Source organism: Ambystoma mexicanum, chromosome 1q (genome assembly GCF_040938575.1).
Source record: "Ambystoma mexicanum isolate Mex_15411 chromosome 1q, UKY_AmexF1_1, whole genome shotgun sequence".
Classification (NCBI taxonomy): Eukaryota; Metazoa; Chordata; class Amphibia; order Caudata; family Ambystomatidae; genus Ambystoma; species Ambystoma mexicanum.
Genome location: NC_090922.1, coordinates 875,318,760 through 875,607,117, shown reverse-complemented (window position 1 = coordinate 875,607,117; position 288,358 = coordinate 875,318,760). Strand labels below are relative to the sequence as shown.

General features: G+C 43.8%; 1 protein-coding gene across 1 annotated transcript; it reads left to right on the top strand.

The window, feature by feature from the left end:
• The first annotated feature begins 86,400 nt into the window (after positions 1 to 86,400).
• LOC138538398 (calcium-activated chloride channel regulator 1-like) lies at positions 86,401 to 286,346 on the top strand. The gene is made up of 14 exons (XM_069641527.1): positions 86,401 to 86,760; positions 138,828 to 138,965; positions 153,445 to 153,595; positions 173,006 to 173,114; positions 183,444 to 183,612; positions 188,048 to 188,275; positions 193,336 to 193,560; positions 208,439 to 208,616; positions 209,682 to 209,788; positions 215,858 to 216,085; positions 221,301 to 221,571; positions 252,890 to 253,060; positions 268,068 to 268,304; positions 285,012 to 286,346. Exons 1-14 carry the CDS (start codon positions 86,590 to 86,592, stop codon positions 285,356 to 285,358), a joined length of 2,730 nt encoding a protein of 909 aa, XP_069497628.1. The 5' UTR covers positions 86,401 to 86,589; the 3' UTR covers positions 285,359 to 286,346.
• Positions 286,347 to 288,358: the final 2,012 nt, after the last annotated feature.

Here is a 288,358-nt window from a genome sequence, read left to right as displayed (position 1 = left end):
GGAAGGGAGATAAATGAGCGACTTGCAGTGAGAAACCGTCTCCTACTGCCTGCGCTGCACACGCGAGGACACTGTCCTGGGCGAGCATGGCCTTGATTGATCCACGACAATGTTTTACGTGCTGTTCATTAATCATAGAGGCCGTGCCAACCTGTTCATCTGCTCAGACGATCAGAACCCTCTTCATAAAACTGAGCCCACGAATCAGAACGTATTTGTTATTTTAAGATAAGATTACTGTCAGGTGTGTGAATATTTCGCATGTAACTCAACCTCTCTGAATAAATATCTCACCCCCGCACACTTTAACTCTCCGAGTCCAGAGGTGGACTGGCCTATTGGGAATTCTGGAGATTTCTTGGTAGTCCTCTGAACCCTGGGCCTCTTTTGTGTGGTATTTCCAAATGTTCTCTTAGGAAAAGGGCTGGGCTTGCTGAAAATGTGTAATATGGGGCCACTTTGAAAATTAGTTCCAGGGTCTCATTTGGTTCCCAGTCCACCCCTGTTGGAGTCGCGCCCTAACCCCCCCCCCCCCGCCTCCCCCACCCCGGACTCACTCCCATTTCCAGCACTGGATACACCTGAGCTGTAAAGTACATGCACTCATGTTTAAAAGTTCGTTTTCATTTCCCAGCTCGCAGGACTATGGCACACGTGTGTAAACTTACAACAGGGGTATTGGGATTGACTTGGAAATGTAAGACTTTTGCAGGGAAGCCGTGACTGAGTGTTAAGTTACTGTATAGGGTAACATGAATTACAGTTTAAGAGATTTAATTTCTGAAAGGCAAAAGAACATGTTGAAATCACACTGGGGAACAACACATTTAAACGTTCAGCTTTAGTAGCTTCGTTTCCACTGATAGGGACTGGCATAAAGGGGAAAAACACTCAGTACAGGTTGGTATGGATGAGGAACGCCCATTCGCACATTAGGCTTGACATGTGACTGACAAACACAAGGACGGGCCAAAGGCACCGAACTATAAAGGCCCTGCCCAAACTCAGAATTTGTAAAACATAACCGGCCAGAAGATCCAATTACTTTTTTCATGCAACCTCACCATGCCAAAGACAACTCTATCAGATGCTGTTCAAGCGTGAATGTACGCATGTTCATATCCTTAGCATGCGCTGATGGAGCGCTTCCCTAGAAGTGGATAGAGCAAGAAGAGCAGAGACGCTAGCCTACGTGCCTGGGTGATTAAATGGCATGGGCATGCAGCTGATAGAAATAGCAGCATGCACACAGTCGCATCTCTAAATGTAATCTATTATGTTATGTTATGTGTATACTTGTAACACGCTGGCATCCCGCAGGCATCAGGGCGCTCATCATACCCAACAAAACGTGTAGGTGGCCCAGATTATTATCTATGGCAACAATTATCACTTTATTAGCTGATACACTGGGCCCCTAATCCTATTAAAACAGCCAATGGTATTTCATGAGAAGGCCCACCAGAAAGAAGAGGGACTCATTTGATACTCCACTATTCTGGCATGCAGTAGACCAGGGTTGTCCAATTGCAGGCCTCTAGGGCCAGAAACATGTTGGACTTTCAGGATACCCCTTATTATTCATCCCTTTTATTCATGAGATAAATTTGCATGCAGTGCATCTAAAGGTGTGCACATTTTTTCACATGAATATTAACGAGGGATATACTGTAACCCCATCAGGATTTCAGTCCTCGAGGACCGGAGTTGGACAACCCTGGAGTAGACTGTGGCTTTCGTTCAATGCCATCTCTACATATTGACATGTGACTGACCAAGCCCTACCATCCCCTGATAGGAAGCTTGTTCGGAAGTCACCAAATTCCCTTTACACAAGTTTTTTGAAACGGTCTAGGACGCCCTCTTTGATCCTGGCAGTATACTTGCCTGCAGACGCAAAATGAAGTACAGTTCAGGTGGTCAAATAAATGACTTGGCAATGGGGTAAAATCCAATGCGTTCCAATGGTAGAGGTTATGCTCTTTCAGGCCTCGCCCATTTCAATGTAATTTGTGAGTGGGTCTCCTTCACCCTTGAACAGCAACATAAATACTATTCACTTAAGGTGGAGACGATTTGAAACTACTGTAGAGGGAAAAAAAAGAACAAAAATAAGTTTTCTGATCTTTTTTACTGATTAAAAAAAAATTCTCAGCAATGCAAGAACCCCTCCTCGTTCAGCCGTCCTGATTGGAAGGGACGTGCAAAGCAAAGAATGCAGAGGATGAGATCAGGTGATGAACTTCAACATGCCTTAACAGGATCAGAGAACAGCCTAGTTATGAAGGGAGAAAGGTACCACTCCTCGATTACTCCGCTGCATTCCAAAATGATCTCAGGGAGCGCGCCCATTCATCGAGGGCTTTCTTATTGTGTGTAAAGCCGACAGTTTGGCAACCAGCTGGTATTAGAAAGCATGCAGGAACACGTTATTTTCCGCTCCTATCTGAAGCAAAGATAGAATTCAAACTACTGTGGGCTATTCCAGTTCAAGCAGCACTACTGGCAGGTTGGCACACTGAGCTTCCCATTTTTGCCATAAACGTCAGATGAGAAGCACACTACATTGTTTAGCAACATGTGTTATTTACGCTATAACTAAACACACTTAAGAAATAACCTGTCATTTGTTGGGAGAGCTCTGGTATGTATTAGTAAGTCTGATTGCATTGTTTTTCTTCTGGTAATTGTGATTTGCATTGTGTTGACAATCATAGGCAAATGATTCACATTATGTTTAACTGCATATTATTTTATTGACTTAAATGTGGTTAGTTATTATGGGACTATAGGCTATATATGTGATTTTGTGTAGTGTGATGTTGGGGCTGTGCATCAGCCTCGCTTCAGTGAAGTGTCACAAGCAGGGGCGTTGCTAGGGGGGGGGCTAAGGGAACTATAGCCCCTGATCTTTTGGTTGTAGCCCCGGATAGAATCTCTGGAGCTACAGCCAAAAGACTAGCTAGCCCCAAGTCCCAACAGTTCCGACATCAGCTTAGCCCAGGGTCTTTTCCAGTCCTAGCAACTCCCCTGGTCACAAGTTTTTCACCACCCATCCAGTGTTATTATCATTGAGCACACCGTTTTCTCATGGAAACATGAATGAGTTGCTGTGAAGAAACATGCATGTGTGCAGTGGTAGTCGTGTGCCATCTGCAGTATTGGAATATCTCACGTCATACCTTTCAGAACTGTATCTACGTCATGTGCCTTTTTATTCACTATCTTTCAAAAATGGTATTGCACAAGGTGGTATTGCCACCCATTATTTTTCACATTTTCATTGTGGGAAAACACCAGCATTGCCTGGCAGGATGGATCCGGACTTGCCCGATTAGTGCCCCCACTCATTCCCATTTGTGGCAAGTACTTACTTCCCACATGGCTCAAAGTTCACTAGCTTCAGCTGTTGTAAAACTGCAACAATAACGCCACACATCAGCCTGAACAGCACAGTTGCAGAATGCCAAGGGGGGAACAGACCATTTGCTTTATGGTCTGTTCCCCCTTTCACTCCCCCATAAGCGTCAAATATATTCCTGAACCCTAATGGATGCACATCCTCTCTTGCTTCTTGAGCCTAGGTTTGAACTAAATAAATAACACACATAAATAAAAAAGAAACAAATAAACACATACATATATGCATACATAAAAAATAAATAGGATGGTAACTTAATTTTGAGATGTTTGTTGACAATTCAACTCTAGATGTCAAAAATATGACTTTGGTCTGAATCGTGAGAAAGCAGAGATTCTGCTTCATGGGAACCATATACCCCGGCAATCTCCCATTTAAATTGCCCAAGACATTGGATATCCACTAAAGATGGTTGATAAAACTAAAGCCAAGTGACTTTCAGACCTGATACATTCCCTCCATTATTGTATGACTTGTAACGTTCACTACTAAATTTGTTTACTAAAAAGTCCCACCCGTTCCTAAACACTGAGCACTATATTAAAGTTGTACAAGGCCCGCCCCCCAAGCATGATTATTGCAACTGTGGGTATTGTATTGTATTGTATTTGTCATTGGTATAGCACCTTTTACCATTCATATAGTATCAATGCACTGTTAGTGGGAACGCTCTCGAAGGACCAAAGTCCAGAGTGTTGGAGGTTATGGAGTACAATGAAGATGAGTGTATGCGTTTGGCAAAAAAAGGCTTAGTGTGGCTGACCAGGCTATGGTATAGAAGCAACCCATGTAGTCAGGAAGGTGGATGGGTGCTGAGAGGAGTAGGAGTGTTATCAGTGCTAAAGACTCGATATGTCTTCAGGGTGCCCGAATGTATCATTGCGCTGCATTCTGCTGTCAGAGGTGTTGAGGTGCAGTCTGGTATAAGTAGATGGAGAATTAGATGAACAGCACAACCACATTTTGTCATAGTCCTTGCTGTATACTGATGTGTGTGGATAGCTATGCTTGCGGCTAGTCGAGTGATGTATTTTATGTACCTTGCCGCCATTGATGGCGCTTTGTTGTTAGGGTGCCAGCCCAGGTATTTGGCTTTTTCTGTCAGTTCATGCGTCTGTGATAAAAACAGTTACCAGCAGCGACAGGCTATGCTCCAACTATTCGCCACAGGAGGTGCACAGGTTGTGCTTCCAGATTCTGTTTGGTCGATCGGGTGGCGAGTCTACCTAGATATCAAACGCTTACTGATTGTTTTAAGGAGGTAACCAACGGGTGCCCATCCTATGGTTCATATTTGGACAACACCTGCCGCCCCCCCCATTACTTCCAGAGCGATACTGAGCTGCTTCTTGATTGCCCCCCTGTGGTGTTGCAATGGGGACCCCCACCGGATGCTGGTTCGGGCTATGGCCATGGCAGCCCTTCTTCCCATGAATTCCCTGCAGTTCATCCAAATTTGTACGATTGTGGTGGTGGTGGCGTTGGTTCTATCACACCACTGTGCTTCTTCCTATATTGTTGCAATTTGCCTGTTTCCATCTCCAGGTACCATGGCAATAATAAGAAATAAATCATTCATTTCCAATTGGTTGTGAGGAAAGATGCACATTTGATTGTGGTCGTAAATCCATGACACTGCATCAACCCAACGCTAAAAGCTCTAACCGGACAGCATGAAGCAAATTAATATTCTGAAAGATCTTTGCCTGACTCTCATCAACTTGTTGAAAAACAATCAGAAGTACCGCATAGGGAATCATATTTGGTTACACATCATTTGGCGGCAGAGACGTGTTACATTCACATTCACACTTCAATGTTGACGGGTCGCTGCTGCCAAATGTTTATCATTTGCACGGTCAAGTACAAAAAGGGAGGAGAAAAAGGCAGCATATAAGAGTATAAATCACTGATTGCCCTCTCCTTTTTTCACTCCGCCATGCAAGTTCAGTAAACGCTTCTTGCCATGTATGCCTGGCAGGCAGCATTTACAATGCACTCCTATGGAGTCCTCCTGTTTTTACTGATGCATAAAGCTTGCAGACTGCATAGGAATCCCCAGCATTTGCGCCGACATGAAAATGCATGCTGCCAAAAATGATGAAGTATTTGTATGGAGGCAAGGAGTGAGGTTGGTGGACACGTAAGTCACATTCTTCCCCTCCTCTCTCCGCTATACAAAACCATGAAGATATGGATTTCCGTAAACAAAACATGTAAAGGCCTATCACGGCTTTTATGCGTTTCGTTTCCGGTACTCCAAGCTCAAAATTAAAATCAAAGACTGTTTTTTCACTAGATACCTTCAAGAAAGCTTAGATCATCCATAGAAAGTAACCTCCAAAGTAAGATTCTGAAGAAAACAACAAATCAAGACACATATCCACCTACGGTTCAGTTCTCTGGAGTAACGTAACACCGAACTTGGAAAACCTAGACTACCCAACACATTTCATGAAGCACCTGAAGTAGATAATCCCAGATCTCACATGGTACTAAAATGAAGTCACCTTGATAGCTACATTATAGCATCTAAACATGGCAATTCACAAACATAGATCTGGTTGTAGCCAACAAAGCACATACCTTCACCTAATTTATGAAATGTAGATACCAGTCTACTTGTGAATGAAATTCAATTTTGAAGTCGTTCCCTGTGTACTCCTACCTCGAAGTTCCTTTAACACAAGATAGGACATAACCATTTAAATACTAAAAGGTGTTGCTCAGTGTGGCGACTACAGTTTGTTCAGCTGGTTGGAGCCATCCTGTAGCCTAGGAAACTGGTGTTTAGGACTTGGTAGATTGCTCTTTAAGAGACATTTTTTTGCATGTCAAGGCATCTGCAGCAATGACTGCAGTTTGTGCAGCTGTTGGGAGCCATCCTTCTGAAGCAGAGTTGAGAGATGATTAGGAACCAGGAGACTGCTCATTAAAAGAAACTTTTCCCAGAAGGCATCTGCACTGATAACTAAAGTGTGCACAGCTGGTGGTAACTGTACTTCCGGATCTGAGATGACTGGTATTTAGATTTCAGGAGACCACTCCTGAATAGGATCAGGGTGCATCTTCAGCGGCGACAGCAGTTTGTGCAGATATGGCAGCCATCCTTGTGAAACTGAGGATAGTAGTATTTAGTGCCAGGGAGAATGCCCTGTAAGAGACAATTTTTGTGTGTCAGCATTCGCATGCAGTGGCAACTCAATTTGCACAGCTCGGGCAGGAAGGGACAGGCCTGGACTTTGGGATCTGTTCTCAGTTGACACAAGCCAGCAGTGTGGCCCCTACTGGTCCTCTGGATGAAAATAAAACTGTTTCACATGCCTTTTACAGAGAATAATTTCTAGTCAGTGTGTGGGTAATCACATACAAATTGATGTGCTTGCTGCTCTTTGGATTGCGTGCCCCCTGTTTATTTATTTTTGCACAGGTACTCTTGGAACGTCTGACTGGCAATGGTCCACAGTCTATTGTGCTTGTAAGGGAGTGTGGGATAGTTCTTTCATGGATTTTGCACCTGCAAATGCATTAGCTGTATAGTATGTCATTAGGGAGGACTCCTAGGTATGCCAGAGTGATGATGTGGGTTCGCAGAACTCTGAGGGTCTAACTCCCTCCCCAGAATAAACAAAAGGTTCAGTCTGATGGCATGTACAAACTGCGGTTTATTGCAAATAAAACCAACAGGGACCAATGCAAGAACACAGAAAGATTCCGGTACCTGACACCATTTCATGGCATGCAGGCTAATTTTGTTCGATTTCTACGTCACAGTCTGGGCCCATCTCCAGAAACCTATCGGGCTGAGGAATTGGGTATCGAGAGTGCTATAACCTACACGATCACCTATACGTGTTATTCTACTGGCTCTTACACGTCAGGTGGCTGGCCTGTCCCGTCCCCAAAAACTATTCTATTACATTGTTGCAGAGTAGTGGGCTCACCATTGGTTCATGCCCCTTGCCATCCACCCCTGGAATACTAAACTGTGATTGGTTAGAGCAGTTGCCCCAGGCCTGGGATCGATTTCTCAGCTTGCTGTGCACCTCTTGAAGGTGATGTGAGCGATAATGTGCCTGTTTTGTAACTTGTGTACACCACCTTGCCTTATGAGAATATTCCCCTCACGGTAGCAACACTTGTTGCAATCTGAATCTGGTTTGCTCAGACCGGCACCTCTTCCTCACTGTGTGTGACTGTCCATTGTCTTGCTTGGCTGCATCACATGTTTAGAGACCACACATTTGAGTTCTGCAGATCCTAATTAGGAGGATTTGTTCTGTCTTTCTGCAGCTGATCCCTTTGTCGTCTGGGAATTGGAATTTGTCTTCATATCTCTGACCTTGGCTGTGGGCCTGTCTCACGTGTATTGCACTCGGTGCAGCCTTAGTCAGCTTTGCTCATCTCCTGCTCAGTGGCTTGAGACTTGTTGTAATTTTCCTAAACCTTACAATGCAGTTTCTACATTGTCCATGTTGTACTATGTTGCCAATGGGTTAACTATATGTTGTTCGATCAGGTTCCATATATACTCCTGTATGTCCACACAAATATTGGCTTAAGCACCAGCAAGCTTGCACAGGATCTCTTCTGCCTTGCATTTCTGCGTTACTGCATTTAGCTAATAGCAAAATAATAAAAGCATTGACATTATTTATGTGTATCTGTCCTCTAGCTATAGAACTGTATGCTCATGTTTTTCATGTATACAAGTGTGTGTTTATGTGGTGCAGTGCGGACTGCATATGTGCTTCATGTCTAACGCTGCTAGGTGGTGGTGTCATTAATGACATCAGTACCATGGCTTCTTGGTGTTTAGTCACGGCTGTCCATATAGGAGTGATTGCTGGCTCTTCACCCATACTCGGGAAGATTTGCATTGTATTCAGCCTGTATGGCTGGCTGAGGCGATATCTTTCTGTGTACTTGTCGATCATTGGTGCACTCGGGATTCATGCAACATAAGATGAACCTCTTCATCCTGACCAGAACTTGGGGATGTGGAGGGATGGTCTAAAGACTCCCTTTTCAGTCCCCCTCTGGTCGACTTGTTGACCACATCCTTATAAGTTAATCCTTTTGCTCTTGGCTGACATATCTTTGTAATCCCTCCAAGGTGTCCATAGTAATTCACATGATCACCGAAAAGTCCAGTCCATATAACTGCACGCGCCTTCCGGGTTGCACCACACCCATCTTCCTTCATACTACTGGGTTGTCTAGCTTCATTGCCTCATGTGGGAATAACTGACAGTTCACTATACGTTCCCTTAGCCTGTCTCTTTCTTCCACAATAAAGTCTCTTGCACCTCCTATATTCACATCCATGAAGACCTTCATTCCTATGGTTTCTTCTGCTCTCTTGCAGCACTGGGTGAGGCAAATCTTCACCACACACATCGGCACTCCTCCCAGTATTAGCGCTCCCAGTATCACCTTCAATCCATCTGATAGCCATGATGGCATCTATGATCATATGTATGCTGTCCAACTCTGATCCTTTCCAGTACCCCCTGCGTCTTCCTCCATTTTGGCATGCATCTGGAATAGCTGTGTTACTGCCTCTGTTAGTGTCCCGTTATCTTCGTCATTGGCAGGTGTGAATGTGCAACAGGAACTCCCAAATTTTGCACAAATTCCTCCTTCCATTGCAGTCAGTAAATCCAGAACATATCTGTTCTGGAGCGCCACCAACCTTAGTGCTCAGAGCTCTTCCTTTATGGCGTTGAACCCTTTTACTGTGGAGTTTATCATCACCATCAGCTTCCAACGGGTTATCTGCAGACATTTTGCATTTGTATACGTCTGTACTGATGGTATTACTGATGCAAAGAACATTTCTGTCCTGCTGAACAGTCTGTGCTCCGCTGCACTTCATTCAGAGCTGTCTCTGATGCTTCCCAGAGGTAATTCCCTCCTCTCTTTACTCTACTCGATTCAGCAGGATTCTCTTTCTTGTCTATCTGTTCCTCCTTCACAGATCTCTTCTTCCTTTTGTTGGTGTCTATCTTTGGGCACGCATCGAGTTTCACATCCTTTTGTGGCACAACCAAGGATGGTGTGTTGATGTGTACCAACAAGCAAACTCCTCCCCAGTTGGGTGTCAGCTTCCCATATGCCTTCGACCGGCACGCCCAGTAGTGATCCATCAGAACTGCAGTGCCTGTCTTCTTTGCCGCATGTCTTTCTATGCTTCGGCATCCTACATTTTCGCCAACATCCACCTCATTGTCATTCTGGCAGCAGAGTGCTGGTGCCTTCAGGGTTATAATATGTTTGTTTGTTTGTTTGTCTGTTTATTGATTTTGTATGGAGCGCCAAACCCAAAGGTAACTGGGCGCAACAGAGAGCAGAAAAACATGAGTACTTAAAAACCTAGTTACAGCGTGAGGCACAATATAAATATTAAACATTACATTTCGGCAAATCAGTTAAAGAATATACATATATACAGTGAGATTGAGTAGGATCTGTTGGTGTAATAGAGGCATGGTTAATCTTGGGGGTCGTTAGAGCGTAGCCATGTGAGAGTGTTCCACCTAAAGCTATAGTACGATGTGTCTGTTCTAATGTTAAGTGGGAAAGCATTCCAGTATTGGGCTGCCTTAACTGGGAAGCTGCTGCCGCCTGTTTTTTTTAGTCTAAATTTAGGTACCTGTAGGCAGTAGGAATTGACGGTTCTAGTGGGGCGGATTGATGTTTTTCTCACTATTCTTGCTGCCAGGTAGGGGGGGCTGCATTGTTAAGACATTTGAAGGTGAGTGATGCCATTTTAATTGAGATTCTGTTGCAGATTTTGAGCCATTTGTATTCTCTTCTTTTATTGGAAATGTGTTCTTTGGAAGGTAAGTTCAGGGCAGTTCTAAGGGCATTGTTTTGCAATGTTTGAAGTTTGTCAATGATGTATTTGTTGTCTCCCAAATACAAGGCATTGCAATAGTCAAGTTTGAAAGTATTAGGGCGTTGGCGACAATGATGCAGCTGGCTTCGGTGAGGTAGGCTCTACTTGCCCTAATAAGCTTGCACGTGTAGGCGGTAGAGGATGCTAATGAGTTCGCTTGTTTCTTTAAAGTCAAGGCCAAATCTAGGTGAAAGCCTAATGTGTTCACTGCTTTGGAAACTGTAATAATATTGCCATCAATATTAAATGCCGAGTAGTTGGAGTTGAGTTTTTTTAGGTTGGCGTCGGAACTGAGGAGCGGGATTTCAGTTTTATCATGATTCAGGCATAGGCCATGCATGGCCATCCATGCTTGAATGATGAGGTATATTTTGTTTACCAAGCCTGTATCAGAATCGAAATTTCCCGAAAGGGGTATGAGGATCTGATTGTCATCAGCGTAATTAGTGTATGTGACACGCAGTCTGTCCAATTTGTCAAATAGGGGCTTGGTAAAGATGTTGTACAGAGTTGGTGAGATGCAAGAACCATGGGGTACACCACAAGTTATTTTAATGGGGTCTGCTGATGCCAATGTGGAGAAGACTATCATTATGCATTGGTCCTGCTTCGTTCTCCACCCACGTGATCAATTATACGCTTGTGTCCCATTCCTTCAGGCACTTGTCATTTTCTTCTTGTACCTTGTTCACTGGTGATTGTGCAAGCATGAGTGCCTTGCTCCCCACCACTCCAGCCTTCCATCCATCCTTTGTATAAACTTGACCATACATGAGTATCTGTGGTCGTTCTCAGCACCCAGTTTCGCCTCCTATCTCCTTCACTCTTGTCCATGGACATGGTAATTCTTACAGTGTTATAGTCTTAGTCTCTCCCTTCTCGGGCCCATCAGTTATGTATTTTATTGCTTCATCTAACTGCTAGCATTGTTCATCATGTCTAGTGTCTTTATGTAATTTTCTTCGTGTGGGAATGTTGCTTGAGACATCCACCTTAATGTTGCTGTCTTCCCTTGGAATCTCCCTTGAGCTGTTACCATCGACAGGTACATCCAACATTGAGCTGTTGCTGCTGGTATTTCAGTTGCTATGAACGTTTTTGAGGCACTCATTGCATGGGGGATTAATGAGCAGACATAAGAGCTCTCGCCGGTGGTTTCCTTACCTACCTTTGTCATGTGTTTGTACCACATTTTGTTAGACACTCGGGCAGTGTCTGTGAGATAGAGGTTTATCCCTTTCATGTCTGTGTCAGCGCTGCACTTATCTCTCCTAACCGTGTCTGCAGTGCTCTCCTGTCCAACTGACATGGTCGTTCGACCTGCTTGGGTCAGGGGAAAGTTAGTAGAGGATACAGCGGGAGCACTAGCAACAACCAAAATCCTCCAAAATATAAATGCAACAACTCCACTTGCAATAAGGAGACACAACAATATAACCGCATTCTTTATTATGTCACCCATGTTTACTAGTGCTGCCTGATCCTTGTGCAGCCTGAAGATATAGTTGCCCACCTGAAATGCACGAACATGTGGTTATTTGTTATTATCTAGTTAATTCTTTAAGCCCCGCAAACTGGATAGTCATTGATAGCAAAAATGAACACTTGCTCTCACACTTGCCTTACTGCTGGGTCTCTCATTGTGGTGAGAATAGGAGGACCGTCTTGTTCAAGTTGTGGGTAAGCTTTGGCCAAATATTCTAAAAAGGAGACATAATACACTCTGGGTGTTCGGGCTCGAAAACTACTATGCCTTCTCACAGTGTGGACAAATTGGTTTGAGAAAGTGTCAGGGTGATAGTCAGCGGGTAACATGAAAAAACATCAATTATTGCAGTCGACTTTAATGAAGAATGTATGAAGAGAATAAAATAACAAACATACAGTGTATCCTCAATCTAAGTCGATCAATAGTCCTGTCCCTAACTCTGCTGCCCTTGAGCGAGTAACCATTGGGTTTTGTCAACTCGGCACTGTAAGGTCAGAATCGTTTGGTTGCTCTTCTTGCTGCTGATCGTTGGCCCTGGTGAGGCCGCTGCTTTGTAGGGGTTTATGTCAGACAAGTGATTCCATACAGTCTTTCCTTCAGTCATACAGCCTTATCTGCTACTGCTGCAATGGTGTGGGGCCCGTGAATCTGGGCGCCTCCCACTTTCGTTATTACATAGCAGGACCATATCTCCAACGTTAATCTGTGCTTTTACTTCAGAGTCTTTTGGTTCGCTGTCACTGTTGCCTTCTCTGTTGCCTTCTGATCCTGCCTGGAACTGTTAAATCTGGTGAGAGATAAAAGAGGCACAAGCCCAAGGAAGTAATGTATTCATACATATCCTGACCTAACGCATCTGTGCTACTCTCAGCATCTTTCAAATCCCTAGTGGGAGTAGCCAGTGGGAGTTGCATGTGCCGTCCTGTCACCACCTAATGGGGCGTTAAATGGTGGTCGGACCCAGGCTTGTTGCGCAGTGTGACCACTGTGAGTCTTAAGGCAGCACAGCCTATTTTTCTTGGTGCTCTGCTTTGTCTTAGCAGTTGCCTCCTTCAGGAGGCAGTTCATGCGTTCACACACACCATTTGCTTGCGGGTGGTACGCACAGAAGAACTTGTGTTGAATGCCCAGCAACGTGGTGATGTGCTTGAACATCACATTGGCGAAGTGAGGGCCATTGTCAGGCTGCAGGACCTCAGACCTGCCCTATCATGGGAACACCTCCCTGATCAAAAATGTAGCTGCCCTGAGGGCATCAGGAAGAGAGCAGGGGCCTGCTTCAATTCACTGAGAGAATGGGCATACAAGCACTATCATGTAGCAGTAGCCTTGGCACACTTGGATCATGTCAACATAGTCAACATGTAGATGCTGTAATGGACCTGCTGGACATGGAATGGCTACTCTCACAACTCTCAATGTATGTCCTGAAGTATACAGTTTGCATACAAGACAATTGTTCACAAATTCAGCCACGTGTTCTGCCATATTAGGACAGAACCATGTTTCTCCAATATGGGCAGCAATGACGTCTTTCTCTGTGTGTGTGGGATAGTGTAACTGTGTCAATGCTGTGTTCAATAGTGCCAGAGGCATCACCACCTTCCCTGTGTTGCTTTGCCCCCATAGGGCATCTGTTGGAGATACTGTGCATCCCCTTTTTGTCCATAAATCCTTCTCTCCCTGGGTGCAGCTCCCTGCAACTCCATGAGCTGTGCTTCTGGCAGTACATTGTACCCTTCTTTTAGTATCATTGTCCTTGCATTACGACATTTGATGCTGCCTCCATCTATAGTAACTCCCCAAAATATGCTGCACACTTGCTTCTTAGCCTGCTGCTTCATTTCCTCTTGAAATCACATCTTCCCCTCATGTGTGTACCTGACACTTCACTATGGCTACCTCTGTAGGGTAATCAATTACTTCAATCAATTTGCCCAATCGAAGTGCATGCTGTACTGGTGTCCCGTCTGCCTTCCTGAATCCTCTCCTGATCTATCGTGACAATCCTGAATGTACTGTTGATGTCACATACGCTGAGTCCAAATACACTGCCACTTCCTTTTCCTTGCTGTTTTCTAATGCCAATATTAAGGCCATCAATTCTTCTGCTTGTGCTGAGTAATGTCATGGTAATCGTGCATTTGCCACTTCCTTGCTTGTTCCATCTTCCCTCAATCTCACCACTGCTCTCCCTATATGCCTTACCCCCATCTGAATGTTCAATTGTTGAACACTTGTCAATGTTCAGCACGTCTCCCCCATCAAGTGCGTTCTCATGAACATTGTGAGTGTCACTGAACACCTGTATGTTTGCTGTACAGTTGTGTGCCTAGTTGCCCACCTGTAGAGCATCTGCGAGAAACATTGCTGGATTGACAACTCTGCACCTCACTATTGTAAGTGAGGGGTTTGATAGTATCACCTCATATGCCGATGCTCTCTGTGTTGTCAAAGTGCTCATTGGCATCTGCAGTATTGCAAACAGTGCATGCTGCACCCCATTGTAGTCCCTTCTAATTTCTCCACTGCAAATGCAGCTGCAGCCAGAGCTTGTTCGCACTGATAGTGTCCTCTCATTACCGGGTCAAGAGTTCTACTGTAGTAAGTTATGGGCTTGTGCCCCAAACTTATCCTCTGTTTCAGTACTGCCTTCATCACTACCCAGTCAGTGTGTGAGAACAGGAAAAATTATTTTTTTGTATTCTGAGATCCCTAACATGGGAGCTGTGCATTTTGCTCCCTTTAGAGTATTGAATGCATCGGCCATCTCATCCATCCAGTACAGTGTCTTGTGTCCCTTCTGTGCTTCCTTTACAGTGCCCAGTTGTAGCTTTGTGTATGTAATCTAGTTGAATACCCATGATCTACATTAATTGCACAACCCTAAGAACTGCTGCATTTCTCTTACTGTCATTAGTTTACCTGTCCTGCGTAATGTCGATGCCCTCTCTTGTGTGATCTGTTAGTACTGTAGTTCGGCCTTGTCCACCTTGTATCCCTTGTCTGCTAATACTGTCAGCATGTGCACAGTCATTTTTACATGTGATTTCTGCCATGCTGCCAATCAAAATGTCATCTACATACAGTAAAACCATGCTTTCCATCTTTACATTGCCTAAGTCCATCTGGAGGACCCTGTTGAAAATAGAGGGTGACTCGCAGTACCCATGTGGGAGCCTTGTATGTTTCCACTTCTGGTTTCTATACATAAAGGAAGTCATGTGTTGTGAGTCTGGGAGTAGTGGTACTGAGAAAAATGCATTTTTCAAGTTTATGACCGTGAAGCAGGCGTCTTCTGCCGGAATGATGCACACAATTGTAGCTGGATTTGGGACCAAAGGCTACTCTGCCTCTACAATGTGGTTTAGGGGGAGTAAGTCCTGGATAAAATGTCATGACCCCCGCTTTGCTTTCTTAACAGGGTACACAGCCAAGTTGCATGGGGACTCTGATGGTACTAGGGTGACTTACTCCACTAGTGCTGCAATTGTCTCATAAATGCCCTCATCTGAACTCCTTTTAAAGTGGATACTGTTTTACTCTGGGTAGAATTGCTCCTGGTTTCAACTTTAGCTTCACTCCCCCTATTCCTTTCAGTAGCCCCACATCAGAGGGACTTGTGGTTCATAGGGTGCTGGATCCCTTGGCCAGATTCTCCTCACAGAAAGATATTGGTGCCTCCAGAGCCATTGCCATCTTCTGTGGCACCTCCCCGTAATGTATCCTCAGCCAGTATGTCACACTCATCTCAAACACAATCTGGTGTTCTGATCATTCATCTCTGAATAATTTTTCGTATGTCACTGTGGTCAGCCTGCAAACCTCTGCTACCGCGATCACTGCTCACCACGATCGACCTGTGTCATCCATCCCATGTATTGCTATTCACTCGTCCCTCAGAACTGCTGCCTCGATCTCTAATGGCTCTATCGTCCCTTCATTCTCGTCCACAGAGATCTTAGGTCTGAACAAGTACTCATTCAGCATCCGCCACATCTTCCCTGCATTCCCTGGGAGCCATGCAATTGCCATGTCACTTCCATACTGGAACAGCTCCTCTATCGCTGGCACCCCCTCTTTACCTTCCACCCACAATAGCCTTGGACGATCTCTCTTACATTGAACATGTGTATTCATGCTGTGGAGCACACTATCCCCTTGTCTGTGAATGAAATTGTCATTTTCAATCTGCTCATTATGTCTCATCCCAGTATATTTACAGGTGTCTGTCAAGAGTATAGTAAAGAAAGAGATAAATCGTGTTCTCCTATAGAAAGAGATATATCGGGCCTCATTACGACCCTGGCGGAAAACCATGGTGCTATTAGCACCATGGTCCATGCCGGTAACTTACCGACTCCGCCATGGAGAAAGGGGGAATTACCACCCCATTACAAGGTTGGTGGGGCGGTAATTCCCCCTTCCTCCATGGCCCTTCCCCATTCCCATTTTTGCCCCATAGGGCTCAATGGGAATGGGGAAGGCGGTAAGTACGATGCCGCAAATTGCGGCACCGTACTTAGCACCAAGGTCCCTTTGTGGGTCCCTACTTTAGCGGCTGGTAAAACCAGACGTTAAGGTCAGGTCCGCAAAGGGACCTGGTAATTAGGCGCTAATGGGTTAACGGCGTCGCAGCCTTTTACGGCGCCGTTAACCCATTAGCGCCAGGGTCGTAATGAGGCCCATCGTCTGTTAAATGAACCACTTCCTGTGCCCCAAAGAATCCTTGAGTATTCACAGCAACGCCTGACACTGTAAAAGCTCCTTCTCTAATGCAGGACCTAGTCGCCCCTGTATCTACAAGAAAGGAAAAAGTCTTGTTACCTATCGCCACCCCTATGCAAGGTTCCTCCACGGGGTTGGGTGTGATCGACAGAATGGAAAACACATCTAGTCCGTCTTTGGGCTGTCGTATTGTGGGTACATAGACATTCTGTTTCCTGTGAATGGGTTGTTCCCTATCACCGTGACCCATCCCAGTTTTCTAATGGGTACTGTGCCCATGGAGTTCATGAGTGGGCCTGTGCCATCGTTTTGCTGTACGTTGTCCTTTATATGTGGTACCTGCTATTTGGCTCCTCAAATCAGTGCTGCTTGAATATATTGTGGTATGGGCTCTTACATCTGTGGTATGGTTGTCTGCATCTGTGGTACGGGTGCCTGCACCTGTGGTATCTGTATCGTGGGCTAGTGTGACTGCTGGGGCACCCCCTGAGTCTGTCCTTGCTGCATCTGTATCTGGTCCTGCGAATAGTAGTCACCCTGATCCCCTGATATGTCTGCTGGTATGGTCCTCCTCAATTCTGCTGCATCCCCCTGTTCCTGCAAGCTCTCGAAATGTGTCCCAGCTGACCACATGACCAACACTGTGATGGCTGCCTCCCTTAGCTTTGGAAACCACCACTGTAATCCCCTGGGCCCTGCTGTGCATATCCTAGAAACCACCGGGAAATCCCCCTTGGTTGTGTGGTGTGTATGTGGTCCATATCCATGGCCTCTCAATGGCCCCCCTCTTCCTCTAAATTCTTGCTGCATGTGACTCCGCCCCAAGGACGCCCCCACCCCATGGGCAGCGGTGTATACTGCTGCTCTGGTTTCTGTGTCTCCTTTGTGCTTGCACTCATCAATGGCGTACTTTGAAAAATGTTTCTGCACTAACTTTGCCTCATATATCCTTCTGTCTTCCTCCTTTTTCTTAAGTTTTTCTGGCAAGAGCCTACAGTGATGAATGATCGTAAGCTATATTTCTGGCCTAGCCCTTGTTGCCATACCTATTTACTTCTTTAGTCGCTTCTGTACTGGTTCTGGCAGCCCCAGGCATAGTATATGGTATACAATACCTAAAGGGAGAAACTCAAAGGCAGTTGGGGACAAATGAGTAAAAAAGACCAAAACAAAGGAGATAGTCGCCAAGTGGACCATTTAGATGTCTGGTTTTAGTAAAGGTTGTTACCTGCACAATAAATGAGACTAAAGTATGTAGTCAGCTAGGTCAAAAAGCTAATTGATATGACATAGACAAGATAGGCATATACAAAATATACCCTTTTATTGTATTATAGACTAATGAGTCATACAGGCAGTGGGGGTATTCCATTTCCCCCAAGGCGAAGACAAAATACTTTTGAAAATATATAAAATACTTATTCTGTTATATACAACATAATGCAAAATAAACTAGAAATAAAAGCACCAAAGACAAAGGAACACAGTTTCCACAAGAATTGCATGTATCAAAATGTAGTATATACAGAGTTGCTGCCTGGCTACCTTCCTGTTTTTGAAAAAAAGCTATACAAATACAAAAACAAATTCAACAACTCTTAAATTCCACCATCATATCAAAATCAATCTAACAAATAGGGGAGTTATAAGGAGGTTCAGACATAGCTGGCCAATGTTAAGTTGGTTTATTTCTGGCCTATGGACAAATCCCAGATACTGCTACAGTTTTATCCCACGGTTCTCGAATTTGAAGGTGCCAAAGCTCTTGGATGGCCTGAATGTATACTATGGGGTCTTCGTCCCACCACATCTTCTGGGACATAATTACCCCAATGTCAGAGGATTCAGGGTATTGTGTCCTCAAGTCTCAGCATACAGCAGCTCTATAGTTTGCAAACCAGTGAGCCATTGTGCACCGTGTTCTGTGTTGTGTGCTCTGAGACCCCCAACTGGCCCATAGAGTTGGGGTTTGCTCAGAAGCACTTTAAGACAAGATAGCAGCACCTGCGAGATGGATAGGGGTACAGATTAATACTCCAACACCAAATCAATAATGACAACTCGACGGTTTGGCAAAGGGAGTCAGTTTAATGACAAGTACAAAAAACGGGCAGTCTCATGAATATCAGCAGATGTGCGATCGTCCTTCTCACTTCACAACTCCAACGAACTTCATAAAAAAAAACATTATTTATACTATGAACTCGTCATCACTGATGTTTAACGCCTAAAAGTTCGCATACAATTCTATTGGTTTGGAAAATGTAACTTTAATATAGGTACTATACCTGTATATGGTAACGGAGTAAGGGGATTGGGTAAACACTGTCAGGTGGGGCATCTAAGCCCTACCTTCAAACTGTCTACTGTAGACGTCACTTAAATTACGACGTCACATTGGTTCTATTAACTATAGGACCCTAGATTACTTGGCCCATTGTAATTGGGTTGGCACCAACCCCACTCATACTTTTTTCACTTTGCTTAGCAGCACACAGAATGGTTGGCCAGGTGCAGGGTGCCCCTTAGTTCCCCCAGCCTTCCTCCAATTATTGTTACAATCAATCATCACTTTAGTGGCCATGTGTCAATTATATCACTGTGGTTGGCCTCGAGACTGCATCTCCTTTCTGGAAAAGTTCTGATATCTTCTCCTGGCCTGTTGCCATGCGTAGGTGTGAAGGTCTTGCTTCTGCTCGCTCGGCGGTCACGTGATTCAGACACCGTGAATTTTGCCTCTTTTTCATCAATTCATGTATTTGATTTTCATTTCATCCTCCACCTGCCTTCAGCTTCTTATCTTGACCTTTCAGAGCAGTATATTCTGTTCTTTGCTTCAATTAATTGTAGCTACTGTTCATCCATGGTTGATTCTGCTTATTGTGCAAAGTGGAAATGTACTTATATAACATGCTTCTTTGAAGTAGATATGTATAGATGGCGCTTGCCGCACTATCCTTCTACTAAGCATAGCAAGCCGCACCGTTTTCTTAGCTCTCTTGGAGTTTCAAGCATATGTACATGTGTAAACTGGTCGACTATCTTCATCGTGCTCATAGCTTAAGCTTCTGACATTGCCTTTTGCCTTTGGGTTCATGGTATCCTTTATTCATGGCGTTTTGTCTCTTTTTATCATTCTCAGGTCGTTATATCTTCTATAGTGAGTCAGTCCAGGTTCTTGTGATGTCACCATTCATCTTCCATTAAGATCTTTTTGGTTTCTTCTGGGACTGTATTCAGACGATCTTCATTTTGTTTTATTTGTTGATGTGGCTTTCTCAATGGCTACCTTACTGTCCATACATCATCAGCTGCATCTAAGAGGATCGCCACTAGCAACCCTGTTATGTCTCCTACTGCTATCCTCTGTCCTGCCATTATTCGTTCCATCTCATGAATCCATTTGCCTGCACCCGCGCTCAATGAAGGTAACCTGCAACTCACATTCTCTTTGTCAGTGTGTTTCCATGGTATATACTGGGGTCGCCCCCTCCATTTTGTAGCAGGGGCATCTGTGCGAATCCTACCTCCCCATGCGTGCTCCTAGTCAGCCTAACCTGTCTGTCCACATTCCCAATGTGGGTGTACACGTCTATTAGTTCCGTTATGGGTAGTTATGATGATAGGTTATTTATAACACACTTAATACCCAGAGGTTTCTAAGCACGGACCTGGGAATCGAACCTGTGTTGCTCTGTGTCATCTTGCTTCAAAGGCGAGCACGTTGCTGCTGAGCTATCCTCCCGAGACTAGTTGGATGTTGTCATTGTGTCCATCCGGGATTATTCCCCTTGAGCACACTATTGCTGTCTCCCCATTTCTTCATCTTGGGAGGTCCCTAAGTCTGTCTACGTAAGTCCTCAGAGTTACATAGCTCATTCACTGATCGTGGTGTGCACTTGTCCTTGCCCCCTACTTTTTCACCAGTACCTGTCCCTGTTTCCCATGTCACTCACTTGTCTGTGCTTATCCCTGTTGATCCAGGCCTACCCTGCTCCCCCCTCTCATCCCCACTGTTTTTCCCCTCATTGTCGGACCCTGAGCCCATGTTACTACAAAAGTCGCCCACGAAGCTCAGTCTCCTAGTAGTTGTGTCTGTGCTAGGTTTCAAGTCTATGTCTCTCAACTCATATCTGCTACCTCCTCCCCAGTTCCCTAGGCCTGACCATTGGCCCCTGCACCTCCTGCCGGTTCAGCATCCACTGATACCTCTCTGCATCCCCTTGCTTGGTAACATATTCCCCTTATAGAGGCCCTGTATGTGTGCCAGTAGTGATTGCTGTACATCTTTGGAGAAACTTCTGCAAGGAAGCCATGATTTACTTAACTTTCCCTCAGTGCCTTTAGAGCATTCTATGGTATGTTTGCAGATTTTCTCCTGATAGGGTCTTACACAGGTGCTGGAGGGTTGTGTCTCCCACCCTTCCCTTGATACATTGCTCTTGCGCTTACCTGACTTTAGTTTGAGGGTTTCGATTGCTCACTGTTAAGGGAGGAATACAATGCAATCACAATGTTATTATTTTTCTATAAGCCTCTCTGACCCCACACCTTACCAGGCGTGCTCCGCGCACTACCTTTTTTCCACAATCACTGCCTCCTCAGGCACACCCACAATCTTGCTAATGCACCTTCCACGCACTGCCACTTGTTCACCTCATCTGCCAATCTGAGTTACTGCTGTTAGCTCCTCATCATCTTGTGGTCTCTGTGTTCTATGCACAACCATATAGGTGACGTCACCACTTTACTAAATGCAGAGTGTTAAGAAGTTGAATACCACATGCACAATGCTACAACCCGTTATTCCCAAGATACAAAAAGCCCCACATAAACCCTACAGCTGTCTTCCTGCCTCCAGGCAGAGTATACCAATATTCTCTTGTGATCAAACTGTACCTGCTGCGTTGCCTTGCGTGCAAAACGTCTCTCTCCAGGAGACTTAACCAGTCAACTCACCTTCCACAATCTAGGCCAGCTCCCTTGCTAAACCTTAGGGGGATTCTGTCATCTTTGACCTGAGCTAAAATGCCCAACCCACAGGAAATCCACTATTTACATAACTCCTGTCATCCGTGTCCTCGAGTCAATAGTCTAGGTTATTCACCAGAACCATTTACCTCTGAACTCGAATATGCACCACCCACAAACAATGACGGCTACCTCCGCTCCTGTCCCTACTGAATTTGACAATGCTAAACAATACTTTGACAATACTCTGTGATACTAAACAATAGTCCACAATACTTGATACCCTGCCTCACACCTACTGTTGCCGTGTGACTGGGTAAATACTTACACTCCACGGTCTGCTGGCACTGCTCGGATGCTGTGGCCTCCAGAAATTGCCACTTCCACATCCTGGTCTGGCCTTTCCACGGGTATGCGTTCCCCGTCTTTCTCGAAATATGTGAGGGTCCTACAGCCTTTCAGGTTCTGCGGCAGAGGAGATGACTTTGTGCTGGGCTGATGCAGCCAACCATCAGCTCTGCCACCAACTTGTTAGGGTGGACTCTCAGGTATGCCAGAGTGAATCTGGGGTCCGCATACTCAGAGGGCCTAACTCCCTCCCCAGAATAAACAAAGGGCTCAGTCAGACGGCAAGTACAAACTGCGGTTTATTTCATGGCACACAGGGCAGTTTTGTTTGGTTTCCATGTCACAGTCTGGGCCCATCTCCAGAAACTTGTCGGGCCGTGGAATTGGGTATCGAGAGTGCTATAACCTATATGATCACCTATACGTGTTATTCTACTGGCTCTTACATCTCAGGTGGCTGACCTGTCCTGGCCCTAAAAACTATTCCATAACGCTGTTGCAGAGTAGTGGGCTCACAATTAGTTCATGCCCCTTGCCATCCACCCCTGGAATAATAAACTGTGATTGATTAGAGTGGCTGCCCCCAGGCCTGGGACCCGATCAAGTTCTCAGCTCGCTGTGCACCTCTTCAAGGTGATGATAATGATTATGTGTCTGTTTTGTAACTTTTGTACATCACCTTGCCTTATGAGAATATTCTAATACGGTAGCAACACTTGTTGCAATCTGCATCTGGTTTGCTGAGACCGGCTCCTCTTTCTCACCGTGGGTGACAGTCCATTGTCTTGCTTGGCTGCATTATGTGTTTAGAGACCACAAACATTATGTGTTTAGAGACCACAAATTTGAGCTCTGCACCTCCTAATAATGAGGATGTATTCTGTCTTCATGCAGCTGGTCCCTTTGTCGTCTGGGGATTGGAATGTATCTTCATATATCTGACCTTGGCTGAGGGGCTGTCTCACGAGACTTGCTCTCGGTGCAGCCTTAGGCAGCTCTGCTCATCTCCTGCTCAGTGGCTTGAGGCCTGTTGTAATTTTCCTAAACCTTATATTCTGGTTTCTACATTGTCCATGTTTTGCTAGGTTCCCTATGGATTAACTATATGCCATTCGATCAGGTTCCATATATACGCCTGTATGCCCACACAAATATTGGCTTTAAGCATCAGCAAGCATACTCAGGATCGCTTAAGCCTTGCGGTTCTGCATTACTGCATTTGGCTAATGGCAAAATAATAAAAGCATTGACAGTATGTATGTGTATCTGTCCTTTAGCCATAGAACTGTACGCTCATATTCTCCATGTGAAAGAGTGTGTGTTTATGTGGTGCAGTGCGGACTGCACATGTGCTTCATGTCTAATGCTGCTATGTTGTGGTGTCACTAATGATGTCAGTACCATGGCTTCTTGGTGTTTAGTCGAGGCTATCCATACAGGTGTCTCTGTCTACGATCACTGGCTCTTCTCCCACACTCAGGAAGACTTGCATTGTATTTGGCCTGTATAGCTGGCTGACGGGATATCTTTCAATGTACTTGGTCATCACTGGTGCACTCAGGGTTCATGCAACATAGGATGAATGCCAGCAACTGTTTCTACCTCTTCTTCCTGATTAGAACTTAGGTGCACAGAGGGGTAGTTTGGGAACAACATCTTCAATGTGATAGGTGACCAAACGTCACATAGATGACAGAAGTGATTGCCTTGGAGCCTGTACACCTGAATTGTACCTTATGTTGCTCCTTCCAAAGCTCCAGTTAGGACTCAAAAATATTCAAGTAATTTAATTTGGTGATTCGACTTACAATGACAAATCAAAAGACAGTTATTCACAACAATAAAAATCCACCAGGCATGAACACCATCAAATTTTTAAATTGCTTAGAAATGTTGCAGGGAAGATAATGCTTGCGTAATCCTCTTCCATCTGGACCCAACTGATGGTGTCACTCTAGCAATTGTTGCATTAATAATGCTGATTTAGAATTTGAGGAATTATTATCAAATCCTTCCAACACTACTCCATTGACTGTGATTGAGGAGCAGCTGAATGGTGAACCCTCTTACCCATCAATACAGGTAATTTAGCATTGTAGTTTGCACACAAATACAATTGACCATCAGCTATAGCAAGAGGAAGCATTAAAGCTGTTAAAAGGCCAGCAATTTTTTGAGGGGCATAGCAGTCCTAAAAGGTTTATTGGTGAGAATAATATTATTTCCAAGAGAACCCAATATGTCATTCTGTTTTAGCACCTGTCTCGGGCATGTGACAGTGCACTCAGCTAATCATGAAGCCTGGAATGCAAGCCTTACCTCTCCTTTATTCCAGAGACCTGACCAGCCTTTCTCTGCCATCTTCTTCCCCTTTTGACCAGCCGTACTCCACCCTCCACCTTCCACATTTCTTCCCCTTGCAACCTCCAGTCCCCATGGTCACCTGCACCAGTCACCTACCACAGCTCCTTATTCTGCTGGTGGCTCTCCCTCTACCACTCACACCCTTCACCTGTCACCAAAGCCACTGATTGCTGCAGTGCCCAGATGGTACTATAAAAATGAAAAAGGGACTATGAATAGTTCCCTTTTTCTTCTTCCATTGTCGCCACTTTTTCATATCATATTTCAGTTAAACATAAAAACAACTGGAACCCCAGACATCATGATGTGGATTTTAATAACTATAACCCCACCATGGGCTTTACCATTTTGTAATAGAACCAAGGCTCACATTAAGGCCCTCTTCTTGCTCGGGCCTGTAACAGGGGCCCCTTGAGCATTACCAAGCAGTTCCTTCCCCTTAGGGCTATTAATTAATACCACCTGGTATGGCACAAAGCATATGCCGAGATAGTTTTTTCTAGACTCTGTGTTTCAGCAGGTGCTATACATTTATAAATTATTTCTTGCTGGTTCTCAATCTGACTGAAAGAGATTTTGCGTTGGAAAATCCAGTGTGTAATAAGATGGAGTCATGCGGTCACTACCAAAATATCTGTTTTATCCCAGACTTCAACCCACATAATGAATGATTGCCATATCCCTCTTGTAAATCATTTCACTTTGAGTCATTTGATTCGGCATCTACTAATTCCACTACTTTGGTAGCTGCCCATAAAAGAGATTCCTGTGGTGTATGGTAAGTCATAATCAGGAGATTGAAAAGGAGGCATGACGTTGTTTTCTCTCTAGAAATCACAGAATCATTCCCTAACTCTGAAGTACAAACCAAGGTCAACAGGGTGCCAAGATCGTGGAACACAAATGAAGTCCTCTGTCCAGAAACCTATTTTGACCTACTCTCTATCCCTGTCGACTCCAAAAGAAAAAAGTGAAACAACCAAGACATACTTTATACATACTTTTGGACCTGTCCAAGGAACGCGGTATCAGCTGGCTTCTGGCCCCCAATCCTGTGTCACTTTACCATAGGCCCCTCTGTATGTCCATAATCTCAAACGTATTATTTCCCGGGGCTCAAGCCAAGTCTGTCTGTTTTTTCGTTTAAATACTATTTCTCGCAGTCTGTCTCCATTTGGGTGAGACATTCCTCTGCTTTATTTCATTAATCTGGGATCCTTTCACTCTATTTCTCCCCCACACTGGGCTTCTTGATATTCTACGCTCTCCAGGGCTTGCCCCAGTATTTCTCTTCATTTCTTTTTTTCACAGAGTGGCGTTTCTCTTGCTCTCTTTCAACTCTTGGGTTCCATTGTGCTTTCCCCACTACGGGGCATTTTCTCTTCAATTCTCACCACATTTTCCCTGCTTTTGGGTGTTCCTCTTTATCTATCCCCATTCTGGAGCTTCCTGATGGTGTCCACACTACGGGGCTTGTCTCGATTTCTCTTCCCAGTCTGGGGTTTCTCAGATCTGTCCCCTCTCAAGAATTATTTTTCTCTGCTCTGCTGTACTGCCGATCTCCCATCTTGCTGGAGCCACCCCACACTGAATGGTGATGGGCGATGCTCCTCGGGGGGATGCCCAGTCTTTCTGGTGTTCCTCTCTGTGTGGAACCACTGATGCGAGTTGCTATCTGGGCTCTGTTCTAGTCTTCAGCTTCCCTTCTCTCCCAGTCTCTTGAGTTGAGGACCGGTGGGCTGCTTCTCCTTGGGTCTTTAGGCTTCCGAGGTTCTCGGATCTTGTTCCTGGTTAGGGCTGGACAGTTCCAGATCCCCATGCATGAGGCCTGGCTGGACTAGCCAGGTCCACACCACAGTGCAGGACTTTCGTCTCACAGTCTCTTTTTCATGTGGGCCACAACCCTTATGTGCTCAGTAACGTTCTTAAACTCTGCGGGCCTTGTGTATTCTATGGTGATGTTTGGTTAATTATATTGTGTGTCTCCCAAAGACTGTCCTTCATGCCTCCCTCCTGTTTCCCACATGGGCTAAATTAAGTTGTGTCAGAGGCCGAGTTATCCATAGGGTGACCCCACACCTTAGTTCCCATATATCCCATAAAGGTGTTAGTGTCTGGTGGGGAGGGACAGTGACTTAATTCCTTCTCTGGAGGTTTCTGGTCCCCGAGTCAGGAGTCAACACAGAGTGATCCTGCTTACCCTGTCCACTCAGGGGTCTTAAGTGTAGCAGGCTCAATTCCTTAGTCCCAAAGGGGGTGACTCCTCCTTGGCATGAGGTGACAAACTCGCTGAATTTGTCATATGTGGTATTGATCTGCCTCCTGAGTGCAGCCTACTATGACTTTTCATCATGCCCCAGAGAAACATATTGGTGCTACACCCACATTGTCTTCTGGTGAGACCAAATTGAATTTGGGATTATAAGTTGATGTCCTTGTTTTGTCAATGATCCATGTTCCCAGCCTCTTCATTGGTGACAAAGAATATGTTCACGCCCATATTCACAAGCCAGTCTATTGTTTATCATCCCATCTTATATTTTGCTGTACTAGGACACAAGACGTTTTAGTGACTAGTAGAGTTGATTGAGTGGGTCCTCATATGAAATTGTTTAGGGGAGATTTACTTGTTATATCTTTTAGCTATTTTATGGCATCCTGGTAGTGACATAATGTTTTTAGTACAGATAAAAAGGTTTGATGTTTAAATTATGTAGAAGATATGGATTTACCAGTGGATAGAGCTGGTAGACCCTCTATGCCATTCAGATCACAAAATATACTGCTTAACAATGTATTCATCCATCAAAGTGTGTATCATTTAGAGGACCTAGACTAACCATGTGGATGTACATCTTTTCCTGGAATAGAGCAGGACTTGTTACCAATCACGAGCAAGCCAATCTTTCAGCTTTTCTCCATTATTTTGATCTGATTATCCTACAGGAAATATGTTCCTTGACCTCTTCTAGGTTTGATGTGTTTACAACCTTTTGTGAGGCAACACTAAGAACATAAAGTGACATGATTCTGATAAACTCTGATTCTGCATCTCTGTGAATTTATATTCTTCTAACATACAAGTGGTTTGGCTGACCAAAACTTTGAGATTGATTCATTTTTGTAATGCTCTGGATAACCGTTTTAGCATTTTTTCTCTTAAATTACAAACAAATTTGCATCTGAATATGTTATGTTTCAAGACAAATGTGTCTAACAAAAATATATTTTTGTAATAGGGGGACATTTAAATCTTAAGTTAGAGAATGGCACCCTCTAAGTGTTTGTTAGACAGTGACCAGGATCTAACTTGGGTTTACCTGTAGTTATTATGTGCAAGGCCTGTGTAATTCTGAGGGCATGACTTTTCACGCTCTTTTCTCAGAGTAGACATCGCAATCTATTAACAATAATATGCTATCAAACCAGCCAGGCAGGATAACTTTGAAGATTTGTTTTTATTTTTTTATTTTATTGTTTAAAGCATGGTCCTAGCTCAAGAGCGGCAAAGTGCTAGACAAGCTCTGGGTAGCCAATGTTTGGGCAGGCAAATTTTAACAGTAGTGCAGTACTGTCAGTTGCAATCCGTTGGGATAAGTCCTTGCTTAGGTGTTTTTGAAAAAGCCACGTTTTGAGACATTTACAAAACTTTACGAGTAGATACCGGGATCGAGTTCCAGAGGGTGGGTGTGTGACAATGGAAGACTTGCTTGCGTGGCCTGTTTTTGTGGATGAATTGTGATTCAAGCTAGCTGGTCGATCTGAGGAATGTGTGCCACCAGATATGTTGCGCTTACCCACCAGGTACTCTGCCGTGATACTTGTGACTGCTGTGTAGATGTATATGCAGTCGTGATCAGTATCTTGGTTTGGAGAGGAAGACAATAAAGTACACATAGGATGGGAGTGATTGTTTTGAATTTCTGTGCACCCATAATTAGACGTGCTGTAGTATGGTAGACTGCTTTTGGTGGAGTCAAATGAGTGGCTGGGAGCCCTAATAGGTAGTAATTGGCCCTATGTGAGACCACAAGCGCCTGCAAAACAGTAAGAATCAAAGGCCTTCCTCGACAATTAACTATTTAATGATAAGGAGTGCGGCATTGTAGAAAACTAGTAGTTATTGATAAATTAGAGGCCAACCATAATACTATCTGCCTCATTTTAGGGTTGGGTACCTGTACTGTGGCTAATTCTTCCATTATGCATGCACTAAAGTTCAATATAGTGAGCTAAATTGGTTTTCAGACACATTTGTGCAGGATTTAGTTACAGTGGGCGGGTCTGAAAGTAATTGTGCCGATAAGCAGATCTCTCTAAATGAATCTCCCAATGTTTTTTAGGTCTTCTATCTAAGGTTAGTTCTATATTTGTAGTTACAATAAGTGCAACCAAGAAGGTTATGGTGAATTGAAACACTGTCTGGTTTACATCCTTTTCGCAAAATTGTCGAGTACTCGTATGGCTTATTGAAGCAAAACAATTTATCTGTGAATGTGCCTGCAATAGAAATAATCATCTGAGCTTGAGAACACTGATACAAATAAGGATAGCAATAGCGTAAGCAGATTATCCGTTGTGCTTCTAGCACCCTGCTAACAGGCATCAAGAAACACATAGTATACCCTTGGGATTGGATAAACACATTGCAGTAGTTTAGAATCATGGTCTGAAATTGTTAGGCCCACGGGAATTAGCGGACATTGAAGTTCCCTTGCTTGAGGGAAGAAATTGCAATGAATTACTAATGAAAGTGATAAATTATAGATCATGCCATTGATCTAGTGTTGGGTCTTTATTATCCCAGGTTTCAATAAGGGAGTTATGAGTATGCCAAAACAATACCAACCTATTTTTCTTCTTGATGCCTCTTCTAAGATATTTGGGAAATTGATGCACTTAAGGCTGTATTCATGTTTGTCTGAAATCAATATCCTGGCACAGATGATGGTGGTTCAGTAAATGAATGGGCACAAGAGAGCTTGCCCTAACTTTATATCTTTTGACCACCAAATATTATCACCTATATAATGTTCCATTCTACATTGCTTTTATGGGTCTTTACATGGGCCTTCAATATAGTAAGTAGTCACGTTTATGGGAGACTTTTGCAAATGCCATCGCCCTTGCTTAGTGTTATAAAATGACTTCACCGGAATACCGAAGCTTGCCATTTAACTGGTCTAGGCAGAGAATGTAAATGCAGGTTCTCAATTACAAAGGGCATCTACTAAGAGTGTGTGTGGCATCCCTCCTGTTCAATTTATAGACATTATAAGAAGACCCGATTAATCTTTAAGGTGGTTTCGTTTGTACTCCTTAGCTATGCAGATGATACATATACGATAGCTCCGGTGTCCTTTGCCCTTCCGAGATTGATTGAAAAATACACCACTTATTTGCAGGTCAGGGAAATACTTATAAATCCAGAAAAGATTCACATTTGATTGTTGATGGAAGAAGACGCTTTGCACAAAGCATTTCTCCCTAATCACCCAAATTGGAATGTGTGAAAGCGTGCCCCTATTTGGGTGTTGCATTCACAGGTAACATTAAAGCCTCTACCCACTTAGACAAGTTACAGCTATGACACCGTTACTGATTTGAACATGGATACAGAGGTCCTGGTTCAGAATCCAGATAAAGTGAAAAAATCACTTTTTGACAGGGATTCAATGAATAAAACTGATCAATTCCATGAAAATCCCTCTCTGAAGCACATTGTCCATGAGCAAAAGAGGAGAGGTTCCGTATTTTTATTTTTAACCCAATTTCCTAACTATTTGCATAGAAACATTCTTTGAAGATTTGGTTGGAACCAGTTGCCGACAAAGGATGGTTAAGATAGCTTCAGAAGATGCAATGTGTAGATTTTGTAAGAAAAAGGAAACAGTGGAAACTACTAAACACCTGTTATTACATTGCAGAGCACTGAATGTATTGAGAATGGCTTCTTTGGGGGAACTATTTTTAACTATCTATTGGAGTGACGTTGAGAGCCTGGAGAGACAATGGGCCTCATGATAAGTATGTCGGTAAGGCAACAACAGTGCCGGTATCGCTACAGGCACCGTTATGAACGGTACCTGTGCATCCAAGCTCCCCATTCCCAGTCAGCCCTATGGGGACGAATGTGGATGGGAAGTTCCTTATTGTCGGCACCCGCAAATGGGAAATTACTGGGTCCGCCGAACTTGCCATGACCCGGTAATTGCCCATTCTTGGATGCGGTAAAATCATAGGTCCAGCAGTAGCCAATCCTTTGTTACAGGGACGGCTACCGCCAAACCTGTAATGAGGCCCAATGTTCATGTAGTGAGAATACTTCTGATAGGCTGGCTGTGGCCGCATTGTTTAAAACCTCACATTTGAGTATTTCAGTATATGCACTATTAAGGAGAAAGGATTTTAATTTTCATGATATTGTGTATATTCTTGGAATGTTTTTATTCTAATTTTATGTGAATGAAAATCTGTTATTGTCTATCTTGAGGTTTCTATAAAATGGTTGCTCTTAACATATTTTAGAGATACTTGTTTTGTGAAGGTTTTTATTTTTTAAACCGAATGCAATAAATACATTAAAAAAAAATAAAGCTTCTCTGGGTTTTAAAATTATTTGTGCAAGACGTAATGACCCGCAGACGAAAAAAATCCCTGATAAGGGCACCTACTTGTAGTCATCATTTCTCACAGCATCCCTGTTTCTAATCACCCACCATTACCAACTCTTAAGAGACAATAGTAACTCTCACAAATGGCCCCACCACTGCTGTGTCTTCAGCCGTCTACTACTAATCTCTCCCGTTCCAATGCTCTCCTGAAACAAATTATGTGGTAAGAATCTATTTGAACCGGGGAGCAGCTATGCGGCCATGTGTTTGAAATACTAAGGGGAACCAGACAAGCACAACCCTTCTGTCTAAGCTCTGAGTATTGGCGGATGCAGCAAGCAGCTGATTCTGTGGCAGACAGGCAATCAGGATGTGTCCCTTTACGTACAGCTTATGTGCTGGAGTGTCACAAGATGCATGATGGTTGAGCACCCCATTAACAACATGATCTAGCCATAGATTGTCAATCTGCATGCTCGATAGGTTTACGTAATAACAGGGACAAAAAAATGACAAGTCCTGTCATGCAAAGGAAAGGGCAAAGACTGGCTAAAGCTGTCAAGCATGGCATGAGGCCATTTATCAGCTATGCCATCCTAGTAATTCAAGCAATTTAATATGAGCAGTACACATGGCCGTTTTTAGCTTTGCAGCAGTACATTCCTAAACCGTTTATTGGAATTCCATTCACGGATGTGCTCTCATTAAGAGGTTTTATAGTGCAATCTTTCTGCCACTTGGACTAAAGAATTCCAGTTCTATATCTGAAGTCTTACACAGCCACACACTTCTCAAATTCTCAATATTACAGGGCCTGCGGTAGCGGCCCTGTAGTTATGGTTAAGTTGCTCAACCCCTGGATGAATCCTCACTAAACTTTGTGAAAATAAGTATATGGCCCCATCAGATAGATCCTGTGAAATTTGGTGAGGTTTCGTCAAGGGGTGGGGGGGGTCATAGAGGGGGTTCCAAAATGTGTGATTTTTCACATAGACGCAATGGAAAAAATAGATGCGCTCACGCCTACATCCGAAACCGCTGGACGGATTTTCTCCAAATTTGTGGTGGGAGGGTGGCTTGCTCCCAAAAGCGTGCTTTTGTAAATTTGATGCAAATCTGCCCAGTATTTCTTTTTAAAACAACCAAAAAGTAGGTAAAAATAAATTAGTGATATCTGGGTTCGGTCCGCGGACTCACTTCCCTTTTCGGCCATGGACGGGCTTCCAATTGGCCCAGTGGTCAACGTGAAGTCCGCGGACATCGGACGCACCCACTGATTGGTCAATGAAAAACCTGAGGCGCGTCATATTTTTGGAAATGGCCGCCATGTTGGATCCGCGGACAGTTGCAACTGACCACAGACAGCGCGGTGTAGGAAAAGTCTGGCAAACATATTTTGGGTCATTTGGTGGTGGAATGAGGGTCTGGGAAGGATGGGGGAGTGGAAAAAATATGATATGAAGCAGTTTTTGTAGGTTGAAAAAGGCCGGCAGGTGCCGAAACTGTCCACGGACACCAAAGTATTTCACGGACAGGGCCATGAACTTACAGCTTGGAAAAGACATTTGGGGTTAGTTGATGGCTGCAAGAGGGCATATAAATGGTAGGGAAATTGAATAAAGGTAATGTGGAGCTGTAAAAAAGGGTTTGGAAACGCTGCAGAGTTTGCAGTCAATTTCTGTGTCTGCGGATATCATTTCGATTGCAGGGGGGGTCAGGGTGAGTTGTATTACTTGATGGTGTATGGTATGTACTTCTTATATAGTTAATTGTATTGTGGTGGTTGTGCTCAGTGACCAGATTCTGGGGGGCATGGCCACAGGCCATGGACCCAAGCACCCCCCAGAATATGTGCACTGGGCACAACCACCACAGTAGTAATAGGTGTACAGTAATTATAGGCAATGTAGTAGGAGTATGGTCAGAATCACCATAGTAGCAATATGTGTACAGTAACTGTAGGTAATGTCGTGGGAATACAAAGTGTTTGTAATATGGAGGAATTATGTAATTGAAATGTATATGGTACTTATGATTGTAGTACAATTGAGGATAGTGCTCACAGAATATGTAGTTGATTATAATTGCTTTGGTTACTTAGTGTTGTAGCGTTATGAAGCTGCAATCTCTGGTTTCTTTCTGTGGGAAAAAACTGTACAATTGGTTAAGCCTGATAGTTCAAAAGCTGTAGTGGTATACAGTTTTAAATATGCATTTTCTTTTTTAAACCCTCATAAACAGTACATTTTAAGTACTATGTTTGGTATAACATTAGTGAATGACATACTGCTGTTGTTTTGACATTACATAAACATTGGGACATTGGGGATGAAAATCCGTGCTGGATAATAAAAAAAAAGCAATTACAGTTACGTGAGTGTAAGGGTGATAGTATGTTTGTTTGAAGTATGTTGTAATTAAGGGAACTTTTGAAATAGTTAGATACCTGCTGGCATATTCTAACTTCATTAGAGGTTAGAAAATGTTTTGTCATATAAGAATTAAGATGGCATATTTGAAGTGCTTTGCAACGAAGAGTGTTTTTAAAGTAGTTAGATACTTGTTGGCGTATTCCAACTAGATTGACTTTAAAACGTGCTATTGTAGATTATGGCTGTAATTAGATATGTGCTAGTGTATTCTAACTGTTAATTGTGCTTTAGTTTAGTGACTAAATTTGGGTTAAAGGAATATTAAGTAGCATTTGTTAAATATGCTGATAAACTATGTTTTGGAGTAACTGAGGTATCGTTACATTCTAACCAACCACTTCTTTTTTTGACATATGCATTGTAGTGCCTTGCAGTGGTTGTGGCACCAGTGTGGTATATTATGCCTACTGTTGTGAAGGTTTTCTTGCCAAGAGATATTTGGGCGTGTATGAAGTCTATAAGCTTACAGTTATTTATGGTACCATCTGCATTGTACTTTAGAAGCATTAGTATGACACATTGATTATGTGAGTTTATGTGTACGGTAGAACGATTGTTTGAATTGCAAAAAGGGCATAATATGCCATGATTTACAGTCTGAAGAAGCTGGTGAAATACCATGGATTCAGAATTAGGTATAGATACATATACAAATCATTCAGAAGGGGTGTGGTCTTGTGAAACATGTTTGCAGAGAGACAAAAGTCACCCACGAAGCTCAGTCTCCTAGTAGTTGTGTCTGTGCTAGGTTTCAAGTCTATGTCTCTCAACTCATATCTGCTACCTCCTCCCCAGTTCCCTAGGCCTGACCATTGGCCCCTGCACCTCCTGCTGGTTCAGCATTCACTGATGCCTCTCTGCATCCCCTTGCTTGGTAACATATTCCCCTTATAGAGGCCCTGTATGTGTGCCAGTAGTGATTGCTGTACATCTTTGGAGAAACTTCTGCAAGGCAGCCATGATTTACTTAACTTTCCCTCAGTGCCTTTAGAGCATTCTATGGTATGTTTGCAGATTTTCTCCTTATAGGGTCTTACACAGGTGCTGGAGGGTTGTGTTTCCCACCCTTCCCTTGATACATTGCTCTTGCGCTTACCTGACTTTAGTTTGAGGGTTTCGATTGCTCACTGTTAAGGGAGGAATACAATGCAATCACAATGTTATTATTTTTCTATAAGCCTCTCTGACCCCACACCTTACCAGGCGTGCTCCGCGCACTACCTTTTTTCCACAATCACTGCCTCCTCAGGCACACCCACAATCTTGCTAATGCACCTTCCACGCACTGCCACTTGTTCACCTCATCTGCCAATCTGAGTTACTGCTGTTAGCTCCTCATCATCTTGTGGTGTCTGTGTTCTATGCACAACCATATAGGTGACGTCACCACTTTACTAAATGCAGAGTGTTAAGAAGTTGAATACCACATGCACAATGCTACAACCCGTTATTCCCAAGATACAAAAAGCCCCACATAAACCCTACAGCTGTCTTCCTGCCTCCAGGCAGAGTATACCAATATTCTCTTGTGATCAAACTGTACCTGCTCCTGCGTTGCCTTGCGTGCAAAACGTCTCTCTCCAGGAGACTTAACCAGTCAACTCACCTTCCACAATCTAGGCCAGCTCCCTTGCTAAACCTTAGGGGGATTCTGTCATCTTTGACCTGAGCTAAAATGCCCAACCCACAGGAAATCCACTATTTACATAACTCCTGTCATCCGTGTCCTCGAGTCAATAGTCTAGGTTATTCACCAGAACCATTTACCTCTGAACTCGAATATGCACCACCCACAAACAATGACGGCTACCTCCGCTCCTGTCCCTACTAAATTTGACAATGCTAAACAATACTTTGACAATACTCAGTGATACTAAACAATAGTCCACAATACTTGATACCCTACCTCACACCTACTGTTGCCGTGTGACTGGGTAAATACTTACACTCCACGGTCTGCTGGCACTGCTCAGATGCTGTGGCCTCCAGACATTGCCACTTCCACATCCTGGTCTGGCCTTTCCACGGGTATGCGTTCCCCGTCTTTCTCGAAATATGTGAGGGTCCTACAGCCTTTCAGGTTCTGCGGCAGAGGAGATGACTTTGTGCTGGGCTGATGCAGCCAACCATCAGCTCTGCCACCAACTTGTTAGGGTGGACTCTCAGGTATGCCAGAGTGAATCTGGGGTCCGCATACTCAGAGGGCCTAACTCCCTCCCCAGAATAAACAAAGGGCTCAGTCAGACGGCAAGTACAAACTGCGGTTTATTTCATGGCACACAGGGAGGTTTTGTTTGGTTTCCATGTCACAGTCTGGGCCCATCTCCAGAAACTTGTCGGGCCGTGGAATTGGGTATCGAGAGTGCTATAACCTATATGATCACCTATACGTGTTATTCTACTGGCTCTTACATCTCAGGTGGCTGACCTGTCCTGGCCCTAAAAACTATTCCATACCGCTGTTGCAGAGTAGTGGGCTCACAATTAGTTCATGCCCCTTGCCATCCACCCCTGGAATAATAAACTGTGATTGATTAGAGTGGCTGCCCCCAGGCCTGGGACCCGATCAAGTTCTCAGCTCGCTGTGCACCTCTTCAAGGTGATGATAATGATTATGTGTCTGTTTTGTAACTTGTGTACATCACCTTGCCTTATGAGAATATTCTAATACGGTAGCAACACTTGTTGCAATCTGCATCTGGTTTGCTGAGACCGGCTCCTCTTTCTCACCGTGGGTGACAGTCCATTGTCTTGCTTGGCTGCATTATGTGTTTAGAGACCACAAACATTATCTGTTTAGAGACCACAAATTTGAGCTCTGCACCTCCTAATAATGAGGATGTATTCTGTCTTCATGCAGCTGGTCCCTTTGTCGTCTGGGGATTGGAATGTATCTTCATATATCTGACCTTGGCTGAGGGGCTGTCTCACGAGACTTGCTCTCGGTGCAGCCTTAGTCAGCTCTGCTCATCTCCTGCTCAGTGGCTTGAGGCCTGTTGTAATTTTCCTAAACCTTATATTCTGGTTTCTACATTGTACATGTTGTGCTACGTTCCCTATGGATTAACTATATGCCATTCGATCAGGTTCCATATATACGCCTGTATGCCCACACAAATATTGGCTTTAAGCATCAGCAAGCATACTCAGGATCGCTTAAGCCTTGCGGTTCTGCATTACTGCATTTGGCTAATGGCAAAATAATAAAAGCATTGACAGTATGTATGTGTATCTGTCCTTTAGCCATAGAACTGTACGCTCATATTCTTCATGTGAAAGAGTGTGTGTTTATGTGGTGCAGTGCGGACTGCACATGTGCTTCATGTCTAATGCTGCTATGTTGTGGTGTCACTAATGATGTCAGTACCATGGCTTCTTGGTGTTTAGTCGAGGCTATCCATACAGGTGTCTCTGTCTACGATCACTGGCTCTTCTCCCACACTCAGGAAGACTTGCATTGTATTTGGCCTGTATAGCTGGCTGACGGGATATCTTTCAATGTACTTGGTCATCACTGGTGCACTCAGGGTTCATGCAACATAGGATGAATGCCAGCAACTGTTTCTACCTCTTCTTCCTGATTAGAACTTAGGTGCACAGAGGGGTTGTTTGGGAACAACATCTTCAATGTGATAGGCGACCAAACATCACATAGATGATAGAAGTGATTGCCTTGGAGCCTGTACACCTGAATTGTACCTTATGTTGCTCCTTCCAAAGCTCCAGTTAGGACTCAAAAATATTCAAGTAATTTAATTTGGTGATTCGACTTACAATGACAAATCAAAAGACAGTTATTCACAACAATAAAAATCCACCAGGCATGAACACCATCAAATTTTTAAATTGCTTAGAAATGTTGCAGGGAAGATAATGCTTGCGTAATCCTCTTCCATCTGGACCCAACTGATGGTGTCACTCTAGCAATTGTTGCATTAATAATGCTGATTTAGAATTTGAGGAATTATTATCAAATCCTTCCAACACTACTCCATTGACTGTGATTGGGGAGCAGCTGAATGGTGAACCCTCTTACCCATCAATACAGGTAATTTAGCATTGTAGTTTGCACACAAATACAATTGACCATCAGCTATAGCAAGAGGAAGCATTAAAGCTGTTAAAAGGCCAGCAATTTTTCGAGGGGCATAGCAGTCCTAAAAGGTGTATTGGTGAGAATAATATTATTTCCAATAGAACCCAATATGTGATTCTGTTTTAGCACCTGTCTCGGGCATGTGACAGTGCACTCAGCTAATCATGAAGCCTGGAATGCAAGCCTTACCTCTCCTCTATTCCAGAGACCTGACCAGCCTTTCTCTGCCATCTTCTTCCCCTTTTGACCACCCATACTCCACCCTCCACCTTCCACATTTCTTCCCCTTGCAACCTCCAGTCCCCATGGTCCCCTGCACCAGTCACCTACCACAGCTCCTTATTCTGCTGGCGGCTCTCCTTCTGCCACTCACACCCTTCACCTGTCACCAAAGCCACTGCTTGCTGCAGTGCCCAGATGGTACTATAAAAATGAAAAAGAGACTATGAATAGTTCCCTTTTTCTTCTTCCATTGTCGCCACTTTTTCATATTATATTTCAGTTAAACATAAAAACAACTGGAACCCCAGACATCATGATGTGGATTTTAATAACTATAACCCCACCATGGGCTTTACCATTTTGTAATAGAACCAAGGCTCACATTAAGGCCCTCTTCTTGCTCGGGCCTGTAACAGGGGCCCCTTGAGCATTACCAAGCAGTTCCTTCCCCTTAGGGCTATTAATTAATACCACCTGGTATGGCACAAAGCATATGCCGAGATAGTTTTTTCTAGACTCTGTGTTTCAGCAGGTGCTATACATTTATAAATTATTTCTTGCTGGTTCTCAATCTGACTGAAAGAGATTTTGTGTTGGAAAATCCAGTGTGTAATAAGATGGAGTCATGAGGTCACTACCAAAATATCTGTTTTATCCCAGACTTCAACCCACATAATGAATGATTGCCATATCCCTCTTGTAAATCATTTCACTTTGAGTCATTTGATTCGGCATCTACTAATTCCACTACTTTGGTAGCTGCCCATAAAAGAGATTCCTGTGGTGTATGGTAAGTCATAATCAGGAGATTGAAAAGGAGGCATGACGTTGTTTTCTCTCTAGAAATCACAGAATCATTCCCTAACTCTGAAGTACAAACCAAGGTCAACAGGGTGCCAAGATCGTGGAACACAAATGAAGTCCTCTGTCCAGAAACCTATTTTGACCTACTCTCTATCCCTGTCGACTCCAAAAGAAAAAAGTGAAACAACCAAGACATACTTTATACATACTTTTGGACCTGTCCAAGGAACGCGGTATCAGCTGGCTTCTGGCCCCCAATCCTGTGTCACTTTACCATAGGCCCCTCTGTATGTCCATAATCTCAAACGTATTATTTCCCGGGGCTCAAGCCAAGTCTGTCTGTTTTTTCGTTTAAATACTATTTCTCGCAGTCTGTCTCCATTTGGGTGAGACATTCCTCTGCTTTATTTCATTAATCTGGGATCCTTTCACTCTATTTCTCCCCCACACTGGGCTTCTTGATATTCTACGCTCTCCAGGGCTTGCCCCAGTATTTCTCTTCATTTCTTTTTTTCACAGAGTGGCGTTTCTCTTTCCCCACTACGGGGCATTTTCTCTTCAATTCTCACCACATTTTCCCTGCTTTTGGGTGTTCCTCTTTATCTATCCCCATTCTGGAGCTTCCTGATGGTGTCCACACTACGGGGCTTGTCTCGATTTCTCTTCCCAGTCTGGGGTTTCTCAGATCTGTCCCCTCTCAAGAATTATTTTTCTCTGCTCTGCTGTACTGCCGATCTCCCATCTTGCTGGAGCCACCCCACACTGAATGGTGATGGGCGATGCTCCTCGGGGGGATGCCCAGTCTTTCTGGTGTTCCTCACTCTGTGGAACCACTGATGCGAGTTGCTATCTGAGCTCTGTTCTAGTATTCAGCTTCCCTTCTCTCCCAGTCTCTTGAGTTGAGGACCGGTGGGCTGCTTCTCCTTGGGTCTTTAGGCTTCCGAGGTTCTCTGATCTTGTTCCTGGTTAGGGCTGGACAGTTCCAGATCCCCATGCATGAGGCCTGGCTGGACTAGCCAGGTCCACACCACAGTGCAGGACTTTCGTCTCACAGTCTCTTTTTCATGTGGGCCACAACCCTTATGTGCTCAGTAACGTTGCTAAACTCTGCGGGCCTTGTGTATTCTCTGGTGATGATTGGCTCATTATATTGTGTGTCTCCCAAAGACTGTCCTTCATGCCTCCCTCCTGTTTCCCACATGGGCTAAATGAAGTTGTGTCAGAAGCCGAGCTATCCATAGGGTGACCCCACACCTTAGTTCCCATGTATCCCATAAAGGTGTTAGTGTCTGGTGGGGAGGGACAGTGACTTAATTCCTTCTCTGGAGGTTTCTGGTCCCCGAGTCAGGAGTCAACACAGAGTGATCCTGCTTACCCTGTCCCCTCAGGGGTCTTAAGTGTAGCAGGCTCAATTCCTTAGTCCCAAAGGGGGTGACTCCTCCTTGGCATGAGGTGACAAACTCGCTGAATTTGTCATATGTGGTATTGATCTGCCTCCTGAGTGCAGCCTACTATGACTTTTCATCATGCCCCAGAGAAACATATTGGTGCTACACCCACATTGTCTTCTGGTGAGACCAAATTGAATTTGGGATTATAAGTTGATTTCCTTGTTTTGTCAATGATCCATGTTCCCAGCCTCTTCATTGGTGACAAAGAATATGTTCACGCCCATATTCACAAGCCAGTCTATTGTTTATCATCCCATCTTATATTTTGCTGTACTAGGACACAAGACGTTTTAGTGACTAGTAGAGTTGATTGAGTGGGTCCTCATATGAAATTGTTTAGGGGAGATTTACTTGTTATATCTTTTAGCTATTTTATGGCATCCTGGTAGTGACATAATGTTTTTAGTACAGATAAAAAGGTTTGATGTTTCAATTATGTAGAAGATATGGATTTACCAGTGGATAGAGCTGGTAGACCCTCTATGCCATTCAGATCACAAAATATACTGCTTAACAATCTATTCATCCATCAAAGTGTGTATCATTTAGAGGACCTAGACTAACCATGTGGCTGTACATCTTTTCATGGAATAGAGCAGGACTTGTTACCAATCATGAGCAAGCCAATCTTTCAGCTTTTCTCCATTATTTTGATCTGATTATCCTACAGGAAATATGTTCCTTGACCTCTTCTAGGCTTGATGTGTTTACAACCTTTTGTGAGGCCACAACTAAGAACATAAAGTGACAGAATTCTGATAAACTCTGATTCTGGATCTCTGTGGATTTATATTCTTCTAACATACAAGTGGTTTGGCTGACCAAAACTTTGAGATTGATTCATTTTTGTAATGCTCTGGATAACCGTTTTAGCATTTTTTCTCTTAAATTACAAACAAATTTGCATCTGAATATGTTATGTTTCAAGACAAATGTGTCTAACAAAAATATATTTTGTAATAGGGGGAACATTTAAATCTTAAGTTAGAGAATGGCACACTCTAAGAGTTTGTTAGACAGTGACCAGGATCTAACTTGGGTTTACCTGTAGTTATTATGTGCAAGGCCTGTGTAATTCTGAGGGCATGACCTTTCACGCTCTTTTCTCAGAGTGGACATCGCAATCTATTAACAATAATATGCTATCAAACCAGCCAGGCAGGATAACTTTTAAGAATTGTTTTTATTTTTTTATTTTATTGTTTAAAGCATGGTCCTAGCTCAAGAGCGGCAAAGTGCTGGACAAGCTCTGGGTAGCCAATGTTTGGGCAGGCAAATTTTAAGAGTAGTGCAGTACTGTCAGTTGCAATCCGTTGGGATAAGTCCTTGCTTAGGTGTTTTTGAAAAAGCCACGTTTTGAGACATTTACAAAACTTTACGAGTAGATACCGGGATCGAGTTCCAGAGGTTGGGTGTGTGACAATGGAAGACTTGCTTGCGTGGCCTGTTTTTGTGGATGAATTGTGATTCAAGCTAGCTGGTCGATCTGAGGAATGTGTGCCACCAGATATGTTGCGCTTACCCACCAGGTACTCTGCCGTGATACTTGTGACTGCTGTGTCGATGTATATGCAGTCGTGATCAGTATCTTGGTTTGGAGAGGAAGACAATAAAGTACACATAGGATGGGAGTGATTGTTTTGAATTTCTGTGCACCCATAATAAAACGTGCTGTAGCATGGTAGACTGCTTTTGGTGGAGTCAAATGAGTGGCTGGGAGCCCTAATAGGTAGTAATTGGCCCTATGTGATACCACAAGCGCCTGCAAAACAGTAAGAATCAAAGGCCTTCCTCGACAATTAACTATTTAATGATAAGGAGTGCGGCATTGTAGAAAACTAGTAGTTATTGATAGATTAGAGGCCAACCATAATACTATCTGCCTCATTTTAGGGTTGGGTACCTGTACTGTGGCTAATTCTTCCATTATGCATGCACTAAAGTTCAATATAGTGAGCTAAATTGCTTTTCAGACACATTTGTACAGGATTTAGTTACAGTGGGCGGGTCTGAAAGTAATTGTGCCGATAAGCAGATCTCTCTAAATGAATCTCCCAATGTTTTTTAGGTCTTCTATCTAAGGTTAGTTCTATATTTGTAGTTACAATAAGTGCAACCAAGAAGGTTATGGTGAATTGAAACACTGTCTGGTTTACATCCTTTTTGCAAAATTGTCGAGTACTCGTATGGCTTATTGAAGCAAAACAATTTATCTGTGAATGTGCCTGCAATAGAAATAATCATCTGAGCTTGAGAACACTGATACAAATAAGGATAGCAATAGCGTAAGCAGATTATCCGTTGTGCTTCTAGCACCCTGCTAACAGGCATCAAGAAACACATAGTATTCCCTTGGGATTGGATAAACACATTGCAGTAGTTTAGAATCATGGTCTGAAATTGTTAGGCCCAGGGGAATTAGCGGACATTGAAGTTCCCTTGCTTGAGGGAAGAAATTGCAATGAATTACTAATGAAAGTGATACATTATAGATCATGCCATTGATCTAGTGTTGGGTCTTTATTATCCCAGATTTCAATAAGGGAGTTATGAGTATGCCAAAACAATACCAACCTATTTTTCTTCTTGATGCCTCTTCTAAGATATTTGGGAAATTGATGCACTTAAGGCTGTATTCATGTTTGTCTGAAATCAATATCCTGGCACAGATGATGGTGGTTGAGTAAATGAATGGGCACAAGAGAGCTTGCCCTAACTTTATATCTTTTGACCACCAAATATTATCACCTATATAATGTTCCATTCTACATTGCTTTTATGGGTCTTTACATGGGCCTTCAATATAGTAAGTAGTCACGTTCATGGGAGACTTTTGCAAATGCCATCGCCTTTGCTTAGTGTTATAAAATGACTTCACCGGAATACCGAAGCTTGCCATTTAACTGGTCTAGGCAGAGAATGTAAATGCAGGTTCTCAATTACAAAGGGCATCTACTAAGAGTGTGTGTGGCATCCCTCCTGTTCAATTTATAGACATTATAAGAAGACCCGATTAATCTTTAAGGTGGTTTCGTTTGTACTCCTTAGCTATGCAGATGATACATATACGATAGCTCCGGTGTCCTTTGCCCTTCCGAGATTGATTGAAAAATACACCACTTATTTGCAGGTCAGGGAAATACTGATAAATCCAGAAAAGATTCACATTTGATTGTTGATGGAAGAAGACGCTTTGCACAAAGCATTTCTCCCTAATCACCCAAATTGGAATGTGTGAAAGCGTGCCCCTATTTGGGTGTTGCATTCACAGGTAACATTAAAGCCTCTACCCACTTAGACAAGTTACAGCTATGACACCGTTACTGATTTGAACATGGATACAGAGGTCCTGGTTCAGAATCCAGATAAAGTGAAAAAATCCCTTTTTGACAGGGATTCAATGAATAAAACTGATCAATTCCATAGAAATCCCTCTCTGAAGCACATTGTCCATGAGCAAAAGAGGAGAGGTTCCGTATTTTTATTTTTAACCCAATTTCCTAACTATTTGCATAGAAACATTCTTTGAAGATTTGGTTGGAACCAGTTGCCGACGAAGGATGGTTAAGATAGCTTCAGATGATGCAATGTGTAGATTTTGTAAGAAAAAGGAGACAGTGGAAACTACTAAACACCTGTTATTACATTGCAGAGCACTGAATGTATTGAGAATGGCTTCTTTGGGGGAACTATTTTTAACTATCTATTGGAGTGACGTTGAGAGCCTGTAGAGACAATGGGCCTCATGATAATTATGTCGGTAAGGCAACAACAGTGCCGGTATCGCTACAGGCACCGTTATGAACGGTACCTGTGCATCCAAGCTCCCCATTCCCAGTCAGCCCTATGGGGACGAATGGGGATGGGAAGTTCCTTATTGTCGGCACCCGCAAATGGGAAATTACTGGGTCCGCCGAACTTGCCATGACCCGGTAATTGCCCATTCTTGGATGCGGTAAAATCATAGGTCCAGCAGTAGCCAATCCTTTGTTACAGGGACGGCTACCGCCAAACCTGTAATGAGGCCCAATGTTCATGTAGTGAGAATACTTCTGATAGGCTGGCTGTGGCCGCATTGTTTAAAACCTCACATTTGAGTTTTTCAGTATATGCACTATTAAGGAGAAAGGATTTTAATTTTCATGATATTGTGTATATTCTTGGAATGTTTTTATTCTAATTTTATGTGAATGAAAATCTGTTATTGTCTATCTTGAGGTTTCTATAAAATGGTTGCTCTTAACATATTTTAGAGATACTTGTTTTGTGAAGGTTTTTATTTTTTAAACCGAATGCAATAAATACATTAAAAAAAAAATAAAGCTTCTCTGGGTTTTAAAATTATTTGTGCAAGACGTAATGACCCGCAGACGAAAAAAATCCCTGATAAGGGCACCTACTTGTAGTCATCATTTCTCACAGCATCCCTGTTTCTAATCACCCACCATTACCAACTCTTAAGAGACAATAGTAACTCTCACAAATGGCCCCACCACTGCTGTGTCTTCAGCCGTCTACTACTAATCTCTCCCGTTCCAATGCTCTCCTGAAACAAATTATGTGGTAAGAATCTATTTGAACCGGGGAGCAGCTATGCGGCCATGTGTTTGAAATACTAAGGGGAACCAGACAAGCACAACCCTTCTGTCTAAGCTCTGAGTATTGGCGGATGCAGCAAGCAGCTGATTCTGTGGCAGACAGGCAATCAGGATGTGTCCCTTTACGTACAGCTTATGTGCTGGAATGTCACAAGATGCATGATGGTTGAGCACCCCATTAACAACATGATCTAGCCATAGATTGTCAATCTGCAGGCTCGATAGGTTTACGTAATAATAGGGACAAAAAAATGACAAGTCCTGTCATGCAAAGGAAAGGGCAAAGACTGGCTAAAGCTGTCAAGCATGGCATGAGGCCATTTATCAGCTATGCCATCCTAGTAATTCAAGCAATTTAATATGAGCAGTACACATGGCCGTTTTTAGCTTTGCAGCAGTACATTCCTAAACCGTTTATTGGAATTCCATTCACGGATGTGCTCTCATTAAGAGGTTTTATAGTGCAATCTTTCTGCCACTTGGACTAAAGAATTCCAGTTCTATATCTGAAGTCTTACACAGCCACACACTTCTCAAATTCTCAATATTACAGGGCCTGCGGTAGCGGCCCTGTAGTTATGGTTAAGTTGCTCAACCCCTGGATGAATCCTCACTAAACTTTGTGAAAATAAGTATATGGCCCCATCAGATAGATCCTGTGAAATTTGGTGAGGTTTCGTCAAGGGGTGGGGGGGGTCATAGAGGGGGTTCCAAAATGTGTGATTTTTCACATAGACGCAATGGAAAAAATAGATGCGCTCACGCCTACATCCGAAACCGCTGGACGGATTTTCTCCAAATTTGTGGTGGGAGGGTGGCTTGCTCCCAAAAGCGTGCTTTTGTAAATTTGATGCAAATCTGCCCAGTATTTCTTTTTAAAACAACCAAAAAGTAGGTAAAAATAAATTAGTGATATCTGGGTTCGGTCCGCGGACTCACTCCCTTTTTGGCCATGGACGGGCTTCCAATTGGCCCAGTGGTCAACGTGAAGTCCGCGGACATCGGACGCACCCACTGATTGGTCAATGAAAAACCTGAGGCGCGTCATATTTTTGGAAATGACCGCCATGTTGGATCCGCGGACAATTGCAACTGACCACAGACAGCGCGGTGTAGGAAAAGTCTGGCAAACATATTTTGGGTCATTTGGTGGTGGAAAGAGGGTCTGGGAAGGATGGGGGAGTGGAAAAAATATGATATGAAGCAGTTTTTGTAAGTTGAAAAAGGCCGGCAGGTGCCGAAACTGTCCACGGACACCAAAGTATTTCACGGACAGGGCCATGAACTTACAGCTTGGAAAAGACATTTGGGGTTAGTTGATGGCTGCAAGAGGGCATATAAATGGTAGGGAAATTGAATAAAGGTAATGTGGAGCTGTAAAAAAGGGTTTGGAAACGCTGCAGAGTTTGCAGTCAATTTCTGTGTCTGCGGATATCATTTCGATTGCAGGGTGGGTCAGGGTGAGTTGTATTACTTGATGGTGTATGGTATGTACTTCTTATATAGTTAATTGTATTGTGGTGGTTGTGCTCAGTGACCAGATTCTGGGGGGCATGGCCACAGGCCATGGACCCAAGCACCCCCCAGAATATGTGCACTGGGCACAACCACCACAGTAGTAATAGGTGTACAGTAATTATAGGCAATGTAGTAGGAGTATGGTCAGAATCACCATAGTAGCAATATGTGTACAGTAACTGTAGGTAATGTCGTGGGAATACAAAGTGTTTGTAATATGGAGGAATTATGTAATTGAAATGTATATGGTACTTATGATTGTAGTACAATTGAGGATAGTGCTCACAGAATATGTAGTTGATTATAATTGCTTTGGTTACTTAGTGTTGTAGCGTTATGAAGCTGCAATCTCTGGTTTCTTTCTGTGGGAAAAAACTGTACAATTGGTTAAGCCTGATAGTTCAAAAGCTGTAGTGGTATACAGTTTTAAATATGCATTTTCTTTTTTAAACCCTCATAAACAGTACATTTTAAGTACTATGTTTGGTATAACATTAGTGAATGACATACTGCTGTTGTTTTGACATTACATAAACATTGGGACATTGGGGATGAAAATCCGTGCTGGATAATAAAAAAAAAGCAATTACAGTTACGTGAGTGTAAGGGTGATAGTATGTTTGTTTGAAGTATGTTGTAATTAAGGGAACTTTTGAAATAGTTAGATACCTGCTGGCATATTCTAACTTCATTAGAGGTTAGAAAATGTTTTGTCATATAAGAATTAAGATGGCATATTTGAAGTGCTTTGCAACGAAGAGTGTTTTTAAAGTAGTTAGATACTTGTTGGCGTATTCCAACTAGATTGACTTTAAAACGTGCTATTGTAGATTATGGCTGTAATTAGATATGTGCTAGTGTATTCTAACTGTTAATTGTGCTTTAGTTTAGTGACTAAATTTGGGTTAAAGGAATATTAAGTAGCATTTGTTAAATATGCTGATAAACTATGTTTTGGAGTAACTGAGGTATCGTTACATTCTAACCAACCACTTCTTTTTTTGACATATGCATTGTAGTGCCTTGCAGTGGTTGTGGCACCAGTGTGGTATATTATGCCTACTGTTGTGAAGGTTTTCTTGCCAAGAGATATTTGGGCGTGTATGAAGTCTATAAGCTTACAGTTATTTATGGTACCATCTGCATTGTACTTTAGAAGCATTAGTATGACACATTGATTATGTGAGTTTATGTGTACGGTAGAACGATTGTTTGAATTGCAAAAAGGGCATAATATGCCATGATTTACAGTCTGAAGAAGCTGGTGAAATACCATGGATTCAGAATTAGGTATAGATACATATACAAATCATTCAGAAGGGGTGTGGTCTTGTGAAACATGTTTGCAGAGAGACAAAAGTCACCCACAAAGCTCAGTCTCCTAGTAGTTGTGTCTGTGCTAGGTTTCAAGTCTATGTCTCTCAACTCATATCTGCTACCTCCTCCCCAGTTCCCTAGGCCTGACCATTGGCCCCTGCACCTCCTGCTGGTTCAGCATTCACTGATGCCTCTCTGCATCCCCTTGCTTGGTAACATATTCCCCTTATAGAGGCCCTGTATGTGTGCCAGTAGTGATTGCTGTACATCTTTGGAGAAACTTCTGCAAGGCAGCCATGATTTACTTAACTTTCCCTCAGTGCCTTTAGAGCGTTCTATGGTATGTTTGCAGATTTTCTCCTTATAGGGTCTTACACAGGTGCTGGAGGGTTGTGTTTCCCACCCTTCCCTTGATACATTGCTCTTGCGCTTACCTGACTTTAATTTGAGGGTTTCGATTGCTCACTGTTAAGGGAGGAATACAATGCAATCACAATGTTATTATTTTTCTATAAGCCTCTCTGACCCCACACCTTACCAGGCGTGCTCCGCGCACTACCTTTTTTCCACAATCACTGCCTCCTCAGGCACACCCACAATCTTGCTAATGCACCTTCCACGCACTGCCACTTGTTCACCTCATCTGCCAATCTGAGTTACTGCTGTTAGCTCCTCATCATCTTGTGGTGTCTGTGTTCTATGCACAACCATATAGGTGACGTCACCACTTTACTAAATGCAGAGTGTTAAGAAGTTGAATACCACATGCACAATGCTACAACCCGTTATTCCCAAGATACAAAAAGCCCCACATAAACCCTACAGCTGTCTTCCTGCCTCCAGGCAGAGTATACCAATATTCTCTTGTGATCAAACTGTACCTGCTGCGTTGCCTTGCGTGCAAAACGTCTCTCTCCAGGAGACTTAACCAGTCAACTCACCTTCCACAATCTAGGCCAGCTCCCTTGCTAAACCTTAGGGGGATTCTGTCATCTTTGACCTGAGCTAAAATGCCCAACCCACAGGAAATCCACTATTTACATAACTCCTGTCATCCGTGTCCTCGAGTCAATAGTCTAGGTTATTCACCAGAACCATTTACCTCTGAACTCGAATATGCACCACCCACAAACAATGACGGCTACCTCCGCTCCTGTCCCTACTAAATTTGACAATGCTAAACAATACTTTGACAATACTCAGTGATACTAAACAATAGTCCACAATACTTGATACCCTGCCTCACACCTACTGTTGCCGTGTGACTGGGTAAATACTTACACTCCACGGTCTGCTGGCACTGCTCAGATGCTGTGGCCTCCAGACATTGCCACTTCCACATCCTGGTCTGGCCTTTCCACGGGTATGCGTTCCCCGTCTTTCTCGAAATATGTGAGGGTCCTACAGCCTTTCAGGTTCTGCGGCAGAGGAGATGACTTTGTGCTGGGCTGATGCAGCCAACCATCAGCTCTGCCACCAACTTGTTAGGGTGGACTCTCAGGTATGCCAGAGTGAATCTGGGGTCCGCATACTCAGAGGGCCTAACTCCCTCCCCAGAATAAACAAAGGGCTCAGTCAGACGGCAAGTACAAACTGCGGTTTATTTCATGGCACACAGGGCAGTTTTGTTTGGTTTCCATGTCACAGTCTGGGCCCATCTCCAGAAACTTGTTGGGCCGTGGAATTGGGTATCGAGAGTGCTATAACCTATATGATCACCTATACGTGTTATTCTACTGGCTCTTACATCTCAGGTGGCTGACCTGTCCTGGCCCTAAAAACTATTCCATAACGCTGTTGCAGAGTAGTGGGCTCACAATTAGTTCATGCCCCTTGCCATCCACCCCTGGAATAATAAACTGTGATTGATTAGAGTGGCTGCCCCCAGGCCTGGGACCCGATCAAGTTCTCAGCTCACTGTGCACCTCTTCAAGGTGATGATAATGATTATGTGTCTGTTTTGTAACTTGTGTACATCACCTTGCCTTATGAGAATATTCTAATACGGTAGCAACACTTGTTGCAATCTGCATCTGGTTTGCTGAGACCGGCTCCTCTTTCTCACCGTGGGTGACAGTCCATTGTCTTGCTTGGCTGCATTATGTGTTTAGAGACCACAAACATTATGTGTTTAGAGACCACAAATTTGAGCTCTGCACCTCCTAATAATGAGGATGTATTCTGTCTTCATGCAGCTGGTCCCTTTGTCGTCTGGGGATTGGAATGTATCTTCATATATCTAACCTTGGCTGAGGGGCTGTCTCACGAGACTTGCTCTCGGTGCAGCCTTAGTCAGCTCTGCTCATCTCCTGCTCAGTGGCTTGAGGCCTGTTGTAATTTTCCTAAACCTTATATTCTGGTTTCTACATTGTCCATGTTGTGCTACGTTCCCTATGGATTAACTATATGCCATTCGATCAGGTTCCATATATACGCCTGTATGCCCACACAAATATTGGCTCTAAGCATCAGCAAGCATACTCAGGATCGCTTAAGCCTTGCGGTTCTGCATTACTGCATTTGGCTAATGGCAAAATAATAAAAGCATTGACAGTATGTATGTGTATCTGTCCTTTAGCCATAGAACTGTACGCTCATATTCTTCATGTGAAAGAGTGTGTGTTTATGTGGTGCAGTGCGGACTGCACATGTGCTTCATGTCTAATGCTGCTATGTTGTGGTGTCACTAATGATGTCAGTACCATGGCTTCTTGGTGTTTAGTCGAGGCTATCCATACAGGTGTCTCTGTCTACGATCACTGGCTCTTCTCCCACACTCAGGAAGACTTGCATTGTATTTGGCCTGTATAGCTGGCTGACGGGATATCTTTCAATGTACTTGGTCATCACTGGTGCACTCAGGGTTCATGCAACATAGGATGAATGCCAGCAACTGTTTCTACCTCTTCTTCCTGATTAGAACTTAGGTGCACAGAGGGGTTGTTTGGGAACAACATCTTCAATGTGATAGGCGACCAAACATCACATAGATGACAGAAGTGATTGCCTTGGAGCCTGTACACCTGAATTGTACCTTATGTTGCTCCTTCCAAAGCTCCAGTTAGGACTCAAAAATATTCAAGTATTTTAATTTGGTGATTCGACTTACAATGACAAATCAAAAGACAGTTATTCACAACAATAAAAATCCACCAGGCATGAACACCATCAAATTTTTTAAATTGCTTAGAAATGTTGCAGGGAAGATAATGCTTGCGTAATCCTCTTCCATCTGGACCCAAATGATGGTGTCACTCTAGCAATTGTTGCATTAATAATGCTGATTTAGAATTTGAGGAATTATTATCAAATCCTTCCAACACTACTCCATTGACTGTGATTGAGGAGCAGCTGAATGGTGAACCCTCTTACCCATCAATACAGGTAATTTAGCATTGTAGTTTGCACACAAATACAATTGACCATCAGCTATAGCAAGAGGAAGCATTAAAGCTGTTAAAAGGCCAGCAATTTTTCGAGGGGCATAGCAGTCCTAAAAGGTGTATTGGTGAGAATAATATTATTTCCAATAGAACCCAATATGTGATTCTGTTTTAGCACCTGTCTCGGGCATGTGACAGTGCACTCAGCTAATCATGAAGCCTGGAATGCAAGCCTTACCTCTCCTCTATTCCAGAGACCTGACCAGCCTTTCTCTGCCATCTTCTTCCCCTTTTGACCACCCATACTCCACCCTCCACCTTCCACATTTCTTCCCCTCGCAACCTCCAGTCCCCATGGTCCCCTGCACCAGTCACCTACCACAGCTCCTTATTCTGCTGGCGGCTCTCCTTCTGCCACTCACACCCTTCACCTGTCACCAAAGCCACTGCTTGCTGCAGTGCCCAGATGGTACTATAAAAATGAAAAAGGGACTATGAATAGTTCCCTTTTTCTTCTTCCATTGTCGCCACTTTTTCATATTATATTTCAGTTAAACATAAAAACAACTGGAACCCCAGACATCATGATGTGGATTTTAATAACTATAACCCCACCATGGGCTTTACCATTTTGTAATAGAACCAAGGCTCACATTAAGGCCCTCTTCTTGCTCGGGCCTGTAACAGGGGCCCCTTGAGCATTACCAAGCAGTTCCTTCCCCCTAGGGCTATTAATTAATACCACCTGGTATGGCACAAAGCATATGCCGAGATAGTTTTTTCTAGACTCTGTGTTTCAGCAGGTGCTATACATTTATAAATTATTTCTTGCTGGTTCTTAATCTGACTGAAAGAGATTTTGCGTTGGAAAATCCAGTGTGTAATAAGATGGAGTCATGAGGTCACTACCAAAATATCTGTTTTATCCCAGACTTCAACCCACATAATGAATGATTGCCATATCCCTCTTGTAAATCATTTCACTTTGAGTCATTTGATTCGGCATCTACTAATTCCACTACTTTGGTAGCTGCCCATAAAAGAGATTCCTGTGGTGTATGGTAAGTCATAATCAGGAGATTGAAAAGGAGGCATGACGTTGTTTTCTCTCAAGAAATCACAGAATCATTCCCTAACTCTGAAGTACAAACCAAGGTCAACAGGGTGCCAAGATCGTGGAACACAAATGAAGTCCTCTGTCCAGAAACCTATTTTGACCTACTCTCTATCCCTGTCGACTCCAAAAGAAAAAAGTGAAACAACCAAGACATACTTTATACATACTTTTGGACCTGTCCAAGGAACGCGGTATCAGCTGGCTTCTGGCCCCCAATCCTGTGTCACTTTACCATAGGCCCCTCTGTATGTCCATAATCTCAAACGTATTATTTCCCGGGGCTCAAGCCAAGTCTGTCTGTTTTTTCGTTTAAATACTATTTCTCGCAGTCTGTCTCCATTTGGGTGAGCCATTCCTCTGCTTTATTTCATTAATCTGGGATCCTTTCACTCTATTTCTCCCCCACACTGGGCTTCTTGATATTCTACGCTCTCCAGGGCTTGCCCCAGTATTTCTCTTCATTTCTTTTTTTCACAGAGTGGCGTTTCTCTTGCTCTCTTTCAACTCTTGGGTTCCATTGTGCTTTCCCCACTACGGGGCATTTTCTCTTCAATTCTCACCACATTTTCCCTGCTTTTGGGTGTTCCTCTTTATCTATCCCCATTCTGGAGCTTCCTGATGGTGTCCACACTACGGGGCTTGTCTCGATTTCTCTTCCCAGTCTGGGGTTTCTCAGATCTGTCCCCTCTCAAGAATTATTTTTCTCTGCTCTGCTGTACTGCCGATCTCCCATCTTGCTGGAGCCACCCCACACTGAATGGTGATGGGCGATGCTCCTCGGGGGGATGCCCAGTCTTTCTGGTGTTCCTCTCTGATTGGAACCACTGATGCGAGTTGCTATCTGGGCTCTGTTCTAGTCTTCAGCTTCCCTTCTCTCCCAGTCTCTTGAGTTGAGGACCAGTGGGCTGCTTCTCCTTGGGTCTTTAGGCTTCCGAGGTTCTCGGATCTTGTTCCTGGTTAGGGCTGGACAGTTCCAGATCCCCATGCATGAGGCCTGGCTGGACTAGCCAGGTCCACACCACAGTGCAGGACTTTCGTCTCACAGTCTCTTTTTCATGTGGGCCACAACCCTTATGTGCTCAGTAACGTTGCTAAACTCTGCGGGCCTTGTGTATTCTCTGGTGATGATTGGCTCATTATATTGTGTGTCTCCCAAAGACTGTCCTTCATGCCTCCCTCCTGTTTCCCACATGGGCTAAATGAAGTTGTGTCAGAAGCCGAGCTATCCATAGGGTGACCCCACACCTTAGTTCCCATGTATCCCATAAAGGTGTTAGTGTCTGGTGGGGAGGGACAGTGACTTAATTCCTTCTCTGGAGGTTTCTGGTCCCCGAGTCAGGAGTCAACACAGAGTGATCCTGCTTACCCTGTCCCCTCAGGGGTCTTAAGTGTAGCAGGCTCAATTCCTTAGTCCCAAAGGGGGTGACTCCTCCTTGGCATGAGGTGACAAACTCGCTGAATTTGTCATATGTGGTATTGATCTGCCTCCTGAGTGCAGCCTACTATGACTTTTCATCATGCCCCAGAGAAACATATTGGTGCTACACCCACATTGTCTTCTGGTGAGACCAAATTGAATTTGGGATCATAAGTTGATTTCCTTGTTTTGTCAATGATCCATGTTCCCAGCCTCTTCATTGGTGACAAAGAATATGTTCACGCCCATATTCACAAGCCAGTCTATTGTTTATCATCCCATCTTATATTTTGCTGTACTAGGACACAAGACGTTTTAGTGACTAGTAGAGTTGATTGAGTGGGTCCTCATATGAAATTGTTTAGGGGAGATTTACTTGTTATATCTTTTAGCTATTTTATGGCATCCTGGTAGTGACATAATGTTTTTAGTACAGATAAAAAGGTTTGATGTTTCAATTATGTAGAAGATATGGATTTACCAGTGGATAGAGCTGGTAGACCCTCTATGCCATTCAGATCACAAAATATACTGCTTAACAATGTATTCATCCATCAAAGTGTGTATCATTTAGAGGACCTAGACTAACCATGTGGCTGTACATCTTTTCATGGAATAGAGCAGGACTTGTTACCAATCATGAGCAAGCCAATCTTTCAGCTTTTCTCCATTATTTTGATCTGATTATCCTACAGGAAATATGTTCCTTGACCTCTTCTAGGCTTGATGTGTTTACAACCTTTTGTGAGGCCACAACTAAGAACATAAAGTGACATGATTCTGATAAACTCTGATTCTGGATCTCTGTGTATTTATATTCTTCTAACATACAAGTGGTTTGGCTGACCAAAACTTTGAGATTGATTCATTTTTGTAATGCTCTGGATAACCGTTTTAGCATTTTTTCTCTTAAATTACAAACAAATTTGCATCTGAATATGTTATGTTTCAAGACAAATGTGTCTAACAAAAATATATTTTTGTAATAGGGGGAACATTTAAATCTTAAGTTAGAGAATGGCACACTCTAAGAGTTTGTTAGACAGTGACCAGGATCTAACTTGGGTTTACCTGTAGTTATTATGTGCAAGGCCTGTGTAATTCTGAGGGCATGACCTTTCACGCTCTTTTCTCAGAGTGGACATCGCAATCTATTAACAATAATATGCTATCAAACCAGCCAGGCAGGATAACTTTTAAGAATTGTTTTTATTTTTTTATTTTATTGTTTAAAGCATGGTCCTAGCTCAAGAGCGGCAAAGTGCTGGACAAGCTCTGGGTAGCCAATGTTTGGGCAGGCAAATTTTAACAGTAGTGCAGTACTGTCAGTTGCAATCCGTTGGGATAAGTCCTTGCTTAGGTGTTTTTGAAAAAGCCACGTTTTGAGACATTTACAAAACTTTACGAGTAGATACCGGGATCGAGTTCCAGAGGGTGGGTGTGTGACAATGGAAGACTTGCTTGCGTGGCCTGTTTTTGTGGATGAATTGTGATTCAAGCTAGCTGGTCGATCTGAGGAATGTGTGCCACCAGATATGTTGCGCTTACCCACCAGGTACTCTGCCGTGATACTTGTGACTGCTGTGTAGATGTATATGCAGTCGTGATCAGTATCTTGGTTTGGAGAGGAAGACAATAAAGTACACATAGGATGGGAGTGATTGTTTTGAATTTCTGTGCACCCATAATAAGACGTGCTGTAGCATGGTAGACTGCTTTTGGTGGAGTCAAATGAGTGGCTGGGAGCCCTAATAGGTAGTAATTGGCCCTATGTGATACCACAAGCGCCTGCAAAACAGTAAGAATCAAAGGCCTTCCTCGACAATTAACTATTTAATGATAAGGAGTGCGGCATTGTAGAAAACTAGTAGTTATTGATAGATTAGAGGCCAACCATAATACTATCTGCCTCATTTTAGGGTTGGGTACCTGTACTGTGGCTAATTCTTCCATTATGCATGCACTAAAGTTCAATATAGTGAGCTAAATTGCTTTTCAGACACATTTGTACAGGATTTAGTTACAGTGGGCGGGTCTGAAAGTAATTGTGCCGATAAGCAGATCTCTCTAAATGAATCTCCCAATGTTTTTTAGGTCTTCTATCTAAGGTTAGTTCTATATTTGTAGTTACCAAGAAGGTTATGGTGAATTGAAACACTGTCTGGTTTACATCCTTTTTGCAAAATTGTCGAGTACTCGTATGGCTTATTGAAGCAAAACAATTTATCTGTGAATGTGCCTGCAATAGAAATAATCATCTGAGCTTGAGAACACTGATACAAATAAGGATAGCAATAGCGTAAGCAGATTATCCATTGTGCTTCTAGCACCCTGCTAACAGGCATCAAGAAACACATAGTATACCCTTGGGATTGGATAAACACATTGCAGTAGTTTAGAATCATGGTCTGAAATTGTTAGGCCCAGGGGAATTAGCGGACATTGAAGTTCCCTTGCTTGAGGGAAGAAATTGCAATGAATTACTAATGAAAGTGATACATTATAGATCATGCCATTGATCTAGTGTTGGGTCTTTATTATCCCAGGTTTCAATAAGGGAGTTATGAGTATGCCAAAACAATACCAACCTATTTTTCTTCTTGATGCCTCTTCTAAGATATTTGGGAAATTGATGCACTTAAGGCTGTATTCATGTTTGTCTGAAATCAATATCCTGGCACAGATGATGGTGGTTCAGTAAATGAATGGGCACAAGAGAGCTTGCCCTAACTTTATATCTTTTGACCACCAAATATTATCACCTATATAATGTTCCATTCTACATTGCATTTATGGGTCTTTACATGGGCCTTCAATATAGTAAGTAGTCACGTTTATGGGAGACTTTTGCAAATGCCATCGCCTTTGCTTAGTGTTATAAAATGACTTCACCGGAATACCGAAGCTTGCCATTTAACTGGTCTAGGCAGAGAATGTAAATGCAGGTTCTCAATTACAAAGGGCATCTACTAAGAGTGTGTGTGGCATCCCTCCTGTTCAATTTATAGACATTATAAGAAGACCTGATTAATCTTTAAGGTGGTTTCGTTTGTACTCCTTAGCTATGCAGATGATACATATACGATAGCTCCGGTGTCCTTTGCCCTTCCGAGATTGATTGAAAAATACACCACTTATTTGCAGGTCAGGGAAATACTGATAAATCCAGAAAAGATTCACATTTGATTGTTGATGGAAGAAGACGCTTTGCACAAAGCATTTCTCCCTAATCACCCAAATTGGAATGTGTGAAAGCGTGCCCCTATTTGGGTGTTGCATTCACAGGTAACATTAAAGCCTCTACCCACTTAGACAAGTTACAGCTATGACACCGTTACTGATTTGAACATGGATACAGAGGTCCTGGTTCAGAATCCAGATAAAGTGAAAAAATCACTTTTTGACAGGGATTCAATGAATAAAACTGATCAATTCCATGGAAATCCCTCTCTGAAGCACATTGTCCATGAGCAAAAGAGGAGAGGTTCCGTATTTTTATTTTTAACCCAATTTCCTAACTATTTGCATAGAAACATTCTTTGAAGATTTGGTTGGAACCAGTTGCCGACGAAGGATGGTTAAGATAGCTTCAGATGATGCAATGTGTAGATTTTGTAAGAAAAAGGAAACAGTGGAAACTACTAAACACCTGTTATTACATTGCAGAGCACTGAATGTATTGAGAATGGCTTCTTTGGGGGAACTATTTTTAACTATCTATTGGAGTGACGTTGAGAGCCTGTAGAGACAATGGGCCTCATGATAAGTATGTCGGTAAGGCAACAACAGTGCCGGTATCGCTACAGGCACCGTTATGAACGGTACCTGTGCATCCAAGCTCCCCATTCCCAGTCAGCCCTATGGGGACGAATGGGGATGGAAAGTTCCTTATTGTCGGCACCCGCAAATGGGAAATTACTGGGTCCGCCGAACTTGCCATGACCCGGTAATTGCCCATTCTTGGATGCGGTAAAATCATAGGTCCAGCAGAAGCCAATCCTTTGTTACAGGGACGGCTACCACCAAACCTGTAATGAGGCCCAATGTTCATGTAGTGAGAATACTTCTGATAGGCTGGCTGTGGCCGCATTTTTTAAAAGCTCACATTTGAGTATTTCAGTATATGCACTATTAAGGAGAAAGGATTTTAATTTTCATGATATTGTGTATATTCTTGGGATGTTTTTATTCTAATTTTATGTGAATGAAAATCTGTTATTGTCTATCTTGAGGTTTCTATAAAATGGTTGCTCTTAACATATTTTAGAGATACTTGTTTTGTGAAGGTTTTTATTTTTTAAACCGAATGCAATAAATACATTTAAAAAAAAATAAAGCTTCTCTGGGTTTTAAAATTATTTGTGCAAGACGTAATGACCCGCAGACGAAAAAATCCCTGATAAGGGCACCTACTTGTAGTCATCATTTCTCACAGCATCCCTGTTTCTAATCACCCACCATTACCAACACTTAAGAGACAATAGTAACTCTCACAAATGGCCCCACCACTGCTGTGTCTTCAGCCGTCTACTACTAATCTCTCCCGTTCCAATGCTCTCCTGAAACAAATTATGTGGTAAGAATCTATTTGAACCGGGGAGCAGCTATGCGGCCATGTGTTTGAAATACTAAGGGGAACCAGACAAGCACAACCCTTCTGTCTAAGCTCTGAGTATTGGCGGATGCAGCAAGCAGCTGATTCTGTGGCAGACAGGCAATCAGGATGTGTCCCTTTACGTACAGCTTATGTGCTGGAGTGTCACAAGATGCATGATGGTTGAGCACCCCATTAACAACATGATCTAGCCATAGATTGTCAATCTGCATGCTCAATAGGTTTACGTAATAATAGGGACAACAAAATGACAAGTCCTGTCATGCAAAGGAAAGGGCAAAGACTGGCTAAAGCTGTCAAGCATGGCATGAGGCCATTTATCAGCTATGCCATCCTAGTAATTCAAGCAATTTAATATGAGCAGTACACATGGCCGTTTTTAGCTTTGCAGCAGTACATTCCTAAACCGTTTATTGGAATTCCATTCACGCATGTGCTCTCATTAAGAGGTTTCATAGTGCAATCTTTCTGCCACTTGGACTAAAGAATTCCAGTTCTATATCTGAAGTCTTACACAGCCACACACTTCTCAAATTCTCAATATTACAGGGCCTGCGGTAGCGGCCCTGTAGTTATGGTTAAGTTGCTCAACCCCTGGATGAATCCTCACTAAACTTTGTGAAAATAAGTATATGGCCCCATCAGATAGATCCTGTGAAATTTGGTGAGGTTTCGTCAAGGGGTGGAGGGGGTCATAGAGGGGGTTCCAAAATGTGTGATTTTTCTCATAGACGCAATGGAAAAAATAGATGCGCTCATGCCTACATCCGAAACCGCTGGACGGATTTTCTCCAAATTTGTGGTGGGAGGGTGGCTTGCTCCCAAAAGCGTGCTTTTGTAAATTTGATGCAAATCTGCCCAGTATTTCTTTTTAAAACAACCAAAAAGTAGGTAAACATAAATTAGTGATATCTGGGTTCGGTCCGCGGACTCACTTCCCTTTTCGGCCATGGACGGGCTTCCAATTGGCCCAGTGGTCAACGTGAAGTCCGCGGACATCGGACGCACCCACTGATTGGTCAATGAAAAACCTGAGGCGCGTCATATTTTTGGAAACGGCCGCCATGTTAGATCCGCGGACAGTTGCAACTGACCACAGACAGCGCGGTGTAGGAAAAGTCTGGCAAACATATTTTGGGTCATTTGGTGGTGGAAAGAGCGTATGGGAAGGATGGGGGAGTGGAAGAAATATGATATGAGGCAGTTTTTGTAGGTTGAAAAAGGCCGGCAGGTGCCGAAACTGTCCACGGACACCAAAGTATTTCACGGACAGGGCCATGAATTTACAGCTTGGAAAAGACATTTGGGGTTAGTTGATGGCTGCAAGAGGGCATATAAATGGTAGGGAAATTGAATAAAGGTAATGTGGAGCTGTTTCTATAGGTGAAAAAAGGGTTTGGAAATGCTGCAGAGTTTGCAGTCAATTTCTGTGTCTGCGGATATCATTTCGATTGCAGGGGGGGTCAGGGTGAGTTGTATTACTTGATGGTGTATGGTATGTACTTCTTATATAGTTAATTGTATTGTGGTGGTTGTGCTCAGTGACCAGATTCTGGGGGGCATGGCCACAGGCCATGGACCCAAGCACCCCCAGAATATGTGCACTGGGCACAACCACCACAGTAGTAATAGTTGTACAGTAATTATAGGCAATGTAGTAGGAGTATGGTCAGAATCACCATAGTAGCAATATGTGTACAGTAACTGTAGGTAATGTCGTGGGAATACAAAGTGTTTGTAATATGGAGGAATTATGTAATTGAAATGTATATGGTACTTATGATTGTAGTACAATTGAGGATAGTGCTCACAGAATATGTAGTTGATTATAATTGCTTTGGTTACTTAGTGTTGTAGCGTTATGAAGCTGCAATCTCTGGTTTCTTTCTGTGGGAAAAAACAGTACAATTGGTTAAGCCTGATAGTTCAAAAGCTGTAGTGGTATACAGTTTTAAATATACATTTTATTTTTTAAACCCTCATAAACAGTACATTTTAAGTACTATGTTTGGTATAACATTAGTGAATGACATACTGCTGTTGTTTTGACATTACATAAACATTGGGACATTGGGGATGAAAATCCGTACTGGATAATTAAAAAAAAGCAATTACAGTTACGTGAGTGTAAGGGTGATAGTATGTTTGTTTGAAGTATGTTGTAATTAAGGGAACTTTTGAAATAGTTAGATACCTGCTGGCATATTCTAACTTCATTAGAGGTTAGAAAATGTTTTGTCATATAAGAATTAAGATGGCATATTTGAAGTGCTTTGCAACGAAGAGTGTTTTTAAAGTAGTTAGATACTTGTTGGCATATTCCAACTAGATTGACTTTAAAACGTGCTAGTTTAGATTATGGCTGTAATTAGATATGTGCTAGTGTATTCTAACTGTTAATTGTGCTTTAGTTTAGTGACTAAATTTGGGTTAAAGGAATATTAAGTAGCATTTGTTAAATATGCTGATAAACTATGGTTTGGAGTAACTGAGGTATTGTTACATTCTAACCAACCACTTCTTTTTTTGACATATGCATTGTAGTGCCTTGCAGTGGTTGTGGCACCAGTGTGGTATATTATGCCTACTGTTGTGAAGGTTTTCTTGCCAAGAGATATTTGGGCGTGTGTGAAGTCTATAAGCTTACAGTTATTTATGGTACCATCTGCATTGTACTTTAGAAGCATTAGTATGACACATTGATTATGTGAGTTTATGTGCACGGTAGAACGATTGTTTGAATTGCAAAAAGGGCATAATATGCCATGATTTACATTCTGAAGAAGCTGGTGAAATACCATAGATTCAGAATTAGGTATAGATACATATACAAATCATTCAGAAGGGGTGTGGTCTTGTGAAACATGTTTGCAGAGAGTGCATGTATGTTTCCACGTGTATGAAATCTGGATGATTTCATTTATAGGGATGTTTTCGGTTTCTAGTACTTGCAGTAAGTACATTAGGAATCCTTGTGGATCTTCGTGTGTGTTTATGGTAAATGTTACCATTCCTGCACAGTAGTCCAATTCCTGTCTTATACCTGAAACACTGTAAGTGCTGTCCAGATAATTTGTGGCATTTCAGAGAAGAACAAGCATTTGCAAACACAACTGGTCCAAATCATTCAAGTAAATGTTGTGATCAATTGTTGGCAATTGAAAGAGAAGATTAATTTTTATATTAGCGTAACAATTTACTCCAATTGTGTTTCTGAATTTAAATGGACCAGGGAGTTCTGTTTGTGGAATTTTTGATGCGCCTGCAGTTGTTTCTGGAGAAGAGAGATGTGTGTGTTTCTTTTGTGATGTATGTACAGTTGATTTTGTACTAGTATTGTTTCATGCAGAAGTAGTTGGTCGTTGGTTTTTTACTAGTATTATTGGGAAATCTGCTATAGGTTCTATTTGTATTGTTTGTCTTTTAAAAGGGTTATTTTTTGAGGTACAGGGTACATATCTAGATGGGATGTGTATAGTGCCCGTAGTCTGTTGTATTCCAGGATGCAAGGAATGTCAGCATTGATTTTGTTAGTTAACTAGGAATAGACCATTGAGTGCACACAGACGTGAAAGTGCTATGTAACTACTATCTTCTTTAAGGACTGTGCTGACAATGTTAATCAATGCTTGTCTAGGGTTAGACCGTGTGATTTGTGAATACTAAAAATTGCTCTCTGCGTACGTACATGTCTTTGAAAAGAAGGAAACATCCTATTGTCCGGCCAATTTTGGATGTTGACAAACTGAATGCTTTTGTCATGTGGATATGTTTGGAACCCAACAACTGTACCAATTGCACCAATGACCAAACGTTGCTCTACGTCAAGGTTACTTTTAAGAATTACTTTGCAGTTTAGATACAAAGTCAATATTTTCTCCAATTTGGCTGTGTTGGAGGTACATTTTTCTAAGTTATTTAGTCATGTTGTTGCTTGTTGACACATAGAAAGTGTCATGCCATGCACTTCAAGTTTATCTGTGCAGCTGATATGCAGTATGAGTTGCTTTTCTTTTTCCAACATTGTCTCGTTGAATTGACTACAGCTTGCAAGGGTTGGAATTAAGGACCTACATTTTTGATTTTGTTGAGTTAATTGTTCCATGACATCAGGAGCAGATGTGTTTCATCCATATAGATCATGGATTATTCTACTAGTTACGATGGATTGTGCATCTTTAGTAAGCAGCCCAGTTATAATGCTTTCCAAAATGGTAGCATATGTGAGTTCTGCAGACTGGCGCATGTTTTGAGTTAGTTCTCTGTAGTGAAATTGTTGCCAGATATTTACATTTCCAATGCTGCCAAGGGTATTGCGGCATTATTTGCGTCCTAATGTTTTGAAAATAGGTTGCATTGGTGTTAACTGTAGGAGGTCTCTGAAAACAATAACATGTTTTCCTCCAAACAGTTCTTTGTTGTTGGTTATTAGGACTTCTTGCATTCTGAGCTGAATTAAAGCCAACATGAGGTCTATCAGGAGTCTATCAGGAGCACTTTCATTTGTTTTAGAATTCAGTGTCCTTCAGTAGCAGCTTCTTCTGACAATTTGTAGCATTCTCAATTTGTTTTGGTGTTCTACGGGTAGGAGTAGTAGTTGTTGTAAAGTTACACTGCCTATGTTGTAGGCAGCTAAACCTGTGGGGGCTGTAATTGCAGCCAAAAGGTTTTCTTGGTTAAGTTTTGTAGAAATGTGCTTATTATTTCAACTACAAATGTTTTGCCAGAACCAGCTGCACCACTTACACCACAGGAGCAGAAGTTTATAATTTTTTCTTGAGTGACTTCTAGATAAATTGTGATTTGTTCATCATTTAGCTGTGATTCCAGAACTGCCAAGTCTTTCTCAGATTGTTTATATTGATACATGGTATTTTCTACCTCCGACATGGCTATTTCTGCTTCATTTAGAATGAGTGGTTCTCCAAGTGGGTCTTGGCTTCCTGAAGGGGAAGGATGACTGCCCCCGGGAGTGTCTTTGTCTAGCTGAGCTGCAATGTCTTCCTCTTGTTGGCTTTCATTGTCCAACATTTGTTTGTATTGTTTGCAACTGTCATTTGTTATACTGCTTAAGTAGATTGGGTTTGGTGAGTTTCACTAGGCTTCCTTCACAAGCTGAAACTGAATATTTGCCAGTTGTCTCATTTGATGTTACATTGTTTTTGGAGGTGTAGTTTTGGGCAATATTGTTTACTTGTGATTCCATCTTTGATCTCATGGGTGTTAGTCCTGGCAGTGCATGGTGGTGGTGGGAGTTATGGTTGATTAGCTTACCATAACTGGCAAATTTCAGAGGTTTTCGGTTTTACTTGTAACCATAACATCCCTTTAACTACGTTCTTTCATTGAATATATGTGTGTATTCAAGGAAAAAACTTTTATTGCAGGGAAGTTAAGGTGGGAACTTAATGCAACAAAACCCTGGAAATTCAGCAAAAGCCACCTTAACTTTGCGCCTCTGTTGCACAGACTATAACCACAATGATGACATTACAGATCCCATCACTGATGACATCACTAATTAAATTACAACAGTAATTGGCATTAAGTATGGGCTACAGCCATGGTCAGTGTGCATGGCCAAATATATTTTAACACATGAATGGCTACTAGCCATGGCCTTAAGTTATGGATAGTGGTCACAACCTTCACCCATGTGCACTGAATATTTTAAAAACGCTAACAAGCGACCAACCATAGATTTGGGCCTTTACCAGTGGATGCATCTTTCAACAGTGTCCACTGAATATTATAGACATTGAACAGGCACTATCCATGGATTTAGCACAATACTGGCCAGTGGCCACAATCTTTGACTGTGGGCATTATATATTATAACATATAAATGGGCCACTAACCATGACCTTTGACCTTCAGTAGTCTGTACATCTTTTGGCCATGCCCAGTGTAAATTTTAAAATAAAAAAATGCAATAAGCGATTGCCTTCATGCATGCACACTGTGTATTAAACAACATTAACGGGCCACTAGCTATGGCCTTCGACTGTGCTCACTGTATATTATATACACTAGCCAGTTACTAGCCGTTGCCTGCAACACAATGCTAGCCAGTGGCAACGGCCTTTGGCTGTGCCGACTGTATATTCTGACATATTAATAGACACAAGCTTTGGCCTTTAGCCATGGCCACTGACTACAGCTTTCAACGTTGCATACTGTATATTTTTAAACAGGTACAGGCTACTAGGCATGGCTTTTAACAATGCACATTGGTATTTGTTAACACTAACCAACTACTAACTATGGCCTTTGGTGCTGGCCACTGATCCCAGTCTTTGTCAGGGCCAAGTCTATGGCCTAAATTGTTATTAAAGTAATCAAAGTTTTCATGAGCTAACTTATAAATTATGTTATGTCTAATTCCATTATTGATGTAATATACAATGCAATCAGTGTTGTCTCCAGTGATGGCATCAGTGATGTGATTTGTAATGTCATCATGGTTCTCACACAACATGTAATTGGTGATGTCATCATTGTGGTCATAGTCTGCTCAATAGGGGGCGCGAAGTTAAGGTGGCTTCATTTGAATTTCCATGGTTTTGTTGCATTAAATTCTCACCTTAAAGTCCCTGCAACTAAAGTCCTTTCCTTGAATTTCAAGGGTTTTGTTATTCCATACACAAAGTTGCATATTTTTAAATATTATTATTTGTAGCTGCAGAAAATACAATGGGCCTCATTCCGAGTTGGGTGCAAAGGGATTACCAGCGCTGGTAAGGACACTGGTGCCGGTAAACCCTTTGCGCCCTATTCTGAGGTCCCTTAGCGGGTCCCTCCTTTAACGCCTGGTCTGACCAGGCGTTATAGACGGGACCTGTTAAGGGACTTCAGAGCCAATAACGGTACCGGAAATTGCGGTATCGTAATTAACTACTTCCCCATTCCCATTGAGCCCTATGGGGGCTCAAATGGGAATGGGGAATGGATTTTTCAATGGGAATTTACCGTTCCCGCAAAGGTCGGACTACACTAGTAAGTCCCCATTGAACCAAGTCATAGTCTGTACCGGTATGGGAGGTAGTCATGGTGCAAATAGCGCCATGACTTCCTCCATACTCGGAATGAGGGCCAATGCCACAAAACATTAAGCTACCTCTGTAGAATTGATAATAACTCTTCAAATAGAGTCTGCCAATGCTGCAAATGTTTGAAAGCTCCAGGTGTTGCTAGCAGCACCTTTAAAAGGTGCAGGTTGATTATGCACAACTACAGCTCACAGCTACAGTAAAGATATAAGACCAAGTATAAGTCAAAAAAGACTGCAGCCCAGTATGGGCCAGACCATCTTGTCCAATTTCCAATACGCATAATCCACATCGTTCAAGAAGACTCGCACCGAATGACTTATCATGATTAATGTCCCCAAGCTTTGAGACAGAACATTTGAAGTCGCACGGTGTACAGCTTTGTTGCGGAATGTGCAAAGTACCTCCTCTGCCTCTTTCATGGAACAGTGTATATTAACTTTAAAGAAGTGCCAACTCTCAGCAGTGCTATTCATGTGAGTTGCCTTCTTCCTCAGTGGCAATGAATTCAGAAACCAAATGATAACATCATCACTGCTGCTACCATTGTGATCGGACATGTTGGAATATCCAACCGGGAAGGAATAGGTAAAACAAAAATAAATGATAACATGAAAAAGACAATGGGTCTCATTAGGACCCTGTTGTTCTGGAAACAAGGGTGCCAGTAAGCTCACCGGCACCCTTGTTTCCGGACCGGCATACATGCTGGGCACAGTGGCCACGGTAGGTAGTCCTGTCATGGAAGCACTGGCACCACTAGCAACCGTTAGCAACGGTGCCTGGCCACACTATAGGACTGTGTGGCAATGGGGATTAAAACATTTACTGGCGCCTGACTTCACGGCTGCTGGACTTGTAATGAGCCAGTGGCACCGGGACGTCAGGCATCGGTACATTTTTATGGGTCCGTCAGCAACCCGCCGGTAGCACCGGCATGGTTACTGCTGGACCCGTAATGAGGCTCAATGGATCATGGTTTTCAGAAATAAAACAACCGCCATCGTGATCCTGCAATGCACCATTGGAGATATAACTATACTTTTTGGAGAAGGGGGCAGCCCCTTCTCTGTCAAATTTTAAAATAACCACAGCATGGAATAACCCCAAACCACGCATGGATCGCGAGTCAACGCCTTGTGGCCAAGGTGGTTCAGACCTGTTCCAAATGAGTCCAGCGGTTTGGCTAGTGTGCTTCAGCTAAAATGTACCTTTTTTGTCTATGGGTAAATTAATTGGAAGTAGGCCGCACTTTTGTAGAAAAAACATTCTATTGGCGCTTAATAACTTTTAATTTTGTAACAAATCTTTATGAAAATGTGCCGCGGCGGGGGGTTGCAGCAGAAATGTAATCACTTTTGAAATTTTGGCTCAAATCAAAGGTTATTAACAATAGAATTTTGAGGGGTTCCTATGTGTCTCCGACTCACCTTATCTATAGGGCAGCTATCGCTTCCCTATGATAAAGTAGCTGAGCTTATGGGAAAATGAAACGCAGTAGAAAGCTATTTGCAGGAAAAATAAAAAAACAAATGCCATCAGGGTAGAGGTGGGGGGGGTGGCTAGAAAGCACTGAGTAAAATTTGGGAGTTGGAGGTCGTCCAGGGACTGAGTTTGCAACACAAATCTTTCTGTATCCTTGGCTATACACGTGAGTAGACAACACCTAAAAGCAAACTGTGTCACAGAAGCAGCGTGTGCTATGGGGTGAAAGGGAGAGGACAGGGGAGTTAAGGAGGCCATGATGAGGGGGGCACATGGAGAGGTGCAGGGGGGAGCATTTTATTTCCAGCCAGTTTGCTTATATTTGTGCCTATATCAGAGGTTACAAAAGACTACAGATGGCCGAGGGTATCTGTAGTACGGTAGTTGTGGCTATATAGTTTGGCGTGTTTTATCTAGTTTATGTTAGGCAGAATCCTATGCAGTGCCCTTAGGGACCACTGCACAGAGTTAAGATTACAAGTGGTAATACAAGTTCACCTTTGGTACAAGCCTGCACTACACTGCTAAAATGGTAACAGTAGCGGAGCAACCAGACGTATCTCATAGAGCAAATGATCAGTAGTAGAGATTACACAAAGGACGACAATTACTGTGACTCAAGCAAACACTGACTCAAGGTTTTCTTTGGTTAAAAAGTAAAAGTACATTTATTTTAAACCATCTGTTTGTAAAACACTTCACTTCTGTTAATATAAAAACCACTCTTCAAATACACTACACACAACCAATTCCCCTTGTGCAGAACCACTCAAGGTAAGTACCTTATGATTTGACAGACCGGTGTTATGAAACAAAAGACGCTACCAGGAATACATATGCGATCACTTTTTGACAGTAATGATAGTTCAGTCATACTAAAGATATGCATATCCGCGGGAAGAAATGTTACCGGGGTAAAAACACACTTAGCACCCCGAGTTACCGTAAGAGAGTTGGGGGAAAAAATCATAGGCAATACTTTTGTCAAGGCAAACAGAATCAGAGAACACTTTTTAACCCAATGATAAAAGTCAATAGGCCTGCGCCAGTGTTAGGTCGAACAGGGTTCCTGTTGTCGAGGGTCACACAATCAGATAGTTCATGATTCAAGGTTGCCAGGAGTACTTAGATATTGTCAGAAGAGGAGGCAAAAGTTTTAAGAGGGAAGGAAGAAAGGACAATCCTTTAGTGAGGAGAAAAGGGTTCACCCTAGTTCCTGGAAGTCAGACAAAGTACCTTATTCCATGAAGAAGCTGGGTCCACAGCAGATGTTCCTGATAGTTTCCTGCAGACTCATATCCCTGGAGCTTCAGTCGTGGTGACAAGAAGGAGGACGTCTGGAGCGATATACACTACCCAGGGATGAGGCCAGCAGCAGCGACAGTGAATAAAAGGTGCACTTCTTTAAAACAGGAGAGGCTCTTCAGTTGGCTATCCAGACCACTACAGCAGGGTGCAGTGATTTTGACCACAAAGGGGATCGTCTGGCTGTGGAAAATGATCTGGTTGACCCCACCAGTCTCAAGGGAAGGAAGACTTCGGACTGGATCTTCTCTGGTCGTTGAAGGGTAGATAGCTCAGGACTGCAGCAGGGCTTCACCGGGACTCGGGGTTGCAGCAGCTGTCTTCTTCTCCGCTTCTCTTTGGTTCCTTGCAGTTCCAGTTGCGACTCTGACTTCCAGCCCAAGAGTCCTGCCTTTTATGCGAAAATCCCCCATTCACACAGCCTGGCTGTAAATCACCCAGCAGGGGGGTTGTCCGGCCCGGACAACCACCTCAGCCTATCATGACAAAGTGCGACTCGGGTCTCCATGGAGACCCTGTGCAGGGGGTGACTACATCCCTCCGTCACATTCAGCCCACCTAGACACCCAGGCACCAAGAGGAGGGCTTCTCTGCAGAAGCCCACCAAAAGACGGTGAACAAAGAAGGCAAACCTGATTTGCCGCGCAAAGTAAAACACAAGAAGGACTTTAACAAAGAGAAATGGCGACTAAACCCAACCGGAGCTGAAATAAAAAGTATTTGGGCAAGCAGGTTTAAGTTCGAGGCTACCACAATAGCCTGGAACAATACCACATTTATATAATATAATTGCGGTAGAAAAGTTAGAGTAGATACCACTGCCACCAGCCAAGTCTAAATGTTAAAAGAGCAAAACAAAGCTCAGAGAGGCACAGACAAAAAGGGGTAGGAGTTAACCCTTTCCAATACTCCATGTAAGATGGGGTGTACTGGGTCTGTCGTTTTAAAGTGACTACATAAAGTTAATGGCAATTTTACATGTTTCTGGGGGACAGTAATCAGCCCCAGAAAAATGGAGTCAGTCGGAAGTCTAAAAGACAACCCTGTGTCACTTCACTGAAGGTGCTGTGTAACACACACAAAAAGTGGGGCTCATGGAGTGGTGTGCTCCAGAGCCCAAAATCAGACAAACAGTAAGAATACACATGGCAAAACACAGGTAAGAGTGGAAAAAAAGGCTCACAATCTTACCAGGTGGAAAAATAAACTCCAGAAATCCAGCAAAGCTGCTGGGGGACTCACTAAGTGAGGGAAATTAGCCATAGAAGGAGAATTCTTCCTAACAGTTTACTGTTATGAACTGTTTTCATGATTCTTATGTTGCAGTTACTTGATATAAGTACATGAGTAGTGTTGTTCTGTAGTCATCATTTAAGTTGGATTGTACTATGAAACTTGAAATCAGTCCCCCCCTTTAACTTTTTTATTGTAGCCGCGGCTATGGTCAAAGTTAATGAATTTTGGTTGCGGGTATAATTAAAAAAAAGAAATGGGGGTTATTATTTATTGTATTTGTGTATTTATATATGAAGAGTAAGCCTTAAAAGGACTGTTTTGGGGTACACTGATGGTAGAACTTTAGCACATCATTGAGTGTGCCTTAATAGCATCACTGTGTTAAAGTTGAATCTAGAAAGTGTGCCCTAATGGCGTCACTGTGTTAAAGTTGAATCTAGAAAGTGTGCCCTAATAGCGTCACTGTGTTAAAGTTGAACTTAGAAAGTGTGCCCTAATAGCGTCACTGTGTTAAAGTTGAATCTAGAAAGTGTGCCTTAATAGCGTCACTGTGTTAAAGTTGAATCTAGAAAGTATGCCCTAATAGCGTCACTGTGTTAAAGTTGAATCTAGAAAGTGTGCCCTAATAGCGTCACTGTGTTAATGTTGATTTTAGTGGGTATTCCCAACATCACTGAGTGTGGCGTAATAGCGCACTGTGATAACTTTGAACTTAGAAAGTGTGCCCGAATAGCGTTGCTGTGTTAAAGTTGTACTTAGAAAGTGTACCCTAATAGTGTCACTGTGTTAAAGTTGAACTTAGAAAGTGTGCCCTAATAACGTCACTGTGTTAAAGTTGAACTTAGAAAGTGTGCCCTAATAGCGCCACTATGTTAAATCTGAACTTAGAAAGCGTGCCCTAATAGCGTCACTGTGCTAATATTGAATCTAGACAGTATTCCCAACATCATTGAGTGTGCCCAATAGCGTCACCGTGTTAAAGTTGAATTAAGAAAGTGTGCATAAAGCGTCACTGTGTTAAAGTCGCATCTAGAAGGTATTCCCAAAATCATTGAGTGTGCCCTAATGGCGTCATTGTGTTAACGGTGAACTTAGAAAGCGCGCCTAATAGGGTTACTGTGTTAATGTTGAATCTACAAAATGTGCCCCATTAGTATCACTGGGTTAAAATTGAACTTGTGTGCCCTGATTCCGTCACTGTGTTAAAGTTCAACTTGGAAAGTGTGCCCTAGTGGCATCACTGTGTTAAAGCTGAACATAGAAAGCTTGCCCTAATAGCATCACTGTGCTAATGTTGAATCTAGATGGTATTCCCAACATCATTGAGTGTGCCCCAATAGCGTCACTGTGTTAAAGTTGAACTTAGAAGTATGTCCTAATAGCGTCACTGTATTAGAGTTGAATTAAGATGGTATTCCCAACATCATTGAACGTGCCCCAATAGCGTCACTGTGTTAAAAGTTGAATTTAGAAGGTATTCCCAACATCATTGAGTGTGCCTGGTCGCATACACTTTAGTGATTACCACAATATCACACTACTGAGCTTACTCTCTCCTATACACCACCACCCAACTAGAACACAGCAGTACTATGACACATTCGGTAATGCTGTTCTCAGACTAACATGACTCATCAAACTACCCATCAGCCTAATAAAACACAGCTAGCTAGCACAGACCGGCTAGCTTTGGCGTCTCCTCAGGCTTAACGCAGCCAGAACTCAGTCTGGATGTCCACCCCCCAGACTGAACACATTCAACTGATCTCCTCAGCACCTCACCTACCGCTAAGAAGCAGCTATCATGCAACAATCACACCAGCTGCACACATACCGGTGCGCCCACGCACCTTACGTCTCTCTCTCTCTCTCTCAACTGACTTGAACTGTGGTTCCCGAGGGCATTCAACCTACCAGCGCTTTGAGATCATACCAATGATACATAAGGCGCTATACAAATGCAAAATAACATAACATAGCATAAGGAGTAGTGTTTTGATATTATCAAGGAACACTGCATTTCCTTCATCGGTTAGGTGTACTCCATCATGTCTATAGAAATTGGCCATGTAGAACTGTATGCTGTTGTTCACAATCCGTAATTGGTTGTGGTCTGTGATGAATGCTGCTTTATTAACATTTCTCCAGGATTTCTCAATTTTACCATTAAATCTGGTGGTCCATCTTCATTTTTTGCTTCTGAGTGAGATTGGAAAAGATAAAGATGGTGCGAGGAAATAGTTCCATTATTTTTCAAATGTCTTGTTTCATCATTAAAGTAAGGGTCCCCTCTCGTACATTCCCCAAATCATTGCCTCCAAAAAGAATTAGGATGATGTCTGAGTGCCCTGTACTTCTCAGACTTAATCATTTTGGAACAACCTGGAACCAAAGCATTCCCCGCAATCCAAACCATGTAATTGTAAAATCACTCAGACCTAGGTCCATGTTAATATTTAGTTTCTCACAAAAATCCAGCAACCAAAACAGCCAACTGCCTCCTATCAGCTACACAGTTTTCAAATCAGCGATGATATCTGCAGTATTTCTCGGTTTCCAGGAAAATTATTCCTAATTTGAATTTCTAGTAGTTTGTATGAGCAGGGTATGTATGAAATGTGTGTGTTGTACTTTCTAATTGGTCAATGGTAGTACAAATCCCCTTGATTTTTCTAATTAATCAGGTGCTCTACTGACCCATAACTGACATAATCTGAATCAGTAATTATGACCAGTTCTTTGAGTTGGTGTTGCACAGCAGTGAGGATGGCTTGATGTACCACCGTCAACTCTGCTACCTGACTACTTCAGTGACGTATTTTGTACCGAGTAGAGGGCGCTGGGGCATCATTCACCCAGGCAATCCCAATGCCAGTCACTAGTTCTTTTTCCCCATGATTATCAACATGGTACGAGCACCCACCCACATAAACTGTGGGTATTCCCTGGCACGTGTCTTCCTCATAGACTTTGTGCAGGGAATTAAGGCACGCCTCCATATTGTCTTTGGTCTTTAGACTTTTGTCCTCAAGACATTTTTCTTGAGCCATGCAAGCCAACCAAACCTTGTGCTAGGGGACTCTTCTTGTTTTGGCCATATCTAACTGTTATGCTCACTTGGTGTCTGCGGAGGCATTGGGACACGGTTGCAGCCCTCCCTGAACTTGAATCATGTCGTGCTGCGGTGCCAAGATGAAGATTTCGGCATTCCGGAAAGTTTGAAGATGAATACTTGGTTCACCGAAGAGATGTACAGGTAAGAACAGCTTTCCCCAGTTGGTAAGTATGCTTGCAGGAAGCAGGATGTCCAGGAAGCAGGATCTTCAAAGGTAAGTCTGACCTCAGGCGACAATGAGCGTTACGCTGCTTGCAAGTTCAGAATAACACGACATGTCTGTCTTGAGGATTGGGGCAGATTGTATAGCTGAGATCGTGAGCACGCACATTAGGGTCAGCTTACCAGCCACACCCTGCCATTCCTAGACAGTGAGCACGTGCGAAGGCAATCCATTAGCAGCCACACCCAAGAATACACTTGGGGCTGCTTAATGGATGGAATGTTCAAGGTTAATGCATCCTGCTTAATGGATGGAATGTTTAAGGTTAATGCATCTGAAGTGCTATATCCATAATAAAAGCTTTTTGGTGTTAAATGGATGTTCTTGTTTACTTTTGGTCAGGAGCCTGGCACCAAAGGTGCCAGAACCGTGTCCACCCAGGTCTCCTGTGCATGCAACCTCTGCATGCCTGTGCCCCTGACTTCATGACCATGACCCTAACCTCCACAGGTATGCCTTGTATGGACAGAATCCAGGAAGTAATTCTGGAATTACTCATTTTCCCTGTTCGGATTCAGTCACTTTGGAGATATTGCAAGACCTGGTGAGGGGGTGTCGGATGTAAATACAAACCTTGCTGTTGGAGGTGATAATTCAAATTTATATAAGCGTCCTTGTTTTTGAGGATATGTCTTCACTTAATTATTCAGGGAATTGTAAATTGTTGCAACTGTCCTGGGGTGGTGACCTCTTCTCCCACTTGAACTTCAACCACATACAGCAGCAATTGAGCAAACCAAAATGCTTTCTCAGTGCTGTCAAAGCCCATGGGGTTACCACCCAGTCGTGACCAGGCTTTGTAATTAATTAGGTCCAAATGAATTGCCAATCGATTGAGAATGTCACTACCTAAGTAAAAGGCGGAGGGGGCATCTCTCACAACCCAACAATTATATTCTATGCTTTTGCTACCAATGGAAATGTTTAGCATGCACCTGCTAAGCAGGAGATGTTTGGAATTTGGAGTTTCCAGGCCCATTTCCCACTTTTCAATCAACTTAAACGTGGGAATGCTCTGATCTTTTCGGAGTTTCCTGAATAATGCTTCACCGATGAAGCCTCTTCTGTTATTCAAGCATACTGTGGCGAGAACAGGCTCCTCCCACTCATTACCTGAATGGGGAAAAACAGCTGTTCACCCTTTCTCTGGCTGTCGGTCAAACTTTGAGTCTTTTATCATGGGATTGGGTTTTCTTCTGATTGTGGCTTGGTATAAAATGTCAGCGTATTTCCTTCCATGTGGAATGCCACTTAAAACTGGGATGGAGGTTAATTTTCAAAAATGGAGAAGGGTTCCCATCACCAGTTATTTCTCCTACAGAGATGAAAGTGATGTCTGGGACTTGATTGTTCATAAAGTGGAATTCTATTTTGTCCGACCGTTGTTCAATCATGTGGCACGTACTATTTAAACTCACATAATTTGTACTTTGTTTTAATTTGATTGATCGGTTAGTCTTTTCCAGACGACCTTGTTCATGCAGTCAATCATGGGTGATAACCTCTGAAGGAGGTCCTTTCCCAGGAGATAAGGTGTGCCCTCTGGAGTGACAACTATCACTGCATGTCTCACCCTATGTCACCCAATTTTTATCTCCAGATCCACAACCCCTTCGATGGAAATATCATTCCCATCAAAGTTTTGGAGTTGTCCAGGAAGAGGTGTGGGGAGAATTTGGTGATTCTCCCCCCTTCCTGAATTTATTTGGTCAAAGGCCTTTTTGGCCAGAGGGGTGGCTTGGGATCCAGTATCTACTAGCGCTGATCATAAACATGGACCTGTGCCTTGATGGAAGCATAAAATCTCCCTTCTCTCTCTTCAGGTTGGCAGTTCATTTTTTTATATTGAACTCTCACACTGTGTGATCTTGGACAGTTTTCTGTGTCGGAGTCTGGGAATCTGTAAAGAAGATTTTGCACCCAGCCACAAATGGGATGGGTAAGTCCCCTTTTCCCCCTGATTCTTTGCTGTCCCCCTTCTCCTGGAGACAGTTACCTAACCCTGTTTGGGCAGGTGTACCTCAGTGGTTTCAGGGTCATCTGGATGACATTGTTGGGGTTTAAGAATGTGTTTCTCTGGGTCAGTTTCCATACTTACCCAGTCTAAATCAGGGTCTTTTGGGGCCCATTTCTCCTTGGGAGAGATCCCTCCATCCCTGAAAGAGAAGATTTTCTTGCCTGAATCCTCCAGGGATTCTTCCCCTTCGAACAGGATGATGCAGACTACCTCTACAAAGTGGGTTCTCCTTGGCTCTTGATTTCTCCTACTTACCCTCTGTTCCCTAGGTTGCAGCTTTTTGGGGGTAGAAGTTTTGTGTTCAGGTTCAGAGGTTTCCAGGGGTTATGTTCTGGTGAGAAAGGAAGCTTCCTCTAGGGCTTTGCATCTCCCTTCCCCCCACTCCTCCTCCTCTGGAACCTGTTGGTTGTCAGTGGATTCTTCCCGTCATTGCTCCGGGGCACCAGACCAGGGTGTACAGTTGTTCTAGGCAGCAGTTTCCAGTTGAGGGCTCTGCTGACCCCTCAACATTCGACCCAGGTCTTGTGTTAAGTGTTGGACCTGTCACTCCAGTTGAGACATCCTTTCTGGTTGGTATGGGGGTCCAGACTCATACCTTTGCTGTTCCCGGAAAGGCTAGCTCTCCCTTCTCCGAGAGTAGCTTGGGGATTGGGAGTTTCCCTGATAACCCTCCATCCTAGGTCTCCCTTTGCCCTGATTTGGGAATCCATTGTCCTGAAAGTGGAGAGAGAGAGGAGGATTGTTCTGGAAATTGGGGTTTGAAGGGTATCTGGGAAAGAAACTTAGGATGGGGGTGGAGTATTTCTTCCCTCCTGAAGGAAGTTCTGAGGGAAGTTTTGAGGGAGGTTTCCAGGGGCAGTACTTACCTGATTAAGCCCCCCCTTGTGCCAGGGGTGTCGATGCATACCCGAACATGGGTCTGTTAACCTTGTATCTAGGGCTGATATAGGTGGCAGGGTTAGATGGAGCATTGGTCGGATACTCTGCCTGGCTACCACCCGATTCGGTTGGATCTGCCTCTCATTCTGCTTGTTAGTGTTAGCCGGAGGAGTATTTTTAGGCCCCCCATTTCCAAGTTCAATATATGGGTATTTTTCACCTCTGCCATTTTTACAGCAGCAGGTATGTTTGATAGTTTGGGGTTTTTAGGGTTATTTCTGTTTTCAGATGGCTTTTGTACTTCATAAATCCGGGTGGCCTGTTCTATGACCCAATACAGGGTCCTACGCTTACCAGTTGGGTCATAATGTATTTCAGGAGCACATGGAAGTATGTGTTAATGAACTCCCGCTATTGGTGTTCACCCACCTAGATGCCCAGCTCTTGCACAAACTATCTAGGTGCTTGGTTTTCTTCACACTGCAGGTTGCAAGCTGCTTTGCAGGCCTCCTGAGGGCTCCTGTGAATGGAGAAATGCTTTAAGATAGCTGCCTTATAGGTAGAACATCGTTAGTGATGTTGGTCCTCGAGCCCTGCAAAGAAGCTGGAGTATTCCGGGGAGAATGTCCATTTGACAAACTCCATGGAATTTTGATCATTCTTGAAACCAAATTAAGTCATCATTTGGTCATACAGTTCTAGATGCTCGCATATTGAGTATTTGGCATTCTTATGGTAGGGAGTCATAAACCTTTTTATGGCCTTTATCTGCCGAATTGGGTCTTTCACAAGACCTCTCTTCTATTTGTCAGACTTCCTCAGAGCTGCTACTAATGGTGGTCGACTCCCTACATCTATGAGACTGGGAATCCCTCTCAGAATGATGGGGTCTGGTCTCTTCTCTCCTGTGGTGCTGTGGGTTCCCGGGGACACTTTCCGTAGACTCCCCATTTTGCACAGGGGAGTACTCATCTTCCTCACCCCTTCTCATCCCTTCTTCAGGGTATGGTGGAGAATTCCCCCCACCTCCCTGAATGTGTGATGGTTTTTAAAATACTCTTTTGAGGCCTGGACTGTGGTTATTTTTTGTCTGCAAAGTAGACCAGGTCGTCCCTTTGTAACTTTAGTTTCTGCCAATCTAATGCCCTGATCCTTTCATCATAGGAGTCCTCCTGGTCAGATGTATATGCTAGGGTATTCTTAAATCTGTGTAGAAATGAGTACCCCTCAATATCTGATAAGGACTGGCCTGCTGGCTCAGTTGGACTAGGCCTGGTTGAGTCCAGCTGCCTCGTGTTTACCTGTTCTTAAAAACTGGCAGGCATGAAGTTAGCAGAACCTTATGCATACGAGGTGGTGAGTTGGCTTGAGGTCCCTGTTACAGAGGTGATCACTCCGTGATAGGAGGATGCTTTTCCATACTCTAACTGGTCGGGTGCCTCAAAGCCTGTTTGTATTTGGCTATTTCCTTTCCAACCACTGAGATTTGTTTTTTTCAGCCCCTATCTCTTGGTGCCTGTGTTTTCAACTCTGCTTCCAGTGCTTGAGTAGCTTCTAAAACTTTATTTTGTGCCAATACTCGGTCTCTGAGTCCTTTGTTCTCGTCACAATGGGACTCATTTTCCTACTGTGAGGCTTGTGTTGTCTGGGCATATTCAGACCTCTTCTTTTTCAGGAGACTAATCTCCTCCCCTTGTGCAATTTTGGCCTGTGTTGCCTTATCTATGTCAAACTCTGCTTGCCTCACATGTTCCCTTAACTTTTTATTTTATACCCTCGTGTCAGTCCATTCCTGAGAACATAACTCATTTTTCTCCATGTCCATCCTTTACTAAAGCACTTTGTGAAACAGGGTACTTTTCTCCTTACACAATTTGCTATTCTATTCACCAAACTGCTTTCTCTGTTGTTTCAGTGTGTTCAGATCTTGGCGCATCTGATCAAATTCACCCTGGGAATTGACATCCCTATTGACCAACTTGCTATTTTAAGCTTTCAGTTGTTTAATCTGAGTTTGAAATTAGAAAATGTCCTCTAAGCAGGTGCTATTTTGAACAACCTGCTCACTTAATTTGTGTTGATGCTCAGGTTTTCAACACCTTCTTGATACTCTCCTTTCGGTGCAGAGAATTGATCATCTCACTCTAAATGTGCTTGATGTTGTGTCAATAGCTCACCTTTTAGCTGCTGAATAATGTTTTCTAATTTCTAATTTTAATTCTGAATGTTGGCTCTGTTGCGCTTTTTCATCTAATTGTTTCAACTCTCTCTGTGCTTGATCCAAAAGCTCAGACTGGCTTTGCCCAGAGGCTGCACTATCCTGGTATTTTTCGTCCATGATCATCATATGGATATGCATATATGCTGTGACCTGAGCCATTTTAATTTGCTCATCTCTGCTGGTCTGTGTCATATAAAAGTCTGTAAGGGCCTGATGTAACAGCCCATTATCCTGCCACATATCAACATTTGCAGAGGCAATCTCCTGCATCATTCTAGCTTGCCACATGTTATGCTCCTGTTCTACCCATTCTATCCATTCACCTTTAATAAACAATTTGGATAGAAGGTGCTTCCTGTCCATATTGATTTCTACGCTGCTCATTCTGAAATGTGCTCTGCACCTAATATGCTCTCTATGCAAGAGCAGAAAGCTCAAAATTGTTCCTGCTTAGTTTCTACTCACAATGACAACTCAAATCAACACTGTTCTATCTATACACCGCCCTGAAACCCAGGGTAGAGGTCAGAATGGTGCATTCACAATGCAACACAACTTTCCATACACTGCAATGCAATAACACCCAAATGAATAGTCTGCTGATACTGCACTGTCATGAGTGAAAAATCTTTGCCAATTCTGGCACAGGCCCCCAGTTTTGTCACAGTTTATTATGTGGTCACACTCAACTCAACTCAAACAAAATGCACAAACAAACAAACTCAGGGGGTTCCTGCTCCCCCAATCAAGGTGGCACACAACAAAGCACTATTATTTTGATCAGGTTCAATTTGGTAAGGCCTCCGACCCGTCTTGCACCCAAACCCTACAAATACCCAGTGCCAAAATGGACTAGGAACCAGGCCGGTGTGTAGTAAGAATATAGATCTATTCATTTATTAAAGCAAATTTTGACAAACAGACTAACATCAACCACTAATTGTGTGGCAACACAAGAACAATACAACAAGAAAAATGACCTCCATAATGGCACCAACACAGGGATAATATTAAAATATGAAGTCACAATTTCTTGCAGCTTTCTTTTTAAATCACTCACCAATACAAAAAAAAGAACAATTCAAGGCATGCAGTGATTGCTGATTTTGGTTATAATACTTTCTCTCCCAACAACCCCCACCCTCCAAACATCAATTAGACTTGACCACTCTGCATCAAAGGCCAGTGGCAGAGATTGGGGATACAATGGGAACATCGTTTGGGGGTTCTGATAAAAAGAATTCACTCTTTGGAAATAAGGATTCAAGGGGAAATGCACTCTTTACTACAGATGCAATATGAGGGAAAGAAAAACAATGGGCAAGTTTGTTTTGTCACACCTAAAAAGAACATGCAGGGCTTTGTAGTGTGGGTCAGAGCACAATGGGAACAAAGGAGCAATTTTGTTTTTTCCAACATACATGCAAAGGAAAGACAAGGTTTCACCCGTCTGATTTAAAACAAAGGAGAAACAATGGGGCATTTTGTTTGCACCCTGCACACTCACTTGGAAACAGGATTTTGGGGATTCATTCTTTTGGGTTCAGGACCCTCTGCCCCTTTCTGTCCTGGGGTCAGAGATTTTCTTACAAATAGTCAATCAAATCTTTTTGTCTATAACCGCTTGCAGCACACTGGGAGGAGCTTATCAGTTTCGAATGCTAACTAAACGCATCCTGTGATCTATGGGGAATTAATTGATTTACTTGAATTAAATATGCTAAGGATATACTCAGACAAACACAGTGCTATAGGGAAATAACTAGAACAATACTTGAGAAAAATGCAGGGCCTACACAGTCTATGGCTTTGGGATAGTTTTACTTACATGCACGCTTAGAAACCTCTGGGTATTAAGCGCGTTATAAATAACCTATCATATCATATCATATCAAGGCCTTTTAATGGGCATCAGGGAACAGCAGGGCACATCTGGGACAGCAAGGGTGTCAGTCAAGGATAGTCCCCTCTGGCTCCTGCAAGGGGTCCCAGTAAACTTCTATGTCTCCTGGTCGCTGTTTCCAATACAAGATTTGGGGCCTCTCTGCTTGGGTGTTTCTCGTAAGAGTTCAGCAGTATGTCCCTCCCGGAATAAAGTGAAAAATCCCATTTATGATGCAAACTGGTCTACTTATATGGCAAATGGCATCACCAACTTGTTATGATTCCTGTGGAAGGGATTGGTTGGTTCTCTCCACCCACCTCCCACCTGTGTGCTAATAGGACAAGGAGTTGAGGGGTGTGAGTTAGGAAAGCTGGGGGAGGAGAAAGCTTTGTCATCCCAAACTGACATGTGGGTTTGACATGTTTAAAGTCTGAAAAATCGATCAACATGGCAAGTATCCTATTTTTTCAAATCTTTACATGTATGTATATATTTGTAAGAACTACATTGTAAGGCAAATCAGATGATGCTAACTCCCTTCCTGTGCAATTACAGTTTTTCTTTGTTTACACAGGAGCCGCATCAGAGAAAAATATGCCACTTCATAGTTCCCATGTTAATTGTGTCCTTCATCCTCCCACCAACTTTCAAATCTCTTGGAATCATGAGAAGGCCCAAATCAAATTTTCAATGGAAATGTATTTCTTTGCATTTTTTAAGCAATGGACTTGATTGATTGTTGACAACCAGACCCCTCCAGGACTCGCAGAGGAAAGGTCTTTGAGGTTAAAGTGTCATTTCAGTAGAAATGCCCAGCTGTATGTACAATATTGCAAGAAATTGCTTTTAAACTCACACACAATGCATTTTACCTGGAGCATTTCATAAGGCATCCGGGCCTTATATCCATGTGCAATGTATTTCTATAATCTCACAGTTGCAAAAGACATGAGTATCACTCCTGGAGTATCAGTACACAGGGCAGTTATATGAGAACATCATGTTAACTTTGAACCAAGTGAGCACTTCTCTTTGCATACTGTCATTTGGATGAGGAAAAAGGAAGTTCTTTTTATTTCTTATAATTGCAATAAACTTGGTTTCACTTCAGATTTCTGGATCACAATCTGGTATTACATTGAAGATAATGTACACGCTGTTATCGGTCTCTTTAAGTAAAAAGTATAGCTTTCCATGAATTTAGTAAAACTGAATTTTCAGCCATATGTCTTTCTCTTTCCTTGATGAAATGCATTGTGCATATCAATGCACTTTGGACCTTCCCAGCATATGTCTCCTTCATTTTAGATTTAGGCCTGTCTTTAGCTCAATAGGCTTCATGTCTGACATCACCATTTCTGTGCTGGCTTTAAACTTCAATGGGACTCCAAAAATCACTCTGGCTTATTTATTTCTGGTATTCAGGGGCTATAGTTTACCCCACACTTGATAAAGCCATGAAGGGTGAAATTCATGGCCATGTAGTCGCCAATTAATATTGGAATATCCATACATACATGGATCTAGTTTTTCAGGAGTTTTTGTCACCTTACTACCAAATTAGCACACAGTTTTCCTAAAGTTGTTTATTGACTTGTGAAGTACTTTCTAAAACAGTAAATATGTAATTCGTAAAACCTTACAATTGTTGCAGTTTATTTTTTGCAAAGATCGCTTGCATTGGGGATATTGTCAGTGCTACTTCTAGTATCTCCGTAGCATAGCAGCTCCATATCCTCTTTAGTTTCCATGCACTCATTCAGGAGTGGCACAGTCTAGCACGTTCTGACAACCCCCTCACACCTTATAGTTCAAAATAAAGTCTTGTAAATGTTAACAGTGACTAATCATATCTTGTTCCGCCCAGGGCCCCGCAAATACCTGGACCGGTGTTGGAGACAACACATGTGCAGTGTCATGTGCTTTGTGGGCAGTGCTGATGTGTGCACATTTCCTTTGATGGCAGTGGGCATGTTTGTACATTCTGCAACTGTGCTTTATGTTATGATAAATAACATGAATGTTAATGAGCTCCACTAAACAAATAGCAGTGTTTGCTTCATGCATCTTGATAAAGAAGCCCCTTGTTGTGTTAGGGTGGGGAAGTCCCTGTTGTGTTGGCAGGGGTGTGCCAGGGGCCCCAGCCGTCATTCACACATGCGCTTACACACTCGCCCAATGAGCCACGCCAGAGACGTGTGACTTGCGCGGGTCCCCGGCGGCAACTGCCAGCGGACCGTCTTTATTATCAATGGCGCATGCGCGAGCCTCGATCCCGCCCGCGCATGCGTACATTGACGTATTCACTACGCAACATCCCTCCCTTTTCCCTTGAACAACAAACATTATCAAACATGAGAATTAACGGTGTTCTATTCAAACTGCAACTGACAGTGTGTCACTGGTTACGAGGCAGGGTCCATGATAAAGTCTTGGAACCTCTGCGGCGGCGTGCGCCCCGCCCGGCTCGGGTACCTGCGTGCCTCAACATTGGGCGTCTCTGGTGCCCCAGGAGTCTCTGGCGGTCCGTCGTTTCCTTATTGCACTTCTGCATCCGGATCTGGGCCTTGCGTGACGATTTCTTCCGTGTTCGACGACCCTATTCGCTTGAAGAATGATACTTTCCGGGTGACTGTCCCTCGTGTATTGGCGGCCGTGACCATAGACCTCTTGACGTGCGTCACTCCCAGAGGTTGTGTTTCGTAGGGCAGTGACAGCTTTCCTTCAGGTCTCTGATTCCGCACCAACACGATGTCTCCCACCGCAATCTCTTTCTCTGGTAATCCTCGCCGTATTGTCTCTCTCACGTTCTGAGCGGCCCTCTCCGTTCGCACGTGGTTGTTGTCGATCTCCCCCGGACGTCGCCCTTCCACTTCAAGTAACAATCCTCTTGGTACTCGGCTGAAGAGGGCCTCCGCAGGAGCGACTCCCGTGGACTGGTGCGGTGTCGTGCGGTACCCGGATGGCAGGACAAATAGTCTGCCGGGTTGTGTGTCCCTGGGCGGTAGAGTAGCCTGACCCCATATTCCATGAGCGAGAGCATCCATCTTTGTATGCGAGGTGGAGGTTTGGACGATGTACTTGACAGAATGGAGATGAGAGGTTTGTGATCACCACGACAAATGGCTTCCCTAGGATGTAGATCCGGAAGTGTTTGCACCCTCACAATATGGCCAAGGCCTCACGTTCAATCTGAGAATATCTCCTCTCTGTCTCGGTGAGCGCCTTGCTCGCATAGGCGATCGGTCGCATGGTCCCCTGATGGTCTGCCTGCATGAGGACTGCGCCCAGCCCCACCGGGCTGGCATCGACCACGATCTCCGACTCGCGGTCCGGGTTGAAATAGGCCATGGTCTCTTGTCCAGACAGGGCATTCTTGATGGCTGTGAACGCCCTCTGTTCATTTCCGGTCCAGGTCCACGCAACGTCGTTTCTGGTCAGAGCTCTCAAGGGTTCCGACAAGGAGGCTAGGTCACAAATGAATTGTCCGCAATAGTTGACCATCCCCAGGAAGCTTCTGATTTCTGCTGGGGACGTTGGCGGTGCTGCCTCTCAAATGTCTTTCACCTTTTCGGGATCTGGGGAGATGCCCCCAGCGTGGAATATGAATCCAAAAAATTCCAGCCTGTCCTTCAGGAATTCACACTTTTCTTTGTGCAGAGTCAGACGGAGGCTGCAAAGTCTCTCAAGGGCGTTTTCCAGGTGCTTTAAATGTTTTGCCTCAGAACGTGCAAAGACCAGAATGTCGTCCGACGTGTTTATGACTCCCTTGAGTCCTGACAGGGCCCCCCTGATGGCATTTTGGAAGACCTCTGCTGCGGACGAGACCCCGAAACTGAGCCTTTTGTACTGGTATAGGCCCTCGTGAGTTGTAAAAGTGGTAATATACCTCGATCGGGGTGGAGCTCTAGCTGGTGATAACCAGATCTCAAGTCCAGTTTTGAGAAGATCTTTGCTCCCTGAAGTTCGCCAATAATGTCGTCTAGGGTGGGCATAAGGTGGCGTTCTCTCTTGATGGCTACATTGGCTAGCCTCATATCCACACATATGCGTACAGCGCCCGGCTGTTTGGGCTTTGGGGCCACCACAATTGCGGAGACCTACGGGGTAGGTCCTTCCACTCTTTCGATAATGTCTAAGTCAACCAGTGACTGTAGCTCTTTTTCTACCTGAGCCCGCAGATGGAATGGGATGCGGCGGTGCTTGAGCGCTGTCGGTCTTACTGATCCATTGATGTGCAAACGTATGGGTTTGGCCTTTAGTTTCCCTATGCCGTCAAAGAGCATCTCAAAGCGTTGCAGCAGGCGTTTCAGATCGGCATGATATACCGCTAACGTGAAGTGCACAATGTTCAGCGCTTCTGACGCGGCACAATTTAACAAGGAATGTGGGCTCACGCTGGTGACGAAGAACCGTGCTTTAATTCTGTTCTGTCCATGAGATACTGGAGCCACGAACACTCCTTGGATGTGAAGGGGCGCATCTCCTCCAAATGTGTATATCCTCACAGTGGACTCAGTCAGACTTGGCGGGCCTGGGAGTGCATTGTATTGTTCGGTAGCTAACACACAGACAGATGCCCCAGTGTCTTTGAGTAGGGACTTCTCCAATGAGTACTGTACATTTTGGTTGTCGACTTTCGCCAGGGCCCTTGGCAATGCTGGAGATGAAGAAAATGTCCTCTTCTTCCTCTTCCTCTTCTGCGATGTTGAGGTCTTGCATACCCTGTTCGACAGCCGATACACCCCTCACTCTCCGAGCGTTGCTCCTTCCAGCTCTCTCTGGCCCCCTCGAGGCCGCTACTGGTGTCGCTGCCCTGCACACCCTAGCGTAGTGTCCTGGTGTGCCACACCGGCCACATACCCTTGATTTAGCTGGGCACTCACCCATGTGCGGCAGGTCATACCCGCAGTAGGAGCACGACGGAGCAGTGCTTGGAGTCATGGAACCTTCCCCACTCCTCGGTGTCCGCCTCGCTCTCCCTGGACCAGAACGTCTGATCGCAAATGCCTCTTCCTCCTTTCTCGAGTGCGTTGCAACGTCCATCTTTGCCCTCCTGGTCTCAGCAATTTCGTAGGCTCTCCCCGTGTCCAGAATCTGTTGCAGCGTCAGCCCATGTTCTCTCAGGACTTGTCTCCTCAGCTTCCCGGAACTGCACCCTTGCAGCAGCTGGTTACGAGTCATTTCTTCTTCATTTGTCCACCGGCAGGAGCTTGCTAGGTGCCGCAGCCTCGCACAAAACTGGTCTAGCGATTCTTCTTCCAGTTGCTTTTCGGCGCTCATGACAAACCTGTCAAAGTCTACGTTTGCCATGGGAAGGAAATGGTCTCTGAGCGCTTGTTTTACTGCGTCATATGTGACTACTGGGATAGTGAGCGAGTAATATATCCTGTGGACCTCTGTCCCTGCTGAGTATACCATGATGGCTATCTTCGCCTCATCCTCCGTTTCCCCCGAGGCCCTGAAGAACATTTCTAATTTTTTGACCCACTGGAGCCATTTCGGTCCTAATTTGGATGGAGGGCCCGTGGTGTCGAATTCGGGCATGGGTGCCAAAGTACTGTGCATCCTGCGTGGGACCGGGGCCATGGCACCCTCTTGCTCTCCCTCCTCACCCATTGTGATGAGTGGAACTCACAGGGGAATGTAGTCCTTCGTGGGTGTCGAGGTGGTCTGGCCAGGTGGGCCTACTTGCGACACAGTATCCTTCTCGACTTGTTCACTATTCTTCAGCGCCACAGTCCTGTGGCTGCACAGGCTGTGTAAGTTCCTCAACTTGGTCTCCGAAAGATGAACGAAATGCAACTGGCGCACAAGCACGCTCGCGGGCCGCAACCACTGCGATCTGCGTGTGAAGCAAAATGGCGGCCGGCCGTGCGCATGGATCCGTGCCGACACGGAGTGACGATTTTCCCTCCAACGCTGTCGGAGTGGAGAGTTGCTCCGGAGTCGTCCTCGTCGCCAATGTTGTGTTGGCTGGGGTGTGCCAGGGTCCCCAGGCGTCATTCACACGTGCGCTCACACACTCCGGAGACGTGTGACTTGCTCGGGTCCCCGGCGGCAACTGCCAGCAGACCGTCTTTATTATCAACTGCGCATGCGCGAGCCTCGATCCCGCCCGTGCAAGCGTATATTGGCATATTCACTACGCAACAGTCCCCATTCCAGCAGGTAACTTGGCTACAATCAAACAACACCTGGGGCCAGATTACAGAAACTTAACACTGATGCAAGTGCAAAATTGCACGGTATTAGCACCAAGAGCAAAGTTTGCCCTATTTTTAAAAACAGTGGCACACACTAGAAAACTACTGCACCATGACAAGGGCAGTTTTGCATATTAAAAGCACCTGGGCAAAAATTGCCCTAGTACAAAATAGGTACATTTTTGGTGCATTTTTGCACCAGGGCAAAGTTTTCCCTAGTGTTAATACCATTCCGTATTAGCACTAGGGCAAACTTTGCCCTGGTGCAAAAATGCAGTAGAAATGCATCTTTTTTGTACTAAGGCAATTTTTGCCCTGGTGCTTTTAATATGCAAAACTGCCCTTGTCATGGTGCAGTAGTTTTCTAGTGTGCCACTGTTTTTAAAAATAGGGCAAACTTTGCCCTAGTGCTAATACCGTGCAATTTTGCCCTTGACTTTGCCCAAAGTTTCTGTAATCTGGCCCCTGGAGGGGTTGTCTCCCTGCTCATATCCACCTGCCTTCTATCTATGCTCTCATGTTATATTATGTTATGTTTAGTATGATCTCAAAGCGCTTGTGGGTTGAACGCCCTTGGGAACTGTAGTCCAGATCAGTGGAGAGAGTAGGGTAGTCTATATTGCTTTGGTGCATGCTAGTAACTTCTCCTCAAAAGGTGACAGGTATGAGCCATGACTAAACAAAAATGTACACCTAACACTGCTAGAGACAGGTCGCATGGGCAAACACAAAAGAGAAATGTGATACTGGAAGTGGTGCCACACACAAAACCCCACACAAATTAATATTACTCGTTGGGACAATTGGACTGAGGTTAGTTTCTTATTCAACAGTCAGATCTCGTCGTCCTGTCCACCTCACGCCTTATTCCACACCTCTAGTTTCTTCTAGTGAGTTCGTGTGCATGTTATGCATTCACAACGCTATGTGCCGCGAAACAGAGCGAATGCCAGCGTGCGCTGAAAGGAGGGACATCTAGTGGGGGACTCTGTTAAACGCACGGCTCCTGCATAAGGGGAGTCGCCAAATGACGTCACTCCTGGCTCACAGACTGGAGTTTCCCCGGACCAGCGGCTATAAGTTGTCTTCACTTTCGCTCTGCACAGTATTGGGCGTGCAGGTTTGAGGAATTGATCTCCAGAAGTCTGTAGACAGGCTGGAAATGGCGCCCTGCGGGAGTTTCATGCTTTTTAGCATTGCTGTGCTGCTGGAGCTGCGCCCACACGCGCTGCACGCGTCGCAAGTGCAGCTGAAAGGCAATGGCTATGAAGGTGTCGTTATTGCCATTAATCCTGCAGTGCCAGAAAACGAGGATATCATCGCAAAAATTAAGGTAAGGCAAAATTGCTTTCTAAACATTTATGTACTTTGCAGCTGTAAAACGTTTTGTGAATTTAGAAGAAAACGCACATGGTAGCCCATTAGATGCACTGGGGGGCTTGGGGGGGGCGGTAACTTGAGAAACCTAGCCCCGACAAAGGCAGTAATCCGACGTGCCTCGGAGTCTACAGGGGCGTATTTTGTCCGCTTTCAAGTCGTTCGCGGCACATTCCGTCTAATGATACCGACGCGAAGGGGGAGGGGCCCAGAGAAAGGACAGGGACGAAGTCCGCAATGGTTTATGACTCTTTTTCTCTGTGGTAAGTAAACGTTCGAATATTGCAAGGTGATATGCTCCAGAACAGTTCTGTCAGCCGGTGGTGACGTCTCACTACTTTGCAAGTGATTTCGAACATATATTATACATTTGCACAAGGGAAGTGATTTGCTGTAAATACATGTGTACTTTTCAGGTATTTTAGACGATCCGATACCTTGGTGTATACAGGCAATCACGCCAGAGATTTCAATTTGTTCACTAACGCAATGGTGGAAATGGAAATAATTTAACGGGGGACCCCAAAGGCCAGGTTGGGGGTGGAGTTTGGAGGTATGGGCGGAGTTTCGAGGATGCATGGCCAGCAGTTGGACTCCACTCAAAGGAAATGTTCAAAATAATATTTCAAAAATGGTGCAATTTCTTTCATGCTGCTTTTTTCCAAACTCAACACTGCACATCAATTCCATTTTAAATCACTTCCATGGCAGTGGTGCACCCAAAATACAGGGATCCATAGACATGCACTATAGTAGAAGGCTGCCAGGGTAGCTCAGAAGGTTCAGACCGTTGCTGAGATGTTACATATTCAAAACTGCTTGCTAATCGTATGCCTTTTTGCAATGCATAATAAAAAAAAGACAGTTCTATAAAATGTGTGTTGGCCCGGGGATGGGTTGGGCTGGTCGCTTGAATAGATTCATGGCAGAGGTGGGGGTATTTCTGCTCCTGTAGAGAAAATCAACAATGTTGTCCCACAAACCCACAATTTCATTTCTTGATAACTGCTATCAGGACAACAGAAGCATTTATTTGTGATTTAACCAGTTTGACAAGCATATGGCATCTTTATCGATATAACCTGTGATAAAACACAAAGGCGCACACAAATGACAAAGTATGTGTGAACGTACGACAAAAAATAAATTTCAAAGAAAACGAGTGAATGCAAGCAGCATTTTTCAGTTTGAAAATTCCTTTTGTTTTTCTATGGAAGTGTAAAATGCACATCTGGAAAACAAAAGTGTGGCCAGCATGTAGAAAGCCTACTTTCAACAATGCTGGACCCTCCCAGTTATATGCATGGCCCATTGATTCCCGTGGTGTCCCTTTCTGGCCACAAGAAAGAAAATTGGCTGAGTGCAGGGGTGCTAGGGGGGGGGGGCTAAGGGGGCTATAGCCCCTGATCTTTTGGTTGTAGCCCCTGATAGAATCTCAGGAGCTACAGCCAAAAGACTAGCTAGCCCCCAGTCCCAACAGTCCCAACATCAGCTTAGCCCCAGGTCTTTTCCAGACCTAGCAACTCCCCTGGCTGAGTGGATAGGAACTACAGACACGCCAAGTGGTGGCAGGTTACATCACTGAGTACCAGCTTCCTTCGGCAAAGCTGGGGGTCGGCATAGCCTGGTCAGGGCTGTGGCAGACCAGGTCCCGAGATCCGGCCAGACATCTGATGTCATGTCTCGGATCCCCCAAAGAACCGGCCCATCGACCAGCGCTGCACTAACAGTCAATAAAACTTTATTGGGATATAAATACCCATAAAAGATACAACAATCACAAAATATTAAACACAGATCTAGCACATAAAAACATTAAATCTCAGCCGACCCCCTCAAGTGGGGCCATGACATGAAACTCCCAACCTCCTAGCGGGCAGCCTTAACTTATCTGTAGCAGGCGTCATTTTCCTGTAATAGTGTCTGAGGCATTTGCAGTGCTCTACAGAATGCTATAGTGAATTTTGAAATGGAATGTTTTAATGTTGACAAGTTTCGTTTAGGTGATTTCTCTCTGCTTGGACAAAAAATTCCCCTTCCCACACAAAAAGGAAAGCTCAGCAGTGTGGTTGCTTATGATATGATAGGTTATTTATAACGTACTTAACACCCAGAGGTTTCTAAGCGCGGACCAGGGAATCGAACCTGTGGTACCTCTGTGTCATCTTGCTTCCAAGGTGAGCACATTGCCCCTGAGCTATCCTCCCGAGACTATCCATGTATCATAAGTGGCGCGGGCGTGTGCTGAAGTTAAAGGGTTACAATGTAAAAGCCTTGGAGACCGGGTTGGGGTAAATGAGGAGAAAGACCACCTGACACTGCTGCTCTCAGAATGTGGCTTTCTAGTGACTGGGGGTAAGAGTCTAGCCAGCTGGAGCCGGGCCTGCCCTTTGCACTGCTGAGAGGAGACTCGCACCCCCACGGATTCCCATGTCAATGCATACTTTCCCAGCTCCTAAAGCCCGCCTCTATGCTACCTATGACCAATGGCAGGCAGCCTTTTGAATCTCGCTGTAGGCATGATCCCTTTGTCCCGGGCCACGTGACCCCAGAATCTGTTTGATTAAGATTGCATAAATAAGGCTTTAATCTCAGTAATTAGGTGACTAGCCTCTTCGAGTTTGTTGAACTGCGCTGATCTTTTAACAGACTTTGTAGTTCCTAAAGTTGAGTGGTGGCTTTTCTTTTAGCCATTTTATAGTTCCTTAGTCGTGTAGTGTGCAAACATGTCCACACTATAAAAGCATAAAATATCACACACAATCTTTATAATCAAATCATCTCAAAATATCATAAAGTGGAACCATGTTAATCAAGGGCGCACTATTACTGGATTAAAATATATCAACAGTAGTGTTTTTGCACAGCTACCAGTGCCTGGGTAGTTTTACAATAGACTTCAAGTTAGCCTGTATTTAAATTGCTCTGCCCGCTCGAGAGCGGGGGGGGGGGGGGGCAAACCTTTCAGATCGCTGTAGTGGGCTTCCATATAGCACTCGTGAGGGCAAGATTTGGTTTTTAGTTCGTTGGGCAAAACATTAAGTTAGTAAGCTCTCCTAACCTTATTCTTGAATTCAGAGACACCCCATCGAGTTTCAAGGAGAGTCTATCCGAGGACTGGCCTCAAAACACTGGGTAGTTTGGTATACATGAGCCCCGCCTGGCCCGAACAACCCAAACTGCTGCATCCTTCTGAAAAACCTACAAGATCCTGGGATTGGGGGGCGGGAAGGTCAGGACATTAACAAGGGACATCAGAGACAAGTGATGGTTTCACAAGATACATAGTTGCAATATTTAAAACATTTACAATACCAGAAGTGCAGATCCAGCCTGGGTTGGAGGATCATCACGGGGTGGTATGAATCCACTGGGAATTGTCAGGTGTCCTTCAAGGGCAAGAAGTTGCCTTTTCAGGGTGATTTGAAATCCGTGCATGGAGCTGATATTCTTTGATGGGGATGTGAGGAGGGACACACAGCCTCTAGGTGTGACCCACCCATTGACCTCTCAAGGCCGTGCTAATCCCTACGGCCCTCCCCACCCACTACCTGCCCACCCCCTGCCTTAAAAACACTTCCTCCTGGGATCTCTTTGAGCTAGCTCTGTCAGGCAGTAACATCTAACTTTGTGCTGTACACGAACTGCCAGAGTTAACTCTTCAGTCTTCAGAGAGTGAACGGCTTAATTGGAGCTGTAAATGAGCTTCTGGTGTAACAAACCTGCCTTAACCAAGTGTGCCTTCAGCCGCTTGAGTTATAAGAAATATGTCTGTCTTTGCACCTATTCATTACACTGAAGTAAACAAAGCATTGGCAAAGCCAACAGTTTGGCAAGTGTATAGGTATTGGACATTTAACAGGTGCTGGCATAATCTTCCTAGGTAGTCAAATTATGTTCTAGCTGTTGGCATCTTCTCACCGGGTAGTACCATTGTGGCAGTGCCTGTCAATTAGCAAAACTGTTGGCTTCACCAATGCTTGTTTCGAGGTGTGTGCGCTGTGCGGGTAATCAATTCCCATGGGAAAGTCGAGAAGGCTAAAAGATGAGCAGCGACACAGGGTCGTCAGAGGAGCTGAGGTTGATTGTGTGAGTTTCCAGATCAGACACCTTTCCCCAGGGATTGTATTTTGCATCCCTTTATCATCTATATATTGATTCAAATGGAATGCTCATCAAAAGCAGTGAATCTTGAAATATATATTTTAATGATTCTGATTGGCTGAAGTGCTGCCTGTGGATGGAGATGTGATGAATGAAATGGGATGTTCGAGCATTGATGCGGCTTGGAGAATGTATTTATCCTTCACGGTTGCACTTTACACTGACTGATGGAGCTCTTCCCGGAACCATTACGCAGGCTCACAATGGGCTGATTTCCTGCATACTACATTTTAGAGTGGAGGGTTTACAGGCAAACACACGTATAATTCAGTATTGATTTATGATTTGCTTGTGTTGCTGATCCTGGGAGCTCAGCTACTCTTGATGTGCTGGTCATTCAGGGGTCTTGTTCTCCATCACTTTCAATGGGTACGCGTGGTGGTACTCTGTGGATGGTTGGGACAATCCAGATGTCTTGGAAAATTCCTTGTGGCAGTGGCCCAAGGGGTTAGAAGAGAGGTACCTGTTCTGCAGAAATAGATAGAGGACTGTTGTATTCTTCTGGGCAGGAAGGCTTTAAAAAAAGACCCCGGAAAAAGGTACAGCAAACACGGCGTTAATAATGTAATGCAATACATAAGTAACAACACATCATTGCAGCAAAGAAACTGAGCACGCCTTTAAAGCATGATTCGCTCATCTGTTCTCTACTTGGAGAGCTTCACTGTCTCCTTCAAAGTGTCCACTTATGGAAAAGTGCATTCTCTAGGATGCAGTTCCTATTCCTGAAGGAGCAGCTGACTACCACCAGGGACCTTCTCTAATATGTGCCTTCATTAGCTCTGGTGGAAGCCGGCGTGCATTGCGAAAAGAACATTTGACCTAATCCAGTGTGAAAGGACCGTTCCTAATTCATTTTCTGCAGGGGCCGAGCTGTGCCAGAGGAGCAAGGAAGAGGAGGGAAGTCAGGGGAAAGTGGACAGGGAGAGGGTGAAGCGTTGTTGGATCTGTTCCTGCACCTGGATTATGCGTAGGGTTTCGAGGTTGTCCCCACAGAAGCAGGCACGGCATGTAGGGGCAGAGAGGGAGGGAACAAACACTATGCAAGCAGAAATCCATTTTGCAACTCCCCTTGCTCGGGAGTCGGAGCACAATGGGAGTTGTGAGATTGATTTCACAATAATCACATAGAAACACTCTGGCAGTGAACGAAAGCTCTCTGACCAGACCTAACAAGCATTGGCAAAGCCAATAGTTTTGTCGTTTACTGCTGCGCGTTGCATTTAGCATCTATAGGTACCAGGGTGCAAGGAGGAGAGTGCATAGTTTCAAAAGAGGATGCGATAAGAGGTGTAGTTGTGGGGGTAGGGTGGTCGGGTGGGGGTAGCTGGCATGGGGTTAGGGTGGTTCACTGGTGGTAGGGAGCTTGGGGGTAGGGAGGGTGGCTGGGGGTAGAGTGAGCAAGGGTAGGGTGCGTGCTGCGGGTAGAGAGTGGTGGTAGAGTCGGTAGCTGGTGGACGAGAGAGTGCAGTAGGGTTGGTGGGTGTGGGCAGGTGCTGCCTGATACAAACCTCTCTATTTGGTGTACTTGCTTTGCGCTAAAACATGCACCCATTTTCCAAATCCTCAGAGCTCCACCTGTTTTGGAAAGCAATACAAAGCAGAATGAGTCAACAGCACACGATAACCCTGTTTTAAACCAAGAGATGCGTGTACCCTTGAAACTCTAAAATCCTACAGCAAACCCCATTCTCCATCAGTCAAGGGGTCTTTGGTGAGCTCACATTAACACGCGAAGTGTCTCTGCAGAAAGCAGACAACACACTTTATAAAATGACTACTCTAATACTCCATCACTCACGTATACTCCTATCTCTGTGCAAAATAGGTCACCTTGGACCTAGTATATAATGGTACAATAGGTGTAAATTCCTGGCAACTCAATACATTAAAATACCTCCAGGATCTGGGTGTTGACAGACATAGCCCTACCAGTGGGAGTTGGAATTCAAAAGGAAAATGTTCTATAAAACAAATAGAGATACCATTCACAAATGGAAGGTCTGCAGTTAACAGCCACAGACACATACCCGAAATGTCTGAATCGTAAAATAAACCTGGCATTGATCGATCTCAAACCATAAAAACATAAAGGGTACTAAAAAGAAAAATGTCAGCAGTATAAGCCCACATCATGTAGTGTGTATGGGCATAGACCAGTATAGACAATCTTGTGGTCATACATGAAGATAATGGACTTAAAGGATGCTTCACCTCAGGGCAGTTGAATTAAAGACAACAACCATATGAAACACCACCAGGTCTAGTGTCCTTGCTTTTGTTTGTGATCAAGCCTTCAGCACATAATTGGTCCATTTACAATGTAAACATTAATTCTTATGGGCAAAGGACTTCAGCTTTGATTATGTAAAGTGAATAAGGTTCTAACTTAACTCCTTGCTGGGAACATATCTCAAGCAGTATATTGTGGAGTGGTACAACGGAAAGATATGCTCAGAAACTGTATACATCCTAGGCCAAGATAAAAAATATCTCCATCTTCTGTAGACTCCCATCAGTGGCAGCTAAACCTGAGCTGTGGTATCACAGATAATGTATGTCTTTCCACGCAGCGCTCCACCAAATGGTTTGACTAATCTGCTTGAAGGAAAACTGGTTCTATGTCATATTTTCGAATATTAAAGTCTGCAAACAAATAATACCTATTTATTTGGATCAATTTGGGGTGGCCTTCAATATTCCTCTATATGGGTTTTGCAAATTTGCTTTCAAGACACTATATGGTACGATTGCCTGCTTATAGCCATTGTTGACAGACATTTGATGATCCACCAAAAAATAAACCCTTTTTCTGTTTGTCAAATAAGAACACATAATTAAATTAAGAAACTTTTAACAAGTTGTTTTGTGTTAGTCAGTTCAAAAAGAAGGCACACATTTAGCTAGCCTGAAGTTTCCTCAAGTAGGTGCATCTTTCAAAGTTCTTAGCCCTCAAACAGCTCTGTGTGCAAAGGCTGTGAGGCTCCCAAAGGACATAGATGACCCAGTCCTTGGGCTGGCCCTGTCAAAATCACATAGCAAACTAACTTGCACTCTGGAGAAACAGCTTTCCTATTCAATGCCACAAAGCACTTTGGGGAATGCAGGGACAACGTAAGGGCCTTCAACCCTTTGAAATTAATGAGGCCTCGAGCTTCAGTGGGGCCCCAGCAACTGACCCCATATTGCCAGCCAGCAGTCTAATGACACGGCAATATACTTAGGTTCTGCAGGCTTACAATGTGCACTTTGCAGTACTCGCCTTACATGCTGCATTTGCTGGGGCCCATCCAGCCATCACTTCCATTGAGGAAAACGGAAGTGTTACCACCATGTTGCCTTTCACCACTGGTTCCTCCAAGTGAGCTACTTGCTTACAAAGAAGGATTCATAGATGTCCAGCAGGCATTCAGTGTTTCAGCCCCCTGTTGGCTAGCTGTTGAGATGCTGGAAATGCATTGGAGGGACAGGGCCTCCCTGTCCTTGGCCTGTAGTCCTTTTTCATTTGTGTTCTGTATTTTCTGCCCAGGAGTCCATGTGGGACTCCTGGCAGTGCAGCTCTTCCTGTTTTTGGTTTGGTGTACAGACCCATGGGATACCCTGGTGGCAGCTCCATGCTGAATTTGACAGGTGCTCGGAGTATCCTCCATTCTCCATAGAGCCTAGCCCTGGCTCTGTCCCTTCCCACTGACTGGCTGTTGGGTGGAAGTACACTCCACACTGCATTCATACCAGTTTCCAGAAGGGCTGTCTCAGCCATTGAACACCAAAAACTAGACATCCACAACAAGAAGTGCATATTCGTCACACACTCCATTCACCCAGGTCCCACCGACAGGGTGTACCCATAACATACAGTCACTGGAAAGGCTCCAGCCAGTCTGGCCTAGACATCACAACAACACCATATATAGAACTTCCACCCAACAGCCAGTCAGGGGGAAGGGACAGAGCCAGGGCTTCCCAGGACTTTGGGAAAACAAGGTAACAGGCAATAGAAAGCAAGAGGCCACAGGGGCCAAATTGTTTCTTATCAGGAATCAACTGATTCCAATGCCAGGGCCTGGGTATCCCAAAATGGAGGATACTCAGAGCACCTGTCAAATTCAGCATGGAGTTGCCACCAGCCCATACCCTGCTCTGTGGGCCACACAAAGGTGCTAGGGTCACAGGGATGCACCCCCACCCATGGGTGCCCTAAGGGTATCCCATGGGTCTGTACACCAAACCAGAAACAGGAAGAGCTGCACTGCCAGGAGTCCCACATGGACTCCTGGGCAGAAAACAATACAGAACACAAATGAAAAAGGACTACAGGACAAGGACAGGGAGGCCCTGTCCCTCGAATGCATTTCCAGCATCACAACGGCTAGCCATTTTTCATTCCATCTTTGATTTGTATATGGTATGTGGCAGCTCAGAAGAAGGAGGCAGGCAAGAATTTTCCATTCTTGACATGTTTGTATTTAAATCATAAGGAAAAGGCCTCCCTTTCCTTAAGCTATGGTTTTCCATACCTAACACAACTAACTAGGGTGCTCGTCGTCAGTTGTGAAGTCCAAATTAATAGTCGGTCCTCAATCCAAAATTAAACTGCTCTGACCATATCACTAATGAAAAAAACAAAAGTTCAGGAGAATGGCTTCCTTCTCTTGCACTGCTTTCTCAGCAAATCTCTATCAATATAGATTCTTAAGATAGCTCTTGTCTATGCCCTGTGTTCATGGAGTTCTATTAGGGGACTCTTCCAGCCCCTGGATTCCTCTTCTCTTGGCTTTTCAAGATCCTCTGTATAGACCTTCCCTTGAGGTTTTGTCACAATGTCCTTTACACACATGTTTGAACGTGTCTCTCTATGACACCCAGTGTTTATCTTGAGAGCTATAAATGATCTTCTCCTCAGTAAAGTTCACTCTTTTCACTATGGGTTTTCACTGGGACGAGGATGATTCACTCAGTGATGATTCTCGCTCTTCTCGTTATTTTGTCTCTCACTGGGACGAATATGATGAGCCCAGTAATGATTCTCACTATTCTTGGTACTTTGACTCACTGGGACGGGTATGATGACCCCAGTAATGATTCTGTCTTCTTGTTACTTCGGGTCTTACTGATGACCCTAGTAATAATTCCGTATTCTCATTATTTTGGGTCTTACTGAGACAAATATGAGTATTGTATTTGTTATACTCACTACCCTCTAAGGTCTCCTGCTCTTCTCATTACCTGTGTGGTCTTGGGTCACCGGGTCGGTAGTCCATCTCATAGACTTTTCTCCTCTGGTCAGAGCAGCAACTTTTTTTCTCTCCTCCTCTTTGGTTAACCCCCTTCTGCGGTGTTACTTTTTACTCTGCTTCACTGTCTATGAATCATTTGCCAACATTCTCTCTCGGTTTGTCCAGTCTGGACGCCGCTTCGCCATGAGCTGTACTGGTTCGATTGGCACTCCAGAGCCTTTCTTCTTTGTGGTGCATGTCGGACACCAGTAAGCGTAAGCTTCCCTTGCTCGTCGGAAGCTGTATCACCTTCTCCCCTTCTCCCATGAAGCTGCCAGCACAACTTTGAAATTCCTGAGCTTTTCTCTCCCCGGAGTCTCATACTCCAATATTTAGGACGCTCTGCTGGGGTTTACCCTGCGCAACGTAATAGTTCTTCTGTATCAGACTAGTGATCATTAGTGTTCCGTTGGATTTCTTTGTTAAAGTACCAGATAGGCCCTTTCTTTCACTTGGGACATCAGAGTAACAGATGTATAACGATTCTTCCTGATTCTTTCCCATAGGACCTATCCAGTTAGGTTGTAGGGAGTTCCTCATCGGAATGGGAGTCCTTTTCCCCACGGGGCGAGTCTCTCCCAGTGAGGTCCTGCTTGCCTCTAACCCTAGGGAGGGTATCGCGTAACGGGCTAACCACTCTAGCCTTACAAAGAAAGACTAGAACACAGTCGCCACATTGCAATTGTTTTTCTCAAATGTATTTATAATTTTAACCTAGAGAGTTGTAATAAGAGATTTTGGTGGTAACAACTGCTTAACCAGTCCTTTCAAATGCTCTAATAATATTTGCAATTATGACAGAAAGGGGGTTAATTTGATGTGCGTTTCAAAGCAGAGATGTACGGAACTAGTCAACTAATGTCTACAGCTTGTGTTGGGAAAGCAGGGCTTTCTTAAGCAATGCTGTCATTTCAAACCGTAAAGTGGCCGCCAACTTTTTCTGTTCAGGGGAAGTCGATAACGTTAAAAGTGCAGTGTTTGCTTTGCTTGGTCTCCAGCCAACGTGATTAATGAGTGTTTATTTTTCTGGTAGTTGCAATATTAGTAATGTTGACACATTATTGGCAACAGCTGGAGGATCATTTGTGCCAGCCTAAGCTTAATGTTTGTCAAGTAAGTGAATGCATCGTTGCAGGAAGGGAGAGCTACTTTAATGTCACCCTACAGAATATATACAGCAGCTCCTGTCTATAATAGAGGAACGGGCCACAGTTATCTCGTTCCCAGCCAGTGTTATCACTCAGGCAGCGGAGACTTGTCGATTGGGGTGCCTGGCAGTGGAGACTTGTCTATTGGGGTGCCTGACACGGGACCCTCCATGCCAGCTAAGCCCCCTCCTTATATGTAAACGGGTTCAGGCATAACGTTAATCATTCCGTTTTTGAATCTGTCTATCTGTGAGGTTAAGGAGTGCTTTTCTGAGCTGCCCAAACATGCACATTTGCAAAACATAGCTCACAGATGTTTGATTTGCAGTCTGTACCCTCATTCTCAGACATTGACCATTACCCCGGCTTGCCACCTGTCATTGCCTCTCACAGGCTGCACCAAGGTTGGGAAAGCTGACCTTGCTCCATCCTGTGAGTGGCAATTGTAGGTTGCAATGGAATCTTAGACAATCAGTCAATCGTGATTCATCTCTGTGAAATCCAACATAGCCAGCCCCCGGTCTGTGCCACGCCTTTGGCCCATGACATGCTGTCCTTCTATGCATCTAAGCAAAAGCCAGCACCATGTATGCTCAGCACTAACAGGACTGGCCCAAAGTTAATTTAAAGGCTGGGCCCTGATGACTGCCTACTGTTTAAAAAGGCATGTGGAACCTCGGCAGCCCCCTCAGAAGGATTTCCAGGAAGCAACAGCAGTAGCAGCTGTCCAGCACACATGTGAGTGAAGTGGCGTAGACTGCTTCCTGCAGCAGCAGTGGAGATGGTGCCACCTGGAGGGCTAAAGGGGCGGCACACTGACGGGTATGTCTCAGTGTTTGGTGCTGGGTATTATTAAGAGCTATGGGATCTGCCGTAGCAGGGTCCAGCCTATGCAGTGAGGTTTGCAGTGGTGTGGGTGTCTTGCCTACGGGGGCAGTGCTGCTTGCAGGCTGCTTCTTACTGACTTTAACACAGGTCTGGAGGCTGGGAGAGTCTGCAACTTGAAGGCCATGTGCCTTTGAATGCTTCAGTTTATGCCATGCTTTGCATTTGTACATGCCGCATGAAAGGTTGAATGGGACGCACGGTTTCACCAGGGACTGGAACTGCGACCTGCTGGCTGCACACAGATCCTTAGCCAAAAGTGTTCAATCAAAGAAAGCAATGTGTTGTATCTTGTTGGCTGGCACATGTGGAATGTTGTACCATGTTCATGGATCAAAATTCCTGATGGGCCAGTTAGTTTTTCCTTCACTGCGGCTCGGTGTGGTTGCCTGCTCTGGGTCCAGAATAAAGCTGTTACACTTACCATGCCTCAGATTTCTTCACTGGCGACGGAGGAAATCTGGACCCTGTCCCTATCCATGCATGCAGGGACTGCTGCCACGTCCTGCTGTGCCCTTGTCTGCTGCGGAGGGCAGACTTGGCCCAAGACGGTGTGAGCAGGAGCCGCGGGCCGCATTGGAGCTGGGCCCTCGCAGCAGCCTGCAACGTGGGAGGTGTGGCTGAAGCCAGCTGAGCGTAGAGTGGCGTAGACACGCTCTGCTGGTGTTTCTGTGCCCCACTTGGTCCACGTCAGCTGTGGGGCGGGACACACACTGGAGGAGTGTTCCCAGCCCAGCCCCGCATCACACGAGCCAACTTCGGATTGGATGAGGCTCTACAGTGCTCTGCATCAATTAATTATATTTTTGTTTAGTGAATAGGCACACAATATTGTTCTATTCACCTGGTGCATCCTTGGTGCATTCCCGGCGCTGCTTCCCCACATCCGTGGCCTTTGATCTGCTTCAGCAAGATCTCTCGCATATAAGGTATGGTGACAGTTTGCCCGCAGTTATACTAAGTTGGTCAAGGTCAGCCTGGGGGAGAGTCTATTGGTTCTGGCTAAGTGTTTTTCTTTCACAAAGGCCACGGTGAGGCTAGGGCGTTCCTCCTACATCAACTTCTTGTATCATTTTTGTGTGCCATCATCATGTTTCACACTGCTGCCACACCCCCTCCTGCATTTTTACCAGCTCCTGGTGAACCGGCGTCCCCATGGGACCAATGGATTGAGTCTTTCAAAGTGTACTTGAGGGCAGCTGGGGGAGCAAAATTTAGCGATGATGAAAAGGAAGCAGCACTTTGTATTGGCACGGAGGGTTTGCAAATGTTTCGCCATTTGCCAGGAGAGGAGGCGACGGTTCCTGGTAGTGGTGAAGGCGAAAGGGTGGTGAGCACATATGAGACTGCTTTAAAAAAGCTGGAATGTCGTTTTGGTAGGAGAATCAACATGGTCTTGGAATGCTACAAGTTCTTTTCCAGAGCGCAAGGGTCGGGGGAGTCTATCGATTCATATGTTACGGCTTTGCAGGCATCAATGGCCACTTGTAGATTTTTGGGGATTCTGGAAGAATACCTAAGAGACCAAATTATGATGAACACCAGCAGTCAGAAGATTAGGGAGAGACTGGATCAAAAGCGACCCGCCACTGGACGAAGTCGTGGAGATTACCAGGGCCATAGAGGCATCCAAAGCGAGTGTGCAAATTGTCACTGACAAAGGAAGGTTCCAGGGACACAATTCAGGCCATTTTGCTTCAAAACAGAAGAGGCAGTGTGGTTAATAAAAAGAGATCTGACAAGGGTGACAACCAGAGAGGAAGGTTGTCCAGGGCTAGAGAACCATGCAGGAAATGTGGTTGGTTTAGCCATCAAACTGGTTCAAAGGAATGTCCTGCTATTAATATTGAATGCAGAAGATGCAAATGTAAAGGTCATTATGCATGCATGTGCAAGGTTAATGGGGAGGTGCAACCTAGAGGGGTGATTGGCATGGTGGCATCAGATGGTGACGGAGTGGACCAGTATATTGGGGTCCTGTTAAAGCTGAGCAGGGTGTCATACTTCATGTGGAGGGGGCCTCACGGAAAGGTCCGTGGGTTACAGTTTTGGTTGACGGTTACCCTTTGGAGATGTTAGTAGATTCTGGTTCGCCTTACACTATAGTGTCTCCAGAAATTTACAAGGAGAAGTTGGGGAAGGAGGTTTCAGCCTTGCGTGCCTCTGACATCAGTCCCAGTGCTTATGGTCAGAGTCCTATTAGTGTGCTGGGTTACGAGTAGACTTGCATTCAATTCAAAGGTCAACAAACCATGTGTAAACTGTATGTTGCGCTCAAGGGAACCAGTGTGTTGGGATGGGATGAACAAGCTTCTTTGAGTATTGAAATTCATCCAGGGAAAGATGTACCTGTGTTAAGCATTCAGGAGGAACTTGGTGGTGAGGTGTGTCGGGTGACGTCTGAGTCGCTGAGAGCTAAATACCCGGAAGTGTTTTCTGACAAATTGGGGAAGCTCAAGGAATTTTCTCACTGCATTATTCTAAAAAGGGGTGCAGTACCGAAGGCACATAAGGTGAGAGGGGTTCTAGTGATGGCAAGGCAAGGTTTAAGATCCGAGTTGGATAAGCTGATGGCTGAAGGGGTCATAGAGCAAATAGAGTGTTCGGAGTGGTTGTTTCCGGTTGTACTTGTTAAGAAGGGTGATGGTGGTCTCAGGATGTGCGTGGATCTTCGAGAGTTAAACTCAAGTATTTGGGTGGCTCGCCATCCTTTGCCTAACATTAACAAGCTATTACTTACCCTGGGTAGGGCAACATGTTTTTCGACATTGGACCTTTCTGCTGCATACCACCAGATTGACTAACATTGATTACAGGCCACTTACCTCTTTTGTGACTCCCTTTGGTGCCTATCGCTTTTGCTGCATGCCTTTTGGGCTGGCATCGGCATCTGCGGTTTTTCAACGACTCATGCATGAATTGTTTGGTGGCATGGCTGGGGTGTAATATTTCCAGCATGATATATTGGTGTGGGGCAGTTGTCATGAAGAACATGATGTCAGGCTACATGATGTTATGAAGGTGGTAAGTAAGAAGGGATTGACTGTGAAGTTGTCGACATGTCAAGTGGGTTTTGATAAGGTGACATATTTGGGTCACACCCTCAGTGCTGAAGGTGTCAGTCCTAAGGCAGATGGTACAGGTGATGAAATCGACATCGACACCTACAAATAAGGACCAGTTGAAGTCATTTTTAGGTTTAGCCGAATACTATGTGAAATTTATACCTAACTATGCTGAGAAAACACTATTCATGAGAGCTTTACTGAAGAAATGTGTTAGATTTGAGTGGTCCGGCAAATGTTTGGACGAGTTCAATACTGTGAAGAATGATGTAGATAATGCTCCATGTTTAAAGTCATTTGACCCCAAATGCAAAACAATACTTACTGTGGACTTCAGTGAGGTGGGGCTGGGTGCTGTATTGGAGCAACGGTGTGAGGGTGAATATAGACCTGTAGCGTTCGCATTCACAACTTTGAGAGATTCTGTAAGCTGGTATTCTGTGATTGAGCCTGAGGCTTTGGCGGTGACTTGGGCGTCAAAACACTTTAGAACATTCTTGTGGGGCATTCCATATGTGGTCAGGACAGACCATAGGCCTCTTGTGTTCTCCGCTCGTGGCGCAGTGTCTGTGTCTCCAAGGATAGCCAGGTGGGTGGTGGAATTACAGGAGTATAATTTCACTATGGAGTATTTGCCTGGAAAACAAAACATGGTGGCTGACTGTTTGTCACGGTTACCTGTGATAAAGCCTGTGAGTGCTCAAGGTGAGTTTATTGGGGAAGAGGAGTTACAGATTGCCTGCGTTATTCGAACGATTGAAAAGTCTGATTGGGTGACAGAAAGCAAAAAGGATGTCGAGTTGTGCTGGGTCAAAGAAGGTTTGCGCAAGGGTTGGGAGGCTGTCAAAGGTAGACCAGAAGGTAAAGGATACGCTCAGGTGTTGGATGATTTGGCTGTTGCTCCCTGGAGTGTGTCGGGAGGGGAGAGATTGGTTCCACATGTTAGTTTAAGGGGTAGGCTCCTGGCGTTGGCTCATGAAGGGCATTTAGGATAATCTTTGAAAAAGAGGAGGTTGCGTGAAGAGTATTGGTGGCCATCTATGGATCGTGAGGATGAGATGGTCGTGAAGGATTGTTTTGCGTGTGCCACGAGTGACAAGAGCAAGGTGGTTCATCCTCAGCTGGTTCATGCTGTGAAGTTTCCCAAGGAGGTTTGGTCAAAGGTGGCTCTGGACATTAAGGGTCCATTCGAGTGTTTACAACCCGAATGTAAATTTTTGTTGGTGTTAGTAGACTACACGTCCAGATGGGTGAAAGTGGCGGCGTTTGGCAGAGTGACGACAGAGTGTGTAATAGCCTTTCTAAAAAAAATATTTGATAGGGAAGGAATACCAGCCAGTGTGGTAACGGATAATGGTGTTCAATTTACCTCCAAGCTCATGAGGGATTTTTTGTGGCACTGTGGTATAGAGCATCATCGTACAGCTCTTTACAATCCCAGTGCAAATGGCCTGGTGGAAAGAGTAAATGGGGTGATTAAAAGTGCCATTCAACTGGCCCTTGCCAATGGGCTAGAGTGGCAGGATGTGGTTTCAGAATATTTGTCGGCTTATCGCAGGACCCCGTCTGTAAGCATGGGTAGGACACCTTTTGAATTGATGAGGGGAAGGAAGCCGGGATCTAGATTGAGGTCCTTGGAATTGGGCTGTGGTAGCCCCTGTGATTTGGATTTAAATGGTGTACAACGGAGAGTATTGGCGCACCAGGAGGCTGTGAGGATGAATCAAAAGGATAGAAAGGAGTTACAGGTGATGGTGGGGGATGTAGTCTGTGTAAAGAATCCCAGATTTGTTCCGAAAGGAGGTAGTGCATTTTTACCTTCCATCGGGGTAGTGAAATGTGGAAAGGGGATATGTACAGTTGGATGGCTCAAAGTGGAGAAAAAGGCGTATTGTAGTCCTAGATTGCAGTAAAAGTGGGGTGGATAAGGGGGCCATGTCTGGTTGTGGTGATGATGGCGATCTGTTAGATTTTGCACCCAAATGTCAGGAAGCTCGTGTTTTGGAGGAGAATGGAGTGCGGCTGAGCGAAGTTGCTGCTGCTCATGACATGGAAGGGGAGGTTGTGGGTGTAGATTCGTTTGTGGATGGCGTGCATGTGGGCAAGGGGTGTGACCTGTCTGGGGAGAGTGGTGGGGGCGCGAGGCGTCTGGTTAGGAGCTGTGGGCCTCCTGTTAAACTCAGAGACTATGTGCGTTAGTGAGTGTCAGGGTATGTGATAACTGACACCTTAGTTGTTATCTTTGCATTATATGTTCATTTGTTTTATTGTATTTAGTGCATTGTATTTGCTTTCCTATTGCCCTTGCTGGGTCACTTTAACGTAGTATTGACAGTTTGTTTGCATGGCTAATTTATCTTGCCAAATTGTGTTTCTCCTATCCACTGTTATATGTTTAGACGTATTGTATGTTTTGGGGGTCAAGGGGAGAAGATAAGTTCTATCTTGTTGGCTGGCGCGTGTGGAATGTTGTTCCATGTTCATGGATCAATATTCCAGACGGGCCAGTTAGTTTTTGCTTCAGTGCGGTTGCCTGCTCTGGGTCCAGAAAAAAGCTGTTCCACTTACCGTGCCTCAGATTTCTTCACAATGTTACGAGTATACACAATGTAAAAGTTGTCATCTGGTATAACGAGACTCTGAAATACAAGAAAGGATGAGGGAGAAAGCAGGAGTTGCATTTCCAAAGAGAAATGAATGCACGAAACGGTCTGCAGCAGAAGTGACTGATCTAAAAAGGATTACACAGGTTAGAAAATAATACAGTGACTGTCAAGAGTAAAGCTGGCGATCACTTGGATTCTCTGCATCAGGATCATATGAGAGATGAACAGGTTGGATAGATCTGATACAAGGCTCTGTATTGCTATGCCTCAAAGTTAAGAGCAGCACTTGGGCATGTTCAGAATCTCAGAGGGTGCTAGCAGATACGTGGACTTTTGACCTGTTGCGAAGAGGAGCACTACATAATCTAAAAATAAAAACAATCCTCTGTCATCTTCCCTGAGTCCTATTGCTGCGATGCCATGCTTGACCACACCCCCTTTCCCGCACATCACTCAAGATTAGAACAACCCCCAAACCAAAACCCTGCAATGGAAATGATGGATGGCGCTATTTTCTGGAATGGAATAGTTTATAGCCACTTGTAGGGCATTCCCCTTAGCAGTGTTTCATGATGTTTAGATCTGCTAACAAGGTGAAATGCTGGGTTTCCATTTTCTTCATTTTTATAATGTAACGTCTCCTGTCTCTGCATGACATGATAAATACCCACTCTGGAGCTCCATGCATTCATTCTATTTTTCAATGTATATCAGATCCTCTAAAAATTAATGTGTTTGTTAGGCATATAGGGAAATTGGGGTATTTGCCACCAGACTTGTGTATTTTAAAAAGCAGATTGTAGCTGAGCGTGTCACATAACTGACTCTTCCTCAGCCCTACTAGCCATGCAGATTCACCATACTCTCCCAAAACTCTTGTAGGCCAATCACTATTTATGTAGTTTAGTTGGCAGTTGGTGCCCATCTTAACCACTTCTCTTTTTTTGCTAATCAGAGTCCCCTTTCATAAATTCCTAATGATATGCATGATGTTGCAGTCATGTGCCTTTTGCTGAGATAATCTACAGACACCCCTTGCACAGCATGGGATCATTCCTAAATAATCTTCTGCACCTCTGTTCTCAGACTTTAGTGTCAGCTCAGTAGTAGGACTGATGCATTTTAGTTTCTGATCTATCTCCACTACAGAATGATGACCAGAATGCTGCCCCTTTGATTCTACTGCAGGAAGGGTAACCCATTAATTCAGGGGACAGAAACCTCCTCCAGGAGGTGTCCTGGGAACTTATGCCTCAGAGGTAGCACTGACCTAAAAAAGCCACTCTCATGCCAGGCTGCTGATCACTGGCGTCCCTTTGAAGTCATCAGGCATGGGGGTGATTGTTACAGTAGCCAGAGGAAAGAGTGGGCTGAGAGCAGTCTCCTACATCGTGGTTTCTTTTTGTGATGTTAAGGAGGGTGCAGAGTTTCAATACTCAATAATGGAGTATTCAAATTGCACGGAAAAACCCAGCATTATTCAAAAGACAGAATAAATGGGCCGGACACTATACAAAAAGCTCTTGTTTTTACAATGCGTGTGAGCGGTTTATAAAACGAAAACACATCATCAATGACATCATACTATACAATATTGATTACAAAACATACGAGCATCTCAGACTGGTCAGTATCCCAAGCTATATATACAGTCTAAAGGTGTTTGTACTATGATTGGGTTAGACATATCTGATGGACCCAACCCATTACAGATACTACTGTCATTACATCAGCATTTGATAGCTTACTGGTTGGCGCTGCTCTTTATCGGCAGTATGGCAAGAGAGATTCTAATTAGTTGGCCATTTAATCACCATCCTTCCACACTTTGACAAGACATGCAACATCTTGTGTCTGTGTGCGTGCTAGTGAGTCCTGCAGGTGTCTTATCTGTACCTGGCTCCGAATGAATAGCTGATGTTCTTCATGTCTTGATCACATGTTAGCGGACCATGTTGAATGATGTTCTTCTTATTATTAAGTATTTAGCTGGATGTTGTTTTTCTTGTGACCACTTGGGGCACTTCACCTATTCTCTATGGAGTCTTTTGGCATACTATTCTCGTGCACCTGGACCTAAATGTCTGTCTGTGCTCCGATTAATTCAATTAACTTTGAACGCTACTGATATTTCTCCTGGGAACTGTTATCTTGTCTCTGGGTTCTGCACACCAACGTCTCCCTTCTGCGCATCTGACCCTGGTGCTGGCTGCAAACGGATGCCTGGGCAACTTCAGAACTCCTGGAATAAATGTGTTTTAATGTATTTAGCATCTCATCTGAGGCCTTGCTAACTTCTAGGCCTGCTGCAGCCTTTCTACTGAGAAAATGGCTGTCTCTTGCATTTCTCTCACCTCCACCTATATTGACATGTGTTATGTTTATATTCGTCTTATGCATCTGCCATATATTGGTTTTCCCTGCCTGTTAATTCAGCATGTAAACTTCCTATACTTTCCTCTGCCCTATCATTCCCTCTCTTGGTATCCTGGAAACCTCCTCCATCCTGTGTTTATATATAGCACTACCCATGTGCTTTGTTATTTATTTATGATCCCTACTTAGGTTTGCACAACCTAAACTACTCCTTTATGGCAGAAGGGTATACATCGATTGTTTAGGGCATTGTTTCTTGGAATCTATCTTAGTTTGGCTTGTCTTTCTCCCATAGACTCATGGGGCGGTAAGGCTTTCTCAGCTGGTATTGTTTCTCACCTGGACGGTACTGGTGGGGAGGAGGGGTAGGAAGCTGTACTTGTATACTCATCTGAATAGAGGCAGTAGGTGTTAGTTGCATATTCATCTGCCCCATTACAGGGATCATTTCCTTTTCCTGTCCCCTTCATTTCCCGTGGGCAAGGTACTCTTGGTGTGATGTCAAAAGACAAAGGGCACTTGTTACAATTACACGGATTGGACCACTTACAGCAGGCTTGCTGTGTACCAATCACTTTGGGGCATTTTGCCTTTAAAAGGAGAGGGCTGCCTCTTCTTTCATTCATCTTTGTACTTTTACAAGGATAAGACACATTTTATTTATTTAAATGTATAAAGCGCTCAGCAGCCCTCAGGCATCATGGCGCTGTTACAGAAGATTCACTTGGATACATCGTACATAGAGGAAGACAGACAGAGCAACATTACGGGTTGAGTGGAGAGATACAATAGTTATGTTCCATGGTTACAGAGTAACTCCCTAGGTAACAATCTAGTTGAATAGCTTAGTTTTCAATGCTTTCCTGAACACAGTGAAGGACGTTTCATTTGTGAGGTTTAGTGGTAGTCCTTTCCAGTTTTTTGGTGCTAGCACAGAGAACCTGGTACCAGCGGGTTTGGCTCTTTTGAAGGTTGGAACTGCAAGCTGGTGTGAGTATTGGACCCATTTACGTCTGTTCGCGGGCATCTGGTGAATTCATTCTGAAAGGTACTGGGGTGCCAACTGGAAGATGCATCTGTGGGTGATGGTGAGGGTCTTGAATAGTATGCACTCTTTAACTGGGAGCCAATGGGCATCACGTCTGGCCTGGGAGTTGTGCTCCCTCCTCGGGATGCTTAGTGCCGCTAAGAGAGCGTTGTTTTGTGTAGTTTGCAGTTTTCTCATGTTTTTGGCATAGGTGCTAAGGAGTAGGACATTGCAGTAATCCAGTTTCACACCTATGGTGGCTCTGGCTATGTCAAGGCAGTTTTTGGCCGAGAGGTAAGGTTTTACTGCATTAATGATTTTGGTTGTGAGAGCTGCTGAAGAAGCAATGGCGCTGACTTGACGCTTCATTGATAAGGTGGAATCGATGTACAATCCCAGGGTTTTAACTGCAGCAGAGACCGTGAAAACAGTATTCTCAATGCCAACGGTGCTGTATTGACTGTCTAGTTTGTTCAGAGTTTCCTTGGGGCCTACCAGTAGGGTTTCTGTTTTGTCCCCATTGAGACATAAGACGTTGGCCGCCATACATGCCTGGATGAGTACGTAAGTCTCCTTAAAAATGTTAAGGTCTTGCTCGCAAGATCCGGAGAGAGGGAGGAGACTTAGCGTGCTATAAGCATAGTTTGTAAAAGCAATGCTGTGCTCATCTAAATCCTTAAAGTGCCTGAACACCCCTGCTTATCGTCCCAGAATGCCCTTTTGACAAAAGTCTGCACTATCCGTTTTCCTTTACAGGGGTGTGCTTTGCTGGTGTTTTCTAGTTATTTGATTGCTGCACCACTGTTTGAAGTATGTTATACTTCAAAGTCCTCTGCCATAGAGGTGAACACAGAAGGCACTTGAGAAGAACTTGGTCACCTAACCAACCCTAGGGAACAGTTGGAGTGACTGTTTTTTGACCAAGGCCCCACTATTAGCTGCATTGTAACCAGAACCCTGTTGATCGGAGGTGATGGATCACCTGCAGGTGCCAGCCAAGCTCCCTGGAGTGGAAGTGCAAAACAAAAGGACTCTCCTTTTTCTGGAGCTCCTGGTTGGGACTCCCAGCAACACAGATGCAGCTTGGAATTCGTTTTCCATGACTCAGTCTGCAAGCTGGATGGATCAATTGCGCTTGATGCCTTTGAGTTACCACAGGGCTACAGTGCTGCTTTTGGCACTCTATGCCATCACAAACCGCTCTCTGCATTCTGAGCTATCTGATGCCTGTACGACCCATTAATGAGGGCCGTCTCGAGCAACTCGCCCTTCAATTGAGCAGCGGATTAGACTGCCGACTTAACCCGCATGATGCCATCAAACTTGCCATTGCGGCCACTAACTCCACCCAGCAGAACCCATTGTCTCGTCGCCAACCTGATGATGGTCCAAATGTTGGTGGAAAAGTTTATGAAAAAACAGATCGACTACCCCTCTCTTTAAGTCCTGTATGGGTCACAGGTGAAGATAAAGGTGAACCTGTACACTTTGTTAGTAAGGTTATCGCCTTTTTGGGAAAAATTACAAAAAAATGCTACTAAGTACAAAAAATTCTATCTTTTTAATAGTCATAAAAATACCTAAAAAACATTACAAACAAACGTGGCAAACTTAATACATTTTCAATCAAAAACATTTAGTCATCATTCATCTATTCTAACAGGGGAATACTACAACTTAAACAGCTTTGTGCATAACAGTAAATCAAGATATGCATTAGTGACAGGGGAAAAAACCATTAGATTTTCCCTTTAGCAGTCGACATATGTTTCGGCCCTTTGTAGTGTACCACCTCTGTCAACAGTGATCACTAAGATTAATATTGGGCCATCTTCAGGACAAATAGTTACTTTGTGGTAGATTATTCTTGTTCCCCATTGGGCACACTAGCACATCTAAAAGGATAAATATACATGTATTAATGTATGAAAAAGAAATGGAAAAGAAAGAGTTGCAATTCCCAACTGGATTGGATCAAGGCGATGGCTAGGTTACACTGTTCTAGACACGCACACCAAACCCACCTATGATCCATAGACTGAAGTTAGGACTATTGAGCTTGGTCAGACTCACGGATGTGGCCAGGTATTGCCATCTCTGGTCTTGGTTCCTATAATTAATTAGAAACGACCATTTCTTAGTGTTATGTTCCTGCTACTACAGGCTATTTATTGAGTAAACTAAATTGACTTACAGATTAGCAACTTCTGTGGCTTTGTTTTCGAGGTTGATCTTTGTATTTCTGGATTTCACTCGGTACCATTCATTGGCAGGACATGAACAGTTATTCTGGTGGTTATAGTGCTGCCTAAATCAAAGGAGAAAAGAAACTCGCTGTTGAATGGATATATTACAGCATGTAAGGATAGTTGTCATTCTTTTTTGGCTTTATTGTTACTGTGGTTATTTAAACGTGGACTGTGGGCCACGGGTTATTATCAATTTCTAAAAACCTGTGATTTAATATAATCGGCTTTTAATTTTCTCAAGCGGCAGTCAAAGCGCCTTTTGCATGATGGCTTGTGAAAATCTAAAGTATGTAGCCAAAAAATGCATGACATGGCTGTGGTTGATTGTTCTATTTTCTGTAGTTATTTTAAATGTACTGCTGTCATGAATTACAAAAATAGGCTATGTGCAAGCATTTTGGCACCGTGTTCACCGCCTTGCAACCTGCAGCTTGACTTTTACATGTTTATTTAAAACGCACGTGTTTCTATGACCTGTTGTACTCATTGCCGTTAGTGTCAGATTTTACGAGCAAGCTTATCAGTCATTGTGATCACTGTGCCATGCTGACAGTGCGGTTGAGGCTTGTATAATTTAGACCTCTGAATTGATTGAAGCTGTTCTAACGCTTACCTTGATCTATGTTGTTTGTGTCCGAGTGAAAGCTGGAAGTCTGCGAAACCGGCAAGAGCTCGTTCTGCAGAGTAATGGTGTGTTTTTGAATCGAGTCACGTGATATGAGACCCGTGCTTGCCTAACATTTGTAGCCATTAGGACGTAACTATAGGGCTGCTGGAACTTGTAGTCAAAGGCCAAAAAAGGCCATATTTTGTATTATTGAAAGTGATATCACTTGAGTATATTATATTACCTGGTGTAACATTACAAAAGATGTCACTCATACGGCCGTTTTTCGATTTGCAATAATACAAAATATGGCCTTTTTTGGCCTTTGACTACAAGTTCCAGCAGCCCTATAGTTACGTCCTAATGGCTACAAATGTTAGGCAAGCACGGGTCTCATATCACGTGACTCGATTCAAAAACACACCATTACTCTGCAGAACGAGCTCTTGCCGGTTTCGCAGACTTCCAGCTTTCACTCGGACACAAACAACATAGATCAAGGTAAGCGTTAGAACAGCTTCAATCAATTCAGAGGTCTAAATTATACAAGCCTCAACCGCACTGTCAGCATGGCACAGTGATCACAATGACTGATAAGCTAGCTCGTAAAATCTGACACTAACGGCAATGAGTACAACAGGTCATAGAAACACATGCGTTTTAAATAAACATGTAAAAGTCAAGCTGCAGGTTGCAAGGCGGTGAACACGGTGCCAAAATGCTTGCACATAGCCTATTTTTGTAATTCATGACAGCAGTACATTTAAAATAACTACAGAAAATAGAACAATCAACCACAGCCATGTCATGCATTTTTTGGCTACATACTTTAGATTTTCACAAGCCATCATGCAAAAGGCGCTTTGACTGCCGCTTGAGAAAATTAAAAGCCGATTATATTAAATCACAGGTTTTTAGAAATTGATAATAACCCGTGGCCCACAGTCCACGTTTAAATAACCACAGTAACAATAAAGCCAAAAAAGAATGACAACTATCCTTACATGCTGTAATATATCCATTCAACAGCGAGTTTCTTTTCTCCTTTGATTTAGGCAGCACTATAACCACCAGAATAACTGTTCATGTCCTGCCAATGAATGGTACCGAGTGAAATCCAGAAATACAAAGATCAACCTCGAAAACAAAGCCACAGAAGTTGCTAATCTGTAAGTCAATTTAGTTTACTCAATAAATAGCCTGTAGTAGCAGGAACATAACACTAAGAAATGGTCGTTTCTAATTAATTATAGGAACCAAGACCAGAGATGGCAATACCTGGCCACATCCGAGAGTCTGACCAAGCTCAATAGTCCTAACTTCAGTCTATGGACCATAGGTGGGTTTAGTGTGCGTGTCTAGAACAGTGTAACCTAGCCATCGCCTTGATCCAATCCAGTTGGGAATTGCAACTCTTTCTTTTCCATTTCTTTTTCATACATTAATACATGTATATTTATCCTTTTAGATGTGCTAGTGTGCCCAATGGGGAACAAGAACAATCTACCACAAAGTAACTATTTGTCCTGAAGATGGCCCAATATTCATCTTAGTGATCACTGTTGACAGAGGTGGTACACTACAAAGGGCCGAAACATATGTCGACTGCTAAAGGGAAAATCTAATGGTTTTTTCCCCTGTCACTAATGCATATCTTGATTTACTGTTATGCACAAAGCTGTTTAAGTTGTAGTATTCCCCTGTTAGAATAGATGAATGATGACTAAATGTTTTTGATTGAAAATGTATTAAGTTTGCCACGTTTAGTTAAGTTTGTAATGTTTTTTAGGTATTTTTATGACTATTAAAAAGATAGAATTTTTTGTACTTAGTAGCATTTTTTTGTAATTTTTCCCAAAAAGGCGATAACCTTACTAACAAAGTGTACAGGTTCACCTTTATCTTCACCTGTGACCCATACAGGACTTAAAGAGAGGGGTAGTTGATCTGTTTTTTCATAAACTTTTCCGTCACAGAGAATCCCTTCTTACAGTTTTGACCCCCCGTAAACCAAAAATAGGGATTACCCATTTATACATACCAAATGTTGGTGTCCATCGTTTTGCTGTCCCTAATGTCAACTCCACCCATTCGGGAACCTCTATCATCAAAACGACTTCCTGCCAACTGCCAGTGGGATTGGATTGGCTCAAAACACCTCTACATTGGCACAATCCCAAATAAAGCACCAAAACACATGAATAAAGGTACTTTTAGACTCCCCATAAACCTGGTCAACTTTTGGGACCATAGTTACTTTTAAACCCTACCACTCCCATATCTATCTTTTTTTGCAAGAACGTTGGTTTTGTGTCCCAATCTGACTGCCTGAACACCCCTGCTTAATGTCCCAGAATGCCCTTTTCACAAAAGTCTGCACTTTGCGTTTCTTTTCACAGGGGTGTATTTTGCTGGTGTTTTCTAGTTATTAGCTGTTAGCGTTGCTACTGTTGTCAGCTCACACTCCTCCTAAAGCTATAGCCTGCACTGTCCCTCAAGGAAAATGAGGTATACCTTGTGGGAGGTGCCAGTTTCCCCTATATGATTGAGCTCACTGCTGGTTTAGTAGTAGTATGGGGCTGAGTAGGCAGTTAAGCCACAACTAATTCCTTTAATCCTGCAGAGGAGTTTAACTTCTAAAACGGCAAGAGTGACTGACATGGTAGATTGTCTTAAGCCCATTGCAAGCGCAACACCCATGTTCTTGGACACTTCCCATTTCTTTACAGGTGCACAAATGGAGGATGGATGCCGAAATTAAGGTTGTCACAGTTGGATGGTGTCATAATCTAGCACTGCCGGGGCCTTATGACAAACTGGTGGAGCGTGTGTGGAAAAGTTGAGATTTTGTGCTGAAGTAACGCATGCACCCACCCCATCCTATTGTTTAAAGCCAACTCATCTTTGACACAACTCTGAATTGTCACTCATATCAAGGAAATTTACCCCGCCTACCTCCAATATGTATTATGCATTGGGTAGAAAGGATTGGCATAATGGCTTAACTTGAGGAATTCAGAATATCTGTTTTGTTATCTTTCAGAGAGCCATTCCCCAGAGAATGTCCACACCCACCAAACCGGGTAGTCCTATCCTTTGTTTGACTTCTTAATCAAAGAACTGTGTCCTTTAAAGGAACCTGACAAAATGCAATCAGTTGTTCTAGAAAGGTGTTAGGAAGCATGGCTCACTTTTAGAGGACACATGAGGGAATGCAAAAACCTGCTCCCGGCTTCTGTGGCTGCACACTGCCTCATTCCATTTAATTGTGTGTGAGAATGCCTGGCAGGGGAGCCCAGCCTACAGGAGTTTAAACTGAACAGGTGAATGGGATGGGGTGGCAAATAGATCATATGTTCTGGGGTTCTTCCTTGTACACGGTGGTCAGGACAAGGCTGTCATCTGTAAAAAGAAAAAAATATCAGCTCACGAAAGATAGAGGAGGTGGTGTTTTCACCGCTCTCGGATGCTTGGGCAGCTGCGCAAACTGCACGTGCCTAAGGCTGGCACTGCATCCCACCTAATTGGGGGTTACATATACTTGGCTCAACTTCGCTACAATCTGCCATGGGTGTGTTTGAGCAACCAACTGGCACTTTCTGTACTTCATTTCTAAATTAGCAATCCTAGCTTGGCACAATTCCTCTACAGCATGTTCAAACTTCTGTTCTCTAGAACCATGAAGTGTCTCATGTGCTAGATGGAATTACAAATAAAGATCACAGACCAAATAATAGGACAGACTCGAAGAATATGGTAAAACACTACTTTTTTCAAAGTAGGGAGACCTGACAAACATCAGACTGATGCATGTACACTCACAAAGCAGCTTGATTACACAGAGGTCTTTATACCCTAATATGTGTCCTCTATGACATCATTGTACGTGGCAAAATACAGAACCTATCGAGGGGAAGGATTGGTTAACAGGGAACATATCTAATTATAGAATATATAAGGATTACTGCATCATTGGCTACCCCTTATCTGTTTGGCATGCCTTGAACTACCTATACAAATGTACAGTACTGATTATAATGGACAAACTGTCAGTGGATTGGTCTATGTAACATTGTATGTTAGGTTGTACCTCAAACCCACTGATTGGTTGGCATACTGATCCAACCTTGGACTTTCAACTCTTCTAGCAGCATGTGCGCGAAACAAAGTGTTTTATTCCCATCAAACTACTCCCTGTTTTCCTGATTAGTTCATCACATCTGATCGGTAGGCCATAAGCCAAAGTCTTCCTTTTGAAATTGACCTTGTTGACTGCTCACTGGCCTGGAACATTCAAGGGAGTGTGAGCACACCACTATCTTTGTCTGCGGCCTAGTGACTAGCCCTTGTTCTCTTCTCCGAAATCACATGTTAGCAGACCACGGATTTGTCCATTTCAGCCTTCTATTTTCCGGTATTTGATTTAATTATGCTGGATGCACTTGCTCCTCTTGGCCTCTAGAGACTTGCTCACTCTATCTCATATAAACTTTGTACACTTTTAATGGACCAACAATTGGCTCTTGCAGATGTTTTGTTACTCTTCTACTTATGAGCAATGTCCCACATTCACAGTTTATCCATGTAACTCCCTTTGTGCTCTGTGCTTATCCCTTAAAATAGCAACCTTTATTCTGGGTCAACCTTGGCTCCTCGTCGGTTCTGCACACTGAACTATTCTTCCGCGTGATTTCTATAGGGGAATTAATTGATTTACTTAAATTAAATATGCTAAGGAGCTACACAGACAAACAGGATATTTTGCTATAAGGAAAGAACTAAAACAATACTTGGAAATGCAGGGCCTGCACAAACTATGGCTTTGGGATAGTTTTACCTACAGGAGAGGCTTTGGAATGGGTATCGGGGAACAGCAGGGCACCTCTGGGAAGGGTGTCAGTCAAGCATAGTCCCCTCTAGCTCCTCTAAGGGGTCCCAGTCAGCTTCTATGTCACCTGGTCCCTGTCTCCAATGCAAGATTTAGCGCCTCTCTGTTTGGATGTTTTTCTCAAGAGTTCAGCAGCAGGTTGCCTCCAGGAATAAGTGAAAAGCCCAGTTCTAAGCCAGTCTACTTATAGGGCAAATGACATCAAAACTTGTCATGATTCCCGCAAAGGGGATTGGTTGGCTTTCTCTACCCACCTCCCACATGTGTGTTAATAGGACAAGGACATGAGGGGTGTGAGTTAGGAAAGCTGTGGGAGGAGAAACTTTGCCATCCCAAACTGACATGTGGGCTCGGCCTGTTTCAACTCTAAACATCATCAACATGGTAAGTACCCTAATTTTTCTTATCTTTACTTGTATGGATATATTTTTAAGAACTACATTTTAAGGCATATCAGATCATGCTAGTCTGAAGTCGGCACACCCTTTCTATGCAGAGATATGTTTTTAATTAATTTACTCAGGAGCCGTATCAGTGAAAAATATGCCACTTCATAATTCCCTTGTTAATTTTGTCCTTCAGCTTCGTACCAACTTTCAAATCTCTTGGAGTCAAGGTAAAGCCCAAATCAAATTTTTATTAATAACTTTAGTTATGTTTATCACACTAAAACCTTTTTGCCATGGTTCAAAGGGGGTTACTGTCACCTTTAATACAAGTCTGGAACGACCATTGTGGCATATACGCTGCCATTTGTATGCAATAATATGTATTTTTCTATTAACTAATTTCCAGCCTTTTCCTTTGTTCTCTTAAATTGCATGTGATCAGCCAGAGGCTAGCTCATGTTTATGTTTGCACCTCCCTTCTTGGCCTTGGCCTCTCCATAATGTAGACTGCCACAGAATTACAGCTTGCATACTTGGAGATTTGTTACCACCAGCCTAATTCCATTCTTGGCTGGACTGTAAATGTTGCATTGCATTACGCACTAACATACTAGTCAAAACTCTAACTAATGCCACATCTATAGAGAACGGTCAAGATTAGTCTGCGGCAAACCTAAATAGAGATATGAATGTTAGCGTGTGCCACACTTAGATGGAATTCTTGACCTTAGCTCACGTCATATCTAGATGGAAATGTGAATGTTAGCATGTGCCACACTTAGATGGAATCCTTAACCCTAGCTTGCGTCACATCTAGACGGGATTATGAATGTTAGCATGTGCCACACTTAGATGGGATCCTTAACCCTAGCTTGCGTCACATCTAGACAGGATTATGAATGTTAGCATGTGCCACACTTACACGGCATTCTTAACTTTAGCCTGCGCCAGATCTAGAGAGGATTATGAATGTTAGAACACTCAAATGAAACTGTGAATGATGACAAGTGCAACTCTTAAATGAAATCATGATCACTAGCCTGTCTCACATCTAGACAGAATATTGAAAATTAGCAAGCGCCACACCTAGACATAATTGCAAGGACAGAAATGCCAACTAACCAATCCACTAACAATTCCATCCCTCTGCATACACCTCTCAAACTCTTACCAAACACAACCACAAGCCTAAAATGCAGCAATCCACACAAACTTCACTACACTGCAACAACACAACAAATCGCACATAGACTTGCACAACAGCACACAACGACTACTGACCGTAAAACACCTCAAGCCCAGCCAACGGACCCACCGGGCTGAGGCTGCCAACAACACATCACTGCTATCTTGCACTTTCTCAGCTCATTCCCACTAACCCACACATCCTCCCTTTTTTCAGAGCTGCCAGAGCGCCAGGGGACCACTCCGGTGGTGATAGTGCATGTTACAAATATCCTTTAACATTAACATTAACATTGTAGTGGTCCTGACTGCAACACTAATGGACATTTTATGGGAATGGTGACCTCAAGGTCACTTCTGCTGAAAGAACAGACATGGCCTTATCTGTTTCCACCATGGTTTAAATCTAAGCAGTGCATTTTTTTTGATATTTTTAAGCAATGGCTCTGAGGGATGGTTGACAACTAGACCTCCCTCTCCAAGACTAGCAGAAGAAAGATCTTGGAGGTTAAGTTTCATCGTTAGGAGAAATGACCGGCTGCATGTGAAATTCTGCAAGCAATGGCTTTTAAACTCACACACAATGAAATGTACATGACATTTTAAAAGGCACCTGGGCCTTATATCCACAGTTGCAAAACACATGAATAGCCCTTCTGGATTGTCCATATGTAGCAGGGCAGTTATATGAGAAAACTATGTTCAAACTCTGTGCCTAGTAGTCCCTTCTCTCTGCATTCTGTCATTTGGATGAGGAAAAACAAAAAGGACATTTTTATTTCTTGTAAATGCAAGAAGCTTGGTTTCAATCACGATTTCAGGATCACATTCTCATGTTGCATAAAGATATTGCACACGCTGTTTTATGTCTCTTTAAGTAAAAGTGCAGCTCTCCATGGACTAAGTAAAACAGCATTTTTGGCAACATGCCTTTCTTTTCCTTGCTGAAATGCATTGCACATATCTTCGCACTTTTGAGATTCAAGCCCACTTTCTTTCCTTGGGGATGTAGGCCTGTTTTTGGTTTAATAGGCCTCATGTCTGACATCACCATTTCTGTGCTGGCCTTATACTTCAATGGGACTTTCCAAATAATAATAATAATAATAATAATAATAATAATACAAATGTCTTGCATGAAAGCGTTAAGATCTGTTCTGGTCCTGTGACTTCAACCACTCAATGCTGCCATTTTGCTGATCCAAACAATCAATAAAGATGGCCATTTAGACACCAGCGGTTAGGATTTTCCAAAGATCAATAGATTGTAGAGAGATACATGTACATCCAGTTGTGCGCTCTGGGGTACATTTACTCACTCAGCAGAATTCCCCTCCATCACCAAGCTACACTTCAGCAGTTACCAGCAGAATGGCTGTTCTGGCTCCTTTGAGCACCATTGCCTTACATGAAAATAGTGTTTTGCAGCTACAAAATGATGACTGCACTGCCTTACCAAGCACATATTGGGCAAGATAAAACAGGGAATACACAGAGAAAGGCTGCTAGTGTGTTTCCTTAGGTGCACCAAGAAGAGAATTGAAAAGCAGCGCTGCTTTGCTGCTAGCTAAAAATGTCCCCTTGAAAAAGGAAATACTTTACATTTAAAATGATGGTGCCCTGATGCTCTTTTTCACACGTTAAACTACATTTCTGATCCAGTAAGGCCCAACTATGCCCAGCCATATTCCAGTTTTGCTTTATCAAAAGAAAGCATTTCTCGCTGAATGACACTGTGTCAGGCAAGATCTGGGAAATCACCAGAAACTTTTCTCTCAGCGTAAGGAAAAACACTTGACTTTTATGCTACAAAATGTCAAAATGAATACTTGAAAAGAAACCGTAGCTCTTTGTGCATATGCCAATTTCAGTTGACCAGTGCCTTGGACAGATTGCTGGGTAAGAGAAACTGACTAGGGCTGCAAACAATGTTTGGAATCCAGATGTAAGAGAAAACCGAATTTGAAAGGGACATCCCAGCAGAATTTACCACGTGTTAAAATGTGCTTTTGCAAACAAGAAAAATATCTGTTTTAAAAGGCTAATGTTAAATAAGGCCCTGTCCTTGCCTAGAAGTGTAAGGGGGTTTGGGTAAAATGTAATATAATATATTATTTCAACAGACTTGCTTCTGATTCAGAACAAAGTAAAATAAATAAATAAATGCATTGGCTGTACTGGTGTGCAGGAGGGACCCCAGCCGGCCCATAGGACTGGGGTTTTCCAAAACAGCACTTTATAGCAGCACCCGTGAGATGGATGGGGATGTAGATTAGTACTCAAGCATCAAATCAATAATGACAACTCAATGGTTTGGCAAGGGGAGTCCGTTTAATGACAAGTACAAAAAACTGAGAGTTATGAACATCAGCAGTTGCTCGATCTTCCTTCTCACTTCAACACCGATGAACTTCACAAAAATCACATCCTTTATACTAAAAACTCTTCATCGCTGACTTGAAATGCTAAAAACGTTGCATGCAATTCTATTGGTTATAGGAAGGTAACTTTATTATAGGTACTATATCTGTATATGGTAACGGGGAGAGGGGATTGGATAGACAATGTCAGGTGGGGCAACTAAGCCCTTCCTTCAAAATGGCTACTGTAAACGTCACTAAAAGTACAACGTCTCATTGGTTCTACAGACTATAGGATCCTAGATTACTTGGTACATTGTGATTGGGTTGATACCACGTCACCTTGTACTTTTCCACTTTGCTTAGCAGCATGCAGAATGGTCGGCCAGGTGCAGGGTGCCGTCAGCTCCCCTAGCTTCCCACCAACCAGTACCACCATCCATCAGTGACCCACTGGCCATGTGTCAATTAGTTTCTAATTTGTAGGCCTCAATAATGCCTCTCTGTCTGGGAGAACTCGATATCTGTGTATGGCCCAAGGCTGCGCGTAGGTGTGAAGGCCCCAACTCTTCTTCCTTGGCAGGTCACGTGTTTTAGGCACTGTGAAATCGTCTCCGTCTCCATGTAATTCGTGTATTTGATTTTAGCTTTCTGTCCACCAAATGCCTTCTGCTGCTTATCTCGACTCTTTTGAACAGGATACTCTGCTCTTGGCGTCATAAATTGTATTAGCCTGTGTCAGCTAAGATGACCTTGGTTTCTTTGCACGGGTCTCATGCATCTGAGTTTCATTTCTGTCTTTGGCTTTCGATTCCTGTGTTTGAGGGCCTTCGCTCCTGGGGCCTCTGGTAACATGCAGTTGGTTCTGCCCTTTTGCAAAGTGCACATATACGTCATATAAAGTACTCCTTTTGAGGTAGATATGTGTATGTGGCGCTTGCTGCAATATAAGTTTCTACTAAGCATAGCAAGCTGCTTAATTTCCTCAGCTTTCTTGTGTTTCCAAGCATATGTACACGTGTAAACGGTTGCATATCTTCATCGCTCTTTTGTCATAAGCTTCTTATACTTGACATCGTCCTTTTAACTTCAACTCAGGATGTCGCTTATCCATGGTGTTTTGTCTCTTTTCGTCTTTCACAGGTCGTCGTTTTCTTTATCTGTCAGTCCGAGTTCTTGTGACGTCACCATTCATCTTCTTTTAGGACTTTCTTGGCCTCTTCAGGGACTGTACTCAGACGATCTTCATTCCGTTTTATCTGTTGATATGGTTTTCTCAATTGGTACTTTACTGTCCATGTTTTCTTTGGTGTCGGTACTTCAATAGGTGCTGTCAGTCTGATCGGTACCGGGCAGAGCCCCACTGTGGCTCTCTGCTGGTTTATTTGCTCATTGTACATCATGTATCTTGGTTTGAACGTTCCTGGCACTTCAAAATGGGCACTTTGAGTGTGGGTCGTGCTTTGGACCTCCTCTACACTGGGTAACCAGCCAAACAGGTTTCCTGCTTGGCGTCAAAGGACATTTGTGTGCTGGCAGCCGGAGTGGCCTTCCCCCAAAAGGAGCCACAATGGATTTCTGGGACACCTACATGTTACTTTTTGCCCCTGGAAACCTTGATTGACCAAGAGGAAGAATATAACATGCCCATCAGACTTTGTGGCTGGGCTCCAGCTTGACACAATAGATTCTGGGCCACATTACTTTTGGAAGTGACACCTCCCATCCACTCAAACTGAGAAGCTTCAACGCATGGAAGGATGCCCTTATTTGGTAGACCATGCTGGCCATCTGGCTCAAAAGACTATTTTAATGAATACATTTTAAAGCCTGGTATTTCTACAACCTGACAATGCAGTAATGTAAACATTTTACAGTTTTAATATCATTTTTGTGGCTTTAAAACAAGATATTGTGGCGGTCCGTAGCACTTTGGGGACGGAAACACCAGGAAAAGGTGAATCACGGGAAAAGTACATATAGTGGAATGTTAAAAATTAATGGAAATATGCTCTGTCATAATATGTACGCATGTTATGTTGTTATGTTAAAGGTACTTATATAGCGCACTGTCACTAACGGGATTGGTCTCCAGGCGCTCTGGCGGATCTGTGAACAGGAAGGACGGGTAGGGTTAGTCAAAAGGAGGGGAGCAGGAGAATGGGAGAAGTGATACACCGAGTGCTGGGCTTTGGTGCTAGTATCGGATCGGGCGAGAACTTGAGTGCTGTAGGTGATGTTTATGTGTTGTTGATGCGGTGTTGTAAAGTGCGTGCGGATTGCTGGGAGAGAGATGGTTGTGTTGCTTTGTGTAGTTTAAGTGCAGAAGATTGAGGGTTGGGTTAGTGGAGTCTGTATCCTGATTCAGGTACTTTGCTTCTGCATTCTCTCCCCCTTTCCCTGGCTGAATTCCTGGCTGAATCTGCACAGGTTACCTGGTAACCCGTTCTGATCTCGGGCCCAGGCACACCCACACTGCCTCTCTGGCAAGCCCTGCACTTGAGGACTGTTACACTGTTGCTCTTACCTTGCACTTGCCACCATCTGGCCGTTTTATCTTATTTATTCTACTATCCCTGTACTGCAATTTCCCCTCTCCCTTCCCCCACACACCTTTCCCTTTACCCCTCCCATGCACTTGCGCGATCTGAATGACAACTGGCATAGTAGGATCGTTGTCTGTCTTCCCTCTGTTGCCCCTCCCTTGCCTCGTCGCGCCTTGAAACACTTGTGTATAGGCGCTTTATAAATGCCATATCATATGATATTTGTTTTGTATCACGCTCATACACAAGTCTTTCATAAAGTTCATAAATGGCTGCGAAGGGACTGAGTTGTAGCGCATTCATACGTTAAAAACAAAGTTAAGATTAGAGTAAATAGCGTGGCAGCCAGAGAGTAGCCATTTCATGGAAACCAAAGGGAGTAGATGTAATTGAGCTCCTGGTTGCCTGTTGCAATGTGAACAAATAAAAGAACACTTAAAACCTGCCCTCCCCATTCTCAAAGTACATTTTTATTCAGAACACACTTTTAGAACACTGCTCTTGCAATGAAATTGAACGCAATTTTGTAATTTTAAGATCCTATTGCAGTGCACGATAAATGGCGGTATGAAACAATATTAAATACAAAATCTGAAGGTGAAAAACCTAGCCAGGAATGCTACGAATTCATTTAGGCATACACGAAGGGGTTAGCTGAGGGCGTGGTTGCAATTCCCGTAATGTGAATCCCGGAGATGCCCCAGGCAGCAGCACATGTTGACAGAATATATTAAGCCATTAGCCATTCTGTTTTGCAAGATGCATCTGAGCGTATATAGGCAATGCATTTTGGATTTCATGCTTAATGTGCTTTCATTATTAATACAAATAGAAGGTCAGGCACGCCTGTCACTTGACGCTGGGGAATGTATTCTTTGTATCATAAGCAGCGTCTGATTGAGAAGGGAAATACACATATAATCTGCTTTTTAGCATTGTGACAGATTGGGACCAGTATCATTAGAATTCATTATTGTACACCTATTCAAGAAATCCCCCAAAGGTGATCTTCCCCATCACCAGGCTGTAACAGGTCGCTCCCTTGGCCAGCTTTAGAAATAATGAGGTAATACATGTGCCTGTTCGGGTTGGCTCCTCCTCTTCTAAGATTAAAACAAAGAGGAACACAATGTAAAATGCCTTATTGGTAGCGGCGCACGTGGGGCACATATATTGGATAGCAAGTTCAAAATATTGTGTGCGGCGGTCCTCTTTGATGTACAGCCATTACTGCACATTTTTGGTGGCGTACATATTGCAGCCCACTGGGACAAACCTCAAAGCAATGGAGTTGGGACATGTCCCAGTAGGGTGGCAAATGGCCTTTACCCGTCTATTACTATTGGTATCGACAGCATTAGATGCGTTGCTAGGTGAGGTGTAAGGGGGTTATAGCCCCAGGTCTTTGGGTTGTAGCCCTGGTTAGAAGCCCAGGAGCTACAACCAAAAGGCCAGCTAGCCCCGAGTCCCGAAGGTCTCAACATTAGCGTAGCCCTGGACCTATTCCAGACCTAGCAACACCGCAATGCAGTTTTCCAGGCAAAGGTTTCTTTTAAACAGACTCTAACTTTCGGGTGGGACTCGGAGGGGCTTTTTTGCTGCAACATACTATTTAACCGATCAGAGAGAAAGCTAACATATGGGTATCCAGTGATTGCATCGAATATAAAGCATTGAATGTCAAAGCATCGAAAAAAAGCATCGAAAAAAAGCATTGAATTCATTTTTGTTCCAAGGCAAAAGTTTTATTTTAATTATAATGAGTTACAAAACGGGGGTTGGGGAGGACCACCCCATAAAAAAAAGAAAAAAAATGCATTTGATGCTTTTTTTTCGTTGCTTTTATTTTTAGATGCTATGGCATTCAATGCTTTGGCATTCCATGCAATCACTACAAATCAACACATGGGAGAATGCTTTCACTTAACAATTTACTTTTACATGGCGCCTTGTGTATTCGCATGTTAGACTCATTCTGGTTTAATTAAGTTTGCAATTGAAATACCTACTTCATCTTGTTATTTAAACACTACAAAATAAAAACACATTTAATTTACTGAGTATCTGTTTACTTTACTCACTATTAATGTAACATTCTTAATTCACCTCTAAAACACCAAAATGCTTATTGCTACTACCACTATGTGCTTATAGCCTTATAGACCAGTGGAGGGGTCTTTATCACTTGGGATAGTGACCGTTCCCATCTTATGGCCCTCGGCTTCACCTTGGGCCATAACTTCGTGGTGGGTCATTATCCCATGATGATGCCACTCCCTTGGTCTTTAAAGATATAATAATAACAGCCCAAAGCTATCCACTGACATAAAGCACCATTTTCCTTTTTTCCATTCCTCTTTAACATTAGGGTGGAAGTGTCCCTGTGATTTGAAGACCTCATTGAAAGTTCAGTGACCACTGCGTTCCCAACTGTGAACCAAGTGCCTTTTCATTTACTGACCATGAATAAAGAATTCTGTTTAGTTTTAAAAGATGTTACATACCGCACGCATTGAAATCTAATAAATACAGTGCTTTACTTTTTTGTGGTATTCACTGCCATTTTTGGTTATGACCGTATGGTGGGTAGCACCTTGTAGGCAAAACAATGCTGAAGAAAGGAGATAAGGGAAAGTATGCTGAGAAGCAAGATGGTTAATTGGCATGGAAAATCTATCTGCGTTCTTTGACTGCATCACAAATTGTTACTTTTTTTTGCTGCCACACACCATGTTTGTTCTACAGCATATTTCCATGGAGGCACGAATAAACAACAAATCTGCTGAGCACTGTAATTCATGGAGATTGGGTCACAGTCTTCGTTCCTCGTTTTCCATCTTCTCCTCCTAGCATCCTTCATTTCGCAGTATATGGCACTGGTTTCTCGTCCCACCCTCTCCTCCTTCGTTATGGTCCCAGTCACTCCCCTCCCAGTCCCAGCCCCACCTCTCTCCTCCAGGCCCCATTGACTCCTCTGTCCCAGTCTCCCTCCTCCCTGTTTCCCAGTCTTCCTCCTCCCTGTTTCCCAGTTCCACTCTCCCTCGTCCCTGTTTCCCGGTCCTGCTCTCCCTCCTCCCCGTTTCCCGGTCCCGCTCTCCCTCCTCCCCTTTTCCCGGTCCCAGTCGCCCTCCTCCCTGTTTCCCGGTCCCAGTCGCCCTCTTCCCTGTTTCCCGGTCCCAGTCGCCCTCTTTCCTGGTCCCAGTCGCCCTCCTCCCCTTTTCCTGGTCCCAGTCACCCTCCTCCCTGTTTCCCAGTCCCACGCTACCTCTTCCCTTTTTCCCGGTCCTAGGTCCTCTTCTCACTATCCACTTCCATTGTCCCTCCTCAATCCCCCCACCCCAATCATCTTTCATCCACACTGCCCCCCTTCCTAGTCTCTTTTCAGTTATACTTCTAGTCATACTAAGTCCCAGTATCTATCATGGGTCCTCTCTTGTCTGTACTATGTATCGCTTCATCTATCTTTTACCCTTTTACCCTCCACATGTCCCTCATAATCTTGCTGCTCTTTCTTTCCATACCTCTCACTGGGGAGTGTGGTACCATCTGGGTCAAAATAGATGAAGAAGAAGGCAAAGCATGAATTAAAAGCTGCACAAGGAATTTGAAAGTGGATTGGAAACTGAAAACATAAAAAATGTCTATGAAAATCGAGCTCTTTTTCATAGATTGCAGAAACCACCCTTAAGTCTGCACATGGATGTGGTATTTCTAAATTTTACATTGAGAGCCTTGCTTGATTTAGGGTTTGAGGAATCCATGGAACTTGAGCTCCATTATTAAGCATGGCATTTCCAGGCAAGTACGCCATCAAGCAGCTCCTTCAGTTATCCTGGAGGTAAAAGTTGAATGTTGAATGCTGCGCAAACATTGCACGTCCAGAATTGGGTATGTGCCATTCACTCTGGCACATCTTCCGTACAACAGTTACACCCACCTCTTCAAGGAGTCTCTCCTCCTCAACACCTAGGCCATCACGTCGCCCGCCACACCACCTGACTTTCTAGACGCCATCAGCCCCTCTCCTCCTTGCCAATCTGTGTACCCCTCCTTGTGCGTCTCTGTAGCCTATCCCCCTCTGTATATCTGTTCTGTTGTTACCTCTGTAAAGCGCTTCTTTGTGTCTCCGTATTGTTTATACCTCTGTAAAGCGCTCCGTTGCTTCATGGATGTAGGTCTGCGCTCCATGAATATCATAAGAATAATAATAATAAAAGACCTAGCATGCTTAAATGAATGTTGAGGCCCACTTTGCTTGGCCATGGCTAGTAAACTGGCTCTGCACCTAGGAACATCACAACATACTCCTCGTTCTAAAAGAAGTCAGCTTATGCCCTCCTTCAGGTGGTCTCCTACAGCATATGTGTCTGTATTCTATTTCAAAGTAGTACGGTCACACTGTAGTACGCAGATTGTTATAGGTTACACCATTCTGTGGTACATTCTTTACAGCCCTGTTATAGGTTACACCATTCTGTGGTACATCCTTTACAGCCCTGTTCTAGGTTACACCATTCTGTGGTACATCCTTTACAGCACTGTTATAGGTTACACCATTCTGTGGTACATCCTTTACAGCCCGGAGTAACTGGGGATTGGGGCTATGTTTTAACATTGTTGATGAATGATGCCAGATGGTACATATATCAGAAGCATAGGCCTCCGTAGGCCTCCTTACCACTCAGAACATACTAACCACTAACTTAATAATAGAGTTGACTGGCACTTTAGCTTCCATGTTCTTTAAGCTGGTACCCTTCTATGTGGGGCTAGTACACACGTATACCAATAAATGTAGAATTCAGCAAAACAAAAGCAACAAACCTATTGGATTTACCAATGCGCTCTATTTGTATGGTTCACAATAGTGTAAACGGAATTATTTTCTATTTAAGAGCACAGAGAGTGTGTGACGTAGAGAGAGAGTAGATATATTCTACACAAACACCTCGTGTTAGCATAGAAACCCTCGGTTCCATGAATATATACAATATTGCACTTGGGAGGTTAATCTATATTCTCGTGCGTGTTTGTTGTGTAAATATAATAAACCACAAAGCCGGAAGCTGTCATTGGTAAATGCCAACTGATCTGTGATATGTCCTTAGTGGCTGATTTTGCACATTATGAAGGGTAGCTATCAACTTTGCTTAGTAGATGGACTTCATTTCTGTACAAGAAAAGCAGTTTTGTAGATACTTCTGTCGCTTTGGAAGAGGCACACAAGGGATCCTCAACACATGGGATCTGCCCAAGTGTTCAGCTCCGATGACTGGCTCTGCTTCTACAGAGGAAAACCCAGAACGGATTTGTGGGCCCAGCTGATCCTTCAGCGATCCCTTTTTTTCTGGGTGGACTGCAAGTGTCCTCTTCTGGACGCCATATTAGAGCATCCTCTTACTGTAGCAATCAAACAAAATCACATGATCTATTGCACAGAATGTTTGTGGTTGGAGCCGAAGAATGTGCCACTTATATACTTGATTAATGTAGCTACTTCAGCTCCGATATTTCCAATCCCTTTGACCAGTGCCAGCCATAGAGCAAATACTCTTGTGCTGTGACTGTGTGCGTCCGACATCCTGCCTTCCGTGGTTCAATGCACCTGACCGGAGGATTTAGGTGAGCGCAGTGTTCTCAGTGAGACCTTTCTTAGCAACTGATGATGGCCTAGTGTTTGGCGAGAGGGGTGGGGGGTGGAGGATTCAGATAAAGAGCTTCAGATTGTAAACCCCAGCGTACAGGGATTCCGCTCGAACACGTCTATGTGAATGTATTTATTTATTTGTTAAGCGCACAAAAAAACCAGCCCGGAGGCATCGTGGCGCTAGCTACAGCAATATAGATAACTTAGTTACACAAAAGCACATACATGATTAATGAGAAAACATTGCCATTATGTATTGGACTGGCAGTGACAGGTAGCATGTTAGTTGAAAAGAGAGGTTTTGAGGTTTTTTCTAAAAGCTGTGATTGAGCTTTCCGCTCTTAGCGGAGGGGGGAGTTTATTCCAAAGTGTGGGAGCTATGTAGGGTAATCCTAAGTCTCCTGCCTTGGCCCTGTTGATTCGAGGTACAGTGAGTTGGTTAGAATAGCATAATCTTGTGGGTTTGGTAGAGATGGGTCTGTGAAGAGTGCCAGAGAGAATCTTCTTGCATTGTACGTGTACAACATATGGCGGCAGGTTGCATGCATTTTTACGGTTTATCACTAAGAGTTTTCTTTCAAATATGGGTTCCAGTTTCACAAAAGTGCAATTGCAGTAAATCACCATATTTCGGGGTCTGTGTGTATCAGTATAATGGCTATTAATTTCATAGAGCAGGCACAGCAAGTGTATTGGCCCCAAGGCACTAACAGCGAGTAAGGTGAAGTAAACAACTAATCTCCTATAAGGCTCGGCTGACCCAGCAGCTCTGGCATCTAAATGGTTAGTGTTTTGACACACCAACGTGGAGTGGGGCGGGGGGGAGGTTATATACCTCCTTGTCATTTAAGGGTGGTAAAGCTAGTGATCTATAGCTTCCAATCAAGCCCAGTTGAGTCTTAAATGTCTGAGTCTAGGAGAGGTATGATCAGGTTCGGACTGGGACAAGAAATAGGCCCGGACACTGGAAAAAAAGTGGCCCACCCCTCGCCTCACAAAAGTGGCCCACCCCTCGCCTCAAAAAAAGTGGCCCTCAAACCATCATCTGTGAATCGTGTCAATTCACGACTTTACAGAAAATGCTACTTATGGAGCGTTCATGAGTTTCCCACATTACATCACAGCTCATAAAATATCGTAACTTTGCATACAAGAATGGATCACGATATGTATCATTAATATCTGTGTGTATAGATCCATATTGTCAAATTACTGTGAATGCAAGCAATCGTCCAAGGCCAAATGATAATATGTTATTGTATAGCACTTACGCTTAAACTCTTTTTTATAGAACAAATTTGCATACAATATCACCCAACCTGTGTTGGTACTCATTTATCGACCTAAGAAGGATGAAAGGCTGAGATGGCCTTGCTGGGATTCACACCTGCAGATCACACACACATCGCAGTAGCGAGCGCTCAACCCACTGAGCTATCATATCGGATATAGTAAAATGAGCAATTATTATTTGGTGGATACCATTAAACTGGTAACTGAGATTTAACGGCAGACCAGTTAAGTTCATCTGCAGGTCTGGTGCAAATATGGCTGCATTTCGAGCCTGCGTGCATCTACTTTTCAGGCTTCAGATCAGAGGTTGGCAAAATAGGCAAAGCAGCACACTCACAGGACATCCCATACTCTGATCACTCATTACCTGATACATGCAAACAAACATCCTGAACAGCATGCCAGAGATGGGAAAAATAGACACATTACAACAAAGCATTCATTCATTGTGGACAAATGAAGACTAGTCAATGGCCACTTGATGTGCTATTGTCAAATATTTCTCATGTAGTCCGTACGGTGTATTACTACTGTAAGTCATCAGTTATCATTTACATTCGCTAAAATATTATGGAAAATGCATGTTTTTTGCAAAAATGTGAGCCGTTTTTCGAAGGAATGTTTCTTGCTTGGGCCCATTTATACTGGAGCGTGTTTACTAATCACAAGAGAGAGATACCACATACATGAAGATCTGTTGAATACATGTGCCCTCATTGATGCATTTAGCAACACCTCTCTGCGGCTTGTCGTTTTAGTATTAAGTGGATGTAAAGACCAGGAAACTGGAGCTCGCCTGTGTAAGCAACAGGAAGGAGAAAGGATGAGAACTCAGGAGCCAATAAATCACGCTTTTTATCGGTGACCCACCGACCGACCACCCCGGCGAGCGAACAAACACCGAAGAAGGCAGAGCTGCCAGGGTGTTGCAAAAAATAACAATGTAGGGCACCTTCGAACACATCCAACCCCCAGTGAAGGATGTAAGGAGGAGTGTCTCCTAATGTTACACTTGGACTAGAGCGCAGGTCCCTTCCCTCCACCCAACAGGCTGCCTTTGTGCTGCGGTGCACATCCACCCCGTCGAACAACAAACATGAATGACCGTGGTGACCCTTTCAGTGTTGGCCTTTTATGGGACAGGCCGGACAGCCAATGACCCAAAGCATTTTCTAGAGATCTCCCATTTTCTAGAAATGAGTTCACACTCACAGCCTCTGAAAACATCTTTTTTTGGCAGGCAAATGTTGCTGCGTGCTTTCCAAGTGCGGCAAAATCTTTATCTCAAACCACTTTGACAAATCTAGCCCCAGCTGCATTACATGGACTGGTAACAAATCAAATATCATACTTGAAATGCTTACATTTGGAGCACAACATTTCTGTTAAATATGCATGCATGGCAAGCACTGCACACATCCTCAAACTTAGTCATTGTGAACGGGGAGTACCCTCCTCTGGCAGCACATTGTCATCACACAATCAAGACTGGAATGGTTACTAGCATGATCTCACCTCCTCTCCTGTGGCGCGGGCCTGTGGGGTGGTGGTGTTGGGCTGTGGGTGGTTGATGATGGGTCCCTTACCTCTGTGCCGGCAGGCTGGCCTGGGTGGCTGGTTGCTGCCTGAGTGCTGCTCTGTGCCCTCCTGGGCTGACTGGGGGCGGTGGCCCACCCCAGACCATCCCTGAACACCGTACATGCACCCAAGCCGCCAGAGGAGAGAGCCAGGAGCACCAGGCACACCAGCGGGATCCTGAGAGCTGCCATTCTCGGGCTCCTAGAGAGAAACGTCCATGAACTTCATGAAGGGGTGAGCAGGGAGAGGTGACTGGCGCTGCCTTCTCCGCCCCCACTGCTCCGAGTTCGGGTCGTGCGCTCTGTACCTGGACCATAAAGGCAGCACCGGGGCGGCGAGGTGATGTCACGAGAGGGGAACGCGCGCCTTTTCAATGAAGCCCCCGCTTCCTCCACCACCCCATCTGCCCAGCTAGAAAGGGACTTCCCTCCTCTCAGAGAAGAGTGTCACCAGTCTGTGCCCAGCGTGTCCTGCGGGGCCAGTGCATGGCAGGAGCCCAAGGGTGGGACCTCCCCAAACTCCCTAAGGTGCCGTGCAGGCAATTTTTCAAAAATGATATGCCCCCCACGCAATACGTTGCAGCCTGGCTCCAGTGTAATACAAAACACTGGGAGGGAGCAGGCCGGGCTGAGCCAGCATTGCCGCTCCCTCCCAGTGTTTTGTAACACTGACTGCTGCGGGCGCGGGCTGCAATTGCAAAGGATCTGTAAGTTGCTTACTTACAGATCCTTTGCAACTTGCATCCATCCGTCCGGCGAGGCCGAGGCCCTGGGGGCTGGTTCCTGAAGTGTGAAGGCTTCACAATGAAGCCCATGCCTGGGCCGAAACCGGCCCACATGGTCTTCAGGAACCGGCCCCCAGGTCTCCAGCCATGATTTTGGATCGGCCACGGGCCGATGGGCCGACGACCCAATCCGACCCTGGGTATGATGCTACAGCTTATGGGCTTTGTACAGGAGTGAGTTGGATGTAATTCGTGGGTGGTAAGGACAGCATTATAACAAATGGAAAGTCTCGAGGCATGCTCGTATGTAATTGACGTATTTGGGGATCCGTGATGTGAGTGCCTTCTTTGTGTTTGGGCCTGTAGTGCGAGATAACATGGTAGTTTGCTTCAGATAAGGAGTGGGCAGGGGGATATATTCAAGGATTTTGTTTTGGAGGTACTCGTGGGAGGCGGTGGGCCTTCAAACACGACTATGTCTTTCACCAAGAGTCAGGGGAGAGGGTCTTTCAGATGTTGGTTGGCTTTATGTTCAACAGCTTCATTTTTCATAACTAATTGTGTTGCTTGTAAAAGATTGTACCACTTCAACCTTGAGTTTTCAAGAATATATGTCTTCTGTGCTTTATGTGGGATGATACGATCTCGATAGTGATGCCATTAACCGAACCTATTAGAAATCTCACCACTCTGCATACACCTCTCATACTCAAACACAACCATTCCTCCAAGCACAACAAATTGCATGCACTTCACTACACGGAAGAACAAAACAGATCACACATAGTGTTGCACAACAGCACATGAGGGCAACCGACCGGAAAGCACACTTAAGCTCAATGAACAGTGTTAACCAAACTGATGCTGCCAACAGCACATCACAGCTTTCTTGCTCTTCTCCCACCCAGTCCTACTAACCCACCGCACCCTCTTTCCATTTCAAGGGACCACTCCGGTGGTGATAGTGCACGGTATAAATATCCTTTATCATTAACATCTACGAATTTCAAATCTAGGTGTATTTTTTCACCATACACCATTTTGTGAAACATAGGCCTTTTCTCCCACTATCTAGGAATTCTCAAATCTAGGTGTGCTTTCTGATTCCGTTTTGTGAAACCTAGGCCTTTGTTAGGGAGAATTTTCAGAAATGTTCTAATTCTCTACACCTTCGAGACCCCCAGCAAATTTGCTGGATGCTGAGGACTTGATCTTTTTAACCTGGAGAGAGTGAGACCCTTTTTCCCACTCTCTCATGTATTTTGAATGTGAATTTTACCTTTGTGTTTCTTTTAGTTGTGGAGTCTGACAAACTCCATAGGGATCATCTATTACATTGTGTCACACAGCACCTTCAGTGCAGTGACACAGGGAAGTCTTCCAGATTTCCCAAAAGTTTAAATACCTTCTCCTGGATAAACTACTGTTTCCTAGAGCAGTAAAGTGAAATTGACTTTACTTACTATTGAAACTTGCTACACCCAGCACACCCTATCTTACAATAGAGTGCTGGAGGAGGTACCTATTATCCCCTTTGTCTAGCTTCTCATGTAACATGTTTTATGTTACCCTTTTCTCACTGAATGGCTGGTGGCAGTGGTTTCGTTTGAACTACCATGGGGTGTCTTTACCGCGGGCTGCGTTCACAGCTGCTGGAAAGCATCCGCAGGTGCCATCTTTGTCAAAATGGCTCCCGGTCTTCTTTTTTCACCATTTCTTTGTGGAAAGGTCCTTATTGAGATTTACTCTGTGCGCCAAACCAGGTTTGGTCTCTTTGTTCATTGTTGCCTTTGTTGGGATTCACAAGTGAAGCCCGCCTCTGGCTCCAGAGTGTCTGGGGTAGGCAGGAAGTGAGGGAGGTTCCCGAAACTCCTTGTGCTTAGTCTCCTAGGAGACCCGAATGCACTCTGTGATGATTGGCCGGCTGACTCTCCGGCAAGGACAGCCACCCTGCTGGGTGACTGACAGCTAGGCTGGAATGAATGGGAGAGAACTGAATAAAAGTCTTTTGGCTTGGAAGGCAGTCGACCACTGGACAAAGGAAACAAAGAAGTGTTTTGAAGAGGACGCCTGCTGCAAGTCCTGGACCGTTGGTTCGCCCGGTGAAGCCTGCTGCAGTGCCGTTATGCCAAGTTCGCATCGACAGAGAAGCCCCTGCACGGATGACTTCTCCCCTTGAGTTGGTGGGACTAATCAACTCCAAAATAACCCTCCAGGACATCCACCTCGGAGCTGGTTGAATTTCCACAGAGTTGCTGCTGGAAACCGTATAGCCAGGGAGAGGAACACCAGATTGTGTGTGTTGCTTTTAAGCTGGCCTAGAGCTTTTGGAAGATCCTCCGGTCTCCCAAGAAGCAGGACTGACCGAGCCTGAGCCCCCTCAACAGAGTGTGGAAACCCCAAAGCAAGGACAGTCCATCTCGGCAGAACTTGTGCAAAGACTTTTCCATTTACTTAACAGAAGTGTTTCATCCTATATAAGACTTTTGCCCATTGACATTGGCTTAGTCTATTGAATTGTATGACTCTACTTGAGGGATCCAAAAGTATTTGCCTGCTTAAGAATATTTGTGGTCCCTTGTTGTTCTAATAACCTTTGCCTTTTACCAACTTCTAAGAGTATTCTAAATGTCAACAGTAAGATATTAATGTCCCCAGCACCCTAGTTATTGAAGTCATCTGTGGTTGTAGGTTGTGTCTACAGGCCATCCCAAAATGGTCTTTACTGATTTAGAAACTGAGAGTGTACAGTATTGAAGTGTATTTATGTGTTACTATTATATTGCTTCCTTCTGAAGAAGGCCTATTCTAACTGACTGATAAATAAATTAATAATTGTTTATGCAAGAAACTTTGAGTGTAAGAGTTTATTTGAATACTTGTAACTGTGAACCTCTGTGTAACTCCACTACAGCTCACATCGACCCCCTCTTGAGATAAGCCAGGCTGCTCAATACGCTACCAAAACTGTGTAGTACAAGCTTATACCAAAGGTTGGGTTTGCTATACCTGTAGTCAGAGTTGTGTGTAGTGGTCCCAGAGGGTACTGCATGCAAACTTTGCCTAACAGCCTTTTTCCCACTATCAAAGACAAAGAGGAGAGGAAAACCTGCTAACCCAACTCTAAAACCTCAACTTTCCGCACACACTTCTCATACAGAAACTCACACAACCACCTCTCAGTACAGCAATCTGCACATACTTCACCACATTGCAACAACAGACTAACAAAACATATGCAACAACAGACTAACAACACATAACCCAGCACAACAGCACATGGCAATGCTCACCGACCCGAAAACCACACTTAAGCTCAGCGAACGGTGCAAACCGAACTGAAGCTGTCAACAGGACATCACAACTGTCACTTTCCTATTCCCACTACACTTTACTAACCCCTCCACCCCGCTTTTTTCACATCCTCCTTTTCAGATCAGCCAGAGCTTTACTTTGTAACTTTGTTCCTTGTAGCATAGTCTAATTTTAGAGGAGTTTGAATACCGTGCTATGTGCAGATTTCTTTTAAAGCAAAAAGACAGTATCATCCGAGTTGATACCATTTATTCTTATTTCTGTAAATTATATATACGCTGAAGAGCCTGTTATTTTCGTTTTGAGTGCACTATTTCAACCTAATAGAAAGTTAAGAAGTAAAAGTATTATCTTAAATTAAAAACCAGATTCATTGTAGCCTTCAGAATAAAAAGCAGGGTCAGTTTGATGCAGGGCTGGGGATTTCACTTTGGTAGATCAATGGACGCCCCCCCCCCATCCCATTCCCCTCAATCACACCCCTGAGGAACCTGCATTGGTTGCTGCTGCCCACATCAGTCACTGCCGGTTACGGCCAGAGCAAGCAAAGGAAAGGCGAAGAGGTACCCAGCAGTCCACCTTCTGAAATCCATGGCTGTATGTTGGTTGTTGGGGACGAAGAGGCAAACAACTGCACTACTGACTCCAGGGTCCACAGTAAGTCTGAATTGGGATACAAAACCCAAGCACACTTCATATTTTTACTCACATGATTGCAGTGGAAGTCTGATCATAAGATTACGTTTTGAAGACATTACATTTTGAAGACATTTTATAAAATTAACTTGCTCCTATAAAAACAGAGACATAATTCCCTGTCCATATCAGGAATTGAATTCTTCCCTATGAAAATATCATCCACTACCAGGCTTGCTACAGTGGTCTCTGCCTTCTCAGGGAGGGCTTCTTCTCTTTATGCCCTGCCTCCCGCCTAATACTTACCCCAGAAGTGCCCATTCTAACAGTTTCTGAAAGGCCAATTTTATGTAGTATTCCCCTATGACCTCAAAAGGTATCTTCTGGTGTAAATGATTCTGACTGAAAACAGAAGTTAATTTTGATACAACTACCCCCTCAACTTACCGACAAAGGGTATTCTATCTTCTGATGTTTGGTATCTGGAGTCCTGACTTTTTTGTGTAATTAATAAAACAATGATGCAGATATTTCCATCTCTGAGTTGGTAATCTGCTGATCAGAATCCACTTCTGTAAGCACTGTGCCATAAGTATGGTGTGTACGTGTGCCTTGCTGTATCAGTAGTCTGATATGCAATACCTGCTCTACCAGTAAGATCAGTGTCAAAGGTCACAGGTGCCCATTTGGCTGCTGCAGTGACATCCAAGTCTCTTCAGCACAGGTTCTGCATTTAATACATGCACCCCTGTACCAAAACTATAATGATCATAAGCAGCCCATGTTGGCATGCATGGCACATTCTATATCTAAGCTATGCCTGAGTTAAGGGACAGTGCATGGTAGTACTCGTGATCAGGGCAGCCACATCCAATTTGATGTCACACATGTTGGCTCCTGTGAGCCAGCTTAGATGTGGACGGTGATGTGTGTTCTGGCCAGACAGGCTGGTCCTGCCAAATAACAGGACAGGAACCTCAATGGTTATGCCTCTTCTTTGTTCCGGATAACACCATTTCCAGGAACAACCGCTCCAAGGAAGCTGGCTTGGGTCAAGAATCAAACTGCACACCAATTCGCAAAAGACTTGACCTTGCATATCTAAAGGTCTTGAAACTTATTGAGAAGGGAAGGGACAGAGTCTGTGTAGACAGGAGATCTATGTACACTGAGGGAAGATTTCTGGTTTCTTTTTGCCTCTTTCTTTCCTGTCCCCTCCACTTCCTCTAGCCCAAAGTGCTTTGGGTGGAATTTCAAAAGGGGAAAGATTCACATCTTTTAAGAACCGGGATTGGACTGATAAGGCAGGCTAGCTTTAGTTAAATCACCTGTGGGCTTTTACCTTTTTTAAAAGGAGGGGTCCCACCACACTTGTTGGAATCATCTTTGAGTCATCTTTTGGACTCTAACCCTTGAAGATTTCTTTCTGGAGTCTTCCAGTTGTGAGGTTAAGGCAGGTGTTTCAAGGCAGAGGTGAACTCTGTCCCCTAACCATCCGCAGGGACCATTGTGAGTGAACCTGATGCTTGAATAGGACCTGCCTCTCTACCAGCCACTGCGATACCAAGGACCTCAGTGTTGAAAGACCCCTGCACTTGTGTGGCAGCCTCCTCCATGTTTGAGAGCACGAGAAAAGGACTCAACTTGTCCCTGGATTTGGACTTGCAGCACCCAAACTGCCAAGACAGGCGGGAGCCTAGTGTTTTTTTCGTCATTGAACTGCTTGGAGCCATGTTTCAAGAACTGTTCAACACATTTGAACCAACAGGACCCTGCATTGCTGCCTTTTGCACTCGCCCCTTCTTCAAACTGTACTGCTAACTTCCCTTTCGGTCCATTTGTGGGCCCTAGAGACTGGTTAGGTCACTTTATCCCTTTCTGATAAAAAGGCCTCCTCCTTGAAGCAAGAAGAGTGATCTATTCAAATTTAGGGTCTTCCACTTTCAAGGCATGGAGAGTCTTTATTAATAAATAATCGCAGCTAGCAGGCATGGCCATTTCTAAAACAGAGCAATATTCTGAATTATAATGCTTCTATTGTTTGGCTGGGACTATGTTTTTGTTCCTGAAATAATAATAAAGCAGCAGAGAACTATTTCTGATTGGATACCGCAGAAGTGCAGCACGGCTGCCTTGCTGTATCCCAGTTTTTCATCATTGTTACAATCTTTTTCACACATACAATATTTTCTGTCTAGGGACCGTAAAGGAAAATCTATTTTCTTTATTGTAATGCTGAAAAAAACATGTTTTCAGACCAAGGTTTTGTTCAATAAAAGAAGGCATAGCTATTTTCTTTTGAATTTGGCCTTATTGTAGGTCTGCTTATTGTAGTGAATTTGATTAAAATAAAATACACAACATGTGTCATTTTTTTTTTTAAAACACAATAAAACTTCCAAAGGATTCAGCAGCTTAAAAATAATTATAGAAAAACTACAAATGCATTTGACTTTTTGGAATGAAATCGAGTCTTGAGGTCATTTTCTATTTTTAGAAACAGCAATGTAAACCATAATTTATACCGGTAGGGTATTTTACTTAATATAGCACTTTATTGTGTAGTAAAACTTTGTGAGTCTCTGTGAAAAAACACACATGTGACTGCTCCTGGAATTCTTTTAACGATAAGGGGAACAGAGGTCTCATTGATCCTTCATGAACACATGCATGAGGGGATGTGAGCAGTGTGACGTTATTACAAGGGCCTCCTCCAGGAAGAAGCTCTTAAATGATATGTCCTCGTGGGGAATTAATTCTGAATTGCAATCTATGGTTACTACAGGGGTGAATATATTTTCCTGGTGCTGGGCGCAAATAGCTACTCGGTTAGGGACACATCATATACCATATTTAAAGTATAATTGGTGTGGGCATTAAAAACTAGATCAACTGTTGCTTCTGACAAGTGATATCTAGTTCAGAGTAATGTATTGTGATGGGCATTTACCCTGCACCCTCTACCTCCATAATGGTCTCTCTCCACTGACGCCTGTCCGAATGAATATTCTGTATTATACCCACACATAGGTTTCCAGAATGTGGACTTTGGAAGGAAGATAATGGAATGGGATTGAATGATAGAAACCAGAGAAAAACACTATTTGCTGATTTGTGGTGGTTGGTCTTTGTACAGGAGTTCCATTAGAGAACATTCTGATTCTCATTTGTGTGTGCACATTTATATTTCATAAGAAGAGCTTATCTTGAACATACACAACTGTTTGCAAACCCCTTCTGTGAAATCCCTCTTCAGGCTTCGGTTCTGCTTGTGCTCTTAAGTTACGGGTTGGTAGGGCCTTACACAGTGGCTTATTGTAAATGGGCAGTGCGGCAGCAGCCAGTCATCCGCGGGTGGGGTGCTGGGGAGGGAGTCCCCGCTGCAGTCGGCAGTCACTGATGGAAGCAATCCACCATGGGATGCTTCCACTTTGGCTGATGGCAGGCGGTATAATGTTGCACAGCTGTAACTAAGCTGGTGGACTAGGAATGTCTTCCTGGCTATCCCAGGCCCTTTCATGCACGCCGCTGAGGCTTCCTGACTGCGGACTGCTTGCACTCTGATGCAGCACCTGCTTTGCATGAATGCAAACAATGAGTCACTGATCTGTTAAATACATCTCATGTAACCTCAGTAGTTCAGCTGCAATGGGAGATTCCAAATCGTGTTTTCCTTAAGCTTTAAAATCGAAGTGATGTTTAGTAATGTTCAAACAATTAGTTGCTGTGGCAATTGCTCTGCTTTTAGTAAACTCGGACCCTGTTTGATTAAAAAAAAACATTTTGCTCAGTGCTATTTTGTTAAGGTTGTTTTTGTCTTCCTCACTTATTTTCCTTCTCATCAGATTCAAATGTTTGCAACACCTTTGAATTATCAAATGCTGTTTTTACAGTCTTGATTTCATAAGCTTAACCCATTCACGATCCTTTAGAAGTGTGTATTATAAGTGCGGATTTACATAGGCGAGCATAGAATTTCCAGCAGTGAAAGAGTTAACAAACTAATGAATAAAATCATTTTCAGCCAAGTGTGGTCACTTTGTTTCCTTGTCTTGCCAGGGAATGGTAACTGATGCCTCCTTCTACATGTTCAACGCCACACACAGAAGATTCTTTTTTAAGGATGTCAAGATATTAATACCTAAATCCTGGACACCAAAGAATTACCAGAAGCGAAAACATGAATCCTATGAAAAGGTAAGCTATGTGACGGTGTTTAAACCCACAGCATCTCCAAGTAGTTCCAACAATTGTCACCACTTTTCCCAGACACAATCTTGGTCCACAATCAGGTGGACCATCAGTCTGAGAACAGAGGCCCTCTGCCCCCCCAAAGCTAGCAACTCTTTTATATGTCATCTTCGTTACAGAGTAAAGCTAACCTTCTGTATACGTAAATGAGCAAAGTCCATGCGGACATCATGTTAAAGTAACATCACTATGTCTGCTTGCATTGTTCTTCTGACTAATTCATTGACTGCTTCATTGACATGCTCCCTGGGACTTAGACTTAAGTGAAAGGGAATTTCAGACCTACCATATCCAGCTCCACCCATATTATCAGTGCAGGAGGGAGATGCGCACATGCACTCTTACAGATAGGCAAAGGCCCTCATTACGAGTGACCCGGTTCAGAAAAGGTTCCTGTAACTATGGTTACCTGCACTTTGTCTGGCCCCGGTCACTCTGAGTCTGCCGGTAGGGGCTGTGAACTGCCGGCAGGCCTGACCTGCCAGTAGCTCACACCCCTCGCAGAAGATAATTTATGGAGGCACCCACTGCTTCAGTGTTCCATTCCTGTGGAGTCCTATGCGACTCCACGGGAATGGGAACTTTGCTGCTCCTCCACTGCCTGTAATATCCTGGTATTACTTGGAAATCTGGCACCAGAAACGATAAGCCGAGGTTTCTGTTTGCACTGGCTGCCTACCGGCAACCTTGTTATGAGGTCCATAAGTCTTTCAGGTTAAAATGGAGATATGCATGCATGATTTACTCTCCGTAACCTACCAAAGCTACCCCTAACAATGCTATTAACACTGCCCCTACAGTTTCTTGGGATGTGTAGGAATATCATCAGGCCTTACTGGAGAGGCGACCAATGAAACATTGTTAACTAACTACCATTCTTTTTTTTCCCATGGCCAGAACAGATTTCAGTGTTTTAACTTGGTAAGCACATCTAAATAGTCTCCCCAGATTGACAATTCAGACATATGAAGACTTGTACAGTGATATGTGTGCACCCTTCCCACTAATTTAGGTATAGCCTGATCCCATGTCATCCTACACTACCGTTGTACATCAGGCTTTTCAAAAAAGGTAGCAGGCGCTCCTTTCCAGAAAGAACATGGCATGATAACCTGTTCTGAGATGAGAGTTTGCAGCACACGCTTTTTGCTCCCTGTACCTTTAACAGATCGGAAATACCCATTTGCATATCAGTCTTTGTCCCGCCCACATGGGCAGTCCAGCACCGAAATGCTATGACAATTCCTCTCTGAACAAGAGTACCAACATCAACCCCATCATACTTTTCATCTACTGTCTCTGTGTGTCTTCCTATAGTAGGCAATAGAGCTTGGCTTGACCTCAGGAAGGCAGCAGTTTAGCACTAGGTTAGTTTGCATCCTTGCGACTACTATCAGATTGCAGTTTGGCTTGGTTGAAGGAGATTCAAGTGCTTTCAATCAGCCAGCTAGGGAAGAGAACATTCCTCTGAGCTTCAGTTAATATTTTGAAGTCGCATAATTTCTAGCTTAAGATTTGGATATTCAGTATGTTTTTAAGTCCAAAGTACCTCCATGTTTACATATTGGTGGTAAATGAGTTTGATTACAAAACTACTGGAATCCAAGGCTTTTCCGTAAACTAGGAAAGGTAAGATGGTGAGTAGAATTCTCCTGCTTTCTGTTTTTCCAAGTCTGAGAACAAAATGGAATACAAGGTAGACACTAGATTTGTAAAAGTCCAAATCTGGCTAAAGGGGATTAGAAATTGAAGGCTAAAGAGGATTAGGTAGTAGCTCACAGAAACAGATATTCTATCAACGCTTTTAAAAATACTTCTAAGGCTCCACAACTGGAGGACTCATTTTAAACATGGTGCAATATTTCGAACTCTTTGTCTTTCTGAGTCCTGTTTTTGCTATGTTTTTGGCTTTAACTGAAGCACTGTATAACAACTGCCCACCCACTTCCTGTTGATTTTCCTTATGATTCATCTGTCTCACTGCACCGTAGATGAATATTGTCCTAGTCCCCTTTCTAGGTCTACCAACAAAGCATGATGTGCTTTGTTCAGCTTGGTTCAGAATAGGATAGATGATGCTCACTAAATAGTTGTTGCATTGGTACAGGCTGCACACCCAAGAACCTACCATGGTAGATTGGTATGACATCTCGCAGAAGGTACCCCCTGGAGCTTTGACAGTGCTTAGCCATGATCAGTGCCTGAAGGTGCCTGGCTCCTTCTGAACATGAAGTGACCAGCTGGACCTACTGGTTTGGGCCCCTGGCCTACATGGACAGACTGCCCTTTCCCAGTAAGTGTTCTTCTCCTCTGCCCCCTCTGTCTAGTGTAACCGTGGTGGGGCAGGTTGGAGATTATGTGCAAAAGAGGCCTCGTGCAATTAATCACCCCACTCAACAATGAGCTGCTTCATGATATGATATGATATGGCATTTATAAAGCGCCTATACACAAGCGTTTCAAGGCGCAACGAGACAAGGGAGGGGAAACGGAGGGAAGACAGAGACAACGATCCTACTAGTTTAAGTGACCTTGAGATTGCACAAGTGCAGGGTACACATTATACAGGGGAATCATACATAAGTCGCTCCGGCATTACCCTCCCCCCAGCCTTTTTACTTGACAAAGATTATCATTTTCGGGCTTAATATGCACATGCTATTTGCCAAAGCCATGCCATGCGTTGTTGTGGGAAATGAAGCCAGACACACCACTAGCCTCAGCAGCCTCCTTAACTCTTCTATGTCTCCATTCACCTCATGAGTTGCTCTTCAATGGGTTGATAGCTTAGAATGTGCCTACACTATAGCTGCATTTCTGCAAACTATCAAAGGACCAGTACAGTACCCTGAGGCACATAATACATGATCTGTCCTCGTGCTGTCGTGTTACTGACTGCATTCATGCATGCATGTATCTATGCATGATATAGGTCTAGTGATGTGTACATACTAAGAATGAGAACATAGGGGGGCGTGGCCAGCGAGCAAGCAATTGAGACGTGATTCCCAGTTGCTCCCGTGGACGCCCAGAATATCCTGCTGATATCCTGTGATTTGGGAAGTTGATTCCAGCAAAAAATATATTTTTGTGCAGCGGAACCCAGTGGCTGTACACGACAGAGATGTGGATCGAAACCGCGGCGTGAGGAGAAAGATATCGGTGCTGAAAATAGCAGAGTGGGACCTCCGACGGCAAACAAAATGGCCGCCGCGCATGAAGCTCGCTAAAAAACAGCGAAGGCCGGGAGGAACCCGCCCATGATCCCAACCTGCTGAACCAGCCCTCGCTCTGAAAAACCCCTGGTGATATCGACCGGGGCCACCCACAGACGAGAAGCCTGGACCTGGATGCCCGACGCGCTGACCGAAGCGTAGGATACACCCCGGGGGCCGGCAACCAGAAAACCCCTTGAGGACAGCCTGCGTCCCGGAGAGGACCCCTGCACGATGGCCCGTGACTGGTTGGCCGCTGCGAGGGAAGCCCCCCCGCTTACCAACACGGCGGTTGAAACTTCCATGGAGGAACAACGTAGCGGGACACCCTCCAGCGACAGGACCCCCTAGACTAGCGGCACAGTAAAAGCGGGTGACCTGAGGTGAGATGACCTGAGGTAAATGGCCGGGAAACGACCAACGCTGATAGATCCGAGCCCCCAACACTGAGCAGGCAGCTCTTTCCCCACAGACAATCTTTTATAACAACTGGAACCCCGCGCCGAACTCTGCGCAACAACCACAACTTCTTCCGAGCCCTGGGAGGCTAGAGCTGCAGTCACGCACACTGCAACACGGAAGTAACACAGCAGGGTCAACGCGGCCACAAGTCCACCTTTGGTCCCCTCACTTACCCCCCTGTGGGACTCCATATCATGGGCAAGGAAAGAAACAAGAGAAATACGACGCAATGCACCATGGATCAATATGCCACGAGCACACAGACAGCACCAAACACGGAGGATCCGGGGACGACCCCCCCCTCCAATGTAAGAACCCCTGTCCCTAAAGGACGTGATGACCGCAATCGCCAGTTTGTGCTCCTCAATGGAGCAATAAATTGACACTATTTCCACCAAGGTTTCATTCCTTCGCCACGACCTCCAAAAACTCTCATCCCGAACGGGAGAAGCAGAGCAGCGAATATCTAGCGTGGAGGACGACCTGGGCGGTGTGCACCAGCAGCTCACACAAACACTGAACAGCCTGAAAACCTTCGAAGCCGGAGTGGAGGAGGAAGAGGGCAGGTCCCGACGCAATAAAATTCGCATTTTAGGCCTGCCGGAGCACACAGATGGCCCCAGCATGGAACTCTTCCTGGAGGAATGGCTGACGGATCTCTTTGCGCCAAAAACCTTCTCAAACTTTTTCTCGGTGGAACGTGCACATCGTGTGCCCACGGGTCGTCCAACCGCGGGGGCTCCGCCATAGACAGTCATTGCGAAAATTCTTAATTACCGCGACAGAGACGCCATCCTACAGATGGCCAGAACACAAGGGACGGTGGTGTATAATGGATCCTGGATTGCCTTCTTCCTGGACTACACCCGAGAAGTTCAGAAGGCCAGACAGTCCTTTGAACACTTGAAAAAGAAACCTTACTCTAAGAAGGTGAAATATGGGCTGCTGTTCCCGGCACAGCTGAAGATCCAACATGAGGGCAAAATAGTCCACTTCACTGATCCACAGGAGGGATGGAGATGGGCAGAGACCCACATCGGAAGAGACTGGACCGGGGCCGATCGAGATCGCTGGGGAAGACCGAGACCGAGACCAAGGGAGGAAAGACCCGCCCGACAACTGATACTGGAAAATCAGAATGAACCTAATGGAGGCCCCAAACCCTAGCAACAGAGACATTGGTAAAATGACACAAACGGATGGAAATATCAAAAAGAGCACACTGACCGACCACCTTCCAGGCAGGCACCCGCGACAAACACCTTGTTTGGACTGTTTCCAGAAAGGGGTCACTGCCGCCTACGCACGAAGGACCGAATGCAATATATGTATCCATAAACAACGCACCATGCCATCGGCGAACGCCACCCCCCCGACTCCAGACACTTGACCCAAGGAGGAGTAGTAAGTCGGTGGGGAAGTAATAACAGTTTATAGCAAGTTGATCTGGTGACATAGTTCTTTAGCGCCAGTAGAGTTCGGGTGACAGATACTTCATGTTGGGGAGGAGTATGGGGAGGGGGGATGGGGAGTTTATTATATGTTAGGAATTTTCCGGGAAGGTACACAAACCTAATTTTCATCACAAGACCATGAAACATATCATACCCAACACCCACGATCCCACCAGGCATGACCACGGCACTCTCACAGTCATATATATCACACATACATCTGGCACAACAATTTGAATCCCTAGACAGAAATGGCTACACAACAACATAACAGCTTCACAGGGGGAGACGCGTATGTCCCAATGGTAGAAACGGAACGTCACAGATCCCTAAAGATCCTCACATGGAATGTAAATGGCATGGGCTCAAGTATCAAGCGTCGGCTTATAATGCAATTCCTAAACCGGCGTTCCCGTGACATTGCTCTCCTCACGGAGACACACCTAGTGGGCTCGACCTGCCGATTCTTCTGCAGGACTATCGACTAGCTTATCACGCGGGGTACACGATGGGCTCCCGAGGTGTCCTGATCCTTCTACATAAATGGCCCCCCTTTGCACAGACGGCAGTGGATCTAGACCCCAGCCGCCGCTTCATGCTACTCAGAGGCACACTGTGGGGGGAGGTGGTGGCTATTCTGGCGATATACTCCCCACCGGGGTTGGGGGAGGCTCTCCTGAGGGATAGCACGGCATTGATGGCGCAACAACAGCCTGATCTTTGGATCCTTGTGGGGGACATTAATGATGTTGTGTAATACACGGGACCGGACCCACATACGGAACCAGAACCCAAATAAACCCACACGGCTAGCGACCTTCGCATCAGCTCTAGGCCTAAGTGACCTATGGAGAGACCTCCACCCCACAGAGCAGGGCTTCTCCTTTCACTCGGGAGCCCACACGCTCCTGTCCAGGCTGGATTACTTCTTCCTTCTGACTCCCGAAGCGTATAGGGTAAAAGTGGCAGAATTCCTTCCCCGCGGCATATCTGACCATTCTCCCCTGGGGATACTGCTCCAGACAGACAGACCCCTGCCTCCCAAGACTTGGCGTTTAAATAACTATGATTTAGGCCTTCCAGAATTCGTGGAGCACATTACCGAAAAATCCAACAAATTCTTTGAAATTAACACGGGTTCGGTAGAGGATCCGGTGATATTATGGGAAGCCCATAAAGCGGTTCTTAGAGGGGAAATAACGGCCTGGACGTGTAATAAAAGAAGGGAACACCATAGGAAAGTTGTGGAAGCAGAGGAAGCCGTAAGGGAATGGGAGAACAGATATGTCGCTAACCCCACTCCTGACGCCCACCACTCCCTCGCGAAGGCCAGAGCAACCGTGCACAACACAGCACTAGATAACGCAAATCAAGCGGACAGGGAGTCAAGGACCAGAATCTATGAACACAGCGATAAAGCCGGCAAGCTACTGGCCTGGCTGGAACGTCGGAAGGAGGGGCACAGACATGTCAGGCAGATCATAGTAGACCCCAGTGGACTAGCCTAAACAGACTCGGAAATAGCGGAGGCCTTTGCTAGTTTTTATGCCGCACTCTACGCCTCCCCAACTTCACCGGTAGATCCGTCCCTTCTGGACGAGATTGAGCTCCCGCACTTCTCAGAGCAGCTGACAACATATCTGGACAGGGAACTGGACGAGGCCAAATTCATGGAGGCCATGTCACAGCTACAATCTGGGAAGACACCAGGCCCAAACAGCTTCCCGGCCGAGACCTGGAGGAAGCTGGGCAGCAACCAGATGGCAGCCCCCCTCCGGGACTTGTTCCTGGTGGCCAGAGGACAGGGCACCCTTCCATTGGACCTACGAAAGGCCAACATTGTGGTCATTCCCAAACAAGGAAAGCCCCCTGACCGGTGCACATCATACAGGCCTATATCGCTTATTAACAGCGAAGCAAAGATCTTGGCCAAGGTACTGGCCAACAGATTTCAACAGGTTATACCCTCACTGGTGCATCCGGACCAGTGTGGCTTTATGCCGCAAAGATCGACCAGAATGAACCTACGCAGGTTGCATCTACTCCTGGAAAAAGCCCTGAGCATCGACGCCCCACTTGCTCTCTTAACAATTGACTTTGAGAAAGCGTTTGACTCGGTGGTGTGGGAAAGCCTGTGGGCAACAATGAGGCACATGGGCATTGGCGAGACCTTTCTCAACTGGGTTCAACTGCTGTACATGGCGCCAATGGCTGCGGTAAGGGTAAATGGCTGGGCCTCCAGGACCTTCCCACTGGGCCTTCCCACTGGGCAGAGGCACCCGACAGGGCTGTCCTCTATTCCCCCATTTTATTCGCCCTAGCGATTGAACCACTTGCCCAATGGCTCGGACAGGTCACCACATGGTCGGGCTTTTGCTGGCCAGACGGACGGGAGGACAGGGTATCCCTATATGCAGATGACCTGCTACTCTATCTTAGCAACCCAGACCATGCGTGACTCAGAGTTAACTGGGGGAAATCAGTCTTGTTCCCAGTGAAGGGTGACGACCTGGCAATCCCCCGGGGCATGCCATATCGGGTGGAAAGAGGAGGCTTAAGCTATCTGGGCATATGGGTCTCAGAGACTCTCTCGGAATACGCAGCGCATAACCTGCACCCACTAATCGACCGCTTTGCCGGGGATGTACAGCACTGGATGCTCCTTCCTCTCACTCTCATGGGCAGATCGGCTCTCTTCAAAATGATGGCGCTCCCACGCTTCCTTTATGTACTCCAGAATGCCCTACTAGCCATAACAAACTCTGAATTTAATCGGGTAGAATGCCTAGTCACGAAACTGATATGGAAGGGCGGGTAGCCTCGAATAGCATTGACCATGCTGCAACGATCCATCTGGGAGGGGGGCATAGGATTTCCACACCTCAGGTCCTACTACTGGGCCTGTCAACTAAACAAAGTCAATGACCTCCTGCATGGAGACCCCGAACAACCACACATTAGAGCGGAGGAGCCCATAATCCAAGGCACCCCCCACTGGAAACGCCATACCAGACCCTAACCAGACCCCCCGCACAAACAATGTCTACCCATATAGCGATGATCTGGAGGCAGGCACACACCCACATAGGCTGGGGGAACAGGATCATTATGGCACAACCACTATGGCATAACCATGGATTGAAGGAGGTACGGAAGTTGACTGCACGGACCCGGTGGGTGGAGGCGGGGATAACCACAATAGGAGACATTATTGCGAATGGTTCCATCCTTCCATTCGAAACCCTGCCGCAGAGGTTCGGAATATCTGACACAGAACATTACCACTACCTGCAATTGACTCACGCCATTAATGCACATGGGCAAGAGCTCGACAACATACCAGATTACACACCTCTGGAACGCAACTTACTACCACAACACATCCCCGAAAAAGTCACCACCATTCTATACAAGGCGATTAACGCCTTTGCCACCCCAGATCTGGTCAGTCTTAAAAATAAATGGGAGGGAGACGTGGGGCCCATTGAACCAGAGGACTGGATCCAAATATTGATGCACCCACGCGAAATCGCAATAGACTCTAGAATAAGGCTGGTACAACTTAAGATAGTTCACAGGGTGTACTACCCCCGAGGGGCCCTATTTGGCTGGGGGAGGGCGGACGACCCTAATTGTCTGAAATGTCGGAGGGAGGAGGGCACTTTTATCCACCTCCTCTGGGAATGTCCTAAAATCAAATCCTTCTGGGCGCAATGTTGTCAACTGTTTACGAGAACCCTGGGGCGCACAATAATCCCACAACCTGCTATAATGTTACTAGGGGCCCCAGATGAGGATATTTCGGATAAATGGGAGGGTATGTTTCTCTCCAACGCAATGGGCCTGATAAAACGCAATATAGTACAGAAATGGGGTGCCCCGGAAAGCCCATCAGTGGCCCAATGGTCAAATGAAATGGACACATGTGCAGCGACAGAGCATAGAATCTATACAGCATGGGGATGCCTGGAAAAAGCCAGCAAGATCTGGGGAAAGTGGGAAAACCAAGTGGTATAGACCTCGCCGGTAAAATAGGAAAAGAAACGGATATAACAACTGTACGGGACATGGTGAGGATTTCAGATTCCGAAAGTAAAGTGCAAAGCGGCAAGACAGGTACAGAGTGATGAACCAGCCCAGGAGTTGGGGGAGGTTAGGTGGAGGGGATTTGTTGATGTTCTGTATGTATGTTTAAAAAAACAATAAAATGTGTTATAAAAAAAAAGAATGAGAACCTAAACACATAGAAGAAGTACATTGTTAAATATTGCTTTACCCTTTGACACTGCTCATCTGCTTTACTGGATAAACTGCTGCCCTTGAATCTTAGACCAGGTCTAGTACTTGACTCACCACTCGCCCAATAGATTCTGTGTCCCACAAATAAATTCAACTAATGTGCCTCACATATGAAATGGAGTTTGTTTGTTTATTTTTAATGCGCACCAGACCCAGAGGTAACAGGGTGCAGCAATAAGAAGATGCAAAACGTACATGGTTACAAATAACTAACAAAATGAGCAAGTATATGTACAAGTGGGTGTGCTTCACAACATATCACATTATATACAAATCATATAGACATAGAATGTACAGTATAGTATCAGAAATTGAATTGCAAAAGGGCAGAGATGATGATGATAGGAGGCGGGAGGGTGCCTAGCTTCAGGTCGAGTTGAGAAGGGTGATGTATTTTCTTCTGAATTGTAGGTATGGTGGGGCAGCTCTCAGGTCCTGGGGTAGGGTGTTCCAAAGTTTGGCGGCTTTAACAGGAGAGCTGTTGCCGCCAATCTTAGTCAGCCTAAATCTTGGAACCACAAGGCAGTTAGCATTACTGCTTCTTATAGGCCTGCTTGAGGTTCTTCTTGTTAGTTTATCTATTAGATAACTGGGAGCAACATCGTTTAAGGCTTTGTGGGCCAAGGAGGCCATTTTTAACTGTATTTTGTTATAAGTAGATTGCCCAAACCAGACACCATTACAAGTGGCTATGTGAACTCTTTTATTAATGCCTAGAGCTGCTCGTAAGGCATTATTTTGCAATATTTGTAGTCTCTGGATGATGGCTTTGTTGGCACCACTGTAGAGAGCATTACAGTAATCCAGCCTAGACAGAATTAATGCTCTAGACAGGATAATACAGCTTTCATTTGACAAGAATGGCTTACCAGCTCTAATCAGCTTGCATGTGTAAGCAGTAGTAGAGGCCAAGGATTTCACCTGTTTATCAAATGACATAGTGGAATCAAGATAAAATCCCAGGCTTTTTACCTCTTTAGAAACTTTAGTGACATTTCCATCGATGGTAAAAGAGGAATAATAGGAATAATATTCGCCTGAGTGCCTAGAATTATCAATTCAGTCTTGTCATCATTCAGGCATAGGCCATGTGTGGCCATCCATGCCTGAATGATGAGGTATACCCTATTCACCAATGCCAAGTCCTTGCAGTGATCCCCAGAAAGTGGGGGAGAATCTGTGTAACATCCGCATAGTTAGTGTAGGTGATACCCAGAAGGTCCAAATCATCGAACAAAGGTTTGGTGAATATATTGTATAGGGTGGGTAAAACACAGGAGCCCTGGGGTACGCCACCGAGGATCAGTGAGGGGTCTGCCTCTGCTGAAGGGGAGACACCCCCATAGTTCTCTCACTCAGGAACGACTCTATCCATATTATAGCCTCAGTGGAGAAGTGGGCAGCTGTGTCCAAATGCTTGCAAAGGACCTTATGATCCACCAGATCGAATGCAGCTGAGAGATCAAGTAATAGGAGTAGTGATGTATTCCCTTTATCTCTCAGCTCATCAATCTGTGTCTTTAGATCAATCAAGGCAGTTTCTGTCCCATGTAAAGGACGGAAGCACGATTGTCTAGTCCCCAGTATTTTGTGTAGCTCAAGATAGTTCTGAATGTGTGTATAGGCAATTTTGTCAAGTATCTTCAATAAAAATGGTACCGTTGTGATAGGTTGGTAGTTGGTGGGAATAAGTGGGTCTAAGGTTTGCTTTTTTAGGAGTGTGAGGACCCAGGATTGTTTTAGGTTAGCAGGGATAGTGCCGGAGGAGAATGAGGCATTGACCAGTTTGGATGTAAAAGGGGAGAGCAGCTTTTATGATCTGTATTGGGCAAATATCTCCTTTGCAATTTGATGGTTTAAGGGAAAGGATCATTTTTTCCACCTCTAGGACGGTTGTTTTGGTAAAGTAGAATCTATTAGAAAAATGTGTTGATGTGCCATTAAGCAGGGTGGGAATGTCAGGCTGTGGTAGTTTTAGAGAATCGTTCTTTAGTTTTATTTTATTTTGGAGAGTGTTAATTTTACTAGCTAGTGGCTGTTGAATTTCTGAACAGGTTTTATTTTTGTTGCAGGTGTCAGGAGTTGAGATCGGTGACTCCAATTCTTTAAGTATGGATAATAGTTCTTTCATACTAGAATTAGAATTGGCAATACGTTCATTATAGGAGTTTTGTTTGGCCTGGCAAACTTCTTTTTAATAGAGCGCTGAGGTATCTGTTAGTTTATTTTTATTCTCAGTGGAGGGGCAGAGTCTCCACTTGGTTTCGCACTTTCGCTTTAGAAGTCTGAGGGTCTTTTAGCTGTGGAGTAAACCACTTGTTAAGGTGAGCTTTAGCTTTGCGTGCTCTTAGTTTCAGTGGAGCAATTGTATCCAGTGTGCTGAGCATTATTTTGTTGTATTCCGGCACCGAGGTACTCAGGTCAAGATTGTTGGGTAGGGCATTTAGAGTAGGGAGGATAGCAGGAATCACTTTCTCTACAGTTATATTTTTCTTGTTTCTGGTTAAACAAGGTGGAGCCTTTTGTGGGGTTGTCTGCTGGGGTCTGGTGGTTGATAATGTGAAGGTCACCAGTGAATGGTCAGTCCAGAGTAAGGGCGTGATAGCAGTAATAGTGCTTGTGCAATTATAGTCAGCTATCCAACTAATGTTCTACCCTTTATGTGAGTAGGTTTGTTAACTCTTTGCGATAGGCCCAAGCCATTAATGGTATTAGCTATATCTGAGGCACATTTGTCGGTCGGATCATCAAATCTTAGGTTGAAGTCTCCTAGTAGCAGAAGTTGGGAGGTTGGTTTGAGATTGGTAGCAAGTATATTCTGTATATCTTCCTCAAATGTACCAAGGGGTCCTGGAGGTCTATATATTAGGTGCATAGTTAGTGATTGGAAGTTATTTAGTGTGAGTTTAGTTGTGAGAATTTCACAGGATTGCTGTGCTGGTTGTGGGACTAATCTCAAAGATAGGCTCTCTAGAAATCATAGCAATTCCTCCAACTCGGGTACCATCTCTATCTTGTCTAGAGATAGTATAGCCATTTGGTAAAGCTAGCATTAGGGAAGGTCCTGCAGAGTTATGGAGCCAGGACTCTGTTATGGCCAGGAAATCCAGGTTCTCTTCTGTAATGAGATCAGCTATGTCTGTAGCATGGGCCACAAGGGATCTAGCATTAAGAAGCTCTCCCTTGACGAGTGGTGCCTCTATTTTGTCTGCGATCCGGGTAGGAATGGTGCTGTTGGGGGACTATGCTTAAAGTTAGCTGTCCTAGTTTGATTCGTAGTAGAGTCAATATTGAAAGAAGGAGTAGGCCGGTTGGTAGTAGTGGAATAGGTGCTGGAGTTACAGTTGGTCCTCTTATTTATGGGTGGTTGAGATCTAGTAAGGGATTCATACATTTTAGAAAGTCTGGCACGAAGTTTGATGTTTCTGGTCATAGTAGGATATGGGATAGAAGCATATTTTCCCATGGCCAAATCGTAGGGGTATTTAAGTTGAGCAAGGTTAAGATACATGTCGGACATGTTTTGTTGACTATGTAGTACTCTTCCCGGTTTGGCTGTTAGGATTTCATTCAGGTATTTTACAATGTTAGTTGCCAGGAGTAGTTTCGCCACCATAGTAATAGAGGTTGGCATGCTGGGGAAAGATGGGGTACTCACTGCGCTAACAAGTAGTAATGTACTGGAGCTAGGTTCATAAGTAGTGTGTGAGGCACAGTAAGCTAGAGTGGGTGCTAAGGTGACGGTTACATAGATTAATATACATATGTAGTTCGAACAATAGTACATGGTAGGCTAGATGTACGGCTCAGGTGTAGACTAGGTGAGGGCATAGCACAGGACTCAAAAGAAGCCGATACATAAATCAAATAATCAGGTGCAATAGGCTTGGAAAGACTCAAATGCAGATATACTAGGCTAGGTATACCAGTCAGGAGTCAAGGCAACATAAGCTGAGTCCACAGTTTAAATATTAGAATGCAGTAGGCTAGGTACAGGCTCACATGATACATCATAAGCTAGATACTAAAATCAGATTGTAGGAAGCAATAGGCTAGATGTGAACTTGAGTACAGGTACATTAGGATAGTGCACAATTTAGATATTCAGCCACATTGAGCTAGATGTATCCAATATTAGGCACAATCGGCTATGGGCAATCTAATATACAATCGCATTAGGCTGAGTGCGCAACTCATGTGACAGTAGGTCTCGTATAATAGGCACAAACCGATAGTATAGGGCTATGGTCTCATAGACTGCAATATATTGTCTACCTAAGTCGGTTAATAAAAGGCAAACGGAAATAGCTGGGCAGTTCAGATGAGGCGGCCTAGTAAATGAAATCGTGACATAGGCAGGATGGAGATGGCATATTAAAAACAGTGTACATAAACATTATTGTCTATTTCTATACTTAAAGTTCAGGTTATGGTATGATCATCTGTCAGGCACTAAGACAGACACAGTGGCACGGAATGCATTTAACGTGTTGCTTAAAAGGCAGTAGGCATCAAGTGGAATGCAGATATGCTAAGCATCAGTTATACAGTGTGCAGTTTGGTATTGTCTGTTGTATTTCCTCCCTAGCCCACTCCTTGCTGTACATCTTGGTTTACTTAGTCCACAAACTGTCCCACACCCACACACGTCTATCACACTTTAATGTTCATAGTAAAATAAATGCACTTTGCAAAGCCATCCACGGTTACATCATCTCCTTTCCACTTTAATGATCTTGTTCAATTCTATCCCCGGAGTTTCTAGCTGCTGGCCTTTCTAATGGTTGATCATTCAGTCCTGGTGAAGGTCCTTCCTCCTATATCGTTTCAACGCCGTGCATTGCTGCATTCATTTTTCACTGCACACTGCACTTTTGTGGATGTACACAAATCAAAATCCCAGCCGACGGGGTGATGTTCGGCTCATGTAATTTAATCTGTCTATTGCACATGTTTATTTGTTCTCTTTAACACGGTATACGTTTACAATTGTAGGCAGATGTCATTGTAGCTGATTTCTATGTAAAGTATGGCGATGACCCTTACACGCTGCAGTATGGAGGATGTGGTCAGCCAGGGAAATATATCCATTTGACTCCAAATTTCCTGCTGAACGATGACTTGATTGACGTATATGGTCTACGAGGTACGGCAAATTAATCCTGCTATTTATGTTTTCTTTGTTTGTATTGAGCAACATAGGCAGCAGCAGTTTGCAAACTTTGATTCTTGTGCAGTGGAAATATCTGCCCCCCCCCAAACTGAGGCTATTGAGTGAATCAATGAAACTCATTTGCCTGCTTCTTCTGCCTGCCTCCTGATTTGTGTGGGGCAGGAGTGGCAGGGGTTTAGGTGAATTCACCCACATAAAACACAAAGAAAAGTTTGAAGGGATACATTTTTGTAGCACAGAGCCTACCAAGTGAGCCCGGCCCAGCCTAAGGGAGTTTTATTTCTTGGGTGCGGGGTGTTCAGGGGAGAGTTTTTGAAAACAAATGGAAACAAACATTGCATTGAACAATGCTATTTTCCAAAGAAATTTGCTAATGAGATTTAGGATTTACCAGCAGTTTAATGCTACTGCGACTGTAACTAATAAAGACGACTTACCTTTGATATCCCTGGCTCTGGATTGGTTCCTGAGTATCCTGCATGTGTTATGAACCACCAGAAGTTACTTCAGTATGCAGTTCGACATTGGCCTCCTTTGTTTCAGAAAGCATCAGACATCCCTTTGGCATGACACTTAATACTTTTTCATACTTTACAATCCAAATGTAGTGCCACTTAAATGATATGATTGAAAATCTTCTTGGAAAATATATGATAGTGTGAAAGATCTGATGGTATCCATAAAGGACTGGATGGCCGACGTCTCTGGGACTTCATTGGTGCTGGTGATAAATGTTCTGGTATTGTTTGTACTTTTAGATACCTAGAATACAGTGGTTCAAACAATGAACAGTTTCATGATTCATTCTGGACTTTTATTCTTTGGCTCCCGCATTGTGGTTTTTAAGCAATTCAAGGTTTCTCATGTTGCATGCAATGAATAGGATATCCGTTTACTCTGGGACTTCAGAATTAATCTCTCACTCAGCAGTGAATACTTTTGCCAGTAGGCACCCTTTCTTACCCAGAACTAACTGCTTCAGTATCAGACATTAAGCAGCCTCTCTGCCACATGTTTTGCTTCACAGGTTCTTAATTCGACTTTATTCATTATTAAAGTGTCACTGAAAATACATGTTGTTATTTTGGTTGTCGTTGGAACCATTTTTAACATTAAAAGCTTGAGGCAAGTATTACAAATTACATAGAGTAGTCCGACTACAGACTACAGGAGAGGGCATTTGGGTGGTTAGTGTGAATTATAGGGTAGAGGTACTTGTGGAGGGCTCTCAAGTGGAGTTTGAGCTTCCCTGTGCCAAGATGGTTGGCAGAGGGCTTTGCAGTGGGGTAAGTAAGGAACGGAACAAAAACGAGAGCATCCACAAAGGAATTGGAGTTTTATGGGTTGTCGAGGAGTGAAGAATTTGAGAGGGACAGTACAGTTGGATGCATTCAGTGAGGTAGTGCAGGGTCCAAACCATGGATGGGATTATATAAGACTACCTTGAATTTAAAGCGCTTTTTTTCTTTTTTAAATGGAGACCCATCAAGCATGGCAATGGCAAGTGATGGTTGGCGAGGATCTGGGTAGGTTGAAAGGGGTGCCATTTCACCAAGTTGAGAACTCTGTTGAGGGGAGGAAGTGTAGAGGGGTAGGCCAGAAGTAGGTTCAAACAGTAGTCCAGTTTGCTGAGCACAAGAGTAGAGCAAAGTGTAGGCAGGTTTTTGTAATGTTTAGGAGATTGAATCTGGCAGCAATGGCCATGATGAATTGGTGGAGTTTATGGTTGCTGTCAAAAAGAGCCCAAATGTTGTGAGCCATGGGTGAGGGTGAGGAGGTCATGGGAGAGAGAGATTGGGGAGGAGAGAGTGGGATTAGCATTGGAGTCATGCAAGGGAAGACTTTTGTCTTTGTTGAGTTTCTCATGAGGCAGCGTAGAGCCATCTAGTGGCGGATGGTGATTAGGCAGTGTCCTTAAAGCCAAAAGGTTAAGGAGGGAGTCTGTGTCAGAAGCACTCGAAAGGTCCCTGAGAATGGAAGAGAGGTGAGGGTGCTGAGCAAGGAATTTGGATGAGCACAGTCTTGGTGGAGTGTTCGGATTGGGATCCAGATTGGAAGGGGTCATTACGTGTGTGTACCTGGAGATGGTTACTATGCAGTAAAAGACAATCCTTTCAAGGATTTCAGAACGGTAGGGAAAAAAGATGGATCTTTAGAATGAGGGGGTTCTTGGGGTCAGTAGTTGATTTCTTTAAAAGTATGACTCCTCCAGACCACTTCTCCATCAGACCTCCTAAAAACAATCGCCTCTCTCAAAACCTACAAACACCTACATCATAAAACGCTTGACCTTTCCTGTGTTGCAAATGAGGGGTTGTAGCAAAAGTAGTTTCCCTTGTGCTATTCCTTGCACTATTCCTTACAGTATTTATTCATAAATTTATTTATGTATTTATTAATTAATTTATTCATTCATTATGAATTTTATTTCGGAAATAGTAAAAAGATTTCCATAAAAACCCAAAAGAATACATTTCAGAGACAGTAAAAAGAGGCCTAGCACACAGGTAGAAGACCAATATTAATTAAAATCTCACACACAGTATTCTAAAATTTCAATACACATTTCCTTTATATTCTAAACAATGATAAAAGAGTCACAATGTGACAACGGAATCTAGCTTTTCGTGCTCTAGCTATGCTAGAAGGCAGACTATCTAATGAATACAAATATGAATTTGAATCTATTTCCGCCAGCTTCCATTTTAGATGCACCAACAAAGGAATCCTAAGATTCAGATCTTTAAGAACTGGGTACCTCATGAGCTCATGAATCACTCTGACCCTCATATTGCACCACAATCGAAGCCAATAAAATAAGGGCTTAGCCATGATCGTATCACTGATAAAGTCGCAAGCCAATTGAAGGAGGATGCGAAATTAGGAGCAGCACGAGCAAGTCTCAGCAGTCTTTAAAAAAATGTAATTTTTCACATTCTTGATTGTAATTTTTCCTCTTGTCATGTGGATTTGTCCCGACTGCTGGCAATGGTCTCCAAGCAAATCTATTAACAAGCATTCCTTCATTAGAGATTCGTATTCCCAAAACTTTATCATGATGTCTGCTTATAACTAAGATAATCACTTCAAATGTGTATTATCACACCGATATCGGAGTCTAGTGCTTAATGCCCAGAAGAAGCAGGGTTTAATATTTAGGGGAGCTTAGCTATGTAGCTTCTGCTTGTAGCAGCACCAACAGCTACCTTTGTCTCCCCATGCCAATCGATGCCAAACAAACACACCTATGTGAATTTAACATTTGGGAAAATATACAAATAAGCATCAGGACACATCTATATGACATTTAAAGCATAGTTGGGGTCACCAAAAATAAGCACACAGTTAAATTTGCATCAGAATGTGGGAGTTAGATTTGCAGAACTCTAAGCACTAGCTCCTGGTTCCACAGTAGTAGCTTCTGCTCACTGTATACCCAGGAGCTGCTTTTAGCTCCTGCTTCTCTAATCTTAATTGTGATCCCTGGAAGAAGTGTGCCAATGAATGCAAAACGCTTGTCTTTTATTTTGTAAGATATTTCAATTTGCAGCTTTTCTATCTGTAAGAAGATAGGACAGGTGTCCCACCAACATGTGATCCTGACCTTATTTCTGTGAGTGAGGTGAGGTATTTTTAACCTTCCTCCCTCACCTGCTTAACTCGTTTTGATTTGGAGGCAATTAGGAGTCCTTCCTTAAGGCTACCAGCGCAGAGGGACCAAGTCACCCAATAGTGTCTGTACTCTGTCTTTAATAACTCCCATATGGACTGTAGTGTGGTGGCACCTTGATTTCCCTGTTTTTAATGTTTTTTTGAGTGCACCACTTATTTATTTTGTTACTGTAAGGTAGTCATTTTACCACAACAGTTGTAACAGTTTGTTGAGCAACCACCCTCAACACGGGGAGTTCCTTCCCTCCCCACTCAAGGTGTGACGCAACAAAATGTTTAACATATTATTTCATTCAGCCCTACTTCAGACACATATCATGCCCATTGTATCCTTCCCCCGTGAGCTAACAATGAGCCAAGAACCAGGACGGTGTACAGGAAATATATTTGTATTAAATTAAAAGTAATAGAAATCACACCGAACACAACACCTTCTTTGTGGCTCAGCATTAACTTATTGTTACACAAATCAACTACATGGATTAGTTAAAAAAATTAAACAAATAACAATTCTTTACTTTCTACAAATTTCACTTCAAGTAATAATTAAACTGATTAATGACCAAAACAATTATAAATGTAGTACTGTGCAATTTTGATTTTCCTGCAGGCTTAAAAGGCTCGCAGTAGGGTTTCAAGATTGTTCCAAATGCACATGGCAATTATGATTTTACACACACACATACGTTTGGTTTAAAATAAACACAGCGATTTAGCCATTTGTTTTTCAAACCTCCCTACTTTGGTCTATGTTTGGGAAGCCAGATAGAAACATTTGAATGATTTGGGGAATTTTGAATTTCAGACCCCCTCCACTGAAAGGCCTGTGGTAGGGGAAAGTTGGGACAAAAAGATTGGACTAATTTAAGAACACCCCTCTTTCTTAAATAAGTCACGGTCAATGGGACAAAGAGGGTTACCCAATTAAATTATAAGATATAGTTTTTCAGTGCACACTGGGAAGTGAACTTTTTTAAATCTTAATTTTTTTTAAAAAATCACCTCGTATTGTTCCACCAAATGGGGAATTAATTTAATTAATAATTTTAGTTAAATAGGCTAAGGATCTATACAGTTTTCCCCCCGCCCACTATACAGGGAAAGGATTTAAGGCAATCAGATTCCCCCTCATTTTGGTTTTCCAGGTCTCGAGTCTACTTACATAGAAAGCCTCTGTTTAAAATTCAGGAGAGCCAGCTGCATGCCAAGACCATCTGGAAAGATAGTGCAGGGGTCTGGTCACTCCACTCTCAAGGATGGCATCCTACTCTCCACCATAGGACCCAGTCAGCGTTTTAGGCCTTCCAAGCAATAGACAGCTCCACCCAGATGCACTCTCAGCAATCTCCTCTGGTATTTCTTTGCAGCTGTCAGATGTAAATTGCAGCATCACTCTTTTGATGGTAACATTTTAGAAGCTCTGTCCCTTCTTCCTAGTGCAGTCCCCCTTATATAGCAGCAATGACACCACCAATTTTACAATCTAGAGGGAGTATCCTGCAAGAGGTCACACAAATAGGATTGGACAGGTACCCTTCTCTCCCCTTCACACTCCAGCCCTTCATTACAGATTGGTTTAAGAGTTTGGTGCAGACATGTGGCATCTTAATTTACAAGCCCCATTTGTTCTCATGTAAAGGTTTTGGCGAATACTAGTTATGTGGCAAAATGCATAATGTTACTAATAACTGCCATAATATACATAGTTTCTGATTCAGCTACTCATCGGCAATTAAATAAGATGACAGCCAGGTACACAACCAGTTGTATGGCCATGTGGCAATTTTCTGCCATTTCTGTAAAAAGTATAACAGTTAATGAATAGGTAATTTGCTACCAATATTGTAAATGTTCTCATCTACATGTTCACCAACTCTCACATTCGGAACTTTTTCAGATCAGCTAGAAACCTAGTTTAATTGGCCTTTACAGTTCCCTAACTGGTAGGTGTATGAATTTTATATCTCCAAAATCGCCTGGAAATTAACTAAACAATTATACATAAATGAAGAAAATCGACCTTATGGTTGCTAGGAAAAAGGCCTAAATGTTAATAATCCTTTTAAATTCATAGTAAATTTTCATGTGCGACAAATGGCAATTCTCCTGCCTTCAGACCATATGGTCTCACTGGGTCAGCCTGTAACCAGAGCTTTTTTATTCTCTTGTTGTTTGTAGCTTGCCCATTGAAGTTGGTTGTTTGTTCAAAGTTGTAGCCCCCAATCTTCACACCTTTTCGTCATGTTCCAGCCAAGGCGAACTTGTCCTGCAGTAACTGCCTTCAGAGCCAGCAAGATTGGGGAACACTGGGTTTTCAAAATCTTTAGCAGGACACTTTATTGCACTTTGTAATTAGCTGGGGGATGTAAAATCCAGACTAGTAGTGAAGGATTTCTTTGTGAAGGATCTACCAGCCAGCAAAAGGGTTTACCTCTGTCTTAGCAACACGTTTTAATGAAAACAATGTGGCTTTTCCTTTTAAGTGACTGCTGGTATTTTGCATGTGAAACACAATACACGTTACTTTTTGTCAACATGCACCATGTCTTTTCCTGGCCATTGTTCTGTTAGCAGTGGTACATTTTCACATTTAAACTGCAAAGCCATTTTTGTGTCTGTTGAAAATTCCTGCTTTTCATGTGAAATGGACTACAAGTTTGGGGCCTTTGAAAGCACCCCACGCAGTCGTCAAAATGGTTCTTGTTGTGTAAGCCCCATCTTTCCATCTCACTATTGTTGGCCTTCCTCCTGGCTATGGGCAGAAAATAGATACATTTGGTAACTGGTTTGGGCTGCGCAGAGGGATTGCAGACAACCCCAAAACAAATTCTAAACCTGAGTGATGCCCTGCCTAGAAAGCTAATCTGAGTGGGAAAATGGCTGGTCCCCTGATGAGTGGGCCGGATGCTTCTATGTCCATGTTTCTGTATATCTGAGGCAGATTTGACATCCCCAGAAGTGTGCTGGAAGCTACTTCTAGGACATGCATTGCCCAGGTCAACTATTTCCACAGGACGACTCTTTCGACAGTGCTTCCCACCTTGAGCTGGTGATCCTACCTAATTGGGGGTACTGCATCACTGTGGCCATTTTTCTGGAGCTCAGAATAGTAATGGGCCAGTAGCTGACACACATCAAGGAGGGGCTTATCCTTTGTGTGGCTCACACAAGCTTTGCATCATCTAGTAGTTACTTGATTATAATATATGGACCTTGAAGACCTGCTCTTGTTCGGCAAGAAGAGGTGCCTTGCTGGAGCCTTAGATCTTGTTTCCTTTGTCTTCAGAATGTGTGCTGCATCACAACGACTGCCTCTAATATGCAGCATACTGGCATCCCTCCATCAAAATAGGTGCCTGAAGAAGAGCTTCTTCATCTTCAGTGAAGTTCAGCCTGGTAGTCTTCAGATCCTTGAGGTTGCTGACAGAGACCCGAATAACAAACTGTCTGACCCATTTGTTAAAGCTATCAAAAGAGAGCTCTACATTCACAACTCTTCCTGGGCCCTCAACACCAAAACCAACTGTGCAATCAGCTGTACATAATGGACATAACATATATAGTATAATTTTGGATCGTTTTGTGGGTTTCTTGAGCACACCTGTCTCTGTTCCCCTGGTCCCGTATTTACTTCTATTGATCATAAAGTCCTACACAGAAGCTACACTTGCTTTACCATTCATGGAGTAACATGTATTCTGATGTCCTCCTAGATATCGAGCATTGGCAGATTCCCCTTCCCTACATGGGAAAACTGCTAACTGCCTTACTACGAACACTGTGACTAACAACTACACCTGACTACATATTTAAGCCCGTTGTTTCATATGGGAGAACTTTGACCACACTTTGGAACTCCCAGGAAAATGATATCTAGAATTGGTTGCTTGCCTGAAACTTGGTTGAACCCTTGTTTCTAGTTTAGGGTTGGACGCATTAAGTTTAGTTACATTATGCTGGTGTTGCATTATGATTGTATAAGGCATGCGATAAACTAATCAAGCCACACTCTCCCTCTTTCGGTCTTACAACAGTATCCCGTTAAACTGTATTAATTCTAAAATGTGGCAGGTGTGTCCCATTGGACACCATAACTGGGAGTGTATGTATGTGTATATGGTTTTACTTGTCATATTCCACCTTAATGCCTCTGTGTTGTTGAATAATAGAGTTCTATACTTGCCTGTGTGGATTATTTATTGCTTGACAAATGCTTGCATTTGTTAGCCACAGTTTATACGAAACTCCTGCACTCACTCCAAATGCACCCTCATAATCTGTGTCTGTATCAGGCTAAATGAGCTGAAACTGTTTCTTTGCACATGTCTACTGTTTCTTTTTATGGTGGTACTACCTGCCTAATCCTGACAAGACCACCAAGCCTTTTTTGATCCGCTTTCTGTTATGTTATGTTATTTTGCATGTGTATAGCACCTTATGTACCATTGGTATGATCTCAAGGCGCTGGTAGGTTGAACGCCCTCGGGAACTGCAGTTCAAGTCAGTTGAGAGAGAGAGAGTAGTAGAGTGCGTGGGCGCACCAGGTATGTGTGCAGCCGGTGTGATTGTTGCATGATAGCTGCTTCTTAGCGGTAGGTGTGGTGCTGAGGTGATCAGTTGAATGTGTTCAGTCTGGAGGGTTGACAACCAGACTGAGTTATGGCTGCGTTATGCCTGAGGAGATGCCTAAGCTAGCCGGTTTGTGCTAGCTAGCAGTGTTTTATTAGGATGATGGGTGGTCATGTTAGTATGAGAACAGCTTCACCAAATGTGTCATAGTACTGCTGTGTTCTAGTTGAATGGTGGTGTATAGGAGAGAGTAAGTGTAGTAGTGTGATATTGTGGTAATCAGTGAAGTGTATGCAATCAGGCACAATCTACCTACTAAATTTAACTTTTAACACAGTGACACTAATTACATTCAAAGTTGTTTGTGATACTATCTTAATTCAACTCTAATACAGTGACTCTAATAGGGGATGCTTCTAGGTTGAACTTTAACACAGTGACGTTAATGGCGCACACTCAATGATGTTGGGAATACCGTATAGGTTCAACATTAACACAGAGATGCTACAAGGGTGCGCTTTCTAAGTTCAGCTTTAACACAGTGACGCTAATAGGGCACACTTTCTAATTCAACTAACACAGTGAGCTATTAGGTACACTTTCTAGATGCAACTTTAAGATAATGATGCTATTAGGGCACAGACATTGATGTTGGGAATATCTTCTAGATTTAACATTGACAGTGACGCTAATTAGGGTACGCTTTCTAAGTTGAACTTTAACACAGTGACTCTATTAGGGCGCACTTTCTAAATTCAACTTTAACACAGCGACTCTATTAGGACGCGCTTTCTAAATTCAACTTTAACACAGCAACGCTATTCGGTATGCTTTCTAAGTTCAACTTTAACACAGTGATGCTATTAGGCCACACTTTCTAAGATTAACTTTAAGATAATGACGTTATTAGGGCACAGACATTGATGTTTGGAATATCTTCTAGATTTAACATTGACACAGTGATGCTAATTAGGGTACACTTTCTAAGTTCAACTTTAACACAGCGACGCTATTCGGGCATGCTTTCTAAGTTCAACTTTAACACAACGACTCTACTAGGACGCACTTTCTAAGTTCAACTTTAACACAGTGACGCTATTAGGGCACACTTTCTAAGTTCAATTTTAACACAGTGACACTATTAGGGCACAATTTCTAAGTTCAACTTTAACATAGTGACGCTATTAGGGCAGACTCTCTAGATTCAACATTAACGATCTTAGGGCACACTTATTAGATTCAACCTTAACATGGTGACGCTATTGGGGCACACTTTATAAGTTCAACATTAACACTTATAATAATAATTCTGTCTAGATGAGGTACATGCTATCATTTACAATTCCATCTAAGTGTGGGACATGATATCATTCATGACTCCATCTAAGTGTGGCTCTTGGTAACATTGTGCACCTGTCTTACTGTGAGGATGGTTAATCTTCATCATTGTCTCTGGGAGTGGCACAAGTTAGCATTGGTAAGTATGTTAGTATGTTATGCAGGACAACATTTACAGTCCAGCCTTGAATGGATTTAGCCTGGTGGTCAAATCTCTCTAGGTGTGCATGGTGTGAATCTATGGCAGTTTACGTTAAGGAAAGATAAGGTAGAGTGGCGGGGGCTTTCTGGTGTAGAGTGTCATGACCCTTGCCCCTGGCCCTCACTGGCAAGTTAGCCTTCCAGTTAAGGCCAGGTCAAAGGCCTTAAAACCTCATCCAAGACTCTCTTGGGGTCAGTCCTGGTGCCTTTGGCGCCAGGCTCATAACCATAATGAAGACCAACTTTAGAATGGGACTAATTAATTGGGACTATTTAACTTGGAGGGGTTCAGCCAACATGGAAGCACACACATAGCTCAGTTACAAGGAACTGAGCTATGCAGTCTAGTCTTTTGGGTGTGGCAGGCCTGGGACTACTTTACCTCGACTACATTGGGTGTGACAGGCCTGGGACTATTTTACCTGGACTTATATACCTGAGACTATTCAAACCACATCCAAACAGCAGAACATGCTTTGCGTTATTCTGCTGTGGGCAGCGTAACGCTCACCGTGTCCAGTTCTTGGATGCCAGCTTACCTGAAACCAAGGACCTGCAGAGAGAGAAAGAACACTACGAAACCTACCTGGAACAGTATCCTGTCTTCATTCCATCGCTGACTTCAGTTCCACTCACCTGAAGGTACGAACTCCATCATCCGGCACTGCATGCATCCTGGAATTCAAAAACCTGGAAAGAGGAGAAAGAAAGAGAGCATTAGTAAGCGTTTACTCACGTTTCCTTCCAAATGAAGAAAGCCACGCAATTCTTACCTGGGTAGTCATCTCCTGGTCAGTATCATTGCTGGAACATTACGGCGCTCGGCGAGGAAAATCGCAACCTGCAAGGAGAGAAAAGACACAGGTTAGCAATATAAAAGGCAAAACAGTGCAGGACATCGCACATTCCTCACCGGACAGCATTGCGCACTCCGCGCTTTCGCCTACCGGCCCATGTTCATCTTCAAACTGCATGACAACACCAAAATACCTTTCCATACCTAAAAGGAAAGAAGCAAGACATTATTATTCAAACTAAGAGGAACATAAGAACTGCATATAAAGACTGTAAAGCAGCAAACCTACAGAGTCGCAGCAGGCCTGGATTCCCACAGGGAGGCTTGCACCAGTGAAGTAACTTGGTCGCTGCTTGCCCCCCACATCTACGCACCCCTGCCACAAGGAGCAGGACGGAGAATCCACCTCTTACAATATTAAGGTAAGGAGAAGGCCCAAGGGGGAGGAAGGAGTTGAGGCCAAGGGAGGTGGGAAAACATAAAGACAATCTGGTATTGAGTACAGCTCTCCTAAATTGCAGACCCATCTTTAACCAGAGGCCTTACCAATGGAGGGTTCAAGAGTGCAAATCATCCAACCAGGGCTGGGTGGCGTCCCCGTGGATACCAGGTGAGCGTAACAAGAGTGATTGCTCTACATCCCACCCATGCCACACTTACAGTTTTGTTGGTGTCTGTTGAGTGCTGGCTTCACTGGCTTCCCATGCAGACACCTGCAGAAACCTTCTGGAGCTGCCATTGCGCAAGCCGCCCTTTGCCTTGGGGTCCTTAGCCGCAGGGGCTGCCGGGCAGAGGTCAGTTATGACCAGGTGAATGTATCAATCAGGGTGGGACTGGGAAAAGGCCAGACACAAACAAAGGACTACACCCCACAGACTGCACCCTTTGCATGCAGCTCAGACCAGAAAAACGGCCTCAGAAGCCAAAACAAACACTAGACAGACACCAGATTAGCACACAGTGCTCACCAAAAAATATAAATACATAAATGGTTAAGTAAGTAAAAGGCAATACTGGACATCCTCAAGCAGGAACAGCCAGTTATCTAGTGAATATAATCTAGCATCGTCAAAGGATCCCTGAACCATCTACAGGTCCAGGGAAGCTCAATACACAAACTGCCTCAAATCAGAGGGATCACATCTCAGTACCACAGGCTTTATTCTTTAAAATTGCTGCGGTCATACATGGGGGCTATATATGAGGGAGAAATACAATTCTGCCACTGTGCGCTCCTATGTAGGTAAGTCCCATGTATGTACTGGAGCATCCCTACATGTGAAACTGATAGATAAATAAACAAAAAGACTAAGAACACAGTGTTGGGTAATATTTGTATATTCATGATAAATCCTCGTGACCGGTGTCAACTTCAGAACATGTTGCTTGTACTTGGTAACTATTTTACCATGTCCATAGTTGAAGGGGAATCTTTTTCCCCTCTCACCTAGTCTTTTACTCTTTTTAAGGGTGACCTTTTCATGTCTCTCCATAGTGTATGGTTGAAGTTATAGTTTCCTACAACATTTGGGTTTAGGCTGGGTTGCTCCTTTGGGCTCCTCCTCCATTCCCTTTACATTTTGTATAAGTGAGCCAGCAAACCCCACCTTAAGTGGTTTGCTGGGGGGATACAATGTATCCATTTTCTTAATTTCCTTGTAGCATTGTGTTAGTTTCCTTGAATGGCTGGTGGCAGTGTAACTAGTATTATCACTGTTTAGTCTTCATTACTCGACAGGTGTTTAATTCAGCCTTGGTAATGCAGAGGCGGGCCACCATTTTGCTAAAATGGCTCCTTTTTTTGCCATTTCATGTGTGCTTGCTATTTCTGAGGTCTTCCCCTGCCATGCTAGGCAGGAAGGACCTCAGTGAAGTTTTGTCTTCGGTGGGAATCCTATGGATTCCCTGCCCAGGCTCCAGGGTGTCTGGGAAGGCAGGAAGCGAGGTAGGAGTCCAAAACTCCACAGCCCTTTGTCTTTCACCTTGCCTGAAAGGAACCAACTCCCAGTGGGGGCTGGCTGTCCTGATTGGACAAAGAGAAAAGAAAGGCCAGGCTTACCCACCCTTGCAAGCCTGGTGGGATTCAGCACAGATTTGGTCAGAAACTGAAAGACACTAATCAACAGTATAGATGGTCAGAGTACGTTTAACATTTCATTTAAGAAAACAGATGCATAATTGCAATCTCAAAAGACACATGACAACAATATGCCAAAATGTATTCAAGTACAAAAAAGGCCACTTTCAATGGCTGAATAAAATCCTATTACGAAAGAATCTAGAGCATAATACATATACAGCGTGATGTTGGTAACAGTGTGATCAGCATTTCACTGTGAGGGTCACCACAAAAGTGTTTCTGGCTGTAGAAGGGGAACTGCGTATTGCATCAGTGCATTAGATCATTTTGGACCCTCCAAGCCGTCATCAGGACACCTCAGCTCAAGGCAATATATTAAAATGTGTGTTTTTTTCCTTATGGATAACAGCTCCAGGATGACCCTACAAACAAATCGTGAATAGTAACATTGTGTGAGGTATTTTAAAAACAATGACCAAACATATATCTCTTATACATAGATCTAAGGTACCAGAATCTGTTTTTTTTTAAATAAAATGTTTTTTTTAACGTATTCTGCCCATCTATACTGTTGAGAAATGTCCTTCAGTTTCTGACCAAATCTGTGCTCAACCCCACCACGCTAGCAACGGCGGGGAAGCCTGGACTCTGTTTTCTCTTTATTTACATAGTTTGCTCCCCTCAAGAGACGGGGCCCCCGATAACAAAAAAGAGGGCCCTTACCCATTTTTGTATATAAAATGTCCTCATTGCACAGCCAGACCGCCCTTTGCTGTAAAATGCAAGGAGAGAATGCGGAAGTTGTGTATAGTATAGTTCTTGATAAATGCTCCAAACCTGGAAGCTGCTGACAGGTCAAGAACTGGCGCTGAACCAAAAGAGGAAGATTGAGAAATGACAGCTGTAGCAATTTCCAGTTTACCGAGAGCCTGCTGTGTAACTGCACCCCGCTGTAATCTTTCCTTCCAATCGTCCTGGGGGATCCCGAACGCAATGATACCTTCCCAGAGGCTATTGGGTTCCACTAGACTCAGGAAACCCTGCATTCTGAGCCATCCCACGGGGTCTGCAACCTTGCTGGGCTGCAATATCCCAATACTCTGGGTCCTCAAGCCATTGTGCCATGCATGGTCTTATGAATAATGAATCTTGCTGAAACTTTAGAGACATCCTGCTGGACCTCGAGAGACTTGATTTCTGTCCTTTAAGTCCCCTCACCAGATTCTTGGACACGATAAGTAACGAGAATCCAATAAGCGATATTCAGTCTTCACCTGGCTCCTGAAAAGGATGCCAAAGCCACAGAGCCACTTCCAACCACAAAGAAATTCTTGTCTGGAGCTTCCCCATTGATCACTGCTGCAAATTCCCTTCCTGTGTCCTGTCTTCAGTCTTCAAAACAAGGAATTGATCAACCAGGTTTTTGGCTGCAGGTCCTGAAGACATCCTGCTGCAACTCTTTGCGATGAGGTACTGTGTTGGCTGGGGTATTACTTACCTTAAGCCTTTTTCCATTCCTGTGAAGCTTTGGGGGCGATTCATGTGATTGGGAGTTCTCACATCCAGTTCGCCCAGGCCCAATGCTGGAATCCCACTTGGGTGCCTTCTCTGAAGTCCCTCGCCCTTTTCTAACTTTAAAGTGAACTAATGACTTGTTATGAAGATACTTCCTCAGGAACGCTGACTTTTTCTGCAACTGAAGCCTATCCCACCCTGGCAACAGCTGGCACCTAGACCACTTGCTCACTTTATAATCCCAATTCGGATCCATTGACCTGGTATTGGTTAGAGCCATGCATGCCTATTGGCAGTGAAATTGATCCTTGGCATTTGTCTCCCATAGAAACCTGAAACACAGACCCCACCTTAATCCAGGAGGCACACTGTTACCCATTTGTCGAACAAACATGACTACATTGCTTACAGCTACTCAGAACTCCCTAGGAGATACCATTAATGCATTGGTTGGTGTGTAGATGTAATTATGTTCACTTTGAGGCACTGATCTCCACAATGATTCGCACTACTCCAATGTCATCATTCAAACTGGCCTCTTTATTTTCCCGCAGGAATACACTCAATCTTATCCCACATGGGGTACGAGCAGCACTGTGCTTAGCTCTAACACTGGAACACTTATTGACAGGATGAAACATTCAATCTAAGGTAAACACTGTTCTGCATCCTCCTCCACATCTTAACTACTAATTAGTCACCTGAACCACCTAACACAGCAACTACCACAATCACAATTGCTCATACCATGAACCCCCACTCCCCAAATCCACCACTTTGCTCAGGCGCTCTGTATCAACCATTACTTAATCCACACCATCCACCTGCACACTCGCAATGGCAGCCCTCACTACTGTAGACACACACACCCGTACCAGAGACAACCTTCCCCGCTTCACTATTTATGTGGTGTAACCATGCATGTGAAGCACACCAGCCCCTCCCACTGTGAAATAACTTGTACTACTAAACATAGTGGTGTGCAATATGAATTACTTAATTCTAACCACACCCTCTAATGAAACCATGCTCTTTTTTTCTCATGCTGCACCATTTCCCTTCCCTCTCTCATCCTGACACACCAAATGATCACAGATTGTTCTATAATCTAATTTTCTAATCATTGAATGTACATTTTTCTAATGTATGTTATAACGAAACTGTAATCAAAACAAAATACCACAAATGACTGTCAGGAATTAACCTAGCTCGAGCCAGATATTGTTTAACTAGCCTAGAGGAGACCATTGTTTGGTGAAACAGGAAGCACGTGCACCAAGAGGTTATTGTTGGCTGTTTCTTACTGCATTGTATGCAGTGGCTGAATATGATTGCACAAGTACACACCTGATAATTACGATATAACCTTCCCATAGCAAGTTACTTGATTAAATAAGCACTTCTATTAAAACTAACAAGGAACAGAATCATTTTTTGAATGACTGATCACAGGCATTGAGCGCACAAGTGTGAGGGGTCACCCTTTAATTTCTTGTACACATTTTAAGACTGGCAGGTGTTACGGTCTTCCCCTACCTGATGCTGACAGTGCCTAGTTTCTGGAAGAAAAATATGACTAGTATGGACCAATAAATTGGCACAGTGACACTTGGTAACCAACACCCCCATTTCTTTATCATTATATTAAGAGTGTAGTTTTGTACCTTCTCAGTTGTATGGTTTTACTAAGCCCTTAGTTGGACTTCAGAAAAACTGTCCTAACACACAGCCACTTAAAGTAGTTTACAGAAAAAGCAGACACAACCAAATAGCTCTAAACCTTGTGAGTGGGGTGTAAGGAAAGGATGAGGTTTAAAATAAGTGTTTAGTTTATGCAACCTGAAAAGTACAGGTACAAGGAAGCGAATAAAAAAATTGCCTTACAGAGTTGTTCAAACAAAGAAATGGAAAGACAAATATAGGAAATGGATATCCCTAGAAAATACTCTTTGACTGTAACAAAGAAGGGATTAGATGTCTTTGTGAAGGTCATTTGAGATCAAAATACAAAAAGGAATTGAGTCAACATTTAATGAACAAGGGTAATTCTACATTCCAGTAAATGCAAATGTTTCTTAGTGACCAAGATTTGACATTGGTCTGTTATTAAATGAGACAATATTTGTGTGTGTTTCCCGGTGTGTGTCTGTATGCTCTGTGAAAAGTAAAATGGTTAAATGGATAGTATGGTTGCAGTAAAAAGTCTCGAACAGCATAAAAGTAAGCTATGCAACCACACCTCGTGCCCTCATCATGCACTGCTCCTACCCACACACAATACCACAAAGGACATAATTGAGGACATCACGTATAACATCACAAATGTGTTGAGACCTGACATAGTGCTTACTATGGATTCAGTTTTGGGCATGGTAGACAATGTATTCAGGATAACAGGTAGTCCTTGCGTGAACTAGGCTATGGTTACAGAATGTACTTGCGCAAAGACAAACCATCCACTGCAGACATGTTGTGAAAATAGCAATTTAAAAAGACTTTATCATAGGTACAACATGGAGCTACAGCCCAGGCAATGCCTTGTGTAGTGTACCTAGCTGTCGAATTGTATGTCTAGGTCTTTCAGAGTAAGTGCAAACCTGTAGTTGAGGACTTAATATGAATCAAGCACTAGCACATGTCTGGATATAGAGTAACTTGGAGCATTGGTGCAGCCCAAACTACTGCATCGTCAGGTAACATCTGGTAAGAGGAAAATGTGTATGGTGACTAGAGCATGAGCCATTGTCTTGGCCAAATTTATTGTGTAAACGTTTTGCATCATTTTAAAAAAAATGTTTTACCATGTACATATGAGGTCTTTGATGCATAGTATAAAGGAAGAAATTGATCAGCATGCAGCTATGTCTATGCATGACTACCATGACTACCATTCAATATGTTATCCTTTGTGGAGTCTTCAGTTTACCACAAGGCTCACTCCCCCATTCATTGTAGCTCAATGTTGTTGTCCCTCTCTGGGCACCAAGCTGTACCATTTCAAACATATAGTGATGATTGTATTGGATTCCATTGTCCGTTCATTTTCTTGGTATTTCCACGTTACTGTTAGAATAGGGTTGATTTCCTTTTGGTACTTTTAGGTTTTTAGGTAGGATTAGCATGTCAATAATATTGCATGTTACTGAGAGGCAGAATTAGATTTTTCTAACACTGGAGACTACGTCAAAACATAGATGCTAATAGTGTCAAAGGATGCTGCATCATTTCTTGCAAACCTTCCTATTCTGCCACTTCTTGAAGGAGAATCAATGCTCAAAACTGTTGTTAAATGGGCTAACCCTCTGATCCAAAATGTTGCACCTTCATTATATGCCTACGTTCCACAAATCACAAGGAAAAGCAAGCGTCACATCTGCAGAACAACTCCTGTCCATTTTCAATAGAAGGATTCTGTTCTCGATGTATATTGCAAGTAATTTTGCAATAAATATACATAATAATAATAAGAATTTCAATGGGATGGAGGTTCTGCATCACCTATCTACTAATCCCAAAACATTTCTTCCTAGGTCTGTATCTTATAAGGTGCTCATATTTCTTTGATAATTATGAACTTTACTTGCTTTAATCACAAAGTCGATTTTGCACATTTTGTTCAGCCTGCAAATCTCTTGGCCAAGGTTTTTTATTTTTCCCCATGGATTCCGTTTCTTTTCCCAATTTCCCATGCCTGTTTGACGCAAAGTTGTCATTTTGATCAAAGTCTCCTTAAAACACTATTTCAAATCTATAGCCAGATCTTTATCAGTATCATAGTACCTCTCCCAAAATATGTCTTTCTAAACTTGAAAGTTTATCAATGTTGTCTCTTAAATTCACTTCCATTGAGATCATATTTGCAAATGGTGAAGTGTACCATATTTTTTATTATCGTTGTAAGCCTTGCAAAGTATTTGATTACCGGAAACATGTCTGTTACCATAATGATTCGTCATAATAAATTTGATACAGACAATTATTGTTTTTAATGAAGACAAAAAAGCACCAGTTGCAAGAAAGGAATAGACGGATATCTTGGATAGTATGAATTGTGTGTTATTTTAAAACCTTTCAGTGCTACAAGAGCACCAGGTGGAGGTACTGCTAACACTCATTAAATCCAATCCTGAAAAGGATATTATTTATATAGCCTGTAATTTGAGGAAAGTGCTAAAACCAACACTTTGATTTTTTTATTGATTCTTATTTATATGGAGTACCACTTGTCCTGAAATACATCTTTTCACAGAAGTCCAAGAGAGTCCTGTGTGAAGTCCAGTCTTTGAAAATTGCTTTAATGGTATCCTTCGACACTTTATGAATGAGTCTCTTGTCTACAAGTAATTTTATGGGGGGGGGAAATCCCCAGCAACCTAGTACAAGAAGAATCGTCGTTCAGTGAGTTGTAAAACAGTCAGGGCTGTGTCTGGGTTTACTTTCAAACCTAGAATCGGCTTAAATATTTATTGGGTGTATCCAAAATTGCTGAACCTTTGGGCTGACTTTTGTTTGTTCTTTATACAACATCACCTCCCATTAGTCAGGAGTTTGAATCTGGTGTTCTAAGACCTTCTTATGCTTTGTATGTCTACATATCTGATGTATTTATTGAACAATATCTTGATTGTATTACCAAGTAATTAATGTGTTCTCACTATGCCACTGAAACATGACCAGTTTATAGAAATGTGCACACGGGAAAGACAGATTGACCAATCACAATCTGGCTTTCCCGATGTGATTCTATAATCACGGCCCAAAGCATTCTGTTGACAGTGGCAATTTTTTAACTTGTTTTCTATGGCCACGGTCATCCAAAAAAGGGACCTAATTTTACCATTCGGAGATGCTCTTGCATACTCTGCACTGAGCGCATCTCACGGCAGTGCAAATGGCTTTCACCCCCTTGGCGGGGGATTGACATGGTTGGTAATAGCCCACAGCCCTCGCCGAGGCCCTCCCTTCACTCAGTCCTACCTTGGTGAGGGCTGGCGGGCTGTTACCAGTCATGTCAGCACCCCCACCGCATGGGTGAATGCCTCATTTTGACTCTACTGAATAGTAAATATTAAATGATGCATTGAAATTCATAGGTAAAGTTAAATTGAGTCTCAGTCAGCCATAATTGATCCACATAATTCCCACATAATTCCATTAATGTTGATGATTCTCAAATGTGTGATTCTTGATGTTTTGACTTGCATTCCTTTAGGCAGACTGTTTGTCCATGAGTGGGCCCACCTTCGATGGGGTGTGTTTGACGAGTACAACATCGATAAACCATTTTATATCTCTGGACAGAATAAACTTAAAGCAACAAGGTAATGTTTATGTTTGTATTTTTAAAAAAATATTTGATTCTGATCATTTACTTTGGCCTTCCTTGCCAGTTCATAATGTTGTCATTTAGTTGTATTCCTATAGCAATTTTATTTTAAGCTACATAAACAATGTGAAATGATGTTTTAATAATTGAACATTAATTGAGTCAATAGCGGCATTAAAACATAAGCTGCACTCAGTAAGATCCTTGGCCAAAATCTGTTCTCTAAAGTTAAATATTGGTTGTTACACACATAAATGAATCATCACCTGCAACAAGGTTCTTCCTAATGTTACACGGTGGGGGGGTCCTTCTTGAAATATAAACTAGTGCCTTTGTTTCACATTGCGTCCGAACAATGCTTTCCATTGTCTCTTCACTGCCTTCTAGCTGACTAAATGGATACAAGGTAATGACCATCCCTCTATTTCCATGTGGGAGATCAAAGGGTGCATTTCAAGGTTTTATGCACCATACACTGCATGCATTTGTAAAATCCCATTGTCCTTCAGATTGTGTTTTACTGTACTTTTCTCAGTAGATGCTTTGGATTAAGGCACAATATAACTGCTTCTACAATGGGATACATGAACATTCAGTGTGAACTCTTAGGTAACAGGGATCGATGTTTCGGAAAAACCTGAACATGACATCTCATTTACTCTACCAACATATGTTCAGGAACAACCCAACATCTTCCCACTTCAAGCAAGCGGTTGGGGCTTTCAGTCAGGGGTGGGTGGTGGCCACAATGTAATTGCCAACGTCAACTTTACTTTTTCTATTAGTTTTCAGTAGGATAAGTTATCTGGAATTTACAGATGGGTGTTTGCCAGCAATGCTTGCTGTACAAAAATATTATGTAATGTGCGTGGGGATGTTTGGCATGCATGCATGCATACACACAAACTCACACACTATGTGCATATGACTGAATGCATACTGGATTTGCTGCAATGCCACCCTAGAGAATGATAAGGGGCATTCTAGTTGTGCACCAGCCTGTGCCCCACATTGTTTAATGTGGCGTGACTTAATTACTTCTTACTACTTCCCCTCCTGCCACTGGGACTCTGAGCAGTCAGTAGAAACTGAACTGAAATCCATACAATTAAACTATTTTGGTGACCATACCCTGGCATGAGATACTCAAAGAAAACCCACAGAGCACCATCCGGATTCATGGTAAGGGACCTTAGCTATCACTATGCAGCTGTCAGGCAAACCAAGCCATGTGAAGTGGACTTGAAGAGGTATTTGCACTTTACAAAGCTCCTGCATACACACAGGTTCCAGGTAGATTCCATATGTATTTATTATGTTGAATTATGTCACACCAGATGGCATTACTGTGTTACTCTGGCGAGTCAAAATGAAGGATAGAGCCTTGGCAGTGTCCGCTCTATGCGTACACAGAATGGCACAACTCTGGTTTCTGCCAGACTGTTGGGCACCTGCCACTTTGCTCACCTTTTATAGAATAGGACCTCTTCTCCTCCTCTGCGCGCATTATCCCACATTCCCATTGTTGAAGAGTTGAAGATAAAGTGCTGACTTCCTAAAATTCCAATCAATGATTCTACGTCAATATTTTGGTGAGCCCCGTTATGGCTGTGAACATGAGGGTTAAACCTTCTTAAAGGATTTGGGGATTTTACTAAATTTTAAAACCTAATGATGAAGATGATTCAGGGGATGAATGTGGGTAAGTGCTAAATTCCAAGAGCAGGTTTTCCTCTAAAAAGTGCCACTCCTGAACATCTAAGGATTAGCCATTTTGTACTTGATAGAATCCAAAATTGTTAAGGTGGTCAATCAGCCTCCAAGGGTTTAATTTCACCATAGAACACAGGTCAGGGTTTAATCACCAAAATGCTGATGGTCCGTCCAGAAAGTATGACCACTGGATTAGGAGATTCATCCAGGAGTGGATGAAATCCTCCTGTCCCTTAGCCTGGGGGTGGGGGACGAGTGTTAGGGAGAATTCTAATTTCTGTGCTAATTCCCTTCAACCCTAGCGACCCCAAGCTCTTTTGATGGACGTTATGACTTTTTTTTAATTTTAACCCTGGAGTGAGTGAGCCCTTTTTCTCACTCCATGTGTTTTGATCTGATTTGGATTTTATATTTCCTTTGTTTTGGAGTCTGACAAACTCCATAGCCATCTCATTTTTGTATGGTGACACACAGCACCCTGAGTGCAGTGTCACAGAGAAATCCTTTAGATTTCTCAGAAGATTTAAATACCTTTCTTGGGTGAACTACAGTTCCCAGGAATAGTAAAGTGAAATTAACTTTACTTTTTTTCTTTGTAGGCCCAGCACACCCCATATTATGCGGAGTGCTAGGGGGTTACTTAGTAGCTCCTTTTCCTACTTACTCATGTAACATTTTTTATGTTACCCTCACTACTTTAAATGGCTGGTGGCAGTGGTTTAATTTTCCTACCATTGTGCTTTTCTACCGCAGGCTGAATTCTCAGCTTCAGTATAGGACCCATTGGTGACCATTATTGTCAAAATGACCCCGGTCTTCTGTTTTTGCCATTTTCTGTTTGTGAGGTGTTTCTTGGGTTTTACTCTGCGGGCCAAACCAGTTTTGATCCCTTTGTTCATTATGCCTTTGGTGGGCTTCAATACTGGCTCCAGTGTGTCTGCAAGGGCAGGAAGTGAGGGAGGGGCCAGAAACTCCCCCGACATTTGGCTCCATCGTTACCTGAATACACCTAGTTCTGATTGGCTGGCTGTCCTTGCAGCACAGCCAGCCTGCTGTGTGAGTGACAGCTAGGCTGTGCATGAATGGGAGAGGCCTGCCTTGTAAGAGGATTCAATTCAACACTACAGCTAAGTCAATGCCTAGTCTGGGATACTGAATGGAAACCCTTATTGATATATCTTTATGTCCAGTTCATGCGTTCTGGATGACTACCCCTATATAACACCCCTCTCTTGGAATCCCCCTGACCCCACTGAGCCAAGAAGTAGTTCTGTTTTGCAAGTTAAAAGGTTTATTTGAGAATTTAAACAATATATATATATATATATCACTTTATAATAAATTAATAATTGAATATCACACTTAATCTGATATGATAAAGATTAACAACGGAGAATCTGGCACTAGCCCACTTCTTTATAATCACTAAGGAGTTGACATGAAATGGATAAGGTAGCACACTGGTAAATAGGGACAGAAGAATAATGTGGTAAAGAATGCTTTATAGGGTTCAAGGAAATGCAAGGTTGAATGAATGAAATGCAGTATAGAAGATAAACTGATATGGTTTCACAAAAGACAAGGTAATCACTTTCCCTTTGTGGCAATTCACCCCCCCAATACAATGTAAGGAGATGGAAGGAAGAGCACACGGTTCAGGTATACAATCACAGTGTAATACAGAGTTCCAGTTTCCCAGCAAGCTTAGAGGAGAATAGATATGAGTTTTACACAGGCTCAAAATGCTTTAAAATGTGATAGCAATATATTGGAAAATGTGCTAAAATGATTTTAATTCCCTCTGGAGGTTCAGGTTGAGGATTAGTTAGTTTAAATAAGTTCAGGCTTACTTTAGCAATGTTCTAGGAATGATTGGCAGGTTAAACGAATTTTTGGCAAATGAAAGCAAGGAAGCTGCTGTTTTCACACGTGGAGAAATTTGCAAATCGCGGTAAAATTCGCGAGTGAGTTTTTCGCGATTGCGGCAAAAGTATAGGGAATAGGAATGCGGTTCGTCGGAAAGCCAAGATTCCCAGCTTTCAGTGGAAAGTTACTGCAAGTCTCTAAGACAAACGGTCACGGAGATATGAGCGATATGGTAAAGGTCGTTTTTCAGATTTGAAATTTTAAAAGTTCAAAGTGACAAGTTACAGCTAGCAACTAGAAATGACAGGTGACAGCTTTGCAAGTGACAGTTAGGAGACAGTTCTGGTTAGATTAAAATAGATTGAATTATATTATTTTAACTAAGAGATTGGTTCTGCACAGTTCTGCTAGGTACTCACAATATATTTAGAAATAGAATGGGCCTCGCCACGGATCTGGTCAGGTTTTCTTCACTCGCCACGGACGGTCTCTGCGCACAGCGGTCTGGGTCAGCTCTCTGGTTCTGCGAACAGCGGTCTGGGTCAGCTCTGCTCTGCCTCTGGTTCTGGATACTGCTCTGCTTTCTCTGGGTACAGCACTGCTTCTGGATCTTTCTGCACAGCTTTCTCTGGACCCAGCGCTGATCTGCACGGCTCCTGGATGCTGCTATCGCTGTTAGGTTTGCTGGATGCTGAGGCCCACTGAGAAGAGTTCTCAGTTTGTGGGTTTAGGCCCTTGCTTTGAGTTCTGAATCAAGTTCTTTGGAGTTTTAAAGTCTAAGTGTTGAATCTAGTATCTTCTGGATGTTGTGTGGTCCGGCAGAGCGCGTTGCAGCAAATGGAATTGAATGTCCCTATCTGTCCTGACTGTCTGCTTTTATGTGTTTTGAAAGTGGGTGGAGAGGCTAGCTTTCTAGGCCCAACCCCTTCAGAGTTCTGATAGGTTGGAGAATTCTTTGTGTTCTCACTGGAGAGCAGGATTGTGTGTCAGAATGATGTCATTTAATGGCTTTCAGAAAGGACACTCCCCTGTCAAATTGCACACAATCTATATTTGATCAAAAAGACATATTTGCACAGGTACACATTTGTTTAAAATTACATGCACCCATCACATATCACAGGAGGTATACCCTGTCCAAGTCTGCTCTTCCTGGGGGCTTGCATTCAGAAATGGCAACATTTGCACTTTTTTTAACTGGTTTTGCAATATCGGACATTAACCCAAATTTACACACATGTGCGCAAGGAGTATGGACATTAATTGATGAAGTGTCAGATTTTTAACATGCATACATTTTAAGTAATACCCTCTTAACTGCTAGCTTGCCCCCAGATCATACCACCGGTTCTAAAAACCTCTTAAAATGTGGGCAGAAAAATCACAAGAATTATGGTATCATTTAAATAATTATGACAAGTCCGTACTATGAGTTATTCATCTTTTTCTAAAACCATATTCTAGCTACAGGGGTGTGTCTTTTCAGGTCACATGGTACAGAAACCAGTCTTTCCACTTTCTTCAAGCTCAGCCTCTGTCTCCAGTTTCTCCCCCTCCCAGTTTCTGCCAAAAGGAAGCCATTTTTATGACCCCTGCAATAAACCTCTGCCTGGGTGAAGGGGGTTGCATTGTTCAGAGGAAGCCATTTTTACGACACCCCCAATAAAACATTTGCCTGAGTCAGGACAGGGCTTTGTTCAATTTCCTGCAGAGCCAAGGTAATTCAATCAGAGAAGTGTCATATCCCTTTTGGTGGGAACAGCAAAAGGCAGCTAGGCCTGGGAACACAGCTGTTGTGCAAGTCTCAACTCCTGTCGGGGGTAGCTGGTGGGCAGAATTCAGTTCCTTAAGCCAGGTTTCAGATAAAATGTCACTTTTTGTTCCCCAGTTTAAGTCAAGACAATTTTTACATATGCAGCTAGAATGCTGATTCTAAGTTCAAAACTATGACATTTTAACAGTGACAAACTATGTGGCAGTCACAAGTCTGTCCCTCAGTTTATTTACACATTTCGATTTTTGGTAGTTTTAAATCCAGTTTCAGTTAGGCTGCTGCAGAGCTCAGCCAGTCTTGTGATAAACCTTCAAGTCACTTCAGAATATAACTTTACATTGTATCCACCTCTTAGTAAGTCTTTCTTTGGCCTGCTTTGGGTTCATTTATTCAGTTTTACACAAATGTCTGGTGTTGTTTTAAAACGCCGGCTTTCTGATAGTGGTGAGTACTGGTAATGCACCCATTTTTGGGATTTAAGAAAATGAATTCCCCACAATTCTAGGTTGCTTTTGGCAATCAGCATTGCCATTCCCAATGGTTTCAGGCTACTGTGTGGGTAGTCCAATGGGGTTTTAGGCAGTGCCCTTCTGTGCCCATAACATCGACAAAAATGGGTGGCAGCCTATTCTTCATGCCTTTCCCTGGGCATTTTCTGGGAAGCTCTGGCCATCATGATGTTTTCAATGCCAGTACTGCACAGTTTTTGAGGTAGGGCTCGGATGCATGGGTAAAAACATCCCACAGCCTAAAAGGTGAGGCTTCTTGGACTGAAGACCTGATTGACCACTGGGAAGGACGTCCCGACAAAGAAATCATGAACGAAGCTTGCTGCATCCTCCTTGACCATTTAACTGCCCGGTTAAGCCCGGCTACTGTGCTGAAACTCCTTTTTCTGATCGACAAGAGAAGCTCCAGAAGGGACGACTTCTTCCCTTGGGTTAGTGGGACCAACTAATACCAAGATGAAATTTGCTGGAAGACCTTCCCCAACTGGCTGTACTTCTTCGCTGCTGCAGGAACCAAGTGCCAGGGGTTGAGGAATCTGTAGTCGAGTGCAACATCTGTGAGCCAACCAAAAGCTACAGGAGTCTCCTGAGGACCCTCCTGAAGCAGGATGAGCCACGGTCGAGTCAACTCACCAGAGTGCTGGACTCAAGGAGTGAATGAAGCCCAACCGATGTCCAAGATCCGTGGTGGTGCTATTTACTGAGCGATGAAACCGTGAAGTGCCGCTGATCCGAAAAGAGCCTGTAGCTGCCGCCGACCATCAAATTGCTGCCGCAGGAGTCCCCAGACGTCTTCTCTTGTCTTCACGACTGAGGCTCAGGAACACAGGATCTACATTTCTGCAACGAGACAGAAGCCAGCTGGACCCTCTTCTTCTAACCAAAGGTACTGCTCTGAATTTGGGGTACTTACCTCATTGTCTGTAAATTGCTCTTCTCAGTTGAGACTTGCTTTAGCTGTGCTTTCTAGAGTTGATCTCAACTTTCACAGGTGTAACAACTTGTGACCCTAAAGTGATTTTTCTTCAGCAAACTCTCTAACTTTCTGCAAGGCTCTTTGCTATCTAAGACGTGCCTCAGCCCCATAGACTTTGCTCCAATTGACTGTGGCTGTCCTGGCTCCCTGGAGACTCTTCTATTTCATTGACTTTCATTCGTACTGTCCCTCATAGGTGATACATTGGTTTTAAACTAATATTGCTGGGAAAGGTTTTAACTAGACTTCATTGAAGATATAAAGTGCTCACATGCTCTGAGAAACTATTTAACCTTTTCCCTTCCTCTAGCCTTTCCTTTCTGCCAACCTCAGAATTTACAAAGTGTAAAAGTGATATATAAATGCCATTAATGTCCTAGTTAGTGGAGTCACCTCAAGGTGTAGGAAGTGTGTATGAAGCATCTCTAAAGAGTATATACTTGCTCTGTGTTGATTCTGAGAAAGTATTTTGAAGTGTATTTTGATTGTTGCACATTGCCCTTTTTAAAGAATGCTTATTTAAAAATAACTGTTAAATACATACACAATTATAACTAAAAACCTTGAGTGTAAGTGTTGTTGGATACTTGTATTGTTGGATTTCATTTCTACAGCTCTACAGCTCACATTTACCCCTCTTGAGATAAGTCTGGCTGTTCAGTCACACTAACAACATGTGTAGTACAGACCTATACCAATAGGTAGGTTACCTAATACCAAGAGGACAAGGGTTGTGTAATCTCCCACAGGGTTACTACATCAATCCTTGCCTAACAGTTCCTCGGGGCATCCCTTGGTTCATGGCCCACAGATGGCTCCCCATTAGTGATAATTGCATTTCTGTAATCCATAACTGTCTTTTTCAAAAACTCGTCAGCCATTGGAGGCATGAAAGTTTTACCAATGCACAGATGTCTAGGGAGACAGTATTTAGGGTTAGTAATATTATGTTGGATTGGTATTAAAGGGATTTGAACAACCTCTCCTTCGTTCCGCAACATTAACAAAGGTGGTTGCACTTGCTTTCCATCAGGGATAGGCATGCCAGACACCCGAACCTGCACATTATGTATTACCTTCCTCTGTTTCACACATTTTTTATTCCATGTTTTTATGTTATCCTCCTACTCTAAATTTGTCTAGGAGTTATCCATCCTATTTATACTCTTCCCATATGCTGAGAACTGATTTTTTCCCCAAAGAACCAATACCAGTTTGCGATATCTGGTCTCTCCTATTTCTGGTATGATCTGGTTGACAAGATTTATCCACTTTCAGTTGATGGAGTTGCACTGCCAGCGTATCCATCACATCTATCCAGTAGCAGAAGTTTGTAAAGTATTTACATAGAGTAAGCTCTCCTATTAGCCTGTACCTAATTGGCACCCATTGTGTCGGACTGCTCGGGTCGAATTGACCGGTATAGTCATTGCCACCCTCTAACAACTGTGGGGGGGCTTGCACAGACAATTCTCTAATCGAATTTCCTAATATGGATGTGTTACTAGGTGGATCAATAGTAAATGTCATGGAAGGCTTGATAATATCAGACCCTTGAAGACAGACTTCAAAAGTGTCCTTCCCAGGGAGACCCATCCTCTGCTCCACGTCAGTAGCCACGTTAATACAGGGTTCCCAATGTCAGAAAAAGGGACCTGCAAACATCCAATGTAATCCACATCTGCCAACAAATCTGGGCCTGATCCCTGCAAACTCTGCTTCATTCATGCACTCAATGTCATAACCTCCGCTTGCCGATTATTCCTGAGAGGAGGAGTCTTACATATAGACATTGAAGGAGAGGAATCTTTACACACTTTGCTTGCAATGGCTTTAATAGTGGACACATTAGGTGAACAATCCATACATATGGATACTGGTGAAATGGAGGCTTTGACAGTTTTACTAACTTTTGCTCTTGTATTGAACATTTTCAAGCATATTACAGGAAAAGAGCAGAAATTAAAACTAGCTGAAATGAGGGCATGAACAGCCCTCCAACCCAATAAAATGACTCCTTGGCATAATGGAATTCTCCCCCAACTCACTCAAGAAGTGATGTCACAGGGAAGACCACGCCACTTCTGTTGACCTATCGAAACACTGATGCCCAAACTCAGAAAGAGTCGGCAGGGAGTGGAACACAGTAATTTAAAGCAAGCAGGCAGAACAAGAAGAGCAAGAAATGCTCACTGCGGTAAACTGCCAAGAAGGGCAGTGAGTTTATAGTCCCTAGGATTCAGCCTCACTCACGCCAGCAGGACGCTGCATTTATAAAGCACACTTCCACCTTGGTGAAAGGCCCTTTTTGTGCTGATAACATAGGAGCATGACTTCAGAATCACGGTAAAACCTGATAAATGGCTTGGGGCAACTCAGCAGAGTAGGAATGGGCAGCCAATGAAGAATGGTCGCAAAGTGGGGCCAATAGCAGGAGGTGACCCAGGAATTTCAAAAATGCGAGCAGAGTGAAAACATCAGCAAGCCACTTTCACGACACGAATACTCCACACCTTAGGTGCTTGCACCCAAAGGACTATCCAGGGAGACAGACCACAAACATATCCCACTATTAAAATCAGAAAAGGGGACGCCAGTAAGAAAAGGAAGATCCCAGAAGCTGAATCAACATGGAGCAGGGTGCGAGAATAACAGGATGGGAGTCCTTGCCCAGAAAAGGAGCAGGGTGCAAAGACAAAGTAAACAGAGAAGTAAGTGGGCACCACTGTTTAGTAATATTTTTCGATTCAAGGTCAATATACACTATTGTGCTCATTGAAGTTCAAAAGGAGCTGGCTGCGACAAGTCTGGAGACACCCTGACTACAATACACAACAAAAAGAAAGAGACCGAGTAAAAATACTAGGTCACAGAGCGGCTGTGTGACCTAGTATTTTCACTCGGTCTCTTGCTTTTTGTTGCAAAGACAAAGTAGCCTGGGTCCAGCCTGTAGGGCCACACTAGCATCCTCAGCATCAGTCGTTCAGGAGTTCAGGCATGGATCGGGGGACTGCACAGGGGTTTCCACTGATAATTAATTCACTGGGGGGGGGGCTATGCCAAGCCAGCTCTCCAGTAACACTCCATGTTGGCACACACATGTTTTGGGGGTCAGCCAATCAGGTGGACCAAAAAGGTTGGGGGGCGAGAACCTCAAATGAGATACTACCCTAAGAGTTATTCTATGAGGAAAAATTCTACCCCATTGCATTCACCTGCATGTCCATCTACAATCATAAATAAGATATTAATGGTGCACTGTGAATCTGTGAAATGACATAGTTATTCATGATTTGAAATGTGTTTTTGCAAGACATACATTTTAACATTTTCTGAAGTCCTTTTCCAAGATCTCTTTTAAATGCAAATGTGTTAACAGGTAATGGGTGCTAGAGCAAGAAGCACAGGGTGGTTGTGTGCTTATTCTGCTGATTATTTTCCCAATGGAATTAGTTTTAAACAAATCTATGGTTTCAATTTTCCAAGGTGTTCTACGGATATTCAGGGAATGACTGTCTGCAATGGAGAGCCTTGTGCTGAAAAGGACTGCATAAAAGACCCAAATACTGGTGAGGTGGAAGAAGGATGCCAGTTTATACCAGAAAAAGAACAAAGTGCAAAGACCTCAATAATGTATATGCAAGCTTTACCTTCAGTGAGTATTGTTTTGTTAGTGAAAGCCCACTTTTATATCAATAAAATGTATTGATGACTTGTTATATGACACTGTAAACTGGCCTGATCAGGTTGTTCGTACATTTGAATAAGCTTAAGAAAAAGGACAACAGCAATGTGCCTGATTCGCAAACCAGTTACAAGGAGGAAATCTGACTCGCACATAGAGAGGAACAGCCAAGTCACAAAATAACGTACTCTGAGCAACTTACTAGAAGTAATATGGGAATACGTAAAGGGTAACTCTGTTGTAAGTCAGATTCACTCAATTTAACTTAATTTATTAATCAAACAGCTGTCCTCTTCACTTGTTAGTCAAAGATAAATCAGATTTACTCCTAGTAATTTCTTTGAGATTCTGGTCCAATATCTGTAGTGAAAAGGTTTACATGTCATCATGAATGCTTACTTAAAGGACAATCTGCTAGTTACATCTCATTCTTAAATTGGTTTCTCGTTATAAACCTTCCTCTCATATTATTCTCTTACTTGAATTCTGCTGAATGAAGATGACCTCTTTTAGCTCTCTATCCTCTGCAAGAATATGTGCTGCCTCTTTGAAACCATTAACCAATGCCCAAAAACCTTTTTGGGTTTCTTTATTAATTCCCAGTTTCTAGAATTAAATGTATGTGTTCATTACATGCCCCTTTCTCTCGGATTTGTAGCTTCAAGAAGCAAAACATTTGGAAGCAGCTGACAACAAGCTTACAGAGTCTAAATAAACCCCTTATCAAATATTGATTTTTTTAAGTTAAAATAACTTGAATTATTGGTTGTAACTTCAATACAGAGAACATTACAATGGTGATGAAGATTGCAAATAAAACTAAACACAATTGGAAAGTCAGGAGAGAAATTAATCAATGAATATTTAAAAGGACAGAACTTAAGGAGATTTTCAAATAATCGAGACAAAACAAGGGGTGACGAATAAGGAATAAACTATCATATTAATCGAGAGAATAATCAAGTATAACTGATCAGCATGGGTTGTTATTTTGATATTCTTCGATGGGGAGTAGTATGTGTGGGTTAGTCTCCAACTCTTATAGGAATTCCTCCAACCACACCATAGAAGGAATGAATAGGTGTGTTTAGCTACTGTTGCTTATCAGGCATTCAGTTGTAGAAACCTTGTGATGGAGGGCATCTTGCTTTTGAACCTCTTCCGCCACAGATGATTCATGAAGTTTAAAGTAGGGCATGCTTCCGTGTCTTAAGACCCACAACTAACCCCTACACGCCATTTATATGTGGGGGGGGTTCTGTGATGAATCTAGGGAATATGTCCTGTCTCCTCAAGGAGGAGCCACCCTCTTTGGGACTAGGCCGGTGAGCCTGCTAAGCTTAACAGTAGTAGGTTCAGTACTCAGGTCAGATTAGGCTTTTGGGGCAGAGGACTGTTAGGTTTGTAAGGCTTACTGACGAGCACCTGTTATTCTTTTCTTTTGGTAGCTAGGGCCAAGCCACACGATCGATAGAGCAGTGGTATTTAAACTGTTTCATACTGAGCCTCCACTGAATACAAATATTGTTTCTGGGGGCCCCTTACGTATAGGTTGCACCCCCACAGGAGGGGTCCCAACATATGTCCAGGGGGAGTGCAGGCTCATTTTAAATATAAGCAGATTTTCTGCTGCTTACATTTTCTATTAAAAGCAGTCACCTTAATCCTTTTTCATATTAAAAACCATCATCAAAATCAATTTTCAAAGAGTCTTGAGCCCCGACTGGACATCCTTCTGCCCCCCAGTTTGAAGACCACTGCCTTAGAGGTATGGAAAGAGTAGTCTCTATTTTTGACTAAAATAAAAGTCACGTTTGAAGAATGCTCTCTTGTCCGCCTCCTGAATATGACAAAAACCCCAAAATGTGAATGTGCAATGGCTCTTCGAGCCCACTAAGGGTGGTGGGCTGGAGGCCACATCCTACCCATGCAATATCAGGGAGTGCATTGGAAGTGATGGACCTTACATAGCCCGCCTCTCCAAGTGCATGTTTCTTTTTATATTTCCACTTTCATTGGGTAGGTGAACAACAAAATATCCTTTAACATAACATTTTAAAAATATATAAATCAATCAATTCTTTTGTTCCTTGTCTGACTGTGGATGCAGGCACTGATAGCTGTGTGCAGGGAATGGTGCAGTTGCAAGTACATTCCCTTGTGAAATAGTATGAAACGGTGGCAACCTTTCCACCAGTACATTCCCATCCGTGGTCCGATCCCAAGATTTGCATAATCTGATTAATGCATGATTAATGCAGTGTTAACATTGTATCTCCATGCTATTAAGACCAGGCAAAGGAAGGCTATTTTGTCTGATGGCCAAATGCATTTGTCATGCTGCATAATGCAGCTTGTTTTGTATTTGCTTGATCTATTGTGATAGTCAGGGCTGGGTCCCCGGAGATCCTGGGGCAGAGAACTACCAGCACACTGTGATTATGGCAGCAGTGGTGGTATACAAAGGCTGGGCCTCCACCCAATCCCCTGCCTCGTGGGCTGTACCTCACGTAGTGGCCAAGAACCTTCCATGTGGGTACCAAGCACAAGCTGTTGTATGCATTTAACTGGCAGAGAAACATCTAGCCTGAGAACATTGTTCCGTGAGGCCCTGCTCGTGGGAATCTGCGAGCCTCCTGTTATGTTCCTTAGATACCCACTTCATGAGATGCAAAGTGTGCAAGCAAGGTTTATGTAGCATGACACGAAGCTTCCCCGCTATTAAAGAAGGAAGCTTGTGGTTCATGCTACAGTTCAGGGGAGTGTGCAAAATGAGAAGCACAACAGCAATATAGACCTGGGGTCTGGTGACCAAAGAGACCGGACAACTTTACCACTTCAGCCCACGGAGCTCCAGGCCACTTGGGAGTAATTGAAATTTCGGTGGAGCACATGGAGAGAAGGCGGGACAAACAATGCAAAGCTAATCCAATAGACTAGATAATCACTGGGCTTGCTGTACCCACTCAACCCTTTTATACTCACAATGAGGAGGGTAGCATATAAAATGAAACCCCATTAAATGCATATTGGAGAAGTAAGTTGGATGGTGAACTCGAAGTGAGGAGAGAGGTCAGAGTGGGGATATGCAGAGGGAGAGAGGATGAGGAGAAACATCAAGGGACAGAGAAGGGACAGGAGGAGGGTACATCTAAAGGGAGTAATAGATTAAGGGTTAGGAGAAACCTTTTAAGAGAACACGAGTTGGAAGGGTTACATCTAAGAGGAAAGAGGGGGAGACCAGGAGAAACATGAAAGAAGTTGCAGAGAGTAAGAAACTCCTCAGAGGGGAAACGGAGTGGAAGAAAAGTTCAGAGCATGGGAAGTAAAAGATGGAGAAGAGGAGGAAAGGAAATAAACAAGAGAGTCATAAGGGAAGTGACCACCAGAATGAAGGAAGGTGGTAGGGTCCTGGGGAACAACTCGGACAGATCAGGAGGCAGTCTAGTGTCGAGGTACAAGTGATATAAAGAGTGTAGCAAAGAGAGCTCGAAGAGTAGAAGAAAAACCTGAAAAGCGTCCCTGAAAAGAGAGCATAAAAGTACCCTCTGGTCAAACTATTTCTGAACAGTCCAACACCTGGCCAGAGTCAGGTGACCTAAGAGTGACTGGGTGGTGGTGCCCGGTAGCAGTATGTACTTAATCCTGTGCCAGCCAAGAAAGACGCAGACCAAGAGGTGCTCGGGAGCCCTGTGAAATGCCATGTGCTATGAGTGACCGCTTGCTCTCTGTAGGGCGACACCCATGAACCAAGAAAGGGATGCCACAGGACCACAGACCCAAGAGAAGTAGAGTCCCATCACTAGTCCGCTGTGCCCATACATAACTTTTCTTCTTCATTCAAAACGCGTGATAGTCCTTAATCTACACCCTTAAGCTTTGTAATGAGAGGAATATAGGAACAGGAACTTGGAGACCTCAGAACTGGTTTCGAGTCCCCTGTTGAAATTCGGCCATCAAACCATATAGTCCTTTTAGAAGCATTATTTTTGCGGCCAGTAAATCTCATAGCCTATGCATGACCTCTCTTAAAATAGCTTTATTGTTTAAACTGCATATATAATCGCACTAAGGATGACATTATTCACTAGGACTACAGGATATATTATTGATGTTTTTACACTTTATGCTGAAATGTTATAGTGTGTAGCCTGTCGATGAGAGCTATACCATACCTCAATGCTCTCCCCAATTAGTATAAGGCTGAGCTGCAAGCGAGAGTCTATGATGGGGAGGGCATTAATGGTCGGTATAAACCAAAGCTCCAGGGCTATAATGCCATTAGAACTGTCCACTCATTGGGGGTAGAATTACATACATGTCATATGTAATAGCATTGTTCGGTATCTGGATGTGACTAAAGCTTAATCCGTACAAATGTGCAGTATACTGTTACCCTTTCCAGGTGGTTGATTTCTGCGATGAAAACTCTCATGACACTGAAGTCCCACACCTGCAAAACAAAATGTGCAACTACCAAAGCACGTGGGCAGTGATCAAGGCTTCTGCTGACTTCAAGGCTACTTCTCCCATGGGCGGCACCGATCTCCCCGCCCCACCGTCGTTCTCACTGTTGCAGATCAAGGAGAGAGTGGTCTGTTTGGTTCTCGACGTTTCCGGAAGCATGTCACTGGTAATGAAACACAAATGCATGCGTGCAAAGTGATTTTTTTTTCTTCATTTAATTAATGGGATAGTATGCCGACTGAAAGATTTATTGCAAGCACAGATATCCAACATATGTCACTTTCTTGATTATTGCAGCAGATCTAGCTATTGTATTGTTGCTACACCTGCCATGTGAAAGTGCTTAATAAACCATAGACTTTCAGGGCAAATCATAATACGTTGTTTGTATTCGCAGTACAAATAATTATAATTCGAGTGTAACGTGTTGCAGTTCTGTAGTTAAAACGAACCTATAATAAAATGGAACATGGATCAGCAAACATACATTTTAAATTAAACTGAATGCTGTTGGCTGGAAGATTCTGAACGAATCATAATCTCTGCTACAGCTCAAGGCAACCCTAGGGATCATCATGTTTGTCTTTATCTTGCCATTTAATTCCAGAAAGGGAAAGAGCATATATCAATCCGGTTTGGTACCACGCTGACAGAGGCGGACCAGCCCAAACTGACAGTTCAAATCTATTCTGCAGAAGCCTATTTGCAACCCTGGACATGTTTCCACCCAGAAACCTGCTAGGCAAGATTGTATGCAGTACCCTTAGGGTGCACTACAACAACCCTGACCTCCTGGTAGTAGTAACCCAACCTTTGGTATAAGTCTGTACTACACTGGTTGGTAGTGTGGTCGAGTAGCCAGGCTTATCTCAAAAGGGGTCAATGTGAGCTGTTGGGTAGTTATACAGAGGTTCACAGGGACAAGTGTTCAAGCAAACACTTACACACAGGGTTTCTTGATAAAACAATTATTCATTTATTCACCAGTCAGTTAATGTAAGCCTTCTTCAGAAGGGAGCACTGTGAAACACCACACAAATATACGTCAAAACTATACAATCTCTTAGTTCAGAATCAGTGAATACCCCTTTGGGTTGGCATACAGCAGAGACGTACACCATCAGGGGACTTCAATTGCTAGGGTGCTGTTGACATTAATGTATTACTGTTGGTATTCAGAATTAGTTAAGAGCAAGTCAAAGGGAAAGATTAGTGCAAACAAGATACCACAAATATTTCTTAAGCAGGCAAATACTTTCAGATCCCCCAATAAGAGTCATTCAGTTAAAACAGGCTAAGCCAAAGTCAATAGGCAAGAGTCTATATGGACTGAAACACTTCATTGAAGGTGGGTAGAAAAGTCTTTGCACAATGTTTCAGAAGTCTTTGAAGAAAAAAATGAATCAATGTAGGGCCACAAGCCGTTAGACTTGTGGGTGCTAGAAGATGCAAGCAACTCTACAGCAAGAGGTGGGTTCTCTTAGACTTTGTACAGTAACTTTAAAGTGAAGAAAAGATGCAGCAGATGACTCCTGTTCCTGTGCAGCCTTGTAGATCTCTCTGTTCCTGGGCCTCAGTCGTGGGGACAAGAGGGAGGACGTCGGGGGGGCTCCTGCACTGCACTTGGATGGTCAAAACTCGCAACCAGCAAACTGCACTTTCAGTGGCTGTTCAGTGTTTCAGCTCATCACGTCTCCCGCAAATAGCAACACCGCGGTTTCTGGCTGGCAAGATGAATGTTCCTTGCTTCTGGGGTCCCGCACTCTGTTGAGGGGGCTCAGGCTCGGTCAGTCCTTCTTCCTGGGAGTCCATAGGATCTTCCTGGGGCTCTTGGCCAACTTAAAAGCAACACAAACTGGTGTTACTCTCCCTGGCTCTATGGTTTCCAGCAGCAACTCTGTGGAAATTCAACCAGCTACAAGATGAATGTCCAGGTGGCTTACTTTGGAGTTGATTGGTCCCACCAACTCAAGGGGAGAAGTCAGTCTTGCAGGGGCTTCTCTGTCGATGCGAACCTGGCATTTTGGCACTGTAGCAGGGCTTCACCGGGCAAACCAATGGTCCAGGAGTTGCAGCAGGCGTCCTCTTCAAGTTCTTCTTTGGTTCCTTCGTACAGTGGTCGACTCTGCCTTCCAAGCCAAAAGACTCGCCTTTTATACAGTTCTCTCCCTTTCATTCCAGCCTAGCTGTCACTCACCCAGCAGGGTGACTGTCCTTGCCGGACAGTCAGCCAGCCAATCATCACAGGGTGCATTTGGGTCTCCTAGGAGACTAAGCACAGGAGTTTCGGGTACCTTCCTCACTTCCTGCCTACCACAGACACCCACGAACAAAGGGACCAAACCTGGTTTGGCACTCAGAGTAAATCTCAAGAAGGACCTTTCCACAAAGAAATTGGTGAAAAAAGAAGACTCAGGCCATTTTTCCACAACTGGCACCCTTGGGTGCTTTACTGCAGCTGCGTACGCCACACGCTGTAAATGCACACCACTGTAGTAAAAACGAAACCACTGCCACCAGCCATTCAGTGAGGAAATGGTAACATAAAAATGTTACCTGAGAAGCTAGACAAAGGGGATACTAGGTAACCCCTCCAGCACCCTATTGTAAGATAGTGGGGGTCATTACGAGGTTGGAGGTAGCCATGGTTACCCCCTTACCACAGGTAAGGTTACCTGAATGGGGAATTACCAGGCCAGTCCAACCTTGGAGGACTCGGTATTTCCCCATTCAGAGAACCCATCCCCATTCCCAAAAAGTCCTCAAAATCCAGCAAAGTTGCTGCGGGTCTCTAAGGTAGAGGGAATTGGCAAATTTCTTAAAATTCTCCCTAACAAAACCCAAGCTACACCTCATTGATGATGCCGGATGTGCTCTGGGCGATTGCTCAGAGTAATTATAGTAGTTATGATCCATTCAAAGCCTTCCAGCCATCTACTTTCATTTTTATACATTTTAACCATACACGAAACATGCGGGGTGTAACCTAGCTGCTAAAGAAAGAAGATGACTGCCTGAGTATGAGACACTACAACCCTCCTTCTAAAGGCGTGCTACAATAAAGAACTAGGGATGTGGGATGGCATGATATTATAAGACCGGGGTATGTTTATTGCTGCAGTTCATATCGAGGGAACATGAAGTGAAACCCGGCTACCAGCGTACATCCAACATGGAAAAAGATGCAGATCCTTTCAAAGCATCTACCAAAGTCTTAAGTAAGCAGTTTAAAAAGATACTATTTTATTTCATTACAACAACATTAAAATTGTTCAAATGTCCACTATTACAACCTTGTTCAAAATACGCTATCTTGCAAAGTGCAAATGGTGAAAACGGGGTTAGTATTAGGTGAGAAATCTAGTGCATTCATTATTTATTTTTCTTCGTATGATTCACAATCAATTTCAACAACAAAAAGAGAGACAGTCTGTCCCAGCTTCTATTTCCAGTTCTTCACTCGATTGGCTCTAAGAAATGGCCATGGTGCTAATAAATCAAAACTTAGAAACCAGATTATCCAATGTGGGACAGCCTATTATTCTTTCTCACAATTTCTTCAATTTTACATGGGGGATGTAGACCACGGGATTTAGGTAAAAAAAGAGAGATGGTCGACACGCTGTGTTTCGGCCCTTCAATCTAGACATCCGCCACTTTGCTTCAATGGATTTAATGGGCCTTCATCAGGACAAAAAAAAGTTCATACAGCAATTTCATCCACACGTTACCCCTTATATGTTCATGGATTCATATTAAAAAGCAGACAATGGAATTATGATAAGAGTTTAGGACATCTTATAGTGAACTATTAGTATTTACATGTTTCAACTAACCTTGAGTTGGTGATTTTTAGGTGCAAGTGGGAGAATGTTGTGGGCACTCAATATTACTGCGGCCCATATTAGCTGTTCATGCCTGATTTCTTCTTTAGTTTAGTCAAACACCTGAAAAGGGAATAAAGAAGACAAAATATGTGCATGCTTCAGTAGAGTGCTCCAAGGACAGTATTTTTTCAGACTGTTATGTACAATGATGTTTTACTGACATTCACTCCATATACTATGAATTCTGCATTTTAAAAGGGTGGAAGAGCATGAAATTTCTTCAGTGCCCATTTCTGAAAAAAACACATTAGAGTCAATTATTTAAACATATTCCTTCTCTTGTTATAATACACTCACAACTCGTGCTACTTCAATAAAGTGCCTGAAGACCTGATCGTTACAACCGCAAATGTCATCTTGGTCCCGGTGCAGCCGTGCAACATGACAACAGAGTGACTGTTACGGGGTGGTGGATGAGAGGCCGCATGGACGAGCATGCTTCGGCTTACCAATGAATGAACAATGCAACAGCATGGGGATACTCCGTCTGGGAAGCGCAGCGGTACCAAAACCATCAGAATGGCCTGCAAATGCATAGGTTACAGCCTAGCGTAATGCACGTGGACAAGTGATGTCTCGCACGCAGGCTCAGGAGCAGTGAGATGGACCGCAGCCATCTTGTAGAGGACCTCAATGCCTTCATTGCCATTAATGACTGGGCAATAGCACTTGTTGTATCACGAGGATGCTGTATAGCATGACTCCAACTCTGCAAATATAAGCTGAAACTACCGATGACTTTGTGAAAAGGTAAGTGTGTGAGCTGGTCTATTTTGCGTGACATATTGAGACTTTGAGACAAGTTTTATTACAGCCATCTTGGAACGATGTGCTGCAGAGCTAAAACATTACATGGATGACATGGAGACGACTCAACCATCTGTTCAAGTGCCCTAATAATAGGGTGGTAATCACACTGGTGGTGTGATGGAACAACGTTGTTTATTGGTGTACAACCCTTTATATCGAGGTGCATGCCATTTACTATGTGCCAGTGGTCATACCTCATGGACTGTCTATGGCAGTTTATATGGGGCAGTCTTCAATCCGTCTTGCAACCGAAACTCTGTCCCCTCCTAATGTTCCCCAAATGTTAATTTGTACATTTATCTGTTTGTTGAAAAGGAATGTGTTCCCAAAATCTCTATTAAAGAGATTTAACACTGACACCAGGACTTGCCACTCTTCTTTGTCACAGGAGGAACAGCATGACCAATGTTCACCCCCTCGTCTGAACATGAGTCATACAATCATAGATCTTGAGTTCTGCAAGAAGTCATTATATTTTATTTGTTTGTTCTGTTGGAATTCTAATATTACCTTTTTGTTCTTTCCATAGGAGAATCGAATAAATCGAATGCGCCAGGCTGCTGAACTTTTCATACTGCAGATCGTTGAAGTAGCATCTCATGTTGGCATTGTCACATTCAACAGTGGTGCCACAATCAAAGCTCATCTGACTAAAATAACTGATGATAATTCTAGGAAACAGTTAATCGCAAACCTACCGACAATTGCAGCAGGAGGAACCAATATCTGCAGTGGAGTCAGGACCGGATTTGAGGTGAATTACTTTTTAATTGCGCATGTGTACATGTTCACTGTCCAGCATTGGTTCTCATTTCTTTTATTTAACTGCCAGAACTATTAATTAGATCATCATTTTGTGCCGTTCCACAAATATTTTTCCACGTGTAAACCTGGCGTCCTTCACGACAAACATGCACTTAAGCATATTATAGTACGCGCAAGTTACGAGTAAGCGCTTAATGCATAAATATGGTCCTAAAGTGGCTATTGTGTGTTTTGTATTAATTTAAACATGAAAATAATATGCACACATTATAACAATGGGAATGGGGGCACTGGGCATCAAGAGGCTTTGGAAATCATTTTCAAAGTGTCCCCATATTACACATGTTCAGCAAGCCCAACCCTTTTCCTTTGTGAAAATGTGGAAATAAAAGAGCTTAACACACAAAAGAGTTCCAGGGTGCAGAGGCCTACCGGGAAATCTCCAGAGTTCCTGTTAGGACAGTTTTTCTGAAGTCCAGCTAAGGGCCTAGTAAAACCATTTAACTGAGGCAGTACAAGACTCCACTCTTAATATAAGGCTGTACCACCCAAGTTCATGGTAGCATAGACAGAGCAGCCAGGCTTATCTTAGGAGGGAGAGAGGGCTGTAGAATCAGTACAAGTGAAATTGTAATGCAAATGATCCAAAGAAACACTGAAACACTATGTATGTAAAAATAAAGGATTTATTTAAATACAAGTAGGCCCAGGTAAATCCAGGGGCAAGTTAGCACTAAAACATTACATGATATCACAGTATAAAAACACAACACTATACTTGAAAGTACACAAACCCAAGTATAGCCCTTATTTGTAGTACCTAACAGTAGTTCTAGGGAAGTCAAAACCTTTTCATACACATTCAGTATAGGTCAAGCCTATTCCTGGGGAATAAAACCCAATGGTTAGTTATTACAATTACATTCAGTAATGCAAGGGCAGTAGACCCTTCCAGTTGTATGATTCTCAGTACAAATCAGGTAATCCGTCAACTGGACAATATACTTTTGGTGAAAAGTGGAACACTTATTGTAGGTGCAGTAAAAACCTATAACTACTTTTGTGATAACACACAGTTATACTAGGTGAGTAAAACCTAAGGATGTAATATACCCTTACAGGTGCTTTTGAAATCCGGGTATCTCACATTGAGGTAAGCAGTAACTCTTGTAACTTATTTTGGATGGCACACAGCTAACACAAGGTAAGTAAAACCCACATACTTGTTTAACCTCACAATGAAGGGGAAAGTAAAACCCAATGTTACACTAATGACTCAAAGTTATTCTAGGTAGGCAACAACCTAATGCAGACTTATTCCGGACAGGCTAGCAGCAAGGTCAGGGGAAGCAAGACCCAGTTGGGGCACACTAAATTATCCTAAAAGGACTAATCTGGTGAAACCAACACTTTACTTTTTGGAAGAGGCACAACCTAACCACAGGACAGTAAAATACCTTCACATCTACTTTCTATTAGACTGGCAAAACAGTTGCTAAGGAAGAAAAGATGTTAACCATACTTTTAAGAGTAGTGGATCACACATTCAACATGAGTAAGAACTTGTGTAACTGTTCACTCTTAGAATTACAGTTACCAACCAACTCTTTACAAGTAAGTAACTTTCAAACACTTCTTTTCTTTTCCAGGCAGAAGTCCCAATCCCTTGAAAGTCTTTCCCTTATGCTTGGAGAATGAGTGTACTCAGTGGCAGAAAGAGGGTCACTAGGACCAGGCAGTGTCAGAATAGGTTCTTTAGTAGCAAAAGTCAGAGTTCCTTAGGAAAACTGGGCAAACAGGTGAGTACTTTACTTTAGAGTTAGAAGAGGGTCCAGGGGCTTCGCAGAAGACATCCTAGCATGATTCTAGCAGTGGGACTGGGTGCACTGGATGAGAGGGCTCCCCATCACAGAAAACATCCCACAGCTACACAGAAATCCTAACAAGCCACCACAGTACCTCAGCATTGAAGAAGATTTTGCAGCAGGAGAACCTCAGGGTCTGCAGCCAAATACCCGATCAGTGGATTCCTTGTCGTGGTGACTGAAAACAAGACCTCAGAAAGAAATTTGCAGCATGGATCGATGAAAAAGGCTCTAGGCAAGGTTTCCCTCGTGGCTGAATGCGGTTCTGTGGGTCTGGCGCCTTTTCAAGGAGCACAGAAGAAGACAGAAAATCGCGGTTGAATTCTCACCATTACAAAGGTCCAGCACTCTGGTGAGGGGACTTTTCGGACTAGATTCGTGTCTTTGGAGATCCACCAGGATGCCCACGAAGTTGAGCGAATATCGGATTTTGGAAGACAGCTTGAGGTGCCAGGTTATTGGGGTATTGCAACAACACAAGGTCACAGCAATGCGTGGGATGGCTCAAAATGAGTGAGTCTAGGTGAGTCTAACGGGTTTCACCAGGCTCTGGGTCGGGGTCATCGTTTTCAGGGTCCTCAGGCCGATTGGAAGGAACGGCTACAGCAGGCTTCAGTTACACAGCAGGCTCTCCGGTCGCTGAAAATCGTCTGAGACGCTTTTCCTTCATCTTCCTCTTTGGTTGCAGTGGTAGACTTTTCTTCAGCTTCCAGGTTTGCAGTATTTATCAGGAATTGCAGCACAACCTCTGCATTCTCTCCCCGCATTTTACAAGAAGGGGCAGTATGGTTGTCCAATCAGGACAGCCAGCCCTCCACTGGGATTTGTCCCCATTCAAGCAAGGCGTAAGACACAGGGCTGGGGAGTTTTTGACTCCCCCCTCACTGCCTGCTCTCACAGACAGACTGGAGCCTGAGCGGGGAGACCAGGGGACTCCCGCAGAAGATAAAATCACACAAAGGAATTTCCCACCCTGGATGTCAGGGGAAGGAACAAAAAATGATGAACACTAAAATGGCAAAAAAAGAAGACAGGGGCCATTTTGGTAAAAATTGACACCTTTAGGTCCCATTACTGCAGCTGTGAACACAGTCCGCAGTAAATATGCTCCAAATTAATGCAATGTATCACTGTCACCATCCAATGAATGTAAGCTTGCCACTGTAATAATAATTTGGCATTTAAATAGCGCTACAAACCCTGAGGTATCTGAGCGCTGCTTATTATTACCCACGGTGTGTGGTGCTCATTTATCAACCTCGGAAGGATGAAAGGCTGAGTTTGGCCCTGCCGGGATTCGAACCTGGATGTCAAAGCGAGCGCTCTACTCGCTGTGCCACTTGACCGGCATAACAGAATTGTTACAGTTTTAGTGTGAAAGGGGATACATGGTACCTCCCAAGCACTCCACATAAGGTGGGTGTGCTGGTTTCACAGAATACAATGTAAAAGGGATCCAAAGACCCTTTCTACCCTTGGGAACTGTAGTTCACCCAAGGTTAGCAAAAGAAAGTTAAAAGGGGCGCCCCTAGGGCAACACACCAACAGCCGGTACTTATTGCCAATACGTTGTTAAAGAGGATAACTTTAAAAAGACACTATGAAAAGTCTTAAAAATGACACCCATAAAAAGCGTTAAAGATAATGCGAGTGTGGGAAAAGGTTCCTACTCACTGAGGTGTTATGGAAAAATATCCCACTAGTAAAGCAAAAAAGTTCTTGGGTTGACCCAGGTCAGGAAGATTTACCAGTTCTGTGCAAATCTTACCTAACAGTGACAGTTTGACATAGGGAGGGCGTAGGGAGTTGTTCCAGCACAGGGGGGCAGGGACTAGCAGTGGGGTGTAGCTCTGCTACTATTTGGCTTTTTTTGTACACTTCGACTCCTACCTCCAAATGTTTAGATGTGCCCCTACCTAATTCTAACGGCAGGTCATTTAACCTTATTTTAAACCTCGCAGCAAAGCAGTGAAAACCATGTGCAGGTGTTAGCTGAATTAAAAACCTGTATAATACGATATTGTGATGGTTCTTGGCATTGTTTTCATTTTGCTTTGGTGTAAATGGTGCTGGTCGTGCATACAACCATGCCTGAATAGATCACAGGAAACAATGCAGCATGTCTCCTTTCACAACTATTATTTCTGCATGGTGTGGTTCCATTTGCATTCGGCCAGTCATGAATCCATGCATATGACAAGTATTCTATTCAAATAAGACCCAGATTGATTTAGCCCAGCCTTGTTTGCCTCCATCTGTGACAATCCTATGCTTCTGAATAAAGCCAAGGTGATGCTGCTGAATCGGTGCTGTCATAATATGTCCCGGAACAATGTTTTGACTGGTGCAAGGCATCTGTCAAAAACCTATTGGTGGGGATCATGGCGGACCTCTGGGTATTAAGTGTGTTATAAATAACCTATCATATCATACCTGAAAATAATCCAAGTAATTAATGGTGAACAAAGACTTACCTGCCAAACAGGGATTTCAGCCAATGGGCCCCAAAATACACTGTACTGATGTCTGCATAAAGGGTGGATCATTTTAAATATTAGTATAGCTGATAAGGTGCATCAGCCCATGCTGAAGCTCCTGGTGCCAGGCCCATCCATCAGTTATTTAGAGAGGACAGTACTTGACTGCTGGCGGAGTAAGTGTATTGCTGGTGGGAGCAAGAGGATGCACACTAAAGTAAGTGTGTAAAAATGTTACAGTTTTACGATTGTCCAATATCCATTTTAGTCAATGTTCATTTTACCTGTGTTTATGAAATTTGCATCTAGCTACTCTTGACCCGGCTTGCCTAAATCTAATCTGCGCTATACTGCCAGTCTCTTGTACCCAGTTGTGAAATCCATATAATGGCACTGTCTGTATTCACTGCTTTGTCAATTGCTATACCTTTTTACCTCCACCTAACTGTCATTTCTGGGTCGCTCTCTACTGTTTGTGCCTCTTGACCTGTGAAATGTTTGCTTTCCTTGCTGCCTTGTGTAACCTAGGCCCTCGCCCCCATTACCCTTGTGTCATCTGTTGCACCTTGCTACTAGGCCATCTGGTGGGTTCCTTGTGCATCGTACAGTCCCTATTCTGCTCTAACCTCCCTCCCTCTTCAATTATGGTTCTCTCTATCTCCCCTATCTGTTCGAACTACTACTCTATCACCTATCCTACTTCTTTCAAAGCCGGGACGTAAAACATTTAAGAAAGCACTCTCCGTCTTCAACCCAGGATTCCCCATTGCTGACACCTACGTCAATGCCTCCTTCAGGCAGACTATCTCCAACATCCTCTTTACCGTCCCCCCTGCTGCCTATGAACCCCCCATATGGTCTCTATCCTCTCATACTATTCCTCCTCCCCCATTAATGTTGGAACCAGATGGGAAGTCCTCTTAGCACACTTCTCGTCCTCCAGGTGTGTCATCAATGCCTACCAGAATGGCACTATCATGGCCGAGGGCTCTCAGCCTGATCTCCTCTGTCTTTTTACAGATGCCCCCCGTCTCTCATTAACTTCCTCCCTTCTCTGGTCTCTCCAACCTCTGACACCCCTCTGGCCTCTCCACCATCTGCCAACCCTCGGGTCACTCCACCTCCACTGCTGGATGTACCTCGTCCCTGCAACCTGCCTCGGAAGATATTTAATATTGGCAACCAGCTTCACTTAGCTACCCTGAGCTCTGGCTTTGCTGTCAAACACTCCACTGACATCTGTCACCTCCTTGAAGAATTTGACCTGGATGTACTCGCTCTCACAGAGACTTGGTTCAATGCCTGCTTTGACACTCTCCTTCCTGACGGTTACAAAATCCTCTCCAACCCAGGCCAATTCGGTCTGGAGGTGGAGTGGCACTTGTCTTCCCGTATTCGATCCCTGCCTCTGTTATACTCATTCAGTCCTACCCTTTCTTGGAATGCCTTGTCTGCAAGCTTGGCATCTCTCCTACCCTCTCACTCGCTACCATCTAAAGGCCCCCTGGGCCTATCTCCCTCTTCCTTTCTGAGTGAGCCGACCTCGCCTTTTCTCTTCAGGCCTCTACCTCTAAACTTCTCCTCAGAGATTTCAACATTCATCTTGACTCTCCTGATACAGCCTCTTTAACCTTCTGCAACCTCTGTGACTCTCTTTCCCTCACCATTCTTCCTTCTGGTCCAACTCTTTCAGCCGGGTATACTTTAGATGCGCTCATCTCAGCTGATATCTCCTTCTCTACCCCTCTCATTACACCTCTCTCCTGGTCTGACTATCCTCTCTTCCCATCTGGACCTCCCGGCCCCCTGACTAAACTTCTGCCTGCACTGCCAATCTCCTTCTCTGTTATTTGAAAGATGAAGCAAGCGTCAGTAGCTGTTTTTGCTTCTTCCTTCACTCCACCTCACTCCTGCTACTAACCCTGACACTGACTCAGCTCTTGCTAACCTCCACCTCTCCATCTCTAACACCCCTGACATCCTTGCCCCTGCCATGATGTTCTGCCTGAAGCCTGCCTCTCTAAAATACAAGTAAAAGGCTGCGGAACGTAAATGGCTGGCTTCTAGCACATCCTCTGACAAACTGGCCTGTCGCCTGCTCCAAAGGCAGATTCTCCATCCGCTCCAAGAAACGGGCCCATGTCCAAGCATGCATCTCTGGGGCCACAAACACAGCTGACATTTTCAAAATCTGCAAGGAACCTATCCTATCACAGTCTCCACCTCTCCTCTTCCTTCTCAAGCATTCTGCTCGGCAATGACCTCCCATTCCACTCCTAAAACTCATGATATCCTGTCCTCTCTTTCCTTTATCCCCCTCCTCTTCCTGCACCCAGGCCTCCCTTAGCTCCCTTCCCTCCTCCCCCCCTACGCTCCTCCTTCTCACCCATAGCACTGAATGAGGTCACCAAGATGGTCTGTTGTAAGAAAGTCTCCTCCAAGTAGGTCCTCCCCTGCTCCTCTAGAACTATCAAGGACAACATTGGCTCCCTCGCTCCCTCCTTGGCTGAGTTCTGTAAAAACTCTGTTGCCACCAGCTCCATCCCATCATCCTTCAAGCACTCCCTTGTGCACCCCCTCCTAAAAAAGCCATCTGCTGACCCTTCCTGCATGGATAACTACCTCCCTATCTGCACTACCCCCTTCTTGGACAAACCCCTGGAGAAGTTGGTAATCTCCTAACTAATCCACCATACCGAATCTGTTGTTTGTCTCCACAACCACCAGTCTGGCTTCAGAGCAGCCAGAGGCATGGAAACTGCTCTCCTGAACACCCATGAGGACTTGCTCTCTAACCTTGACTCTAACTCTCCTTCCGTTCTCATCCACCTCGACATGTCCTCTGCCTTTGACATGGTCAGTCACTCCATCCTCATAAATCGTCTCTGTGATAACCTCTGCATTATGGAGTGGGCAATTAATTGGTTGTCCTCTTTTCTTTCAAATACAAATTGCCCCTTTTTTCTCCTCCTCTTCACTCTCTACTTGCAGCGTCCCTTAGGGCTCTATCCTCTCGCTGTGGCTTTTCAACATTTACCTTCCCCTCTTGCCCACCTGATCTCTACCTTCTCTCTTTATTTCCAGTGCTATGCTGACAACATTCAGCTCTCCTTTTAATCGTCCCTCCTCCTCCTCTTCCACTCTCATTCCCAATTGTCTAACTGCCATTCAGGCATGGTGTGCCTCTAATTATCTCCGCCTTAATGCCAGTAAGACCGAGATCCTTCTCATTGGGCCCCTGTCGCCTCCTTCCCTTCTACTCTATGGCTGCCCTCCTTGGGCCCTCTCCCCTGACCTTCATGTAAGGCCAAAAACCCGGGTGTCATTTTCAATTCCTCTCTCTTTCATATCTCATATCTCTGACCTTGCCAAGAAGTCCCACTACCAGCTTCACCTTTTCATTCTCCCTTTCCTCACCTTCTCCCACAAGCTCAACATTTCCAGAGCTCTGGTCCTCTCCACGGTGGATTACTGCAAGAGCCTCTTCGTTAATCTTCCTGTCGCCTCTCTCTGCCCTCTTCCGCTAATCCATAATAGGGCTGCAAGACATATCCTTGGCCTCAAGCCGAGAGACCACATCTCTCCAGCCCTTAAATCTCTCCACTGGCTCCCGGCAGTAGCAAGGATCAAATTCAAGATCCTCTGCATCACCCATAAGGCTTTCTGGGGCCTGGGAACCCGCTATATGAAACTCTCTCTCCCTAAATACCTCACTGCTAGAGTATGCCGGTCCTCTAGCTCCAGCTCTCTGCAGGTCAGACACTTCTCCAAGCAGAGAGTGGCGGGTAGATCTCTTTCTTTGGCAAGAGCCACCCTCTGGAGTGGCCTCCCTACCCATCTCCTACTTGAGCCGGATCTCCTTAAGTTCCAGAAGCTCCTCTCCCCCTTCCTTGTTTCCCTCCACCTGATGCTGAGACTGCTTACATGTGTCCCTTATGAACCATACCATGGCCAAGCCCTCCCTCAACCAGTGTCCCCCGCCCTCTTATCAGCACTTGCCTATGGGCCCCCTTCCCCTGACTTGCCTTGAGGCCACTCCGCCCCCTTCCCCACCTTGCCCCCTTCCCTGTCATTTCCGAAGGCCCTTTCCCCCATGGCCTTCCTTAGCACTTGCCCAGCCCCTAGGCCCTCTCCCTCCTGCGATCTCCCTCTCCCCTTCCTTATTCCTTCCGTCACCCTGACCAGCTCCCACCCTGCACTTTTTGTTGCTGCACTTGCACGATCCGAATGTCACAAGGCCTAGTTGGACCATTAGTTATATCCCCCCCTTCCTTTGTCGTGTTTGTAATTGTTTATTATACACAAGTGTAGTGCTTCAAAGCGCTTCAAGGTGGGAAGGGAACAAGTGAATACAGTCGTCATTCTTAGGCCTTGAAGATTCTGAATGTTCTAACAACAATAGCTAGCATACTAGGCCAGAGGCATATCTACGAGTGACGTGCTTGAAAAAGAGTGAGGGGAGAAAGAGGGGGAGGGAGAGGAACATACTGATCAATAAACTAAAGTACTGGCCTGGTGACATTTCAGATTGCTTGGTGGTTGGTCATCCAATGCGCCCATTCATGAGTATTTCAAGCACGACCAGGCTAGGGACAGGAGACAGAAGTGGGGACGGGACAGACAGACTTGCATGGCCTAGAACATTCAAGGTTGTGTAAGTGCCCAGAACGGGAAGTGCGAGGGAGGGGGAGGGAGACAAGTGTGCCCAGTCCAGCAGGGGCCTGGGTTAAGGGCAGAGTGGTAGCCCCTCTCATGGAGCATATTGGAGTAGTGCTACGGCACAGTGCAGAGCCCCAGAGGCAAGTGCAGGACTAGCAGGGGAACCTGGGACCTTTTGAGGCTCTTGAGGTGCACCAGACGACCAGTCAGCTAACTGAGCAGGTTGAGAAACAGAAGGAGGGAAAGAAGAGAAGATAAAGGAGGTTAGTAGGGAAGAGGGAGAGAGAAAGATGAATGGAAGAGGTAGGTCTTGAGAAGTTTCTGGAACTTAAGGAGGTCCGGCTCAAGACAGAGAGAAGTAGGTAGGCTGTTCCAGAGGGAGGTACCTGCAGAGCATAAGGATCAACCCCCAAATCTCTGTTTGGAGAAGCGGCTCACCCGCAGAGAGTTAGAGGAGGCCAAGCGTAGGGCTCTAGAACGAGAGTATTTGGGAAGAGAGCGTTGTAGATAGTAAGGGCCGTGGCCCCAGAAAGCTTTGTGGACTACGCAAAGGGACTTGAACTTGATTCTTGCAGCCATGGGGAGCCAGTGGATAGACTTCAGCACCAGAGAGATGTGGTCCCTGGGCTTGAGGCCAAGGATAAGTCTTGTGGTTCTGTTTTGCATAAGTTGAAGAGGTCGGAGACTATAAGTAGGAATATTGAGAAAGAGACTGTTGCAGTAGTCCAATCTGAAGAGAACCAGGGCTCTGGAGGCAGTGAGCTTCTGGGGGAAGGTGAGAAAAGGTACAATACCTCTGAGGAGGTGCAGCTGGTAGTGACTTTTTGGGCATGTCCGAGATGTGAGAAGAGAAGGAGTGAGTAGGGTCGAAGATAACCCCAGATTTGTTGCCTCACTTGTGGGTGTGGGCGCAGGACCAAGGGAGGCTGGCTAGAGTGAGAGTGGGAAAGTGGCAGCAGGGGTCCCAATGAAAATGATCTCTGTCTTGCTGGCATTAAGGCAGAGATCGTTAGCAGCACACCAGGACTTAATTGCGGACTGACAGTCAGGAATGAGCGAGGAAGAGGCCGAGGGTAGCCTGACAAAGAACTGTCATCCGCATACCACTGAAAGTTGGAGGTGAAGGCAGAGATCTTGTGGGCCAAAGGGGCCATGTAGACATTGAAAAACCAGGGGGATAGATTAGATCCCTGTGATACACCACAAGTAGAGAGAGTAACAGCAGAGAGAAAGGACACAAGATCCATCTGGGAAGGACGGTAAGAGAGAAAGGACTCCAGCCACGCTAGGGCCTGATCTGTGATGCCCAGGGCATCACAGATGGGATTTACTGTATCAAAGGAGAGGCGAGGTCAAGGAGAATGAGGACAGAGGGAGAGTTAGAGTCAAGGTTCGAGTGCAGGTCTTTAGAGGTGTTCAGAAGAGCAGTTTCCATGCCTCTGGATGCTCTAAAGCCAGACTGATGGTCATGGGGAAAACCAACGTATTCAGTGTGGAGGGTAATCTGAGCGACAACCAACACCTCTAGGAGTTTGCTCAGGAAAGGAGTGATGTAAATTGGGCAATAGTTAGCCGGAATTGAAGAGTCGGCAGAGGGTTTTTTGAGCAGAGGGTCCACAAGAGAATGCTTGAGGGAAGTGGGAAAAACTCCAGTGGCGAAGGAGAGGTTGCAGAGGTCTGCCCAGGCTGGAGCTAGAGAGCCAATGTTGTTCTTGATGATTTTGGAGGGGAAAGAGTCCACCTCTCTGGAAGAGGCATTCAGACTGGACTTGTCTAGAAACCTCCTCAGGTGTGACAGTGGAGAGGGGGGAATAGAAGAGGAGGCGTGATGGGAGTAGCAGAGGGGGGCCGAGGAGATGATGGTGCATGAGTGGGTGCGGAGGAGAAAGGACAGGATGCCCTGTGTTTTGGCATTGGCTTGTGCAGCCAGGGCCATGCAAAGGGCCTGGGTGGGTGCTAGGGGTGTCATGGTATTAGTTTTATGACGGTACGATAACCTTCTTGCCAAATGACGGTATATCATGGTTATCGCGGTATAGCAGGTGGAGTTAACTAATCTCAACAAATATTTTTAAAAGGTCATAAACTGTCAGATTTATCATCACAAACAAAACCAGGCACCCAGGACCAGAATTGGGCTTTTCAAACATACTTTCCACTGAAATGTCACCCCTTGCTTCCACCAAACACACACGTGTGGAGAGGAGGAGGGGAGAGCCCTGCTGCGACTGGCAAAGCAAACTTAATAGCTTTTCTTACGTGGTCATTTAGGCTTCTGGCTCCCCCACTGGCTACTGGTGAAGATGAACATGTTGCCATCTTGATAACCTGCACGCCACAGATCAATCGAGGCTGATGGTAGTATACGCGTGTGCGCATGAACACACACACACACACTCTCTCTTTATGTGACAGCCTTTAGTTTACTTGCGGGCCAAAAGGTGTTCAGTAAACACGGACATGTCACCTTTGGTATGGCAGCAGTGAATACCCACAGAGATGAGTACATTTTGCAGTGTGACTTATTATATGTAAATTCAATGATAGAACCAGGGAAATCCCCCATTGTCATATGTTTAGCAAACATTATCCATTATAAATATATAAACCCCAAAGCCGCCATCCCAAAGTAAACCCTTTTCCTTCTTGGCACTGTATTTATTCTTCCTATTGCTAACATATTGATTGTGTCAGGCACGTGTGGTTTATGGAATGGCATTAAAAACTACTCCAACTGAAACTACTTGGCAGATGGCACATCCAACAGTGCAAGACCAATACTGCGCAGCACTTGCTTTCTACAGCCTTTCCAAATCAGACTGAAAAGCACACTTAGCGGTATAAACGGTATACCGGTATAAACAATGTGACGGTTATTATTGGTCAATTAAGTGGTTCACGGTATCTTTAACGGTATACCGTTATACCGTTACATCCCTAGTGGGTGCAATGGATGATGATAAGGTTGCAGTAAGGTTGGCCAGCTTCTTACAGATTTTGAAAAGTTTGCCCGTGTTTTTGGATGCCGCAGAGATGCAGGCTTGAATATGGACTCTTTTCTTGAGCCGGATGCAGTGTCTATATTGCCTTTGCAGAAGGAGGCAGGCCAGCTTATCAGAGGGTGCACCTGAGGATCCCCATTTCCATTCTTCTGCCATGCACTTGCGTTTTAGGTCAGCCAGATCATAGCCGTACCAAGAGTTGCACTTTTTGGGAGGCTTCAGTCGGACCCTCATGACAGGGGCAAGAATGTCGAGGGTATTGGAGATGGAAAGGTGAAAGGTAGAGAGGGCTGTGTCAGGGTGGGAGTCAGCTGCAAGAGTTTGAGGAGGGGGAGAAGGCATAGGAAAAGGCAGCCATGGACACTTTTCTCATGGGTCGGAATACCTTGTAGGTGGGAGGCGGTGCAGGGTGTGCCAGTGCTAAAGGAGAAGAGAGCTTCAAGTGAGAGGAGAGGAGAGAGTGATCAGTAGACAGAGGGATGTCTGGAGATGAGGGCATACAAGGCGTGGTCAGCAGTGTGTGTTGGACCAGAGGGTATAATGGAGAGAGAGAGAGAGCGAGTTGCGTAGGTTGCAGAAAGCTCTGGAAGAGTCAGGAGAGTCAAGATGGATGTTGAGATCCCCAGCAGGAGGAGTTAGGAGGTGGAGGAAAGGAGAGAAGATGCCAGGCCAGCCCATTCTTGGAGAAAGATGGTGGACTGGCCCGGCGGCCAATAGAAGGTGGCCAGAGTAATAGAGGAGATGGGAGAGAGAGCGGGAGCTTGCAGACCAGGCATTCGAAAGAGGAATAGGCCTGAATGGGAGAAAGAGGGATCCACTCTGGAAAGATCAGGGCAACTCCCCCTTCTGGCCTGTTCAGCCAGGGCTCAGAGAGGATCTTTTAGCCTTCAGGGAGAAGTGTGTCAAAACTTGTGACAGAGAAGCAAGAACATCAAGGTCCAGGTGTTCAAGGAGGTGGCAGATGTCAGAGGAGCACTTGACTGTGGAGGGAGAGTTCAGTGTGGCAACTTGCAGTGGATTGCCATTTTTGAAGGCCTTAAGGGGTGGAGAGGTGTAGAAGTCCCAACCGTAGGTTATGTTATGTTACTTGGCATTTATATAGCGCCTTATGTATCATTGGTATGACCTCAAAGTGCTGGTAGGTTGAACGCCCTCGGGAACTGTAGTTTATGTCAGTAGAGAGAGAGAGTGTCGTAAAGTGCGTGGGTGCACTGGATATGTGTGCAGCTGGTGTGGTTGATTGATGATAGCTGCTTCTTAGCGGTAGGTGTGGTGCTGAGGAAATCAGTTGGATATGTTCAGCCTGGAGGGTGGACACCCAGACGGGTTCTGGCTGTGTTAGGCCTGAGGAACGCCTAAGCTTGCCGGAATGTGCTCAGCTGGCTGTGTTTTATTAGGGTGATGAGGTGTTTGTGGGGTCATGTTCGTATGGGAACAGCTAGGCTGAATTGTCAGGGGTATAGCTGTGTTGTAGCTGAATGATGGTTTATAGAAGAGAGTAAGCGTGGTAGTGTGATATGGTGGTTAACAGTAAAGCACCTGGGACCAGGCACGTGATCAGGACAGTGGGGATGTACATAGCGACATACATATATAAAGTGACACGATGGATAGGAGTATATATGGGATACAGGTAAATATGGGGATACAGGTACAGGTACATAGCATATATAGAAGATACAGATAATTGGTAATGTCATGGTGAACAGGTGTTGCTTATATCCGCACCATCTGCACCATCCGTGACATCTGCACCATCCGCAACACACAGTGGAGCGTGTGCCAAAGAGATGGGGGCAAGAGACAGCAGAGGGGTCAAAAGGAGTGCAGGCAAGGGAGCCTGGACAGTAGTAGATGGCTGGGACAGTAGTAGATGGCAATGGAGCTAGTGAAGGAGGGGCAGCAGAGGGCAAGGGATCCCCAGATGCATTGGCAGTGGGTGGCAAGGGCACCAGCGTGGGAGAGGCTGATGAATGTGTGAGCTCGGATAGTAGAAGACTTCAAAGGAGCCATAGTAAGAGAGGTGGCATGGCCAGGTGGAGCCAAGGAAGCCAAGGTGTGCCTAGCAGGCGAGGGAGCCAGGGAAGCTGTAGGTGCAGTTGGCAAGGGATGAGGAAGGTGGAAAGTTGATAAGGCGAGGGAGGAGCCTATCAAAAAGGAGGTTGAGTTGCGAACCTTGTACCAAGACGGTACCATTTCGATAGACATTAATGATGACCCTGGATGTCGAGGAGGGGACTGATGCAAAATCCAATCTCTTGTGAAAGTCAATTGATATATATCACGTGATAAATTGTTTGCCACTCCTGTAAGCACATAGGGCTTGAGCTTCACCCATATTGTCATAATCGTGATGCAACCGGCAGGGACGCACATTGATTCAGATGTACACTGTCAAAGTGATGAAATGGACTAATGTAAGATCCTTCCTGTTTGCTGTGTTCCGCGCCAAACTCAGAATGTTAGGAGTGGTAGGGAGTAACATTGCTGAAAATGTCAGGGGGGGGGCACGACATCCATAGTAAAGGGACCCCTGCCAAATGAGGGGGACACAATGGTGTGCCACAAAAGTCGGGTGGGGCGACAAACACCCCTGAGCCCCCCTAAAATGACACCCATGAGTTGTCATTGATCACCGTCAGCCTCAGATATTTCATCTGTAACTGGGCACTAGAAAAACTGCTCTGCCTACCTCACCAACAGGGGTTCCTTTGCTCGTCTCCACATACAACCAGTAAACTTCACAGAAATTAGACCAATGTCATATATTTACTGCATATAGTCACACACATTAAAATGACAGGATTCTTAAATTTCAATGTTTTTGACCAGTCCTTTTATAATATCTTTCTTTTAAATGACAGGTTGTCAGAAAGTTGGACGGCAATACGAATGGGGCCGAAATTGTGCTGTTGACTGATGGCGAAGACAGTGGCATGAACAGTTGCTTCGCAGACGTAGCGTCCAGTGGGGCAACGATTCACACAATTGCACTGGGACCAAAGGCAGCCGCCGAGCTGGAAAAACTAGCAGACATGACAGGTATCCACGACGGGCTTAGCAGGAGATTACGTTGGGCACATGTAGTACATCTGGGCTTACTTAAACAAAACTGGTTTCAAGAAATCTAAAATGTATGTTCTTGGACAGTCACACTGTGGTCATAGGAGTGTTCTACATAGAGAGTTATAATTAAAATCACATACGATGACTTCATACAAGTGATGGTTTCGCATTAAACACAGAGTATGTACTTGACCAGTATATTTTCTTGTTTGTGTCAGTCGTTACTAATGAAATCCATGGTATATGCATGTATAAAGTTCATGTCTTATTCCCATGGGGAGTCTACATAGGTCTCTGAACCCCTAAATAGAGCAGCTTGCCACTCAGTGAGATTCTTGAGCCCATTTTGCCCTGTTCAGGAGCAGTGTTTACTAATGAGCAGGTAAGAATGTATATAGTGCTAAATGGATGTACGTTAAAATATCGTATGCCAAAAGATCGAATCACAAAATCACAGACCCCACTAGCCCGCATTTTGTGATGCATTCTTTTGGGATTGTGGCTGTTTGTCCCCTGCACTGCCTAATGTATGCGGGGACACCCCCCGCAACCCCTGCAGCCCATTATACTGAACCAGAGTTGCGGGGGACACCCCTGCAACTCTTGCTCACCTGTTCGGTATTATGGGCTTAGATCTTATCTACTATGCCGAGTGCGCAATAAACCTGCATTCGGCATTTTAGATACGATTTTTTCGTCCGATACTGTGCTTAAACTCAGGGGCGTTGCTAGGTGGGGGCTAAGGGAGCTATAGCCCCTGATCGTTTGGTTGTAGCCCCGGATAGAATCTCAGAAGCTACATCCAAAAGACTAGCTAGCCCCCAGTCCCAACAGTTCTGACATCAGCTTAGCCCCGGGTCTTTTCTAGACCTAGCAACTCCCCTGCTTAAACTCGTCAGGGTTTAGAAGCTCAATCCTTCTTTGTTCATGTGGGCACAAATGTATGCATGTGGACATAAATGTACGATACACTCTCGAGGTTCATTTAGATGATTATGAAGGCCTAATGTTTATGTCTCATCAATAATGCCTGTATTTCAGAGGGTTTCAAGTTTTCGGCGAAAGACACTCTGGATTCGAATGGCTTAATTGATGCTTTCAGTGGGATCGCCGATGGAAGTGGACTGATTGCCTTGCAGTCTATTCAGGTTTGTATTTCACAGCACTCTCCTTGTGCAAATGCTATTAGTTGTATATCACTGCATCCCGTTGGAAAGCAAACACGTGTCCCGAACAGTGAACCTTCTATTGCATGTCAAATGCAATTTCTCTGCATGGCACTAAAGCACACCCCACGACCCAAATCTGAAAATGCACTTAAAAAAAAGCTATTGTTCCCAAAAAGCGTGCGTGGCATTGACTGATGGACATAGAGCAGTAGAATGGCTTTTCTTAATATCATTGTGCTCAGCTTCTTGTAGTAGTCTACTTCGAAATTGAAAGATTTGACACCTCGAAGATCCCAGTACAGAGTCCAACATGGGGCCCTTTTTTCCTGCTGTAGTAGGAGACCACCTGTATATGCTTGTGCATCACATATGGCAGTGTTGCCATAATTTTTAAAGTGAAAAATGCTAGAATGATGTAGCCCTTTGCTTAAGAGCATTACCGGATCTACGAGGATCTCTCAACTTTTTGGGGGGCAAATACATTTTTGCAGAATTTATTTTGCCTTTCTTCCCCACTTTTTTTACTGCAAAATGCAGGGAAGACACCCCACCCCTACCTTCCAACTCACACCCCTTCCTTCTAAATACCTACCCCTACTAAATACCTCTTGTTCAGGGAACCTAATCCCCCCGAGGATAATACTGGACAATAAGGACATCTTTACTCCAGTATTAACTAAAATAGCAAATGCTTCATTTATAGAAGGCATTGTGCCTAAGAGCATTAAAGCAGTCACCATCACGCCCCTCATAAAGAAGCCTGGGTTAGACCCCAAGGATCCAGGGAATTTGCATCCAATTACTAACTGCAACTTCCTGCTGAAGTTATAGACAAAATAGCAATGGCACAACTGCAGAATCATGTGGAGGCAAACCTCATACTGCATGACCAACAATCTGGCTTTCGTACTGCACATAGTACGGAGACAGCTATGCTCGACCTGCAGAGCCCTGCATTTGATCTAGTAGACCACCAATTGCTCCAACTGGTCCTGGGAAACGTGTCTGGCTGCTCCAATGAAGCATCTGCATGGCTGGCATCCTTCCTAGCCGATAGAGAGGCAAAACTTCACTGGGGTGGAAAATTCTCTAAGGCGGCATCTATAAGGTATGGGGTCGCGCAAGGGGCTAGCTTATCCCCTCTCCTTTTTAACCTGTTCATCAGATGTCTTTGTGAGGTTCTGGAAGGGGTCTGGGCGTTTTTTTACTAACAACGCTGACAATACCCAGCTGGTAGTCTCTACACTTTACAATATCATCGAGAACTGGATGGAGGGCAATTGGATGTGCCTTGATGGAAAAAAGACGGAGTTGATTTTCGTCACTCGTCAAGCATGAGCCTAATTGGGGCCTGACTATGAAGCCTTCTACATCAAGGACACGTGCATTCAGGTGTTAGAGCAGGTAAAAACTCTCTGGCTTGTCATGGAAGTCTCCTTGGGAGCAGAGGCACAGGTGCATTACATGCATAAGAACAACGCTTACCACCTCCGCAGATCCATTCGACCGTTTGTGAGCGAGAAGAACAGAGGCACGATCGCAAGGGCGACCATACTGTCCGGCTTAGATTACGGAAACTCACTCATGCTCGGGGCTAGCAAGAACTGCCTGGAGAAATGCCACGTCATGGAGAACAATGCAGTTAGAGCCATTAAAGGAAAGAGGAAAAGTGAACACATCTCCGTGGATAGGAAAGTATTGCACTGGCTGAGGATTGAAGACCGGATGCAATTTAAATCCTTGACGCTGGTGCATAGGTGCCTGTATGGTACTGCACTGAATACCTTAAGAAAACGATCTTAAAATGCATCCCCAATCGATCCCTGAGATAAGAGGCACAAGGCAGGATCAAAGTGTCCCCTTACAGATGAGCAACTGGCACGGGCAGGGCTTTCCCCATACTAGCAGCAAAGGACTGGAACAACCTACCCCTAGCCCTTCGACTCGAACCAAGCCACCTAGCATTCAGAAAGAGTCTAAAAACATACATTTTTAAATAAGGATCTTCCATCCTAGGAAGATTAGCCAGATGAGGTCAGGTTGTTAAGTCATTTTATGTAGTAACCATGTTTTATGTTACATGCTCCAATGCCAGCGGGCTTTCAGCGCTTTACAAACAAGAAACTAACCATCTGCATTTATGTTGAAAAAAGGGGTAAAAAATGCTGCAACATTTTTTGGGCTAAAGTCTATTTCGAATAAAGCGCAGAGTACTGCATTATCCAATGCTTTAGAGTAACTTCTACGTAAAGTTTATAGATGTCCCCTGATGCCGGAATTCCCTTTTGTAATGCAGATTTGGGCTTCTTACGATCATTTCCTTGTTAGGTTACTCCTAAACACTGGCCTTCTTTTTTTTGCTCTCATTGGGGACACAACATATAGAATGTCCTAACTGTTTCCAGGGACCAAAAAGAATCAAAAGTGCATTTTGTAATGTGTACATAGTGTATATAACCTACAATATTGCTCGATTTATACTTTCATCGTTAACTGATGCTTCACTATTATTTAGTTGTTAATGATGACATCAAGCAATAGAGTGTTAGCTTATTCACTGTATACTTTGAGCAACTCACGTAGCATTAGAATCAAATCACTGCACCAATGTGATGATATTAAACCTCTCCATATCAGTTACATTTGACAATGTTTTGCTTTGCAGAAATTGTGAGAGAAAAAAAATCATATCAATCTCCCATCGGGGCACTTAACTGTCTCTCTGCATGCTCTGGCTTAACCAAAAGTGAACTAGCACAGTCTGGCCAGATAAATCATACTGTCTTCGATTTGCAAGTCTCCAGCAGCCAAGGATCCTTAACTGCCATGGGTCCCCACCCCCAATGCCAAGGTTTTCTATGGTGATTTTGGTATTTCGCCATTCAATGCCTTCTAACGTTTTCTCTTTCATTAACCCCTTAAGTGCCAAGGACAAGGTATCTCGTACTTGGCAACAGGGAGGTAGTCCCAAGGAAGAGATACCCCGCCCGTGGCACTTAATTAATGAATCCACTGCACATTAATGTTTAAGGAGATGTACATGTTGTGATATTTTTTCATTTGGTTTTATCCCTTACGGCCTAATGTACATCTTCGCGGTCTTGCAGCTTTTTAGTTCTGCGGATCCTCTTGTGCACTTAGCAGAATTTTTTTAATGTTGCAGTTTATGTATTTTTCATCCGTTACCTTGTGCCTAAAGAGCATGCACAGAAATACTGCTCCATTTTGTGTGCATTAAAAGATAATTCTGTCTGTTTGGTTGGTTTGGATTTTAAAACATGTTTCGATGTGCTGATGTAGTGGATAAGCACCCTGCATATGCCAGAAATCTCACAGATCGAAGCAGACCATTCCAAGCTACTATGCCAGCGTTATGACCTAGCATGCAGTGTGATTTGTCTGCCTCCGGAATTCTCAATGCAAAACCATTTTGACTCATTCTGGCATGAGAACTTTGATGAAATGTGGCCACATTTGATATGATTGTTCCGATTTGGCTTGATCCATTGCAGATCCAATTTGGTTTGCTTTTATGAGAAAAAACATCATAGAAGAAAATATATTTTGGGTATTTACATTGAAACAACATTTTTTGAGATGTGCAATTTAACCAATACTCAGGAAAACTTTCCCAAAAAATAGAGAGGTGACTGAATTTTTCTGAAATTTCAGGAGGTTGCATCAAGGGGTAGGGAAGTTCAAGGTGGCAGGGGTTCCAAAAACATGCATTTCTTAATCACATCTAATGGGATAATTTTTACTTCCTCCTGCAGACCATATCACTGGGCACATTTATACCAAACGTTTCCACAATCCTCGCATCTGCTCTAATTCAGCCTTTGTGTCTGTGGTTTCGGCCAAAAACACATCTGTTTGTTACAAATATGGTCAAATGTTGCCGGAAACCATTCACCAAGCATATGAAAAATCCCTCAAACTCTATGCAAATGAAATGAAAGGCCTGACCCTTATGAAGGTCTGGTGTGGCCTGGCTTTTCATCCCTTCCTCCTGCGGCCAGTGCTTCCTTTTGAATTCGAGTGAATCTGGCTACTTGTATACATGGAACTGCGTTCTCCCTCCCACAGACGAAGACTCTGAAGCCCTAGAAGATGGTGAGGTGCATGTGCTTCCTTCTCAAAACTACATCCCAAATTAGTTTCATGCATTCAGGGAATGGAGAACCAGTCCTAAATAAAATCACAGTAAGGTCAGATCCTCCTAGAATGGGACCAAGCCAGAAGTGGGAAACCTGGTGTCAGACTCCTCGCAATCCTCATATGCTCAGGCAGACCTTTGCAAAGGTTTTATGTTCAAAGAGGAGAGACATTGACTGGAATAACTGAAGGAAAGGCGTTCTGCACAATCCCATATGCCAGTGGAAGAGCTGAATTGCCCGGTGTAGTGAGGAATATGAATATTGATATAAACCTGTGAATTCCGTATAGCAGCAGGGATCCCTACACCCTACTATTTGATGCATAAAAGTGACTGCTCAGGGTACACCTTATTGGAGAAGGCAGCTTTACAGGATCTACTGAAGAACAGCGCGAGAGCAAATGTAAGTTAGGAGGAGGGGTCGGTTTTCTGTGGGATTCAAGCAGATCGCCACACCTTATCTAGGCTTGGGAAGCTACTAACTCACAGGTGCTAAGACAAATCATCTAGTAGGACAAATTAACCTGGTTAAAGTCTTCCTGCAACTCGCAAATAAGGCTAGGAAATAGTTAATGGGATGATGCTAACAGCTTATGAAAGCTAAAGGCCTTCATAAGGATGTAACTCGACAGGCAGGTGGCACAGTTTTCCAATTGCCAGTGAGCCCCAAGGGTGCTGAGTGAGGAATCCAGATTCCAGGAACACAGTGCAGTAGCACGAATCCTGAGCACCTTAGGTGCTGGGCAAGCTTGCAAGTCCGGCCAAGCTGTTGATCCTTAAAGAGGTGTAATTCCTAAAAGGACCGAAAGGCTTAAGACTCCAGGAAAGACTGATACTGCTTACAGCTGATCTGGACACTGTATCTTTATTGGTGCATGGTTGACTCTTTCCCTCATAAGTGAGTTGTGCACTATAACCCTGGAGCAAGAAATTAGGTATCGGCTACTTTCCTGGGTAGGATACAAATACTGGGATGGCTGCTATATCTCTGTGACTCTGTATCAGGCAAAGATTTTTGAAGCTTTATTCTTGGGACTGCGTTTGCAAGCCAAGAGTCAGCATTGCACCATATCCCTTTCACTTTGGTTCTGGAAAGGAAGCGTGCTGGGTGTTGTATCCCTGGGACGGTGTTGACAGCAGAGATCCTGAGGTAGACCAGTAACCCTATTAAGGCAGGAACCTTGAACAGAAGTGATGATGGTGCTATCTTGCTGTGAATGTGGCTGAGGAGGAAGAGTGTTGGTCGCGATCACCCTGAGACAGTGGGGAAGGGAGAAGACTGGAGGGAAGTAGAAACATTGCTGTGGATTTGAGCAGTGATCAAAGTGTACAAAAAGAAGTAGTGGAACTATATACCCTGCTGGACTGTCCCTGCTCCCCACAAGCCCCATCGGTACGCTCCTGCAAAGCGCAATCCAAATCCCCAAACAAAGGCACCTGCTGTTAAGGGAATGTCCAGTGCAGTGCATTGAAGTGCAGGTTTCAACTTCTTCCTACACTTTTATTTTAAAACTAAACCATTTCGGTATGGTTTCTTTTTTAACATAAAAGTATATTTGCACCCGAGGAAGGGCGCTCAGCCAATCAGGTGGCTGGGACAGGGGGCTAGAATACACAATCCCCACCCGCTGTCCCAGCCACCCGAGGCCCTCCCCCAGGGAACAAGCTCAGTTTTTTAAATCATTACATCGAGTTCATGTGAATTTATTCAGTTCAGAAAGAATCGTATCACGGTATGATAAGCAGGCCATTTAAAAGGGTCAAAGAATGTGAGCAACCATTATCATGTGCCCATAAGCAATTAGAAAAAGAGAAGCTAAGAGCATTTCCTGTTTTTTGCTATGAAATTGTGCTCCCTAACTGACTTCTTATCAATCTTTCTTTGACAATAGCTTGAAAGTGCTGCGGATGAAGTTGAGCCTGGAATGCTGTTAAGTGGCATTGTAGCTATAGACCAGACTGTGGGGAATGATACCTTCTTTACAATATCGTGGCACCCTAATGTGCGCCCGCCAGGGATCAAAGTCACGGATCCCAACAACAAAGTGTATACTCTTGCTGACTTTGTCCAGGATCCAGTTCTACATGCAGCACGTCTCCAAATCCCAGGCACCGCACAGGTAAGGCTTATGGTCTACTCTGTTGTGTTGGCCACTTGTTTGTAAATGTTTCAAGTAATGTGCATGCAATAGCAATGATGTAGGATGCTGTAATAGACACACCCCTCTATTTCCTCTATTTTCTGCACTCCTACTTTCATTCGAGGGAATAGTACTAGGCTCCTGAGCAAGTCCACTAATATTTAAAAGAAGACTGCGAGCAAAACAGATGACACCAAAACATAACATCTGTTCTCTATCTACTGATGATGCACTTCTCTCTTTGGAAACCCTAAGTGTTGGTCCAATTAAGCATGACCAGCATTCAAACAGTTATGTGCTAACTACTACCTATGCTAGGTAAAAGACGATATTGCCGATTAATAATAAGATACATATGTGGTTTGTCATCATTTAAATAACTCTACACTATACAATCTATCATCTTGTCATGGGATGTGTTGAATAACACTCCTGATGGAAAGCAACATATTACACAGCATCCAGTGCCCTTCCTCTGCTCCATTCAAAACCACCAAACACAAGCTTCTGACACCCCCCACACCTCTGGCCCCTGATCTTGGAACGCATGGTGGACGATCTTAGAGCACCACTTCTATGAACCCCTCAGACCTACTTACCCTGCCCCCCAGTTATGTTGGGATGGAGTCTGAGGGCCCAGCGTGGAGAACTGATGCATGGGTATATCACATTATTCCCTTGAAGGACTTCTCCTGACAAGGCACATGCAGAAAAACTGGGGATTTCCCTAGTACTTTTTTAATGCAATATAAACTGTTCCAATTAGCAATTGTTGTGGACTCTCCCTCTGCTGCTGTTCCCCTTCGATTGCTATCCTCACCTTGGCATCCTCTAAACTCATGTTTGTTTTGTTTATTAAAGTGCTTGCTTCCTCTATTGTTTATAATAATCTAAACCCACCATTTTTTTCAGATTGAAAAGTATGTAGGATTTTTACCATCATGCTTTGTTCTATGCATGAAGGATTTTCCCAAAACACCCCTGCAGTTACCAATAAATACAGATACTACAGTATACGGCCCCTCTTAGTGATTCAGCAGCTGTTTCTGTAAGTGGATTGGCTGGTTTCCCACTTTTGGAGCTCTATTAAATTGTATGGGTCAGTCCATTTGTCTGGTTGGCACGTGGAGCGCTACCACAGAGACTGGCAGGATTACTTTAGTGGCATTAGTTGTTTCTAATGATGCACTAGCAGTTACTGTGGTATTCCGATTGGCCTCATTTCCACAAAATTTCCACAGGGCGTCCAAGAGCAGGTCGAGGACAATTCAGTACATGTCAGACAATCAGAAATGTACACTGAATTGCTTTTGAAGGCATCATCATTCTATTCACACATGTCATTAGGTAGTTTAGAAAACTAGCAGCTGACGTCTCCCTGTCTGATTTAGGACTGGGTAAACTTCATGTTTGTTGACTATGCTTTATAGTACCACTGCATGTTAACATATTTTGTCTAAATAGTTGCCTGTCTACATATTTTGATTCCTTTATTACATAGGAATCACTTATTATATGTAATGCAAAAACAAAGACTGGTGGCTGGAAGGTTTTAAATGAATCTTAGTCATGCCATTAGAGAACATGAGGGAAAGGTCAATGCAAATCAGGTCTGATCCCACCCCTTAAGTGGCCGTCCAGCCCAAACGGCTCACATGCGGTTCCTCGCACAGAAGAAAACCAGCACTCCTACAGACACCTTCTACAATTAGACTCCACTCGCTCTGTCACTAAAGTCATAAATCCTCTGAAAGGATTTGTTGTTCAACACTAGTTTTCATGCTCGCACTAGTTAAAAAGCTTCAACCCTCTCCCCCCACAAACATGTTTAGGTAAAATAGAAATACGGAACTTCACTCAAAACCCCATTTCCCACAAGCTGGCTGACTCTCCACTGCATAAAGGCCCTTGACCCCTTTCCCAAAGAGTAGTCGATACCCAGTGAGACAAAACCTATTCTAAAGAAGCAGATTGAATCTCCTACCTCCAGTTCAGGCTGTGGTGAGACCCACTGACAGAACCCTAAACCTCTTGCCCTTTGTTTGGGTGAGACAATCCTTGTAAATCCGACCACTGCAAGGTGGCTTTATCAGGTTAGTCATTGACTGATACTCAGACTGCTTTTGAATGTCTATTTATATCTATGGTGCTATGGTAAACTGAGTGGCCCCTTTCTACTTGCCATGATAGCTTATAAATGCTTCAAGGTGCTAGCATTCTAGCTGTGGGGTTCTGGACTGCACCCTATGATGGCAGCTCCTTATTCCTAAAGAACCTACTAGGTCTGAACCTCTACCTATGCAATGTTTTACTGCCCAAAGACCATGTTTGTGTGCCCCAATTAGTTCCCTGGCTGTGGTCTTGATCTGGTCCCTTCCTAGTGCTCTGCCATCAGAGACCCTCCGTATGAGTTAGCTTCCAAACTGATAAAAGGAGCGAATCTCCAACGCATCCATCTTTTGCTGAGAGTTTACATGGGGTTATGTGACCAGAACACCTGGTGATGTTGTGGGAGGGATCTCTTCAGATGGGCAGTAGGAGAACTGTGAACGGTCTTTCAGGTGAGAGCTTTAAGGTCCTTTTTGAGATGCACTACCATCTATGCTCTTCCCCTTCCAGAGATCCATCAGACAGACACATTCAGTCATGTAAACTGTAGACTTTAATACATCATTCTAGTGTAAGGCAAGACCTCCAGACAACAATACTATAAAAACACTCATCTTGGGGGGAAAAGGCTCGGTGTACCGCTTTGCAAGAAAAACAAGATCTATTTTGTATACAAAAGGAAAAGGGTATCCGAAGGTCCCGTAGATCCAAACTGATAGCTCTTAGTCAGTTCAAAGCAGGTGCACGGCTTTTAAGGAAAGGTCTTGTCACTCATGATGTGAACAATATAAACAGTTATCCCCCCACCCTCATTGGCTACCACCTATATACATACTACCAGTCCCATATAGTCCCTTGACTGATTGGCTACATCCTAATCTAGCCCTACCTTCTAACACGCGGTCCCCCTATTCTGCCACCTTGGTTTCCAGCTACTGGATTGGCGAGTTACCTGGGATTTTACCTGCCCCATTAAAAAAAGTTGAAACTGGCCCTTTGAAATAATAGTCCACTCCTCTTTATAACAGACATGAAGGCGCCCCAGCAATGTATCCCAGCTCTGGACTAGATTTACTGGCATCACCTCTTGCTCTTTGTATCACAGATCACAGGATGTTCTTCTCCTCGCTCCCCATGTACAAGTTGCCCACCCGTGGTACTCCTCCTTGCTATCTCGAGGACCACATTAATAAGCCCAGTTCTGACAAATGTATGTTCTATTTTACAGCTGCCTGGTAGTTCAAATAGGACGGCCATTGTCTCAGGGTGCGCTAGTGCCCTAAATCCAAAGTGAGCATATTGGCAGCTCGAGACCTCTAAGCTGACTCCAATTGATGTATCCTGCAGGAAGGCTGCAGCCCTACCCTCGCTCTGTCATTCACATTCCAATCTTGTCCCACAGGCCTACAGCTGGATACAATTAAGCCATTATCTATTCGGCATGAATCCCACTATTCTCAGCTTCACTCCTAGGCCTTGGGAAAGGGAAAATATGTTGAACTCTTCATTATGCCATGCTACTACACATCCAACTGGGGAATACAAAATACAAGGCCTCACTTCCAATATGGCGATGCTTCAGTATTTACCACACACCAGTCCTGTGTCTGTAACATTGTCGTTACACATTATATTTCACCACTACTACACAATAGCAGCTGTGTCCTATACCGGGGCCTACCTAAGTTTCTTTAACTACCTTAAGGATACGTTTGTTACTCCATATTTTCATATGCAAACTTATTATATAACCAGCTCCCAACTGCGCTCCCCACGCCTCGGCTTCCGTACCCCTTCACGTTCTCGCACGCTAATATAGTTTCCTTGGTCTGAATCATTTGGCTATGCATGATAGCTGCACGAGCATCCCAACACTAGTTACCCATTCTCTGAAACAATTCTGAAAGTGCCACACCTCTGCAAATGGGCAATGCAAGCCTCTGTTTGGATTAAATGTCCTTTGCCCTTGTTGCACTCTGTGGGCCATAGTCATTAGTCATGGGACACCTTCCCTCACATCATCTGTACACTCTTATCAGTGATATTGCCCTTCCGCACCAAATGTTACAGCCACACATATTTCTGTACTTTTTCTCAGGCACGTACGAGCACCACAGTGATTATTGATATCTTCCACAGTCAAGCCTCTGGAGACATGAGGAAAGTACCCAACTACCATCAACAAATTACAAAACATTAATGCACAGTGTGGAAACGTATGATAAATGGAATCTATTCCTTCTACTACTGGAGCCTCTGTTGCCAACAACCAATGCCAGGATAACACCTCTAGACATCTGAGTAATAATTATGCACACTATTGTTCAACTCTTACAGGCTCCCCCAATTGTTTCAACTGGTCCACAGGACAACCTTATGACCTTACAAAAAATGACTGTTACTAGGGCTATATTTTCTCTTTTTGTGTACTTGAGTGTGCCATGTTTGTTTTCCCCTCTTACATGGTTCAGCCCGTTTTCATAAATCCATCTTTTGGATAGGTCTCTGCTGATCTCATCATCATTGGGTCTGAATTGCTCATGCAGTGGGAAAATACTGTGCTGATGATGTCCCTGATACCGACTTTCATCAAGTCATTCTTCAGATGCTGGTATATAGAACAGGGTTATGAAATGCCTTAAGTCTTCTGTAGTTTGGTTACAGCTCTGGAAAATGTTGTTGGTCGCTTTTTCCATCACATCTGATACATTATTGTCCATTTGCCCTTGCAAGAGCACCTTGTGGTACTGATAGCCACACAATATGTGGCTGCCCTCGGAGTTTTTTAGATAGTTTCTACATAATTTTGTCAGTTGTCCTTCTTTTTCTAAAGCAGTTGACTTTCACAGCCCACAGTTTTATCTTCGGGTAGATTCTTTCTAAGCCAGCTCATAACAGTCCATGGGTTACATTAAAAAAATGTTACTAATGCAATGGTCAATGAGCACACTTCTGTACCTGTACTTTATATGTTTACGTTATCATTTTTTTTAAAATCCTGATACCTGTAAATGTGTTTTTAGAATATCTCTTTGCTTGGACATTGACCGACATCTCATAAGTATGATTATTCTGTGTTTTCCAGCCTGGTGAATGGACCTACACATTCAACAACACACTTGACAGCAGTCAAGTGTTCAGTTTGGTGGTGACCTCCCGAGCAGCCAATGCCAATGTGCCTCCTGTGATAGTCAATGCCCAATTGAGTCAAGACACTGTCAATTTCCCAAATCCAATGGTTGTATATGCAGATGTCAGACAGGGTTTTTCGCCTGTCTTGGGTGCAAATGTGACCGCCGTTATTGAGCTAGAATTTGGAAATCCGGTTACGTTGCATCTTGTTGATGATGGCGCAGGTAAAGAAACTGTATGTTTAGATACTCTGCATTAAGTGTGAAGCATTGTTCAATCCCTAGTTTTGAAAATGCAACATTTATAGTGGCCTACAACCATCAAGACTAGCTAGAAGGTGTTCCATCAAATAACCCACCCACACAAGTACATATACACAACTAACATATGATGTATACATAGAAGAAAGGCAATACAATGGTTAGGCAGCTTTAAGTTGCAAAGCAACACCATACACCCCAACGTGAACAAAGAATATTTAAATCTGGAAGGTTAACATTAGTTAACATGAAATGTACGAGCCTTTACATATTTCCCAAGAAATCATAGATGGGTTCCATATCCATAATTTGTGATTTCTGGTGGTGAGAGCCATTAGGAAAACCTTGGTGAAGGATTTGTTTAACCCAAAATGTGCATAGGAGAAGATTCCTACATAGGTCTTGATCATATTGCAACGGCTTTACTACATACCTTGACTGAGTTTAAGATGGGTTTAAATAGAGATTCTGAGTATGAAGTGAAGAAAATCTAACCCGGCCAGTCCAGCAGTAAAGAAAGGTCCAACTTCTAAGGAAAAATACCCATTGTGGCTTCTGTAGAATTTTGATGTGTTGATTTATTTCTGACAGTTCTTGAGGTTGAGTGATATGTACAAGTAAGAAAGAGCAAACGCATGCCATGTTACCAACTACAAACCTTCTGCAGTGCTTCAAAAGTCAGCCCTAATCCCCAGATACCTAAAATTAACGACTCTTGTCTAGAAAATAGGAACACTTTCTTTAAAACAGTCTCATATACATGCAAACCATCACACACACTTATTTATGCATACAAATCACACATACAAATGAGCACAAATGCTGTCACACAAACACGTTGTCGAGCAGTTACAAGCTCTAAGATGGTTATTGTTGCACAGTCCAGGTCTTCCATTGCCAGGAAGATAGCTCAGTGGTAACATGCTCGCCTTGGAAGCAAGACGACACCGAGCAACACAGGTTCGATCCCCGGGTCCGCGCTTAGAAACCTCTGGGTATTAAGTGCGTTATAAATAACCTATCATATCATATTACATACATAGTCACTAGGACACTGCCAAATATTGCTACATTGATACACCGTAACACACAGGCAAAGCAGTCAAACCAAGACCTTCTTATAAAAATACTGTCTCAAACATACTGCAACGCAATCTCATACACAGTCACACAGATCTCAATATATATTGTCACACATGCACATTTTCCAAGGCCTGCTCATATGTCAACTTACAGAACCAACTGTAAAATCCTGCCATGCCTGCTGCTTTGCCACATAATTCCATGTAATGCCTTTTACCTGACGAAGCTCTGTCCGGGAATACATTACAATTACACACAGATGCATATTGAACATTGCCGCAAGTTTTGAATCCTTTGAGCTTCTGTGCACTAAAACTGTGACCTCCAAATGTTGGACCAACATTATTGCAAAGATGCATCTGTAGAATGTTTACCAATTATCTTGCACAAACCTGGATTACAAACAAAATTGAACCAGAAGCACATTTATCTAACCCTGAGCCCCTGTCTTGCAAAGTATGTATCAAATTAGGGTGTCATGTATTGCTCACATTCTTGTCTTATGTTGCTAGAAAACAGCATGGGCTTCTTCATTCCACCCCCCCACAGGTAGTGTTCCACTCTAGCTCTTTCACACCATGGGTGGCAATGGTAGGCCCTGGACTGCGTGTCCACTCTTTACAATGCAGTTCCATATTCCTTTCTGGAATGGCAAACCAGCACATAATCTATTTTGCAAGCTGTCCCTCACCCATGATCTGTTAATTTCACATACAATTCTACAATTTTTCTCCTTTGTGCAATCCTTTTATTCCAATATTGAACATTTGTTGAGGTTGAGATACTATTCTAAAGAAACAATTGCATGTGGGCCCAGTTCTGTAAAATGTACATATTGCTATGTGGTGCACAAATCCTAACAAATTGCCTTCCTAGTTGCAGAAAATGGAGGGGCACTCCTCCAACTCCCATGCATTCTCGCTGGCTGACAGAATATGTTAATGTTAATGGGTCTTGTACCGCGCACTTGCATGATCTTTTGGTGCTCCGTCAGATCTGCAATGGAAGGAGGGTTGGGTGTGTTAGTGGGATTGAGAGGGTGAAGAGCAAGAGAGCTTTGATGTGCTGTTGGCAGCTTCAGTTTGGAGAAATCGATCACTGAGCATTGTTGTGTTTAGGTTGGTAGCCATCAGGTGGTGTCGAGGTATGATTGTGCATGGTTTGGTTTCATCTTGGGTATTGTGAAGTGTGTGCGGTAGCGGTACGGCTGTGTTTATTTCAGAGTTTGAGGGTGATGTGAGGGGTCAGAAATGAGAGGCAGACACAAAGTTGTAGTGTTTTCAACATCAGACATCTTTATTAAAAGAAAAGGTTTTGGGTGAAGGCCTATCTGTCCCTATACTAAAGAGTTTCCCTGCCTAGGAAACTAAAACTAAAAATCAGTCTGTGTCTTGTCGTCAAAATTATGCTAACTGTCCTCGTGTCCAAAACATATCTGACCATCACACCAGAAATGGCCAACTAAGAAGTGCAAGGAAAATGTCTATGATCTAGATTTAGCAAAAGGTGCACAAATCCTAACAAATTGCCTTCCTAGTTGCAGAAAATGGAGGGGCACTCCTCCAACTCCCATGCATTCTCGCTGGCTGACAGAATATGTTAATGTTAATGGGTCTTGTACCGCGCACTTGCATGATCTTTTGGTGCTCCGGCAGATCTGCAATGGAAGGAGGGTTGGGTGTGTTAGTGGGATTGAGAGGGTGAAGAGCAAGAGAGCTTTGATGTGCTGCTGGCAGCTTCAGTTTGGAGAAATCGATCACTGAGCATTGTTGTGTTTAGGTTGGTAGCCATCAGGTGGTGTCGAGGTATGATTGTGCATGGTTTGGTTTCATCTTGGGTATTGTGAAGTGTGTGCGGTAGCGGTACGGCTGTGTTTATTTCAGAGTTTGAGGGTGATGTGAGGGGTCAGAAATGAGAGGCAGACACAAAGTTGTAGTGTTTTCAACATCAGACATCTTTATTAAAAGAAAAGGTTTTGGGTGAAGGCCTATCTGTCCCTATACTAAAGAGTTTCCCTGCCTAGGAAACTAAAACTAAAAATCAGTCTGTGTCTTGTCGTCAAAATTATGCTAACTGTCCTCGTGTCCAAAACATATCTGACCATCACACAAGAAATGGCCAACTAAGAAGTGCAAGGAAAATGTCTATGATCTAGATTTAGCAAAAGGTGCACAAATCCTAACAAATTGCCTTCCTAGTTGCAGAAAATGGAGGGGCACTCCTCCAACTCCCATGCATTCTCGCTGGCTGACAGAATATGTTAATGTTAATGGGTCTTGTACCGCGCACTTGCATGATCTTTTGGTGCTCCGGCAGATCTGCAATGGAAGGAGGGTTGGGTGTGTTAGTGGGATTGAGAGGGTGAAGAGCAAGAGAGCTTTGATGTGCTGCTGGCAGCTTCAGTTTGGAGAAATCGATCACTGAGCATTGTTGTGTTTAGGTTGGTAGCCATCAGGTGGTGTCGAGGTATGATTGTGCATGGTTTGGTTTCATCTTGGGTATTGTGAAGTGTGTGCGGTAGCGGTACGGCTGTGTTTATTTCAGAGTTTGAGGGTGATGTGAGGGGTCAGAAATGAGAGGCAGACACAAAGTTGTAGTGTTTTCAACATCAGACATCTTTATTAAAAGAAAAGGTTTTGGGTGAAGGCCTATCTGTCCCTATACTAAAGAGTTTCCCTGCCTAGGAAACTAAAACTAAAAATCAGTCTGTGTCTTGTCGTCAAAATTATGCTAACTGTCCTCGTGTCCAAAACATATCTGACCATCACACCAGAAATGGCCAACTAAGAAGTGCAAGGAAAATGTCTATGATCTAGATTTAGCAAAAGGTGTTCACATGTAAAGCAAATAGATAAATCCAACAAAAATGGTTTCTTCCAAGTATCCAGAGTGTAATTCCCTTCCTATGGATTATTTCAGAAAGGATGGTGAAAGTGACGTTTTTCAAACAATGTTTCCTTAAAGATGGCAGGGACGTCTCTTCCATACAACAACTTCTCAAGGCTGGCAAAAAGGTCTCTTTTATACAACAACTGCTCCAAAGTTGGGAAAAATATCTCTTCCACACAATACCTTTCTAAGGATGGCAAAAGTGTATATTTTATACAATAGCTGCTTAAGCATGGCTTTCTGGTATACTACCCTGCCAGGAATCCTTCAGTAGAGTCTTTAGATTCCTCAATATACGCTCATGCCAGATATCTTTCCAAAATGTATTTTTCTTGTATACACTTTTTATTTTATTTAAGTGCATTTGAATAATCATATCCTTAGGCACAACATTAGAAAACAGTTCATAAAATGCATACATCATCATAATTATACAATGTCTTTAAAATAATATAAAAACCTTGAATAAGCATGATAATATAAATCCAATAAAAAAACACGTATAAACAAAAAAACACAAACAAATTTCATAGTAACGCCATTAATACACCACAGATAAAACTAGAAATTCATTCCATATATAAAATATGTGATGACCAAGGATGTGGCCGAATAGATAGAACGCCAAAATTGATCTGACGTAATAAAATCAGTATTGGTTAAAAAGTCCTGATGTCGGTTCACATAAAAGGTTTGTAAACTAGGGCACTCGGTGAGAATGTGGCGAGCATTTTCAACTGAGCGATTACAGAGTCTACAGCTTCTCTCTTCCATGGGAACTTTTAACCAACTACCTGTATGTTCGCTGGTATGTAAGATATTAAATCGAAGGAAAGTTATAAATCTTCTCAACTTTCCATTGCAAATCTTGATATGATATGAAAATGGAATTCCGGGCTGGAAGCTATGTAGTCTATATTCACTATGCAGCTTTTTCCCCTGGACTTTGGATGCGTTCACAACAGCGTCCCAATGTAACATTTCTTTCTTCAAAACAAGCTAAGCTTTGGGAATAGTCAACATTTGGTCGCTAGGGAAAGCGATATTCTCAATATGAGACATGGCAGATTCCCTCAATCGTTTGAGGAATCCGTTCACATAAGGCTTCCCAAAACACCTGGCCAAGAGTCACATTAGGGTTCGGTCCCCATGTGGAGAGTCAGCAAGTTGGCTAAAGACTTGGCAATGCTGCATTAGCCAGCAATATCGAATTGATAAAATACCAAGTTCACTTCCAGCTGCCTCTACCGGGACTGTTTTAGGTATTTCTAAAATAGAGCGCAAAATGTTCCCCTCTATCAATTTGAACCATTGAACATATCTCTACATCAAAATCTCAAGGCCATATAAAAGGCCTGGCACTATGCTACTGCCATAAATGGACAGCAAACCCCCTATAATGTTACCACCTTTATGTGTGATACATTTTTTAATTACTGCCCACCTCTTCCATATTTTTGTAACAATGTAAAGACCATAAAAATATTTAGCTGGGTAAAATTTTATAGAAAAACCTAGGTTAATGTAATTTTCAAGCACCTCCAATGAATTCTGGTGCATTTTCCACGCAAACCTGCTGTTTTGTTCCCAATTATCAATACTTTAGTCTTGGCTTCATTAATAGTTAGGAATAGGAAGCAAGAGCCATGATAGATCATTGTAGGCCAATAAGAGTGCAATTGATAAGTACAGTATCGTCTGTATATAGCAGCCCCGGCACTGCTTCGTTACCTGTGTGATGGGGGAAGTTATGAACTGAGCCAAGGGTGCTGTCCATATCACATATGTATAGATTGAATAGCAGGGGTGCCAAGAAACACCCCTACTTCAATCCCTGATTTGTACTTGTCTGCTTCGAGAGGACCTCTGCTTGGCTCACACAGACAGACCCCATGGTGTCACTATATAGAGACCAAATGAGATACAAAAGTATTGGATCCAGGCCCCAGTTTTTAATTTTTTGCCACAGTAGAGGACGGGCCACTTAGTCGAAAGCCTTTGAATAATCTGTGAAACTTAGACAAGTTCCCATCGGTCTGCCTATAGGTTTCTTCAAACAAATAGTGAATGGCACATAGGTTGTTAATCGTGCTGTGGCCCTTACTGAAACCAGTCTGATACTTAGTGAGGAGGTGATTTTTATCTACCCAATGTGTTAATTGTTTTAATAGCAACGATGTGAAAAGCTTGGAACTGGAATCAAGCATAGTGAGGAGTCTATAGTTGGAGAGACCTTCCCTATCACCCTTCATGTGAACCGGGACAAGTATAGATTCCCTCCAACTATCCGGAATGGTACCACTCACAATGACTCGTTAGAATAGCTGAGTGAACTAACAAGCCCACAATTCAGGGTTTGCCTTGAGAACCACGTTGAAAATAGGTCCCGGACCTGGAGCCCTAGATGACTTCAATTTATGGATTAGCGTTAGAATGTCATCCACATCCAAGCTTGGAATGGGCTCCACATAAAACTTGTCTTGTGGCGTTTTGGCTGTAAGTAGAGTATAATCCCAATAAAGACAGGACAAGTTCTCCAGCCACACCTCCTCTGAGACCACATTGATTTACAGGGCATTTATATTCAAAAGGTATTGTCTATAATATTCCCAGAAATGTTTATTATCGTTGGTTTTCAAAGGAGAGAACATGAGTACCAGTTACTGTTATATTTGTCATGCTTTCACCATTTAAGCTAGTTTTTATACTTAGTGGCTAGGGCAGTGAACAATTTGCTTTTCATAGTCCTGTCTATGCTATTATCTTTCTTAATCTTTATGCGCTCTTAATGATACAGGCTTTTCCACTGTCAATGGCTGTATCAAATACACCTTCTCTATAATGGTGGAGGTTCCATCCAGGGGATTTCAGATTCAGATGTCGGACAAGATGGGTAATAAAAGTTCCCAAATCCCAATTGTTGGATTCAAGCCAAAATTCCAGAACATGGGGATATAGATGGATTACTGCAGAAATTTTTTTGACATTACCGTGCAACCAAGTTATACGATTCCCCTACAGGGAAATCCCACAATTAGGATCAGCCAACTTGAAAGTACGCTTAGTGCAGACAGATTGGCCCTGAGTCATCGAATTATTTGCATGTAAAACTGGGATTCGAGTGCCTTTCTGCCTGCAAATCCCTGTTTGACGAATAGCAATTTGCGGGCAAAATGGCAAACAAATACCCATTTTACATGCAAATAATTCCATGAATCAGGGCCATTGAGTCCAAGAGGTCAGAAAGTGATCACTAATGTCTAGTTCCGTGACAGCAACATCAGTCATCTAGTGAAAGTATCCGTTCCAAAAAAACATAATCAACCACCGAAGAGTGTTTACCGTTGGACCATGTACAATTCAGTGGCTGTCCTTACAATAATTTCTTATTTATACAAATAAACTCAAGAGAGTTGCACAATGCTCCACCATCCATCGTCAACCTCATTTTCCTTTAGCGTCATATAAAACAAGGAGTCCGGAGCTGCTTCAGGATCGCTGAGATTCTGAGTTTCAAAAGAAAGGTGCGCATTAAAATTGCCATCAATAATTGCATTACCACCTGGTAACCAAACATACCATGCTGCTACCAATGTATCTACCTTTTCCGGGAGAGTTTTAGAGTATAGCTCACCTGGGGGGTCATACACATTTAGTATCAACAAGCCGCTTTTAGAACGATTCCAACTGGTCCGGTACATGGGAAGGATATAAGGTGACGGTGAGTCACAAATGAACAACTTAATGTTAGAGTGGGTTTTGGCTCCAAAAGCAAGGCCACCTGAGGAGTGACCTGTGCAATTAGGAATGATGGCACAAGTGATAACCTTGTATCCATCAATACAGAACGAATCAGTCAACCAGGTCTTGTGAAGGAGTAAAATGTCACTTGATAATATAATAGAAGTACCCAACGGATTAGTTAATAAAGAATTAAAGCCACCACTGTTCCAAGTTAGCCAATTGCAATTATTCGGAGTCGAACACCTTCAGTATTCTTCACACTCGCATGTGAAGGGAAACTGGCCACTTCTTTGGTATCCAACTTGGGGTGATGCATGGAGGCAAAAGATATTCTTTTCAGGTTGATCAACAGGTTTAAGTGAGCTAAAAGGCTTCTCAGCCTTGTGCTTGTTATTACTGGGAATGCATGTCATATTTATAACAGACTGTTAGTTGAAAACCTAAATTGGAAATATCTGAGCAAGAAGTTCTCAATAGCGGCACCACCATGGCTGAAGTAAATTCAATTACAGCACAGTTGGTAGGGCTGTCCATCTTGGGCAGCTCTATATTTTTTACGTTGTCCATAGAGATGTTCTTCAAGACCTCAATTTTGTCAAATAGAGCAAATAAAAACTGTGATTAAAAAAGGGCTTCTGTTAGTGTGGTCGAATTCTTCTAGCTTAACCCACTTTCCCAGAGGCCTAGTGTCACCTCTAGAGCCGACGTTTGTTTCATTACTTTGAGAATGTTGCAGATTAACCATTGCATCTTGCAAATTACTGTGGCCCATTGACAGAGCAGCACTAGGCCTCACATGTGGGGCAATATTTGCCTCTATGGCATTACATTGTAATTTGTTCTGGGCAAGTTGTGGGGCGGACTGCACCCACTTATCCATTAGGCTCTTTGGGATCTTTTGCCTAGAGATAGCCTCTTCAATTGTGTTTACAGTGAGAGCGCTCTCAGGTGTCCCTTGACGAATGCAGGAGGGGCCGGATGTAGCTGCTGCTGGTTCCAATCAGTCAGCGCTGACTGACAAAGTTCCTGACTTGGTGCTGTTCAATTTATAGTGCCTCTGTTGTTTTTTTTCTACGAGCAATAAACTTGCCCGAGGTCACTGTTGGACCAACGGGTGGAACTATGTCCACCTCCACTGTCAGCGGTCGTGTAGTGGATACTTTGCCCATGGTGGAAGGGCCACGCTTGCCCCTTATTCTGTAATGCTCTCCCAAATATAGTTACTTCCTGTAGCAGTGCCATTTGAGGAGGCTTGTTAATACCCAACATATCGGTGTTAGATGGGTCAGTATTAATAATCAGTTGGGAGCCTTGATTTGCCAGAATAATATCAACAACCCAAGAGAGAACCAGTTTCAGATTGCGCTGTTCATCTGCAATCCTAGAACATAGAGAGTATAAGGAATCAACGGATGCAGCCACCACATTCAGGGTGGCAGACGCACCCAAAACATCCTTGAGAATAGGGCCTGAGGATCAAGGCTTGGCAGAGTACAAAGAGTCGCAATCACTTTCGTTTGAGGAGAAACAACAAGAACTTGAAAACAAACATTCCAAATCTGGCGTTGCTGAGAGTTGGGAGCCAATCGCGTTGCTATATTGGACTTCAGGGTTGATTGTTTGCCCAGTCCCGCTGGCTGACTCTGTCTGAAGCCCCATACAAAGATAGAGGGGGAACCGATAGAGCCGATATCAGATTCACCACCTGTATCATGCAGGGGTCTTGCTGACGATTCCAACTTGGCTGCTGTTTTGTTTTTATGACTGTCGGGTAAACTGCCAGGGATACTCATTTTATAAAATCAGTGATCTTTGTATTTTCACCTGCAATGTTGGTATTCTCTGTCACCTTTTTGTTTGCCAAAGTACTTCCCACAAATTCACGTACGTTGTTGACTGCATTCACTTTCCCAGTTGGCAAGTTAGTGTTAGAAGGTGGTAGCCAAGTCACCAGAGTATTTGCTCCTTTTGCCCCCTGAGATGTTATTGTGCAGGCTGTATTTTTACCCTTCTTGTCTTTTCATAACCAATGAAAGTCAATTGAATACAGTAGGCAGTTTCTACTTACTAGAAAGGGCGAAGCTATGCTCCCCGCCGGTGTCTCAGGTGACAATGAGAAGGGGCTTGCTTGGTTCAGCTTCAAACCACCGTAAAAAAAAGGGGAATCCTGTCCAGCTGCTCCACTGCCCCACTGAGTTCTTAAGCTCTACCTCCCGGCACGGTTATTAGAAACCAAATAAAGGCTACAACCCAACCTCAATAGTTTTAGAAGTACAGCAAGGCCCCCAGCAGGTCGGCAATCTCTAAAAAAACACAGCAAATCGATTCCAAATCAGCCTTGATCGTTTTCCATCTCAAGGCGAACAATATCTGTGCCACAGTAACTTTAGTAATGTGGCTAATTCTCCGTTAACATGCGTCTTCTTTTCGCAAAGCCGCCTGTGATGTCAATTTCACTGGGCTGCAATGGAACGTGGGTGCTGACGCTGTGTAACAAACACGTAGCTAAACCTGCATGAGTCTTCTTTTCACAGAGGCATGATGTAATGTCAATTTCAGTTTTCGGACTTTGAGCCTTGCACTCCGACTTGGTGTGATGTCAGTTTCAGCTTTCAGAGTTTCAGCTTCACACTGCAAAAAAAGCACGCCTGCTGTCACATTCCACATTTCATCCACGAGTTTAGCTGAAGATTTTCAGGCGACTCTCGATGGGTAATATTAATATGCTAAGTCCAGGAGGAGCCTAACACAATTTACAGTTTTCCGCAAGCCTCTGCAGACACTGATGTTTCCCGCTTACAGGCAACCCGCCGATGAGCAGACGGCTAGAGGTCTCAGTGGGAGGTCTCTCACCACAGGGGAACTGCAGTGAAACTGGCTGCAACACTGTTGCTACTGTCAATTTACTGTAATATTTGAGCAATAGTGTTCAGCCGAATCCAAAGGATCGGAATTTCTAATTATAGGACGGGGACCATGAGATGTGACTTCCCCTGTTTCACATTTGATGAGATTGAAAGGTGATGCCTAGTGGTCAGAAGTAGCACCATTTAATGTTGCCCATCATAGAGTATGGGCAGAAAGAAAAGGGCTTTATCCTTGGTAGTTCCCTTCCTACATATTGGGACCTTTGATTGAACTAGTTTTGCTGTGACCGTGCAAGAGACAAGATCAGAAGTGTGTCAGACAGTCTTCAAAACATCAAAAATTCTTGTTCATGAACAATGGGTCAGCTGTTGAACCTACACAGTTGTAAGTGAGTGCGGTCCTTTGTCCTTTATACACTTATAGATGGGGGATATACTTTAAATGGGTTACCTGGTGTAGTCCCCTGTCAGGAATCGCCTTCTGTGTTTTGGAGATCCCCTGGTATACTCTATTGCCAGGTATCTTTACCCCAAAGGCTCACTGCTTGATGTACTTCATTTATGATATGATATGGCATTTTCAACGCACCTATACACAAGTGTTTCAAGGCGCGATGTGGTAAGGGTGGGAACAAAAGGGAGAACGGACAACGATCCAGTTAGGCCAGGTGCCATTCAGATCACGCAAGTGCATGGGAAGGGGGCAGGGACAGTGCAGTACATGGGGAAAAGATGATAACAATAAATAAGTAAACAGCCAGCATGTGGCAAGAGCATGGTTAAGTGCGGGCATCAGGAGTCAAGGGCTGGTAAGGAGAAGGAAGATATTCAGGAAGAGAGAGTGAGTTGAATGTATTGAGGCCCCACGCCCCAGAAGGCCTTGTGAACGATGCAGAGGGTTTTGAACTTAATCCTCGCAGCCACTGGGAGCCAGTGCAGAGATTTCAGTCTTGGAGAGATACGATCCCTGGGCTTGAAGCCAAGGACAAGTCTTGCAGTCTTGTTCTGGATAAGTTGCAGAGGGCGGAGAGTAGAGGCAGGCAGATTTAGATATAGGCTGTTACAATAGTCCAGCTTAGAGAGAACCAGGGCTCTGGAGACAGTGAGCTTCTGGGGGAAGGAGAGGAAACGAAGAATACCTCTGAAGAGGTGCAGCTGGTAGTGTGACTTCTTAAAGATATCAGAGATGTGAGGAGAGAAGGAGAGTGTGGAGTCGAAGATGACCCAGAGGTTTTTAGCCTTGCAGGTGGGATCAGGAAGAGGGCCAGGAATTCTTTCAATGTTCTCTGTCCTTCAGTATGTCCATGTTGTATTCCTGCACTGTCTATACTTTATTGGCTTTAGATACTACTTGTTCCACTTTCCTTATATTGACATTTCATATATGGAGATTTGTTCAAGTTCTGTCTTTTAACCTCTTCACCGGTATTCATTTGCTTGTGGCAACACTTGCCCCAACTTTTCCCGAAATTGGCATCTCAGATATGGAGACTTGTGCAAATGCTGTCTTCCAACTTCTTTATTAATATTCATCTGCTTCTGATAACAATTTCTCCACCTTTTCTCATATTGACATCTCGGGCATGAGGATTTGTGCAAATTCTGTCTTTCTATTTTACTTGGTCGGTATTCAAAATGGATCCATGCCTGTTGGTACGCTCTGCGGTTCCCACCATCACTTGGCAGACTCACTTGTGGCTGGTAGCATTTCCATCCCGTGGCACGTTGCTGCAGAGAATCTTCACTCAGGGATGGCATCTCCTGCTTTGCAGGCCCTCTTTCAGCTCTCCCGCCAGCTCTGCATTCACTTGCCAGTGAAGCTGCTGCTGTTTGGCACAACCGCATCATTGACAGCTCCGCTGCTCCTGCTGGTTTCTCAGCAGCTCACCACCAGTGCCTGCTACGCTTCTCTGGGTGTTTAGCCACTCGCGTAGGTAATTCTTACAAGTAGCAGCTTGAAAGCAACTGCCTCCTTCAGCACGGTCCATTCCTGTGCATCTGCTTTCACCTGCGGTTCTGCGTCCCACTTCGCTTGCTCTACTTCTCTCTTCTCCGACTTCCATTTGAAAGCGTAAGCCATTTTTATATGTCCTGCATATCTGATCTTCACATATCTGATCTTCACTATAACAACTAGTCTGTGTGTTTAGCTTAGGGTTTCTTTCAATTTATATACACTACTTCTTCCCTTTCCTTGTCGCTGTACTTGAGGCATTATGGAAGTTGGAGTCCATCGAATTTATAGGACCTCTAAGATGATTTTGTTTAGGATTTTTGTTTAAAGCAAAAGCATCAGCGATAGGAGATATTAAATGTGTTTATGGGTATATGAGGAATGGATAGTATTCTGCTCAGAGTGTTTTGTTAGAAAGGGGTCTTTGGATTTTGTAACTGGAGGGATTTGTCAGTCAGTCATCAATGCTTTATTTGGCATAAAAAAACGAAAGTACATATAAAAGCAGCATACAATACATGTAAAACATTTTTCACATATACAGCATTTTCATTAAAAATGTCCTTAAAAATGTGAGAAAAATAAATATTTCTTTTCCCTTCCAAACTCCACAATCTGAGCCAATAGTATAATGGTTTTACGGCAAGTAGATCACCTAACGGACTGATGTCCAATTCCAAGTGTAATAGGGCAGACGGCGAACTCTGCAGCAATAATAACAATTGAAAAAAAAATGTATTTTCCATTGTCTCGCATCGTACCGTAACGCCAAATATCTGCACCAAAAGGTTGGGGCTGGAATTGCCTGCTTTCGATATAACTCTAGCCTGCTTTCGATATAACTCTAAAGCAGGTGAAATTGCCCCTCTCCCATGCTTAACACAAAGGAGTGTGTAGCCCTTCTATACTTTCCCAGGTTAGAGCAGGCTTTGGCAAGTTGTAAAGACCATTCACATTTCTCATGGAATCTAATTCCCAAGTAATCATAGAACATTGTCTGTTCTAATTTACATTCTCTTACGTAGATATCCAATTTGTTAGGCTTTGAGAACTGTGGCTTAAACACCATTATCTTTGTTTTATTTGTATTCAATTGTAATCCGAGAGTCTCACATTTATCTAAAAATATGTTCAATGTCATCCTTAGTCCCTGTGGAGAGGTAGACAGTATCACTGCATCATCGGTGTAAAATGGAGCCGAATAACATTCCTGGCCCATCGTAGGGCAGTCCATGCAACCCTGGGTTAGTGCCTTGCTTACTTCAATATATATATATTAAAATGTAGGGGAGCAAGGACACAGCCTTGTCTCACTCCCTTCCCCACATCAAATGGTTTGGTTAGTTCTCTAGTTAGTCTGAAACGTATGGCTGCCTTGTTGTCCATATACAGCATTTGAATAGTAGAGATCAATTCAGAAGGGGCCCCTTTCCGTCATGATCCGCCACAGGGTTTCCCTCGATACTGTTGAACACTGTCCTGAGATGCACAAATAGAGAGTACAGTTTCCTTTTCAACAATACGGTGAACTTCTGGTTTAACAGGAACAGCCAAAAGCTTTGGTCAACATTACTCTTATGTTTTTGGAACCCTGCCTGTAGGTCACATATAATCAGTGGTCGAAGTGAGCGGGAGCGGTTGAAAGCAGTGCTCCTCTACTTTTTAAAATTAAGTTTGACTGTTCCTATATTTTTATATTAAAATGAAACCATTAAAATAAAAGTTTAGGCAGTAGTTGAAAGTTGAAACTTGCACTTTCAGTGCACTGCACTGAATGTTCTCACAAACTGCAGGGACATTTGTCTGGGGGGTTGTATTGTGCATGGGAGAGGCGTGGTGATAAAGTTTGTGGTGAGTGGGAGGAGGCCAGCAGGGAACATAATTCCACTACTTCTTTTTGTATACTTCGACCAATGCATATAATGTCATTATATTTGGCCTAAAATTGAAGTTGAGACAAAACAGCATTGGCATATATTTTCCCTACACTATCCAAAAGGGAAATAGGTTGGTAGTTGACTGATGAGTCCCTCCCACCATATATTGCAGAACTACAGCATTTCTCCAGGAGTCCAAATGTTTACACAATATTCAACCCCATACCATTCTTCTCTTTCCTATAAATGTCAAATGGTATCCCATACAGGCCAGAAGCGTTCCCACTTTTTTGGCTTACAATATCCCTCCGGACATCTCCTATATCAAATGAAAGAATCTCGTCTCTAGGATTAAGGTTCATACTTAAGATCAATGTATCATTTTGAGCCTCAATCGCTCTGGGATCACCATATATATTTGAAAAATGCTCTTGCCATGCTTCATTCATGATACAACATTGCAAACTGGATTACCCATTCACCTTTTTTCCCCACAATCAATTTCCAATAGGAAATGTAATCCCCTTCTAAATAATGCTGTAACAATGTCTCCCATCTTTGGGTAACAAAGTCTTTCTTTTTCTTTGCTACTTTAGTTCTATAATCACATCTATAATGAAAGAGTTGTGGATTATAAACAACGCTTGGGGCCTTTAGACATTCAATCATCTTACATCTCTACATGCTCTATCATACCAACCTGATGTCATTGTTGCAATTGTTTTCACTCTAGGGTGTGCACGGGCCAAAAAACGAGCCAAATTCTCTACTGTTTTTTTTTCAAATTAATTTTATATTTCCCAATCTGAAATACTATGTACACATATTTTTGCAAGATTTTCCACAATTGCATTATATGGGGTGATTTTAAATCTTGCTTAATTACACTAGTTAATTTCAGATTTCTGTGCATGACCAGTAAGGGCTAAGGCTTCTACCTCCCTAGGTTTTCCTCATGATATATTGATAGCCGTATCAAATTGAATTAAAGTGATCAAAGTTTTGTGGTCGATTTCAGCTCTTTCATGTATTCTAAACTTACTAACCCTTGCCAAAATCAGGATGTAATCTATTGTAGAAACACTGTTGTGTTCAACAAAATTTGGTTTTGCAGGTTGGTCTTCCTAGAACCGACCATTGCAGGTCCAACGCTCTATATTATTAAAGGAACAAGCTGTGTCCACAGCGAGTTAAGGCATCAGCTTTGGATGATCAGCTATCAATGTGGTAATTTCCCAGGCAATATCGTTCTCTTCCCACAGCCCCTCCAGTTCCTTTATAGGTTCCATTTGCATATTCAAGTCTCCTGCAACAATAATTTAGGTTTTCAGATGTTTCAACCCCTTCCAAGAGTTAATCGATTCTTGAATCCTTTCTACCACCTCCAGCCCTCGTCTGTAATAAAAGTTAAATAGGAGGATCCAATTATCGTCCCCAGTGCAAATAGTCAAATATTTAAGTTCCCCTATACATGTTGTACAAATCATCAATTCCCAGTTTAACATACTCTCTATCCAATATGGACCCCCCCCACCCGGTCTACCTTTATGTCCTTTTCTGGCAGGGACATGAAAGGTATGATACCCCTGCAGGTCTACCCAATTTATGGTCCATGATTCTTGTAGGAGGATCACTTGAAATGCCCTCAGGAATTCAGTCCAACATTTATCCTCAAGATTCTTCATTATTGCATGAGAGAAAGTGACAACCCATATCTGGATCAGTAGAAATGCAGCACTGACCCAGTCAGTCTACCACTTCTAGGTCTCCATCCGTCTCCTTCAATGGGTCCTCATGTCTCTGCAATGTGGCTGGAACAGAGGCCCCCTAAACCCTGATAGGACCGGCTATCTATGGCCTTCTTTCTTTGATTGTTGTACACAGGGGCAGATCAAAATTGAAGTCCCTTCTGGTGGGAATGTCCGGAAATCTATTGCCAGATTACCATCAGCAAGGTTCAAAGACTGAAAAAACACCTGGATTTAATCAGCAAGCTGATAAGGCATTAGAACCCAGCAACACCTTACTATGTCTGATCTTATGATAGACAGACATCCCTTAACATGTCGTATCGAAAAAATGAACTTATTTTTCAGAGCCTCTGCATCCTCATATTTATTCTGTGAGTTTTGGCACATTAATCAATCACAAAAGGTGGTTTCTCAGTGGGATCCCTATGCTATTCTCTATAGCAGTTGCTGTTAGTAATAGGGGGTTCCCAACTCTACATAGCGCATATGCAACTCCTACAGGCCCTAAATAGGCGAAGGGTTGCTGAAGATTGTTTTTGTACTGAACTGTTCTTGGCACAACTGATCTCAGTTATGATTACCCCTAGAGTTTTCCCCATTGTATTCTGGGGTAGCAAGGGTAGTCAATTTTGGATTATCTTTTTCTTGTGGGGGTTTAGACTGAGCCCTGCCACAATCAGGGCCCAATACGCCTTTGAGTTCTTTATCTTCGATCCTGGATGCCAGTGTGGCAATATTTTCTTTTAATGCCTTAATTTCACCAACCAAGTCTCTCAGCAGCTACCCAATTTGACAGCTACCAATGACTAGCAAACCCCTAATTTCCAACGCTGAGAAATTCACTTTATCAGGCAGCACAGTCCCACCAGTAACTTTCTTGTCCATTGGGGCCTCAGTTTCAAGTAAGTGTAACCTTCCTAGGGAATTGTAAAGTGACAACATGCCATCAGGAATTTAGGAATCATAGGGTCTTCTTCATTTGGAAGGGAAGAACACTGTCTCTCCTGATGGGGTCACTGCATGTCCCTGACACTCATCTCCTCTCATGTGATACTCCCTCATAATAGCACCCCCAGGGGCAGGATCAATTAGCGACCGCCTCCCCCTGGCCACATGGAAGGAGATCCCTAGTCAGGGATCAGTGATGACTCCACTGCATTCATCACAGTCAATATGCAGAATGCTGAGTGTTTAGTATGATTGGTTAGGAGCAACACATTGCCCCCAAACCCCCAACAATCCACCTAAGTGTTATACATTTCCTACACCCAGTCCACTATGTGTCATACATTTTCCACCCCCACAATTCACCTAAGTATGATATATTTCAGGCTTGATGCAAAATGCAAAATATGGCTAACTCACACAATTAGGCTAGATGCATGTGGTATAAGGTATTGGGTAATAAGAGTGGTGGGTATTACTGGAGTACAGTAATGGCTGTAATATACAACACACGCTAGACCATGCTGGAGTTGAAGTGGATGTGGAGCTTCTTTTTTTCCTTCCACCCCAGCTGAGCAGCTCTGTTTTTCATAAGGTTAAACCTTAGCCATAGCCTCCCTCCCGTGGAAACCGAAAAAAGGGCAGGAAAATATCCCAGCAGCTCTATTATGTCTTTATGGTAGCCCCCTGTGTTTAAATAAATTGATATCCGTTCACTTACCGACTCTCCGAGCATGCCTTGTAATACTTCATGGGATTGGAGGGTGATCCTGGCCCCCGATTCAGGCATTATTTGGATTTCCCTCCCGTTAATTCTCACATCTCCATGGGACTCATCTTCCAACTATCCAATCCCATAAATTTGCAAAACATCTGCTTTTGTGTAGTGTTTATATTCCACTTTGCTGAGGATGCCACAGAGTCCCCACACTCTTTTACAACTCTCCCACACTTGTTTACATTAGGCCTGGAAACATTTTACACTGGTTATCGTGATATCTCCATCTTTTGTATCTCTTACATGTCACTTTCCTTCCTGAGCATGGGCAAACATGAGCCAAGTGTGTTTTGCTTCGACAGCGGAAATATGTTTTGTCCCCTGTGTTGTGTAAAATGAGACCCCCATAAATTGTTCTTTGTCTTGTGACCTATCCAGATATGCTACACAGGCCATTGAATGTTAAACCAATTTGCCAATCCTCATTTGTTCGAAGCCTGGATCATCTTTTAAACAGAATTCCTTGTGGATCATTTTATTATAACACCACAACATGAATTGGTCTCGGATATGTTTGTCCCCAAAATATCATGATGTATCTAGGTTCCTTACCTGATGGCAACAATGTATATTTCCAGTATCATGCTTGTCCTAGGGTTAAAACGTAAGTCTAGTTTCTTAAATGCATTTTCCAGTTAATTTAGGGATTCTGTGCCCATTTCCTCTCTCGATTGCTCTCGTAGGGTCTCAAACATGCGCTGCCTTTCATAACCTAAACAGTGCATTAATATGGCAACTTTCCTGTTGATTCCATATATCCTACCACATGACGCCCTCACATAGTGCAGGAACCCCTTTTTCCCATTGGGCCTGCCTCAATGTGGGTGTAGCTGATGAGGGTAAGAAAACAGTGGGCCCTGATACATTTGCATGTGCCTTATGGAATGCATAAAGTTAGAACAAAGTGTTAGGAAACAGAGCGCAATTGGTTAATTTATATCACCAAAGTCATGAAGCCCTCAGAACATTTCAACATAATGGCATTGTTACTGTTCCATTGGTCAAAGTGAGCAGGAATCCTAGTTAGCTGTCTTCCACCATGTGGGGTTGAACAACTGTAGCATGCCTTCTTCCTCTGTGTGGTACTGCTCATTAGCCGGTAGCCTGCTTTTCCTTGTCAACACATTGTGTAAAGCCACGTTATAAATGCCATATCATATCATCATGCCATTTGTGTTAATCCTTTCTCACCATTTGTGGTACATGATTGTTGGGTGATTTGCTTTACTTGAGGTCCCCCACATTGTAGGGTGCTTTACTCGAGCCCCGAACAGTTTGTGTTTGTGGCGTAGTGTGCAATGAGGTACAGTGCATCATTCGAACATGCAAAGCAGTTGCTCCGCTTGCTCTCTGATAGGCAAGATTGTATGCAGTACCCTTAGGGTGCATTACAACAACCATGACCTCTTGGCAGTAGTAACCCAACCTGTGGTATAAATCTGTACTACACAGGTTGGTAGTGTGGACGAGTAGCCAGGCTTATCTCAATAGAGGTCCATGTGAGCTGTACGGGAGTTACACAGAGTATCACAGCGACAAGTATCCAAGCAAACACTTACACACAGGGTTTCTTATTAAAACAATTATTAATTTATTTACCAGTCAGGTAATATAAGCCTTCTTCAGAAGGCAGCGCTGTAAAACACCACACAAATATACTTCAAAATTATACAATCTCTTAAATTCAGAATCAGTAAATACCCATTTGGGATGGCATACAGCAGAGACCTACACTCACATGTGACTTCAATTGCTAGGGTGCTGTTGACATTAATGTATTACTGTTGGCATTCAGATTTAGTTAAGAGCAAGAAAAAAAAGGAAAAGACTATTAGAGCAAACCAGATACCACACATTTCTTAAGCAGGCAAATACTTTCAGATCCCCAATAAGAGTAATTGGGCCTCATTACGAGGTGGAGGTAGCCATGCCATTAATAAGGGCATGGCTACCCCCAAACTCGGGTCCGGGACCTGCAAAATGGGAAATACCTGGCCATTCCGACCTTGGAGGGCCCGGTAATTCCCATTTGCAGGACCCGGACCCGGTACGTCCAACATTCCCGTTTGAGCCCCCATAGGGCTCATTGGGAATGGGGAGGATGCTAACAACTGTCCCGTTAATAATGGGCCGCTATTAGCATCCTGTTCAGCTAGCGGGTGACGCTCTGCACGTCTGGTCTGACCAGACGTGCAGATCGGCCCCGCGAGCAGAACTCTGAATGTTGCAGCGAGGAAACAAGGTTGCCGGTAGCACTACCGGCGCCGTTGTTGCCTTACCGCAACACTCCTAATGAGGCCCATCAGGCTAAGCCAAAGTCAATAGGCTGCAGTCTATATGGGCTGAAGCACTTCATTCAAGGTACGTAAGAAAGTCTTTGCACAACGTTTCAAAAGTCTTTGAAGAAAAAGATGAATCAATGTAGGGCCACAAGCTGTTAGACTTGTGGGTGCTAGAAGATGCAAGCAACTCTACGGTAAGAGGTAAGTTCTCTTAAACTTTGTACAGTACCTTTAAAATGAAGAAAAGATGCAGCAGATGACTCCTGTTCCTGTGCAGCTCTGCAGATCTCTCTGTTCCTGGGCCTCAGTTGTGAGGACAAGAGGGGGGACGTCGGGGGACTCCTGCACTGGAATGGGATGGTCAAAACGTTCAACCGTCTAACATCACTTTCAGTGGCTGTTCAGTGTTTCAGCTCATTGCGTCTACCGCAACTAGCAAAACTGCGATTCCTGGATGTCAAGATGGACTTTCCTTGCTTCTGGGGTCCAGAACTCTGTTAATGGGGCTCAGGATCGGTCAGTCCTGCCTCCTGGCAGTCCGGAGAATCTTACTGGAGCTCTTGACCAACTTAAAAGTAATTTACACAGGTGTTCCTCTCCCTGGCTCTATGGTTTCCAGCAGTAACTCTGTGGAAATTCAACCAGTTCTGAGATGGATGTCCAGGTGGCTTACTTTGGAGTAGATTGGTCCCACCAACTCAAGTCGAGAAGTCGCCCTGGCAGGGGCTTCTCTGTCGATGCAAACTTGGTGTTTCAGCACTGAAGCAGGGCTTCACCAGGCAAACCAACGGTCCAGGAGTTGCAGCAGGCATCCTCTTCATGTTCTTCTTCGGTTCATTCATCCAGTGGTCGACTCTGCCTTCCAAGCCAGAGCAGTCTGTCTGCTGGCCAATCTTCATAGAGTGCATTTGTGTCTCCTAAGAGACTAAGCACAGGGAGATTTGGGTACCTCCCTCACTTTATGCCTACCCCAGACACCCTGAAGCCAGAGGCGGGCTTCACTTGTGAATCCCGCCAAAGGCAAAACGGGCAAAGGGACCAAACCCGGTTTGGCGTGCAGAGTAAATCCCAAGAAGGACCTTTCCACAAAGAATGGCAAAAAAAGAAGACCGGCACCATTTTGAAAAAAATTGCACCCTTGGGTGCTTTACTGCAGCTGCGAACGCAGCCCGCAGTAAATGCACACCACGGTAGTAAAAACAAAATCACTGCCACCAGCCATTCAGTGAGGAAACAGTAACATAAAAATGTTACGTGAGAAGTTGGACAAAAGGGGATACTAGGTAACCCCTCATTGTAATATAGTGTGTGCTGGGTCTAGAAAGTTACAAATGTAAGTAAAGTCAGTTTCAATTTACTGCTGCAGGAAACAGTAGTTTATCCGGTTGTATACGAATTGATCGTTTTACAACTGCTCGAATGACAATTGACCTTTTCACAATTGACCGAATTGTGAAGGTCGATTGTACCATATATGTGGGGGGAAACCCCCCACCCAACGCCAAACCCCAAAACCTATATATATATATATATATATATATATATATATATATATATATTCGGTCAATTGTGAAAAGGTCAATTGTGACCCTTTAAATTCGGTCAATTGTTCATTCGAACAATTGTAAACGACCAATTTGGGTAATACCGTTTATCCCAGAGAAGGTATTTAAACCTTAGGGGAATCTAAGAGACTTCCCTGTGTCACTGTGGTGCTTTGTGCCACAATGTAAAAGATGCTGCCAATGGAGTTTGCCAGACTCCACAACCAAAAGAAACAGTGTACAAAAATCACATTAGAATAGATGAGAAAGTTTGAAAAAGGGTCTCACACTCTCTGGGTTTAAAAAAAATCAAGTCCTCAAAATCCAGCAAAGTTGCTGGGGGTCTCTAAGGTAGAGGGAATTGGCACATTTCTGCAAATTCTCCCCAACACTCTTCACCCCCCCTCCCCCAGACTAAGGGACAGGAGGATTTAATCCAAACCTGGATGAATCTCCTTAATCCAGTCGGTCATACTTTCTGGAGAGACCATCAGCATTTTGGGGATTACAGGCTGATATGTGTTCCATGGTAAAATTAAACCCCTGTAGGCTGATTGACCATCTTAACAATTTAGGATTCTCCCCCTTTATCTGCATTAACCATCTCAAGGGTTGGTGGTCTGTTTGAATTACAAAAATAGATCCATACAAGTATGGTCTAAACATCTTCAATGACCACACAATGGCAAAACACTCACGTTCTATGGTTGCCCACCTTGTATCAGGGTCCTTCAGTTTCCTACTGATGAAGCAGATTGGGTGTTCCCTGCCTTTCTCATCCATTTGACTCAGACCTGCACCTATACCTGTATTGGAAGCATCTGTTTGAACAATAAATGATTGGTTGTAGTCAGGAGCTCTTAAGACTGGAGCTTGACAAAGGGCTTTCTTAAATCCTTCAAATGCCTTGGTGCACTCCTCATTCCACCTGACCTTCTTGGGGAATTTGGGTGAGGGGATCACATTCAAGGGAGAAGCTATGGTCCCATAGTTCTCTATGAAGTTCCTATACTACCCTGTGAGACCTAAAAAGGCTCTCACTTGGTGTAGGGGTGGCCCAGTCTTGTACAGCTTGTACCTTGCTAGGCAATGGCCTTATTTCATATCCTCCTACCTCATGTCCAAGGTAGACCACTTTACTCTGACCAATTTGACATTTACTTGCCTTTATGGTCAGATTGGCCTGCTCAAGAGCCGTAACATGTATCCTAGGTGATCAATATGTTCTTTCCAAGCAGGGCTGAACACTGCAATGTCATCCAAGTATGTCATGCAGAAGTCGTCCATCCCATTCAGAACATGATTGACCATCCTTTGGAACGTGGCAGGCGCATTCTTTAGTCCAAAGGGCATCACCTTAAACTGGTAGAGGCCTCCTGGGGTTGAAAATGCAGTTTTTTTCCTTGGCATGGTCTATTAGAGCTATTTGTCAATAGCCTGAGGTTAGGTCAAATGTACTGAGATACTTGTCTGAACTAAGTTTGTCCACTAGCTCACCTGTCCTTGGTAAAGGATGGGCATCAGTCGTGGTGACTGCATTAAGAGCTCTATAGTCCACACAGAATCTCAACTTGTTGGTTCCTGCCTTTGGTACTAGTATAACTGGACTAGCCCATGGACTGGTAGAGGGTTCTATTACCCCAAGATCAAGCATCTTCTTGACCTCTTCCTTTATGTGGGTTATTACATGGTCTGACATCCTTTAACCTCTGCTTTTAACAGGTAAACAGTCACCAGTGAGAATCTCATGCTGGCCCCAAGCGGTTAAGCCTGGTGTCAGTGAAAACAGGAGGCAAACTGATTTAACAGAGATTTGCACTCTACCTGCTGTTCCAGTGTCATATCAGAATAGAGATTGACTCCTTCTGTCTTCCCATCTAAAGGTTGTCCCCTGAGGAGATCAGGCAGATGCTAAGTGCAAAGCTCCCAGTTCTGGTCTAAAGCCATAGGCCTTTAGGCGGTTGGTGTGAAAGACCCTGGGGTCCTCCTTAGGATTGCCGAGGTCCACCAAGTAATTGACCTCTCAAAGTTTTCCCACGACCTTGAAGGGTCCAATCCGTTTGTCCTGCAAGGCCCTTTGCCTTGTAGGCACCATAACAAGAACTAGCTGGTTTTGAGTAAACTCAACCATGTTGGCCTTCTGGTCATGCCAATGCGTCACCAGAGCCTGACCTGCTTTCAAGTTATCAGAAGCTTCTGTCATCATGTGTGTCATTCTCCTTTGGAGACCTAACACATAGTTAGTGACTTTCACTGGCTTGTGAGAAGGAGCACTCTCCAACCCCTCCTTGGTTAGGGCCAATGGCTAACCGGATGACCATAGAGAAGCTCAAAGGGGCTGACGCCAACCCCTTCTTGAGGGACTTCTCTATAAGCAAAGAGAAGTCATGGCAGTAGAAGGTCCCACTTTCTTCTAAGTGGTTCTTCTAAAGCACCTATCATGCTCTTCATAGTTCTGTTAAACTTCTCTACCAATCCTTTGGTTTGGGGATGGTAGGCTGTTGAGAACTTGTAAGTTACTCCACAGTTTTTCCACATGGCTTCATGAAGTGAGACATACAATTGGTCCCCCTGTCAGAGATCACCTCCTTAGGAAAACCTACTCTGGTAAAAATACCAAGTAGGGCCTTAGCCACTGCCTGAGCTGTGACAGTACTCATGGGTATGGCTTCAGGGTATCTGGTAGCATGGTCTACCACAACCAATATAAATCAATTGCCTGAAGATGTGGGAGGGTCCAAGTGTCCAGCAATGTTGATTCCCACCCTATCTAAAGGGACTTCCACCACTGGTAGAGGCACTAAAGACGCCACATTCTTGGCTTCACTCTTGCCAGATGTCTGACAGGTGTGACAGCTCCTACAGACTTTATCTACCTTAGACCCCTTCCTGGGCCAACAGAAATAAAGATACAACCTTTCTTTGGTCTTCTTAAAGCTTAAGTAACTAGCTAAAAGTATCTCCTGGGCTAACTGTAGGAACTGAGGTCTTACTTCTTGAGGCAAGTCTTCTGTAGTCCCTTGGAGTAGACTCAGTAGGTTCACTGTAGAGGTGGCCACCCTCCCAGTATAACCTGTGCTTCCTTGGCTCTTGCCCTTCCAGCTGGGAAGCTGCCTGTTGGTGACAACCTTCAAGATTAGGACACTCTTTGACCTCTGCTGAAGTCTGCCCTACAGGGGCCACCTTCTGCAAGTAAAGACTGCAGCTCAGGATGGTCTTTAGGATCCAATCTCCAATAGGAGGAATGTCTTCTTACAGCTCTGTATCATCAGTAGCTGACTCACCATCCTCTGGTGGTTTCTCACATTCAGTCTCAGCTGGTGTAGGAGTCACATGTGACTTGGGACTGTCCTCTTGGGGATGTCCTAGTTTTGTGCTACTCTTCTTATTTCCTGAGGCTTTAGGTTTCACCTTTTCTCTTTCTTCCTGGAAGTAGACGTATGTCCTTCCTGTAGACTGGGTGTTATAGGTTCTTCTGTAACAACCCACTGAGAGTCATCCAAGGTGAGCTCTCTGGCTTTCTTAGTTTGGTCCTGCTTCCTCTTACAGGGAGGCCTGGGGGTGCCCTTTGTCTCTTTCTTCCTGGAATCAGAAGGTTGTACTTCCTGTGGACTATGTGTTATAGGTGCCTCTGTAACTTCCCATTGAGAGTCATTCAATGTTTGCTCTCTGGCCAGTCTAGTCTGCTCCTGCTTCCTTTTAATGGGAGGCCTGGCGGTGCTTGATACAACTCAAAGAGTCTTTAAGTCATTCCCCAACAGTACTCTCCCAGGTACCTCACTCTGAACACTGACAGGTATTCTTACAGTCATATCGTTGCACTGGGTGAGAGCTGGTAGTATTGGAACCATCTGGAGGGGGCCTCCATGAAGCTTAGTGGGGCCTTTGGGTGCCTTAGCAACATCCTCAGGTTTGAAAAAGGTTTCATCCACCACTGTGATCAGGCCCCAGTGTCCCTAATGCCAGGGGTCTCCTGACCATTTACAAGTACACTGTCCTTGTAGTATTCTTTTGTGTTATCTGGTATAGAGTTATACACATCCAAATTCTGTTGTTCCCACAGACCCAGCTACCCTAAAGAAACACTGGCTGAGATCCCAACAGGGTCTTCTGCCAATAGAGGAAAGTTTCCACTTGCCATATGTACTTCTCTCTCAGGGATGAAGGCTAAGGAGGCAGTGTGGACCCCTGAAGCCCCTTTAACATGGTCAGTAGACCCACAAGCATAACATTTACCAAACGTTTTCTGGAATGGTGGTTTCTGCTGACCTCCCTCTGGTTTGGCACCAGAGGTTTCACTAGACTGTCCTGGTTTCCCATGTGGCCTACCCTTCTTATGGTTGTGGCCCTCTTTTGGATGGGAAGCTTTAGAATCCTCTGTCATCTTTCTTGTGCTCTTTCCTCTCATCTTTTTTATGAGTGGCCCCAGAATCCTTGTGAGAAGCACTGTTGGCAACCCACAAGTCAGCAGAATCAAAAATAGATTCCAACAAAAATAGTTCTTCAAACATTCACACACCCAGGTAGCCCAAGGGGTACCATCAGTCTTTTTGATGGTCCTAAACCTCTTAAGGTACTGGGAATGAGTTTTCCCAAATCTAGCTATTAAAGCTAGCATCACAGTTTCATACTCTTTTCTTTCAAGTTCCCCCACCCCCATTACAGCTTCAGTTGCAACCTGGGGGATCCTAGACAGAAGCCAAGGAATCAGCTGATACTCTGTGTAACCCTGAATCCCATAGTTATACTCAAATGCACCCAACCAATCCAAAATATCAGGTTTTGCATCATACATACTCAATGCTTCTTAGGCATGCAAGGTTTTGGACTGGAAGACCTAGAAGACTCTGGGATAGAAACATTTTCAACAGACAATTTCTTCATCTCAAGAGCATGCTGCATTTCCGATTCCCTTAACTTGATGTCTTGATATTTGGCTGCAGCTTGGATTTGTAATCTTCTGAACTCTACCTCAACTCTCATTCGCTTAAGAGATGCAAACTCGGGACTCATTACTGGACCTGGTAGGGTCCCAGTGGCTAAAGGTTGAGGTGGAAGGGCAGGTTGAGGACAAGAGGGGCTCTCCTTATGAGACCCCTCTTCCTCTTCTGACTCTTCTAAGACATTAGAGTTAGACTCTGAATTATCATCCTCAATGTTATTATCCACATTTCCTAGATTAGTAGGTGTAACAGGCCTACTACCCAGACTTTGATGATTCAACAATCTTGCAATAAATTAATTTTTCTTTCCTTTAACAGGGAGTCTCCTGGCCTTACACATTTCTTTCAGTTGTTCTACTGTTAAAATGACCAGGGCTTCCTGACTGAAGTTATCCATATTTGGCATGTTTATACAATTGCTATTCTAGTGGAGCTTAACCTTGTGAAGGTTTAGTTGAACAAAAGCAAAGCAAATCTTATTGTAACAACTCTATAATATATCCTCACCGGCTGCCACCAGTGTTAGGCAAGATTGTATGCAGTACCGTTAGGGTGCACTACAATAACCCTGATCTCCTGGCAATAGTAACCCAACCTTTCATATAGGTCTGTACTGCACAGGTTGGTAGTGTGGACAAGTAGCCAGGCTTATCTCAAGAGGGGTCAATGTGAGCTGTAGGGGAGTTACACAGAGTTTCACAGTGACAAGTATCCAAGCAAACACTTACACACACGGTTTCTTAGTAAAGCAATTATTAATTTATTTGCCAGTCAGTTAATATAAGCCTTCTTCAGAAGGGAGCACTGTAAAACACCACACACATATACTTCAAAATTATACACTCTATTAAGTTCAGAATCAGTAAATACCCATTTGGGATGGCATACAGCAGAGACCTACACCCACAGGTGACTTCAATTAATAGGGTGCTGTTGGCATTAATGTATTACTGTTGGCATTCAGATTTAGTTAAGAGCAAGCAAAAAAGGAAAAGATTATTAGAACAAACAAGATACCACAAATATTTCTTAAGCAGGCAAAAACTTTCAAATCCCCCAATAAGAGTAATTCAGTCAAAACAGGCTAAGCCAAAGTCAATAGGTAAGAGTCTATATCAGCTGAAGCACTTCCTTGAAGGTAAGTAGGAAAGTCTTTGCACAACGTTTCAGAAGTCTTTGAAGACAGCGATGAATCAATGTAGGGCCACAAGCTGTTAGACTTGTGGGTGCTAGAAGATGCAAGCAACTCTACAGCAAGAGGTAAGTTCTCTTAGACTTTGTACAGTACCTTTAAAATGAAGAAAAGATGCAACAGATGACTCCTGTTCCTGTGCAGATCTCTCTGTTCTTGGGCCTCAGTCGTGGGGGCAAGAGGGAAGATGTCGCAGACTCCTGCACTGGGATGGTCAAAACTTGCAACCGACAAACTTCACTTTCAGTGGCTGTTCAGTGTTTCAGCTCCTTGCATCTACCACAAATAGCAACACCGCGGTTCCTGGCTGTCGAGATTGACTTTCCTTGCTTCTGGGGTCCAGCACTCTGTCGAGGGGGCTCAGGCTTGGTCAGTCCTGCTTCCTGGGAGTCCGGAGGATCTTCCTGGATCTCTTGGCCAACTTAAAAGCAAATGCAACATAAACAAGTCCCAGTTTCACTGCGTCAAGTATAGCAAAATAAAAATCGGGAGTCCAAGTGATTTGGACTCCCGATTTGGACTCGGCTGTTTAGACAGACTGAAAAATCAAGGCGCTGGTTTTGCAGTCTGTCTAAACAGCCGACCAGCTTTAACTGCAATTGCGAAGCCTTCAGAGTACTTTTTGGGCATTGTCCCTTCAGCTTAAATTTCAGGCTCTATCCCTATCAAGCCTCAGATGAAGAGCCGTGGAAGGCTCGAAACACGTGTTAGGCTTTAGATTGTACTAAACCTTGGACTTTAAAGGCTGTTCTTTCATACAAATCACTTGGACTCCCGATTTTTATTTTGCTATACTTGGTGCAGTTAAACTGGGACTTGTTTGTGTTGCATTTGTACTTACCTCAGTGGAATCATACTGGCAGTATATCCACACTACCCAGATACCTGCAGCCGTGACGCTCTTTGTCCAATTTATACTTACAAGCGCTGTGGATCGTGACTTTTTCTTCCAATTTGTTCTTTCCCAACTTAAAAGCAATGCACAGCAAACTGGTGTTCCTCTCCCTGGCTCTACGGTTTCCAGCAGCAACTCTGTAGAAATGCAACCAGCTCTGAGATGGATGTCCAGGTGGCTTACTTTGGAGTTGATTGGTCCCACCAACTCTAGGGGAGAAGTTATCCTTGCAGGGGCTTCTCTGTCGATTCTAACTTGGCATTTCGGCACTGGGCTTCACCGTTCAAACCAACGGTCCAGGAGTTGCAGCTGGCGTCCTATTCAAGTTCTTCTTCTGTTCCTTCGTCCAGTGGTCGACTCTGCCTTCCAAGCCAAAAGACTTGGCTTTTATACAGTTCTCTCCCGTTCATTCCAGCCTAGCTGTCAGTCACCCAGCAGGGTGGCTGTCCTTGCCGGACAGTCAGCAGGCCAATCATCACCGAGTGGATTTGGGTCTAGTAGGAGACTAAGCACAGGGAGTTCCGGGCACCTGCCTCACTTCCTGTCTACCACAGACACCCTGGAGCAAGAGGCAGACTTCACTCGTGAATCCCGCCAAAGGCAAAATGAACAAAGGGACCAAACCTGGTTTGGCACGCAGAGTAAATCTCAAGAAGGATCTTTCCACAAGGAAATGGTGAAAAAAGAAGACTGGGGCCATTTTGACAAAAATGGCACCCTTGGGTGCTTTACTGCAGCTGCGGACGCAGCCCCTGGTAAATGCACACCACAGTAGTAAAAACGAAACCACTGCCACCAGCCATTCAGTGAGGAAAGGGTAACATAAAAATTTTACATGAGGAGTTAGACAAAATGGGATGCTAGGTAACCCCTCCAGCACCCTCTTTTAAGATAGTGTGTGCTGGGTCTAGAAAGTTACAAATGTAAGTAAAGTCAATTTCACTTTACTGCTCTGGGAAACAGTAGTTTATCCCAGAGAAGGTATTTAAACCTCGGGGAAATCTAAGCAACTTCCCTGTGTCACTGCACGAAAGGTGCTGTGTGCCACAATGTAAAAGATGCTGCCTATGGAGTTTGTCAGACTCCACAATCAAAAGAAACACAGTGTACAAAAATCACATTAAAATACATGAGAGAGTGGGAAAAGGGATCTCACTCTCTCCAAGTTTAAAAAAAATCAAGTCCTCAAAATCCAGCAAAGTTGCTGGGGGTTTCTAAGGTAGAGGGAATTGGCACATTTCTGGGAATTTTCCCAAACACTCTCTAATTACGTGGTTTTATGCAGAGCACCCATCATTGTTCACATGCGATTGCTCTCCGAGGCGCAATTGTTATTCACTTCAATTTTGTTCACATCATTCAGTGTGCTTTGGAGGAGGCCGTTGTTTGGAGGTTTTGAGTATCTCCTTCCTCCAGGTGCAGATGCGCTGCAAGTAGGTGGTTTCCCCTCACTCAAAGGCTGCATCTGGTGGGCTATCTAATTGCCAATGTTCTAAATTTGAATGGGTGCCCTTTGATTTCAGTTCCCAGGCAGATTCCTGGGAGTGCCTGTCTCTCTAAGGAGGGTGGTACCTGCCCTCACAAAGGAATAAATAGTCAGTTGCTACAAATCTAGTCCTGCCAGCAGTGGCGACATCCAGCCTGTCTCGGGAGAGTACACATCATTTGACAGCTAAGCTAAGCTGGGCTGACGGGACTATCACGTGTGACAACAGATTGATGTGGCTTTGATAACTATGAGAGTTGCTGCCACTAAGCCCTAAACTCGGGTATGGCTTATATTTACAGTTTTGTGTGCCACCAGCACAGCAATATCAGTTATGTAGTGTTTCTAAAGGGAAGATCTAACGGTGGTTCATTTCTGATGGAAATACTTTATTACTATAATTGACTTCCAAATGGAAAACCCCTCCTTTGACATCCTTCACGTCCAGTCCCCAACTGCTTCTCTCAGAATGTCTCCCACTCCACATTCTAGGTGTCCTCAAGCCCAGAGCTTGCTGAGATGCAGGGCCCTCTGAAGAAACACAGAAGACCTAGTTCAACTAGGAAATGCCAAATACACCAGATGCCAATAACTAGTTCAGGTCAAAATCCACATTATCAACTAAAACAAATGGCAAAACAACATCTTTTTACTTTACAGCACAATACACTAATGACAAAAACAACCTCACATTTCCCAGTTGAGGTATCATATAAACAAACCCTAATGTGAAATAAACCCGGTGATAATTGTTAGGTCATTTTTATTTGTGCATAGTATGTGCTCTCTCCAATCTCCTTTCATATAACCATTTCGATTTTAGTTGTAACTCTTTTTTAATCTAAGCAAATATGACAATATATGTTTGCACGATTTTGTACTTGGACGTTTTTAGTATGGATTTGTTTTGCTCTTTTTGTTATATTGTGAGCTAAATTAAGTCTTCCTTTTTACCCGCCTGTGCTTTCGATGGGGTGTTTTTTCATTGGTGAATCTGCTACTGAATTGCCAGTAACTTCTGCAGCCACTAACATTAACGTTTTTGTAACCAGGAGCTGACATTGCCAAGAATGATGGCATATACTCTAAGTTCTTTCACTCCTACAATGGCAACGGCAGATATAACTTGAAGGTGCGCGTCAGTGGGAAAAACAATGTTGCATCGCTGAGCACAAACCTGGCTGGAAGTCGTGCCCTATACATACCTGGTTACATAGTGAATGGTAAGTCGGTACTTGATCTTCTAAAATACATATGATGTGTCTGGAGATGCTCTCAGCTTGGGGTGAATTATACTTTATGTTTTGATGTGGGCCTAATCTAATTAAATGTCTTGTACAGCCACCACTCAGCAAGCTTTTCTGAAGACTTCCATTTTTATAACTAAATGCTTGTAGCTACCATACTTTTGGCATCACACACTTTAGCATCAATGCCCTCGGCAAGGGATCTAATGGGCTTTATTGCCTGTGACCCCTCTTTACTGTCCTGAGCAATGGCACCTGATGACGGCTAAAGCAATTAAGTCTTGTTACTGGCCACAGGCAAGTAACAAATTTAGCACCATCAATTTCAGTAATATGCTTGAAATCGTTCCCGTTTAGTGCTGGGAATTGATTATGCAGGGAAGAAATCACTATGAAATGGCTGTTGGGTGGAACACTGCGAAGCAACAGGGCAAAGAGGGGGAGAGGTCCCCTTATAAATGTTGAGCCAGGTGCAGCAGATGTGGGAGCGGAGGAGGAGCGGACCACAAACCGAAGAGGAGACCAAAAATAAAGTGAGAGGCTGGGTTCACCAAGTGGGAGATATGCTATAGTGGAAGCCCAGGAGGTAAGAACACCATAATCTCTAAGAGCAGAAGATCGGCCAGACAGTTGGAACAGGTCCCGGGCATAATATGAGTAACAGAACATCTCTCTGCACAACATCAGTTATGATTGGCATGGCATAAAAGCTCTATGACATAACTACTTACTTCATCGACTGTGGATGCAATTCTTCTGTTCTTGCATGACAGAGTTAGCCCCATGCAAATAATTGTAAGCTTACTAGTACCATTGAACATTGACAACACAGCAGTGCTCCTCCTTAAGGGTGTGTGATTTGTATGGGTTATCTAAAAAGAGCACCCCTTCCAAAGGGCTTTAGTAGTTGGCCTGAGTAGCCCATTGGATGCTCATGGTGCTCCCTACATGAAGGCACATGAAGACTGCAACCCGCCTATGAGGTCCTAAAACCAAAGGGAGCCCCGGGGGTGCTCCATGCACACACAATATTAGCACCCATGGGAGTGGCACCAGTCAATTGGGAGGATAGGAATGTGGGCTTTCACCTCTCCCCACCCCACCTGCAAGCCCCTTCCCTATTTACCACATGCCAACTGCTCTATTCCCTCGCTTCCCTGACGAGATGGCACCAGAAACATAGAAAAAAGTCTTGCATCCCTTTCTACGTCTTGTATTTTTTAAGAGAATAGAGCTTGCACAGTCGTTGCACCCCCAATTCCCTCCAAAAAAACACTTTTAGTACCCTAGTAGGAGCCCCACGGTGCTAATAGCATTACACACCTAGTGGCAGAGTGTCAGGATGGGCCGGTAATGGCCTGACGTCCTCAAAGGGGCCCTCGATTCACTCAGGAACACTGTTACAGGCGAATCCCACTCCCCTTACTCGTTGCTTAACGCAATAATCAGCAACCAAATATCATGTTATTTGTTTGTGCGACAACATCCACCCCATGTCTTTTTAAGAGTGTTTATGGAAAATGGGATGACAAGTAATGTCTCCAATTGCAAACCCTTTACTGAAAGTCTTGGCTGCTAGGGCAGATTTTGCACTACCATCTGATAATACAACTACCCAACCATAAGGGGAAGGCTAAATTACCTGACAAGAAAGGGAATCCAAACCTCTCTTAAATGTTGGTAGCGTGATCAGATCGACAAGGCTTAACTCTCAGGATAGGGCAGTTGGTCGTCATAGAGGTACAATTAGTAGTTGGTCGTCACAGAGGTACAATTAGTACACACACATAAAGCTATACAAAATACATCACAGTGATATGCTAAAAAATATATACTTTATTAAAGTCACACATACAAAACTATCAAGATAAAAAATAAGGACCCTCCTAATCCCAATGTCTACATGTGGGTCGTTTGCCAAGTGACAGCACCCAGCATAAAATAACACAGGGTGGGGAGAACCAGGAAGCTATATAACCCAACAAATACGTAAGTACCTAGCAGCCTCCACAACTAAGTTCAGTGTCCTGAAGACACATCCCAACCCTAGTTGATGTGAAAGGTCCTAGATCTGGTGGCCAACACCTATCACAAATGGCAGGGTATGGGATTAAAAGGCAAGCGCAATGTTTCACTGAGGGAAACATTGATTTACAATATCTAGACCTAAAACACAAATTACCATGAATTTAGACCTCCTAGGGCCTTTACAAGGGTATTAATGCCTAGTTGCTCAGAACAATATATGATGGCTTCAGAGAGGATCGAACTACAGTAAACTAAGCCAACACTTCTGGGGCTCAATGAACATTTCTGCAATAGTTACCTTCCTGATACTTTATATGGGAAAATATACACTGTCACCAGTTGCAGATAATGTTTCATTTACATTTTACCAGTGCATAAATGAAAAGGGTGAAATTAAAACATAGATAGTAACTCCTAGTTAAGTACAGAAATGGAGAATCGTAGTCGGAGCTCACTGAACCCATAGGTGATCAAGTAAGTATTTCCAAGGGCAGGTAAGTACTCAAGAGTCAGGAGAGTTGTCAGTTCACAGTTCCATAGGATGTGAAAGTTAAAGACAATAGAGGTGTCTGACCCTAATACCCATTTTCACAGCGGAGCTGACTCTCCATGCACTATGCCTAAACTCAGGGTTAGCCTAGTCTTAGCGATTGTCCTGCTGCCAGCATAGAGTACTCATGATCATTGTAGTTTGTGTACAGGGGGGCATATGATGAATATCACTCCTGTGCTGCAGTGACTTTGCTGTCACTGTTGTGGTCGAATGGGCACCTTGTGATCTTTGGACCCGCTCTGTGCCACAAGACGAGGGGGTGCTACGGATCAGGCTACTGATGCATCAGGGCACAAGTGCATTATGCTTTTGACATGGAGTTTCAACAAAGGGGATCTGGTTAGTAGATTACGCCTTTGGAGAAGAAATCGCCTACATCATTTTAGGTACTAAAAATAAAAAAAGCCAGGGCTTTGCACCCTTGCCAGATGGCAATTCCTCACAAGGATACACAGGCAAGTCAGTTTCATGCAGTGCCTTGAAGGACACAGTTTGCGAAAAACATCAGGATCAATTCAATCGTCAATGAAGAAGATGGATGTCCAAACACTGGTTTGAGCAGTGCTGATGCAGCGCTACTTCATTCGAGCTGAGGCAACAAGGCCCTTTCAGATGGTTTGTTGTAACACAAACAGGTTTGAAATTCGGTGAGTGCCAAATGCAGCTCCTTATGGTCAGAACGGTTTGATCAGTGTTGAGCATGCTCAAATCACGATTGCAGTGGTTCAACAGGAAATGGCAGGAATGCTGGCTGCCCAGACTCTCAGGGACAAGATGAGTCAATTTCTCTGGTTCCCATCACGGGGGAGACTGGCACACACCTTCCATGCATCCTTCAACACAGTGAGCTTTTGGACATAGTGTGGGTGGAAGAGATGTAGGTCTTGTTCCAGCAGCAGTTCACCCCCAATATTCCCAGGGGATGGTTAGGGGACAGAGCTTGCCGCCACCATGGAGCACTTGACTTTGGAAAGGACTTTTCACCCTACAGGGTCCAACAATCTCATTGAAGGTTTTTAATCCAGAGATGATTCACATAAGTTGTGGGAGACAGCCTCTTTTAAACTCAAAAGCCCCCAAGTGATTGGACTAAAGCGAGTGGACTTTGCCTTCTGACATCACATCTAAAGTGCATTGTGCTACAGGAAGTGCAAGGGACATGAAGGAGGGATGGAGGCAGAGGGAAAAAAGATGTTGGAATGTTCCTCCAGCTGTAAAGATCTCTCAACATCTACATAGTCCACTGCCCCATCCCTTATTAATAGAATCAAAGGCCTTTGAGTAAGTAGTGCACTGGTGTGAGGCTACTGCTGGTGTGAATGGGTGTGACCTTTGATTCTTTTTCCCAGGATATCTTTCTGAGAAATGCCTGTCTCTAAGGGGAGGGTGTTTCCTGCCCTCACAAGGAATAAAGAGAGGCAGTCCCGCCAGCAGTGGTGAGGTCCAACCTGTCTGGGGATGATACACATCATTTGACAGCTGAGCTGTGCTCACAGGGCTGGCACTTGTGTGATATCAACTTGATGTGGCTTGGATAACTATGAGAGATGCTTTCCACTAAACCCTAAACTTGGGTATGGCTTATATTTGAGGTTGTGTGTGTGCAACCCAGACAGCAATATCACAGTTAAGTAGTGTCTGGAACAGAGGTGCATATCTTAAATGCAGCCACTGGGCTGTCACCGCAGCTGTCAAATGGACGCCTGTGACCTCTGAATGTGCACTGTACCACTGGAGAGCAGGCGCTGCATATCAGGTTACTTATGCAGCAGGGCACAAGTGTACACTATGCTTTTGGCATCAAGCTTTATGACAGGAGCATCTGATCAGCAGTTTCCCTTTCCTGATATGGAATTACAACATCCTTTCATTAACTAATACAAATCAAAAAAGCCACTGCTTCTACACCCTTGCCATGGCATTTCCTCACACCAGTAAAGGGATGGGGTGCATTTTCAGCAACTCTGTAGACTCCTGCAGCAACCCACAGCCAAGAAGAAGATCCTGAGAGTAAACTGCAGGATGTAGTGGTGAAATGGCTCAGAAAGGGTCCCAAAGTGGAGGGCCAGATAAAGTAGATGTGGGGTGTATCCTGGAGTTGCCAAAAAATCTGGACTGGACATCTGACAGCAAAAACTCATGCCGGGATAAGGCTAAGCAGTTGCACTTAGCACATATTGCCAAGTATGGGCTTTAACAATGGTCACAAGGATGGGAATCCGACGGGAGGAATCTGGGAAGCAAGAGTTATTTAGGACAGGGCAGAACGTAAATACTCCTGTGAAAGGGGCTTGACCAAGATCCATCTGATTACAAAAAGGGGCAGGGGGCAGAGGATCAGAAGACCAATGATAGTGCTTAGTCACTCCGACTGCCACTCTGACATAGACAGCCCACAGGAAGTAAGAGGGCTATTCCAGATATCTCTACTAACCTAAACCAGCTATTTTACTATTTAATCCTTGTATGGTTATTTCCATATACCTTATCTCCAGTTACCTTATTTTTTTAATTCTATACATGATATTCAATCTTAGGTTATTCAAAGAAACACAAAAACCGATCAAAAAGATTTTAATTAATGTTTACCAATTGATTGATGGTCCATAATTTGTGTGCCAACACGTGTTTCACACTCTTAGGACATCCTCAAGGCTAAAACCATAATTGACAAGTTGTGACGAAAAGAATATGAGATAAAATTAAATAAAATATTTTGTTAGAGACTAAATAGTAAAGAAAGATCAGAAGAGATTCATTATTGTCCAGGATAAAATGATCTCCACTTAAAATGTAATATCATATTGTTCATGATCAGTGTTAGGTTGATTTTCATATTTTGTGAAATCCACTTCACATGAGTCCCTCATCACTTTTTGCTGAACTACAGAAAGTGTTGTCAGTTCTCTTGAGTGAGTGGGAACCTTTTTCCACACACATTCATTCTTTTGCCCTATCTATGGGATCCTTTCTTTATTTATGTGTATGCCTTTTTCTTAGGGTCATGCTTTCCATCAAGTTTTGTGGCATCTGTCATTGATCTGTGCTTTGTTCCTCAGACCCCATTGGGCTTGCCTTTTTATTTTATTTTATTTCCCTCATGGGAACACATGTTCTCAAGGGCAACAGGGGTATTTGGTATCCTGGCTATCTTTTCTATTATGAGATCAGCACACACCACTTTATGTGGAGTGCGAAGGAGTTACACTGTATCCCCTTTCTCACTGCTCCTGTAACTTTTGGTTTACAGTGACAAGCTCATCAGGAGGCTGGTGGCAATGGTTTTATCCTACCTATGTGTGTGCTGGACTCATAGCCATGGTGGCTCACAGAAGCATTGCCATTTACCCAAAATGGTGACAGTGTTCTTTTTTCGTAAATTCAAGATGGTTTGTTCCTTCTTGTTCCATGCAGTGTGGGGGAGGTCCTGTTTTGACTTTTACCATTGGCAGGATCCCTTGGTGAATCCCACCAAGGTGCCAGTGTGTCTCTGGGGACAGGACACGGGGAGGATTCTGAAACTCTACTGTTCTTTATCTTCTGCTGTGCCTGCCTGGAACCAGGTCCAACTAGAGGGTGTGGGTGGCTGTCCTGGATGCACAGCCACCACCCACAGTTTGAATGATGCATAGATACTGGTTGGCTGCATTCATTCATAAGAGGTTTGGATCCTGAGGCTGAAGACAAGCTGACCACTGGAACTGAAGAATCGATAAGGAGGAAGAGGAGAGACGCCTGCAGCCACTTCCAGACGACTGGAGATGCCTTCTGAGTTACCATTGCTGTCCAACCCCTACTTCCAAATGTCAGGAGAGCCCCCAAAAGGATGACTCTCTACCTTAGACTTATGGGTCCAATCAGTCTGAAGACGACCTGCATTGCGAGCCATCCCACAACGAGCTGTGACCTTCAATGGCTACAAACCTCCAATACCCTGGTACCTGTGGCCCTTGTGCATTGCCTTCTGAAGATCGAATGCTCCAAACACTTTTGTGTACCACTCCTGGATCTCCAGAGGCATGATTCCACTCCTTGAAGACCCCTAACCAGAGTGCTGAACTGAGAAAGCAAGACTAATCTACCGGGCGGTAAACCATCTTCACGGGTGCTTTACAAAGGCGCCAAAGTCACAGAACCCCAGAGAATACTTTGCCTATAGCCTCTTCACTCAACTGCTTCTTTGAGATGCATTCCAGTGTCCCTTCTTTTGTCTGCCTCACTAGAAATCGGATGACTGATCTACTGCTGCTGTATCCCAGAGGCATCTTGATGCATCCTCTTCTTCATGTCTAAGGTACTGGTAGAACATACCTAGAGTTGCTTTGCTGCTCCTGTGTTGCTGGAGTGCTGATTCATGAGTTTGGTAGTTCAACCATTCACGTTCGACCAGACCTAACACCTGTGAGCCTGCAGGGAGTCTTCCCTGAGGTCCCTGAACCTTTTTCCCAACAAAGAGTGTTACTTACTTGCTACCGAAGACTCTGGAACCTTGTGACTTTCTACAGCATGTGCCTTGCTTGTTTAACCCTCCAATCTGACCTTGAGATGCTCATAACAAGATAGGGATAGACGACTAAAGCCTAAGAACCTCTGTGAAATTATTACAAGTATTTATCTGCTTTAGGTTCGCCTTGTTTAATTAATTCTTACTTAAAACAGATATTCTGAAAGTTATTACAACTGTTTTGAATTGCCTTTGAAATGCTCACTGCCATTCTACAAGTATTACAAAAGGGACTTAACTTACTGTAAAGATTGCATTAGTTGTTCTAAGTAACTCATTGTGTGTAATATACTTACCTTTCTGAAGAATCACATTTACCTTAGTGTATTAAAAAAATAAACCATTATTTTTATATAACTTTTAGTGTGTCAGTGTTTATTTGGCCTATATGTAGACTCTAAGTTCTTTGAACCTCACTACTGCCCTTCCTGCCTCATATGATAAACCTGGCTGCTCAGCTATTGCAACCAACACAACGTATGTGGTTCAGGCCTATACTAAGAGTTGGAGCCCTGTGTCGCTAAGTCTTCTAAAGTCCTACCTAAGGTGGACTTTTGTAAAACTCCCTAGCAATCAGTAGTATCGCAATCCACAATTTAGATTATGACATTATCCTTCATAAATAGTAAATTGAGGAATGTATTGGCTGAGGCATTTCTTGGAAAGACTTATTCAAAATCTGTACGCATATCAACGTTTTTAGCACTTACCTTGAGCAGATTGGAATGATTGTGCAATTGAGATGCATCTAATGTATTTCTGTTGGATCTCTATTATTATCCTCATTGTGAATCGTACAAAAGGAATTCTATTTACCTGTAGTTCCATGTAATTCATGAATCACGTATTAGCTTTTAGCTCTGATTGGCAATATCCCATAATAATAGAGGTCCAATAGACATACCTTAGATGAATCATAAATCAAAAAGACCGGTACTGGACCTCCAGCCAGCAAACAAATCTGTAAAGCCACAAGCGTTCAGAATGACAACTCCCCCAAGTAGTCATTCAATTGCCAAACAAGGACCTTACAAGGCAATGTTGGATATGAAAGATGAAAACGTTGAGATTTCAGTGTCCACAGGGCATTTGCACTTTAAATTTGACAATTGTCATTTCCAGTTCAAGGTGCTTCTTGTTGGGATTGCGTCTGCACCTCATGTGCTTAGAAAGGTGCTAGCGGTTATGGCCACTTGGATGTCCTGAGGTTATCCTTATATAGATGACTGGAAGGTTCATAATAGGGGAGGGTGCACATAAAAGACTCTAAACCTGCTACACCAGCTTGTTTTCCCAGTCCCTGAGCAGCAAACAAGCCATGTTCCAAGTTAAGCCAAACTATTTCTAGGAGTCATCCTAAACACAAGCAAAGTAATATATTATCTTCTCAATAAAGAGTACAATCATTAGTATCCCAGCTCATGCCAGATAACAGTGTGAAAGGTTATGAATCTACTGGGCATGATGGCGTCACACATTTATCATTTCTCGTGCATGCAACAACATGCACTCACTACAGCAATGGACCCTAACTAAGTCAATTGTCACAAAGGTCTGGCAGCAGGTGCTGTTGAAAAAGGTGTTAAGAGCTACATTAGAGTACAGAAAACAATATGGAAAAAAGGTGCACTTTTTTTTCAATCTGCCAGTGCAGATTACTTTTACAACCAAAGCATCTCAAGCTGTTTAGGGGCATATTGTCATGACATCACAGCACATGGCAAATGGACAGAACAGCAAACTTCCAAACACATGCATGTGATGGAAATTCTAGCAAACAAAGTGCCTGTACACAGTCCTAGCACTTCTTCCAAATAAAACATATCTGCTCAAAATAGACCATGCCCCAGCCATGTTTTACATAAACACATAAGGCAGCACACATTCAAAAGCACTCTCTTCTCGCATAGATATACGGCACTCCTATAATCCTAGAATGTGCCAGGAGTGCACAATTGTCTGGCATAATACAAGAACTCTGCATGGGAATTTGGCATAAGCATACTCAAACAGACTTTGACAAACTGGGGTCATCCATCAGTGGATCATTTTGCAACAACACAGAATGCAAAATATCTAGCCTTTACATCCAGGTACCAAAACAGGGGTCACTAGTAATGTGCTGGTCAGGGATATTTGCAAGTGCTTATCCCCTGAAATCATTACTTCACAAAGGGCCTCATCAGGAGTTGGGCGGTATTCCGATGGTAAATCTGACGGAATACCGCCCAGTGCAATGACAGTTACCACCACTTGGTCTGGCGGTATTACCGCTGGATCACAAGTGCAGTGGCAGTGTAAATCCCCATTTTATTTGAGTCCATTGGACTCAATAGGGAATTTTCGGTTCAATTACCACCCTTACTCTGATTTTCCGAAAGGTCTTGGCAGGCCAGATTGGAGCCGCTGGATGTAGGTCTTCCTGCCGTTGTATCCAGTAGAAGATGCCCAGTAGCTGCGGATGCACAGAAGATTCTGGTCGGGTCCTGGAGTTGAGTGCAATCCTTTCTGAAGAAGAAATGTGGCAGGCACAGATGCAAGATATTAGGCAAGATTTGGAGCAGTTCCCTTTGGGTGCACTACAACAACCTTGACCTCCTGGCAATAGGAACCCAACCTTTTGTATACGTCTGTACTACACAGATTGGTAGCGTGATTGAGCAGCCAAGCTTATCTCAAAAGGGGTCAATTTGAGCATTAGGGGAGTTGCACAGAGATTCACAGTGACAAGAATTCAAATACTCAAGGTTTCTTGATTAAACAATTATTAATTTAACAGTCAGTTTGAATACGCCTTCTTCCGAATTGAGCAATATAATAGCAACTCACACATACCGCCAAAACACACACTCTTAGTTTCTCTAAATCACCAAACACCCATTTGGGACAGCACACAGACACTTCCTACACCTTCAAGTGACTTAAATAGCTAGGACACTGTGGACCTTAATATATCACTGTTACATTTAGAGCAATACTGAGATAAGTGTCAAAGAAAAGGGTTATTAGAATAAAACAAGAGATCACAAAATGATTCTGAAGCAGGTGAGTACTTTTAGAAACCCCCAATGCAAAGTATGTTAATCCCTTCCTGGAAGGAAGACCAAACACAAAATGAGAGGGAAGAAGAGTCATTCAGGGAGACAGGCCAGGCCAATGTTATTTGGGCAACAGTCTAGTCGGACTGAAGCACTTCTCAGAGGTAGGTAAAAGTCTTACACAATGTTTTAGAAGTCTTTGTAGAAAATATGAAATCAAAGTAGGGCCACAAGCTGTTTAGGCTTGTGAGGTAAAGAAGCTTTTAGCAACTCTACAGAAGCACCCAGGACAGGTCTGAACTGAGAACAAGTGAGGCTACACAACAAGAGATAAGTTCTCTTAGACTGTACAGTACCTTTGGTTAGAAGAAATGGTTCCAGCTGGCTTCTGTTCTTGGGCAGCTCTGCAGATCCTATGTTCCTGGGTCTCAGTCTTGGGGACAAGAGGGAGGACATATGGAGGACTCCTGCACTGCAATGGGACAGTCAGCAGCAGCAAAGGACAAACTTCAATTCAGTGGCACTTTGCCGTTTCAGCTCCTAGCATCTGTAGCAAATAGCACCATTGCAGTTCTTGGCTGTTTATATGGGCTTTCCTTGCATTTGAGGTCCAGCACTCTGGAGCTCTTGGCCAACATAAAAGTAATTCACTTCAATCTGGTGTTACTCTCCCTGGCACTTTGTTTCCCGCAGCAGCAAGGAAGTACAGCCAGCTCTGAGAGGATGTCCAGACAAGTTCACTTTGGAGTTGATTGGTCCTACCAACTCAAGGGGAGAAGTCGTCCTTGCAGGGCTTCTCTAGTCAAGGTGAATTCAGAGCTTCAGCACAGTAGCAGGGCTTCACTGGGCAAACCATCGGTCCAGGAGTTGCAGCAGGCGTCTCTTCCAAGTTCTTCTTTGGATTCCTTCATCCAGTGGTCAACTCTGCCTTCCAAGCCAAAAAGCCTCGCCTTTTATGCAGGTTTCTCCCATTCATTCCAGCCTAGCTGCCAGTCAAACAGCAGGGTGGCTGTCCTTCCCAGACCGCCAGCCGGCCAATCACCTGTTGGTCCATTCCTGTAACGAAGGGGATTAAACACAGGGAGTTTTGGGCACCTCCCTCATTTCCTGCCCCTGCCAGACATGCTGGAGCCAGAGACGTGCCTCACTCTTGAATTCCACCAAAGACAAAAACTAAAAAGGGACCAAACCTGGTTTGGCACACAGAGTAAATGTCAAGAAGGACCTTTCCACAAAGAAATGGTGAAAAAAGACCAGGGCCATTTTGACAAAAATGGCACCCAAGGTACTTTACTGCAGCTGTGAACGCAGCACTGAGTAAAGACACACCACAGTAGTTAAAAGTAAACCATTGCCCCTAGCCATTCATCGAGGAAAGGGTAACATTAAAATGATACTTGAGAAACTAGACAAAGGGGATACTAAGTAGCCCCTCCAGCACCCTATTGTAAGTGTGTGCTGGGTCTAGAAAGTTACAATTGGAAGTAAAGTCAATTTTACTTTACTGCTCTTGGATACAGTAGTTATCCAAGAGAAAGGTATTTAAACCTTTGGGAAATCTGAAAGACTTCCCTGTGCCACTGCACTGAAAGTGCTGTGTGGAACAATGTAAAAAATGATGCCAATGGAGTTTGTCAGACTCCACAACCAAAAGAAACACAGAAAACACATAGAATTAAAAGTACAAAGTCCCAGATTTCAGCAAAAGAGCTGGGGGTCCCTAAGGTAGAAGGGAATTAGCACATTTCTGAGAATAACACAAGACTCTTCAGGACACCCTACCAGATGGTGGGATGGTCAGTTCCAGTGACCGCTCACAGACTACAGCAGGTGTCTCTCCAGCAGCGAAAAAAGACAGGATTCAGGACAAGATCCCTTGATGCTGGGAAGCTGAAACTTGGCAGGAAGGCGACTTGCTGGACTAGCTGGCGAACATCGAAGTTCCAGATAAAAATGCAGATCATCGACCCTTCTGGCATGGTAGCCCAATTAAGAGCTGTTCAGTCCAATGGGTGGTCTATGCACACTTCCAAAGGGTCCATGCTACAGGATCGTAAGAAGGAGTTGAGACTGGTTGGTCCCAGCAATCCTAGCAGTCCAAGGAACAAAGCACCAACTGGGGCCTTCTGAGATCAGATAGTCCAGCAGGGCTTGACAGTGACAGTTGCAGGAAAGAAATCGCATGGCACGGCATGGGACACTAGCAACCTTTAATAGCCAAACGTGGTAAATGTGAATATGCGTACTAAAATATAGCAACAAAATTTAAAAAGGTATCTGCTGTCACCAGCTTTTCTTTGGGCACATTAAAAAGTAACCAAACAGCCCTTTGTTAAAAGTCTACAGTGACACAAAGGTTTCTCCATTGCACTGCATTGAAAGATGCTGTGTGCAACCCAAACAGCTAACAAGTAAAAGACAAAAGGGAAACATTATTTCCCAGTACTCACCGTCTGAAGGACTAGTCATCTTCCCCATAACAAATTAGCAAAAAGGCCAGGGAAGTGAAGCTGAAGGCTTAATTTCTCAGGACAGGGACAAAAACATCAGCGAAAAGTGTGGGGGTCCATAGAATATGGAGGAAAGTTGCCTAAAAGATAAGTATTTCATAACAGTCCATGTATGAATCACCTTCAGGTCCAGCAACCTTGTCCTACGCTCGTTTAACTCTTATCTCGCGAACCGCTAGCAGTTTGTTCAGATGGACTCCTCTAGATCGCCAATGCTACCCATCACCTGTGGAGTCCCGCAGAGTCCAATCCTCTCCCCAGTGATCGTCAATCTATTCATGGAGCTGCTGGGAACCCTCCTACCTGCACACAACATCCACTACAGCAAATACGCTAATGACACACAGCTATATCTCACGATCGATTCCATCAAGGACATCAAGAGGCTCAAAACATGCGTCTCGCTGATCCACTCTTGGATGTCCAGTGCATACTTGAAGCTCAACACCTCCAAGATTGAATTCCTACTCCTCACCAACAACACTAAACACCCAGGCATATAGACCTGGCTATCAACCATGAACCCTGAGGGCTTCAAACCCGAGCTCACCTCATGCACCAAATACCTTGCGTTCCAGATCAGCAAACACCTCTCCTTCAAGACACACATAGCTCAGATAACTCAGCTTGGTATCCGCTCTCCCTTCTGCGGAAAGTCAAGCCCTTCCTCCCCCTAGACAGCTTTAGATCCACGATTCAAGCAGTGTTCCTATCCCACCTGGATGGTGACAATGCTCTCCTTGAAGGCCCTGTCGTCCTCACTTGTGCTCCAGAGAAGTATCCTACACACAGCTGCAAGCCTCATCAAGGGTCTACAAAGATACGAACAGATACAAGCACATCACTCCGGCCCTCATCGACCTTCACCGGCTCCCACTGCACGAATCACCTTCAAGTCTAGCCGAATCATCTATAATGCAGTCGGCCTCAAATCACCCAGTTAGCTCGTGGAGAAACTCCAGTGGAGACTGCACCACCAGAAGCCAGGACAAGTGATGATTTTAAATCCACCCTGCAAAAAAGAAAGAACCAGAAAGCAAGGCTTCTTGGCCTACGCCCCAAGACTATGGAACTCCCTCCCTGTTAGCATCACACCCGCTCCTCAAGCCCCACCTCTTCAAGGAGTCTCTCCTCCATAACACCTAGGCCATCATGTCACCCCCTGCGCTACCTCACTAGATGCCATCCGTCCTTCTCCTCCCCACCACCCTTTACAGCTGTACATCTCCTCTGAGCCCCTCTGTATCCTACTCTCCGCTGTATATCTGTACTGTTGTTACCTCACAAGCTTTCCGTTGTGTATCTGTATTGTTGTATATCTCTGTAAAGAGCTCAGTTAATTCTCGAAGCTAGGTCTGTGCTCAATAGATACCATAATAATAATGATGCATAGCATGTGAATCTAAGCAGATTCACAAGGCTCAGAAGGCGGACATTAATTACCCAGTAATAGCCTTTCTGTGGCTTGTATCTGCTTAGCATCATATGCAACCACCTCAATTGGAAGCTGAAACACAGTGAAAACACTGTACTCCCATGTGACACTTCCTATATCATGTTGGAAAAACAAAGATATTTGAAGACTATGATCATGGGTGTCTGCACTTGCATGGTAGGGATAGTGTGACTGGAAAACACCTGTAGAATACCCCTTTCAATTCTGAAAAGAATGTGTTATCCTATGAGCCAACCACTGATGGTGGCCTATACAAATTACTGGTTAAGTTATGTTTGCCATATATGTATTGATCTTACTCCTGCATATCTACTGCTTATAATCCCTGTATCAACATGTGTTACTAGCCCCAACTCGATAATACACACAATATCACAATTTAAAGGTTTAAGGGTTGTGTTAGCCCTGCCGGACTTTGAACCTTTGATGGTATGTTGTAAATAGATTGCTGCTGTGAAAATGTACGTCTACATGATGCAATTAATAATGTTCTACTGTGCATGAAGAAACAACCTCATTGTATTTTAATGACTGTTGCTTAGCCGCTTTTTTTTTTTCAGTGGTAGATTTGTATGTTGTAGTCAACTAAGTTCGATTTCTGCTGTGCACAGTACAATAGAAATTTGATTGTATGATATGCCAGACAAGAAAAGCTAAATACATATTCTGTGTGTGTGGCATTTGCGTGTAAAACATTGGCATTTGTGTGTAAAACATAGTTTTAACAGTAAACGGGAAGTGCTGTGATGTATTGTCCCCTCTTTGTAAGTGTCTTCCGCCCAGCTAATGTTTATTGACAGGGCACCTATATATAATCTGCAGGTTTTACTTGTAGCAAGAGCTACACACATATAGCAATGCTGATGGATCTTTTCTGATGTTCACCTTGTGCAGGCACAATAAAGATGAATCCACCAAGACCTACCTATACTGATAATTCCACCATGCCCAACTTGGGAACATTCACCAGGATAGCCTCGGGGGGCACTTTCTTTGTGTCCTCTGTCCCATCAGGACCCCTGCCAGATGTCTTCCCACCTTGTAAAATTGTTGACCTTGAAGCCCGAGCCGAAGAGTTTATCATTTACCTGACGTGGACAGCTCCTGGGGGTGACTTTGATGAGGGTCAAGGTGAGTTTGCCACATACTTTGGCTATCTCTCTGTGGTACTGAGAACAAGAACTATCTGCCTAGGGTAACCATGCAGAGGTGCAAGTGTATAATGTTGTGTAGTTCTCTTCCTGTCTGCTCTGGGTGCTGAAAAGGAATACTCAAGCATAATATATTTCAGCCCACCATACATGAAGGCCGACATTTACAATATTTTCTCTATTTGTGCAACAACAAAAAAATACATTTACATTACTCGGCATTGTAACATGCAGTATCAACATTAGGGCCTCATTACGAGTTTGGAGGCAGCCATGCCCTCAATAAGGGCATGGCTGCCTCCAAACCTGGGTCCGGGTTCACTGAATGGGGGAATACCGGGCCATTCCGACCTTGGAGGGCCCAGTATTTCCCCATTCAGGGAACCCGGACCATCCCCATTCCCATTTGAGCCCCCATAGGGCTCAATGGGAATGGGGAGCATGCTAACAACTCATGCTGGCCCGCTCGCGGGACCCGTAAAGGATGCCTGGTAAAACCAGGCGTCCAGAGCGGGTCCCACGAGCGGACCTCGTAATAGGGCGGTAAGGGGTTAACGGCACTGGCACCTTTACCGGCGGCGTTAACCCCTTACCGCCAACCTTGTAATGAGGCCATGAATCTGTTTGGCTGTTTTTAGGGCCAGTCTGATTGGCTGACTGCCCAAACCTTTATGTGCTGCCTTGCTTTATATTTGCAGGGCTGGAGTAGGCAGCTCTGCAGTCTGCATCCAGCTAGCACGGCCTGCCTGACCGTGTCCGTTCACTTTGCCTGACCTTCGCATGCCGGGCGTATCGCGGCTTGTAAACGAGGCTTGTGTCCTCGCAACTAGAAATTTGAAAACATCCGCTGGCAGGCGGGTTCGCCGGCTGTCGGCTACCAAGGCCATACAAAGGCCCTGTTAGCACCTGAGACCACCATCCCATCTCCTACACTGAGGGAAGAGGGCAGGAGCCCTTCCTCCCCCCCGAAGTCGCACCAAGCATGTGGTGTGCTCTGAGAAGAACATCAGAGCCACATCAGCAACCAGCGCTTTCCACGATCCTGCAGCACAATAAGGATCACTGGAGGCAAAATCCAATGCGCAGATTTTCCCCACAGCCCCCACTTTGGGCTACAGCTGATAGCAGCTCTGCAGTCTGCATCCAGCTAGCACAGCCTGCCTGACCGTGTCCGTTCACTTTGCCTGACCTTTGCATGCTGGGCGCATCGCGGCATGGAAACAAGGCTCGTGTCCTTGCAACTAGAAATTTGAAAACCTCCGCCGGCAGTTGGATTCGCCAGCGGCCAGCTACCAAGGCCATACTAAGGCCCTGTTAGCGCCTGTTGGCACATGGAAGGCGCGGCCCTGTCCCTTGGTCCTGCTTTCGAAAAGGTACGACATTGCTGTACCCTAATCAGCTAATTGTGAGTACTGCTCACTGTTTCTAATTAGTGAATATTATATCGACTTTTTCAGTTGTGATACACTGCTGATCCCTTGCACTTCTGGCATCCTAATCAGCTAATTGCTAGTACTGCCAGAGCTAAGTCTTGTGAGCCACTGACATTATTGGATCCTGAACACACTGAACAGTATTTTCCTAACTGCTAATTCATAACTCTGCACAGCTATGCTTGTCTATTTGTTGTCTACTATGTGGGAGTATAATTGCCACCTCTCTATCCATTTTATAGGTGCTTATACGCCTCAACCATGCTTATGATTATAACTTCTTCACATGCCAGTATAACATAACCCTTATGCTCCTTCTACTCACCTAGTCTTGCTTAACAATGTCTACTACATATTGGTCAATGTTATCTATCATAGGCTGATGCCCTAGCTTCAGCACTATATTGAACGAATATTGTCCGACTACCTTAATCATTGCTTGGTCGTGTTGTTAGACCACCTACTTAGACTATATTTGTATTTATAGCTTGCACAGCTCCTCCTCTGATAGCCAACTCCTTTATCAGAGCACAGCGCACTAGGCCCCCACATAATGTCCAGCCCCTACCACTAACTAGTTTATACTGTGTTTGTGCACCAACTCCTACGATGCCTAACTATGTATGTATGAAAACAAGCTGCCACTTGACTAAACTATTAATTCAAGCTAGCATGCAACTGCTATTGAATCATTTGTAACTGTTATTCAGCTACACTTGTCTTCCCTGAATTTACTGTCTGAATCATATGCATTAGTTACTCTTTTGAAACAGCCTATCCCGCATTATGCAGGTATTGCTATCTATAATTAAGTTCCCTTTCTGCATAATATCCCACTTCACCCCATGCACTAAAGGGCACTTCATGATGAAGGATTAGGTAGATTGGGATGTCAGCACTACTTCCCTATCCCTTGCCCCACCCCATTCCTCCCCTCAGTACCCCCATTACCCGTAAAAATTGCACCTTCATTATATCCAGTCTCCACATTTAGCATTAAACAGGATACTCCTTCTTTGGATGGCACATCCTTATCACCCTTTGTCGCCAAGACGACCTCTCTGCCATCCGCTACACCTACCACCTTCCCTGACATAACCAAGCATAATGATAGACTAGGTAGCAGACTATCACCCATCAGTCACTCACTAGCTAAATACAGCCACAAGACCATCTGCACAGACGGCACTGAATCCACTAATAACAAACCTAGGCAAAAAAACAAAACACTTACCTTCAGAACCAAAAACCCAGTTGACACTAGTCCTAGCCCATCCTTGAAGGGTACACATACGCAGCCCATTAAAGCAGCTTTACTGAATGTCAGGTCCCTTGTTGCTCACGCAGCAGAGATTTCAGACATCATTTTGAATAACAACCTCGATGTCCTTGTGGTGAAAGAAACCTGGCTGCACGACGCAGCAGGCCCTTCTATTACCCTAGCTGTCCCTGACAACTACTCCATCCTCAGAGTGGACAGGCCCAATGCTCGAGGAGGAGGAATAACCATCATATTCAGACCTACCCTTAATATAAGACTAACCACCCCCTCCTCACTGGCATCGTGTGAACTTCTCTCAGTCAAGTTAGAGACTTCGCCCAACAATACTATCACAATCCACATTATCTACAGGCCTCCAGGACCTCCTGGGTCATTCGAAGAAGACATTACATCCCTAGTAGCTGACACTACTAAACCTCTGGCGCAAAACATTATTCTAGGTGATCTCAACCTTGGTTACAATGACACCAGCGACCCACACGCCATCTCTCTTGCTACTGCATTAACAGAACAAGGCTTTACCCAAATTAGCACCAAACCCACCCATGAGAAAGGCAGGATACTTGACTGGGTAACGGATCTTAATTGTAACATCACTCTAATAGACTCCACACCACTAGTGTGGTCAGACCACCACCTCATCACCCTAGGAATGAACGTTAATAACTTGGAAAAGAAATAGCCTACTATTGCACCTCTTTGTCTCACGAGGAACAAACAGAATATTACAGCGGAGACCTTAGTACCTCTGGTAGTCCCTATACTAAATGCCCTACCGGATACTAATGATCCTAACTCACTGATCGCCATTTACAATGAGACCATGACCAAAGCCATTGACGCTATTGCCCCATTAAAATTGCGTAAAAGCAAACCCAAAGCCCATCTTAACTCGTGGTTTACTCTAGAACTAAAAGTACTACGTGCAGAAAAGAGAAAATTGGAAAGACTCTGGAAATCTACCCCCACCCCCGAAAATAAAACTAACCTTGCCACTATCACTGCCACCTACAAAAATAAGATAATCCTGACTAAAAAAGAAAGCTTCGATGTCAGAATAAGCCAAGCAGGCTCTAGCACTAAAGAATTATTTAACATCCTAAGAGAACTAGAGAATGCCAACCACCCAGCAGATACGTGCACTAAGGATAAACCCTGGTGCACCAGCATTAAAAACGCCCTATCCAATTAAATGAAAGGGCTCCAGACCAAAATAGCTGACAAAAGGACATAACTCACAACTAATACTCCAACATTAGCATCTACCTTACACATCAATGCAGGCTTCAAATTTAATATGGTCTCAATACCTGAAGTTCAAAAAATCATTGCCTCTCTTAAACAGTCTAATTGCAAAGGTGATAGCTGCCCTGCTCAAATTATAAAAGACTCAGCTAGAGATCTAGCCCCATTTATCACAAAACTCATAAACTCCTCCTTCTCCAGCAATTCCGTGCCAAGCAATCTGAAACAGTCCTGGGTTCTCCCACTACTTAAGAAACAGACTCTAGACCCGGCTATACCCACCAATTATAGACCGATCACGATAGTCCCCTTCCTATTGAAGATCTTGGATAGAATTGCTTACCTGCAAATTCAAGACTATCTAGAATCCAACAAATTACTTGGAGCCCGCCAATCTGGCTTCAGACCTCAGCACGGAACAGAAACTGCCCTTGTTGATCTCAAACACCAGATTGACGAATTGAAAGACAAAGGCAAAGTGGCCATCTTATTCCTCCTAGACCTCTCGGCTGCTTTTGATCTGGTAGACCATAAAATACTTTGTGATCACCTATCATCAGCAGCTCACTTCTCTAGCTCGGCAGTCACTTGGATCCAAACTTTCTTTGCAAATAGAGCCAGGCGAGTGTTCTCACCTTCGGCGGCTGCTGATCCCATCCCCATCACCTGTGGAGTCCCACAAGGATCCTGCGTCTCACACACTGTGTACAACATTTTTACAAAGCCACTATTCGACAAACTGGACCGTCTGGTTTTCACCTACTCAAATTATGCGGGTGACACCCAGATACTTCTACCTCTATCAGGAACCTATGATAAAGATGTCGCTCAGATTAACAAGGTCTACACCATCATTCAGGCATGGATGGCCATACACGGTCTCTGATAAGACTGTACATCTAGTCGGCTCACCTAATATCCTTCTTAAACTGAGTCCTAACTACACAAGTATCATCATTGATGGGAATAATATACCCGTAGCCAAAAATGTAAAAACATAAGGTTTTTACCTTGATGCCCAGTCTAACCTAATCAAACAGGTAAACATGACCTCCTCAGCCACTGCCTATACCGGCAAGTTGATCAGGGCCTGTGGACCCTTATTATCATCCACTAGTTGTCTCACACTGGCTAGAGCACTCATACAATCCAAATTGGATTATTGCAACAGCCTTTACATAGGCGCCAATAAATCCATTACAAAGAAACTGCAGATTATGCAAAATAATGCACTCAGAGCGGCATTAAACATCCCCAGGAGAGAGCACATTTGAGTAACTAGAAAACAACACAAGTGGCTCTCTATACAAGAAAAAAATCAACCTAAAAACTATCTGCCTCACTCACAAGGTGCTTAATGGTCAAGCCCCTCCTTATCTCAGACAAATTCACCTGGAAAGTGCCCAATAGATTCACTAGATCTTCCAACACACCATGTCTGGTGGTGCCTAGATTTAACTTAAAATTAGCTGTTGGTGCCAGCTTCCCGGTACTAGACGCTCAGCTATGGAACACTCCCCCACATAACATTCAAATTAGTCAAGCATTTGACAAATTCAGAAATCATGTTATCACGTGGGTACTCAACAAAACTTAAACACTACTCTCCACTCTTACCACTGCTATGACCTAATGTTATGACATATCTTCCATGTATACTGACCAATCTAAATACTTATGCATGTAATTATATCCAGATTATAGAAACTGCATCACTCCTGTACAAAATGTATATACTATGCCACGCAATTTTATCCTGACTGCACAAATCGCATTTCCTTTGTGTAACTATGTATAAAATATATATACTGTGCCATGTAACCATTACCTTTCACACAAGCGCCTAGTTACCCTTGGGTCAGGTGCACGTTACAAATAAAACAAACAAGCAAGCCCCTGGAGGAATGTTACCAGTGTGATACCCTGTTTAGATTCCCACATGATTTTCAGGAAGACATTTGTTGAAGAGTGTTTCATGCTGTAGTGGACCTTGTTTAGCCATACTGGCTGGTCACTGACTCCTTTATCCATGATCCATGTTTACTTCTGGGCAGCTGGAATCCTTTCTGGGCTCTTTCTCATCTGCTCCCCTTGCTGGGTGGACTGTTTGTTCTATCTTTGAAACCATTCATGGCCTTTGCTGTGCAGTCTGTCGCCGTGAGGTAGAATGTTTTCCTGGCTTGAGCATTGGTGGCTTGCTGCTACTTAACTTTAGCTCCCATTTAGGCTGTACTGGGCCGTTTCCTGCTGTTTCCCCCATCGCGGGACCATTCCCTTGATGACTGGCTGCCCTCTCCTGGCCCCTGACCTGCATTGGAATTTGGGTCTAGATCTTCCATCTTGGTGCCATCCTCGTCACTGATGTAACTTTTGCTCTACTGCACTGAGAGTACTTGTCCCGGGGTGAGATAGTCTTCAGCTTGTTCATTATGCGTCACCTGGGTTTGGGGTAGTGTTTTGAGGTCCCTCCAAACCACCACCGCAAATTGCAGCGACTGGAATTGGCCGCTTGTCTTGTCTTCTCTGCAACTAGTGCTTCCTATTCTGCTAGGTCTTAACCCCTAAACTGGACCTCTTCTTAGGGGTCCCTTTGGGTGTCTCCTTTGGCTGTTTGCTCTTTCTGTTTCTCTTGTGGGGAAGACGAGGACTTACTTGATGTTTCCCCATAACTGCAGCAAATAACTATGGCATTTAGCCCCCATTGCATCCGATGGTAGAACGTGTGGGAACTCTACATACTCTTCCTAGGTGGCATCTGAGGTAACATAGCTGAAATATGGCATTTGTCTGGGTCCCGCCAATGGCCCTAGAGTTTCTAGAGCAACGAGTTGCATTTTAAAAAGTACTAGTGATTTATGATCTTGTTTTGTTCATTTAGAATTTCTGGTGTTGCAGTATCCATGTGTCGATAATGTGTCTATTCCTAATTCTATCATTGAGCTCGGAACGCATCAGGCCCAGTAAAGTAATTCTGATGTCCAATGGCCTGTGGGCCTGCTTTCTAATTGCAATAATCACTTTCTTCCCCCTTTCTAGGATTTTGTTGCATCTGGTGGGTTAGATTGCTACATTTCATGTCCTGCGGTTTTGCGGGTTCAACGCATTGTTCCCTCCAATGGCCGTTTTTCTATATGCATTGTGGTGTATGTTCCCACATACTTATTTAACATTGTTTTTATTCATGCAGCAATACTAATACATTTATTTTTACAATATACTACATGTGGGGTAGGTGAAGTCATTTATTGTCCTTGCGAATCGGATTAACTGTACTGTGCAGCCAGCCCATTCCCCTTCTACAGTACAGTTACATTGTTCTGCCACTCTCCCCAATGAAAGTGTTTTGGTCTGGAGTGATGGACTCCCTGGTCTCCACTTAGGCTAAGCATGCCTAACCAGCTGACGCAAGGTTTGAGAAAAAGCATTCCTGATGGAGACCTGCACTGCACTCCCTTCCAGCCACCTGTGCAGCAACATAAACAGCGTACAAACGTCGGTGGCATCTTCACACACTATGTGGGGGTGTCCCGGCTCCACCCTCACTGCTGATTTGAATGGGAGTTTGAAGACTGATAGAGAGATACCCGTGCGAGGGGATCTCCAAGGTCTGTCAGACAGACCGTCCTTCACCACCTCATCCTTCTTTAAGGCCTTTTCATCCCTCTGTGGTCCTTTTGTGCAGCAGGACACAGAGATCACTTGGAAAGGGGCTACATGGAGATGGTGACATGGCGAAGCCTTCGGAGGCATGTGTACAACATAGGTCTTGGCACAGCAAACTCTGCCCCACACAAAACACATAATTTAGCCCTCCACGAAAGCTTCATCAGCATTGCACACAATTTCGCAAGTACTGCTCATGCAGCATAACATCTGTCACTGCATACGTGAACCCTCCACTACAGACAGCCTTCAAAACTGTACACAGCCCCAACTGTGGAAACACCTTTTTGCACCGCACAGACAGGCTCTAATACTTCGTTGTTATCTGAAAATGCACACACATCGTAACACTTCACAAATACACACTCGCATACCTCCACACACAGGCCTCCCACCCCTGGGAATTTCAAGTTTTCTTCAAGAGAATATAGCAGCAAGCTAGAACATATTAACGATGAAGTGGAAACTGAAATAAATCTGACTAGGATGGGTTTGCAATACCTGATGAAGTAACCGTGTTTTGGTTGCTTCCTTATCTATGGGCATCACACCCTTGTCTCCGATGCTAAAGCATACAATCATAAGTCAATGTGGGCAGAGTGATGCTCATTACTGTGCTTAGAGCAGTCGTTTTTTCATCAGAATGCCTACATTCTCCCAAATGCGTTTCGGTAAATTGCCACTTTGACCCTGCCAGACACTTTTAATTAATTTAAGACAGTCTGTTAGATTAAGTGAACCCTGTGCCCCTAGACTCCTTTAGAGTGCCTGAGATACTTTCCCCTGCAGCATAGCAGAATCTCCCCCAACCTTTTTGCTCTTCCGTTGAATGCCCTGTCCGCGGAGCCTTCCTTCCAGCAACCTTTTCGTTCCCCTAAAGGGATTGCATGCACTGCACTAACTGTGCTTAAAGGGCTTATAGAGCGTGCACTTTTAATTTTTGGGCTCCATTTATGCTCTACAGTCCTTTCCTCCTGGTCTAATGCAGCTCCTGCAGTGCACCGATTCCAGTAAGTAACCCCCACAGGTGATGCATATGAGCAGGCCTCCCTGTACTTGCAATCTCTGAGCCTCCCTTTCTGGTATTGAGATAAAAATCTGCTTGCACCTTGATTTAGTTGTTAGGAAGCAAGGCTAATTTGATACCTTTTTAGGGTTCAACATTGCTGGGAGCTATTTAGCTCTGGCATATAGCCCAAGGGAACCTGGTTGGCTTGTCACCAAAAACTGCTAGGAGCGCTTTTTGACTCCCAAGTCACCTGGTTTCATACACGCACACATCCTATATGACAATTGCTGTGTGTTTTGAAATGTGCCTAATGGAATACATTCAGAACACATTTGCAGCATAGTTGGTTATATATAATGGTCATAAAGTTATGCTTTCATCTCTTGAGGTTTGTGGCATACCAGGTATTAGTGACTTTCTCCTCCGGGGGGTTCCTCCAGCTCAATCTGAGGCTCGATAACCAGGAACTGCTGTTATTTCCTGCTCATCAAATTCCTATTTCAATCCAGCTTTTTTTCTATGGCTTCTGGTTCTTCCAATGTGCCCTTTCAAACAGGTTGGCCATATGTTTCGTAAGGGGTTCTCAAAGTTCTATCACCACAACCTTCTTAGAGCTGTTCCACAGTTAATGAGCTGTATGCATTCATACAGCGAGTGGTGGGATCTCCAGTCACCCTTTGTTAGGCAGAATTTCATGCAGTACCCTCTGGGGCCACCACATACAATTAGGACTACAGTTGTAAGCAAAACCAACCTTTGGTATAAGTCTGTACTACATAGTTTTTGGTAGCAAGCTGAGCAGCCAGGCTTATCTCAAGAGGGAATGTGAGCGGTAAAAGGATGTTACACAGAGGTCTAATAATCACAGTGGTTCAAGTAGACATGTACACTCAAGGTTTCTTGGTAAAACACATTAATTTATTACACAGTCATTTAGAAAACATTCACTAGAAGGAGGCAACTTAATATCATACACAAATATACTTCAATAACAAACCAATACGTTTCTGAGTAAATTAGGCTCCCCTGAAATAGGAGCAAATTGGCTTTTCAGTTACTTTAAATAGGAGGAAAAAGGCACAAGTTAATAAAATAGATCACAAATACGTTCTTAGGCAGTGCAAATAGTTTCCGTTCACTAGAGGACTCGATTCAGTTCAATAGGTCCAGGCCAAAGTCAATGGACTAGTGTCTTGGATAGGAAAGAGCAGTTCTTGAAGTAAACAGTGAAGTCTTTGCCAAAGTTCTCAGAAGTAGTTTGTACGAAAAAGAATCATAATTGGGTCACAAACTGATTAGGTCTGCGGGTTGGGAAAGTTCCACGAACTTTCACCATGAGAGGTAAGTTCTCTCAGTTGAGTTGGCACAGTACCTTAATATGAAGAAAAGATGCAGCTGCAGACGTTTGGTTCCTGGCAGTTCCTGCAGGTCTCGCTCTTCCTGAGCCTCAGTCATGGGGACAAGAGGGAGGACATCGGGGGACTCCTGCACTGCACAAGGACTGGTCAAACATGCTGGCAAAATGAAAGATCTTCGGTTTGAGTCGCTGTCGTCAAGCACCCAAGCTGGTGTCCATCCTTCTGGTTAATCCTAACCAGCTCTGAAAATGGTATCCAGGTGGCTTACGAGTTGATTGGTCCCACCAACTCAAAGGAAGAAGTCGTCCTTGAAGGGGCTTCTCTGTCGAGATGTACTTGGCAATTCGGACCTGCAGCAGGGCTTTCCCCAGACAAACCAGCGGTCAAGGAGTTGCAGCAGCCTTCCTCTTCCAGCTCATCTTCGTTCTTTCATTCCAGTGATCGACTCTGCTTTCCAGTCCAAGAGACTTGCCTTTTAAACAGTTTTCTCCCTTTCATTCAGCCCAGCTGTCAGTCACCCAGCAGGGTGGCTGTCCTTGCCGGACAGTCAGCCAGCCAATCATGCAAGAGTGTACTTGGGTCTCCGAGGAGACTAAGCACAGGGAGTTTCGGGCACCTCCCTCACTCCCTGCCCACCCCAGACACTCGGGCGCCAGAGGCTGTCTTCAGTCCTGAAGCTTGTCAAAGGCGTACGAACAAAGGGACCAAACCTGATTTGGCGTGCAGAGACAAACTCTAGAAGGACCTTTCTAAAAAGAAATGGCGAAAAAAGAAGACCGGGACCTGTTTAAACAAAGGGGCTTAAGGCACCATCTTGAAAAACATGGCTCCAGTGATATTTAGCTACCGGTGTTCGCGGTCGGGAAAAATCATGGTAGATTGTTGTAAAACCACTGCCACCAGCCATTTTGATAGCATGTGACTGTTACATGAGTTTCCAGACACAGGGGATGCCTAGGTAACCCCTACAGCACACTACAGGAAGATAGTGTGTGCTGGGTCTAGGAATTTAATATGACTAGTAAAGTCAATTATAATTTTATGTTTTCTGGGAAACAGTAGTTTATTCCAGAGAAGGTATTTAAACCTTTTGGAAGTCTAAAAAGATATCCCTGTGTCACTGCACTGAGGTTGCTGTGTAACACACATGAAAACATGATGCCTATGGAGTTATCTAAAACTCCATAATCAAAGAACACAAGAGTAAAACACACATCAAAATACACAAGAGTGGGAAAAAACGTTCACACTCTTTCCAGGTAAAAAAAATCAAGTCCTCAAAATCCAGCAAAGTTGCTGGGGGTCTCTAAGGTGAAGGCAATTAGCACATGTATGAGAATTCTCCCTAACACCCATGTATACATTCCTGTTACGCTTGAACAGTCTTTGTGCAGACATGTATTTATTTCTGGAAAATCTGAGCTTTCCCTTTTCTGGTGACTGCTGGAGGTTTACTACATAGCTGTGTACTATTGGCTCCCATCTTGGAACCGTGCAGTATGTAGGTGCGGATGTACCAGTATACAGTCCTCCCATTTGTTTTAGACTTTGCTCAGGTAAAAGTTCACCAAAGTGATGGTTTCTGTAGCTCCTTTTCTCAGGTGCCAAGTTGTGCACCTCTAACTAGATGATTGTATAGTGGTTTCTATTCTCCACTAGGTCTTCTATGCTCCTGCGCTGGTGCTGCATTTTCTTTTCAGTCTATGCTTTTTGGTCAACAGCTCAGGTTCCTTTGTGTTGCTCTGTCTAGCCCGTGTTAAATACCTGGGAGTCCTCTAGTTTGTGAAGGCTTTGAATCAGTCGTCCTCTACTCCTGTTGCTAGACCCAAGGCACATGTTTTCAGCAAACATCAGAGTAAGAGAACTTTCCTGGTTAGGGCATCCTGCTGTCACAACGCCCTCTAGTGCTATTCTTTCCAGTATAATATACTTTCCAGCCCCTTGGTCTGCACAAAATGCGTTCAGGCCCAATCAGGCCTTAGATATTGAATTGCTGGTGCTATTCCAGCATTCTTCCTGAAACAAAAAATGGTTTAGGGGTTGCCTGGAAAGTGCTGCAAAGATAAACATGTATAGGACACAAGAAGATTGCCACTCCAGTACTGGTAGGCCTATGGGCTAATCCGAGTACTCAAAACAATATCCAAATGGGAAGCCTGAGGGTCCCTAGAAGCACAGTATGTAAGGTAGTGGGTGCTGCCATACGAAAAGCATTCTTCCTGAAGCAAAGATTGTCTGGGGTGGCAAGGATGACAAAAAGTATTCAATTGGAAACACATTAAAGATGTCATTAGATACCTGCTTTTGCCTTCCTGCAATCGACTTGAGCAACCATCTGAGAAGATCAACTCAGTGCCCAAAATAAAACCAACCAGAAGTAATTTTCTTGTTGGAGTAATGGGCAATGTGTGATAAAGTGGTCACCAGATAAAGCCCTCACGACTGCATGAGGGGATGGGAACATATTGAATGCCATTGAAATGGATCGGACATTTCATGGGCAAAGCAAACATGTCAGATTCCGTACAGCAGCACATCTGTAAAAGATGACATGCGGCTTGCACCATGGATCTCCACTCGCCACTGTTATATTTAAGGTGCACAAGCTAGCCTTGGTTTAAAACATTGAACACCATGTTCAGAATCTGGCACTATGATACATCTGCAGTTTAATAGGGAATTGAAGAATCAAGCAATAATCTTGCACTGCTAGTAAACACATTTTTATTGAAGGGAACAGCTACCTTTTGTGTAGACCTTTCTAAGGGTTGCGCTTAGTTGCAGGAAGAATTGATGTCCCTCTCCATTTAACCTAGCCCTCTTAGCTGATACAATCATGGTCCCCTTACACCATCTCAACCAGTGTAAAAGTACCAACCTAAAATGCTCTGTGAAATCCTTTTACACCTCCACTCTGACCCCACATCAAATTAGTCATAACAGTAATCCTCCACACCGCAACTGAACTAGTTGTGCTTCTTAGCCAATGAGGAGACTCAGAACACGGACATTACCAGTGGTAATCCCCTTGCTCCGAGCAGCCACACGGCTGAAGGATGCCATCTTCCCCCTGGAGAGGAATGAGGTAAGTGGTGTCCCGCTTCCCCTCCCTCATCCACCCCATCCACAGAATTCCCTCCCCACGCCCCATCCTTACTTACCTTCGTTGAAGTCTATTATGGGAATGGACGTGCTGGGAACACTTCTTTCCCCAGCGCGTCCGCTCCCGATCTGCGACAGGCCATCATCGAAAGGAGAGAAGGGACTACAAGTAGTCCCTTCTCTCCTTTCCATTGCACCCATTTTTTTGTTTACTTTTTTCAATGGCCGCCATGGAAATGGAAAACGGACTTCGTTTTCCCTTCCCCGGTGAGCATTTTATTAAAAAGAGAGTGCTTTCAGAACAGAAAAAAATGCTTTTAGTACCCTGGTCTTATGGGCCAGGTACTAATAGCAATAGGGCTTCGCTCTGGCCGGTAACTATGGGTCCCGGGGCATTACCTGCTCAGGGCCTATTGCTTAAATAGAAAATGCCCTTTTATTAGTCTTTCCAATAATGTTCTGGTTTACTGTATTGCGGACGGAACCCAAGAGGGAATTGCAGAAGCTAAGAGAGCTCATATCACTATTTTTGTTCCGGCATTTTGGAACAGTGTAGAACATATATTTCATCTGCTATCCATACCTTTCCAGTTTTCCTGTTGCTGAATGTATGCACAAACAATAGGTACAATGTCTATTGTATTTTGAAATTACAGTTGTGGCTTTTTTTACATATATGATATCGTTTTTCAAACGTGTGTGTAATATTGCTTGGCAAAAGGAACGTTGTTTGATTTAAACATTGGCTTAAACATGTGGATATGTGAGATATGCATATAGAGGTGAAAAAGCAATTAAAAACGCATCATCATTATTGAACGAATGCTTCAGTTAAATTAAATAACCTGATGGATCCAAAGATGAGATTGTAATGCTGGCTCCTAATGCCTTTAACTCGATAGTTCATGTATCAGTTAATAGTGGTGCACAAGAACTTGTGGTGCAATAAATAGGAGCATTGGGACCATTATCTGAATATAACATACATCTGATTTTATCCTGATCATCAGCAGGTGTGGATATTTCTAATTCAGAGATTGATATCAAAAAGGAAGTTTTAGATTTGAGGGGCTCAGTACTTGCTGGGGGTCAAATAGTTACTGAGTATGTAGTATATTGTACCAAGCACAATTACTTCTCCCAAAATGTGTGTTTAATTGTATGTGTGATAATAGGCTAACATATGTGCTAAAATAGTGTAACACAGTGAGGAATTGCCATCTAGCATGGGTGTAGGAGCCCTAGCTTTTTAAATGTTCAGTAAATAAAATGATGCAGGTAATTCCATCTCTGAAGGGAAGTCTTCTGATCAGATTCTCCTTTCATAAGCTCCATTCTCCAAATGCATACAGTGTGCTTGTGCTCTGCTACATCAGTATCCTGATTTGCAGAACCTGCTCTACCAGTGGCACACAGCAGGTTCAGAGGTCACAGATGCCCTCTTAACAGTTACAGTGACAGCCACATAAAATTGATATCTCACATGCGCCAGACCTGTGGGCCCAGTTCAGCTATGTAAGGGTTGTGTATTCGCTCCAGGCAAGCCTCCTGCTCCCCACCGGCAAGACTATAGTCTTGGGGGTTGCCTCTTAGTTCATTTGGAAGGGCAGCTATGGCCCTTTCCCCAGAGGCTGCCACTCCGCAGGATGTTGGCCTGGGAACAGCAGGAATCAAAGGGCACACCCATTCACCAGGGGCCAGGACTCACACCAGGGTTCTTTTTTTCTAAAGGTCTTTAATTTTATTGAGAAGGGAAAGAGGTGGGGTTGTTGTGGGAGGGAGATCTGTACACATTTGTCAAACTTCTGCAATCTTGTCTCTCTTTTCCTCCTTCTCTTTCCTGTCCCCTACGCTTCCTGTAGCAAAAAGCACTTTGGGTGTGACCCATGAGTCCACTCATTTCAAGAGCAGGGATTTGACCTTGTAAGCAGGCTAGCTTTAGTCCAATCACCTGTGGACTTTTACCTTTCAAAGAAGGGTTCTTGCACCACTTCTTTGAATCATTCCTTGGACTCCAATCCTGAAAGACGATCTCAGTAGACCCTGCTTGGAGAGCGGTCCTTTCTAGAGTCCTCCAGTGTGAGGTGAAGGCAGATGTACCAAGGCAGAGGTGAGCTCTATCCCCTAACCATCCCCAGCGACCATTGGGTGTGATCTGTGCTGCTGGACCAAAACTGCATCTCTGCCAGCCACTCTATTACCCAGGACATCCACATGTTACAGGATCCCTGAAGGTATGTGCCAGCCTCCTCCATGTTGGGGAGCCTGAGAAGGGGCAAACCTTGGCATTTGAGACCCTGGAGTCAGACTCCCAGCACCCCAAAGCCAGAACAGCTGAGATTCCTGTTTTCAATGTTGATCCACTGTGAGCCACGACTGGACTGTGTTCAACATCAAGTGATCTATCGGGACCATTTGCTACTTAGGTGTTCATTTTCCTTTGAACGACCACTTTCCTGTTCAACATGTTTGCTATCTCACCACACCAACTAAAGCACATCATTACCTCAGCTCAAACCAACAAACCTCTGGTGTCTTGCATTGCTTGAGGCCCCGTCCGAAGTACCAGTCTCATCATCACCGCTCCCGCAAGTCGATCGACCTGACCATGGTGTTTTCTTAACTATGGCATCCAATCCTCTGCATAGAACTGACTCACCTGCGCGCCCTGGAATCAGCTCACTGTCGTTGACTACTGACTGAATCTGGTGACCGCCCTATCCATGCAGCATGAGTAGACTATTCGAGATCTCAGCCACCGCCGTTCGAACACGGCTTGACGCTAGCGTGCCACTGTACCACCATGCTTGCCACATCTTAAAACTGAAAGAAACCACGATCAACGCTGGGAAGCCCGGTTCGATGCTGTCGAACCACCAACACTTTGGCAAAGGTATTATTAAGTAATATATGCCCATCTGCTCCATTTTTGGGCCCTCGAGACCAGATAGGTCATTTTAATCCCTCTTGCAACCTCAGGAAAATATCCTTTGAACATTGTAAAAATGTAGCAAAAATAAAATGGTGGTTTTTCATTGCCTTTTCTCCCCCTGTCAAATTACCCAGAGTGCTGAATCTGTTGTATCTCTGCATATTATGCGCTCTTTATACAGGGGTGGATTTTTACTGTTTTCTAGTTGGAAAATACTGTGCATGGTAAGTTTAATTAAAGTATATATTTTTTTAGAACCTTGATTGGACATTACTTTATTTTGTGATGTTATCCTTCGCTGTTTGGGTAACTACTGAACCATATGCACACGCTTCTTGAGAGCATAGGCTTCCCTCCGCCCACATTACCATAAAAGTTGTAGGAGCAATATCTCTTGACCGTGCCTGTTTTAGCTTTGATTGTGGTGCCGCTTGGTTTGTATAAGTGTGATGGCTGAATGGGTGCTTCAGCCTAAACTCATCATACTGCAGAACAGAGGTGAATTCGTCACAAACACTGGTACTGTTATGTCATTTGTAGGGCTCATTAAAACATGAATGATTAAACATGTTGATCAGGGTCACTACTCTATTTGAGCAAGATATGTTATGTTATGTTTCTAAAATGTAAATTCTCATTTTCATTATTTATCTGTTTCTGCAGCCTCCAGCTATAGCATCAAAATGAGCGACAGCCCAGCAGAGCTCAGAGATAATTTCGATAATGCCACATCTCTTAATATCTCTTTCATGATACCCAAGCCTGCTGGCTCCAGGGAAACATTTGTATATGTGCCGGAGCTTGAAGACAAAGCCAACAACACCATTCTCTACTTTGCAATGCGAGCAACAGACAATTCCTCACTCGTTTCACAATTGTCCAATGTCGCACAGGTAGTAATTGTTGTTCCGAGAACCGATTTAGGCAGGAATGATGCAAAGAATAGATTTTCCTGTGTATTTTGGATTTTCCTTGGCTCCGCAGTAGCACTTTTTTTTGTTGTGCCATAGTGTCAGTCTTTTATTTCAAGTGGAAGAACCACCAAAAAGGATGAACATAGAACAATATTTTTCCTAGTTTCTGATTGCTGAGCAATTGATGCTAACCTCGGCCCTCTATTCATGTACATGAAATTATTTACTACTTGCAAAATATGTCATTTTATTGGTGAACACTGGAGCGCTTGGGTCCCTTTACATAAACTTTGCATCATCACACTTTTGCATGGTAGTAGTTTTACAGTGCAGCTTTAGGGCAATGCTTATCCTAGTGCTAGTAGTGTTCTCTATTATAACTAAGGCAACCATTGACCTGGTTCAAAAATCAATTGAAAGAATGTTTTGGAAACATGTTAATACTAAGTAAAATTGCACTTCGACTTGTCCAAAGCAGTCCATAGTGTGCTGAACATGCAACTTTTCGTTTATAAATATCATCTATTGTGATCACTTAAACAATTGTATGCTGTTTAATGATCATGTATGTACATACTTTTTCAAAATAAGCATTTTAGTCAATGTTATTTTAGTTTGTTAATAAATACTGCTTAGTAAAATGATTTCTTAAGATTGCAAAATGTCTATTTGACCTCAGGAATACAAACTATGCAAATCGTATGTATGTGTGCTAATGCGATTTATCTTTAGAAAGAAGTGTTGTAAAAAAGTGAAAATAATAGATGTTTGTTCATTGGATAATGCAGGACCTATTGGTGATTTCAAATGTGTTATACAACAACAATACTCTACCCATTTGACTATACAAGACAAATGATAATTTTACTTGAATTCCCAAAATGGGGAATAATGTGAACATGGTGTGTACAAATTGTAGATAAACTGCTGTAAATAAATGCTTGTGTATTCATGGTTTTCACAATGTACAGTATGTTGAAATAACTGTTCATGTTTTTGAAAGTGTTTGCAATACAGAAAATGTGAAAATGAGCATGTAACCTTATTGTTTCAATGTCATCATAAAATTGAACACATGTAACAACTTTGCATGTTTTCTTTCTCCTCTACTTATCTATTTCCAACCACCTACCCTTCAAACAACCAAACCACAGTTTTGAAACATACTTAATTAATATTTTATTATGCGCTTAACACCAGAGACCAGTCCCAAGCGTGGGACTGGATTTGGACGTGTGTTGCTCTGCATTGTCTTGCTTCCAAGACAAACGCGTTGCCCCAGAGCTATCCTCCCGGCCATACCTCTTTATAACTAAAACAAGTGACTTTAAATCTTGATCCAGGCATTACTCTTCAGACTAATTGGTCTTTGAATTATAAATAATTTTAAGGTCTGTTTAGCTAATAGTTTATGGAACAGTTATAGAGGTCCAGTGACATGGAATGCTGAGATTGCATGCTTCCTGAGATAGGGTAGTATGGGAGCCATGACCATCTCTTAATAAATTAAGTAGGTGAGGAGTCTGGCTTCCCTGCTAGACCACAATGGTGGGATCAGGCTGGCTACAAAAAGATCATACGAGCATGTATTAACAACATCTAATATTCCACTGCCCTTGGTCTAAAGCTGGTGCTGCTAAAGGACTAAACCTGAAAATGCCTAAACAAAAGACACATCCACTGGCTATGCCCTGCTTGTTTGAAAAACGTGTTAGTGATTCTTTTGAGGCATGCTCATTATTCATGCATAACTAGCTCCTTTGCTGTGTACAGGTATAAGGAAGGCATGTTTGACTGAGTGCTGATTATGTGTTGGGAGACTGGTCAAAGGAAATTCTACTTTTTCACTGAGTTGTGCAATGATAATCAATAATGTCTTTCTCCAGAACGGGTTATAAGTAAGTATGGTAGGGACTGCTTCAGCAAAACCTGAACCTGTTGAATATTCAGGGGGTTTGACCTGGTCAAAATCTACTGGGGGTTTCCGAGGTTCATACTCCTTCCTATACACATATAGGTTAATAGAAACTCAGGACAGTTGATGGTTGGCATGTGAAGACACAGGAGCAGCTCTGGCCTTTTACAGAAGAAAACCATTTACAACCCACATGCATTCTGTAGAAAAAGGCCAAAACACTGTGACGCCTACATGGATTTGCTAGGCATAGGAGAATGCTATAGCACTGAGAATCCCATGCGCGCTCTCTAGGAGAAGGCCAGTGTTTATTCAATGGAAATGCTGGATTAAATTAACATATCTGATTCTCTTTTAATATCAAATCCTGGTAGGGTATGGAGTGTTTCATGAGAAATGTACCTGTTAGATGTGTTTTACTGCCTATTGAAGCAGTTGTTTATGGTGGGGAAGCCAAGCCAGTATGTGAAGTTCTGCACCAACCAGACCTGTCAGTCAGTAGCCCCAGCTCTATTCCTTTTCAGAGCACAAGGGAATTTGTCTGAAACGTATTGCTAGGTAAAAATTGATGCAGTCACACTGTGTGAGACTACACAACACTTATCTGCTTGGTATTAGGTAACCCACCTTTTGGTATAGGTTTGTACTACACAAGCTGGTAGTGTGACTGAGCAGCCAGGCCTATCTCAAGACAGGTAAATGTGAGCTGTAGAGCTGTAGAAATGAAATCTGTAAATACATGTAGCCAAGTACAGTCAAGGTTTCTGTTATAAATAATTCTTCATTTAATTAACATACATTTTTAAAAGGCTATTTATGTAACAATGTAAATATACTTTAAATTGACTTCTTAGCATCAGAACAAGTTAGTGGATACTCTTTGGTTATGCTTCTTACACAATTCCTACACCCTGAGGTGACTTCATTCACAAGGACAGTAATGGCATTTATATATCACACTAGTTACTTTGCAGATTCTGAGGTTGCAGAAAGGAAAGGTTTAAGCAAGGAAAAGGTTAAACAGGTTCTCAAGTAAATGTGAGGACAACTAAATCTTCCAATGAAATCTAGACAAGCCTTTCCCAGCAGTAACAGTTCACAAAAAACTACCACATATGAGGGTCAAACAATGGACTAGGCGAGTCTTCAGGGAGCCAGGACAGCCAAAGTCAATTGGAGCA

Bases quoted from the DNA above. Each gene is read 5' to 3' on its own strand.
- LOC138538398 (XM_069641527.1), top strand. From the start codon at position 86,590: ATGGCGCCCTGCGGGAGTTTCATGCTTTTTAGCATTGCTGTGCTGCTG. The intron at 183,613-188,047 runs GTGAGTATTGTT...TACCCTTTCCAG, and splicing joins ATATGCAAGCTTTACCTTCA to GTGGTTGATTTCTGCGATGA. The intron at 268,305-285,011 runs GTGAGTTTGCCA...CTGTTTCTGCAG, and splicing joins TGACTTTGATGAGGGTCAAG to CCTCCAGCTATAGCATCAAA.